At 45.4% G+C, this 288,358-nt stretch overlaps 1 protein-coding gene and 1 long non-coding RNA gene across 2 annotated transcripts; one reads left to right on the forward strand and one right to left on the reverse strand.

Moving 5' to 3' along the window:
* Positions 1–94,107: 94,107 nt before the first annotated feature.
* Positions 94,108–213,929, reverse strand: PXDC1 (PX domain containing 1). The gene is made up of 5 exons (XM_063923070.1): positions 212,779–213,929; positions 168,862–168,953; positions 154,869–154,986; positions 116,442–116,553; positions 94,108–95,145 (listed from the first exon to the last, which is right to left on the reverse strand). Exons 1-5 carry the CDS (start codon positions 213,032–213,034, stop codon positions 95,028–95,030), a joined length of 696 nt encoding a protein of 231 aa, XP_063779140.1. The 5' UTR covers positions 213,035–213,929; the 3' UTR covers positions 94,108–95,027.
* Positions 213,930–226,844: 12,915 nt separating this feature from the next.
* On the forward strand, positions 226,845–231,881 carry LOC134929163 (uncharacterized). Its single transcript, XR_010178342.1, has 3 exons — positions 226,845–226,964; positions 230,618–230,749; positions 231,222–231,881. It is a non-coding gene; the product is annotated as an uncharacterized LOC134929163 (long non-coding RNA).
* Positions 231,882–288,358: the final 56,477 nt, after the last annotated feature.

A 288,358-nucleotide genomic window follows, 5' to 3' on the forward strand; every position in this document is an offset into this window, starting at 1 on the left:
GGTTACAGGCTAGTGCAGGATCTAAGGGGGATAAACAAGATAGTTGAGAGCCAATTCCCCGTAGTGCCCAATCCAGCTGTCATCCTCATGCAAATTCCCCCTACTGCAAAATTTTTCACTGTCATTGACCTCTGTTCTGCCTTCTTTTCTGTCCCTCTGCACCCTGACAGCCAATACCTCTTTGCATTTACATACAGGGGAGTACAGTACACCTGGACTCGTCTCCCCCAAGGTTTCATTGACAGCCCAAGTATTTTCTCCCAGGCTTTGCATGACTGTTTACAATACAACCTGAGAGTGGATCAGTGCTAATACACTATGTTGATGATTTATTGTTGTGTTCTGAGTCACTCGAATCATCCTTGAAAGACACGAAACAGCTTCTGTTTCATCTTTCTCATACAGGACACAAGGTTTCTAAGGATAAGTTGCAGTTGTGCCAGACCAGGGTAAAATATTTGGGACATTGCTTGACTCAAGGACTTAGACATCTCACCGCTGATAGAATACAGGCGATTCGCGACATGACTCTGCCACAAACCCAGCAACAGATCAGCACTTTCATTGGAATGTGTGGGTACTGCCGAAACTGGATCCCAGGGTTCTCCATGCTGGCTTTACCTTTGCAAGAAATGGTCTCTTCGAACAAACCAGATCGGATCTCGCACACAGATGAGTTCGAACTGTCATTTGAGAGACTCAAACAGTGCCTATCACAGGCACCTGCATTAGGTATGCCAGATTATGGGAAGCCCTTTGAATTATACGGTACAGAAAGTGCAGGGTGCGTGGCAGGTGTCTTAACCCAGAGACATGGTGATGCCAGCAGGCCGGTAGCTTACTACAGTGCACAGTTGGACACTGTAGCGCGGTCTCTCCCCACATGCTTGCGAAGTGTTGCAGCGATAGCTTTGCTAGTAAGTAAAAGTGAAGACGTAGTGTTAGGACACAACCTGACCATCCATACACCTCATGCAGTATCAGCCTTACTAAGCTCCGCCCAAACCAGACATGTCTCATCGGCACGGTTTACAAAATGGGAATTATCACTGATGGCCCCTGTAAACATCACCATTAAGAGATGCAGCGCACTAAATCCTGCAACTTACTTGCCAAGTGTGCCTGGACAGGCACAAAGGGTGGAGGATGAGAATGATGGTGAAGGAGGATTTAGTGCAGAGACTGATACGCATGATTGTATGGAATACCTGAATCAGACTTTCACTGCAAGACCTGACATCAGTGACAACCCACTGGAAGGCGTAGACTTTACCTTTTACACTGACGGTAGTTGCCACAGAGAGACAGAATCAGGAGACTTGTGTACTGGATACGCAGTTGTAGAAGACAGAAGTATCATAGAAGCTGAACCCCTGGGCCCACCGCACTCAGCACAAGTTGCTGAGCTGGTCGCCCTAACCAGAGCGTTTGAATTGGCCAAGGGTAAGTCAGCTAATATATACACAGATTCTAGGTATGCCTTTGGAGTGGTGCATGATTTTGGGGCCCTATGGCGCCTCAGAAATTTCATGACGGCAGCTGGCATACCTGTAGCACATGCGTCCCACATAAAAAGGCTTCTAACAGCTATACAAGAACAAGACAGAGTGGCTGTTATCAAGTGCAAAGCACACACTTACAACCAAGACCCAATTTCATTTGGTAACAGCTGGGTAGACGAAGCTGCTAAATCAGCAGCCAGCACCCCCATACAAACAAACATCACATCACTGATGACATTCAACACAATCAACACACAAAAATTAATTGAAACGCAAAATTTGTGTTCTTCACAGGAAAAGGCGGTCTGGAGGTCAAAGGGGTATGGCCAGGAGTCCTCAGGACTCTGGACAGGTGGACACGGTAAGCCAGTGGCCCCCAGAGCATATCTTCCAGGTCTAGCTGAGGCGGCACACGGTCTGACTCACCTAGGCAAAGAGGGTATGTGCAAGCTAGTGAGAGCCTACTGGTGTGCGCCAGGATTCTCTTCTCATGCAGGTAAGAGACCAATGACATGCCTTACTTGCTTGAGGAAGAATATTGGAAAGTCAATACCAACAGAGCCATCAAATATCCCTCCGACAGACGGACCTTTTCAGGTAATACATATTGATTTCATACAGTTACCACCCTGTAGGAATTTAAAATATGTGTTAGTCTGTATTGATGTATTTTCCAATTGGGTAGAAGCACTCCCCGCTGCCACAAATACTGCTACGCTCACTGCAAAGAAAATTGTGCAGGAATTTGTGTGTAGATATGGTATCCCTAGAATAATTGAAAGCGATAGGGGTACCCATTTTACAGGTGAAGTCTTTCAGGTTATGTGCAAACTAATGGGAATTAATAGCAAGCTGCATACTACGTACCGACCACAGGCGAGTGCGAAGGTGGAGAGAATGAACAGCACTATTAAGAACAAGCTGAGCAAAGTGATGGCTGAGACTGGATTGTTGTGGCCAGAAGCTTTGCCACTAGCATTGTACAGCATCAGAACCACTCCCAGGTCTCCCCTTAACCTATCACCCTTTGAGATTCTTTTTGGTCGACAACCTCATGTAATGATAGACCCCCAGGATGATTTGAAATGCAATAATGAAGTGACTGTGAAATATTTGGTTGGGATGAGCCAGCAGCTGAGAAATAAAAATAGAAATCTAAAGCTGGTGATTCCTGACCTACCGAACAGTAATTGTCATGACATTGAACCTGGGGATTATGTAATGATTCGAAATTTTCTACGCTCAGGTTGCCTCATTGACAGGTGGGAAGGACCGTACCAAGTCTTGCTAACCAGCACGACAGCATTAAAGGTTGCCAAAAGAGAGACTTCGGTCCACTCGTCCCACTGTAAGAAGGTCGCTGACCCGGAGAGAACCCGTGACAAAGAGCAGAGTGTAGAGAACATCGTATCACTGGAGTGTCTGTTCCGGGAAAGCTGAGAGGCAGGATTGTTGAGACGGCACCTGAGCGCGGAGAACAACAAGACCAGAGGCGGTTGTCGCACCAGTTTTTCTTTTTCCACCTCCCACTACCCTCCTTCTCTTCTTCTCTTCCCCCCCCCCCCTTCTTGTCTCCCTTCTCTTCCCTTAACAAGATGGATCTGCATTTCGGGTTTTCCTGTTAATCCTGTTGTTGACCAGAACAGTCTGTCTCGGTGAGGGTCCCAGAGAGGTCGAGCAAGGATCTGGAATGGGTTCTGATGGCGAGGATGGATTTGTAGAATCTCAGGAGCAACACATCACTCGAGCAAAGGCGGGTATCAGAAAGCGCTCTGGTAGTCAGGGAGCTCGGAGGCACTGTGAAGGGTTATTGTCTGAGGAAAATTGCATTTGTAGGAATTGTGAGAACATAGTCAAGGATGGGTGCATCCAGAGATGTCAGTCCAGCCTTAATATCGACATGGACCGTCATCCATTGAGTGATTACCACTCACTAGTGGGTAAGGTCTTAAACCAGACAGAATGCTGGGTGTGCTCACAAGTACCTCAAGGTCAGAGCAAGTCAGGATTAGTACCATACCCTTTAGCAATAGATGAGGTACTTGAATTACGGGGTGGGAGACCGGTGGACAAGAAATTCAATATTTCTAGGCCCCCTAGTTTGAAGCTCCACCAGTATCATGTAGATAGATCCTTATTATGTTTCAATATTTCCAATTACCAAAAACCGGGAAATTGGGAAGTGACGTGGAATAACCAGACAATGACCTTTTCACACAGAGCTGATAGGATACCCATAGACTCTGAACTTGTATGCCAAATAGCCAACAGTGGGAGGTATAGGTATACTCGTGGAAGCAAGACCATGTGGGTTGGAAAAATATCGCCAGGGTATTGTGCCCATATCATCCAGCCCGATACTTGTACTGAGCAGATGGGAGAACTAGGGATTGGTTTCTTCACTTGGAAAGTTTGTAATATGGTGATGTCATATTCTGTCCCCTATGTTCTCCCGGATGATGCCTATTTCATATGTGGGACGAAGGCGTACAAGTGGCTTGCCCCGAGCTCAGAGGGATTGTGTTATATTGGGAGAGTACTGCCAGAGGTCATGACCATAACCCATGATAAGATGAAAGATATTCACCGCAGTGCTCAGGCTCCTTATACTCATGCTCACTATGAACACATCGTCAAGAGACACCTCATAGATAGGACAGAGCACGCAGCCTCTGATTTGATCCACGAATCCACTGGGATTCAATTCCTTCTCGCATTAGACATCACCCGTACTGCCAGAGGAATTATAAATTATAGGTATATCCATGCGCTAGCGAACTTGATAGATAATATCACTGAGATGTATGACGACACCTTCAGGTATACGGGAAGGGAGTTACAAGCTTACAAGAAGGAATTGATCCAGCACAGGATGGTCCTTAATTATATCACAGCCGTGACGGGTGGGTACTGTGTCACTTTGGCAACTCAATATGGTGTGAAGTGCTGTACGTATATTACAAACAGCACTGATGACCCAAACCGAGATTATCGATCGAAAGATGGACGATATCTTGCAGTTGAAGTGGGAGTTCCGGAGGAGACACAACCTTACCCTGACTGCTGTGGGTAATGAACTGACCGGCTGGGTCTCATGGTTGAACCCACGAAATTGGTTCTCAGGATTTGGAGAGTGGGCTCAAAATGTTATTATGAGTGTAGGGAAGTTTCTCCTTTGTATGCTGGAAGTCGTCATAATTATTGGCTTGATATTTAGGTGTGTTCGAATTCTAACGCGGCGCAAGCACGGCACAAATTTGATGAGTTTAAGGAGCGAGGGCATTGTTACAGCAACAGATTTAATTTACAACCCATCCATAGAGACAGTGTTATGATAAGGATTGCAAATGAATTTCATGGCCTGTTTCTTTCACCCGTTTTTCTTTTGTCTCCCCCTCTGCCCAGATACACCCATCCGGAAAAGACATCAGCCCTACCCAAGAATGTTTATGTAAATGTTTATGTGAATGTATTTTAGATATGTGTCTTATCTTCATCTCTGCAACCTCCAGTTAATAGCACACATAGTCGACATGTGATATCTACATATACTAGCACTCACATATGTTCCCCCTCCATGTATCATCAACTAAATGTGCACCCCATTTGTTTTAACAAGAAGTCGAAAAAGAGCTCGGTAGTGTTTGTTGGCCCATTTACAGACCCTTGATATGGGATGAGAAGGATTTAATGTATACTTCGCAATACCTCGAAGCTTATTTAGAACATATACGGCACAATGATACATGCCCCTCAGACATGGAATCATACATACATGCTTTTTACTATCCCACTAGGTCATACATTTCCTACCTACCACTCTCCCCCGACCATCCAAAACTTCTGTAGATATTGTGTAGATATTTTTCTGTTTAGTGATTAGATAGTGGCAGAATTGGTGACTGCCAAAGGGTGGACTGTCAAAGTCGAAAAATATTGCAGTACACACATCACGTACGAACTACACACAGAGGGCCTCCTCGCGTGTACTTGTTCTGCTGTGCGTGCACATATTCGCAATTTGCGTATGGTCGCTCCCGCGGTCGTGCGCATCAGTGCGTGGTATGGGTATTTACGGTAGAGTTTGTGAACACATGGAAAGCTATCAAAACACATTACATATTTAATCCAAATAGTGCACAATGTACACATAGTCCCCCTGCACCACACCAGAAAATAACAACAGTTTAAATGGTTTCAGAACAAGGGGATTCACCTTTACAGAATAGGAGGGGACAGAACAAGGTCATAAGGTGGTGTTTGGTATCCAGCTGTAGGGTATTTTAAGGGTAACATTCCGGTGTTGGTTTGAGGAAGATCCCATGTTCCTGCGGATAGTTATGTGCAGAAGCAGAATATAGATATAAACTGTATTTACTGTACATTATGTATGCGGCGGGAATCCAGAGGAGACCACCCACAAGAGCAGTTAGAACAGACATCGCCCACCAATTCAAATCGACCTATGACCTCTCCTGTACTGTAAAAGTGCATTCCTGTGTCCAATGGACAAAGGGATTACAGTATCCATTGTATTGCTTTTGGAAGAATTGTATAAATAAAGCCTGCTGCAGCCTGGTCTGGCACAAGACTCACAACGTTATCTATTAGATTACGGAGGACCGGACCGGGAAGCGCACGCGAATATACTCACGTATGTACCATTGACTGTAGCCATTATTCTGTTATATTGTCTTATATTGTATTGTATATATTGTAACCCCCTTTCAGCAATATTACGCTGTGGTGTTGGAACCCAGAGATTTAACTACAAATCGGTGTTGTGTCTTCCTTTCCCCGCTATGGTTTAAAAGTGTATTAGTAGCGCATTGCATTGCTGTATAAGGTTTAAAGCGTATTCATTGGGTGTGTATGCGCTGCATGTGCATTGTACCGTCAGCACGGCGTTTGTACACAGAGTCCGTACATCGTACGGGACTCTGTACGCTAATAGCGTAAAAAGTACGTAGCGTGTGTACCAAGTATAGCGGCCGCAGCGGCTAAAGGTTTAAAGTGTGTTTAGAGTGTATAGAAGGTATAGCTTTTCATTCCTGTATATAAATCGACATTATCAACAGCTCTGACCTCAGCTACAGTTTTATGAAACATTTAGTTGAAGCACATGAGCTACGTAATCACATGAACAAAATAATGGAAGATTATTGGACTGGAGCAAGATGGCTGTTGCCAGCATCTGCCCATACAGTATGACTATGCTCACTTGTGTGTATGCTGCTGCTTTGGGAAAGACACACTTGTTCCTTGCCCCAGTTTTTCATAGGTAGGGCACTATTGTCACATATTGGAGCCCTCATTTCTTAATACGTTCTTGTTCTGCTGGGAAAAAAGTGTAAATCTACATTAACACTATACAAGGGTTATTAATATGATAGCCTGATTTACAGAGCCTGCCATTGAAACTTTGAGCGTAATACATGTAATTTGATTTAGGCTGTTCTAAAAGTCTCTGGAGATCCATATTGTTAAGTAATACTTAGAATTTAGACTGTAAAATTAACTTTGCTTAAAGCCTGATAGCTGGAATAGCAGCGAGGCAAATCCTTGGAGAGAAAAGCCACAGAAATATTTTATTTTCTAGCCAGTGAATAATTAAAAGCTAATAACAAAATGCTGGGAGAAATGCCATGTATTAACCATTATGGTAGAATCTCTATTAGTAAGTAGAGTGCATAGCTTGAGTGTACAGTAAATACTCTAGTATGTTGACGGTGTAGAAATTGCTACAGTATGCTGCGTGACATGTACAGCTTATAGAGTGAGAGCAAGCATTGTTCTAGGTTTGTTAGGCTCGTCTATTTATAATACCTAAAGGATTATGATATCACCAAGTAAGTGATTCACTGCTGAAGTGTCTATAGTGGGTAAATTATGCATTAACCTGCGGCAGAGAAACAGCTTTCTGGATTTGTGGCTTTGTATTCTATATTTTCTCTATAGATGAATATATTATGTCTGGAAACAGGATGATGCTAAGTGAAAGAAAGAGAAAAAGACAGCAGCCGCCTTACACAGCATATTGTGTACAGTACCTCCCGTGTGAGAGAGCAAGGGGACTCCTTCCTTAGGGAGTCCTGTCTAGGAATAAATGTCAACAATCCAGTGTTTTGGCTCCTTGCACAGCTAATAGCCTACTAAACCTGGCCCGGATTCTTCTAACAGTTATATCTGTAAGAAGCTGGTTGGTTTACTACCGGGATCCAGTCTCTAGGTCGACAGTAACTAGGTCGACATGTTCTAGGTCACATTTTTTTCTTTTTTTGAAATTTTTCATACTTTACGATCAACGTGGACTACGATTTGGAACGGTAACCTGTGCCGAGATCAGCTGTAGCGGAGCAAGTACCTTGCCCGAAGCGAGGGGACACGGTGCACTAATTGGGGTTCCCAGTCACTGTACGGAGAAAACGACACCAAATAAACATAAAAAACTCATGTCGACCTTTTGACCTGTCGACCGACACCATGTCGACCTAGAGACCTGTTGACCTAGTTACTGTCAACCAATAGTGGTCAACCTAGTTACTGTCGACCTAGTTACTGTCGACCTAGTTACTGTCGACCTTGCATACCACACCCATACTATCTTACATGACTCAACACTCTTTAGCTACTCTGTACATAGAGGAGTGGTTTCTTCCAGGCTGCATTTGGGTGGGGGGTAAGAAGTGGATATTAACCATCATCCAGGGTTCTTGGATGTACTTAGTGGGAAAAAAATATACTTATAATAGATTATTCCTCTTCTACATAAATTCCAGGTCTGCTAATTTCTTTATTTTATATGCAGGCATGGCTGGGGACGGTTGGGGATCAAGGATACGACACTTAGTCACCGGCAGGGACATGAGCCATCTTGTCCAAATAGGGCAGCGAGCTGTAGGTGGTGTGACAGGAGCCTCTCACAAACAGTGACTGTGCGGCGCGAGTGTGCGCCCATTCTTCCAGGTCCAGCTCTGTTGCAGGCAGTTACGGGACATGGCAGCAGGTCCCCTGGCCAGGATTCCTGTGCCCTGCGCCGGCCTATTCTGGTGGGGTGTGAGGGCTGCATGGTACCTGTGTGTTTGGGTTTGTCCTCTGGAGCTGCCACTCTGAACAACTGTATCATTTAATAGTTTGATTACAGAACAGGAGGAATACAATGGACAAATGCTCAGGTAGCCTGCTGCCCCCACCTAGGGTTACCACCTCATCCCTTTAATTCTGGACACATATTAATTACACAGGTTCTGTGGTTGGCTGACTTCGAGATTCCATTTCACCTGTTTTTTTTTTTTTATTAAGTATTTTGATTGTTTTGTAAGAGAAAAACAAGAAGGTTACAGCAAAAAAACACTAATAACAATAGCAAAATCAAATTTGTACTATACAAGTAGTTCCTCTACACATTAATTGCATTATGTGGATATAGGACACAGTCACATCCACTCCTCAAAACATATTAAAACAGATATAGAAGAATGAAAATAAGGATCAAGTATCGTGCTAGAATTCATAAGAAAAGAATAAAGGGAGGCGAGCCGGGCCGTACCCGAAGCAGTACACCGCTGCCACCGACACACATACTCATTATTTAAGGCTGGGGGTCAATAGAGTACGGAGAGTTCCTACAAAAAGCCCAATTCTTATCAAATTTTAATAGAGAATTACGTTTAGTGTACATAAATCGTTCATGGGAAAGGGTGGAGTTTACAAGGGCAACCCATTCAGCAGATGACGGGGGAGCACGAGCCATCCAGGTGCGAGCGATACACACCCGGGCCAATGCTAGAACAATATTCACATAAAGGAAGGAGTGAAGCGGGAGGCAGTCTCTCAAATCAAGACCAAATATACAAATACACGGAGTCAACAATGGGATCCGAATACCCGTACGGGCTACTAATATTATGACATCCTCCCAAAAGGCATACACCCGCGGGCATTGCCAGAGCAAGTGCCAGAACCCAGCAGCCGGAGCAGAGCATTTTGGGCAATTATCAGAGGTCGAGCCTCCAAATTTAAACAGACGAGAAGGAGTCCAATAGACCCTATGTAAAATATAAAGCTGTATTTGCTGGAATCTAGCACTCGCCGAGGCCGCACGCGGGGAGGCCAATATATGGTTCTAATCCTCCTCACCAATTTCCCCTAAATCATGCATCCATTTAGCCTTGAGGGTGGGCAGCCCATCCGATCCAGAGGAGGAGAGAAGTGAGGAGTACGAAGCAGAAACCCTTTCACGAGAAGGCAGAGTACGAATTAATTTATGAACAGGGGATTCAGAAAGCTGTGGAGCAGAGCCCCGTCACTGTGCCGCCAGAGCATGCCTGAGCTGTAGATAATGAAAAAAACACTGTCTAGGGATACTATATGTAGTGGACAGATACTCATAACTATGGAGTACCCCATCCTGATAAAGTTGCCCCACTGCAGTCACCTCATATAAAGTCCAAATCGAACCACCCTCCATTTTAAAGAGTTCGGAGAAATTTATATTATTCCAAAGTGGGGAGCAGGGGTCCACCGTGGGATCTCCCAGCAGCTTCTCAGCTGCCAACCATACCCTACGAGCCTGTTGCAACAATGGGTGGAGAGAGGTCAGCGGAGTATTAGCTAATAAAAAATGCAACAGAGAAAAGGAGTGGCCAGCCCTGTCTAAAAGAGCCACCGGAAGGCTCCCATAATCCCCAGGAGTAACCCATTCATAAAGTTGTACAAGTTGGGCAGCCAAATAATATAACCGTATATCCGGTAAGGCCAAACCACCCTCAGCTCTGGGTCTACTAAGTGTTTGCATGAAATACGTGCCCGTTTAGAACCCCAGATAAAGGAAGTAATATATTAGGAAATCAACGAAAATTGTGAGGCAGGGATATAAACCGGTGAATTCTGCAGTACATAAAGAAATTTGGGTTGAATAATCATTTTGATAATATTTACACGGTCTGTCACAGTTAAAGGGAGTTTCTGCCAGATAAATACCTTCATACATAGATTATCAATTTGAGGGCTCAAATTCAGGATAACAAAATCCTTAGGGCAGTGAGAGATTTGAATACCAAGGTATTTAAATTGAGTGCACCATTGGAGGGTAAGGTCATAAGAAGGTGGGGGTAAAGTAGAGGGACTTAACGGGAACACCACAGATCTGCTCCAGTTAATACAAATACCCGAGAAAAAAACTGTTATGAGCCACGGCTGTGGCTCATTCCTGTTTTGCATTTTTGGTTATGTATTTTATGTTATACTTCTGTTTCTGTTCCCCGTGGGTGTCATGGGGTGTTCGGAGCCCACCCTTAAAGAGAGGGTACTGTTATGAACCACAGGTAGTGGTTCATTCCTATTTTATGTTTATACGTAGTCTTGCAGGCCAGGATTTCCCATTGCTCTGGTTTAAGAAGATTCTTGTTTGCTGCCAGTGGTGAGTCTGTGTGATTGCAGCTTGTTCCCATGTGTTCAGCCTCACCTGTCTGTTGATTGCACCTCTCAGTTGTGCAGCAGGGCAGCTGCACGACATAATTAATTAAGACTCTCTGTTATATGCTGGCTCAGTGCAATTCACAGACGCTGGTGATATTTCCAGATTTCAAGGTTTCCTGGGTTCCAGAGTTCTTGAGTTCTGAGCTAGTCCCTGCCAGTTCCTGAGCTCCTGTCTAGCTGCTTTGAGTGTCGGTTCCTGTGTCGATTCCAGTGTCTGATCCTGTGTCCTGCCGTGAAGCGTTCCTGTCCAGGAGTCCTGTGGCTTTGTCTGTGCCTGGTCGAATATCTGGCTTCTTGGTGTCCACCGGTCTGTCGTTTGGGATTCTGCCTGTCCTCCAGTTCTGAGAGTCTGTGTCGGCTACTTTGGGGGTTCCTGTCCGTTTGCCCGTATTTGTACCGGTTCCGTGAGTAGCGGCTTTGCCGCGTCCGTCGGCTCAGGCCGCAGTATTCTTTGGTTATAATTTGTTTCTGGTGTTTTGCAGAGGGTTCTGCTTGTGCTGTCACCGCCGGTACACAACGGTATTGTGTCGGCGAGTGGACAGCATTTCCTTTGTTGTTCTTTTCCTTTGGTGGCGTGCCGCACATATATTTAGGTTTAGGGTTGTTAGTAGCCCCTAGCCTTCTGTTTGTTTTAGCTAGAGGTCCCCTTGTTATTATCCTGTCTCGGTTCACGCCTTGTCTCAATCTAAGACCTGGGGGCATCGGAGTTGGGCAGACCTAATCCGCCCTTCAAATGCGGCTGCCGTGGGCCTAAGAAACCATAGTCACTCAGGTGTGAACGGACCACACGGGTGAAACAACGGAGGTAGGGTGCTAGGGGCTATTTCCACACCACACCTCATTTCAGCGTCACGTTCTGGTGCTCTGGACTCACTACGCAACATCTCCCTTGTTCTGAGCACCAGGAACCTAACAAAAACAAATTCCCGTAGCAATTCCAAAAGGGCAGGCAATGAGGGGGATACATATTTTAAGAATAGGATCATGTCGTCTGCATACAACCCAATTTTTTCCTCCTGGCCCGCAACCCAGTGCCCCGCTATATCCGCTGCGGCTCTAACTGCGCAGGCCAAGGGTTCCACAGCAAGAGCAAAAAGCAGCGGGGACAGAGGACACCCCTGTCGAGTACCCCTCTGCAACAAAAAAGATTCAGTAGTAAAACCATTAACCACAACTCTCAAAGCTGGACAGGAATATAAAAGTTTAACCCAGGACAAAAAGGTCGGGCCTACCCCAAATCTGGCAAAGGACTCCCAGAGATAAACCCATTCTACGGAATCAAAAGCACGGGCAGCATCGAGAGAAACCACAATCGCACTGTCCAAATCATCCCAAGCCAACTGCATATACGTAAATAATCGTCTGAGATTGATGGTGGTAGATCTGCCCGGCATAAAGCCAGTTTGATCACAATGTACTAGCTCCAGGACCACAGTATTAAGTCGGAGCGCTAACAGTTTGGCAAGAATTTTTATGTCAGTTGACAATAGGGAAATAGGACGGCACGAGTCTAAAAGAAGGGGATCTTTACCCGGCTTCGGTATTAGTACCACCAGTGCCTCGGCCATAGATGGGGAAAGAATGTCCCCCCGTAACAACAACTCAAAAAATAACAGAAGTTTAGGGCCAGAAAAATCCAAATGGGTCTTATACAGTTTGATAGGGAGACCATCAACCCCTGGGGCCTTATTATTGGGAAAAGACATAATGGCGTTTTTAATCTCCTCTAACGTAAAGGGGGCATCCAAAAATTGTCGTGACTCAGGACTTAAAGAAGGAACCTCTATTTTATCAAAATAATTAGACAATGTTGAGTACGTATACTGCACCTTGGATCTATAAACATCTGAAAAGTGTGTGTAGAAACTAGAAGCTATAGAAGGGGTGTCAGTGCATACAACACCAGACACACTCCTAATGCTATGCACAGTGACGGGGGGCAACTCCTGCCTCGCCAGGTAGGCCAAAAACTTTCCCGAACGATCTCCCTGAATATAAAAATCATGAGCACGGAAAAGTAAACTCCTCTTGGATTTATCAAGGAGTAGGTCAGTCAACTGCTTATGGACAATCAGCCATTCCACCCGATCCGCGGCGAGGCCACTACGCAAATAGGACTGTTCAAGCTCCGCACTCCTCCTCTCCAGCTCCCCCTCAAGCCGTCTACTAGATATCTTCAGCTGGGCAACTCTGGATATCAATGAACCCCGAAGAAAAGCCTTATAAGCATCCCATATCAATAAAGCATTATCACAAATAGGATTAGTAGCGAAAAACTCCTACCAAAGCGCAATTAGTTCGGAGGCTGCACCCATCTGGGTCAGCCAGAAAGGATTAAACTTCCAGAATGATGCCCCCCTGGGTATATCAAAACCTATAGATAACAATATAGGGGAGTGATCAGAAATTCCACATGATAAGTATCTCACCGAGGAAACACAGGGGAGTAGGGAGCGTGTAAGCAGCGCCATATCAAGATGGGAAAATACCCCATACGAGCCTGAGAAACAGGAAAAACAACTGTCTGTGGGGTTACGCAAGCGCCAGACATCCACTAGGCCAAGTTCAGAAATCAGATGGGCAAAGGCAGTGGGTCTAGGAGCCACATGTTGGGTAACAGGCCTCCATCTATCAGCAGCCTCATCCAAAACAGCGTTAAAATCACCAATACATATAGCCGAGGCGGAGGGAAATTCCTGCATGAAGGCACAGGCCTTCACCAAAATGTCAGTTATAAGGAGGAGGATAATATATAGCTAGTAACACAAAAGCGGAGCCGTGTATAGTGCCAGCTAAAAAGACATAGCATCCCAGTGGATCAATTTGGACCTTAGTACAAACGAAATGCAAACTTTTATGGATTAACAGTGAAACACCCCTGGAATTAGAATGGAAAGTGGAGTGAAACGCCCACCCCACCCAAGGCTTTTTAAGTGAAAGAACTCGACTACCAATAAGATGTGTCTCCATAAAACAAACCAATCCAGGATTTTGAGACTTAATATACTTTAAAACTAGGGAACCTTTAACCCTACCATTAAGGCCTCTAACGTTCCATGAGAAAACGTTCACCATAGTAGCATATAGTATTCGTGTATGGCAACAGTAAGCCAACTGCACTCCAGCATGGTACCAGCCATCCCCCACACAAAAATAAAATAACCATAATCCAGCACTTTCAGAACAAAGTAGCACAAGAAAAACACATAGGAAAATACAAAAAACATGGATAAGGAAAATAACAAAACCCAACCGCCCCCTCCCCGCATACCAACCCAAACATAGGTACCCCTATTCCCAAACATTAGGTTGACTCTAGAAGAGAGTCAATAAACTCAAAATAAACTATCTGTGGGGCAACTAAACCCCATAACCTTGAGGACATGAAGTCCCCAGCCTATCATCAAAAGAAACTTGCCCATGCCAAGCATTCACCAGCCCTGGTATAGAAGACACTCAGGGTGGAGCAGCATGAGGATTAGGCTGCAAATCAATCCACGCAGAGGCTTCCCTCGGAGTATCGAAAAAATATGTGCGGTTGCCAGATACCACACGGAGTCTCGCTGGGTATAACATAGAATACTGCAGTTGTAAGTCCCGCAACCTCTGTTTAACCTGCGTAAATTGCAAACAGGACTTCTGGACCTCAGCCGAAAAGTCTTGAAAAATAGCCACCCTTTGCCCCCCCCATGCTCCAATGGGCCTTTAATCCTAGCAAGACGTAATATAGTGTCCCTGTCCTTATAGTGAAGGATCTTCGCGATGAAAGTCCTTGGCTGTGCACCAGGAGGGAGGGGGCGGGAGGGGACACGATGGGCCCTCTCAACAGCAAACTGCGGAGTGAACGATTCTTTACCGAATACGGATAATAACCAACATTCCAGAAATTGTTCCGGCTGAGAGCCCTCTGCCTTTTCAGGGAGGCCCACAAAACGAACATTATTCCGTCTGAGGCGTCCCTCGATATCCGTCAATTTAAGTTTGCACGCAGACATCTGAGATTCCAAGGAGGTAAGGTGGCCAGGAATAGGTGTACAGGAGTCCTCTAACGAGGAAATGCGATTCTCCGTCTACCCAACTCTATCTCGGAGTTTCTGCATATCCTGGCGTATAAACGAGATATCAACATGGACCTCCGCCACTTTATCCGCAAGATGCTTCTCAGAATCCGTAATGGCTTGTAGCAGTTGAGGCATGGTAACTTCAGCAATTTCAGGAACGTGCACCATAGTGGGAAAAGAGGGAGAGGAAGCAGCTAACGATGGAGATGAAGATGCAGAGGAAACAGGGGACCTTTCCACGTGAGCAAATTGCGCTAAGCGAGCCATAGCTGAATTGCGGCATCTCTGGACCATCAGGCCCACCCAACCAAAGACAGGGAGGCAAAGGTTATGTTATAAATCCTCCAGCAGATAATAAAAAACTGAGGGCGCAGGTCCAAAGATACTTCCTCAAAAACCCACACGGAGTGCACTTTTACCTCAGAGGTATATGTAGTGAGATGTTAGGGCTCAACAAAGGGGGGTATGCAGCACAGGGGCACAGCGGGGTACAGAGGAGAGAGGGGGTCCTCCCCACCCAGCACTCCACAATGTCCAGCAACAGAGGCAGGCAAGTTCCAGAATCCCTGCAGGAGGCAGGCTAGGGAAGTGCAGCAGGTCTCACAGCGCCAATGTGGGGAATCCCCACTCATACAGCGCAGTAGGCACCAGTCACGTTTCCCCGTGGCAGCAGCAGAAGCAGGGACCCCAGACAGAGTTCGGCAGCGCACGTGAGAAGAGAGGCGCAGACAGGAGCAGGTCCGTGCCGCTCACCTGATCAAAGATGGCGCCCGACGTTCACGCGCCACCAGCGCGTCAGTCCCGGCAGCTCCAGCCAAGAGGGGGAATCCGTGCAGCAGGCAGGGAAGGAGGTAAACCCCGCGGTCCGTCAGCCAGACATCCACCAGGGCCGGGAGACAGGGTGGTCAGCAGGATAGTTGGGAGACAGAGAGCGGGCTGCAGCGATCCCCAAGATGGCGCCGGTCACACTCAGGCTGCTCCCGGCCAGGGCAGCATGGCGCACTCAGGGGCAATATGCACAGCAGGGAGGCACAGGAATCCACTCAAAGGTATCTCCAAACGGGCAGCAGCACTTCGGACCGCTATATTGGGCGCTCTGGGCAACCATACAGGGCAGCAGGAGCAATATCAGGAGTATGAGGCTGGGGAGTTCAGGTGAGTCCATTTCACCTGGTTTTAATCAGCCACAGAACCTGTGTAATTAATAGAGATGAGTGGGTTCGGTTCCTCGGGATCCGAACCCCCCCGAACTTCACCTATTTTACACGGTTCCGAGGCAGCCTTGGATCTTCCCGCCTTGCTCGGTTAACCAGAACGCGCCCGAACCTCATCATCCTGCTGTCGGATTCTCGCGAGATTCGTATTCTATATAAGGAGCCGTGCGTCGTCGCCATTTTCCCTCGTGCTTTGGAGATTGAACGGAGAGGACGTGGCTGCGTTCTCTCCCTGAAAAACTCCGTAATCTGTGCTCAGTGTGCTGAAAATATCTGTGCTCAGTGTGCTGCAAATAATCTGTGCTCAGTGTGCTGAAAATATCTACGTTCTCTGCCTGAAAACGCTCCATATCTGTGCTCAGTGTGCTGCAAATATCTGATCAGTGTTCTGCACTGTGGGGACTGGGGACCAGCAGTATATAATATATACATTTCTATAGCTTCTATACTGCTTGTCAGGACACACATGGGTCACAGTTACACAGCTCTGTACTGATATATACAATAATATATATACTTTTCTATAGCTTCTATACTGCTTGTCAGGACACGTGTCACAGTTACACCGCTCTGTACTGATATACAGTAATATATATACTTTTCTATAGCTTCTATACTGCTTGTCAGGACACGTGTCACAGTTACTCCGCTCTGTACTGATATACAGTAATATTATATATACTTTTCTATAGCTTCTATACTGCTTGTCAGGACACATGGGTCACAGTTACACCGCTCTCTGTACTGATATATACAATAATATATATACTTTTCTTATTTTCTATAGCTTCTATACTGCTTGTCAGGACACATGTGTCACAGTTACACCGCTCTGTACTGATATATACAATAATATATATACTTTTCTATAGCTTCTATACTGCTTGTCAGGACACATGTGTCACAGTTACACCGCTCTGTACTGATATATACAATATTATATATACTTTTCTATAGCTTCTATACTGTTTGTCAGGACACATGGGTCACAGTTACACCGCTCTGTACTGATATATACAATAATATATATACTTTTCTTATTTTCTATAGCTTCTATACTGCTTGTCAGGACACATGTGTCACAGTTACACTGCTCTGTACTGATATATACAATAATATATATACTTTTCTATAGCTTCTATACTGTTTGTCAGGACACATGGGTCACAGTTACACCACTCTGTACTGATATATACAATAATATATATACTTTTCTATAGCTTCTATACTGCTTGTCAGGACACATGTGTCACAGTTACACCGCTCTGTACTGATATACAGTAATATTATATATACTTTTCTATAGCTTCTATACTGCTTGTCAGGACACATGTGTCACAGTTACACCGCTCTGTACTGATATACAGTAATATTATATATACTTTTCTATAGCTTCTGTACTGCTTGTCAGGACACATGGGTCACAGTTACACCGCTCTGTCTGTACTGATATATAAAGTAATATATATACTTCTTATTTTCTATAGCTTTGTGAATGCCAAATTGCTTTCTCACAAATATTTAAAATGCCCGCTCTAATATATACTGCAGACGCCAGGCACATCTTATTACCATATCCCATGAATGTGCGCTATATATCGCAAAACACTGCATCCCATAAGAGAAAACAATACACCCACACATTGGCCCTCATTCCGAGTTGATCGGTCGCAAGGCGAATTTAGCAGAGTTACACACGCTTAGTCTACGCCTACTGGGAGTGAATCTTAGCTTCTTAAAATTGCGACCGATGTATTCGCAATAATACGATTACTAACTACTTAGCAGTTTCAGAGTGGCTCCAGACTTACTCTGCCTGTGCGATCATTTCAGTGCTTGTCGTTCCTGGTTGACGTCACAAACACACCCAGCGTTCGCCCAGGCACTCCCACCGTTTCTCCGGCCACTCCTGCGTTTTTTCCGGAAACGGTAGCGTTTTCAGCCACACGCCCATAAAACGGCCTGTTTCCGCCCAGTAACACCCATTTCCTGTCAATCACATTACGATCGCCGGAGCGAAGAAAAAGCCGTGAGTAAAAATACTTTCTTCATAGTAAAGTTACTTGGCGCAGTCGCAGTGCGAACATTGCGCATGCGTACTAAGCGGATTTTCACTGCGATGCGATGAAAAATACCGAGCGAACAACTCGGAATGAGGGCCTTTATCTGAGTTCCAAAGCTGATTGATGTATATATTTGTTATTAAAAGGATATGGATTCAATATATATTACAATGTACAGTATACCTATAGTTGCATGGTTACACTCACACAGTAAGCAGTTAAAACATACAGTTACATACAGTTACATACAGATACAGTTACAGGCCAGCAATACAATACCATTCCCTCAATGCTTATGTCTCTCTCTCTGTAACATCATGCTGGGACTCCATCTTACGCTGAGACCAAAACAGGAACTGAGCTCCTGTGTGATCAGCAATGTGTTATCTAGTTGGGGGAGGGAACTTACTCATTCATGATGAGTCACTAGTCTCTTTGTATATGCTAAACAGGTTCAGCCTTGGGGACGTCCAAAGGGCTGGCCTGAGCTTCCTGTCCACTACCTGTTTGGAATATCTATTGTTCTAATAAAAGTGATTTTAGCTTACATACATTTAATCATAATTATTTATTGCAATGCCCTACAACTTAATAACAAGTATCAAATGAATCTACACATTAATCTGGTTGCTTTAATAGCAAATGTGACAGGTCTATCTTGCTTCGTTCAAATAATACACATACATGAAATTACTTCATTATATAATTTTAAATCATCATGATGTCTGGCGCTTGATATTATTAAAATTATGTACTGTATGAAATAAGTGTTGAATCCATCTCTGTGGCATGTCCGTGTAAATGCGTGTGTTACCATATATTGCTGAGCTCGCTGCGCGTATTTGCAAGTATAGCGGCTCATAATGTGTGTAGTTTGTATGTTCTTTTTATGTAATAATTTTGACTTCGTCAGTCCACCCTTTGGCAGTAAACAATAACTGCCATCAATTATTAACACAAGAAAAAATATTTCAGACAATAATCGGTGACCTAGACACAAGTATGTATTTATTTCGCAAATCAGACACTTGTCTATATTTGGGGAAGACAGGGAGGAGGACAAGACATCCTCTATATGCACTTGGCGGTCACGGGATCCAGAGCCGGCCCTAACCAATATGATGCCCTAGGCAAGATTTTGGCTGGTGCCCCCTAACACTACCGCTGGTTCCGCCTCTGACCTTGCACCTCTTTCCCAGCACCATCAGCACTCACCCATAGCAGTCCTTATTTTGGTGTTTGGACCCCCTATATTTTAAATAGGAACAGTTCGTACATTTGGTGCACAGCCCAAAAAAGGGTGTGTTTTTGCTGGCAAGGGGCATGGCCACATAATAGTAACCCCAATTCCAATTACGTCACACAGTACTGCAACTTTATTCACATTTGATCATGCGATAGTGTCCATAATTCACATTACATCTCACAGTAGTACCACTTTACCTTATAAACGTTACTCCTCGCAGTCTAGCCCCTTATTCACATTACATCACACTGAATTGCTCCTTATTCACATTACACCACACCCTATTGCTCTCTATTCACATTAGATGACACAGTAGTGCCCTTTCTATATGCAACGCCACATAGTAGAGCACCTTATACACATAATGCCACACATTAGTAATGCATTTATACACATAAGTCCACACAGTAATGCGCCTTACACATATGAGACACCTTATTAATGTCCTTATAAACATAATGCGCCTTACACATTATGACAACATTTATTAATGCCCTTTTACACATAATTTCCCTTACACATATGCCGCACATTATTAATGCCCTTATACACATAATGACACATAATGCCCCCTACACATTATTAGTGCCCCTATACACATAATGACACACATACAGTAGTACCCTGTTACACATATGCTGCACATTATTAATGCCCTTATACACATAATGACACACATAGTGCCCCTTACACATATGTTGCACATTATTAATGCATTTTTACATGACACACATAATGCTCCTTACACATATTCCGAACACTACTGCACAACCAAACCACTCACATGCACACAGCACTCACACTTCCACTAACACTGTGACCTCTGACTCTGCTTGGATACAGATGTGCCCTCATAAATCTTGCCTCAATGCTAATGTCGGGCACACCTTTTTTTTTAATGAAAATGCATCTTATTTGCATTGCTATGTGGCTAGAATGCACAAGCAGCTTCTGCTGATTAAAATGATATGCAGCATGCCTATATACTGTGTGAGACTGTGGCTGTATCTGCATATGACTTGCTACACACAGAATATAGGCATGCCGCATATCATTTTAATCAGCAGAAGCTGCTGATGCCCCTAGGCATATCAAATGCCCTAGGCAATTGCCTAGTTTGCCTATGCCGGCTCTGTCGGGACCACTGGTTGGGTGTGGGACAACATTCAACCTATAGAGTGTGCTGGGACAGTGCTTTGGCCTATAATGTCTGATTTGCGATGAACATTTCACACATACATGTACCTACGTCTTTGTACACTAATGTTTGGATTCGATTGAGGTTCTGCTGGGTATATGAAGAAGACACAAACAAATCGTGACAGTGACATATAAAATTCTCATGATCTACATATTCCTATCATTATCTGCAATGTATCACTGACCTGGCTTGAGAGGGTTGTGGACTCAGGGTTTCTTCCGGTGACCGGGAAGTGGAACCGCAACTGGACCGCAGCAGAGATGGCCGGATGTAAGTTTTCCTCATGCAGGATCAGGTCGGCGGACCGGAGGCACGTGTGGACGCTGAAGGTCTCCTGAAAGAGAGAACTTGAAAGGTGCTGGTGAATCACAGAAGAATACTGGGTGCTGGAGACACAACTGCACTAACGTGCACAGGACTTGGAGACACAGAAGTGTTTGTAGGCGCTGAAGCGCGTGGGGACACTGAGGTGCCTGGAGGCACGGAGGTGCTGAAGGCACGGAGGTGCTTGGAGGCATGGAGGTGCTGGAGGCACGGAGGTGCTTGGAGGCACTGAGGTGCTTGGAGGCATGGAGGTGCTGGAGGCACGGAGGTGCTGGAGGCACGGAGGTGCTTGGAGGCACGGAGGTGCTTGGAGGCACGGAGGTGCTGGAGGCACGGAGGTGCTTGGAGGCACGGAGGTGCTTGGAGGCACGGAGGTGCTTGGAGGCACGGAGGTGCAGGAGGCACGGAGGTGCTGGAGGCACGGAGCACTGGAGATCACAGGTACAGTAGCAACGATGATACTCAGGCGCCGGAGCACTGCCCAGCATCTGAATTTGAACTTCCCACCAGGACCTGATTGGAGGACGGGCCGATGACGTCACCCGCACCTCCCGAGGACGTCGGACGCACACGCCGGCTGGACGGAGCGCCGGACGCCGGGACCCGCCAGTGAGGATGGCCGCACGGAGACCCAGCGCGCCCGGAGAGGTAAGTATGGAGACCGCGGTGCCGTGACAGTACCCCCTCCTCTAGGAGTGGCCCCTGGACACTTTCCCGGCTTCGTAGGATGTCTAGCATGGAAAATCTGGACTAGTTGAGGAGCCGAGACCTCAGAAGCCTTTATCCAACTTCTCTCCTCAGGACCATATCCTTTCCATTCCACCAGATATTGCAGATTCTTGTGAAGATAACGAGAGTCTAGAATATTTTTGATCTCGAAGTCTGTCCCTGTTTCAGTCTCCACTGAGGTGGGGCTAGAGGTCTTTGAATGAAAACGATTAAGGACGAGAGGACGAAGAAGAGAAACATGGAAGGCATTGGGGATACGTAGGTGCGAAGGTAAACCCAGCTTGTAGACCACAGGATTCAGGACTTGTAGCACAGGGTAAGGACCAATGAATCTTGGAGCAAACTTCATGGTGGGCACCTTCAACCGGAGATTACGTGTGGACAGCCACACCCTGTCACCAACCTTGTATTGTGGAGCGGCTCGCCGTTTCTTATCTGCAAAGAACTTGTACCGGACTGAAACATTCTTAAGATTAGCATGAATCTTACTCCAAATTTGTCCGAAGTGTTGTAGAGTGGACGTTACAGCTGGAACCTCTTCTATCGGAAGGCTTGGTAATTCTGGAACACGTGGATGGAACCCATAGTTGATGAAAAATGGAGATTCACCAGTGGAAGAATGAAACGAATGATTATGGGCAAACTCCGCCCACGGTAACAGCTCCACCCAGTTGTTCTGTGAAGGGGAGAGATAAAGACGGAGGAAAGTCTCTAGATCTTGATTGACTCGTTCCGTTTGTCCATTCGTTTGAGGATGATAAGCGGATGAATACTTAAGTTTAATCTGCAGAGTCGAACAGAGGGCTTTCCAAAACCTTGCGGTGAACTTGCAGAGACTATTTCCTGTGGCAACCCATGCAACCGAAAATGTTCTTGGATAAACAGTAGAGCTAGTTTCGGAGCCGTCGGAAGACCAGTCAAAGGAACAAAGTGTGCCATCTTCGAAAAACGGTCGACGATTACCCAAACGGTGTTGCAACCCTTGGAACGGGGCAAGTCAGTGATGAAGTCCATGGAAATATGAGTCCAGGGTTTCATAGGAATGGACAGAGGACGAAGTAACCCAGCAGGAGGTAAACGGGGAGATTTATGCTGTGTACACTGGGGACAGGAATTAACGTAATCCTGTACATCCTTCCTCATGGAGTCCCACCAGTAAGATCTTTGCAGAAACTTGTACATCTTCTGGGCGCCGGGATGACCGGAGAATTTGGAGATATGGGCCCACTGTAGTATCCTTGACCGGAATTTAACTGGTACAGACATTCTTCCGGGAAGAGGACCTGGAGTAGTCGAGGCAGCAGAGACAGAAATTGGATTCAGAATTAAACTCCGTTCAAAGGAATCCTCATCATCTGTGGGAGTTTGTGAACGGGACAGTGCATCCGCTTTGGTATTGAAAGTCCCGGCTCGGTATTTGATAACAAAAGAAAATCGAGTGAAGAAGAGTGCCCATCTAGCTTGGCGAGGATTCAAGCACTGTGTGGTTTTGATATACAACAAATTTTTGTGATCAGTGTAAATGGTAGTCACATGTTTGGCCCCTTCTAAGAGATATCTCCACTCTTCCAAGGCAGATTTAATCGCCAAGAGTTCCTTCGTCTCCAATAGTGTAATTCCGTTCAGCCGGAGAGAATTTACGAGAGTGAAAGCCGCACGGATGTAATTTCTTATCTGAGGCGTACTGAGAGAGAACGGCCCCAACTCCGACCGAGGATGCGTCGACTTCTAGGAAGAAAGGTTCCTCGAAATTTGGTTGTTGGAGTACTGGGGCGGACATAAAAGCTGATTTCAAATGGGAAAAGGCCTCTATGGCTTCGGGAGGCCACAACCCCGGGTTGGAACCCTTTCTCGTTAGGGCGGTAATGGGTGCAACAATGGTGGAGAAACCTCTAATGAACTTTCTATAATAGTTCGCAAAACCCAGGAATCTTTGTACTGCTTTCAAGGAGAGTGGCTGTGCCCAGTCCCGAATGGCAGAGAGTTTCTCCGGATCCATGCGAAGCTCCATCCCCGAGATGATATAACCGAGGAACGGTATTGATGTTACTTCGAAGGTACACTTGGACATCTTGGCATAGAGGTGATTCTCACGTAGACGACGGAGTACCTCTTTGACTTGTATCCTGTGTTCAGCAAGGTCTTTTGAAAAATCAGGAAGTCATCCAAATACACCACGACACTTAGGTATAACATGTCTCGGAAGATTTCGTTGACGAATCCCTGGAAGACAGCAAGAGCATTGCTAAGACCGAACGGCATCACCAAATACTCATAATGCCCATCCCGGGTATTGAAGGCAGTCTTCCATTCATCTCCCTCTCTGATACGTATAAGGTTATAGGCCCCCCTCAAATCGAGCTTGGAAAAAACGTGGGCACCGCGAACTCTATCAAATAGCTCTGTGATTAGAGGCAAGGGGTATTTATTTTTGATGGTAATATCATTTAGGCCGCGGTAGTCGATACATGGTCTTAACCCTCCGTCCTTTTTTTTCACGAAGAAGAAGCCCGCTCCAGCCGGGGAGGTAGAGGGACGGATGAATCCCTTGTGAAGATTGGATTTGATATAGTCAGACATAGCTTGTGTCTCTGGAAGGGAGAGAGGATAAATGCGACCCCGAGGTGGCATTTTCCCAGGGATAAGGTCAATGGGGCAGTCCCAAGCCCTGTGGGGTGGTAACTGGTCAGCTGCTTGTTCCGAAAACACATCTCTAAATTCTTGGTACGCCTCTGGGATAGGTTCTTCCTCCGCCTTAGAAGAAACACGAAGCGGACAGACAGGGGTGAGACAGTTGGCGTGACAAAAAGAACCCCAAGACCGAATCTGTGCGGTCTTCCAATCGATATGGGGATTGTGACTTTTGAGCCAAGGCATTCCGAGAACCAGATCGTGATGCATTTCCGGGATCACCAGGAACTCCAAATATTCTTGATGTAGAGCCCCGACCTGTAGTTTAACTGGAACCGTGTGTTCTGTTATGATACCCTTGGGTATCCTAGTACCATTGATGGCTGTCAAGGAAATAGGCCGTTCGATGGACCGTACTTCCAAATTCAGGCTTTGGACACAGAAAGAAGAAACGAAATTCCCCGCAGCTCCGGAGTCCAACAGGGCTTCAAAAGACTTGGAAGTAGCCTTGGTGATTAACGTTACAGGAAGCAAACAGTCCGAAGTGGGAGAAGATTTGGTCGCAACCCCCAACTTGACTCCTCCGGAACAAGCTAGGCCTTCTCGTTTCCCGGACGGGATTTGCAGGACTTGATGAAGTGACCCGCAGCTCCGCAGTACAGGCAGAGCTTACTCTCATGACGACGCTGCCGCTCCTCCGGGGACAATCGGGATCGGTTAATCTGCATGGGTTCGTCCGGACTTGGGACCACCGCTTGCCTTGCAGGAGGAAGCCGGAACCTGGAACGATCCGATCGACTACGTTCACCTCCACGTTCCTGCATCCGGAGATCTACCTTGACACGGAGAGAGATCAATTCCTCTAAAGAATCCGGAAGCTCTCGAGTGACCAACTCATCCTTCAGGCGATCAGAAAGACCGTTCCAGAAAGCAGCTCTCAGAGCCTCATTATTCCAACGAAGTTCAGAGGCAATGGTTTGGAAATGAACCACATACTGACCCACGGATCGGGAGCCTTGACGGATGCGGAGTAAGTCAGAAGAGGCCGAGGTCATCCTGCCGGGCTCGTCAAAAATTCGTCGAAAAGACGTGATGAATTCGGAGTAATTGGAAACCAGTGAATCAGAACTAGAGCAAGATTGAGTCAAAGGCTTCCTTTGGCGCATAGGGGAAACTCAAAAAATGAGGAAGTAATGGTACTTTCCTCGAATGAATGGTACAGTGTTTTGTTCAGCATACCCCCACTCACGCTGATATGAGGTAAATTCAGCACATCAAGGTATCTTTTATACTCTTATATCAAGATAATCCTGGATATCGTACCCCAACTCACACGGAAATGGGAATCTGGACTCCTATCAAGGTTTCTTTCAAATATCCTCTCACGGTAATTCATAAGGGTGTATCCTCCATATGTAATGACCTCATTTGCATGTGAAAAAATGAGAAGAGAATATCCAATGTGTAGAAATTTCTTTACCATATATTACATATGAAATATGCAATTTTGGATCATTCCCATGCCTTAATTGCACCTTCAATCATTTCACCGTGTGTAATATTCTTAAGGTTTCGTATGTACCACCAATACGTGGACCCTTCACCAGATTGCTGATAAGGTGTGCGTACCCCTCACTCACACAGAAATTCAAAGTGTAACTCCTATAATGGTATCTTTGTATAGAAGGAAAATATATATCTCACGGGCGTACCCCAACTCACACATAAATATGCAGATTGAATCTCATCAAGGTATCTTTATCTGGTCCTTATGCCACAACTCATATCAAGCAGAGAAATATCCTCTGTAGCAATATTGGGAAATGCTTGGCTCCAAAATATAGGTCCCAAAATAAGAGATTCACAGAAGTTGGATCTTCATATAGCATGTGAGTCCCAGAGACATCGGTAAAAACAATATTCCAAGGAATTTATTGAAGAACATAAATAACTCTACACAAAAAATTCATCTAAAAAAATACATATGACCCATTCGATGTCAATTGTTCACATCAAAAAACAAACGTAGATACATAGGTTAAAAATCAAAAAATGTCCAATAAAAATGCAATGAAGAATTCAATAAAAAGATTTCAGTTGGAAAATGGCTACTCACACAGGGGTCTGTCGACGCGTTTCGGTCTCTTGGACCTTTTTCAAGACATGTCTTGAAAAAGGTCCAAGAGACCGAAACGCGTCGACAGACCCCTGTGTGAGTAGCCATTTTCCAACTGAAATCTTTTTATTGAATTCCTCATTGCATTTTTATTGGACATTTTTTGATTTTTAACCTATGTATCTACGTTTGTTTTTTGATGTGAACAATTGACATCGAATGGGTCATATGTATTTTTTTAGATTAATTTTTTGTGTAGAGTTATTTATGTTCTTCAATAAATTCCTTGGAACATTGTTTTTACCGATGTCTCTGGGACTCACATGCTATATGAAGATCCAACTTCTGTGAATCTCTTATTTTGGGACCTATGGCCCTCATTCCGAGTTGTTCGCTCGCAAGGCGATTTTAGCAGAGTTACACACGCTAAGCCGCCGCCTACTGGGAGTGAATCTTAGCTTCTTAAAATTGCGAACGATGTATTCGCAATATTGCGATTACAAACTACTTAGCAGTTTCAGAGTAGCTTCAGACTTACTCGGCATCTGCGATCAGTTCAGTGCTTGTCGTTCCTGGTTTGACGTCACAAACACACCCAGCGTTCGCCCAGACACTCCTCAGTTTCTCCAGCCACTCCCGCGTTTTTTCCGGAAACGGTAGCGTTTTTATCCACACGCCCATAAAAAGCCGTGTTTCCGCCCAGTAACACCCATTTACTGTCAATCACACTACGATCGCCGGAGCGAAGAAAAAGCCGTGAGTAAAAATACTATCTTCATAGCAAAATTAATTGGCGCAGTCGCAGTGCGAACATTGCGCATGCGTACTAAGCAGAAAAACGCTGCGATGCGAAGAAAATTACCGAGCGAACGACTCGGAATGAGGGCCTATATTTTGGAGCCAAGCATTTCCCAATATTGCTACAGAGGATATTTCTCTGCTTGATATGAGTTGTGGCATAAGGACCAGATAAAGATACCTTGATGGGATTCAATCTGCATATTTATGTGTGAGTTGGGGTACGCCCGTGAGATATATATTTTCCTTCTATACAAAGATACCATTATAGGAGTTACACTTTGAATTTCTGTGTGAGTGAGGGGTACGCACACCTTATCAGCAATCTGGTGAAGGGTCCACGTATTGGTGGTACATACGAAACCTTAAGAATATTACACACGGTGAAATGATTGAAGGTGCAATTAAGGCATGGGAATGATCCAAAATTGCATATTTCATATGTAATATATGGTAAAGAAATTTCTACACATTGGATATTCTCTTCTCATTTTTCACATGCAAATGAGGTCATTACATATGGAGGATACACCCTTATGAATTACCGTGAGAGGATATTTGAAAGAAACCTTGATAGGAGTCCAGATTCCCATTTCCGTGTGAGTTGGGGTACGATATCCAGGATTATCTTGATATAAGAGTATAAAAGATACCTTGATGTGCTGAATTTACCTCATATCAGCGTGAGTGGGGGTACGCTGAACAAAACACTGTACCAATCATTCGAGGAAAGTACCATTACTTCCTCATTTTTTGAGTTTCCCCTATGCGCCAAAGGAAGCCTTTGACTCAATCTTGCTCTAGATTCGTATACTTTTTTTGGATTAAGGGGTGACATCCAATCCTGAGTCAAAGGTTCCCATTAGGCAGCATTTCCCTTGCGCCGATCCGTGGAAATTACAGAAATCCCTTTTGTTACAGTGAATCAGAACGTTCCCATAAAGGAGACACCCAATCCAAGGCAGATCCTTCCAGCAGAGAAATAATATATGCTACCTTGGACCGGTCTGTAGGAAAGTTGTGTGCTAGTAGCTCGAAATGTACCTCGCATTGGTTTAAGAAACCACGACAATTTTTAGGATTCCCATTATAACGGGACGGCGTAGGCAACTGAAGGCTCGGAGTGGCACCGGCCGATGGTTGGACATTGCTGGAGGTGGCAACTGGTGCAGCTACTGGAACTGGTGCCGAAATTACTGAGGCTAGAGACGCCTGAATCTGATCCAGACGCCCGGACAACTCCTGGAGGTATTGCATCACCTGACCTTGTGCTGCTTCCTGACTTTGTACTCGGGAAGCCAGGTTCTGGATGGCACTTGAGTCCGTGTTCCGATTCCCCGGGTCCATGTGGCCTGAGTATACTATCACTGACCTGGCTTGAGAGGGTTGTGGACTCGGGGTTTCTTCCGGTGACCGGGAAGTGGAACCGCAACTGGACCGCAGCAGAGATGGCCGGATGTAAGTTTTCCTCATGCAGGATCAGGTCGGCGGACCGGAGGCACGTGTGGACGCTGAAGGTCTCCTGAAAGAGAGAACTTGAAAGGTGCTGGTGAATCACAGAAGAATACTGGGTGCTGGAGACACAACTGCACTAACGTTTGTAGGCGCTGAAGCGCGTGGGGACACTGAGGTGCTTGGAGGCACGGAGGTGCTGGAGGCACCGAGGTGCTTGGAGGCACGGAGGTGCTGGAGGCACGGAGGTGCTTGGAGGCACGGAGGTGCTGGATGCACGGAGGTGCTTGGAGGCACGGAGGTGCTTGGAGGCACGGAGGTGCTGGAGACACGGAGGTGCTTGGAGGCACGGAGGTGCTTGGAGGCACGGAGGTGCTGGAGGCACGGAGGTGCTTGGAGGCACGGAGGTGCTTGGAGGCACGGAGGTGCAGGAGGCACGGAGGTGCTGGAGGCACGGAGCACTGGAGATCACAGGTACAGTAGCAACGATGATACTCAGGCGCCGGAGCACTGCCCGGCGTCTGAATTTGAACTTCCCACCAGGACCTGATTGGAGGACGGGCCGATGACGTCACCCGCACCTCCCGAGGACGTCGGACGCACACGCCGGCTGGACGGAGCGCCGGACGCTGGGACCCGCCAGTGAGGACGGCCGCACAGAGACCCAGCGCGCCCGGAGAGGTAAGTATGGAGACCGCGGCGCCGTGACACAATGTGTGAATAGCCATTGTCTGATTGTTCCTGATTACCTCTGAACTCTATAACTACTAGACCTTTGATTTTTCTCTGATTTTAACAAACTGATCGGCTAATCCTGGGATCCTATAAGGAAATCACTCCTTTCTCCAGAACCAGTTCCAGTCCCACACTCGACTCCTCATAAAAAAACCTCGCAAAAATAGAATATCCTGAAAAAAAATGTTTGTCAGCGGGAAAGAGAGAAAAGAGAATTAGAACAAAACAACTCTTGTTCATAACAAATCAATTACAATGACTGGTCTTTCTGCAATCCTTTAGTACGCTCAGGTAGTGTTCAACAGTGCCGCCTCTCAGTCTTCACGGAACAGAGTCTCTGGTGATACTTTTGCGATCTCACTCCATTTACGAGTTCCTTCCGGACTACCGACTTTCCTGCAATGGGAATCGTGGACCCAAGTCTCTCTCTCGGCTACTTTCACTGGGATAGTGCTGTCAACAAAACTTGGTATGGTCCTTCCCACCTGTCTATTTGTCAACCTGAGTGTAAGAACAATCACACAGTCTCTTGGTTCACAATCAAGACAGTTAGTATTTGGCATACCAGCAATCTACAGTTTCAAGTTCTTTTGCCTAGTTCTCAAATGCTGGCTCATTTCAATAAGGTACTGTACTGTCACCTCATTGGTGTATTTCTGATCATTGTGCGGATCAATCATGACATGAGGTTGTCTTCCAAAAACAACCCAAAAAAACACAAATACCAAAACAAAAACAAATTTCGAAGAGGGTGATTCGTTGAGTGAAGATCTGGGAGTGGTTCCGATGATACATAATACTAGTGGCAGTATCTATGATCACAATAGTACAATTTCAAGCTTTGCTCCTACTTCTAGGGGTACCATTATCTACACACAAATTTCTGTGCAATTTTTCTTTGCGGTAAACACAGCAGCATCCGTAGCAGCAGGAAATGCCTCTACCCAGTTTGAGAAAACATCAGTGCACACCAATACATAACAATAATTCCTAAAGGGTGTTAACTGTACGAAGTCGATTTGTATTTCCTGAAAAGATCCATCTGCAGGAGGGATATGGGATGGCTCTGTTGGTATTGCTTTACCAATATTCTTCCTCAAGCAAGCAAGACAGGCCATTGCTCTCTTACCTGCATGAGAATAGAATCCTTGCGCACACCAGTAGGCTCTCATCAGCCTGCACATACCCTCTTTGCCTAGATAAGTCAGACCATGTGCCACCTCAGCTAGACTTGGAAGGTACGCTCTGGGGGATACTGGCTATCCGTGTCCACCTGTCCACAGTCCTGAGAACTCCTGGCCGTACCCCTTTGTCCTCCAGACTGCCTTTTCCTGTAGGGAACACAAATTTTTCATTTAAATTTACTATCGTGTGTTTGCAATGTAGAGTACCATGAGCATAACTCAAAAAAAAAAAAAAAGAAACATCTCTAGAGGAGAGAAGGAAGAAGAAAATGAAAAAGAAAATGTCAGGTTTGCCATTCACCAACAGGCATATCAGTGTCTATACAAAATTTCCCTTCACCAGTATTCCCATTCTCCACCCTTTGTGCATGACAAGGCACACTGCAGTAATACTGGTGTTATCGTGCTGTTGAGATATACTGGGTTTGGGCAGAACTCTGAAGGACCTAGGCATGTGGAGTTTGGACTGTACTTGGGTCCATGTATTGTACCACCCTGTGTGAACGCAAAAGATGAAGAGGAAACTGTAGAGAAACAGAATAGAGGTTGGTGACAGATGAGTTTGTAGAGGTGAAGATTTTATAAAAATTTGACAACTGGATTGGGCACTACGGGGAAGTGATTCTCTACTTGGTCTACTCCCCTTTAAAAAATTCTGTGTTCATCGTATCGCTATTGGGACTATCCCAGCCATCAATCCAGTGTCCTGTCCATCCTATGTTCATAGGGAACCCGGTATCTGTGAGATAATTTCCTCTACCTGTGATGGATATGCATCTAGAACAGTAGAATGCAACATTAGTCTTCGTGGGTGTCTAACATACTTTGTACTTCCTGAGCGGTAGCACAGTATATGTATATCATATCTAACAAAATTAAATTAATCAGAGGCCATTTCTGCTAGGAAAAAGAAGCAAAAGTTTAGAGGCCCCATCTTAACCCCAGCAAGTTTTGTCAAAGGGTAATGTTGCATTTATTTTGTTCTTCCCATTAGCCGAATCTGTGTTTTCTATATGGCTTATGATTCCTTACTATATGTCCCTTGGTCCCGTCTATGTGTTTAATAATGTGGCTTGTGTTTTCTGTCTAGGGGATCTATATTGACTATGTGTCCTACTACTCCTGCAATCTCTGGCAAAATGCCCTTCCTTCCTACAAGTGTAACATATTATTGACCATTTGGGATCTGGGGTTTGGACTGATGGGTCTTTCCTGTATGTGCCAGTATACTTACCGTCCTCAGCCTTTCCACCTGTTGTTCTCTGCGCCTAGCACTATTCTTGTGATGTTCAATAGCACACTATCTAAGATTAGCTACTGTGACCCCTTTCCAATTTTGCAAAGAAGTCTGCACCCTGACACTCAATGCCTTATTGAGCCCGTCCATTTGCACGGAGACAGCCACCTCCCATTTGCCGAATTAGTGTTTACCAGTGGTCTTATCCAGATGGAGAGTTTTCTACTACTGCAAGAGACAAAAAAAAAAAAAGTTTAACAAGCTTCTAGGTCATGCGAAGTATTCATTCAATCCTTCTCATCCCGCATTAAGGGTCTGTACATGGTCCAACAAACATTTCCGAGCTCATCTTTACTAGGGGCATTACTAGGAATGAATACTTCTTATATGGTAACTGAAAGAAATACCCTGGGGTTACCTTGTCTCTGTCCGCTTTCCTACTGGCAAATACTAATGTGCGGACAGGTTTTTCTCCATTTCTGACGTTACTTTCTTGATTTTTTTTTGTTTTTTTTTGTTTTACTATATATGTACACGAATGATACCATACTTACCTGTTCCACTGGTCTCAGCCACTTCCCCCACAGGCTACTGCTCTTCGTTTACCGGTTGGATACTCCTCTGGGTGCATGAGAAATGGCTGAAAACAATCAGGTCACCTTCTCCTCCTAAATAAAACTTCAACATTCATTAGTACATATATAGGTTACAGTCATATTTTTCATATTTTTATTATTTTCTATAGTTTGTATGCTGGCCGTAACTGCTTCCACATCTACATATGGCGGTGTACTTGCATTCTCTTTTTTTTCTCCCTACTTGTTTATTGTTGCTACAAGTTCAAACAGTTCTTATATTTCCATTCTTGTCTTATATGACTTTGGTTAGACATACCACCTGCAATACCTCAGGGTCAAACTCACCAACCCCTCTTGCTGTCACAGCTTTAAACAATTTGTATGTCTGACCCTTTGTTTTCGGGATTTTATCAGTCATATTCTTATCCTTAAGTTCTGCAATACCTCTGGTTCAAAGCTTCCCACCTTAGGGAATGGTACCCTATCTTTGTCAGTCATACATAACCATTCATTGCAAAAAAGCCTCCGTGTGTGAACCATACTTTTCACACATAATAAACCTTGCTGACCTTCTCGGTCGCAATTCTGACCTTCTCGGTCCCGAGTCTGACCTTCTCGGTCCCAACTCTTCTTCAGCCTGAACCCTAGCTACTAAACGCCCACTGCTTGTGCAATTGGATCCCATCGCGGATTTTTTGCCAATAAACGCAGATAGACGGTGAAAGACACCTAGCGCTTTCACTCGCTCCTTCTCCGCTGAGTACCACGACTCACTCCAATAGTGAACACCGCGTACCCAGTGAGGCCCTATCTAGTTTCTATTTACTGGAAGTGTTAGGAGTGACTTACCTTTTCCAGTAAATATCTGCCGCTGGAGATTTTCCTGAGAGAGACCAGCAAAAACTCCCTATACACTTTTTTATACACAAATCACGCTTGCGTATGCTCTATACAGCGCTAATGATACCGCGATTTTACGCAAAAGCTTGTAAAAAGGGTATCAAGTTGCGCTATCTATCGCACCCACAAACGCGCGGTCCAATCGCACAGCGTATAGGTACTTGTTACCTATCTGCCATACAACCACGGGTCAATGTACAAACTGTGACCCTCAGCTCGGAGCGTAACAAAAAACCTTTTTACTTCAATACTACACAATGCACAATTCCCTATTATGCTCCTCTGCAAATCTCCTCATGATTTGCGTATTAAACCTTATACTAACGTGAGTCAGCCGCCTCGCGCCACCAAGCCTCCACTTACTTGATGTACCACACTACGGGATCCCGAATTCCCTGGATTCAAATCCACTCACTCCTACATTCGCTCACTCAAATACACTTTGGTTTTTCTGTACAGAAAATTTCAATTCATTAATTCATTCAGATAGGCAGCTTTACCCCAGAGGCAATACAGTTTAAACAAAAGTTTTATACTAATCTGCTTTAGAAACCGAGTAGTTTTGTGCTATTGTATTAAATGTCTACTATCCCACCTTTTAACTAAACGACACTATTGTGTAATTTATACTTAGCGCCCGCATTCTTACGCACTTTGCATACACACACGACCGTGCGTGTCTCTTACGCTGCGTGCGCAGTCCTTTACTTTGTCCGGGACACGTGTACAAAACCCTGCGTATGCAATAAAACAAATCACACAGCTCTATAAATGTGAAAAATACTAATTACTATTGGCCACTAGACACAACTTGTTCTGTATAAACTTTTATGCAGACCTGCGTTTGTGTCTCTACGTTTACTTCCTTAAAATACTGTTATTTCAAATTTACCTATATAGCAACAAATGTATCCTATTTCACACAGATCTATAATGACTCTAGCAATAATCAATAATTTAAATGATATGATTCAGATTGGATAACTATCTTGCAGAACATACACTGATATAAATATACACATAATTATAATAATATTATATATATGTACCATTCACTGGTCTCCTATGAGACACCTTACCTCTTATTTGCATATCAAAGCTATTTGCTTTTCCCTGCTAAAAAAAAAAGCAGTTACACAGGTTAATTTGCATTTCAATGGCTATCCTATAGCAAGCAGATTCTACAAGTCTTGGAAGCAAAAAGAGAAAAGAAAAAAAAAACCCTTTTTTCCTTCCTTTTTCTATCTGTGTGCAATTTCTCCACTTGATGTAAAGTAATTACGCACAGGAAAAAAAAAACTTATCTCACCATTTACTCTCACTAGGCCCAACTGAAACTATTTGTAATTGACTATGGCATGGGTTAAATAAATGCATTGGTAACTCATAAATGGTGTTTGATGTGACCAAGGAAACTGATTATTCTGAGCAGACTGAAAATCAGCTATTTAGAAAATGACCTTCCTAAAATGGCCACTGCTCCTCCCCCTTCCACATCCATGAGGTTTACACAAAATGGTGGACAGGCCATGTGGTTAGTCCAAAATGGAGGACAGACCATGCGGCTTCCTTTGTCACAAAGAAATCACAAATTATACAAGCACCTGAAGATATTTTAGGCCTGAGTTAAAAAAAAAAACGTTATCAAGGCTATGCAGCAACTTTTAAATGTACTTTTACCTACTTAACAGATAAACAATCCAATCTGAATCAAACACAATATGACTTATTTGAACTTGGTTTTGCAACAATAAAAATACATTTTAGCATCTTAAATATTATGAGAAACGCATTGTCCCTTGAAATTTCATATCATTGGCTTACTGATATCACAACAATACACGTGGATGTTATTTTCATCAGCGTCGCGATGCGTCCATCGGAGCCGGTCAATTACAGCCGCGTTTGTAATGTACAGTGCATCATTAAGACCCTGATATCCCGGATGAGCCCCCATCTGTGAATGCCAAATTGCTTTCTCACAAATATTTAAAATGCCCGCTCTAATATATACTGCAGACGCCAGGCGCATCTTATTACCATATCCCATGAATGTGCGCTATATATCGCAAAACACTGCATCCCATAAGAGAAAACAATACACCCACACATTATCTGAGTTCCAAAGCTCATTGATGTATATATTTGTTATTAAAAGGATATGGATTCAATATATATTACAATGTACAGTATACCTATAGTTACATGGTTACACTCACACAGTAAGCAGTTAAAACATACAGTTACATACAGTTACAGTTACAGGCCAGCAATACAATACCATTCCCTCAATGCTTATGTCTCTCTCTCTCTCTGTAACATCATGCTGGGACTACATCTTACGCTGAGACCAAAACAGGAACTGAGCTCCTGTGTGATCAGCAATGTGTTATCTAGTTGGGGGAGGGAACTTACTCATTCATGATGAGTCACTAGTCTCTTTGTATGTGCTAAACAGGTTCAGCCTTGGGGACGTCCAAAGGGCTGGCCTGAGCTTCCTGTCCACTACCTGTTTGGAATATCTATTGTTCTAATAAAAGTGATTTTAGCTTTTATACATTTAATCATAATTATTTGTTGCAATGTCCTACAACTTAATAACAAGTATCAAATGAATCTACACATTAATCTGGTTGCTTTAATAGTAAATATGACAGGTCTATCTTGCTTCGTTCAAATAATACACATACATGACATTACTTCATTATATCATTTTAAATCATCATGATGTCTGGCGCTTGATATTATTATAATTATGCACTGTATGAAATAAGTGTTGAATCCATCTCTGTGGCATGTCCGTGTAAATGCGTGTGTTACCATATATTGCTGTGCTCACTGCGCGTATTTGCAAGTATGGCGGCTCATAATGTGTGTAGTTTGTATGTTCTTTTTATGTAATATTTTTTACTTCGACAGCTTCTATACTGCTTGTCAGGACACATGTGTCACAGTTACACCGCTCTGTACTGATATACAGTAATATTATAAATACTTTTCTATAGCTTCTATACTGCTTGTCAGGACACATGGGTCACAGTTACACCGCTCTGTACTGATATATACAATAATATATATACTTTTCTATAGCTTCTATACTGCTTTTCAGGACACATGTGTCACAGTTACACCGCTCTGTACTGATATATACAATAATATATATACTTTTCTATAGCTTCTAGTATTACAGTGCAGCATTTTGGTGACTAACAGTATATAGTTGTACAGTAGGCCATTGCTGTAGCTTGCAGCTCTGTGTCACTGCAAGTATCCATCCATTCCATTTTCTTCCAGTGATTTGGACCAATAATACTATGGATTAGAACAAATAATTCCAGTGATTTTGTCATTTTCTTCCAGTGATTTGGACCAATAATACCATTGATTAGAATTAATAATTCCAGTGATTTTGTAATTTTCTTCCAGTAATTTGGACCAATAATACCATCGATTAAAACAAATAATTCCAGTGATTTTGTCATTTTCTTCCAGTGATTTGGACCAATAATACCATTGATTAGAACGAATAATTCCAGTGATATTGAGGTGTTTGTGTCACTTAGCTCAGCCGTCCAGCGACACAGTGCACCTCTTTTTCTCTTTTCTTTGCATCATGTGCTGTTTGGGGCCAATTTTTTGAAGTGCCATCCTGTCTGCCACTGCAGTGCCACTACTAGATGAGCCAGGTGTTTGTGCCGCCCTCTTGGGTCGCTTTGCTTAGTCATCCAGCGACCTCGGTGCAAATTGTAGGACTAAAAATAGTATTGTGAGGTGTGAGGTGTTCAGAATAGACTGGAAATGAGTGGAAATTGTGGTTATTGAGGTTAATAATACTATAGGATCAAAATTACCCCCAAATTCTATGATTTAAGCTGTTTTTGAGGGGGTTTTGAAAAAAAATACCCAAATCCAAAACACACCCGAATCCGACAAAAAATTTTCAGGGAGGTTTTGCCAAAACGCGTCCGAATCCAAAACACGGCCGCGGAACCGAATCCAAAACCAAAACACAAAACCCGAAAAAAATTTCTGGTGCACATCTCTAGTAATTAATGTGTACAGAATTAAAGGGATGAGGTGGTAACCCCACTCCCACATGTCCTTGTGACAAAAGTAATTTATCTTTTTGTGTTTTTCCTATTAACTCCCATGTGACTGTAAGTGCAGGGCTTTAATACAGGTACTGTATATACTATAGCAGCTCTTTTTAGCAGCTTGATTTGGTACTGTTTTGGGCTTTGTGAACTCCAATGTAATCTGATGACTAGAAGGGCCGGGTTCAATTAGCTATCATAATTTACCGCACAGGGGAAAGGTTGGTAGCCTCAACAATTTACGCCCAAGGCTATTCAATTTCAGCTCCTTTTTCTTGCATGATAAATTTGCCGCTGATGCATGTTAACCTTTAGGTTCCATGAATAATCATCCGGAGTTATGGACTAACGAGTTGTGGCACCCGCAAAAATGTTTTGCCGGGTCAATGCGGGTCGTTGAGCGGTGTGAAAGGGTCAGTCCCGAATTCCCGAGTCGCCTGAAGGAAAAAAGGTTATTCCCGGGCTATTACCGGGTCAGGTGCAGTGTGAACGGGTTTCCCGTGTCGATGCGACCCGGTACTTGTCCACAGCATTCGGAGAGGCGGTGTTGAGATGATCTCATCTCTTAGCGCTGCCTCCGCCCCCGATGACACCATATGCCAAGTCGGAAAGCCCGTTCTCAGGGTCCAATACCTGGTTGCCCCCGGAAAGGACCCTATTGCAATTCCCGGGTGCGACCCGGCATTAGCGATCTGAAAGCGGTATTACTGTGGATCTCTGTTCGAGCCTCCTTCAGGCTTGAACAGAAATCTGCATTATAGGGGTAATTCAGATCTGATCGCAACAGCAAATTTGTTAGCTAATGGGCAAAACCATGTGCACTTCGGGGGGGGGGAGGAGAGAGTTAGATTTGGGTGGGTTATTTTGTTTCTGTGCAGGGTAAATACTGGCTGCTTTATTTTTACACTGCAATTTAGATTTCAGTTTGAACACACCCCACCCAAATCTGACTCTCTGCACATGTTGTATCTGTTCCACCTGCAGTGCACATAGGGGGTAATTCAGAGTTGATCGAAGATGTGCTAAATTTAGCACATCTATGATCACTGTCACAGACATGCGGGGGGGACGCCCAGCACAGGGCTAGTCTGCCCCGCATGTCTGTCTCTGCCCCGCCGCACAGGTACAAAAGCATCACACGGCGGCGATGCTTTTGTACCTGGCGAGTAGCTCCCTACCAGCGCAGCTCCTGCGCGCTGGCTGGGAGCTTCTCCCCGCATCCTGGGTCTCAGCGGCTGCGTGTGACGTCATGCAGCCATCGCGGCCTGCACCCCCAATGGTCCGGACATGCCTCTGTTGTCCTGATCGCGCCCCGCCAACGGCTTTATAGCGCCATTGGCACGCCCCCTCCCGCAACGCGACCGCCTCTGCCGTTCAATCAGGCAGAGGCGATCGCAGCCAACGATCGCAGCCCACGAACGGATTCAGACTGCGATCGCTGCCGCTGCAGCAATCCAGTCTTAATTACCCCCATGGTTCTGCCCATTAGCTAACAAATCTGCTGCTGCAATCAGATCTGAATTAAGACCTAAGTGCAGCCTGTTGGCTTATCATGGGCTGTAATTAAATGAAAAGAATGATTAGCCTGCAGTTAATTACCGTGGCTAATTGAATCCGGCCTTTAATAGTAATGTGGAAAAGTGCCATTTTTAAATTAACTGGTGCCAACTAGTGGACTATTTCAGAAATAGTAACAAATGTATAAAGCAGTGGTTCCCAAACTGTGTGCTGTGGCACCCTGGGGTGCCTCGGGACACTTGCAGGGGTGCCCTGGGTTGGTGGTCCAGGACCAATTCCAATTATTTATGGTCAATGTAATAGGTAAAACCAGTGCTGGTGGCTGCCAGTAATAATATATGTGGACAAACAGAATCAAATCTTGTCCCTCACCACTGACTGAATCTAAGGATGACACATACACAAAATTTACTTCATTTAATATTACTTTCTACATTTCTCAAAAAGAAACTTTTGGCCTAGGGGTGCCGTGAAAAATAAATCTAATACTCTAGGGTGCCGTGATTCAAAAAAGTTTGGGTACCACTGGTATAAAAGATGACTGCCAAAATAGTAGAAAATATTTTAACGATAACATTGGTTTGCGTGGACAACAATAATTTTTAACTCCATTCACTATTTCAGAATTAAGGCCCTCATTCCGAGTTGTTCGCTCTGTATTTTTCATCGCATCGCAGTGAAAATCCGCTTAGTACGCATGCGCAATGTTCGCACTGCGACTGCGCCAAGTAACTTTACTATGAAGAAAGTATTTTTACTCACGGCTTTTTCTTCGCTCCGGCGATCGTAATGTGATTGACAGGAAATGGGTGTTACTGGGCGGAAACACGGCGTTTCAGGGGCGTGTGGCTGAAAACGCTACAGTTTCCGGAAAAAACGCAGGAGTGGCCGGAGAAACGGTGGGAGTGCCTGGGCGAACGCTGGGTGTGTTTGTGACGTCAACCAGGAACGACAAGCACTGAACTGATCGCACAGGCAGAGTAAGTCTGGAGCTACTCTGAAACTGCTAAGTAGTTAGTAATCGCAATATTGCGAATACATCGGTCGCAATTTTAAGAAGCTAAGATTCACTCCCAGTAGGCGGCGGCTTAGCGTGTGTAACTCTGCTAAATTCGCCTTGCGACCGATCAACTCGGAATGAGGGCCTAAATGTGGTGCTGCAGTGACATTAAAAGCACTGGAAAGGAGACATTATACTACTATGTTACTGAGGAGCATATGGGGCCATATGTACCAACCAACCAGCTCCTGTCATTTTTCAAACCCAGCCTGTGACATTACAGTTAGGAGCTGATTGGCTGGTACTTTATCACAGTGAAATGTATCACTTTTCAAGGCTTAGTACATCTCCCACTTGGAGAGAGAGAAAGTGGACAGAGATAAAGTACCAGTCAACCAGCTCCTAACTGCCATGTTACCGGCTGTGTTTGAAAAATGGCAGTTAAGAGCTGATTGGCTGATACTTCACCTCTCTCCACTTTATCCTTCTCCAAGCCTTAGTACATATGCCCCAAGATGTAGAACAGTTTGAGTATACAGCTCATTATCAAACAGATGTGTTTATATTATAACTCTATGCTCTCCAAGCCTTAGTACATATGCCCCAAGATGTAGAACAGTTTGAATATACAGCTAATTATCAAACAGATGAGTTTATATTATAACTCGAGGGGTCAGGAGACCGCCGGTCACAATACTGACCCCTCGATCTCGCTATCACGAAATTCCGACAGTCGGCATGCCATCTAGCAGGGACTGTTCCCACTCGTGGGTGTCCACAACACCCATAGAGTGGGAATAGAACCTGTGGCAAGCGCATCTAGCCCGCAAGGGGCTTCTACTACTATTTCTACCTGGGAAATATTTTGGAGCTTACTGAGATGGGAGGGACTCCATATTGCTACATGTCCTCACCAAGGGGGGCCATTCCGAGTTGATCGCACGCTGCCGATTTTCGCTACGATCAGGTCTCTACTGCGCATGCGTATGCACCGCAATGGGCACGTGCGTCGTACGGGTACAATGCGGATCGTTGCTAAGCTATGGATTTAACGAAGAATCCATACGCACAGCCGATCGCAAGAAGATTGACAGAAAGAGGGCGTTTATGGGTGTCAACTGACCGTTTTCTGGGAGTGGTAGGGAAAACGCAGGCGTGTCCGGGCGTTTGGAAGGCGTGTGTGTGACATCAATTCCGGGACCAAAAAGACTGAAGTGATCGCAAGGGCTGAGTAAGTTCAGACCTACTCTGAAACTGCACAAAATGTTTTTGCAGAGCTCAGCTGCACAGGCGTTCGCACACTTGCAAAGCGAAAATACACTCCCCCGTGGGTGGCGACTATGGGTTTGTACAGCTGCTAAAAACAGCTAGCGAGTGATCAACTCGGAATGAGGGTCCAAGTGTGCAGTAACATTTAGTTTGCAAGTTCATGTGGTACTACAGTATAATCACCTTCTCTTACTACCCTTCTGTGAAGGCTGGCACTGTCCTACTCCGTTCCGGTCTCTAATTCTACCACGGGGGGAGGTGGGGCGGAGGCAGGGCTGTTTGTTTCCTCTTTGTTTATTCGGAACTCTCATGAGAGTTGATCTGACTAAAGGCAAGTGTAACCATAATACAATAGGCCCCAGGCTCCCAGGACCTTAGCACAGAACCAATGATGCATTATTAGCATTCTTTTCATGTGTATGACATGATTTTGAAAAGGCAATGGCATTTGTCATTAACATATCAATGTGAAGGAGAGAACTGAGCTTAGACCATGCTAATCTTTGCATAGGTACGTAATGTGAGCTTTTTTATTGTTGTAATGTTAAACTGAGCACTTTCTAATGCCAAGCACGATGTTCAGTAAGTAATGAATCACTTTCTTAAAGAGAAGGTCTCACATACCTATTTTTTCAGCTTTATATTTAAATTCCCTCAAATCAGCTAAAAACATAAGAGAGGATGATAAAAAGATGCCCGCCTCAGTTCTCCCTGACTCAGCAGATACAAAGTGTTCTACTCATTTCTATCATAACCTCATTTTCTACTGTCTACTCTGGGAGAGGCCCCAGATAGGATTTGCAGGTTCTCACTGTGATTGGTTGGGTCTGTCGCATCATTATATTTTACTTGAATTTTTTTATTTCCCTGGGGGGAAGGGGGGCCTATTTTGTCAGTCCCGGGCCCCACAATTTCTTATGGCAGCCCTGAGGGAGGGTACGGTTAGGGTTAGGCTGCCAAAGTGTCTGTTTGGGGTTAGACTTCGGGACGGTTAGGGCAACGTGACCATCGGAATACTGACTGTCGGGATCCTGACTGCCGGCATTTTGTACCCAACCTATTGCCCAGACCTCTTTGTTCCGCAAGCAACAGATAGATGCTCCTTCTTTGACTCCTTCTCTAGACTCTCTGGCACCTTGTCTTTAATTTCTCAGATTACGGGTTCATTTTTGAAAACACCTCATCCCTCTAATCTACTCGCCTGTATTCACATTACCCGTATCCTTTTCCCATACAGTATTGGAACCTTTTCAATCAAACTTTAATTCCCGTAGCTCCATAGAGACTGGCTAACATGGGGCGTCATTCCGAGTTGATCGCTAGCTGCTGTTGTTTGCAGCGAAACGATCGGGCTAAAAATCGGCATATCTGTGCATGCGTATGCACCGCAATGCGCAGGCGCATCGTACAGGTACAATGAGCATCGTGGGTTTGCACAGAGTCTAACAAACATTCCTGTCACACAGCCGAACGCAGGAAGATTGACATGAAGTGGGTGTTTCTGGGTGTCAACTGACCGTTTTCAGGGAGTGCTTAGAAAAACGCAGGCGTGGCTAAAAAAACGCAGGCGTGGCTGGGCGTTCGCTGGGCGGGTGTGTGACATCAAAAGCCGTCCCTCCGTCGTTAGACTCAACGCACACAAAGAATAACTACAGGGCTGGTCTTGTTTTGCACAAAAAGATTTTGCAGGCGCTCTACTGCACAAGCGTTCGCACTTCTGCAAAGCGAAAATACACTCCCCAGTGGGCGGCGACAATGCTTTTGCACGGCTGCTAAGAACTGCTAGCGAGCGATCAACCCGGAATGGTCATTGATTGAGTACTGCTAAAGATAAAGGACACTACTTGCTTCTAATTCTTCTTGGCCATCTGCAGCATTTGACATTGCCATCCACTTGCTTCTGTTTTATGCAACTGTTTTGATTAGTAAACACAAATTTGCATGAATAAGATATTCAACATATGCTTAGAAAAGAAAATAGTAATGAAAATATGCAAAATACTGTGGCCAATTTTAACATAGGGCCTGATTCAGCTATGGACGCAGTTAACACCACTGCCGCATCTTTATACACAGTAGCTGTGCTATAATATGCAGAAGCCGCAGGAGGAATCTTGAAACTCTCAGGTTTCTCAGGATGTCTGGTTAAACCCCGCAGCTGGGGGCAGTGACGCCACTGGCTTCAACATGCCCAGAAAATGGAGCCAACATGCGCTTGTTTTCTGGGATACTTCCTGCGTTGCCCCATCACCGCCCCCAAATGCTAGCAGCATGTCAATCATGCAGTGGCATTTGGGGCACTGCCAGAGACATCGCTGCCCCAGATCTGCACATGCGCAGTACAGCTCCTGCATGCGCAAATCTCAAAACATTGTGGAGATTGACATACATTTAAAATTTACTTAAAACACTGAGTTAGGCCCATAGGTATCTAAAATACTGATTCAATAAACCATGTGAACAATATAAATATGGTGGGGGGAGCTATAAGAATATACAGAAAAAGTAGGGTGTTGGGGGAGAAAAGAGGGATGAGGGTTGGAAATAAAAGTACAGGTGATATACACTAGGAGCAGTCTAATGCTGGGTACACTCTAAACTATGTGTATACCCAGCTAATGGCACGACTCCTATAACGATATATCGGTTGGCCGTACACATTGAATGATATATCATTCGCATCCGTATTTAGAATGCATCCCCTCATTGCCAGGATCGTCCCAACGAGTGTGCAGAATGCCCGATGGGATGACCTATCAAATGTCCCAATCGCGAGTACACAGTTGACGATATGGCTGATATTGATATTTCTGATCTGCTTTGTAACGATGTATTGGTCAATAAATCGGCTAATGTGTACCCAGCTTAAGGCTTATAAAGTGGCATTCATGTTTATATGCTTACTAGTTAAAAGACGGACACCAGGGCCGGATTATATTAGAAGGGCGGGCGCTACTCACACAAGAGCTGCTGGGTTTAAGGAAGTCCTGCTGCTGGGAGCCGGGGCTCTGTCACTCTGAGTGTATTTGATTTTGAGTGTATGTGTGAGTGTGTGTAGCATTAACCTTTTATAAATATAATGCTGTATATCTGTAATGGACAGGCTATAATGATGCTGCACTATATACACTAGTACTGGCACGTGTAAGCTCACCAGTTTCCGCACAGCTCCCAGCCAGACTGGGGGGTAAAGGACACCAGTAGCCACTAGCAGCTGGCCGGAGGGGTCTTGTCCATTGGCGTATCTATAAAGGGTGCAGTGTGTGCAGCGCACACTGGCCCCTGAGTCCAGGGGGGCCCCACATCACACACGCTGCACCCATTGTTTTGAATACTCACCCGTCCGGAGTCCCGCGCCGATGTCAGCTGTTAAATCACTGTGAAAATGGCACAGCGGTTATTTTCACGGCGTTATGCACAGTAAAGAAATCACTGGGAAAATGCCCGCCGCACCATTTTCCAGAGATCTGCACATGCGCAGTAAAGTTTGAGCACTCTAATGTTTAGACTCTCAGCACTGCCAGCAGAGTGGAGGTGGCCTGAATGGAGGAGGCTGCACAGCTTCCTCTTCTCTCAAAGCGCCCCTGGTCCCTGCCCCTCAATTGGTGCGCAGTATATATATACAAAGAGGAAGAACGTATGTTTTTGCATAATGCTAAGGCCAGTGACTATATATTCTGGTACACCAGATATATAGATGACATTTTTTTGCTTTGGACTGGAGGCAAGGACAGATTCGTGAACTTGATGGAGGAGGTCAATGCGTTGGACTCCCCCATTAAGTTCACTTACAAGTGTGATTCATTTGAAGCAGTATTCTTAGATGTTAATATCTCATTTTTGAATGTAGTATTTGAAACTACGGTCCATCATAAACCAACAGACAGAAATACCTTTCTCATGGCTTCTAGCCATCATCCTAAAGCTCTTAAGGAAGGTCTCCCGAGATCACAAATGATGCGGTATGCCCGCATCATGAGTGATCCAGTGGAACTATCGCCTCATTTAAATAGCCTCATTGAGAAGTTTGTAGTGAGAGGCTATGATCTGAACACCCTGAGGAAACAGAAGGAGGAGGTATTGAGTCTACCTAGACAAAGTCTCTTACAACCGTCTGTTAGAAGTAATGATAAGATTTTACCGTGGGCATCTGATTTTTCAACTGCTAGCCCTATTGTTAAAAGAGCCACTAGGGCTCTGTGGCCCATTGTGAAATCTGATCCGGAATTACGGTGCTTTAGTGATATAAAGCCAGTAACTGCTTTTCGGAGGGGGCGTAATTTACGTGACAGACTGGTTAGGACTGATATTACGGGCAGAAATATGCCCAAAATGAGTAATGTTTATGTTAAGGCACCTGGTTGTTATAAGTGCACTCAATGCACTACTTGCAGTCATATGATCCCTTGTAAATCTTTCCGACACCCCCATGTAGACAGAACATATGATATATGATTTGTATTATCGTGCAGCTCTTCGTTTGTGGTTTACGTAGTGGTCTGCCCTTGTGGATTATACTACGTAGGGCAGACCACTCGTAAATTCAGTGAAAGGATGGCAGCACACAGATCTGCCAACGATTTGACCCTTTCGGGTCGTGATATTAATCAACCTGTAGCAAAGCATTTTAAAAAATGTAATCACCCACTGTCCTCTCTCAAACACTTTATGATTGATCATGTCCCTCCCCCTGTGAGGGGTGGTGACAGAGCTAAAATGTTACTCATAAAAGAATCCAGATGGATTATGAGATTGGGAACAATCTTCCCAAATGGATTAAATGAGAAAATCAATTGGAATATGCTATAAATGAATATAGTCTTCCGGTATTTGAATATAATTTTTTATGATTGACTTAAGTTGTTTATTTTTTTGTTTTAGTGAAATCATCATTATGTATGTTTATATTTCATTGTGTGTGCCCGCTTTATCTGTTTGATGACTAGATCCTGAGTAATCAGCACATTTGTGGGGCTAGTTAACATGCAAGAGTTGGTTGCATGTATAGTTACCCTCAGGTGCTGTTTAAAAGGCTGTCTCAACGGGCTGAAGCGTGTGACATAATTTATGTCTATTTTTCTATGTTATTTTACATGTATTTGGTGCAGTGGATAATGTTCTCCCTGTATAGCTGACTCGGATGTCTCCCATGTCGCTGCGGCGAGCGCTGCCCCGGGTGGAACGCGGAAGCTAAGCCGGGTGGAACGCATTGCTGTTCCCATGGTGATTAGCTCCGTCCGCCGGAAGTAGCGCTGGGCGCCACTGCTCGAACAGGGAGTGCACTGGTCTCAGCTGATACAGGTGAGTATGATCCTCTGGGGGGTATTTAAGTGTGTTGCAAAGGTTATTGTGTATGTTGGTGTTGTCCTGGGGAAGGGGCTGTGACTCCGAAAACGTTTGACCATTGTCTACCAATACAAGCTGCTTTACCCATTTATGAAGTCTCTTGAGTGCCTTTTTATTTGGAGAAATATATATATATATATATATATATATATATAGCAGCTGAGCTAGTTATCTGCCTTCTCCTCACCGGCATCATCTGCAGCACCAGCACCAACCCCTACTCCTCTTGGTCACTGCACCGCTCACCCGACACAGAGTCTCACCTCTTGCTACCAGACTGATTCACTTTCTTCCCCCACCGGTATGTGGCCACACGTGTCCCAATGCCCCCGCTCTGAGCACTGCAGGACTGTCTGGTGGTTCCTGTATTCGTTTCCTGGTTACTGCTGTTACTTGTTGCTGAGTCCCGGGATGGCATGTATCCTGGGGTTGCCGCATAGTATATGGAGGAGGGGGTGCCATCTATATAGGGGCACTATATGGAGGGATATGGGGTGCAGTGTGTATATAGGGGCAGTATGTTGTGGGGGTGCAGAATATGGAATATATGGGGGTGCAGTATATATAGGGGCAATATATGGTGGGGGGGCAGTGTACATAGGGAGTGTGTGTGTGTGTGTCCGTGTCACACGGAGGTGACTATATTGTAAAGATCTGCATCTCTCCACTATCCCTATCTGCACTTACCACTCCACTCTCTCCCCAGTCCCTATCTAACCCAACTCCTTCCCCCTCTCTCTCCCTGAGTTCCACCACCTGTAATGGTAGGGGGAACTAGTTTCACCACCTCCACTGCCCCAGCACAATAATTCCAATAATTCCAACAAAAAAGCCCACCCCACCACCCACATCAATAGATGATGCAAGTGGCGCTGGTGTCACTGGCTAGCTGCAGTCACCTCCCCCTTCCTCAGGTCCTGGAGGCTCCAGAGTCCTCCACATGTGGCCCATCTGTAGCCTGCTCCTCCTGGTACACACACATGCTGTGTCTGTCGGATGGTGTTTATCCATCCTCAGGTCCCAGCAGCTTCTTTTTCAAGCATGGCTCATGTGAAGTCACTGCTGCTGAATTGAAGAAGACCCATGAAGAGGAGCAGGTTCTGTGCATGCTGAAGACAAAATGAGAGGGGACTGGAAGGACACAGAGAGGTGGGGAAGCTGCTGAAGGGACACAGGACATGAAGCTGCCAGAGGGACACAGGTGAGCTACTGGAGTGACAGAGGCAGAGATGTGTATTAGGGGCACTACTGTGGCCATTATATGTATAAGGGGCACTATTACTGTGAGCATTATGTGTGCAAGGGGTACTGCTGTGAGCATTACATGTATAAGCGCCACTTCTGTGGGCATTATGTGTATAAACAGCACTACTGTGGGCATTATATGGAAGAGGCACTACTGTTGTAGGCATTATGTGTAAGAGACACTACTACTGTGGGCATTATGTTTAAGGGGCACTACTACTTTGGGCATTATGTGTAAGGGGTACTACTACTGTGGGCATTTCTGTATAAGGGGCACTACTGTATATCATAATGTGTATAAGAGTTACCACTTGGTAGCGCAACGTGAACAAGGGACACTACTTAGTGATGTAATGTGAATAAGGGGCATTGTGGTGTAATATAAATTAGGGGCACTATGTGCAGTGTCATTGAATAAGACAGTGCTGCTATGTAGCATAATTTGTACTGAGAGTTCTATTGTGTGATCACGCCCCTTCCTTGTAAGACCCTCATCCCTTTATTAACTATGGGAGGTAGGGCACAAATTTATAGTTTGCAAGGGGGTGCAAAAACCCTAGCACTGGACCTGACTCCGCCTAATGGGGGGGGGGAGGGGGGCGAGAGATAGGTGGCATGGGATATGAGTTCCACCACCTCTCCAGGACCACTTTAAGCACTGGTCTTAGCAATGATATTTTGACATCTGGAGATATGCATATTCAAAAGGAGTCAATCTTCATTAGATAATATGGACCTAAAGTCCTAGGGGCATAGACTGATTATTATTATTATTATTATTATTATTTTTATTATTATTATTTTATTAATTTTGTCGTAGGGGTTGATTCAGTTAGCTAGTCCTCGCGTCACGAGTAAGTACGGTTGTACAAAATAGTGAGCCTGGGGCGAGATTGGGCCACAAGGGGCGAGATGAGATGCCATTGCCGGAATATCCACGCTGTTAAACAGTTAACTCGCCCTCTTCATGGCTAATTGAATTGACTCCTTCTAGTGAAAGTAACATGCATTTATCAAATGTTAATTTGTTCTCGAGTGTGAATACAATTTGGAGGACAGCAGCATATAATGATCTACTAATGAAACAGTTTTGTTTCACTTTCTCCAAAATACTCTAAAATGTTTTATCAGCGTTTCCTATATATTAGTAGTTACTGCCATTTAGATTTCTGGATTTTGTGTTTTTTTCAGGGATGTATACTAATAGTATGTACTATTATACTGTATAGCTATTTCTCCACAAATGCTAGCACTTCCAAATATACTGGATGTATTCCACAGTAAGCTGGATATTATTGTTATATACACAGGGGAAAAGAGGTATTCGTTATTGTGACATTCCAGGTCAAAGTCTAATCTACTACAGTATAACATGTATCTCCAGAGAGCGTGTAAAGGGGATTGTGTTATATACCTAAAGCATCTACAGTTAATATACAGCAAAACTGTTCGAGGGTGACTATATTTTCCATTTTTACTATAAAATATTGTCATGTCAGGGGCAAAAGCAGGATTTAGGGGGGTTTCCTCCGTGGTAGTAGGTGTCTGTATGTATGTATATATATATATATATATATATAGAAGTCCAAAAGACACAGCGGCACTCGAGGATTTTCGTGAAGTAAATGAGGTTATATTTCAAAGAAGTTACAGATAGCCAACGTTTCGGGGCTTACATGCCCCTTTGTCAAGGTGTATAACGTGAGTGTGTGCTAAAGCTTACCTTATATCCCCGTGGAGTTCATCGCGGTGCAGGTGTGTGAACGGAGCCGTCGGACTTCCGGTCGCGGCTCTGTGACGTCAAACGAGTAGTGCCGGTTGCTATGGTGACCGTGACGCTAATGGCTTCAATAGTGCCTATACGGCGTGTGCATGGAGGGCCGCGTTGCTATGACAACAAAGGCGCTTGTGGCTCGGTGCTTAGACCAGTGTCTCATGTGACCTCCGTGCTGTTGGAAAAAAGTGTGAAAGAATAAGTGCGCAGCGTGTGCTGTCTAGGTACCTGGGAACCACTACTCTGCCGTGGGGCTCGATGGGTGTCAGGTGCAGAGGGATAGATGGATATATCAGAACCTGGTGGACGCCAGAATACTCTAAATATGTCAAGACATGCAATTAGGGCTGATACAGAGTATAGAGAATGGCAATTAATGCCTACTATCTGGTAAAATGACCAGAAGTGCGAATCCCGGGAGGGATGTGGGTAAAAATCCCTTTAAATTGAAACATGCTTCCACCAGGTGCTGACAGCTACAGGAGTGTGGGTGAAATGACAATAAACTGGAGCTGCCACCTATCATCTATAATGTGGGGTGACTCTGGCTGACTGGGCAGGCCTGGGGCATAGATCTAAGTTATATGAAAATGTTCCATGAGAATTTTTCATTCAGCCCTCCTGGGCTGATGGTGCCCAGTTCGAAGATCCATTTGGATTCAATGTGCAGAAGTCTCCGATCTCTGTCTCCTCCTCTGATACTTCGGGGTACGTGATCGATGATCAGATGTCTCAAGTCATTCAGAGAGTGGCCCTTTAGGGCGAAGTGCCTTGCAACGGGTTGTTCAGATGGTTTACCTAATAGGGCCTGCTTAATCGCCGACCTATGGAGAGCCATCCTCTCTCTGAGCGTCCTGATGGATTTGCCCACATACATTAGGTGACACGGGCAAGTGAGTATATACACTATATGAGTAGTGGTGCATGTGACCACGTGCCTGATCTGATAGGACTTCTCTGTGTGCGGATGTTTAAAAGAAGACCCTGTGATCATATTGTTGCAAGTAGTGCATTTGGGGCACTTGTAACACCCTGGGGCCTTTGAGAATAATGTGGAAGGTCGTTGTAGTTCCCTTTGAAACCCCGTGATGTCTGAATGCACTATGATGTCTCTAATGCTTTTGCCTCTGGTGAAGCATAGCATCGGGCGTCTCTCCTTGAACGTGGGGAGTTTTGCGTCTGAGGCTACTATGGGCCACAGGGCTCTGGCCGCCCTCTGGATGACTGGGCTTGCTGTACTGAACTGATTCACGAACGGTATAACTGTCTGGTTCTTGCGTTCAGTAGGTTTTAATAATGTTTCCCTTGGTATCGCCATGATCTCAATCTTCTGTGCCTGGAGCTTTTGGTGGTTATAACCCCGTTGGATAAATTTGTCAATCAGGACATCTAGTTCTCGGTCCAAGGTAGAGCGGTCACTGATGATCCTGGAGGCCCTGATCATCTGAGACCTAGGTAGCCCCTCCTTCAGTGGTCTAGGATGGTGACTGTTGGCCCTTAATAGAACATTCTTGTCTGTGGGTTTTGTGAACAGGCTGGTGCTTAGAGTTCCTTCCTTAATTGTTATCCTAACGTCCAGATAGTTTACAGATTCACTACTTATGTTGTACGTATATTTGATGGTAGAGGGTCTCCTGTTGGTTTCCTCTATCAGTCGTTCGAATCGCGTTCTGTCACCAGTCCAGAGTAGGAACAGGTCGTCTATGTATCTGACGAATAACAAGATATTTTTCGCTACGTCCTGGTCCTCAAAAAATACATTCTGTTCTTCCTGGAACATGAAGACATTAGCAAATGATGGGGAGACATTGCTCCCCATCGCACAACCTGTTCGTTGTTGGAAAAAGGTGCCGTTAAACATAAAGTAGTTCCTCTTTAGGGTGAAGGTGAGGAGTTGCATGAAAAGCTCTATGTCAAGAGTGTCCATCTTTTCTTTGGTCAGAAAATTTTGCATAGCTACCAGGCCTTCCCGGTGGGGGATGCTTGTGTATAAGCTCTTTACGTCAATCACACACAACCATGTCCCTTGGGGGACCCGTCCTATATTGTTGATCCGCTCCAGAAAACTGGTGGTATCCTTGATATAGTTGTGGTGTTTGACGATCAAGGGCTGCAATATTCCATCCAAGAATGTTGAAATGGGTTGGAGGATGGACTCCCTAGCGGCTATGATGGGCCTGCCAGGCGGAGATTTTGCGTTCTTGTGGATTTTGGGTACCACAAAGAAGAGGGGAACACGTGGGTGATCCTGCTTGAGAGCTTCATACAATTTTCCTGTGAGTTGATTATTGGACTTCGCCCGGTCTAGCAGCTGTGTCAGTTCATGCTGGTATTCGGCCGTAGGGTCGTGGGGCAATGCCTCATAAGTCTCAGGATCGGCCAGTTGCCCCTCAATTTCCTTAATGTAGTCCGAGAGGTTGAGGATGACTAGACCCCCTCCCTTATCCGCTGGTCGGAAGACCACATCCCTATATGCCCCCAGTTGTTTAAGGGCTATTTGCTCTGCTTTAGACAGATTACGGTGCATAACGGGAGTCGCCGCGGTGTATTTGGTGACTGAATCGTCCAGAAGTCTGGTGAATGCTTGTATGGACGGATTGGATGAAGGTGGATCGAAGGTTGATTTGTGACGGGTCTGATAGAATCTATCACAGAAAGAGACACTTGATGAATCTTGTGGATTGGACTGTTGAAAGTATTCTTGCAATCTCAATTTTCTTGAGAAGCGGTGCAGATCAATTTGCCACTGAAGTTTGTTGAATGGGTTGGTGGGCACGAAGGAGAGACCCTTCTCCAGAACTCTCAGTTCTATATCCGAGAAGGATCTACTGGACAGGTTGAAGATTAGGGATTCTTTTTGGCTGCACGCACTTTTAATTCGCGCGCACTGCTTGCCCCTGCGGGTGGGCGTCCTCTTCTGCCTTGTTCTGCCGGGGTGACCGCTGGTGCCCCTAAAGGGACCGGTTGTACCCGGGAGGACCCTTCCGAATCAGGGAAGACGCTTTCGCTGTCACTGTTTGAAGTGCCGGCAGTGAATGATTTTTGTTCCCGCCGTCTTCTCCAACTCTGTCGCCCTCTGGCATTGTAGGTGGTGTTATGTCCTCCCTCGCCGCCCATCAGCCATCTGTATACTTTATTCAAGTCATAGTCTTCTCTGACTATTTGTTGTTTATTGCGCTTGAATTTGATTAAATCTCTCCTATAGTCCTCACATTGTTTTTGCAACTTAGACAGCCACTCTTGGTTGCTGTCAGCTTGCAATACAGGTTTGTGATCGGTCTCTATCTTGAGGATTTTTTCTCTGGTCAGTCTCAATTCTCGACCCGATTCCTCCACAACCAGCAAGATTAAGTCGAGGCTGCACTTATTGAGTATGCCTACCCACTTTTTGCAGAACTCTGGGTTGTACCGCCCGATGGTGGGGACGTTCCTTACCCTGAATCCTCGTGGGATCAGTTTCTCACGATGATACTCCGACAAAGAAATGCCGTGTAATAGATAATCGCATTCTCGGCGTTTTAGTTTGAGAAGTTGATGATAGACATCCTCAATGCCCCCTGTACGTTCGGATGCACCTAGTTGTTCTGTGAATCGGAGGCGCTCTGCGTCGTCGTCGGTGAAACTGAAGGATTCTCCCAGTACGGAAGGTATCCCTCTGCATCCCGGTATGTCCTCATCTTGCCTTAAGGTGAATGTGGGTTCCATAATGGGTGCGTGCAGATCTTTCAGATGAGTGCCTGGTGCTGAGGTGTCCCCCGCTGTGTAGGTGATAGTGGAACTCCACCCGGACAAAAGGGAGCGGTATATAAATCAAGTAGAAGTGAAGAAGCTTATTTAGGGGGGAGGTGCCTTGGCCCCGGCTGGTGGACAGTGCGACCTGTGCTCACCAAAATAGCATATAGATCCCAAATAGGTCTGGCACTCTCCCGGCTGGCTTGAAGATACCCCGGTGCCCTCAGTAAAAGTTATGCAGAAGTCCAAAAGACACAGCGGCACTCGAGGATTTTCGTGAAGTAAATGAGGTTATATTTCAAAGAAGTTACAGATAGCCAACGTTTCGGGGCTTACATGCCCCTTTGTCAAGGTGTATAACGTGAGTGTGTGCTAAAGCTTACCTTATATCCCCGTGGAGTTCATCGCGGTGCAGGTGTGTGAACGGAGCCGTCGGACTTCCGGTCGCGGCTCTGTGACGTCAAACGAGTAGTGCCGGTTGCTATGGTGACCGTGACGCTAATGGCTTCAATAGTGCCTATACGGCGTGTGCATGGAGGGCCGCGTTGCTATGACAACAAAGGCGCTTGTGGCTCGGTGCTTAGACCAGTGTCTCATGTGACCTCCGTGCTGTTGGAAAAAAGTGTGAAAGAATAAGTGCGCAGCGTGTGCTGTCTAGGTACCTGGGAACCACTACTCTGCCGTGGGGCTCGATGGGTGTCAGGTGCAGAGGGATAGATGGATATATCAGAACCTGGTGGACGCCAGAATACTCTAAATATGTCAAGACATGCAATTAGGGCTGATACAGAGTATAGAGAATGGCAATTAATGCCTACTATCTGGTAAAATGACCAGAAGTGCGAATCCCGGGAGGGATGTGGGTAAAAATCCCTTTAAATTGAAACATGCTTCCACCAGGTGCTGACAGCTACAGGAGTGTGGGTGAAATGACAGTAAACTGGAGCTGCCACCTATCATCTATAATGTGGGGTGACTCTGGCTGACTGGGCAGGCCTGGGGCATAGATCTAAGTTATATGAAAATGTTCCATGAGAATTTTTCATTCAGCCCTCCTGGGCTGATGGTGCCCAGTTCGAAGATCCATTTGGATTCAATGTGCAGAAGTCTCCGATCTCTGTCTCCTCCTCTGATACTTCGGGGTACGTGATCGATGATCAGATGTCTCAAGTCATTCAGAGAGTGGCCCTTTAGGGCGAAGTGCCTTGCAACGGGTTGTTCAGATGGTTTACCTAATAGGGCCTGCTTAATCGCCGACCTATGGAGAGCCATCCTCTCTCTGAGCGTCCTGATGGATTTGCCCACATACATTAGGTGACACGGGCAAGTGAGTATATACACTATATGAGTAGTGGTGCATGTGACCACGTGCCTGATCTGATAGGACTTCTCTGTGTGCGGATGTTTAAAAGAAGACCCTGTGATCATATTGTTGCAAGTAGTGCATTTGGGGCACTTGTAACACCCTGGGGCCTTTGAGAATAATGTGGAAGGTCGTTGTAGTTCCCTTTGAAACCCCGTGATGTCTGAATGCACTATGATGTCTCTAATGCTTTTGCCTCTGGTGAAGCATAGCATCGGGCGTCTCTCCTTGAACGTGGGGAGTTTTGCGTCTGAGGCTACTATGGGCCACAGGGCTCTGGCCGCCCTCTGGATGACTGGGCTTGCTGTACTGAACTGATTCACGAACGGTATAACTGTCTGGTTCTTGCGTTCAGTAGGTTTTAATAATGTTTCCCTTGGTATCGCCATGATCTCAATCTTCTGTGCCTGGAGCTTTTGGTGGTTATAACCCCGTTGGATAAATTTGTCAATCAGGACATCTAGTTCTCGGTCCAAGGTAGAGCGGTCACTGATGATCCTGGAGGCCCTGATCATCTGAGACCTAGGTAGCCCCTCCTTCAGTGGTCTAGGATGGTGACTGTTGGCCCTTAATAGAACATTCTTGTCTGTGGGTTTTGTGAACAGGCTGGTGCTTAGAGTTCCTTCCTTAATTGTTATCCTAACGTCCAGATAGTTTACAGATTCACTACTTATGTTGTACGTATATTTGATGGTAGAGGGTCTCCTGTTGGTTTCCTCTATCAGTCGTTCGAATCGCGTTCTGTCACCAGTCCAGAGTAGGAACAGGTCGTCTATGTATCTGACGAATAACAAGATATTTTTCGCTACGTCCTGGTCCTCAAAAAATACATTCTGTTCTTCCTGGAACATGAAGACATTAGCAAATGATGGGGAGACATTGCTCCCCATCGCACAACCTGTTCGTTGTTGGAAAAAGGTGCCGTTAAACATAAAGTAGTTCCTCTTTAGGGTGAAGGTGAGGAGTTGCATGAAAAGCTCTATGTCAAGAGTGTCCATCTTTTCTTTGGTCAGAAAATTTTGCATAGCTACCAGGCCTTCCCGGTGGGGGATGCTTGTGTATAAGCTCTTTACGTCAATCACACACAACCATGTCCCTTGGGGGACCCGTCCTATATTGTTGATCCGCTCCAGAAAACTGGTGGTATCCTTGATATAGTTGTGGTGTTTGACGATCAAGGGCTGCAATATTCCATCCAAGAATGTTGAAATGGGTTGGAGGATGGACTCCCTAGCGGCTATGATGGGCCTGCCAGGCGGAGATTTTGCGTTCTTGTGGATTTTGGGTACCACAAAGAAGAGGGGAACACGTGGGTGATCCTGCTTGAGAGCTTCATACAATTTTCCTGTGAGTTGATTATTGGACTTCGCCCGGTCTAGCAGCTGTGTCAGTTCATGCTGGTATTCGGCCGTAGGGTCGTGGGGCAATGCCTCATAAGTCTCAGGATCGGCCAGTTGCCCCTCAATTTCCTTAATGTAGTCCGAGAGGTTGAGGATGACTAGACCCCCTCCCTTATCCGCTGGTCGGAAGACCACATCCCTATATGCCCCCAGTTGTTTAAGGGCTATTTGCTCTGCTTTAGACAGATTACGGTGCATAACGGGAGTCGCCGCGGTGTATTTGGTGACTGAATCGTCCAGAAGTCTGGTGAATGCTTGTATGGACGGATTGGATGAAGGTGGATCGAAGGTTGATTTGTGACGGGTCTGATAGAATCTATCACAGAAAGAGACACTTGATGAATCTTGTGGATTGGACTGAAGGAGGGGCTACCTAGGTCTCAGATGATCAGGGCCTCCAGGATCATCAGTGACCGCTCTACCTTGGACCGAGAACTAGATGTCCTGATTGACAAATTTATCCAACGGGGTTATAACCACCAAAAGCTCCAGGCACAGAAGATTGAGATCATGGCGATACCAAGGGAAACATTATTAAAACCTACTGAACGCAAGAACCAGACAGTTATACCGTTCGTGAATCAGTTCAGTACAGCAAGCCCAGTCATCCAGAGGGCGGCCAGAGCCCTGTGGCCCATAGTAGCCTCAGACGCAAAACTCCCCACGTTCAAGGAGAGACGCCCGATGCTATGCTTCACCAGAGGCAAAAGCATTAGAGACATCATAGTGCATTCAGACATCACGGGGTTTCAAAGGGAACTACAACGACCTTCCACATTATTCTCAAAGGCCCCAGGGTGTTACAAGTGCCCCAAATGCACTACTTGCAACAATATGATCACAGGGTCTTCTTTTAAACATCCGCACACAGAGAAGTCCTATCAGATCAGGCACGTGGTCACATGCACCACTACTCATATAGTGTATATACTCACTTGCCCGTGTCACCTAATGTATGTGGGCAAATCCATCAGGACGCTCAGAGAGAGGATGGCTCTCCATAGGTCGGCGATTAAGCAGGCCCTATTAGGTAAACCATCTGAACAACCCGTTGCAAGGCACTTCGCCCTAAAGGGCCACTCTCTGAATGACTTGAGACATCTGATCATCGATCACGTACCCCGAAGTATCAGAGGAGGAGACAGAGATCGGAGACTTCTGCACATTGAATCCAAATGGATCTTCGAACTGGGCACCATCAGCCCAGGAGGGCTGAATGAAAAATTCTCATGGAACATTTTCATATAACTTAGATCTATGCCCCAGGCCTGCCCAGTCAGCCAGAGTCACCCCACATTATAGATGATAGGTGGCAGCTCCAGTTTATTGTCATTTCACCCACACTCCTGTAGCTGTCAGCACCTGGTGGAAGCATGTTTCAATTTAAAGGGATTTTTACCCACATCCCTCCCGGGATTCGCACTTCTGGTCATTTTACCAGATAGTAGGCATTAATTGCCATTCTCTATACTCTGTATCAGCCCTAATTGCATGTCTTGACATATTTAGAGTATTCTGGCGTCCACCAGGTTCTGATATATCCATCTATCCCTCTGCACCTGACACCCATCGAGCCCCACGGCAGAGTAGTGGTTCCCAGGTACCTAGACAGCACACGCTGCGCACTTATTCTTTCACACTTTTTTCCAACAGCACGGAGGTCACATGAGACACTGGTCTAAGCACCGAGCCACAAGCGCCTTTGTTGTCATAGCAACGCGGCCCTCCATGCACACGCCGTATAGGCACTATTGAAGCCATTAGCGTCACGGTCACCATAGCAACCGGCACTACTCGTTTGACGTCACAGAGCCGCGACCGGAAGTCCGACGGCTCCGTTCACACACCTGCACCGCGATGAACTCCACGGGGATATAAGGTAAGCTTTAGCACACACTCACGTTATACACCTTGACAAAGGGGCATGTAAGCCCCGAAACGTTGGCTATCTGTAACTTCTTTGAAATATAACCTCATTTACTTCACGAAAATCCTCGAGTGCCGCTGTGTCTTTTGGACTTCTGCATAACTTTTACTGAGGGCACCGGGGTATCTTCAAGCCAGCCGGGAGAGTGCCAGACCTATTTGGGATCTATATGCTATTTTGGTGAGCACAGGTCGCACTGTCCACCAGCCGGGGCCAAGGCACCTCCCCCCTAAATAAGCTTCTTCACTTCTACTTGATTTATATACCGCTCCCTTTTGTCCGGGTGGAGTTCCACTATCACCTACACAGCGGGGGACACCTCAGCACCAGGCACTCATCTGAAAGATCTGCACGCACCCATTATGGAACCCACATTCACCTTAAGGCAAGATGAGGACATACCGGGATGCAGAGGGATACCTTCCGTACTGGGAGAATCCTTCAGTTTCACCGACGACGACGCAGAGCGCCTCCGATTCACAGAACAACTAGGTGCATCCGAACGTACAGGGGGCATTGAGGATGTCTATCATCAACTTCTCAAACTAAAACGCAGAGAATGCGATTATCTATTACACGGCATTTCTTTGTCGGAGTATCATCGTGAGAAACTGATCCCACGAGGATTCAGGGTAAGGAACGTCCCCACCATCGGGCGGTACAACCCAGAGTTCTGCAAAAAGTGGGTAGGCATACTCAATAAGTGCAGCCTCGACTTAATCTTGCTGGTTGTGGAGGAATCGGGTCGAGAATTGAGACTGACCAGAGAAAAAATCCTCAAGATAGAGACCGATCACAAACCTGTATTGCAAGCTGACAGCAACCAAGAGTGGCTGTCTAAGTTGCAAAAACAATGTGAGGACTATAGGAGAGATTTAATCAAATTCAAGCGCAATAAACAACAAATAGTCAGAGAAGACTATGACTTGAATAAAGTATACAGATGGCTGATGGGCGGCGAGGGAGGACATAACACCACCTACAATGCCAGAGGGCGACAGAGTTGGAGAAGACGGCGGGAACAAAAATCATTCACTGCCGGCACTTCAAACAGTGACAGCGAAAGCGTCTTCCCTGATTCGGAAGGGTCCTCCCGGGTACAACCGGTCCCTTTAGGGGCACCAGCGGTCACCCCGGCAGAACAAGGCAGAAGAGGACGCCCACCCGCAGGGGCAAGCAGTGCGCGCGAATTAAAAGTGCGTGCAGCCAAAAAGAATCCCTAATCTTCAACCTGTCCAGTAGATCCTTCTCGGATATAGAACTGAGAGTTCTGGAGAAGGGTCTCTCCTTCGTGCCCACCAACCCATTCAACAAACTTCAGTGGCAAATTGATCTGCACCGCTTCTCAAGAAAATTGAGATTGCAAGAATACTTTCAACAGTCCAATCCACAAGATTCATCAAGTGTCTCTTTCTGTGATAGATTCTATCAGACCCGTCACAAATCAACCTTCGATCCACCTTCATCCAATCCGTCCATACAAGCCATCACCAGACTTCTGGACGATTCAGTCACCAAATACACCGCGGCGACTCCCGTTATGCACCGTAATCTGTCTAAAGCAGAGCAAATAGCCCTTAAACAACTGGGGGCATATAGGGATGTGGTCTTCCGACCAGCGGATAAGGGAGGGGGTCTAGTCATCCTCAACCTCTCGGACTACATTAAGGAAATTGAGGGGCAACTGGCCGATCCTGAGACTTATGAGGCATTGCCCCACGACCCTACGGCCGAATACCAGCATGAACTGACACAGCTGCTAGACCGGGCGAAGTCCAATAATCAACTCACAGGAAAATTGTATGAAGCTCTCAAGCAGGATCACCCACGTGTTCCCCTCTTCTTTGTGGTACCCAAAATCCACAAGAACGCAAAATCTCCGCCTGGCAGGCCCATCATAGCCGCTAGGGAGTCCATCCTCCAACCCATTTCAACATTCTTGGATGGAATATTGCAGCCCTTGATCGTCAAACACCACAACTATATCAAGGATACCACCAGTTTTCTGGAGCGGATCAACAATATAGGACGGGTCCCCCAAGGGACATGGTTGTGTGTGATTGACGTAAAGAGCTTATACACAAGCATCCCCCACCGGGAAGGCCTGGTAGCTATGCAAAATTTTCTGACCAAAGAAAAGATGGACACTCTTGACATAGAGCTTTTCATGCAACTCCTCACCTTCACCCTAAAGAGGAACTACTTTATGTTTAACGGCACCTTTTTCCAACAACGAACAGGTTGTGCGATGGGGAGCAATGTCTCCCCATCATTTGCTAATGTCTTCATGTTCCAGGAAGAACAGAATGTATTTTTTGAGGACCAGGACGTAGCGAAAAATATCTTGTTATTCGTCAGATACATAGACGACCTGTTCCTACTCTGGACTGGTGACAGAACGCGATTCGAACGACTGATAGAGGAAACCAACAGGAGACCCTCTACCATCAAATATACGTACAACATAAGTAGTGAATCTGTAAACTATCTGGACGTTAGGATAACAATTAAGGAAGGAACTCTAAGCACCAGCCTGTTCACAAAACCCACAGACAAGAATGTTCTATTAAGGGCCAACAGTCACCATCCTAGACCACTGAAGGAGGGGCTACCTAGGTCTCAGATGATCAGGGCCTCCAGGATCATCAGTGACCGCTCTACCTTGGACCGAGAACTAGATGTCCTGATTGACAAATTTATCCAACGGGGTTATAACCACCAAAAGCTCCAGGCACAGAAGATTGAGATCATGGCGATACCAAGGGAAACATTATTAAAACCTACTGAACGCAAGAACCAGACAGTTATACCGTTCGTGAATCAGTTCAGTACAGCAAGCCCAGTCATCCAGAGGGCGGCCAGAGCCCTGTGGCCCATAGTAGCCTCAGACGCAAAACTCCCCACGTTCAAGGAGAGACGCCCGATGCTATGCTTCACCAGAGGCAAAAGCATTAGAGACATCATAGTGCATTCAGACATCACGGGGTTTCAAAGGGAACTACAACGACCTTCCACATTATTCTCAAAGGCCCCAGGGTGTTACAAGTGCCCCAAATGCACTACTTGCAACAATATGATCACAGGGTCTTCTTTTAAACATCCGCACACAGAGAAGTCCTATCAGATCAGGCACGTGGTCACATGCACCACTACTCATATAGTGTATATACTCACTTGCCCGTGTCACCTAATGTATGTGGGCAAATCCATCAGGACGCTCAGAGAGAGGATGGCTCTCCATAGGTCGGCGATTAAGCAGGCCCTATTAGGTAAACCATCTGAACAACCCGTTGCAAGGCACTTCGCCCTAAAGGGCCACTCTCTGAATGACTTGAGACATCTGATCATCGATCACGTACCCCGAAGTATCAGAGGAGGAGACAGAGATCGGAGACTTCTGCACATTGAATCCAAATGGATCTTCGAACTGGGCACCATCAGCCCAGGAGGGCTGAATGAAAAATTCTCATGGAACATTTTCATATAACTTAGATCTATGCCCCAGGCCTGCCCAGTCAGCCAGAGTCACCCCACATTATAGATGATAGGTGGCAGCTCCAGTTTATTGTCATTTCACCCACACTCCTGTAGCTGTCAGCACCTGGTGGAAGCATGTTTCAATTTAAAGGGATTTTTACCCACATCCCTCCCGGGATTCGCACTTCTGGTCATTTTACCAGATAGTAGGCATTAATTGCCATTCTCTATACTCTGTATCAGCCCTAATTGCATGTCTTGACATATTTAGAGTATTCTGGCGTCCACCAGGTTCTGATATATCCATCTATCCCTCTGCACCTGACACCCATCGAGCCCCACGGCAGAGTAGTGGTTCCCAGGTACCTAGACAGCACACGCTGCGCACTTATTCTTTCACACTTTTTTCCAACAGCACGGAGGTCACATGAGACACTGGTCTAAGCACCGAGCCACAAGCGCCTTTGTTGTCATAGCAACGCGGCCCTCCATGCACACGCCGTATAGGCACTATTGAAGCCATTAGCGTCACGGTCACCATAGCAACCGGCACTACTCGTTTGACGTCACAGAGCCGCGACCGGAAGTCCGACGGCTCCGTTCACACACCTGCACCGCGATGAACTCCACGGGGATATAAGGTAAGCTTTAGCACACACTCACGTTATACACCTTGACAAAGGGGCATGTAAGCCCCGAAACGTTGGCTATCTGTAACTTCTTTGAAATATAACCTCATTTACTTCACGAAAATCCTCGAGTGCCGCTGTGTCTTTTGGACTTCTGCATAACTTTTACTGAGGGCACCGGGGTATCTTCAAGCCAGCCGGGAGAGTGCCAGACCTATTTGGGATCTATATATATATATATATATATACACAGATGTGTCCACATACATCTTTGCTATATCCCGCCATGTATGGCACAGTTTTGCATGCCATAGACTCAGAGATTTAGCCATGCCTTGTGATTTTTCTTAATTTGCTTCTTTAATATGTTACTTTATACATATTCTATTATGGCAAACAAAAATTTTTAAATTCATCCACTCACTACTCGTAAAAAACAGCTTAGCCATGTTGTGCCAAATTTGTAAAAAAGCAAAGATGTAAGTGGACACATCATTAACTTTTATTTAGAGCAGCATTTCAGTGCAAAGTAAAGCAGCAGTGACATTTCGGTCCTCACCAGGGCTTGACAAAGGTCCTGGTGAGGACCGAAACGTCGCTGCTGCTTTACTTTGCACTGAAATGCTGCTCTAAATAAAAGTGAATGAATCTGAAGACTGGTGAGTGCTCCTGACTTGTTTGGCTATAGTGGAAGTGATTTCAACGGTGAACTCACTTATTCCAGGATTGTCACCCCAGCGATTGCTCTTTTTAAGTGAGTGTGGATATATATGCAATGATCTGTATATATATATATATATATATATAACCATTCCAATCTCCCGGCAGTCCCGGGGGTTAATCGTCTTCCTTGCTGCGGTGCCCTCTTATGCTCATGACGAGCTAATATAGAAGAGTTGCATAAGCAGCACTCACCAGTCTTTGTTAGAAATGAGAAACGCTCTTTATTTAGAACCTACGTTTCGGGGTCGGACCCTGTTGTCAGGGACAGCATAATGGTATGGGTAAGGGTTATTTTAGATAAAATAAGGAATAAGTAAAAAGTTTAGGAAAGCTACATTTTTTTTTTTTTAATGCAGCTTTTGCTACAAACTGTTTTCTTTTTTCACATGTTTCATTCATACTTGCCTACTCTACCGGAATGGTCAGGAGGCCTGCAAAAACTGGGCCTTCCGGAAGAGTGGGCAAGTCTTCTGGTGCCTGCCCCCACTTGCCTCCAGCCGCTCACTTATATGGCAGGATGGAGAAAGCTTAAAAATACGGCCAAACCTCAGAAAATTGCATTTTTGGAGGTGTGGCCAGGTATCCCATATGTACCAAGCCACAGAATGCCATCTTTAGAAGCCTATGGGATTCTATTGCACTGCCTCTTCTGAGAGGTATCCACCCGAATCCCTCTCAGCACCCCCCGTGACACGTGAGCTTTGCTTTGTGATTTTCTTCATGCATATGGCGTTAATAAATGACAATATGCATGTGGTGAGTGGTGGGATGCTTGATGCATCCTGCCCACTGAGTGAAGCGAGAATCTCGTCATTATACCCACGCCTCCCACTGAACAATGCTGGTAATTTCAGTATTGTATTGCCTGGGGCATGGCCACAATGACGTGATCATCACACCGCCATACCCACACGCCATCTCCTATGCTGCACCACTCCCTTCACTGACCCTTTTTCCACACTACAACCCTGCCCCCCCCACCCCCCCACCCACGCTGTATCGACCTATCTTTTCTCTCCCAAAGGGGGCAGCCAGAAAGTCATCAACTGTGGTTTCAATGAACTCATACAAAATATTTTGTGTATGCTTAGTTATATTTCATTCCAACTTTGTTAACATACCACATTTAATCACCATTACTAAATTACATTTTTATGTTTTATTTTTTTGAGGACCCAGTATATACATGTCACGATATGAATATGGACAGTGTCAGAATTCTTTGACAAATGGTTATTTTCTCCTGAATAATAAAAAAAGAAGTATATTTCCAGGGTGACTTCTTAGCACAGTAAATGTGAAAATATTACAAATCTTAGATATAGTTTATTTGGTTGGTAAAATCATAATCATCATACATACATATGTTTTAGTTGAAATTATATATTTTTTTCCAGCATATATATTTAAATAGCTTTTTCAGTGAAATAAAAAAGTTATCTTTACTAAGTAGCTAAATGTCAATCAAAATACTTGATACGCTTAAATATACACATTCTTAAGCACACACATCTTTAAAATGTACCTTTAATCCATACTTGTACACTGCCTCACTCTTCAGTAAGGTCCGGGAGACCACCCTTCAGCAATGTGGGTGGCACAGGATAGAGATTTTTGCTCTGAATGATATCATCACAGCACTGCCCTCACGGCGTGAAAATGAGAATGGCTACGCCATGCCACCTGGGCCTTCTCAGATATCCTGGAGGTCATCTTTAAGTATGATTTCACTGCTTTCTTTAGGACTGATAATAATAATAATAATAATAATAATAATTATTATTATTATTATTATATTATTAATAATAATAATAATAATAATAATAATAATACCAGTATTTTATAATTATATTACCACTATTTGTTAATGTCATTTTCTAAAAATATACAAACAAGCAAAAATTGTGTTTTAATACATCTGAACTGTTTTTCTTTGCCAGAGTGTTGTTCTGACCCAATTCACAATGGGATAACTGCATACCATGTTGAAGAATAATTTTATCTGATCACCTCAGGCCTAAAGATGCACTTTGCCATTATGAACTCTGCATTGAAACAAGTCTGAAAATAAACATTATAGTCCGAGTGAGAAATGTGTAGGTGGCTATGCATAGTTACTGTATGCCCTTTATCCTGATCTATCCATAGGTGAGGAAAACAAGTTTAATTGGATGTAGGTTGCCAGCAGCCTTAAACTGTTAAAAGCTGTAATGAAATCGTCAGGGAATACACAAGAGTGTCAATCTGTGTGACAGTTTTCCTTCCACACATACTAAACCTTTTATATGTGTACTCGGTTTCCTCTCTCCCACATAATCTAATTTCCTTTGTCTCTCATACTTTTTACTTTCAAGCTGTGCTTTTGAAGTGTAAACGGAGAACATCTCCTGTGACATTGGTGTTCAGTGCTAACGCGGGAAAGACAAGGAAGCTATTTCATGAATACAGATGAATACAATGTCATGTACACTGGTTAAAGTGATATAAATAAATGTAATACAGGATCGCTGGAATTGATTTGGTGTTTTTCCCCGATTCAGTACTTTTATTTATTTTGGAAATGCTTGTCGGATGCAGTTGGCTTCAGTTTCAGTTTATTTTCACATTTTATGCTCGGTTAAATGTTAATTGTGTTTGAAATGTCACTGACAGATTTTGGTTCCCTAGTATTGTGTGTAGAGTCTGTAGTGCTGCTGTTACAAAAGGTCATCCTTTCTGTGATCCATCTTTTCCACACCTGTCTGTCCATCATGTACCAGCTGGTATCGGACGGTATATATCCACTTATAGTTAGTCTTCCGTTAAAGCAAACTTACTACCTCGTTACCATCCCTAGTTAAGGCATCAATTGTTTAGAAGTGCAAGGAACATGGCTGCAAGCAGAGACCTCAGCACTGTCTTCACTGCCAGATTCCACATTTCCTCATTTCAAACTGAAAATTCCTGGTTAAAAGCTGTATTCCTGCTAAAAAGAGGGGGTACATATATAAAATGACGGATTTAACATGAAAACTAACAAACCCAATTTCCCTGTTATTTTCTTGTTCTTTCTATCTGCAGTTTGTTTAGTAACTGGTGTGTGTCATATCAACTCTAATTTACAGTGGAGTTACCAGATACAATACTTGCATCATCACTACCTACCCTTTCACACAACACTTTAGCCATGTTTTAGCAGAATATATTCATACTTCTACCTTATGGTAATCCGTAATGAAATCTCCACACCTTGTTCCGTCCTGTTGGGGTCTATCACAGAAAAATGAAAATGTTGACTATACTTACCTATGGTTTAACTTACTGTGCCAATGCATGGTAGCAGACAGCGAAAACCTAATACTCCCTACCACATAATAGACAGACATTGATCCTAACTCAATAACAATTTCCCCCTCCCTTTCACCTCCTCAGATTGGTCCAAGCTGGACTGCAGGGAGAGAACTGTGTGTGATGCCATGCCACAGCACAAGAAAGGTAAATCTTTCACATGCTTGCGTTGCCGTAAGTCTCAGTAGCCAGACAGTATTTCATGACTTCCCGATATGAGGCAAATTCCCTGAAAGCCAGAAAAAAAATAGATAGTGGAACTGTCAAAAATGAAGAAAAGGTGCTCAGGTGGTAAGCTGTAACACTCACCAACTACCAGTGTCTGACATTCCTCTCGGGGTGGTGTCAGCAAGGCTAGTGAACAATGTACCTGGAAGGAACTAGAAAAGAGAGTTCTAGGTAAGGAGGGAACACCCATCAGGGGTGACAGTGATCTTTACCCTGTGGGTGAATGATCATCATCGTCCCTAAGCCTGTAGTTATCATGTTTCACCCTTTGTTCTTTCATACCATGGAGGTAGAATGTGTAATTGTGCACCAGACAATCCAAGTCTCAGCCAGTACTCTGGTTTATTGTCCAGCAGTCTAGCTGTACAGCTGTACTCACAGTTACATACACTCAGTTAATGGACGATGGAGCGGAGCTTGAGGGGCGCATAAAGATGACCAGTTGGTGCCACACATGTACAGAAGACACAACAGTGGCCAACTTGGTAAAGGACTTGATGCCACCCGCCGAAGGAGCATCATGGAGACTACGCAGTAGCACTCTTCACATCTCAACAGCCCCCTCTAGCTGCAAGCTTCTCCATGTTACACAAACATTTCTTAGTTTTAGTTTTCCTGAAGCAATCTGTAAAAATCTGAGGGTTAGACAAGCATGAACATATCAATATTTAAAGCAATTCTAGTCCACTTTTCTTGGTAAGGCAAGACTCCTCTTAAGGACTATTTGAACTATATCAACAGTGTCTTTCTTCATGAACTCACGGCTGTTGTCACTCTCAATGTTGACGGTGTATGAGACACAGCTCACACAAAATCTCTGCCTATTTTGTGTTTCCACTCACAACACTCACTTCCAAAGATAGCTTCTTATATATCTTGAGGCTCACTGAACACAATCTTTGCAAATTCCTCATAGCAATGCGGGACCCCCCATGACCTCAGGGCTTCCAAAGCTTTTAGTAACAGTCTTCTCCTGTTGGCGGCGCCCTGCGTGAGCTATTTTGCAGTGGCTGCCACTTCCCCAGGGCCTCCAGCATCTACTCTATCATCAGGCACCACTGCTGCTGCTTATTCTTTATCAAACCCACCCTCTTCTCTTTTCAGGACTCTGCTCCTGGTCTTCTTCACTGCCCTCTGCCGTCTGACTGCGACCCATCAATATAAACCAGCATGGGGGCAGGGTTATGATGCGGGGAGCCCTGACTGACTTTCCGTGAGAGCCTGTTAATGCACTCGCAGCAAGCCGTGATTGGTTTGCTCACAGCGTGGTTTTTAAAATCCCTAGTTATGATTGGCGAGGCTATAATCCATTCAGACTCAGGCCTACTGGATTCAGAACAGGACTCCACTACAGAGCCACTGGATCTCAATCACTTTGAATCATGGATATTAGGATTTGACTTTGAATTTGTTAACATATTAAAGATGAGGTGATTGCAGCACACATTAATCTGTGTATTGATGCAATGTGTACAGGGCTAATCACCTAAGTATTTCCTAGCCTAAAAGTCTTCTTATAGTTTCTAGAACCTTTTAAAATTACATTTTATTGTATTGAAATAATCCATTTCAATAAATATTAACTTGATTCACATGAGGGTGTGAACTCTTGTATAAACAAATGTGAAACATAAAATACATATGTGGTGTGAGTACTTGTATAAATAACTGAATTATTTATCTTTGGTGACATGATGCCTGAGTGACAATAACAATCATAATTTCTCAGCTGTTTACATGTTTCCTTCTTCATTCCGCAGCTTACGTACTGTACTGTAACCAGATATTACACCATTAAATATACACACAAGGGTGACCCTTACAATGGTAATCATTACCCGTGCACCAGGCCCTACCTCAGCCATATCCCTGTTTGCAAATGTTCTTAAACAGCCACAAATCTTTGAGACAGATGTCTTTTCTATATTTAATCTAGCATGTAGTAAAAATGGTTGCTCGTGCATTATTAGAAATATAGCATGTCCCTATTTTAAAACATATTCGAAGTCACTGCAGAGTTTCTCAGTGACTTCTTGTAACCTTATATTTTACAATCCAATTCAGTGGATCAATTTAATTCAATATGGAACACACAGGTTAAGAATAAGAACAAATATTAAGCATACAGCGTAAAATATGTTGGAATATGTGGGTACAAGTGGCGGTAGAGTGGTAGAGTGTAGGTAAACACGAGCGGTTGCCCTGTGTCAACAAACTGCCCAGTACGTAATTAGTGGGGTGGTTTATTGAGCAGTAATGTAAAGTGTGCAGTTGTAATCACAGTTATGTATACATAGGGAGTAATTCAGACCTGATAGCTCGCTAGAGTTTTTTTGCAGCGCTGCAAACAGATAGTCGCTGCCCATAGGGGAGTGTATTTTAGCTGTGCAAGTGTGCAAGGCATGTGTAGCAGAGATGTACAAACAAATCTTGTGCAGTCTCTGCACAGCCCAGGACTTACTCAGCAGCTGTGAACACTTCAGCCTGTCCGGGACTGGAATTTACATCAGGAATCCTCCTTGCAAACGCTTGGACACTCCTGCGTTTTTCCAACCACTCCCTGAAAACGGTCAGTTGACACCCACAAACGCCTTCTTCCTGTCAATCTCCTTGCGATCGCCCGTGCGAATGGATTCTTTGCACAAACCCATCGCTGAGCGGCAATCTACTTTGTACCTGTGCGATGCGCCTGCACATTGCGGTGCATACGCATGCGCAGTTCTGACCTGATTGCAGTGCTGCAAAAAACGCTAGTGAGCGATCAGGTCTGAATTACCCCCATGGGGTATATTCAATTGAAGTCGGATCCATTCCGACATGCATTTGTCGGAATGGATCCGACCAGGGCTATTCAAATGGCCATCTCTATTCGACTTTTAAAAAAGTCGAATTGAGATGAGGGAGCAGAGAGGAGGAGAGGATGGGGGGGGAGCCGCGGGGAGACGAGGGAGAGCAGCGGCTACAGCAGCGTTGTAGGAGGATGTGGCACCGCCGCCAGACCTCACGGCAGCGTCCACCTGGCTCCATTAAGCGAGACCTCACTTGCTGGAGCTGGGTGCATGCTGCCGTGAGCGGCGGCTGTGCCACATCCTCCTGCATACAGTATGCTGTAGCCGCTGCTCTCCCCCGTCTCTCCGCGGGTCTCCCCTGTCTCCTCCTCTCTGCTCCCTCAAGTCCCTCATCTCCATCCGACTTTTTTTAACGTTGGATTGAGATGGTTGGAAAGGGGGACAAAACCTGTCGGATTTGGCCCCGTTTCCGACAGAAGCACGCGGATCGGAGGCTATTCGAATTCCCCGACTTGTCGGATAATTTGGGGGTATATTGAATAGGTCAGAAGTTCGGAACCCCTTCCGACCTAAAAAAGTAGAAAACTGCAGTTTTTCCGACAGACGGAAGCTTTTCGACTTCAATTGAATATACCCCATAGTCTCTTTCCATGCAGCGGAGCTTGAGCGGATAATACAGGTCACCAGCCGGTACTGTAGGTAACATAGTAACATAGTTTCTGAGGTTGAAAAAAGACAATTTGTATATCGAGTTCAACCTGTTAGTGGTCTCCTACACTGAACTATTTTTAAGACTATTTTTAACTATGGTTAGTGTTTAGCCATAAACTAATATACTCCGTTTTTTTATTACTATAGTACATGATTTACCCACCATAACCCTGTATATCCTTGGCTTATCCATTAAGAATTTATCAAGCTCAGGCAGGAAATTCCATACAGTGCCTTGCTAAAGTATTTGCCCCACTTAGCTTTTTACCTATTTTGTTACATTACAACCTGTAATTTATTTATTTGTTTAATCTGAATTTTATGTGATGGATCTGCACAAAATAGCCTAAGTTGGTGAAGTGAAATGAGAAAAATTTATATAAAAAATATTTTTTTTCCAATAAAAATTGTAAAATTGGCATTTACAAATGTATTCACCCCCTTTGCTATGATGCCCCTCAAAAATTCTGGTGCAACCAATTACCTTCAGAAGTCACATAATTAGTGAAATGAAGTCCACCTGTGTGCAATCTAAAGGCCAGTACTCACCGGCAGATCAGGGGAGAGATGTGTGCTGAGCGTGCGGGGGGAGACAGGGGGTCGCTCATTTCACCCAGCAGGTGAAATGAGTGACCTGCTAGATTGAGCCTGCATGCAGGCCAATCTAGCTGCAGCGATAGCGCTGCGCGGGGCTGCACAGCGATAGCGATGCGCGGGGCTGCACATCGCTATCGCTGTGGGGGGTACACACGGAGTGATCGCTGCTTAAAATCTAAGCAATCTAGTCAGATTGCTTAGATTATCGCTCCGTGAGTAACCCCCTTAAGTGTCACATTATCTGTCACTATAAACACAGCTTTTCTCAAAGGTCCCAGAGGCTGCAACACCACTGAGCAAGAGGCATCACATCATGAAGACCAAGGAGCTCTCCAAACAAGTCAGGGACAAAGTTGTTGAGAAGTGTAAGTCAGGGTTGGGTTATAAAAAAATATCCAAATCTTTGATGATCCCAGGAGCACCATCAAATCCATCATCTTCATCTGGAAAGAACATGGTGTATCTGTGCATGTGACCACAATAAGTCGTACACTCCATAGAGCTGGGCTTTATGGAAGAGTGACCAGAAAAAAGCCATTACTTAGGGGTAATTCAGACCTGATCGCTGCTGTGCGTTTTTACACAGCGGACGATCAGGTCCAAACTGCGCATGCGTATGTACCACAATGCGCAGGCACGTCGCATGTGTACAAAGCGGAACGCCGTTCATCGATGGGTTTGTGCGACAGATCCGTTCGCACAGGCGATCGCAAGGAGATTGACAGGAAGAAGGCGTTTGTGGGTGTCAACTGACCGTTTTCAGTGAGTGTCTGCAAAATGGCAGTTTGCAGGGAGGGTTCCTGATGTCAATTCCGGTCCTGGACAGGCTGATGTGATCACAGCGGCTGAGTAAGTCCTGGGCTGCGCAGAGACTGCACAAGATTTGTTTGTACAGCTCTGCTACACATGTGTTCACACACTTACACAGCTAAAATACACTCCCCCTGTAGGCAGTGACTATCTGATCGCAGCAGTGCAAAAATCGCTTGCTAGCAATCAGGTCTGCATTAGGCCCTTAGTGTTAAAAATTAGACGGCACGTTTTGAGTTTGCCAAAAGGCATGTGGACGACTCCCCAAATGTATGGAGGAAGGTGCTCTGGTCAGATGAAACTAAAATTTAAGTTTATGGCCACCAAGGAAAGCGCTATGTCTGTCGCAAACTCAACACATCCCATGACCCCAAGAACACCATCCTCACAGTGAAACATGGTGGTGGCAGCATTATGCTGTGGGGATGTTTTTCAGCAGCAGGGACTGGGAAACTTTTCGAGTCGAGGGAAAGATGGATGGTGCTAAATACAGGGATATTCTTGAGCAAAACCTGTTTCAGTCTTTCTGTGATTTGAGACTGGGACGGAGGTTCGCCTTCCAGCAGGACAATGACCCGAGCATACTGCTAAAGCAACACTCAAGTGGTTTAAGGGGAAACATTTAAATGTTTTGGAATGGCCTAGTCAAAGCCCAGATCTAAATCCAAATGAGAATCTGTGGTCAGACTTGAAGATTGCTGTACACAAGCGGAAACCATCCAACATGAAGGAGCTGGAGCAGTTTTGCCTTGAGGAATGGGCAGAAATCTCAGTGGCAAGATGTGGCAGGGTCACAGAGACTTATCCAAAGCGACTTGCAGCTGTAATTGCCTCAAAAGTGGCTCTACAAAGTACTGACTTTAGGGGGGTGAATAGTTATGCACACTGAAGTTTTCTGTTATTCTGTCCTATTTGTTGTATGCATCGAAATAAAATAAAAAAATCTTTAAAGTTGTAGCCTTGTTCTATGAATAAAATGATACAAACCTTCAAACAGTACATTTTAATTCCAGGTTGTGAGGAAACAAAACATGAAAAATGCAAAGGGGTGTGAATACTTTAGCAAGCACTTGTATACGTATTGTCCTTACTGGGAAGAAACCTTTCCATCTCTTTGTGCGAAATCTCCTCTCCTCCAACCTAAGCGGGTGTCCACGTGTCCTTTTTGATGATCTTACCAAAAACAAATCCCACGCTAGCTCTGTGTATTGACCCCTTATATATTTATTTACAAATGTTAATCATGTCCCCTCTTAATCTCCTTTTTCCAATGTAAACATACCTAGCCTAGCAAGCCTTTCCTCGTATTCTAGAGTCTCCATCCCCTTTATCAATTTGGTCGCTCAGTACTCAGTACCACCAGCCTCAGTACCACCAACCCACCACTGGGGCATAATTTGTGGGTGGGACAAAAAATGGTGTCAGTGGCATAACTGTGAGTGGCATAATATGTAATAGGCATTACAGTGTGTGGCATAATGTGTAATGGGTGTTATGGTGTGTGGCATAACGTAATGGGCATTATGGTGTGTGGCATAATGTGTAATAAGTATTACGGTGTGTGGCATAATGTGTAATAAGTATTACGGTGTGTGGCATAATGTGTAATAAGCATTACGGTGTGTGGCATAATGTGTAATGGGCATTACAGTGTTTGGCATAATGTGTAATGGGTGTTATGGTATCTGGCATAACGTGTAATGGGCATTGTGGTGTGTGGCATAATGTGTAATAAGCATTATGGTGTGTGGCATAATGTGTAATAAGCATTACGGTGTGTGGCATAATGTGTAATGGGCATTATGGTGTTTGGCATAATGTGTAAGGGGCATTACGGTGTTTGGCACAATGTGTAATGGGTGTTATGGTATCTGGCATAATGTGTAATGGGCATTGTGGTGTGTGGCATAATGTGTAATAAGCATTATGGTGTGTGGCATAATGTGTAATAAGCATTACGGTGTGTGCCATAATGTGTCATGGGCATTACGGTGTTTGGCATAATGTGTAAGAGGCATTACAGTGTGTGGCATAATGTGGCCATGCCCCTATTGTCATGTAGCCACTGTCCTTGTTTTCGTGTGACCACGGCCCCTCATGACACATGACCACGCCCATTTTTACTATCAGTACCACTAAGAAAACATTTCAACTTGCACCACTGGTCAACATACTTACAGACAGGAAGTCTCATGGGATTCAGTATGATATCTCGGTTGACGGGATGCCGGTGGTCAGAATACAGACGCCGGCATCCCAATGGTATAAATCCAGACAGGGGGAAGATAAGACTGTTTCCCCCTCTTCCATACCCCTCCCTACCTGCAGCCTAACCCTAACCCCCACCCCCTTAGTGCGTGACCCTAACCTCCTCCTGGTGGTGCCTAAACCTAACCACCCCTTCCCTGCAATCTAAACCTTCCCCCATAGTGCCTAAACCTATCTCCTCCCCCTGGTGGTGCCAAACCCTAACCCCACCTCCCCACAGCCTAACCTCACCCTAACCCCCCCATGTGGTGCCTAAACCTACCCCCCTTCCCCCCTCTTTGGCCCTAACCCTATTCCCGCCCACTATAATTACAGTCGGGATGCCGACTGTCAAGATTTTGGTGTCTGTATTCTGATGGCTGTCAGGATTCCGTCACCGGCATTCCGACTGGTGGGATCCCTGCAGCCAGCATCTTGACCACATCCCGTCTCATGTACTTACTTTTCTGCTCATTTTACTTCACGTTTGAGAATAGTGTTAACAATAACTCCCAACTGTCCTGCATTTAGCAGGACTGTCAGTGTCCCGTGGGGGGAAAAGTAATGGGGGAGCACTGTTAGCGCAGCTCTGCATAGTGCATGGCATCTATACACAGTGCAGGGAGAGCCCTGGGGGCAGCCCAGCATTACTTAAGGTGCATACACACTAGGCGATTTTGAGCTCAAAGTAGCTCACTTTTGGCGTTTTGAGCTACTTTGAGCTCAAAATCGCCTAGTGTGTATGGCCTGGCGATGATCTGTGAGCGCTGATGCGTGCTCCCGCATCATTGCCGGTCGCCGCCGTCCATTGGCCTGTTTAACCGGCCGAGTGAACCACTTTCCACAGTTTCCTACTGTGGAAAGTGGTTCACCTCCATGAACATTGCTGGGCCGGGTGAAAATCGCTCAGTGTGTATGCACTGTGTGATTTTCCACCCAGCGATCACATCATTGCTCTGCATACACACTGGACAAAAATATCCAGTGTGTATGCACCTTTAAAGTGCATGGCATGCTCCCACACTGACATGAACGGGAGTGCCACGATGGTCAGCCCCGCTTTCCTTCTGAATCTAGAGCCACCACAGTTGGGAGGTATGGTGTTAACTATAATAGTATAAGATAAAAGAAGGTGCAATGTGAGAAGACAGCGTGCCTGCTCTAGTTCTGCCCCTGGGACATGCAATCTTTCCAGAACCCTGGATCTGCATCTCTTACATTGACAACCTTATCTGAAACATTTTATTAACTCCTTCAAGCTGTTACACCTACATTTTGAAAAATTAATAAATATGACTTTGAGGAAAAAAAACATCATTTATTTTGGCTTAAGGGTACTTAATTTAGCAACTGTGTTACGAAACTTTTAAATATGCGATCCCCAATGAAAGAACCAGAATTAGGAGTTGTAACCAGGAAACTAAAATAAACCAGTCCCATAACAGGGGCGAAGGTGCCAGCAATGGCGCTGCAGCCAAATAAGGAGGAGGGCTGGGTGGCCCACAGGCCAATGGCACAAACTCCCGGGGATGGGGGGGAGGTAGCAGGGCAGGTAGGGCACCCCCCCTTTTTAGCACCTAGCACCTTCCCCACACATGCAGGAAAGCACGCTGCCGGCTAGTTTTTTCCCCTCCAGTGGCACATCCAGGCTTTTGTGCCCAGCAGCCAGCCACACAATGCAGGCTGGTCACCACACAGCAGAGCGCCGGGAGAGGAGAAGGACGCTCCTATCACGTTACAGGGAATGGGAGGACAGCATTTCCCTGTAGCAAATACAAGAGGCAGCCGTCCGTACCAGCCAGCAGTAAACAGGTAAAAGGAGAGCTGCAAGCACGCCATCTGGTGGCCAGAAAGCATACAAGAAGAAGCAGTCTAGGCAGAAAAGGGTTGTTAGATGCAAAGCCCCTTCCAGATCCCACAGACAGCACCAATCAGCAGAGCCGGCCCTAACCAATATGATGCCCTAGGCAAGATTTTGGCTGGTGCCCCCTAGCACCACCGCTGGTTCCGCCTCTGACCTTGCACCTGTATCCCAGCACCATCACCCCTCATCCATAGCAGTCCTTATTTTGGGGTTTGTACCCCCTATATTTTAAATAATCACATTTGGCGCACAGCCCAAAAAGGGGTGTGTTTTTGCTGGCAAGGGGCATGGCCACACAATAGTAACCCCAATTCCAATTACGCCACACAGTACTACAACTTTATTCACATTTGATCATGTGATAGTGTCCATAATTTATATTACATCCCACAGTAGTATCACTTTACCTTATAAACGTTACTCCTCACAGTAGAGCCCCTTATTCACATTACATCACACTGAATTGCTCCTTATTCACATTACACCACATCGTATTGCTCTTTATTCACATTAGACGACACAGTAGTACCCTTTCTATACGCAATGCCACATAGTAGAGCACCTTATACATATAATGCCACACAGTAATGCCCCTTACACATATGAGACACATTATTAATGTCCTTATAAACATAATGCGCCATACACATTATGACAACCTTTATTAATGCCCTTTTACACATAATGTCTCTTACACATATGCTGCACATTATTAATGCCCTTATACACATAATGACACACATAGTGCCCCCTACACATTTGTTGCACATTATTAGTGCCCCTATACACATAATGACACACATACAGTAGTACCCTGTTACACATATGCCGCACATTATTAATGCCCTTATACACATAATGACACACATAGTGTCCCTTACACATATGTTGCACATTATTAATGCATTTTTACATGACACACATAATGCTCCTTACACATATTCCCGAACACTACTGCACTACCAACCCACTCACATGCACACAACACTCACACTGCCACTAACACTGTGACCTCTGCCTCTGCTTGAATACAGATATGTCCTCATAAATCTTGCCTCAATGCTAACGTTGGGCACATTTCTTTTTTAATGAAAATGCATCTTATTTGCATTGCTGATTAAAATGAAATGCAGCATGCCTATATACTGCGTGAGACTGTGGCTGTATCTTCATATGAAATGCTACACACAGAACATAGGCATGCTGCATATCATTTTAATCAGCAGAAGCTGCTGATGCCCCTAGGCATATCAAATGCCCTAGGCAATTTCCTAGTTTGCCTATGCCTAGCTCTGCCAATCAGCGTTCATTGATATCCAATTGCAAGGGGGTGTGGGGGGTGTAGGGTACCAGTACAGGCATGGGGATACAATAGCAGAGCGGAATGAATTGGAGGGTCCAGAGCCGGGGGATGGGGGGTGCAGAGCTGCTACATTCCACAGCAGGCTAATAGATCTCCTCCCCTGACAGCAGCACAGCAGGCAGATTCGGAGCATCATACCAGAATGGGGGTGGCAGAAATGCCAATGCGATGGATATAGGGAGCAGGCCGGGATCCCCTGAGCTGCAAGGAAGATGGGTATTTCTTGTGGAAACACAGTAGTATAATAGCCTTGCTCAGTAACCCGAAGTCCGGGTACCGGGGGCAGGCAGGCAGAGGCCACACAGGACACGGACTTCATAAGGGGGTTGCAAAACTAGCTTGTTTGCTTCCCTTTGTATGCCTCCCTGCCCAGAAGAGTCTACCAGCAGCCATTAACTCTGACCACGGGTTGCTTGCAGCAAGCAGCCATGAGGGGTTAAGGACAGAATAAGAGACACCCAGGATCCTTCAACGCAAGGCACCAAACCTGAAGATTTCCCATCACAAGTACAACGGAGAAACCGGGACAATTGCAGCAGTTCCAGACACAGTACGGTCCTCGCCATGCTCAGCAGCTCGTCAGCGCAGCCTTGCGCCATGGCAAGCGCAGCAGAGTAGGCTACAGCGCCGCGGCCAGCTTGCCAAAAAAAGGCACCTCCACATCATCACTCAGAAATGGTGAGATGAATCATGTTATTAATGTGCAAAATGCTGATGTTATGTCATTTAGTAATAACAATGCTCAAAGGGGAAATGTTGTGTTAGGTAACATGAGTGACAGTAATAATGGCATTGCCAGTAATGGGCAGAGGCACGGGGGCCACCTAGATAATGTTAGCAGTATAAACGGCGGGGTTATCCAGTTAAGCGAGGTTGCTAACGTGCAGAGTGAGGGTAGCAGTGGCACAGACATGCAGGTTAGCAAGCGGGGCTATAGCAGCACTTCTGACTCACAAGACGATGCGTCTTGCAATGCGTTAAAAGAGCAGCAGAGGTTGGCAAGGGCTACTTGTAAGAAAAAAAGGTTGGCAGTCACAGGGACAGACGCAGCATTGAGAATGCTGGGCCAGTCGAGAGCAACTAAGCCTTTTTTCTTGCAACAGGGAGGATCAGTGGATCATTAGCTGGGTGCACTGGCAGCGCATTTGCCGAAGGAACTTAAGAAGGAAATTGTGAGGGGAGATTTCATTGATATGTATGCTCCCTTATGTAAGAAGGTTTCAGAAACAAGGAAAGGTGCAGCGAAAAAGGGGTAGGGCATGGAGAAGCCTACAAGACAATTGATCGTTGGGTGATCGGGATGTTCGCATACTCAGGTTGCTATGTAAAGGGTTATCCAAACATGGCCATGAACATGATGAAATACATCAATCTAGTTTACTCTGTGTACAAGGATTATGGGGGAACTGCTTGGTGCAGATATGACATGGCTTTTAAGTTAAGAGCCCAAGGTCAGCAACGCATCAAGTTAGGCACAAAGGATATGGAATTGTGGCTTAAGGCGCAGGCTAAGGGTGCTAGCAATAAAGAGGGTACAACGCAAAAGGCGGGGTCAGGGACGCCTGGCACGCACAGACAAGATATGCTTAAGTGCCTCGCCTTCAACAATGCTCATTGTACACTGGCTTTCTGCAAATATAAAAACGCAATGCACGCACTGCAACGGGAGTCATCCTGAAAAGGACTCTTTTAGAAAGAAGGGGCGACAGGGAGAGAAGGTGGAGAAGATATCCGGAGAGCTTGTGCCTGTCAAAGGCAAATAGCCCAGTGAGACTAGCGGGGATCCGGGAGTGGCTATCCAGGTACCCCAAGCATTTAGAAGCATTGTTGCTGCAGGAGGGATTTAGGGTAGGTTTCAGGATCCCAATAAAATAAGACGTCCTCCCTGGCAGCTGCAGCAGAAACCTTTGTTTCATCAGTGAGCAACCGCAAGTGGCATGTGAAAAAATTGTAAAGGAATTAGGCTTGGGTAGGATAGTGGGGCCATTTGTGCCCCCCCCCCCCCCCCCCCCACAATAGCAAATTTGGTAGTGTCAGCACTGGGTTTAGTTCCCAAAAAAGCACCAAGAAAGTTCAGGCTTGTTCAGCACCTATCCTTCCTGGAGGGGGCATCGGTTAACGAGGAGCAGTGCTCAGTGCAATACCAATCATTCGACCAGGCGATCAAAATTATTAGGAGTCAGGGCAAAGGGGCCCTCTTGGTGAAGCTGGAAATTGAGTTAGCTTTTAGGCTGATCCCCCTGCACCCAGATAGTTTTGACCTTATGGGTTTTTGTTTTGATGGACAATTTTTCATAGACAAATGAAGATAGATTTGCTAGTGTTTGAAGGTTTCTTACAGCAATTTAATGGGGTATGCATCTGGCCTAGCGTGTGCTGCCAAACAGTGCATTGCAGCTGTTCATGGATGCGGCAGGGGGCCACAGGCTTCGGAGTATATTTGCAGGGTTAATGGTGCATACAAGAATGGCCCAACAGGTGGAAGGACAGAGGTTTGACTACGAACTTACAATTGTTCCCTATAGTGGTGGCATAGAAACATAGAAGTTGACGGCAGATAAGAACCACTTGGCCCATCTAGTCTGCCCCTTTTTAGCACTGGAGGTATGGGGTCACAGGCTGGAAAATAATTTCATACAGTTTTGGTGCGACAATATGGGAGTGGTACAGGCTATAAACCACCAATCAGCCTCGTCCGCACCAGTAATTAAGTTGCTGCTGTGTTTGGTGGTACTGTGGCACAATATCACATTCAGGGCAAAGCACGTGGCAGGGGAGCAAAATATTCTTGCGGATGCACTTTCACGCCAGAAGTGGGAGGTTTAACATGTCCTTCGCAGCTTTGGCAGAAAGTCAAGCCTGTTTGAGTGAGCTGGTGGAAAGATGCCTGGCACCAAAGATACGGAAGGCCTACATTTCAGCCTGGGAAAAATGGCAGCAGTTTCAGGGGAGGGGAATCACAAAGGGCCAGAAACCTCTGCAGAAATTGTTGACGTTCTTAGTGAGTATGAGGTAAGAGGCGGAATCAAGGGCCACAGCCAACACCAGGCTAGCAGGGATATAATTCTTTTCAAGGTTGCTAGGCAAAGCGGATGTCACTAAGGCATTTGTAGCGTATACAGTGATGAGAGGATGGGCTAGAGCGAAAATGTTCCTGTCCTTACCCTGCAATTGGTGTGTATTGGTATCAGGTGGAAATGTGGCAGGGCGCCGGCAAGTCGACCTCTTCATCCTTATGCTTTCAGACTACATTATGATCCTGTTCTATGTCTGAGCCGATTTCACTCTCATCCAGTGGACTGCAAATTTTTATTTTTATGCGCTAAAATGGTGGCTGTACAGCAGTTCGTTGATATTGAAGTTGAGATAAAAATATAAAACTTATTAAGGGCATGTAAAAAAATGCTGTAAGCAGGGAAAACTGAACTCTGCAATACCGTCTCAGTCCGTGCCTAAAAGAGAATTGTTGGTATTGTGCCTCTCTTCTTGAGCGGAGCACCTAACCTCTAAAGGGCATGTTTTGATGTTTTCCATTTCACGTACATCTAATCCAAACCCAGTGAGAGTAAACTGATTTTTATTTGCAGCTGAGAATATCCTGCCATGTTCCTCCTGTTGTCAAGGCTACGTGGTAGCAATGCAATTTTAAGAAACTAATAAATGTTTATGTACAGTTTTCTATTTTATGTGCTTTTTCACCAGGAAGCAACTAGTGACACAATTGTAGACTATGATTTAGAGATCCACACAAAACATAGGAATACCAATGATGCACTGCATAGGTGATACAAAAATGAATACTTGACAATAATTTAAAGGAACAGTAATGCCATTCTAGAATGAAAATGCAGGTAAGGAACTAAATTAACTGTGTTTGTCTGGGAATGGCTGTTGACGGGTTAACAAAATCATTTCAATATTGTTTTCACTTTTGTGTCTAGTATTAATATTCTACAAAGTAGTCAAACACAATGGGTCTGATTCAGAGATGGACGGTAAAAGCATAGCAGCTGTGCCTTTAGACGCAGCTGCTGTTCAAAAATATGCTAATGCCGCAGGAGTCTCTGAAGGCAAAAGACACCCACTGCCGCATTGTAGAGCTGAGTGCTGCATATGAAGAAACAGCATTGGATCTGAGCAGTGGTGCAAGAATGCGGGTATGCTTGGGTATGGCATACCCTTAAGAATTTGGCAGCGGGTACGCAGTAACACCCACCACACATTTTGCACCCATGACCGTCATTACCACAATTATAATGTGCCACCTAGCAACAAGACCATAGTGCTTCGCAGCATGATGGCGCTTCCCACTTTGTTAGGGTTACTGGGAGCACGACGGTGACGTCATGATGTCACTTCATGCTTCCTCCTCTGGCGGCCGTGGCTGGCATGAAGAGAGGCGCCTGGGTGCACTTTCCAGCGGCATTTGTTGCTGGGTGCAACATTGCAGCTGTTTCACTTCACTCAGCTTGTGTGACGCATCGGCACTGAGCGGCTTTTGTTCTTCACAGGCTGGGCTGCTGGGCATGTCTATTATTATGGGAGTATTACTATATATTCCTATTGTCATGTGGACACTACTATATATTTCTATTATACCAGGGGTACTACTACAGTATTTATTCCTGTTATAATGGAGACATTACTATATATTGTTATTGAATTGGGGGCATTACAATATATATTTCTATTATACTGGAGGCATTACTATATATTTCTATTATACTGGGCGTATAACTATATATTTCTATTATACTGGAGGCATTACTATATATTTCTATTATACTGGGCGTATAACTATATATTTCTATTATACTGGAGGCATTACTATATATTTCGAGCCTTGCCTCCAGAGTACAAAGAAAAGGGTCTGCGTTGTGTGGCCACGCCGCTAGTGTCATGTAGCCACTCCGCCTAGTGTTGTGTAGCCACGCCCTCTCACAACACATGACCACACACATTTATCGGCACTCAGTACCACTAAGAAAATATTTCTACTTGCACCATTGCATCTGAGTAACCTCATCTGCCGTCTTATCTCTGCTGCCGAGGCCAGTAAATCTGCATTGGAAGATGCATGCATAGGCACTCCTACAAAATGTGGACAACTCGCCTTTGTTTTCAGGTAGGTTCCTATCGCCACTCCCAAACAGCTGAAGCATGTCAGTCATACTGTGGCTTAGGGGGCACTGCAAGCGATCTCACAGAACAAGATCTGCACATGCATATGCACAGATTTAACAACCAAATAGACACCAGATGCATATCCTACTGTTGCTGACTGGCATGAACTTAAGATAGTGACCATTTTGCTTATGGTCACCATTGAGGCTTATATAGCACCTGCAATTTGCTGCGCAATTGTTGACAGCCCTGAATAAGGCCATACTTGTCAACTTTTGCACGCAGGACTCTGGGAGAGCTGTCCTTAGGAAGTTTCGGGTCAGAGGGGTGGTGGCATGACACTATGATTAGCGTATGGGCCTGTCTATGATTTGTGCATTATGGGTTGGGGCAGTTGTGTGATTGTGTGTGAAGCTTATTATTGTACATTGCTCAGAGGGCCTAATTCAGACCTGTTCGCTAGGGTGCATTTTTTGCATCCCTGCGATCAGGTAGTCGCCGCCTACAGAGGAAGGGGGTAGTCGCTGTGCAGGAGTGCGATCGCATGTGCAGAGAGCTGCACAAACAGAAGTTTGTGCAGTCTCTGCACAGCTCAGGACTTACTCTTTCAGTGTGACGATCCGGCCAGGAGCTGACGTCAGGAGCCCTCCCTTTCAACGGCTGGACACGCCTGCGTTTTTCCGGACACTCCCTGGAAATGGTCAAGTGACACCCACAAACGGCCTCTTCCTGTCAATCTTCTTGCGATTGCCGGTGTGATCGCTTTCTTCGCTCATCCCGTCGCTGTCCGGCGATCTCCGACGCCGGGGAGGGTGACGCGCCTGCGCATAGCGGAGCATATGCATGCGCAGTTCTGAACTTATCGCAGCGCTGCAAAAAAACGTAGTGTGCGATCAGGTCTGAATGACCTCCAGAGTGCACCTAGAATTAAATGTATAGGGTAAGACCTTAAGGGGACAATTCAGTTAAATGTGTTGGTGGCAACATCACACATTTTACCCCCTGACCTCATCCAGGAAGATTTGAAAACAGCACTGAGTGGAAGTACTGTAGGGTGCAGCAATGGTGAGCTACAGGGGCATTTGTATAATTACCAAGTACCAAACAAAAAAACCCTAAACTTTATTTAATAAGCTTAATCTTAGGTAAAAATACTCAACATTTTATATTATACAATATGTATATTTTAAATATTCTACCCATAAAACAGTATTTTGGACAAACAACATGCCATTATGAACAAGAATGACCCTTATGCTGACGAAGCCTAATAAAGAACCCAATTGATGTGTATAGGAGATCCAAGATTCATAGGACCGGTATGCCATCTTTTGGAAAAGATCATTTACTACAATTAGCTCATCTAACCATATTTGGCACTTCCTGTTGTTACCCATCAACCAATCAATGTTTCCCATGTTATCTATATTTACGCCTTATTAGTAAATCAGTTATGAATTATTGTATAATGATATAGTATATATATGTAAAGCTCAGTGCTCTAAATGTACGGGCTCATTGATGAATTCTGTATTGGTCCACGCTCCTCTGCGCAGAATAATGGGCGTAGTTCCCGATTTGGTAATAAATTCTATATGCTGAATATCATCACAACAGAGACCTTTCCAATTATTATTATAATTATAATTTACATTAACAAGGGGCAGAACACTACATTACACCCCTACCCTACTCCATATTTGTCCATAGGGCTCATCAACTTAGTGTTTTGTGCTAAAAATACCCTTTCACGTGCAGAATATTTAAAATTTAGATAATATATAAATAATTATACAAAATCATCCAAACATCGACCAGGTATTTAGAAAAAACAAAACAAAACAAAAAAAAAACTATCAACATTTTTAGTAGATTAGTGTGGCAGCTATTTCCACTACTGGGCATTTTTTATCATAAAATATAAAATATATTTATAACAAAACATAGGGGATTCTGAGTTGGGAGCAAAGCAAAAAGTAAAAAAATTACTTTGCACCTGGATAAACCATATTACACTGCAAGGGGTGCAAATATTATTATTTTTTTGTCATGTAGCCAATAGATACGGAACAGCATTATTTTAACACTGCAATTTAGATCTGAGAGTAAACACACCTCCCCCAAATCTAAATCTCTGCAAATTTTAAATCTGCCCCATCTGTAGTGCAACATGGTTTTGCCAAGGTGCACTTACCTACAGGTGAAACTCAGAAAATTAGAATATTGTGCAAAAGTTCATTTATTTCAGTAATTCAACTTAAAAGGTGAAACTAATATGTTATATAAACTCATTATATGCAAAGTGAGATATTTCAAGCCTTTATTTGTTATAATTTTGATGATTGTGGTTTACAGCTTAAGAAAATCCCAAATCCAAAATCTCTGAAAACTAGAATATTACATAAAATCAATAAAAAAAGGATTTTAAATACAGAAATGTCGGCCCTCTGAAATGTATAATCATGCATATGATTATACTTATACTTGGTTTGGGGCCCTTTTTCTCATGAATTACTGCCTCAATGCGGCGTGGCATGGATTCTATCAGCCTGTGGCACTGCTGATGTGTTATGGAAGACCAGGATGCTTAAACAGCGGCCTTCAGCTCCTCTGCATTGTTTTGCATCTCATTTGGAAACCAAGGTCCCAGTGACAGTCCTGGTGTTCCCCTGCTCTCAGGGCGGGATGTAGTTAAAATGCCGCCAGATGGGATCGCGGTGGCCAAAATACCGACGCTGGAATCCTGAACGGTGGCATAATGTCACCATCAAAATCCCAAAGGAGCTCGGGATCCCGACGTCAAAACACTGATGTCTGAAATCCTGAATGTACTTTTAGCAGAACCCAATCGCATCCTTAACATTAGGTTTAGGCATTAGAAGGTGGGTTAGGGTGCAGGGACAGGAAGGGGATGGTTAGTTACCAGGGAGGGGGGGTTAAGCACTTAGAAGTAGGGAGGCCAATCCCAGGCCGTTTTTTCAATCCCGGGATTCGGGATTGAAAAACGGTCAATCCTGGGATTGCAGTAGGGATTAGTGAAAGTTGTAGGGAGCAGCGCTGGAGGGAGGGTGTAGGTAGCGGTGCGGGAGGTAGGGAGTGTGTAGGTAGCGGTGCGGGAGGTAGGGAGGGTGTAGGTAGCGGTGTGGGAGGTAGGGACACAGTGTGTAGGTGGTGGTGCGGGAGGTAGGGAGGGTGTAGGTAGAGGTGCGGGAGGTAGGGAGGGTGTAGGTAGCGGCGCGGGAGGTAGGGAGGGTGTAGGTAGCGGTGCGGGAGGTAGGGAGGGTGTAGGTAGCGGTGCGGGAGGTAGGGAGGGTGTAGGTAGCGGTGCGGGAGGAAGGAAGAGCGTAGGTAGCGGTGCGGGAGGAAGGAGGGAGGGTGTAGGTCGCAGCAGGGAGGGTTGGTAGCGGTGCGGGAGGGAGGAAGGCTGTAGGGAGCACTACTGACTGCACGGAGGGAGAGAGGGTGGGTGTAAGTACTTACTATTAGGCGGGCGGCAACCATGAACACACTGAACGCGGTGGCATTTCAAATGAAGCGCCGGCCGCCAGCCAACCAGAGCTGGCGGACCGGCAGCCAATCAGGGAAGCGGCCACAGCAGTCGCTCCTGATTGGCTGCTGCTGCAGCTTCCCTGATTGGCTGCCAGTCCGCCAGCTCTGATTGGCTGGCGGCCGGCGCTACATTTGAAGTGGCGCCGCGTTCAACTTGTTCATGGCTGCCGCCCGCCTAATATTAGTAAGTAGTATTACTTACGCCCACCCTCCCGCGCATGCGCAGTATAATCCCGTGAATCCCGGGATTGGATGCATTCCATAAACTTCTATAGGAAACTGCATCCAATCCCCGAAATGTATTGCATTATGGAGTTTGGTGCATACGCGGTAAGTGCCCACATTGTTTAGCATTGGTGCATCCAGCCCCTGGTATCCCCTCACTCTCAGTGCACATGTAACACACACAGTCCTGGTGTACCCTCACTCTCAGTTTACATGTAACACACACAGTCCTGGTGTTCCCTCACTCTCAGTGCACATGTAACACACACAGTCCTGGTGTCCCCTCACTCTCAGTGCACATGTAACACACACAGTCCTGGTGTCCCCTCACTGTCAGTGCACATTTAACACACACACAGTCTTGGTGTCCCCTCACTCTCAGTGCACATGTACCACACACAGTCCTGGTGTCCCCTCACTCTCAGTGCACATTTAACACACACCGTCCTGGTGTCCCCTCACTCTCAGTGCACATGTAACACACGCAGTCCTGGTGTCCCCTCACTGTCAGTGCACATGTAACATGCACCGTCTTGGTGTCCCCTCACTCTCAGTGTACATGTAACACACACAGTCCTGGTGTCCCCTCACTCTCAGTGCACATGTAACACACACACTGTCCTGGTGTCCCCTCACTCTCAGTGCACATGTAACACACACAGTCCTGGTGTCCCCTCACTGTCAGTGCACATGTAACATGCACCGTCTTGGTGTCCCCTCACTCTCAGTGTACATGTAACACACACAGTCCTGGTGTCCCCTCACTCTCAGTGCACATGTAACACACACACTGTCCTGGTGTCCCCTCACTTTCAGGATACATGTTATACAGACAGTCTCAGTCTCCTTACTTTAGTACTTGTTTTTCTGGTTATGTGTCAGTGATGTAGTGCAAGGTATAAATGTGTCAGCATGGCAGTGTGGGGATGTAGTGCAGAGTATGGAGGATTCCGGGATTTAGTGCAATCTATAGAGAGGACAAAACAGGATTTTAATACCTACCGGTAAATCCTTTTCTCTTAGTCCGTAGAGGATGCTGGGGACTCCAAAAGTACCATGAGGGGTATAGACGGGATCCGCAGGAGACATGGGCACTTTAAGACTTTGAATGGGTGTGAACTAGCTCCTCCCTCTATGCCCCTCCTCCAGACTCCAGTTACAGAACAGTGCCCAGGGAGACGGACATTTCGAGGAAAGAATTTATTGTTTAAACACGGTGAGCGACATACCAGCTCACACCTCAAACATGTCGCAGAATGTGGCATTCAATAGAACACCAGCCGACGGCATGAAAAACAAACAGCAATATGCTGACCGAAAATGTAACACAACCTGTGTGTAAACACAACCAATAATAGCATACCGTCAGCCACAGACTGACTGAAAAGAAACACAACATGAGTGTAACCATAACCATTGACTGCAGATACAGTACGCACTGGGACGGGCGCCCAGCATCCTCTACGGACTAAGAGAAAAGGATTTACAGGTAGGTATTAAAATCCTATTTTCTCATACGTCCTAGAGGATGCTGGGGACTCCAAAAGAGCTCTAGAACGGTTGGGAGAGTGCGGATAACTCTGCAGCACAGATTGGTCAAACAAGAGGACCTTATCAGCCAGGTATCAAACTTGTAGAACAGTGATTTTCAACCTTTTTTTACTCGCGGCACACCAAACAATATTTTCAAAATGCCAAGGCACACCATCAGTTCACCCACAGAAAAAAACAAAACAAAACACACATTGGCCCTCACAGTAAAAAACAAATCCACACATACATTGGCCTACACAGAAAAAACAATCACATTGCTCCCCACATAAATCATGTTGCTCCCTACATAAATCCTATTACTTCCCACATGTATTATTCACATTGTTCCCCCCATAAATCCTATTGTTCCCCACAGGAGAATAACATAACAAATATTAGCCCATACTGGTCAGCTGTCCTCTCTGTCCCCCAGTGGCGGGGGTTGTTCATAGTTGAGTGCTGCGAATACTGAGCAGCGGGCGGTCGGGCAGATGTTGATGCAGGAGGGAACTGTAAGTTGTGTATGCAGGCAGGTGGGCTGGCTGAGTGGTGAGACGCAGCGGCCGTGACTTATGATATCACACCGCCGCGTCACCAAGGCATAGGTCATGGCCGGAGCATGACTGATTCTCTAAGAAGAGCCCGGGCCAACAGTTCACTCTGAAGGTGCTCTGGCTCCGTGGCACACCTTGCAACTGGTCGCGGCACACTAGTGTGCCACGGCACACTGGTTGAAAAAGCCTGTTGTAGAATATTGCAAAATTGTTTGAACCCGACTAAGCAGCTGCTCTGCAAGGCTATAAAACCGAGACCCCACGGCAGCTGCCCAGGGTGAGCCCACCTTCCTGGTAAAATGGGCCTTCACCGATTCCGGTAACGGCAATCCAACCGTAAAATGAGCAAGCTTAAACGTATTCCAGATCCAGCATGCAATAGTCTGCTTGGAAGCAGGAACCCCAATCTTGTTAGGAGCATATAGGATAAACAGAGCCTCCGTTTTCCCGATCTGAGCCAAACTGGCAACATGAAATTTCAAATTTCAAACCACATCGAGATACTTCGATGTCGCTCAGGCATCAGTAGCCACCGGCACCACAATAGGTTGTTCAAATGAAACCGATGAAACCACTTTTGGCAGAAAATGCTGCCGAGTTCTCAAAACCGCGCTAACTTCATGGAAGATTAAACAGGGCTCTTGGGAGACCAAGCCGCCAACACAGACACCCGCCTTGCGGATGCCAAGGTCAACCGCATGAACACTTTCCAAGTGAGGAATTTCAACTCAACCATACTGAAAAGTTCAACCAAAGAAATTGCAGGAACTGTAAACCCACGTACAGATCCCATGGTGCCACAGAGGCACAAAGGGAGGATGGATGTGTAAGACTCCTTTTACGAAAGCTTGAAACTCTGGAAAGGAGGCCAATTGTTTTTAGAAGAAAACTGGTAAGGCTGAAAACTGAGCCTTAATTGAGCCCAACCGAAGAAGGCATCCACACGATCTTGCAAGAAAAGAATGGAGAAAACGATCCAACTGGAATTCTTCCGTAGGAACCTTCTTGGATTCACCCGAAGATACAAAATTTTCTCCAAATATGGTGGTAATGTTTTGACGTTACTTCTTCCCTGACTGAAGAAGAATAGGGATGATGTCACTGGGAATACCCTTTCCGGCTGGGATCCGACGTTCAATCTCCAAGTCGTCAATGGGAAACGCGGTAAGTCTTGGAACCCACACGGCCCCTGGTATAACAGATCCTCTCGCAGTGGAAGAGGTCAGGGATCTCCTATGAGTGATTGCTGAAGATCCGGATACCAGCCCTCCTTGACCAGTTTGGAACAATGAGGGTCATCTGCACTTTTGTTCTTCTTATAATTTTTCACGTCTTTGGAAAGAGTGGAAGTGGAGGGAACACATAGACCGACCAAAACACCCACGGTGTCACTAGGGCATCCACCGCTATCGCTTGAGAGACCCTCCACCTGGGACAACATTTCTGAAGTTTCTTGTCGAGGCGAGACGCCATCTTGTCTATTTTCGGAATTCTCCAAAGACTTGTCACTTCTGTGAAAACCGCTTGCTGAAGACTCAACCCTCCTGAATGGAGGACGTGTCCACCAAGGAAGTCTACTTCCCAGTTGTCCACTCTTGGAACGGACATCGCTTATAGAGGGCGTAAATGTTTTTGTCGCCCAGCGGAAACGCTTTCTGGCTTCTGCCATTTCTTCTCCGGTTTTTGTCTGTAGAAAACCGTTATACACGGCCCTTAACTCTAGACCGTTAATGAGGCAACAAGTATCCTAACATGACACTTGTCCTTGGTGAGAACTGCGCCGCTACCACAGGAGCGAGATACAGGTAGGAACCGGACCACTTATCCAACAGGTCCCTCTAAACACTCAGACCTGTCACCTACCCACTAAATGGCCTCGTAGGCCGCAACCATCTTTTTCAGCAACTGAAAGTATTGACGGATTGACACAGTTGCAGGTCCGCCAGACTCTGAATTCTCAGAGCTTCCCTTTCTTTTTCTTTTTTCTTTTTAGAAGCAAATAAACACTCCTCAGTACTGCATCTAATAATATTGCCCAAGCTGATCACCGCATCGTTGGGACTAACAGGGATTCTGGCAATTCCTGTTTTTGAAGAACCGTCAAGAAGAAACAACGTTTTGCCCCATTTGGCTACTTGATCTCTCTGTAATTCGGAGAATGATCCAGTACAGAATAATTATGACTCCTTACTATCGAAGGAAACCCATCATACCGCCATCACCCTGGTGAAACGGTAACAACAATCCTGAATCGCAAACCTCAGGTAAGCCTAATGCGGAAGATACCGTACTTAGACCACCTTACTCCACTTTCAGAGTGGAGAACCTTTCCATGAGAGATTCCCTCATGGAGTGTAAGTAGGAATATTGGGATTTGTCTGACTGAGCCGTCTGGCCACGGGAGCACGAAAAAACTCGAATAACAGCTTCTTCTCTTTGTTTTTTTTTTGTTTGTTTTTTATGACCGAAACAGCAGGACAATGACCTGATGCTGACACAACGCTAGTATTGCGTCATATACTACCTCCCTGTCATGAGGAGGATCGGTAAGGTTGATTGAAAAACAAAATCGGTGAGGGGAACGTCTGGAACTCCCGTATGTCCCCCTAGAGACCCTATCCTTAACTCCCTGGTCCATGTCCTTTCCAGGACTGACTGAAGAGTTTTTTAGACGTGGACCCACCGGCAAGGTAGACCCAACGACCCGCGATGGACGTGGCAGAAAACAATGGATGATTTCTGCTCCTGTAAACCTGAAAAGGTAGCGACCTCTTACCTCTTTTACCTTCCTTTACCTGCAAAGAAAGGGGAATCCTTATCTATTCGGTCAAAATGACTGCATTCTTCAACAACGCGTCACCCACCATTGTGAGGGAACATAGGGCAGTAAAGATAGACTTACCCATGGCGCCTGCCAAGAGCATACTAACAAGGCCATCACCAAACCAGGCTTCCCCTTCATGGGAAAGAGACTCCACTCTTTTCGGAGTCAGCATTCGGATCCCTCTGGTGAATCCACAACGCCCTCCTAGCGAGACCGCCATGGAAGTGGCCCGCGCACCCAAGAGTTCCAACCCTTGTAGTCGCACTGCAGTATGTTGCAATGTTCTAGATATGACCCAACATAAGGAGTAACACATCTCTCCCCAGGGTAATTATATCGGATGACAAAGTAACTGACCATTACTGAATACAAGCACTCCCCCCTGTGCATGCAATGCAAGTATAATCAAAGCATACAATTAAAAAATCACTTAGCTTCCTGTAAACGATCCTTTGTGACAGGGCCCCGTGCAGAACAGGGGTCGACTCTCACTTTATTCTATCCACGGCGGGAAAAGAATAAACACTCGGACTCCTCGTGATGATTTGAAACCATCTTGTCACGGCTGACCTAAAGTTATTCAACAGAGCGACCAGCACATGAGAAGGAAAAGTTTACTTCAGCATTCACTATAAAAAATTTTGTACAAATATACACCTTTAAAACCACATATACACATATGTCTATATATACATATCTATATATATTTTTTTTTTTTTGTTTTGTTGTTGTTGTCAGGAACACCAGGGTCCCTAGGTACATTATACATTCTTAATGTGTATGAAGCATGTACTGAATGCCAATGTTGTGGGTCTAATCAGGAAACATTATGGTCGACATAAGACATAGTATTCGTGTCGACAACAGGGAGTAGTAACTGGGCAAAATAACATGTTTTGTGACCCCGAGGGGTCTGAGGGAAATATATCCATATTATTAATATTACGCCCCCACAATATTACAACGTTTGTGCTCGAGCCACAGATCAAAGCAACCGTACCATACATATACATACATATACAGGTATAGCTTTTTGAAATGCATCACATTTTCATGTTAATTTATACCCAGTCAGATTAGTTGGTGCCGACATGGTCACCCACACACGTCTGTGTCTTCCATATAGATTTTTCTTTTGGAAAAGCATACAACTACCGACATGCCGACACTCAATTTTATGAATCAAGCACCATTAGGAGTCGGCCGTGCTGACAGAGGGATTCCCACAGCTGTTTGTGGCAGTGCACCCCCACATGCCGACACAGGTGTACTAAATACAGACTATACGAGGTAGATCCCAGTATCTGACAGGGAAAACACAGAAACCGTTTACCATCTCATTTACCACACGCTCTTTATATATATATATATATATATATATATATATATATATATAGTGCTTTATGTACATAAATTGCACTAAACAACTGTGCCCCCCTCGTTTTACACTGTGGACTGTGCATCCGTGCTATGGTAGGGCCAGCGTCTCTGTGAGGAGAAAATGGCGCTGGATAGAGATGTGAGGGCTAAGCCACGCCTCCTTATCGGCACGCTTCAGTCCCGCTCCTTTTTTAAAATGTTTTTATACTGGCGGGGGTCTGTATACAGTGCCTATGCACTGTATACCTCTTTGCCAGGCTATAAAATATGAGGTATATTGCTGCCAAGGGCGCCCCCCCAGCGCCCTGCACCCGTGTAGTGCCGCTTGTGTGTGGATGCAATTGCGCGCAGCGCGACCGCTGTGCGGTTCCTCAGAGACACTGAAGTCTTCTGCCATCACTGAAGTCTTCTGTTCTTCTATTACTCACCCGGCTTCTTTCTTCTGGCTCTGTGAGGGGGGTGACGGCGCGGCTCCGGGAACGAGCAGCTAGGCGAACCAAGTGATCAGACCCTCTGGAGCTAATGGTGTCCAGTAGCCTAAGAAGCAGAGCCTTGAAACTCACAGAAGTAGGTCTGCTTCTCTCCCCTCAGTCCCACGATGCAGGGAGCCTGTTGCCAGCAGTGCTCCCTGAAAATAATAAAACTAACATAAAGTCTTTTCAGAGAAACTCAGTAGAGCTCCCCTGTTATGTGTCCAATCTCTCTGGGCACAGAATCTAACTGGAGTCTGGAGGAGGGGCATAGAGGGAGGAGCCAGTTCACACCCATTCAAAGTCTTAAAGTGCCTATGTCTCCTGCGGATCCCGTCTATACCCCCCATGGTCCTTTTGGAGTCCCCAGCATCCTCTAGGACGTATGAGAAAGATGTATTGCAGAATGTAGCTACAAGAATGTATTTGTTACTGTGGGGAGTGGTGCTCCAAAAAGGTGCCAGTAGCCCTAGGCAGGCCATGGTTCTTAATGACGCTCATTACTACACATAGGGCAGTGAAAGATGTGGGCACACAGACCGACGTGTTTACTACCCAGATAATGGCACAGTAAGGAACAGCCATGAATATATCTCCACCTGTCTGTTTCCTTTCAATAATCTTACTCTGGAAAATGACATTTATTTTATGAACTATACCATAAACATACCGTATATGTCACTGTTTCTACTCCACACTTTCCATGAAACTCCCTCACTCCACAAAATATCCCTCTAACCTGTGCACATTTCTGCTTCTCTTCTTAATGCCTTAATATAGTTTGATCTTTGTTAATGACTCCAGGCATTTTCTTACAGACAAATGTGATACTCTAATAGTAATAGATCAGGTTGGGTGTCGTGGACACCCAGGAGTGGGAATAGCTGTGGCGGCTCTGCCGGCATTCTGGCGGTTGGGATCCCAGCGACTGTATTTTGACCGCCGGCATCCTGAACACATCCCTATAGAGCTTGAAGATTATTTTCAGTATTTGTTGTAAATGTAGTCAGAATGAGGAATAACCGAATAAGCAATGTTTCTTTTATAACTGACATCTTCATTCTATCCTAGTAGAAATTCCCCACGAGCCATGTCTTTGACAAAATAATCATCCCCTTATCTCCTCTCTCAGGAGAAATGTTTTTCTTGAATATGAAATTGCAGGGTAAAAGTACTTTCTTACAGTCAGAAACACGTCTAACCATTATACATCTCCTCCTATTCTACCTAACATATTGAAGTCAGTATTTTTGTATAAACTACTAAAATACACAAATAAATGAAGTGCTTGTAGATTTATTGTAGACATGCAGAAGTCAAACTCACATAGTGCCAGGAGTCATCTGGGATTACAGCACTTAAGAAGGCAGTTCTGGGCCACACACTAGGCAACGATATCACTGGATATTACTTTTCTAAGCACGTAGTCGGATATGTTTCTACCCAATTTATTAAATCCATTGATTGGACAGGTTTATTTTTTTTTCGATCTTGTTACTTTAATCCATTTCTTATACATTAAAAAAAATACTGTTTAAAGAAAGTTTAAAACATCACACAAAGCAGATATTAAATATATTTATTGCGAGTAATATTTTTTGGATTTCAATAAAATAGATTTTAAAACGTACTGTATAAAAGATTTAGGATTTTCAATAATTTACTATTATTTACATTAGAATGTAGTTCCTATTAGTATGCAGATTGGGAAGATTTGTTGTGTGTGTTTTATTTATAACTTAGCAATTAAGTCTACACCCACCAAAGGAAACGCCATTCCAGCAGAAATCCCTATACAAAACAAAGAATCCAAAAGGTTAATATTGCACAGGAACCTACATTGTAACGTAGATGCTGCAAGTGTGCAACATAAGCAGTTACCCAGCAATGCTGGCTCTCATCTGACATACATTTGGCATACGTAGTCTTAAACATACTGATGTCCATTTGGAAACTGCAAACAAACTCTGGTCTTCTTTACAACTTCTCATTACAACGATATCATAGATTAAAAAAAAATCTAGCACAAGTTCAGCTTTTGAACATTTTTCACTTGTTGCTCTTAACACACTGTCATAATACTGAAACACTGCGCCACGGAATCCTTCATTTTCTCTAGTGGATGTGACATACGGTAAATAAGAGTATACTTATTGCTGCCGGTACCTAGATCCCCAATACTCTGGTAACACGTGTAGGAGCCGGTAGCCATGATCATGCACTATAGTCGCAAAGGCCTGGGTGCATGCGGTAACAGGCCAGGAAAGTATTGTGGTATGGATAATTACAGCAAACTTGCTTTAAGCTTTCCAAAGCGTTTCTTCTGCCTCTTATTGATATTAAGGCATGTTGTAAGTTCTGCTGTACTTCTACTTACTGTGATCTATGTGCTAGTTGCTATAGTTTATAGAAGGCCACAGGGATAGCAGCACTGATGAGTTTTTACCTTCACGGTAAAGAAATCCTGGCATGTTTGTGATAGCTTTAGTCTAAAATGTCTGTTTCAAATGGAACCAGATGGTAATAGGACAAATTAGTAACATAAGCTGTTGGGTCATCAGTGTCCTCGACCTCTGGAGAAAAATCAGTTCCATTTCCAAATCTATAAGAAAGGACAAATGTAAAATACATCAGACTGGAACAGCAGCACACAATGACAATAAAGCGTACACACACAGGCGATAAACATAGCGAAACTTCTAACTAGTATACACTTGGTAATGGATGGTCTTAATACTTTGCCTATTGCCACCAGTGGTGTCGAGAGAGGGGGGGAGAGGGTACAAATTACCCGGGCCCAGGTCTGACGCAAGGGCCCAGTGAGGGTCCTGTATGGGCCCAGGCCCCCTCCCCCTTACCTGGCAGCAGTAGCTGCAGCCCTTCTCCTCAGCCCAGCACACTCTGCTGTGTACTGGGCTGCAGTGTGGCCATGGAGGTGCTTAAAATACAATTTTTGTCAGTATTTTTACATTTTTGTCAGTATTTTGTAAAAGTACATGACCACACCCCCTGTGATTTGGCCACGCCCCTTGAAAAGTACCTGGGCCCAGCCCGGCTCTTGACTGCCCTGATTGCCACTAGGACTGTGACTGAAAGGTCCTGATCAAACAGATTGTCATCATTTGGTTTGTAATGACATTTAAAAGTGAGGGCCAATAAAAATTGTGGATAATAAAGAGCTGCGGAGTTATTCACCTGTGGCTGATAACTGTAGCTTCAAATGGATTAACACAACCAGCGGTAACACTGACTGTCATCAAAGCTTATGAATGCCAGTAATCCCGGTAACATGCTATACGGCCTGATGTGTGCTTGTTTTCTGGATGACAGTTCTATTTCTAGAAACTGCTGTCACTTCTTTCATTTTGTGTATGTCTGTGTGATCAGCAGCTGACACCGTGCGTTGGTCCTTCTAGTGCCATAATGGAGGCTCCAGGGTTACCTCCTTCCAAGTTACCCTGCTGTTTAAAATCACATGAATGGGGACTGTCATCTTCTAGACTTAGGACCACTCAGAGCAGCATCATGACATAACGAGTGCTTTATCAATTGCAAATGTGACTAATTAAGAATTCTGTATTTTATGTACAAATAAAATGCCAGCTTTAAAAAACATTTTTTATAGCAGTATGCTGTTTTTTTCTGTCAGTTATCTTTATTAGATAACCCCCCCCCCCTTCCCACACACACACACCTCGTCTCTAGCAATACATGCTGTGTATTGTTCTCACATTCTCCACATGTTTTCTGTTTAGCAAGACAGCCCTTACCAATACATATCAGAGCGAGTCGCTCCTGAACATTGGATGGCCACAGGCACTGGACAGCCACACTGCTACTGATTGCCAAAAAGGGGTTATTGTAACAATCTGCTATTTTTTACAAGCAATCTCACTATTATTTATTTGTGGCTATCAAAGAAATGTACCCTGATAAAACAGCCAGTAGAGAATCCCAGACATATAGACATTTTGCATGGAGTAATTGACTGCAATGTGACATCTAAACCTATCCATAGGGTCATAGGGGTTCAGTATGATTTACCGACGGTCAGAATGCCGGCTGTCAGAAACCGACAACAGCATCCCGGCTGTCAGTATGCCGTCAGCAGAGCAAGCTCAAAGAGTCCCCTTGCAGGCTCGATGCGCTGTGGGTTCTGTGGCATGCTGCCCTCACCACAGGTTCTATTCCCACTCTATGAGTGTCATGGACACCGACGAGTGGGAATAGCCCCTGTGAGCCAGGATTCCAGCTGTCGGTTTTGTCAGCAGTTGGGATTCCGGTGTCGGTATCCTGACCACTGGGATTTCGACTGCCGGCAAATTAACTGCATCCCTTTCATAGGAGCCCTGTTTTGTATTATAATGTGTCAAAAATCCTTCAGAATAGGATCCAGTACACAATTTGAATTCTGACTTCTCAAACAGCCGTATGCATTAAATATAAATTACACTAAAATGATTCCAGGCCATTGCCACTAATTTAATATGTAATTGAAGACTGAAAACCCAATTATCTATGTTTATCTCAAACAGGAAAGAATAAAGACTATGGCCCTCATTCCGAGTTGTTCGCTCGCAAGCTGCTTTTAGCAGCATTGCACACGCTAAGCCGCCGCCTACTGGGAGTGAATCTTAGCTTATCAAAATTGCGAACGAAAGATTCGCAATATTGCGAAAAGACTTCTCTGTGCAGTTTCTGAGTAGCTCCAGACTTACTCTTCCAGTGCGATCAGTTCAGTGCTTGTCGTTCCTGGTTTGACGTCACAAACACACCCAGCGTTCGCTAAGACACTCCTCCGTTTCTCCAGCCACTCCCGCGTTTTTCCCAGAAACGGTAGCGTTTTTTCACACACTCCTATAAAACGGCCAGTTTCCGCCCAGAAACACCCACTTCCTGTCAATCACATTACGATCACCAGAACGAAGAAAAAACCTTGTAATGCCGTGAGTAAAATACCTAACTGCATAGCAAAGTTACTTGGCGCAGTCGCAGTGTGAACATTGCGCATGCGCAGTTAGCGGAAAATCGCTGCGATGCGAAGAAAATTACAGAGCGAACAACTCGAAATGACCACCTATGTGCATGTAATTTAAGTTTATTCATATATTCTGTGTTAAAAATATCATATTTATATATTTGTCATCATTGGGGTTGTCATGAGAACAATCTGAGGATGAATCAGTATGACCTACTTTTAAGTCTCTAACTTGTTTTATTAGCTATCGGAATTTAATATATTAGCATTAATAGCATTTTTTTTTTTTAAATAATTCCTATTTTTATATTGGTTGGATTTCACTAATAAATAGTGATCTGCTACGAACATTTGGGGTTCCCTTTTAGGCCCGTAAATTTTTCAGCTCCAAAAAAATTGCTTTTTTTGCAAATTTAACCAGATGGTGAGTTTTGGGCTATCCAATTAAAGGCCTTTTTTTACACCCAAAACATGCAGGCGATAACACTGGGATCCAAGATAAGTTCCAGGACCCATGTGTTATTGCGGCTCTGAAGGGGTGCTTATCGGAGATAATGGTTTGGGTGGCTGAGGTCGCCATCAGGGGAGGAGCACACCAGCATCAGGGCTAATAGGATAGCCCCAGGGGAATCCATAAGCAGCAGTAAATTACCACTGCTAATAGGATATCCCACAGATGTCTATTTACTGAGCACAATGTTACTAATGTGAAAGTGTTCACATGATAGTGGGAAGGTTTATATTGAATTCCTACTTGTATTTACGAAGCAAACAAAAATAAACCCCTGTGCTTGTTTTTCCCAACTGAAAAAGTCAGAATTTATAGAAAATAAAGGTAATCATACAAATAGAAGTTGGGGGCTGTCTGGAAACATTTAGACATATGGAAAAGCGAAGTCTGAGTATTTGTAACTCCTAGCAATGCAGCCTTTGATTTAATTACTGTAACTTTCCCTGTTGTGAGGTAAGCAAACAGATGACAGGTCAGTGTAGATAGAGAAACATGCGGCTGCTTACTCACACTACTTCATTACAGCTTTCCGTATTGTTTGTACATCACCATGAACATTGGGAGTCATTCCGAGTTGTTCACTCGGTAAGTTTTATCGCATCGCAGCGATTTTCCGCTTAATGCGCATGCGCAATGTCCGCACTGCGACAAGTAAATTTGCTATGCTGTTAGGATTTTTACTCACGGCTTTTTCATCGTTCTGGCGATCGTAGTGTGATTGACAGGAAATGGGTGTTACTAGGCGGAAACAGGCCGTTTTATGGGCGTGTGGGAAGAAACGCTACCGTTTCCGGAAAAAACGCAGGAGTGGCCGGAGAAACGGGGGAGTGTCTGGGCGAACGCTGGGTGTGTTTGTGACGTCAAACCAGGAACGACAAGCACTGAACTGATCGCAGATGCCGAGTAAGGTTGAAGTTACTCAGAAACTGCTACGAGGTGTGTAATCGCAATATTGCGAATACATCGTTCGCAATTTTAAGATGCACTCCCAGTAGGCGTAGGCTTAGCGTGTGCAAAGCTGCTAAAAACGGCTTGCGAGCGAACAACTCGGAATGACCCCCATTATTAGGTGTGCAGCACAGACTGCAGCAGTATCAGGGAAATATTCATTGATTTCAATTGGTGAAGAGCTAAAATTAGTAGTTAGTAAATTGTAGTGAACAGATAGATATAAATCAGGGATTTTTTTATGCTACGAAGGGGTGTGGGGTGTACTATTATTAGTATTTAATACCACTGGGAGGCCTACTGCCTATGGGGGGTGGGAAGTTGTTATAATAGGGGCCTATGGACACCATGGGGAAGGGGGGGACGACACACCCTAGATATACGTATATATATATATATTTTTTTTTTATAAAATATTTTAATATTTTATTAAAAATACTTTTTAAACTTTATTAAGTAATAAAATAAAACAACAATTACTGAGAGCTTTTGTGGGGTAAAAAAAATCATCAGTTAAGTGGTTAAAGGAAGATGGAAATATGTGAACAGGACACACTCCAGATCAGAGTACGGTTTAGTGTTTCCTGACGGACTTGAATCCCAAAACGAGGCAAAATGTCATCATCCCTGTGTCGCAAGATTTTGGATTATATAAAGATCCCGGTGATTGGTGCCGTTTTTACTCTGGCTGTGAAGAGTGCACTGAATGGACGTGTCTTTATCAGTGTTGGGTTGTGGGGCATGAGGCAGATGGCTGCTGTGGGGGGATGGTGTATCAGTCCAGGGGTGCAATGTCTGTTGTATCTATCCACCTAGGGGTGATCTGTCCATACATCCAGGGGCTCTGCCCCAGTGTTAAGTAAAAATACAGTATACTGTGTGTACATCCAGGGGCTGGTGTGTCCTATCAGTATCAGTCCAGAGGTGCTCTGTCCATACATCCAGGTGCTCTGCCCTAGCGTTAATTAAAATAATAAAAACTAAAAAGTCTAAAATATAATTATGAAAAATATGGCCATATTTCTTATATGTAAAGGTGGGTACACACTAATAGATATATCTGCAGATATATCTATGGACGGATCGGGCAGTGTGCTGTGCATACACACTGCCCGATCCGTCAGGGACTGACGTCAGGAACTGGGCGGGCGTGTACACACACCCGCCCAGTTCAGCTGTCAATCACAGCCGGCCGCCGCAGCATGTGTACGTACACACACAGCGACGCGCCAATATATCGGTAGATATATTGGCCGTCGGCTGTGCTGCGCGGCCGACGCGATACATCTGTGAACAACGGAGTTCACAGACGTATTGGCCGTACACACTGGCCGACGGTCCCGCGATATATCGGCCGTTCAAGAGAACGGCCGATATATCGACCAGTGTGTACGGGCCTTAAAATTCATTGGTCTGTTTGTTTATTTGTCTGTCTGTCCGTTTATGCATTCGGACACCCCTGCCCCGATTGGGATGAAACCAATGCAAGGTGGTACGGTTGGATCCTGGAGAGGTTTTAGGGGGGTTAGAGTCCAGGTCAGACATTATGGCAGAAAGCGCTGGAAAGCACTGTGACTCAGGGAGCCTGATGGATTTGGAAGAAAACTTCAGAATGGTAACACTGGATCCCAGAAGACATACTAGGGCAGTGATGGGGAACCTTTGGCACTCCAGCTGTTGTTGAACTACACATCCCAGCATGCCCTGCTACAGTTTTGCTATTTGGCCATGCTAAAACTGTAGTAGGGCATGCTGGGATGTGTAGTTCAACAACAGATGGAGTGCCAAAGGTTCCCCATCACTGTACTACAGTATGTACTAGGGGGTTGGTGTCAGTCGGACCTCACGACGGAATGCGTCTGACAGAACTATGACCCAGGGAGCCTGATCTGGGCCTTTCCCTGGATGGATTTTTAAGAATCTTCACAGAGTGGTAACACTGGATCCCAGAAGACATACTAGGGAGTTGGAGTCCCAGTTGGACCTCCCGCTGGTGTACGCTGGTCAGAACTTTGACCCGGGGTGCCTGCTCCAGGCCCGACACAGGATGGAAAAAAACACATTTTGTCTTCCCCAGCACCCTGAATGATAGCAGTAACCAGATATAAATCCCATACAATATCTTAGAATTCAGAGATCTTGGTAACATATATCTATGCAAATATATGTGTAAGCCCCCAAGCCATGTCAAGGCCTCTCTGTATATATATTGGGGGTCCCTAGCACTATATCTAGGTGCAGGGTGAGGAACCCCCAAAAAATCAGCATAAACCAGACAGCCCAGGGCAGCATACCAGTGAAAAACTATAATATTAATAGATTAGTGTTTAAAAAGCCGAAGCTATAGAGAAAGTGAAACAAAAATCAGATGTAATTAAAATAAGAAATAGTGTTAAAGAAATTAGTATGTGGTAAGTGTTAATAATTTAAGGGTATGCCACACTAAAGCCATCCAGCTCCGCCAATTCAGGGGCACCACATCCCACACCTCCACAATCCCAATCTGGGTCTATGATTAACCAGCAAGGAGCCACATGATAATGGCTCCCTGCTACAATATATCTAAGCTAAGAGCTACCCCCCTTGGAGCAACCCCATAATGCTCCATCTGGCATGTCAGGACCTGCATCTCCTCCTAATGCAAGCTCCTCTCTGCATCTCACAACAAGCAAATATAGTGGTAGATGCTCAATTGTCTTAGTGATATCATTCAGGTGCTTGAAAGGGAGGGGTATTTCTAAGCAAGAAAAAAAACACATTTTGTTCCCCCCAGCACCCTGAATGATAGACACTGGATGGATTTGGAAGAAAACTTCAGAGTGGAAACATTGCATCTCAAAGGGATGTTGGGTTCCCAGTCGTACCTCCTGTTGGTGTACGCTGGCCAGAACTTTGACCCAGGTAGTCTGTTCTGGATGGATTTGGAAAAAACTTTACAGAGTGATAACACTGGATCCCAGAAGACATATTAGGGGGTCGGGACCTCCCGTTGGTGTACACTGGGCAGAACTTTGACACAGTATTCTGATCCTTCCACTGGTTGGATTTGGATGAAAACTTTAATGAACTGTAATAACTGAAAGAAATTACCATAATTCAATGACCTGAAATAACTTACTGACATACAGTAACCATAAATCAATGAACTAAAATAACTGACAGAAAATAGGATTTTGGTACTTACCAGGTAAATCCTTTTCTTTGAATCCATAGGGGGCACTGGAGTACTCTTGGGATATGGACGGCCTCCATAGGAACAGGGCACTGAATATTTAAATGTAGAACACTCCACCCCTCCATATCCCAGAGCTATAGAGAGGTTGACAATGGAGTATTACATATAACATAACGGACAACAATGAAGTTGACACATAACGTTACTGACAACTAAACAGTTGACACCATAACCAGCACTTGATAATTTGAACCAGTCGGTGAGAGTGTGTTACCATAAGATCCCCTGAACTTACCACAAACCAGGTAAAACTGCTCTGGGTGGGCGTCCAGTGCCCCCTATGGATTCAAAGAAAAGGATTTACCTGGTAAGTACCAAAATCCTATTTTCTTTTTCATCCCCTAGGGGTCACGGGAGTACTCTTGGGACGTACCAAAGCTTCCCCCGTGGGCGGGAGAGCTGTTTGGCACCTGTAACACTAGGCGGCCAAAGCTAGATGCTGATGCCGCAAACGTATCAAACTTGTAAAAGCGCACAAACGTGTGCACTGAAGACCATGTAGCCGCACGGAAAGCTGCGTCGTAGAAGCTCCACGACCAGCTGCCCATGAAGTTCCCACAGAACGTGTGGAATGAGCTGTTACTTATGTAGGCGGCTGTAACCTAGCATGAAGGTAAGCCTGACGTATGGTCAGTTTTATCCATCTGGATAAGATCTGCTTAGACGCTGGCCAACCCATCTTGGCAGCATCATAGAGAACAAACAACGTATCCGTCTTACGAACTGTAGACGTTCGGGATACAAACGCGTAAAGCGCGTACCACATCCAGAGTTCCAGAATGTGCTGTTAACACAGGAACTACTATTGGTTGATTGATGTGAAAAGATGACACTACCTTTGATAGGAAAGCGGGATTCGTCCGAAGTTCCGCTCTGTCATCATGAAACACCAAATACGGTGGCTTGCATGACAAGGCACCCAAATCTGAAACACGCCTTGCCGAAGCTAAGGCTAGAAGAAAAATTGTTTTCCAAGTGAGAAACTTTATATCCACTTGCTGTAAGTGTTTAAAATATGAAGACTGTAAGAAATCTAAAACCAGATTCAAGTCCCATGGCGCTGTAGGTGGAATGAATGGAGGCTGTACTCTGAGGACACCCTGCAGAAAAGTGTGTACCGACGGCAATAGAGCCAATCGACTTTGAAAATAAATTGACAACGCAGATACCTGCACCTTTAGTGTAGATAAACGCAGTCCTCCATCTACCCCCGTCTGTAGAAATAACAAAAGACGGGATAACTTGAAAGCTGATGTCGGAAACTTACGAGCTTCACACCAACCTATATAGGCACGCCAAATTCTGTAATAATGAACTGCCGTAACTGGCTTCCTAGCACGTAACATGGTTGGTATAACCGATTCCGGAATGCCCTCTCTTCTCAAGAGGGCGGTCTCAACAGCCACCCCGTCAAACGCAGCCGCGCTAAATCGGGATAAAGGAACGGACCCTGTTGTAACAAGTCCGGACGTACAGGGAGCGGCCAAGGATCGTCTGCGAGTAGTCCGTGGAGATCCGAGAACCAAGCTCTTCGAGGCCAATGAGGAGCCACTAGTATGACTGTGACAGATCCGTTTTAGCACCAGAGGGAGCAGCGGAAACGGTGGAAACAGATACACTAGGCTGTACGGCCACGCGATTGTGAGAGCATCCACCGCCACTGCCTTTGAATCTCTCGTTCTGGACACATACTGGAGCGTTTGGTGATTGTGGCGAGACGCCATCAGGTCCACCTGAGGGTAACCCCACCGCTGAACCAACATGTGAAACACCTCTGGATTTAATGCCCATTCTCCTGGATGAAAATCCAGACGGCTGAGATAATCCGCCTCCCAGTTGTCCACTCCCGGAATGAACACTGCCGACAATATCACCTGGTGGTATTCTGCCCAATTGAGGATTCGAGCTACTTCCCGCATTGCCATGCGGCTTCTCGTTCCTCCTTGTTTGTTGATGTATGCGACTGCCGTTGCGTTGTCTGACTGCACCTGGACAGTCTGAGAGCGAAGCATGTGTACTGCTTGACGTAGTGCATTGTAAATTGCACGGAGTTCCAGGACATTTATAGACAGCAATCTTTCGTGATCCGCCCAGAGACCCTGGAGTTGACAATTTTGAACTACAGCTCCCCAACCTCTGAGACTCGCGTCCGTCGTTAGAATTATCCAATTCCAGCCGCCGAACAGTTTCCCTGCGGTTAAATTGTGTTCCTTGAGCCACCAGAGTAGAGACACCCTTGCCCTTGGCGACAACCTCACCCTGTGGTGAATCTGCAGATGCGAGCCCGACCACTGTGCGAGCACATCCAGTTGAAATGGACGTGAGTGAAATCTTCCGAACTGAAGCGCTTCGAAAGCCGCCACCACTGTTCCTAAGAGGCGAATGCACAAATGTACCGAGACTGTGCGTGGCTTGAGCACTAATTGTACCAGATGGCGAATAATCTGTACTTTCTGTTGTGGTAGGTAAATTCTTTGATTGACCGTATCGAAAATCATACCTAGGAATTGAAGGCGTTGAGACGGAATTAGATGTGATTTCTTGAAGTTGACAATCCAACCGTGGTGAACCAGTACATTGTACGTTAGCAGCGCATGTTGGAGAAGCATCTGTTGAGACGGGGCTTTGATGAGCAGATCGTCTAAATACGGAACTATTGTCACTCCCAGGGATCTGAGATGAGCTATCATCACAGACATCACTTTGGTGAATACCCGAGGCGCTGACGAAAGGCCAAACGGTAGAGCCTGAAACTGGTAATGGTTCTGGCGTATTGCAAACCGCAAGAATCTCTGATGAGGCTGCAAAATCGGAATGTGTAAGTACGCATCCTTGAGATCTAGCGCAATCATGAATTCCTTTGGCTCTAAACCCGCAATCACTGAGCGCAGAGATTCCATCTTGAATCTGTAGTAAGTTACGTACCGATTGAGACCCTTTAAGTTCAATATTGGCCTGACTGAGCCATCCGGCTTCGGTACCACAAACATACTGGAATAATAACCCTGACCTGTTGGTGTACAGGGACCGGAATCAAAACTGCTGAATCCAGTAGGGACTGAATGGCAATTTGCAGAACCGCCCTCTTGTCGTCCGACAGAGGCAGTCCTGTCTTGAAAAACCGCAGTGGCGGAAGACAGTCGAACTCTATTTTGTAACCTCTCAACACTAAATTGCGGATCCACCCATCCGCGGATGTCTGGAACCACGCCAAATGGAACATCTGAAGGCGTGCTCCCACAATCGGAGAACCGAGATGGGCTGGTAGCCCGTCATGCCACTGGCATGTCGGTGACCTTAGCGTCCTGACGACTTGTGTTGGTTTGTTGGAAACCACGTCCACGACCCCGTCTACCAGGCGTGGCTGTTCCTCTGCCACGTCCGCGAAAGAACTGAAGAACTGAGGTGTAAAGGATTTGAACGCAGGTCCAGAGTACCTCCGTCTTGGTACCGGTGGAGGCAATGGTAAGAAAACCGACTTTCCTCCCGTGGCCTCTGAAATCCATGTGTCCAATTCAGGACTAAACAACTTCTTGCCACCGTAAGGTAACGCCTCTATACCTCTTTTGACCTCTGCCTCCGCTTGCCAAGAACGCAGCCAGAGTGCTCGTCGTGCCGTAACTAGCGACGATGAAAGGCGAGAAGTGATGCCCCTGGTCAAATGACCGTCACGGGAGAGGGTAATTATTTACTCCTTCCCTGTCCCCTACCCTAACCCGCCTGGGTTGGTGGCTAATGCTAAGACATCAGGAGTGGTGGCTAGGGCTAAGACTGGGTGGGGGTGGCAGCTGTGGCTAACCCCCCCCCCCTCCCCTTAATGCTTGTCCCCACACAGCGGGGCAGCAGCGTGAGCTGACCGCCCCGACCAACATACCTTGACTCCTGCTTCTGTGGTAAGGCTCCGACGGGGCTTCTCTGTGAGGGTGCTCATTTATTGAGGACCGACACGCCACAGTTGCTAGTAGCACCTTGCACTATCCCTGACCCTGCCTTTTGGAAGGGGGAAAGGGATGTGTATGAAAAAGAAAAAATATTAACTTAAAAAATCAAAAAATATTCAAAATAATTGTGGACTAAGCCACAGACCTTGTTGCTACTTGAGCACAGAAAAAACACTGAGGTACTCTGGGATATGGAGGGGTGGAGTGTTCTAAATTTAAATATTCAGTGCCCTGTTGCTATGGAGGCTGTCCATATCCCAAGAGTACTCCAGTGACCCCTAGTGGATGAAAAAGAAATGGAGGTGGGCAGACAAAAAATGTTGTGTAACTAAAAGCCTTGGAATATCAACATTGATTACAGAAGGAAAACTTTAAACCCATCTTGCAATGGAAGATAAACTGACAAGAAAGGAAAGCTGGGGATCAGGTATACTGGCAACACCCCATAAACAAAAATGACACTGGGCAGCCACCTCATGGGTGTGTTGGAAGAGCTACTAAGCTACTAATTATTTTTAATATGTTGACAGTTACATCCAACTCATTGATAACTGGAAAATGTAAACCCAGGCAATGCCGGTACTTCTGCTAGTTGAAAATAAGGCTTGGGTGTGCCAATTTTAATAAAAGTACTATATTCATTAATTGCAAATGCTACTTCAAAATTATAAAATAACACATCAGTGGTAATTTCGATATCACCTCACCAGAAAGGGGCATATGTATAGTTGGGCAAAGAAAAGTGCACAAAAATAGCATATTTTCACCCATATGCTGAGCCCTACACAGAAGTAGGATCCGCACCCCTCCCCAATATGAGGCAGTCGGTCTGGTTTATAACCTACAAGAGATAGGGGGAATCCAGTTACCCCCTAAAAGGAAATAGTAAACTAAATAAGATGATTGAGGAAACGGAATGCCATTTGTGAATCATTTGGCTTAATACACTTTTTATTGCCTAATATGTGGATTGAAATTCATTACCAAGACAGGCACTTGTAATTTCCGGTTTACCTGCGCCCAAGAGGGACATTTAGTCTGCAGCATGTATATCAGGCATCCGTCACATAGACCTATGTTTTTAAATATTTGTTTGTCTTGCAAATACATTTGCTCTGAGGCATCAATAAAAATAAAATCAAATACAGATGAAAACTGTCCATCTAAAATACCATGCACACAATGACATAATGGGTGTGATACATTATACCGGCGATCAGGATGCCCCTGGTCAAATGACCGTCACGGGAGAGGGTAATTATTTACTCCTTCCCTGTCCCCTACCCTAACCCGCCTGGGTTGGTGGCTAATGCTAAGACATCAGGAGTGGTGGCTAGGGCTAAGACTGGGTGGGGGTGGCAGCTGGGGCTAACCCCCCCCCCTCCCCTTAATGCTTGACCCTAACCCCGATACTTACCTTTGGGATGTCAGCGGCGGTAGGTGCTTTGGCACCAGGATCCCGAATGGTGCCGGAATTTCGGCGATAGTGAAAACGGCAACATAACATTTGACGAGCAACGCAAAAAGCACCTAGCAGGATCAGCAGTGTATTTGTAATGAGCCAATCATAAGCAGTTCATGTCACAGCTGTAGGTATTCGTGAACCCGGACTAGGACTGGACACTGGGTCTGGTCTTGAAAGCTGTGGATAGAACTGGGCAGGCTTTATGAATGATCTACTTATGCAGAAATGGCAGGTTTGGCTGAGAGGATTAGGGTTGAAGGTGACCAGCTATGGTGGTACTGGAACACTGGTAGAGTGATCCACCAGTGTAATAGATAGCTGGGTTGTCACCAATACAGAAAGTCTTTGTGAAGACTGAAATGTTCTGGTTATGAAAGTCAGAATGCTGGGTGGAGCCAGCAAGGCAGAAATGTAGAATGCTGGGCAGAACCAGCACAGCAGGTTTTCCGGACGCTGGACGTAACCAGAGGAGTAGACTTGCAGAAGGCTGGGCTGAACCAGCACAACAGGTTTATCAGATGCTGGACGGTACCAGTGGAGTGGACTTGCAGAAGGCTGGGCGGAACCAGCACAGCAGGTTTTCCAGATGCTGGATGGAACCAGCGGAGTAGATTTGCAGAAGGCTGGAAGGAACCAGCACAGCAGGTTTTCCAAATGCTGGACTGAACCAGCGAAGTGGACTTGCAGAAGGCTGGGCGGAACCAGCACAGCAGGTTTTCCAGATGCTGGATGGAACCAGCGGAGTAGATTTGCAGAAGGCTGGGGGGAACCAGCACAGCGCGTTTTCCAGATGCTGAACGGTGCTGTATCAGCGCAGCCAGTTTTCTGGATGCTAGGTGGAACCAGGAAAGTCACTAATGCTGCTAAAGGATGAGGGACAGTCCCTCTGGATCACCGGAATGGCATACCAGTGAATCTGGAGATGCTGCGATGTAATAGCAGTAGTGGCCCTTTAAATCATCCAGGGAGTCAGGAAGTGCTAGAGGTGACTATTGCACTATGGGGGTCATTCAGATCTGATCGCTGCTGTGCGTTTTTCGCACAGCACCAATCAGATCCGTACTGCGCATGCGCATGCACCACAATTCGCAGATGCGACAGATGGCTGCATTTGGGATTGCCGGTCAGCGACAGGATTGTGCGAATGATCCATTCGCAGGGGCATTCACAAGAAGATTGACAGGAAGAGGCCATTTGTGGGTGGCAACTGACCATTTTAAGGGAGTGCCCGGAAAAACGCAGGTGGGATCAAGCGTTTTTAGGGAGGGTGTCTGACGTCAAATCTGGTCCTGAACAGGCTGTTGTGATTGCAGCGGCTGAGTAAGTCCTGGGCTGCGCAGAGACTGCACAAAATCAGTTTGTGCAGCTCTGCTACAAATGCGATCACACACTTGCACAGCAAAAACACTCCCCCTATAGGCGGCGATTATCTGATGCAGGACAGCAAAAATCGCTGCCTAGCGATCAGATCTGAATGACTCCCTATGTCTTTACCAGCAGGAGATACTGGAGCTCACTCCAGACTGAGAGACAATAAAGCACTGACAGCTTGCCAGTGCTGGGACTTTGAATTTATACCCTGTGCTCGCTGCTGACTGGGTGAATGGCTCACATGACGAGGAAGTGGTTCCGGATTGGATCCAGGGAGATCAGCTGACCAGGAACTGTCATGGCGCTGTGCATGGAGCTAAACAGCAGGAACCTTGGCGTGTTGCGGCCGTGGAGATCAGCTATGACCGCCAGTCCCAGAGATGCTGATATGGAGACCCTAATGCAGCGGCTGGCTGCGCAGGACATCAGGAGGGCACACAGGTGACAGATCACTCCTGGGCTTGCGGCGGAGGTAAGACAGAGCGCGGCTGGGAAGCACTGATAACCTCCGTTTTGCAACAGTTCATCATCATCTTCCTCTTCAGTGAACTTGCTCCTGATCTCATACAGCTTTCACTATATGTGTCTGGTTGTCGCTCTGCATGTGTACATCCTTGCTGCACTTGGCCTAAGTGGTCTATTTACTAAGCCTTGGATGGAGATAAAGTACCAGCCAACCGGCTCCTAACTGTCATTTTTCAAACACAGTCTGTGACATGGTAGTTAGAAGCTGATTGGTTGGTACTTTATATCCATCCACTTCATCTCCATCCAAGGCTTAGTAAATAGACCCCTAAAACCATTGTGTCCTCTATCCACTCCCAAGCTCCATATTGAAGTCTGCATAGGTGCAAATGTTCTTTTATTTTTTATGAAATCGAATGGTGTTTGTGCATGGTAAAAGGGAAAACAGTTGCTTCCCTAATGTTTTAATGTAACCTTATAACAATATATATTTTCTAAAAAAAAAAAAAAACAACGCTCACATGGCATTGAAATTATAGTCCTTCCTAATCCACTATCCTACATAGTGCATTCTCTTTTCCCTAAATCTACACCTCCCTACCACTGTTGGCCAATACATGGGGTGCAAGTATCCACATTTCTGCAGCCTATTAAATAATGCTGTTAAACTGTCCAAATATACAACTATGGGGTCTAGGCTAAAGAGGGAGAGATGGTGGGGGGAGGGGAGAAATGGCAAGGGGAAAAAGAGAGAGGAGAAAATCTGTTCTCATTTCATCCATGAGCAGTAAGGTAATCAGTTCTCTGCAATGTGTATTTATCGGCACTTTGACATTTACTGCAGAAAATGGCTAAGACATTTCTATGCAGTCTGTACATGAAAAGCTTTGGATCAAAGTAAAATCTAAACAGAGCGAGGTTGTCTGGTGCAGATAAGATTAGTTTCATATAGTGGACCGTGTCAATTTGTAAAGACCCCTTTCTGGCACTTCAGGAAGCGCTGTTTTTTTTATCATACTGATTTTTCTTCCATTTTAATTTAAGAGGTATTTAAGCTTTATATTGTATATGTAAACTACAGTACCATACTTCTGGTTTGCACTGTCCTGGCAGACGCATAGATTGCACACTGATAATATGTAAATGAGCTTTACTACTATGGAAATGATAATTCAAATCATAAAATTTAATATATGTAATGTATATAAAATTAAATGTGAGATTTTTAAACTTTGGAGAGAGATAAAGTGGAGAGAGTTAAATCAGCTACTTACTGCCATGCAGTCAAAATATATTCCACCCCCCTCCCCCTCCCCTCTCAAATGCATACCTCCCAAAATTTATGAGATGAGGAGTGGGACTACATGCATCTTCAGCTTAAAAAGGACATGTGGCATCCTGATATTGGGCAGGGCAACTTGACATGGGCTGTGGGGAATGTTATTCCTTTATTTTAATCCCTCTCTGTAATGGTTAGATGGCACATCCATTCAATTGCTTCTGAGCTGGAAGTGTGAGGTAGACTTCCTAATCTCTCTCCCCTCTTCACTGGACAATGTGGTGGGACAGTGCCCAAAAAGTGGGATTCGGACATCTAGGTAAAGTCAGACAATGTGTATAAAGCAATTTATGTACAGTACCTAATAACATTTGGCATGAAGCATCCATCGGAATAGCAATGCATCTAAATCCAACTCAGACATTATTCGATTAGATATCAAGACAAGTTCTGGCTACCAGTTTCTTGTATAATTAGCCATTTAGGATTTGGTCACATATTTGCATTTCCCATCCCCTCCTGCATTCTTTCATTTTAGCTACACACTGAGATCCATTCCTACTGTGCTTTCACATGTATTGTAGATCTGGTATGTTTTACTGGCAGACGGGATGCCGGCTGTTAGTTTACCGACAGCGGCATTCTGTCTACCTGAATCCCGGCAGCGAGTCCCCCTGCTGTACTCGCAACGCTTCGGGACCAGTGGATCGCTGCACTCGCCACAGGTTATATTCCCACTCAGTTAGTGACATGGACCCACCAACCGAGTGGGAATAACCTGTGGAGTTTGGGACAGCGAGCGTCGGTATTTCACTGGCTGTCGGGATTCTGGCGTCAGTCTACTGAATGCCGGGATCCTGACAGCCGGTATTTTAACTGCACCCCGTATTTGTGACAGTGGCAGTTTGACAGCATTGACTCTACTGAACAGAGAAAAGTCAAAGCAGAAAAACACATCAACATATGAATTTATGAATAGATTTGTAGTTGTTTGTCCCGCTAATTAAACATTAATGCAGATTTTTTTATGTCATAGTTGTGCTAATACAATAACAGGACCAATTTAAAAAAAAAGAAAGATATATGGGAGGTTTTATGGGCCTTGTCAAATATTATACGAGTTCTTAAATAAAATATGTTGTAGAGCTGGAATAAAAAAAGAATTTCAATCATACACATGCAGGTGCCAAAATGTGTGTGGAGAAGTGTAGAGCAGTGTGATGCAGACATTGGGGGTCATTCCGAGTTGATCGTAGCTGTGCTAAATTTCAGGCACTCAGACATGCAGGGGGACGCCCAGTACAGGGCTAGTCAGTGCTGGCCGGGAGAACCTCTTCGCTGCCCGGGTTGCAGAGGCTGCGTGTGATGTCACGCAGCCGCCGCGGCCCGCCCCCCTCAACGGTCCGGCCACGCCTGCGTTGGCCAGACCGCACCGCCGTCCAGCCCCCTCCCGCCCAGTGACCGCCTCTGCCTGTCAATCAGGCATAGGCAATCACTACGGTACAGTGGCCTTCGGCCGTCCAGCATGCGCTGGCGCACTGCGGCGCTGGTGCATGTGCAGATTCGACCCGATCGCTGCGCTGCGATAAACTGCAGCGAGCGATCAGGTCGGAATGACCCCCATTGTCTGGCACTGAGACTACATGATCAAATTCCAAGTACACAAATTATACAAAGTTCCAGTCCCAATTCTCCCCTCAGAGCAACTCACCAAATTCAAACACAGTCAGGGACAAATGTTCCATAAGATGTGAAGGAATGAAAGAATGTCCTGTGTGAGCAACAGAGGTGACCAGCACTGCAGGATAATAACATACTTTAGAGTATCGCCACGTCTCTTGCTGTGAGAGGCAAATAACCCTGCTCTGTGGTCTGACTATCCAGAGCTGTGCTGACAGCAATTACACCAATCAATTGTAATCAGTCAGACAGCAGGTGTAAGGAATAATATGAAGCTAGTAATGTTACATTTCAGCTTCCAATAATGAGAGGTCTTATCAAGTGAGGTACCAGACACTAATCACTTATACATCATGTCTAGTATCTATGATAATATTTCAATTATCTACCACATAAAGTGTATAATTTGTTCTTTAGTTCCAAACCAGGATGACTTACACAGGAAGCTGGCACGGTTACGGTTAAATAGATCTACAGTAAGAAGGTCGACAATTGATAGGTCGACACCAAATGGTCGACAGTAAAAAGGTTGACATGGACAAAAGGATGACGTTGCCATTAGGTCGTCCCCTGATAGGTCGACATTGGAAAAGGAATCCTGGATCAAAAGGTCGACTCATGAAGAGGTTGACAAGAAAATTGTCGACATGAAATATGGTCGACACAGAAAAGGTCAACACCATTTTTTGTTTCCGTCACTTTTTTTCCCTTAACAGCACAGGGAACCCCAATTAATGTACTGCGTCCCCTCGCATGGCTCGCGCTTCAGGGTACTATTCCCAAGAGATAGAAAGAGGGTCGCACAGACACCCGTAATTTTTATATCAATAATTTCAATAAGTCACATAAAGTCCTTTCTCATTTATTTTCATCTTATTATTACATATATCAAGTTTATTATATGGGAGGTCCTCCTAGGAATAAATTGAAAGCATATAAAGACCAAGAGAAGGAAGTATTCCCTATAGGTGGGCACACTCGAACTCTGTGACAATATACTTAAAGTCAGATATCATTTATGATATATGACCATTAATGCTAAAATATAACTATTATTTTCATGTCATAAAACATCTGCGAAAATATTGTGCAAGTGAAAAAAGTGTAGACATAATAAACAAATGTGAAATAAAAGTTAAGCCACTGTAAAATTCAATTTATCACTATCTCTAATGTTCAGCATGTATCTATATTTGTTGTAATATGCTATTTCTCAGTATCCTCAACAGATACAGATGTGTCTGTTTAAAGTTCCACTGTGTGATGACTGACTTTTCTACAAAGAACTAGACTGTCTCTTAAGGCCCATACACACGGTGAGATTTGGGCTATGCCCGATTCTCACTATGCGATGGGCTAGGTCGGCATCGCAAGCACATAATGAGTGTGCTTGCGATACTGACTATGTGCGATTTTGGCTAAGTGTCATTTTTGACTATCGCTTCTATAGAGATAGTCAAAATTGTCTTGCCTGCACAGTCTATCTAGGCTTGCGATGCCGACTGTGCGGGACCGCGCATCAGCATCGAATCGGGATCGCAAGGTGACTTTCACCTTGCGATCTGCACTAACTTTTCTTACGATTTTGACTATATAGTATATAAGAAAATATCTCACTGTGTGTACACACCATTAAATTATCAATGTTTCTCTCAATATTGGCAGTGTGCACATCACTGTCTCCTCGAGTGTCTTCTGTTCACAATTAGACAGTGTCTAGTCTTAAATTTACACATTTAATATATTGTATAGTATAATGTTTTTTTCTTGACTAGTGAGTGTAAATATCTATCTCACTCTATTATACCCTTTGTCCTGTAGCCATCCAGCAAGAGAATTTTTATTCTATATACATCTGATGTAATATAATTTCATACACGTTCCCCTTTATTCTAATCACAGCCAACAAATGTGGCCATCCAGTCTGAAAAGATAAATCCTTTACATGGATGTAATATCATACTACACATCTGATTACATAAATAGTGTGTAGATCAATGTGGCATTACACGGTTAATTGAACTGGGATCCACATTGGATTTTATACATTTATATCCATATGGTTAACTCCATATATATATACTGTGTGTTGTTAAATTGCAGGTGTCTCTTATCACCTATTCCTGTGCTACCCCACCAATCATTCACATGTATCAGCGGTATGTTAAAGGGATACGTATATCTGATGTATATATATGGGTAAATGGTGGTATGATAACCCTTGTGCCCATTGGCGTTTCTATAATGGGTGCAAAGTGTGCGGTGCACACGGGCCCCTGGGTCCAGGGGGGGCCCACACAGCACACATTGCACCCATTTAAATACTTACCTTACCGGAGTCCAGCGGCGGGCGCATTGGTCTGGGAATCATGGCGGGCGCCATGTTTCCAGAGACCTGCGCATGCGCAGAAGACTCCGGCACAAAGCCGGAGTCTACAGCGCTGTTCAGAGGTGGGGGCCCACCCGGAGGTGCACACGGGCCCCCTCCTCAGTAGAAACGCCCCTGCTTGTGCCGCTCATCTCAGCGTGTACCTGCTGGTCCCGGCTCCCGTCCCCAAACCCGCACTCGTGACTGGCAATGTTTATGGCTTAAATGCTGTTTCTACAACAAATTGCGGGTAGCAAAGGTTCAGTACTCATCACAGAATATATATCACAAGTAATACCAATATTATGTAATCCTCACTAGTAGTATCTATATCCCTAAAGTCGCCCACGTGGCTAGCAGATACACGCTGAGACGCGTGGCATCAATATACATACACATACCCCGCTCACTGAGACCGGAGACGGTATCAATATAATAAGAGACTGTGAACACTAGTTGATCCTATATAAGTGTCACCATCAATTATAGCCACCTCTATACAACATCGGAGGAGCCATCTAAATAACAAACGCCATTAGCACGTGGGCGACTTTAGGGATATAGATACTACTGGTGAGGATTACACAATATTGGTATTACTTGTGACATATATTCTGTGACGAGTACTGAACCTTGGCTACCCGCAATTTGTAATAGAAACGGCATTTAAGCCATAAACACTGCCAGTCACAGGACACTGTCTAATTGTGAACAGAAGACACTCGAGGAGACAGTGGTGCGCACACTGCCAATATTGAGAGAAACATTGATAATTTAAGAGACAGTCTAGTCCTTTGTAGAAAAGTCAGTCATCACATAGTGAAACTTTAAACAGACACATTCCGACCCTGCCTCCGGGCTTGTGGATTTTTGCTTGCAGCCCCATAAATCCGGGTGAGATGAGAGGGGGGGGGGGGGGGGGGGGGCAGTTGCAGTGCTAATGGCAGCATTAATGCCCCTTTGCAATGGCAATTCACACCACTTGCGTCTAAATGAATTGATCAATTTACTGCAGGTCTGTAATTTACTTAAACACGTGGTTATTGAATATATATATATACAATGCACCTTTCAACAAGTCCCATGTGATACCAACAAATGATTATTAATGTGGAACATTTACTCCTCAGCAAAACCTCCTATTCCCATAATAATCTCCCCATCCTGACTAGGAAGTGTGCCTACTCACCAGAAAATCGGGAGCCTCCCGCAACTTCCGGGAGAGCAGGCAAGTATCCCTAAACATGAGCTGCTCATTGCAAGTATTCAGATGTTCGTCATTAGAAATATGGAGCCTGTGGTCAGTCAACTTAAGTCACTTTTAGGCTACAACTTTATGCCAAAGCTATGGATTTAACCAGCGTAAGAATGTGACTGTGCCCAGAGCCCCTCTCCTTTTAGTATGACAGATACCATTATGCTATAGGTAAAAAGAAGTTAACGGTGATACTTTTATTTGGCTATAATGAGTTGACATGAGGAGATGTTTTCTTTTAGCACAAGGCAATGAATAGCTGCTTTCCCTATGCTATGATTAATATGCATGACAAAGTATGGCTACTGCTGAGAGCTTGTACTTGTAGTCTAGTAATAAGCTACTCTGACAAGAACACAGAAATAGGACAAAGTTTTATTGCTGTACAGGTAATATACTCACAAATGATCCGTTGAATCTACATCCAAGTCAGGATCTTTAACATGTGGAAGGCTGTGGTCGATGACGATTGTTTCTGTGTTGGCTAAACAAAAGCCGTTGGATCGCATAATTTCTAAAACAAAAATAAAATCTGTTTACGAAAACTATATATAATTTCCATTAATAAATAGTATTTTCTCATTTAAATTTGCATCAAGAAATATACATTATCAATTTATAAAGTGATTGTAGAGCTGATCACTGTACAATTGGGAAGATCACATATACTGCAATCATACTAACATGTACGAACATGTACAAATTTAACACATGCAAACTAGCACAAATAAAGAAAGATCCTTTCTAATTAAACATTCAGTGCTAGGACTCTGAAACAGTAAGCAAACTGAGTGATGATAAGCCCTATCTTGCTTGTCACAGATACTGAATTGGTCTCCAGCATATCACCCGCATTAAAAAGATGTGCCAGGTAACTCTCACCTGATTGAATACCCCCTAAAATCTTCTTTTAAAAATCACCAAACTAATAATAAAGATATTTCAGTACTAACAAAGACAAACTATGGGCCGGATGTAATGAAGTCCGAGTTCGGAGGTGCGGGTTCCCGGCCGAACTCTGACGTTTTTTTAAAAGCGCCAATCATTTACAAGACATGGTTTTGCCTATGAAATAATTGCCGCTGTAATGAAGTCCGAGTTCGGCCAGGAACCCACACCCCTGGTCAACTCGGACTTCATTACATCCAGCCCTAAATTTGCATGTACATTTAAACATATTATAGCATGGGTAAAAGCATTTATTTGCATTCCATTATATTTATGCAATACTGCACGATGCTACATTATTGGTTTCTGGAATTGTTATACTGATTCATGTTGAGATCTTTTAGTGCTAGTGCCAGGATTACAAAGCGGGAGGCGATGTATCAAACCTTCTGAAGAGAAGAGGTTACCTATAGCAATCAATCAGCTTCTAGCTATCATTTATCTAATAAGTTCTATAAAACAATAATTAGAATCTGATTGGCTGCTATGGGCAATTTTATTTATCCTCTTCAGATGGTCTGCTAAATCTCCCACTTGGTCTTATGCTAGGTACACACCTGAAAGAGATATCTGCAGATGGTGGTTATTTGTACACTGTCATCACTGGTTGGGCCCCCCTCCATAGTCACAAATCCAGCTCGCAACCCACCCCCTTCCACAGGTCACAGCTCCGGCACCCATGTGCTGACCCCACAGGTCACAGCTCTGGCACCCACCCACCCCCTACCACAGGTCACAGCTCCAGAACCCGCCCACTTACCCCACAGGTCACAGCTCTGGCACCTGCCACCCCCTACCACGGGTCACAGCTCCAGAACCCGCCCACTTACCCCACAGGTCACAGCTCTGGAACCTGCCACCCCCTACCACAGGTCACAGTTCCAGAACCCGCCCACTTACCCCATAGGTCACAGCTCTGGCACCCACTCTTCCCCCTCCACAGGTCACAGCTCCAGCAACTGCCCGCCTAACCCACATGTCACAGATTTAAAAAATAGGGGCATATTTACTAACAAGCGATATTCTTGTTATACTAATCTTAAATGGCACATGAAAGTTAGGAGCTGATTGGTTGGAGATTTAAGATTAGTACCGAGTGATAAGAAGAAAATCCCTTTGTTCCTACACTGGACAGGTGGTGCTAAGCATGATCTCTGAGTTGATAGTTATGTTACTGCTTAATGGTATATGCGCTGTGTTAAAAGCAGCTCAAGTAAAATTATATAAACAGGTAAAATAATACAAGCACCACAGAGACTGGTAACACTGGCAAGGAAGGAAAACACTGCAAGCACAACTAATGAGGACAATCCCATATGATGACTTCCAGTGTCTCCCGGCTCTGTATATCAGAAAGCACAGAGAGCAGAGCAAGGGCGTATCAGAGAAGAGGGAGCCCGTGTGCGATCTTCCTCCTGGACCCCTCATATCTAGCCGACAGTGCAGTTAGCCTCTGAGCACTAGGAGCAACAGAGTCTACTGTGCATGCGTAAGTCATTTTCCCATCGATGCTCCAACTTTACATGCACAAAACACAGGAAAAATGGCAGCAGAACCATTTTCCCAGTGTATACAAATAGTAGGTAAGTATTATCAGTTGCGCAATCAACAGCAGCCGGTAAAGGAAGGGTCAGTTACTGTGTGGGTATATAACAAAAAGTAAGTGTGTATACCAGCGCTGGCTGTTTATAGAATATTAAAATATTATTCTATTTTTCTATAAACAGCCAGCGCTGGTATACACACTTTCCTATTTTCCCAGTGACTTGTACAGAGCTGCTGTAGTCGACTCCAGAGAGGTACGTATTAAAAAAATGGGTGAAGAGTGGGTGGTGTGGGCACCCTGGACCCAGGGGACCATGTGCACAAACTGCACCCATTATAGCTACACCACTTGAGCAGGGTTAGCAGCGTAAAGAGAACCACAGCAGCATTAAGAAAACAGGGAAACAATAGGACAAGGATGCATCCAGCCTATAGTATTTGTTACCAATCCTGCAGTTTCTTTTCTCGGTTCTCATATTACCGCTCAAACCCGCCATTCAGGGAGATTTTTCCGAAAAATACCGATGGCAGTGTCAATCCTAGACACATATAGTGAATGAAGGCCATGGATGGATTTTCCGTTATGCAACAAAGGCATTTGCTCTTAGGGGTGCCTCTTTGCTGCTACACTGGTGGGCAGTGGTGAAGAATAAATGTGCCTAAAATTCCAACAGGATATACCAATTGCCCCTAGTTACCAGTGGCTGGCCCCTCCCTCAGGACCCAGCCAACACAACATTACATGCCTGATCAAAGGTTTGTCCCCCTCCTACCTCCCCAGCTTCACACACAGAGCATGGACTAGTGAAGAGAATGGAGGCAACTGCCTCAGAGTGCCAGCCCTAGAACAGCATCTCCTACACTGTCCTAGCTTACTGCATATGCTCCCCACTCAGCGCCATAACAAGGACCCCAAAAGGGCACCACCATGGCCGCTCCTCAATAAGTCAATGTGTGTGTGTTTAACAAATATATTTATAGCCAGAAGGTTGAATTCAAGCCTGTCTCTTGCCAAGGGCCCCATGTGGTCTAAATCTAACTCTGATGGAAGAACATAACTTCAAATACAAGGGAGAGGAGATATTGACATGAATCTTTCAAAGTCAAATTGTCTAATGAACTGTTAACAAAACAATGCAATTGAGTAATGAGGATAAACATAACAGTCTGTAAAGCCTTCTGCAAACTAGGCACCACTATTGGTCCAAATGATATGAAAGTGAAAGAACAGTGGTCAACTTGACCGCTGTTTGAACAACCAGAATGTATGACAGAGATAATAATTTGATGTCCCTAGATCAGTGGTTTCCAAATTTTTTTGAATCACGGCGCCCTAGAATATCAGAATTTTTTCACGGCACCCCTAGGCCAAAAATGTCTTACTGTTGTGTGGTGAGGGACAAGATTTGCTTCTGTTTGGCCACATATTTTATGACTGGCAGCCACCAGCACTGGTTTTGCCTATTATATTGACCGTGAATAATTTGAATTGGTCCTGGACCACCAACCCAGGGCACCCCTGCAAGTGTCCCGAGGTACCCCAGGGAGCCACGGCACACAGTTTGGGAACCTCTGCCCTAGATGCTGATGCCTGTGACCCCCTGTGCTCCCTTGTTGTGACCAAGAATGAAGAATAAAGGTGTTAATTACATGAAACAACTCTGGACAGAGAAACCAACAGAGATAGCAAGTTCAGGGTGGGTGCAATTGCTAGGTGGAAATTCTATTACCTAGAACGCAGTTCATACATTCCTGCAAACTACAGTTTGTTTGTTTGTTTGTTGAAGACATGCTACCCAACATTAGCTAATGGCTAGACTATTACATACCTTGTGGTTGTTCAGAGAAACTCGATCATTTGCAGATTTGTTGGTCTCCAATAATGCATATACTCAGAGGGCCAACAAGTGGCGTGCATTATGGATTGGAGGGACATATCTTTTACTGCCACTCTAGTGGTGGCTGCATCCTCGAAGGACTGTCCCTTATATTATATGTTAATACTAGAGCTTTCCATAGAGAGAATCTTGCAGGCCAAAGAGTTTACGGCAAACAAATATTTGTGAAGCTTAGTGGAGCAGTATTAGGTACAAGGTAAGAAAAGTTACCATAGAAAGGCTAGGATTTGTTACAATTTCGATTATACCGAACTCCTCACTGCGGGGGCATTTGCAGTGCTCTGTGAGCTGGTGGGTATGCCCCCAGCCCCTCTCTCCATGGAATAGACTCTGTGCTCATGTGCACAGCATATATTCACCACTGCTCTGGTAAGTAGAGTGACGGGGGGCCTCTCATCTCAGCCCTCCACAGCACAATACAGTGGCTCGAGGGTGGAACAATGCCCGAAAAATGGGTCTGTCCCACTAAAATCGAGACTGTTGGGAGGTATGGCTAAACCATCAACGATTGTCTGCTGATGGTTTCAAACCATCAGTTGCCATCACTACTTACTTGTCTGTGCTGTATAAAAATCTGCTTAAGCGGTGGGTCCGAGCGCTAAAGTTTAGAGCTTTGTTGGTTTACCGTTAGGATCAGATAAAGAATGTGACTGTTAATTTGTTTTGACCTAGGGCTAATGTTATATCTTGTATTGTCAGTTGAGTCTCTAACAAACAAGCAATGATAGGCAATAATTTCCTGCTCATACGTTATTGGACATTAGTGTCAGAGACGTAAGCTCTCACATGGTCTCGATTTCCGAATACAAGATCTATAGTGATTTCAAGTCACGATGAGTAACATATAAAGAAATCTTTATATGTCACATAAGTAGCTAAAGAAAGACATTATGTATTGTGAATAATCCCCTTAGAGCACAGCAAAAATAGAAAAGTATACAATATGTTCTTTTTTTGTCTGATTCTTGTTTATAACAAACACATTATTCCTATTACACTGTTCCGCAAAATAGGAGTCATTTTAAAATACTCAGGGAGAAAACAATTTATACATAAGTATATCTGCAAGATTACTAGATTGTCAAAATGAATGAAAATACCTATGCTGAAACAGTGCAGGCTAGTTTATTATAAGATTGAAAAAAGTATGTATTTCAAATTCAGGTTAGGAAGCGTTCTGTTCTCCAGTAAAACCAAGACATCATAGATGACTTCATCCAGAGGGTAAATTTAAGAAACAGTGGCTCCCATTTATCAACGAGTTTCCTTGCTGGAAACTCGTTTTAGGTGGTAAATGGGACCAATTTCTATTAGCCTGCACTATTAGCCTTTAATTTTCCCTATACTGCTGCACGCTAAAGTGTATTTAACAACGAGCGCTATTTCTGAAATAGCGCTCGCTTACCTAAAATGGCTTCATCTGCTCCAGGCTGCAGCAGTGTCCGTCCTGCGCTCTGGCTCCCCCCTCCCGCAGCAATCCCGGCATGCATCACAGCAGCCGGGTTGCTATAGAGATAGGACCAAAATGGCCACCATGTCTAGAAAATCACTACTGAGCATGTGCCGGGAGTATGCATACAACAAGTAGTTAGGGACGCCGGAGAAAAAGCATTCGTCAGCGCTGTTTGGCCTTGGCAAACAGCGCTGACGGGTGTTTTTCCGTTACCGCTCGCCAGCGACAGCTTCAATGCTGAATACAAGTAAAAAAGCGCGGCGAGCGGTAACGTTAATTAGCATTAGAAAAACTTTTCATTGATAAATGGGGGCCAGTGTCTTAAGCAAAACAAACGTTTTTTTGGGTGGTATTCCCAGCACTTTTGAAAACCCCAGATTTACTAAATGAAAATCACTATAAATGAGCACCAATAAACACACCTTCTTATTAGACAGCCGTCACCAAAACCAATATTATTTTATAAATATAATAGCGTTTTGCCCGCGGCTTCGCCCGCATGGAAATTTTAACGTAATAAGACTATTTTCATTGTGCCCATCTTCAAGTTTAAGTTCACTACCTAACCCATAACAGAATTAGCATGAAGATACATAGCCTATATGTTAACGGACAGTCTAAGAAACATATCAATTTTAAAAATGCATTCAACAGTTCCTGAGTTTATCTCATACAAACAACCAACCAAACAAACGTTCCTTACCCAACATTGGGGGTAATTCCAAGTTGATCGCAGCAGGACATTTTTTAGCAGTTGGGCAAAACCATGTGCACTGCAAGGGAGGCAAATATAACCTGTGCAGAAAGAGATAGATTTGGGTGTGGTGTGTTCAATCTGCAATCGAAATTGCAGTGTAAAAATAAAGCAGCCAGTATTTACCCTGCACAGAAACAAAATAACTCACCCAAATCTAACTCTCTCTGCACATGTTATATTTGCCTCCCCTGCAGTACACATGGTTTTGCCCAACTGCTAAAAAATTTCCTGCTGCAATCAACTTGGAATTACCCTCATTGCCCGGGTATTTAGTTCTATTCGACTAAACTTGGGCTTACATGTCATCGAGACTGTCACCAATCAGCTTAGCGACCCGAAAACGATGGATTTGACACTAATGTTGGTCATGTTGGACATTTTATTTTTCACCCCTTCTCACCCCCCATGCTGATGGGGGCTGAATTTGGACTGAAACGGCATCGGGAGTGTCACTATTCATCTCAGCAACCCCGAAAACTATGGATTTTTACATGTCACCCCCTTCCCACCCTCACCCCTAGGGGTGTCTTACCCGACAGTATTTTTTCCTTTCCACTACGTTTCATGTAAAGTAATTTTTCATCAAGTTTCCTGTGAACCTAACTCCTTTCAGGTTTAGCATGTTTCCTCGTATTCTAATACTTCCGGTTCACTCTGGAGTCTCCTGCTTCCCCGACTCGATATAAAATCCACCAGATTCCCCACCACTAGTGAACTCAGCATCGATTCCCCTGCCTCAGTTGTAATTATGCATTACGTGTAAGAGCTACCTGCAGCAGCGTATACCGGGAACTGTGCTCCTCCTGCCAGAAGGGGGTGCTGTGTCTTTATAATGTTATACTGTCAGCATAGTTACCTGGGGACCCCGGACCTGGGTGTTATGGTCTGAGTCTGTACACACTAGGGATGGCCATCGGTGGGTTATCCATCAATGGTATCATTGGTGTATAACCTTGATGGTGGAAAACCATCTGTAAGGGAACCATCGATTGGTTCTGACCATTGATGGCAACTATTACTTTAGTATTGAGCTAGCCGCGGACCAATCAGGGCCCGAGGGCGTGACTCCATGGGTGTCAGGGGGCGGAGCTATGCTCCGTGTCCCTGACACCCTGGAGAAAAAAATAAAAGAATATTTGATAGATCTTTATCATCAATGGTGGGAAACCACCTGGTTCTCCTCCATCGATGGTAAAAGTAGTTACTATCGGTCATAGACCATTGATGATTTTGAATCATAGATGGTCGATGGCCATCCATAGTATACACTGGGTGACGGCACCCTGCATGCAGCTAGAACCGCAGTGAATGAGGAGCCAGCGGGGAGGGAACTAGGGCATTACTGGATCCTTTCCTCACTCTCCTCTGTATTATTGGTAACCCTAGTCTGCAGGAGTAAGGGCAGGATGCGGCGAAGAGGTGTGTCTCATGCTGCTGGCATGTTCCCAGGGGTGCGGGTACTAGGATGGAATAGCCGCAGTGTGTGAACACTATCTGCTACCCAGACAGTGCTCCAATGCTGCAACTCTCAGAGCTAGCCACTACCATAAGCAGTCACATTATTCATTTATCACCAAATAGAGGAAACAAAATAAGTGTCTGTTGTGTAAACGTTATACATTGTAGCTCAGTCTACATGCCAATCTCCTGATCTCCCGCTAATCACATGTTATGTTATGCCTGCTGCGGAGATTACGTGAAGTGGCACAACCAATAATGATGCTATTGCTAAGGTTGCCGACACTGTGTGTAATTTCTTATTGTGAGTGTACATAGCTGGTATATATTGTAATACAGACATACTAAGACCTTGGAAGATGGCAGACACAAATTAAAATAAAAATAAGAATTTACTTACCGATAATTCTATTTCTCGTAGTCCGTAGTGGATGCTGGGAACTCCGTAAGGACCATGGGGAATAGCGGCTCCGCAGGAGACAGGGCACATCTAAAGAAAGCTTTAGGATCACCTGGTGTGCACTGGCTCCTCCCCCTATGACCCTCCTCCAAGCCTCAGTTAGGATACTGTGCCCGGACGAGCGTACACAATAAGGAAGGATTTTGAATCCCGGGTAAGACTCATACCAGCCACACCAATCACACTGTACAACTTGTGATCTGAACCCAGTTAACAGCATGATAATAGAGAAGCCTCTATAAAAGATGGCTCACTACAACAATAACCCGAATTTTTTGGTAACAATAATTATGTACCAGTATTGCAGACAATCCGCACTTGGGATGGGCGCCCAGCATCCACTACGGACTACGAGAAATAGAATTATCGGTAAGTAAATTCTTATTTTCTCTAACGTCCTAGTGGATGCTGGGAACTCCGTAAGGACCATGGGGATTATACCAAAGCTCCCAAACGGGCGGGAGAGTGCGGATGACTCTGCAGCACCGAATGAGAGAACTCCAGGTCCTCCTCAGCCAGGGTATCAAATTTGTAGAATTTTACAAACGTATTTGCTCCTGACCAAGTAACTGCTCGGCAAAGTTGTAAAGCCGAGACCCCTCGGGCAGCTGCCCAAGATGAGCCCACCTTCCTTGTGGAGTGGGCATTTTAAGATTTTTGGCTGTGGCAGGCCTGCCACAGAATGTGCAAGCTGAATTGTACTACAAATCCAACGAGCAATCGTCTGCTTAGAAGCAGGAGCACCCAGTTTGTTGGGTGCATACAGGATAAACAGCGAGTCAGATTTTCTGACTCCAGCCGTCCTGGAAACATATATTTACAGGGCCCTGACCACGTCAAGCAACTTGGAATCCTCCAAGTCCTTAGTAGCCGCAGGTACCACAATAGGTTGCTTCATGTGAAATGCAGAAACCACCTTAGGTAGAAATTGAGGACAAGTCCTCAATTCTGCCCTGTCAGAATGAAATATTAAATAAGGGCTTTTATATGATAAAGCCGCCAATTCTGACACACGCCTGGCTGAAGCCAGGGCTAACAGCATCGTCACCTTCCATGTGAGATATTTTAAGTCCACAGTGGTGAGTGGTTCAAACCAATGTGACTTTAGGAAACTCAACACAACATTGAGATCCCAAGGTGCCACTGGAGGCACAAAAGGAGGCTGTATATGCAGTACCCCTTTTACAAATGTCTGAACTTCAGGCACTGAAGCCAGTTCCTTTTGGAAGAAAATCGACAGGGCCGAAAATTGAACCTTAATGGACCCTAATTTTAGGCCCATAGACAGTCCTGTTTGCAGGAAATGAAGGAAACGACCCAGTTGAAATTCCTCTGTAGGGGCCTTCTTGGCCTCCCACCACGCAACATATTTTCGCCAAATGCGGTGATAATGTTTTGCGGTTACGTCCTTCCTGGCCTTGACCAGGGTAGGGATGACTTCATCTGGAATGCCTTTTTCCTTCAGGATCCGGCGTTCAACCACCAAGCCGTCAAACGCAGCCGCGGTAAGTCTTGGAACAAACAAGGCCCCTGCTGGAGCAGGTCCTTTCTTAGAGGTAGAGGCCACGGTTCGTCCGTGAGCATCTCTTGAAGTTCCGGATACCAAGTTCTTCTTGGCCAATCCGGAGCCACGAGTATCGTTCTTACTCCCCTTTGCCGTATAATTCTCAGTACTTTTGGTATGAGAGGCAGAGGAGGGAACACATACACTGACTGGAACACCCACGGTGTTACCAGAGCGTCCACAGCTATTGCCTGAGGGTCTCTTGACCTGGCGCAATACCTGTCCAGTTTTTTGTTGAGGCGGGACGCCATCATATCCACCTTTGGTTTTTTCCAACGGTTCACAATCATGTGGAAGACTTCTGGATGAAGTCCCCACTCTCCCAGGTGTAGATCGTGTCTGCTGAGGAAGTCTGCTTCCCAGTTGTCCACTCCCGGAATGAACACTGCTGACAGTGCTATCACATGATCTTCCGCCCAGCGAAGAATCCTTGCAGCTTCTGCCATTGCCCCCCTGCTTCCCGTGCCGCCCTGTCTGTTTACGTGGGCGACTGACGTGATGTTGTCCGATTGGATCAATACCGCCTGACCCTGAAGCAGGGGTTTCGCTTGACTTAGGGCATTGTAAATGGCCCTTAGTTCCAGAATGTTTATATGAAGAGATGTCTCCAGGCTTGACCATAAGCCCTGGAAATTCCTTCCCTGTGTGACTGCTCCCCAGCCTCGCAGGCTGGCATCCGTGGCCACCAGGACCCAGTCCCGAATGCCGAATCTGCGGCCCTCTAGAAGATGAGCACTCTGCAACCACCACAGGAGGGATACCCTTGTCCCCGGTGACAGGGTTATCCGCTGAAGCATCTGAAGATGCGACCCGGACCATTTGTCCAGTAGGTTCCACTGGAAAGTCTTGCGTGGAATCTGCCGAATGGGATTGCTTCGTAGGAAGCCACCATTTTTACCCAGAACCCTTGTGCATTGATGCACTGAGACTTGGTTCGGTTTTAGGAGGTTCCTGACTAGCTCGGATAACTCCCTGGCTTTCTCCTCCGGGAGAAACACCTTCTTTCTGGACTGTGTCCAGGATCATCCCTAGGAACAGAAGACAAGTCGTCGGAACCAGCTGCGATTTTGGAATATTGAGAATCCAATCGTGCTGCCGCAACACTACCTGAGATAGTGCTACACCGACTTCCAAGTGTTCCCTGGATCTTACCCTTATCAGGGAATCGTCCAAGTAAGGGATAACTAAAATTTCCTTCCTTCGAAGGGATATCATTTCGGCCATTACCTTGGTAAAGACCCGGGGTGCCGTGGACCATCCCTACGGCAGCGTCCGAACTGATAGTGACAGTTCTGTACCATAACCTGAAATACCCTTGGTGAGAAGGGTAAATTTTGACATGAAGGTAAGCATCCTTGATGTCCCGAGACATCATGTAGTCCCCTTCTTCCAGGTTTGCAATCACTGCTCTGAGTGACTCAATTTTGAATTTGAACCTCTGTATGCAAGTGTTCAAAGATTTTAGATTTTAGATTTTAAAATCGGTCTCACCGAGCCGTCTGGCTTCGGTACCACAATAGTGTGGAATAATACCCCGTTCCCTGTTGCAGGAGGGGTATCTTGATTATCACCTGCTGGGAATACAGCTTGTGAATGGTTTCCAAAACTGCCTCCCTGTCAGCGGGAGACGTCGGTAAAACAGACCTTTGGAAACGGCGAGGGGGATACGTCTCGAATTCCAATTTGTACCCCTGAAATATTACCTGAAGGATCCAGGGGTCTACTTGCGAGTGAGCCCACTGCGCACTGAAATTCATTGAGAACGGGACCCCACCGTGCCTGAACTTGTAAAGCCCTAGCGTCATACTGAGGGCTTGGCAGAGGCGGAAAAGAGTTTCTGTTCCTTGGAACTGGCTGATCTCTGCAGCCATTTTCCTCTCCCTCTGTCACGAGCAGAAAAGAGGAACCCTTTTGTCCGCTTGCCAACCAGGACTGCGCCTGATAATACGGCGTCTTATTTTGAGAGGCGACCTGGGGTACATCCCCTTTTTTGTTAAGGCAATACTTCCAAATGCCGTTTGGAATCCGCATCACCTGACCACTTTACTGGTATAATTGGACAACGCACTTATACTTGATGCCAGTCGGCAAATATTCCGCTGTGCATCATGCATATATAGAAATGCATCTTTTAATTGCTCTATAGGCAATAATATACTGTCCTTATCTAGGATATCAAATTTCCAGTCAGGGAATCCGACCACGCCAACCCAGCACTGCACATCCAGGCTGAGGCGATTGCTGGTCGCAGTATAACACCAGTATGTGTGTAAATACATTTTAGGATACCCTCCTGCTTTCTATCAGCAGGATCCCTAAGGGCGGCCATCTCCAGAGAGGGTAGAGCCCTTGTTCTTACAAGCGTGTGAGCGCCTTATCCCCCCTAGGGGGTGTTTCCCAACGCACCCTAACCTCTGGCGGGAAAAGGTATACTGCCAATAACTTTTTAGAAATTATCAATTGTTATCGGGGGGAAACCCACGCATCATCACACACCTCATTTTATTTCTCAGATTCAGGAAAACTGCAGGAAGTTTTTCCTCACCAAACATAATACCCCTTTTTTTTTTTGGTGGTATTTATATTATCAGAAGAGTGTAAACTTTTTCCATTGCCTCAATCATGCAATGTGTGGCCCTATTGGAAATCACGGTTGTCTCTTCACCGTCGACACAGGAGTCAGTATCCGTGTCGGCGTCTGTATCTGAGGTAACGGGCGCTTTAGAGCCCCTGTATGAGACGTCTGGACATGCACAAGCTGAGTAGCCGGCTGTCTCATGTCAACCACTGTCTTTTATACAAAGCTGACACTGTCACGCAATTTCAACAGTACATCCACTCAGGTGTCGACCCCCCAGGGGGTGACAACACTATTACAGACACTCTACTCCGTCTCCTCATCATTTTTCTCCTCATACATGTCGACACAAACGTACCGACACACAGCACACACACAGGGAATGCTCTGATAGAGGACAGGACCCCACTAGCCCTTTGGGGAGACAGAGGGAGAGTTTGCCAGCACACACCAGAGCGCTATATATATACAGGGATAACCTTATATAAGTGTTTTTCCCTTTATAGCTGCTGTATTGTTTATACTGCGCCTAATTTGTGCCCCCCTCTCTTTTTTAACCCCTTTCTGTAGTGTAGTGACTGCAGGGGAGAGCCAGGGAGCTTCCCTCCAACTGAGCTGTGAGGGAAAATGGCGCCAGTGTGCTGAGGAGATAGGCTCCGCCCCTTTCTCGGCGTCCTTATCATCCGTTTTCTTGTATGTTTTGGCAGGGGTTAAATGCATCCATATAGCCCAGGAGTTATATGTGATGCATTTATTTTAGCCATAAAAGGTTTTCTATCGATTTATTGCGTCTCAGGGCGCTGCCCCCCCAGCGCCCTGCACCCTCAGTGACCGGAGTGTGAAGTGTGCTGAGAGCAATGGCGCACAGCTGCGGTGCTGTGCGCCTACCTTTATCTGAAGACAGGAGAGTCTTCTGCCGCCGATTTTTCCGGACCTCTTCGCTCTTCTGGCTCTGTAAGGGGGCCGGCGGCGCGGCTCCGGTGACCCATCCAGGCTGAACCTGTGATCGTCCCTCTGGAGCTAATGTCCAGTAGCCTAAGAAGCCCAATCCACTCTGCACGCAGGTGAGTTCGCTTCTTCTCCCCTTAGTCCCTCGATGCAGTGAGCCTGTTGCCAGCAGGTCTCACTGAAAATAATAAACCTAAACTAAAACTTTCACAAAGAGCTCAGGAGAGCCCCTAGTGTGCACCCTTCTCGTCGGGCACAGAAAATCTAACTGAGGCTTGGAGGAGGGTCATAGGGGGAGGAGCCAGTGCACACCAGGTGATCCTAAAGCTTTCTTTAGATGTGCCCTGTCTCCTGCGGAGCCGCTATTCCCCATGGTCCTTACGGAGTTCCCAGCATCCACTAGGACGTTAGAGAAACACAGTTTACAGTCACATATCAAGCATTATAATACACTGTAATAACAGGGTCATTATAATTATAAAGAATTTAGTGACTGGATACAAACTTTTGCAAGTAAAGTTTTGTGTCTGTGAGATATGTGAAGATTTGACACATAAGAGGTGCAGTAGGAATGATAACAGAGCGATTGGGGACAGAGCCCAGACGGCTGAGTTAAGCTGGCATTATACATGAACGTACTGAGCATGCCGCAGGCGGCTGTGCCAAGTATGATATGGGTTTGCACGCAAGTCAGCCACAAGGAACTAGGGGCCTCATTGTTTGTACACAATGCAAATGTTCACGCAATGGAATGATTATCGGCAGAATGCGCATGCACAGTGTTCACAGTGCGCACAAGCCAAGGTACCTCTGCGATGCCGCTTGCAGCGAGGATTTCATTGCAGAGTGATTGGCAGGAAGTGAACATTTCAAGGTGGAAACAGGGAATGGCAGCAAATATGAAGGCGTGTCATGGATGTTTTCAGGGTGTGTATATGCCGTCAGCTGTGTTCATGTACGTACAAAAACATGGCTTCTGCACCACTACTGCTGCGGCCAGTCTGCCGTGCTACCTAGCAATCGATGTTCCTTGTTATTGTATATAGGCAGCGTATGTGTACACAGTTGCAAATGCGTTTGCGATGGATCCGGTGGGCATCTGTCTTCTTTTCTGGGCAGCAGCTTCAATTGCAATGATAGCAATTCTGTAGCGTAAAAAAACATTTTCTTGTAGATATGCGACCACATCGCCCCTATACATTTGCTTGGTAAAGTAGCCATCTACATTATCAGAGCGCACTTCCATCAGGCTGCAAGAGATCCCTCTGCAGTCAGACAGAAGCACCATAGCCTGCAATCTGTCTGCATGCTCTCACTAAATTGACACGATGTGTGAACGACCTGTTGCAGGTGCAAATGTGACTGAGATGCATACAACTTGGAGTCTACCGTAGATGCTCTGGAGCACAAACAGTGCTGACAGATCCATCTGCAATTCTTCATCAGTCCCAACATGTTCTATAAACCAGTGATCTATATCATACTTACCAACTCTCCCTGAAATAGCAGCAATCTCCCTGACTCCCTGATGATGTAGCTGTTATGTATTTGTAGCTGTTACATCTTTGCCAAAACAGGCTCTGTGGCATGGTGTTGCCGCGATGCGTATGCACTGCGGGCACAGCATTCCTCCTCTATTTTGCTGCTGTTATTAGTGGGAACGTGCATAAAAAAACCACTCCTGCTAACAGGTAGCGGGAGCATAGCATCCCGCTACCCAAACTCCCTCTGGTGGCATGCTGCTCGTACTGCTATAGTATTCACGTGCCACTGTAGGACACATCTCTGAGTGGCAATAGATACGCCCATAGGTGGAGCTAGACACACCCTTTGGTGCAGCACCTTTTGCACAGTGCATTCAGCTACCAATTAGAACCTCCCTGAAACTAGTTTTCAAAAGTAGGCAAGTATGCTTTTAATTACCAGCGCAGTGCCACAAGTCCTTAAGTTTTGTCCTTCTAAGCACCAATTCCTGTTTTATAGGCTATATCGTTTAAGATTTATTGAGGATGTGCATCTAATGAACTAATATAAATTGTATTATCATCTTTTCCGTTTTTGTCTAAGAAAACTATCACTAAATACTATCTTGTGTTAGGATTATAATCATGGGCAGCACGGATGGTGAAATAGCTAGCTCAGCACTGAGATCGTGGGTTTGATTCCCACTACAGACCTAACTCTGTGGAATTTGTATATTCTCCCCTTGCTTGTGAGGGTTTCCTCCGGGTATTCCAGTTTCCTCCCACAATCCAAAAATATACTGGTGGGTTAATTGGCTCCCAACCATAGTGTGGGCGGGATGTACTAAAGCAAAAATGCGGTAAAACCCCCGAAAACGGGGGTTTTACCGCATTTTCATATTTACTAAGACCCTACCGCAGCGTTTTCGGCGTCCAGGGTTTCGCCATCTCTGGATGGCGAAACCCTATAGAAGCCTATGGGCTTCTTTTCGCCGACCGCCGCAACCCGCCGACACCGTCGACCCCCGCCGCAGACACCGACCCCCCTTCCCCCTGGCTTACCTTCCTCCAGGCTGCCCTGGACCCGGAAGGTAGTGTCCTCCTCCCCCTAGCAACGCAGCCGGACGTCCTTCCGGCTGCAGGGGGGAGGAGGAGGTGCCGGGGGCAGCCTGCTGCTGCTTCCCGGCATCTAGCCAGTGTGGGGACCCCGGGGAGGTGACGGAGACCCCCCGCAGACCACCTAACAGGTATCGCGGGGGGCCTCCGTCACCGCATCGCGATGTTGATCGCATATGTTAGTACATATGCGATCAACATCGCTGCGGTAACCGGCGAGGGGCGGCGATGTATGTTAATACATCCCGCCCACAGTGTGTGAATGTACGTGTAGCAGGGAACATAGGGCCTAACTGAGACTGGATTGCTGCAGCGTCAGTGATTGCAGTCTGAAGCCCTTTGCGGAGGCACGGGCGCACTGCACGTGCACACCCCGGGAGCCCAGTGAGATGCAAAATGCATCTAAGGGCTGCGATCGCCTCTGCCTGATTGACACCAGATCAGACTTAACCCCATAGCCTGTAAACTTTACTGGGACAGTGACTGATATGACTGGCCAAATATTAACCACTTGCCTGGCATGGTCGCATCAGATGCGACCACACCAGGCAGTGCTCTATCTGACCTGGTTGCACAGGATGCAACCAGTCAGATAAACAGTAATTGCAGCGTCAGGGAAGGGAAACCTCCCTCCGCTGCTGCTGTCAGAGGGACCGGAAGGCCCCTCTGCCTCCCTGCACTCTCCCCTACTGACTACCGTGCTGCCGATCACTGCTGAACGGTCAGCACATCAGGACCCCCCTCCAGCGGCTGCAGACAAAAGCAGCCGCTGGGGAAGTGTAACTTAACCCCCCCAAGCCCCCACTGTGTACCTGGAGACAGTCCCGGCTTTCATATTGAAAGCCGTGATGGTCACGACGTTTCCGATGGTCGCAATGTTCCGATCGTCACAACTGATGTTCCGATGTTTGAAAAAAATTATTTTCAAATATAAAAAAAAAAATACTATTATTTTTTTTCACTAAAATCATTTTAGATGATGTTTAATACACATTCTTCACCTACAGTAAGTGGCTAGTAAAAAAACAAAACAATTTTTGAGCGGTTTTCGTAAAAAAATTAGTCCGTTAAGTGGTTAATAATAAATTGTTCTTCTGTGCTTATGTTTAATCAAATCTCTACTGCCACCTAGTGGTAAAGCTACAACAGCATGTAATAAAGAATTTTGGGGCAGATGTATTAAGCCTGGAGAAGTGATAATGTGGAAGGTGATAATGCACCAGCCAATCAGCTCCTTAATGTCAAGCTACAGGCTGAGTTTGAAAAATGACAGTTAGGAGCTGATTGGCTGGTTCGTTATCACCTTCCACTTTATCACTTTTCCAGCCTTAATACATCTGCCCTTTTGTGTCTAATTCAGACCTGATCGCTAGGGTGCGTTTTTTGCATCCCTGCGATTAGGTAGTCGCCACCTACAGGGGGAGGGGGTAGTCGCTGTGCAGGGGTGTGATCAGGGCCGGTTCAAGGGCGCTCTGCGCCCCGGGCAGGAAATGGGGCGTGGCCTAATACAGGGGGCGTGGTCAATTACGCCCCCTGTACATTAAAAGCGCCGCTTGAATGCTGAGCGGTGCGCGATGACGTCATCGCGCACAGCAAAAGGTCCTCTCCACGAAGAGAAACTAGACGCTATGAGTCTAGTTCCCTTCGTAGAGAGGACCTTTGCTGTGCGGTGCGCGATGACGTCATCGCGCACCGCTCAGCAAAGTTACTCTCCAGGAAGGGAAACTAGACGCATAGCGTCTAGTTCCCTTCAGGAGGCGGACGGGGACGGGGACGGCAGCGGAGGCGGACAGGGACACAGCGGGCAGCAGTGGCGGATCTTGCCACGGTGCTGCGCCCTCCGGATGGCGCCAGCGCCCTCCGGAAGGCGGCGCCCCGGGCAAAAGTCCTGCTTGCCCGTGGCAAGATCCGCCACTGGGTGTGATCGCATGTGCAGAGAGCTGCACAAACAAAAGTTTGTGCAGTCTCTGCACAGCTCAGGACTTACTCTTCCAGTGTGATGATCCGGCCAGGAGCTGACGTCAGGAACCCTCCCTTCAAAAGGCTGGACATGCCTGCGTTTTTCTGGACACTCCCAGGAAACGGTCAGGTGACACCCACAAACGACCTCTTCCTGTCAATCTTCTTGTGATCGCCGGTGCGATCGCTTTCTTCGTTCTTCTCGTCGCTGTCCATCGATCCCCATCGCCGGGGGACGACGCACCTGCGCATTGCGGTGCATACACATGCGCAGTTCTGACCTGATCGCAGCACTGCAAAAAAAGCTAGTATGCGATCAGGTCTGAATGACCCCCTTTGTTCATTAGAATTGTATACAGAGAAAAGCAGCCAGTATTTACCCTGCACAGAAACAATATAAATCTATTTGCTTCCCTTGCATGGCAACATGGTTTGTTCCAGGCACAAAGTTACTTGTTTGTTTTGCTTTACTTACAAACATAAATCAGGCACTTTGTATAGATAGGACTGGTTTTGAGAGAAATGTGTGACTACCTTTATTGTTGCAATTAGTTCTGAGCGACTGTTTATTGGGTCTAAGCGTTCAAGAGTTGTCATATCAACAATTATAATGACAATAATGACAACCGGGATACTGTTACGGTGAACACTACATGCTGACATGCTAATAATGCGATGACAAGCATTTTAACAGTTTTAGCTTTAGGACAAAACAAATTAATTTAAACTCTCTGGAGAAGTCTGGGTAGTAGAAAATCGACAGTATAAAACTTACTGAGTCTGATGCTGAATTAAGAAAAAAAAATATGGAAAAATAGCATATTTATACTTATATGCTGGATGTTGGGCACCACAAGCTGCATCCAGCTTTGCATTTGTAAAATATGCACCAAGTGTACGTAAGCAAACATACACTCAGATACACTCAACTAGGCCAAAAGCATAATAAAAGGTTGTTTCAGAGTTTATTTTGATAAAGAAAACTCATTCACTATTAAATTCAAATAAAAAATAAAAAAATCACCTTTATTTAATACAGCAGCTTGGGGGAGGGGATGTACTAAGCCTTGGAGCATGATAAAGTCGGAGAGAGATAAAGTACCAGCCAATCAGCTCCTAACTGTCATGTTACAGGCTGTGTTGAAAAATGACAGGAGCTGGTTGGTTGGTTGGTTGGTTGGTTGGTTGGTTGGTTGGTTGGTTGGTTGGTTGGTTCTTTATCTCAAGGCTTAGTACATCTGCCCCTTGGAGAGAAATAAAGTGGAAAGAAATTATTTTGTGCTACTTTCTTACATATGTGAGAAGAAAGAAAGCAGGGTGATGTGTCAAACCTTAGAGAGAGATAAGGTGGGGAGAGATAAAGTACCAACCATTCAGCTCCTGTCATTTTTTTAACACAGCCTGTAAAACGTCAGTTAAGAGCTGATTGGTTGGTACTTTATCTCTCTCCACATGATCTCTCTCCAAGGATTGATACATCAGCCTAATCTTTCTTCTCACGTTTGAAAGTAGCACAAAATAATTTTTCAAATACATGCACAAAATCATATTACTTGTGCAAAATATATGTAGAAAGCACTATAAGCTTCACAGGTGGAATCTCAATCAGCCAATCAGAATCAGCTAGCTAAGCATTTTCATCTTTAGTATTTACTAGTTAATAAAGAGACATGGCACGCACCTGCCAGGTCACCACAGTCCCTCCGCTCCTCCCATTCCCGCCCCCTCCCTCAAAACGCAGAACGCCATGTTCAGCCGGAGAGACTACACCTACTGTATGGCTAGTGCAAGTTTCAATGTTGCGAACCGAGATGGAATTGCGCCTCTGCCAGTGGGCTCTCAGAATGAAGAACATAGGGTGTCGCATTAGCATAAAGATGCAGGCGTGGCTAAAGTGCATGGCACATGCAGTGAGAGCTGGGGCACATACCGTGCACCTTAGGCGCGACTTTGCACATGTCACAGCAACGATTAGATCAACATGCAAACTAGAGTGATGACTTAATTAATAAGAGGCTCGAATTTCATAATAACAGATTTGCCCCGTCCCATAGGCACCAGCAATTGATATGCCAGGCATACATGTGACTCTGGGAAGGCCTGCCTCTGTTGGAAGTTATGTGAATATGCCCTATATTAGACCGCACCTTCCATCCCCTACCCGCTTCTCACACTGCAAGGAAGCGCAAATGTGCGATCTGCATATATGGACATAGAAGAACGGCTTTTTTTCTCTGGAATCAACAGTACAAATGTGCGCAAAAGGGCATGTGCCCAACTCACCATTAGCACTGCTATTTTTAAGTTATTTAACAATGACAAAATATTGCAATAACATATATTACACTTATATCAATTTTCCTATGTCTTATTTTTTTTACATGTACACATAATTATGAGAGTATTTTTTCAGTACACACACATTTTACCTGTAGGTGGCAGTGTTATACAAGTGATGAACACTTCCTGCAGTAACTGAAACAAAAGTATGATTTATTTTAACTTTAACTTCTTATAACTGGAGATAGAGAACCACATTTCTATAGAACTGCTACAGGTATCTCTGCGAATGTGCATTTAGTATAATAAATTGGAGACAATGGGGGTCATTCCGAGATGATCGTAGCTGTGCTAAATTTAGTCCGCCCCGCATGTCAGTGCCGCCCCCTCCCCCCCCCGCACAAATACAAAAGCATCGCGCCATTGTATCTGTGGAGTAACTCCCGGCCAGCGCATCTCCTGCGGCTGGACGGGAGTTGTGTGTCGCTGCCGCTGGCCGCAGCGGCTGTGTGAGACGTCATGTTTCAGAGGCGATCGCCGGGCACCGGCGACTGCCATGCGCCAGTGCACTGCGGCGCCGGTGCATGCGCAGTTCCGACAGATCGCTGCACTGCCACAAACTGCAGCGAGCGATCGGGTCGGAATGACCCCCATTGGACCAAGCAGAATTTGCAATCCTTTTACTCGCATGCTGGCCATCACAGGCCCAGCATGCTATCAGCCACCCATCCACTGCGATCACGCTGAAATTGCGGCGCGATCGCAATTTCAGAGTGATGACAGAAATTATGGAAGCCTCCTGCCAGCGCAGCCTGGCTGCGTCAGTATGAGGCCAAGCGCCATTTTTAAGATCGGATCGGCTGCGTGTGACGATACACAGCCGCCCCGATAACGCCGCCGCCATGCTCTCATTTGCGATGCCACATTCTGTTTCCCTGCTGCTACCCCCGCAAGGCTCCATCTCCACCTGGGAAACGGAGAGTTGACGCCCCACAAATGCCTCTGCCTTCAATCAGGCAGAGGCGTTAGCAATTAGTGCGGGTCACCTGTAGTAAATGAAGGCACATGCGCAGGATGGTACCTGCGCATGCGCCCGTGGGGCGATCGCAAAAAATCTGGTTGGATTGCAATTTGCGATCGAACCTCAATTAGCCCCTGTTCCCTGTATAGTCCTGTTCCCTTAGCCTAGTAACAATTAGAAGCGAAGGACCTCATCCAGATGTGAACACAAGTTGCAGCTGTCTCTTTTTTAAATGCACATTCATGCCAATTCCAGATGCCCATATTTTGCTGACATGGCCAAAGTAATACATTAAGGGCATGTTGATGCAAAATGTGTCCCAAAATGCCCACTTAACAGGCACAAATGTCACTCTTTGGACTAGGGCAGGGGTGGGGAACCTCAGGCCCGCGGGCCGTATAAGGCCCGCAGAGCCACTTGATCCGGCCCGGCCAGGCTCACCTAACCGTGGAGATGCCGGGGGCCCAATGAGATTTTGTTACTAGCGCCTGGCTTCTTCCCCTCAGCAGCAGCCGGAGACAGCTCACTCCTGAGCTACGGTTTCCGGCTCTCGCAGTGTGCGTGTGCGGCTGTGCGGTGATGTCTCTCCCATAGTTCTGAGGAGCAGGCAACTGTCTGGAAGCAGGAGGGGCTGGTGAGTATTGTGTTTTTTTGTTTTCTTTTAATGTGTGTGTGTAAGCGGCACTACTAGAGGGCATATCTAATGGGGCACATTTAATGGGGCATAACAACTGACTGGGGGCATATCTAATAGGGCAAAACAAGTGACTGGGGGCATATGTACTGGGGCATAACAACTGACTGGGGGTATTTCTACTGGGGCATAACTACTGATTGGGGGCATAACTACTGACTTGGGGCATATCTACTGGGGCATAACTACTGGGGGCAGGCTAATTTTTCAGTTGATAATTTTTGTATGGCCCCCAAAGGATTTTATAAATATCCAAATGGCCCTTGGTCGAAAAAAGGTTCCCCACCCCTGGACTAGGGTGACTTTCGTGTACTCCACCCATGGTGCAAGTTGCAAGCTGCTGCGGCTGATGATCATAATAGCCGCTGTCTGCTATATATATTATACCCCAGTCTTGCAACCTGCACGCCCAGACGTTGGCCACCACAGGAAAAAAAATAATCCTGATTCATGCCCCTTACATTATTTGTCATTTTTACTCCTTATAGTAATGCCCAGTATACATTATGCCACATACTGCAATGGCCCTTAGACATTATGCCACACACAATAATGCCCATGACACAATATGCCACACACCATAATGCCCCCGAGACATTATGCCACACACCGTAATGCCTGTGACACATTATGACACGCATCGCAATGCCCGTTATATATTATGCTACACACTGCAATGCCCGAGACATTATAGCACGTACAATGCCTGTGACACATTATGACACACACTGCAATGTCCGTGATACATTATGCCACACACTGCAATGTCCGTGATACATTATGTCACACACTGCAATGACCCTGAGACATTATACCACATACCACAATGCCCGTGATATAGTATACCACACACCGTAATGCCTGTAACACATACCGCAATCCCTCAGTGCCAAATATGCCCCCCCAGTGCCAGGTACACATATACCCCCAGTGCCAAATATGCCCCCTCAGTGCCAGGTACACATATACTCCCAGTGCCAAATATGCCCCCCCAGTGCCAGGTACACATATACCCCCAGTGCCAGATATGCCCCCCCCCCCCCCCCCCACCCCAGTGCCAGGAACACACCCTCCCCGGGCTCCCCCGCTCCTGTGAGTTTTGGGAAGGAGCCGGAAGGCACAGTGCGCATCTCTCCTGTCTCCTGTGTCTCCAGCGGCGTGTCTGTCAAATGAAGTGCTGGTACGTGAGCCAATCAGAGCTCACAAACCGGCACTTCATTTAACAGACACACCGCTGCCGCCGGAGACCCAGGAGGGACACACAGGAGAGGTGCGCACTGTGCCCTACGGCTCCTTCCCAAAACAGCAGCAATCAGTGGCGGCGGCACCCCCGCAGCCCTGCGCCTCCAAGCCATCGCAGTGACTGCGGGGGCAGTAGTTACGCCACTCTATGCAAATACAGTATAACTGTGTGAGCTGCAATCTCATAGCAGGGCCACCTTAACAGCACTTTAGGATTCTGGGCAAAGAAATACACTGGGGCCCCTACCCATCCACCAGCGGTAGGGGTGGGGGATGCTATCAACGGCAGCTTTGATGCTCCATGGGCAGTAGGGGGTGCCCAGCATGCAGGCCCTTGAGCAGTCATTTCTGCTAATTACTCCTTTTCTGCATAGATGGTGGGAGATAGGGCAGCAGGGAGAACACTAAATTGTAGAACGGGGCATTGGGTTGAATGAAGGGGGCCCGGTACATGACTTCCAGGGTGTTAGGGGGTGTTTAATACGCAGGGGCGGGGTGGAGTGGGCTTAATATTCATAATTTTACGGTGGGAGGGCAGCTTGCTTGAATGCATATATCTCCAGTTCTTTGTACTAGATTTATTAGTTGAAAGGGATAAAAAACTAGAGAGTCCCACCTTTCAGGGGGTACTGGGGACCGGGGTACTGGGGACCAGAGTTCAGGAGCCAGAGCAATCCACCGACAAAAATATAAAACTGCATACCAGGCGTGTGGAGCTGGAGCAGGGACCAGTTGCTGGAAGGTTGAAATCTCTGGTTCTGAGCATAGTAGAGACAAGCTGTCAGTATCCACCGAAAGGGGAGAGTCCCAGCTTTTGGAACATAGCCTCAGAAAAAAACTCTAAGTCAGACAGAACCCGAGATACAGTGCCTTGCTACAGTATTCACCCCCCTTGGCATTTTACCTATTTTGTTACATTACAACCTGTAATTTATTTATTTATTTTATCTGAATTTTATGTGATGGATTTGCACAAAATAGTCTAAGTTGGTGAAATGAAATGAGAAAAATTTCTAGAAATAAAAATTTGAAACTGACCCCCCTTTGCTATGAAGCCCCTCAAAAGTTCTGGCGCAACCAATTACCTTCTGAAGTCACATAATCAGTGAAATGAAGTCCACCTGTGTGCAATCTAAGTGTCACATGATCTGTCAGTATAAACACACCTTTTCTGAAAGGCCCCAGAGGCTGCAACAGTATTAAGCAAAACGCATCACACCATGAAGACCAAGGAGCTGTCCAAACAAATCAGGGACAAAGTTGTTGAGAAGTACAAGTCAGGGTTGGGTTATAAAAAAATATCCAAATCTTTGATGATCCCCCTGAGCACCATCAAATCCATCATCTTCAAATGGAAAGAACATGGTACCACAACGAACCTGCCAAGAGAGGGCTGGCCACCAAAACTCACAGACCGGGCAAGGAAGGCATTAATCAGAGAGGCCGCACAGAGACCAAAGGTAACCCTGAAGGAGCTGCAGAGTTCCACAGCAAAGACTGGTGTATTTGTGCATGTGACCACAATAAGTGTTAAAAATAAGAAGGCACATTTTGAGTTTGTCAAAAGGCATGTGGACGACTCCCCAAATGTATGGATGATGGTGCTCTGGTCAGATGAGATTAAAATGTTACTTTTCAGCCACCAAGGAAAATGCTATGTCTGCACAAACCAAACACATCCCATCACCCAAAGAACACCATCCTCACAGTGAAACATGGTGGTGGCAGCATCATGCTGTGGGGATGTTTTTCAGTAGCAAGACTGGTAAACTGTTTCGAGTCGAGGGAAAGATGGATGGTGCTAAATACAGGGATATTCTTGAGCAAAACCTGTTTCAGTCTGCCTGTGATTTGGGACTGGGACGGAGGTTCACCTTCCAGCAGGACAATGACCCAAAGCGTACTGCTAAAGCAACACTTGAGTGGTTTAAGAGGAAATATTTAAATGTGTTGGACTGGCCTAGTCAAAGCCCAGATCTCAATCCAATTGAGAATCTGTGGCCAGACTTGAAGATTGCTGTTCACAAGCGGAAACCATCAAACATGAAGGAGTTGGAGCAGTTTTGCCTTGAGGAATGGGCAGAAATCCCAGTGGCAAGATGTGGCAAGCTCATAGAGACTTATCCAAAGCGACTTGCAGCTGTAATTGCCGCAAAAGGTGGCTCTACAAAGTACTGACTTTAGGGGGGTGAATAGTTATACACGCTGATGTTTTCTGCTATTTTGTCCTATTTGTTGTTTGCTTCACAATAATAATAATAATAAAATGAAAAAATCTTCAAAGTTGTAGGCATGTTCTGTGAATGAAATGAGGCAACAAAACATGAAAAATGCAAAGGAGGGTTAATACTTTAGAAAGGCACTGTATCTGGATCGGAAGAGCATTTAACAGGCTCGGATGGGGACCACTGCTTTGAAGTTGGATATCTCCGGTTCCCCAGGGACGATTTTCAAAAATCTGGTACCCCTGAAAAAGAGGACCCTCAACTATCAGCCTATGGCCCTTATACTCCTGTGGCCCTTTGGCAACTGTCTATTGAGCCCATATGAAAAGACAGCCCTGTCTAGTAGCAGGATTACAGTGTACTCAATACTCTTTTTTTTTTTAATAAAGCATGTTTCCTAATTAGTTTGGGAAGGGGAAGGTTTGCTAAATAAAAGTTTTAAAGGCATATTCATCATGAATTTTTAGTTTTCAATTCTCATTGTATTCTCTCACAATGTTTTCATGATTCATCATGCCCGCATCAGAAAATGATCACTTCCGAAAAAACTGGCCTTTTTGAGAAGACAGTTTTTCGGATAGTGATGATGCGCAGCACCCAAACAATGGAGTGGATATTTTATATATATATATATATATATATATACAAACAAAAATCCAGCACTCAGACTGTGTCCCACTGATTACTTGCCAGGTGCCCTCCGCACTTAGGCCGCATAGCTCACAGCCACATGTAGATGCAATAAACGGCGGCACTCTGGACTTCCAAGTGAAGGAAAGAATCACCAACACATCCTGGTTTGCATCAACGTTTCAGTTCCACCGCACTTTTATCAAGAATCAGTGAACAATACAATACACAGTAGTACACACTTACCATTTAAATACCCTCAGTGAACCAAACATGCCCTGCGTCACCTTCCCGCCACTCAATCAAACAGTGGAGCGCAGTTTAGTGATGTCACCACAACGTGACTTCAGTTGCATAGCAACAAAATAAACATATACACAGTAAAATACAAGCATTGTAATCACTTGCTAACTCGGCGGGGTATAATGGATCTATTAAGAAATCAGAGAAGCATATGCAAAATTTATAAACGAACAAAGGGATTAGACCAACCACTTAAAATAAGAATTTACTCACCGGTAATTCTATTTCTCGTAGTCCGTAGTGGATGCTGGGAACTCCGTAAGGACCATGGGGAATAGCGGGCTCCGAAGGAGGCTGGGCACTCTAGAAAGATCTTAGACTACCTGGTGTGCACTGGCTCCTCCCACTATGACCCTCCTCCAAGCCTCAGTTAGGACACCGTGCCCGGACGAGCGTACACAATAAGGAAGGATTTTGAATCCCGGGTAAGACTCATACCAGCCACACCAATCACACCGTATAACTCGTGATATGAAACCCAGTTAACAGTATGAAACAACCGAGCCTCTCAACAGATGGCTCAACAATAACCCGATTTAGTTAACAATAACTACGTACAAGTATTGCAGATACACCGCACTTGGGACGGGCGCCCAGCATCCACTACGGACTACGAGAAATAGAATGACCGGTGAGTAAATTCTTATTTTCTCTGACGTCCTAGTGGATGCTGGGAACTCCGTAAGGACCATGGGGATTATACCAAAGCTCCCAAACGGGCGGGAGAGTGCGGATGACTCTGCAACACCGAATGAGAGAACTCCAGGTCCTCCTCAGCCAGGGTATCAAATTTATAGAATTTCGCAAACGTGTTTGCCCCTGACCAAGTAGCAGCTCGGCAAAGCTGTAAAGCCGAGACCCCTCGGGCAGCCGCCCAAGATGAGCCCACCTTCCTCGTGGAATGGGCATTGACAGATTTTGGCTGTGGCAGGCCTGCCACAGAATGTGCAAGCTGAATTGTACTACAAATCCAACGAGCAATAGTCTGCTTAGAAGCAGGAGCACCCAGCTTGTTGGGTGCATATAGGATAAACAGCGAGTCAGATTTTCTGACTCCAGCCGTCCTGGAAACATATATTTTCAGGGCCCTGACCACGTCTAACAACTTGGAGTCCTCCAAGTCCCTAGTAGCCGCAGGCACCACAATAGGCTGGTTCAGGTGAAACGCTGACACCACCTTAGGGAGAAACTGGGGACGAGTCCTCAATTCTGCCCTATCCATATGGAAAATCAGATAAGGGCTTTTACAGGACAAAGCCGCCAATTTTGATACTCGCCTGGCCGAAGCCAAGGCCAATAACATGACCACCTTCCACGTGAGATATTTCAGATCCACGGTTTTTAGTGGTACAAACCAATGTGATTTTAAGAAACTCAACAACACGTTGAGATCCCAAGGTGCCACAGGGGGCACAAACGGGGGCTGAATATGCAGCACTCCCTTTACAAAAGTCTGAACTTCAGGTACTGAAGCTAGTTCTTTTTGAAAGAAAATCGACAGAGCCGAGATCTGTACCTTAATGGAGCCCAGTTTTAGGCCCATATTCACTCCTGCTTGCAGGAAATGCAGAAATCGACCTAGTTGAAATTCCTCTGTTGGGGCCTTTTCGGCCTCACACCATGCAACATACTTCCGCCATATGCGGTGATAATGATTTGCTGTAACCTCTTTCCTAGCTTTAATAAGCGTAGGAATGACTTCCTCCGGAATTCCCTTTTCCTTCAGGATCCGGCGTTCAACCGCCATGCCGTCAAACGCAGCCGCGGTAAGTTTTGGAACAGACAGGGCCCCTGCTGCCGCAGGTCCTGTCTGAGCGGCAGAGGCCATGGGTCCTCTGATATAATTTTTTGAAGTTCTGGGTACCAAGCTCTTCTTGGCCAATCCGGAACCACGAGTATCGTTCTTACTCCTCGCCTTCTTATTATTATTCTCAATACCTTTGGTATGAGGGGCAGAGGAGGGAACACATAAAACGACTGGTACACCCACGGTGTTACCAGAGCGTCCACAACTATCGCCTGAGGGTCCCTTAACCTGGCGCAATATCTTTTATAGCTTTTTGTTGAGGCGGGACGCCATCATGTCCACCTGTGGCCTTTCCCAAAGGTGTACAATCCTTTGGAAGACTTCTGGATAAAGTCCCCACTCTCCCGGGTGGAGGTCGTGTCTGCTGAGAAGATCAGCTTCCCAGTTGTCCACTCCGGGAATGAACACTGTTGACAGTGCTAACACATGATTTTCCGTCCATCGGAGAATCCTTGTGGCTTTTGCCATCGCCATCCTGCTTCTTGTGTCGCCCTGTCGGTTTACATGGGCGACCGCCGTGATGTTGTCTGATTGGATCAGTACCGGCTGGTTTTGAAGCAGAGGCCTTGCCTGTGTAGAGAAGTCACCTGACTTGACCAAAGTCCTTGGAATTTTCTACCCTGTGTGACTGCCCCCAGCCTCAAAGGCTGGCCTCCATGGTCACTAGGACCTAGTCCAGTATGTCGAACCTGCGGCCCTCCTTAAGATGGGCACTCTGCAGCCACCATTTTAGAGATACCCTGGTCCTTGGAGACAGGGTTATCAGCCGATGCATTTGAAGATGCGATCCGGACCACTTGTCCAACAGGTCCCACTGAAAAGTTCTTGCATGGAACCTGCCAAATGGGAGTGCTTCGTAGGAAGCTACCCTTTATCCCAGGATTCGCGTGCAATGATGCACCGATACCTGTTTTGGCTTCAGGAGGTCTCTGACTAGAGATGACAGCTCCTTGGCTTTCTCCTCCCGGAGAAACACTTATTTCTGGTCTGTGTCCAGAACCATCCCCAGGAACAGTAGACGTGTCATAGGAACCAGCTGTGACTTTGGACTGTTTAGAATCCAACTCTGCTGTTGTAGCACTTTCCAAAATAGTGCTACCCCGACTAGCAACTGCTCCTTGGACCTCGCCCTTATAAGGAGATTGTCCAAGTACGGGATAATTAAAAACTCCCTTTTTTCGAAGGAGTATCATCATTTCGGCCATTACCCCGGTAAACACCCTCGGTGCCTTGTACAGTCCTGTCTGGACTTGGTAATGGTAATCCTGTACCACAAATCTGAGGTACTTCTGGCGAGGATGGTAAATGGGGACATGCAGGTAAGCATCCTTGATGTCCTGGGATACCATGTAATCCCCCTCGTCCAGGCTTGCAATAACTGCCCCGAGCGATTCCATCTTGAACTTGAATTTTTATTTTTTATTTTTATGTATGTGTTCAAGGATTTTAATATAAATGGGTCACACCGAACCATGCGGTTTCGGTACCCCCACCCGTGTAGAATAGTAACCCCGTCCTTGTTGAAGTAGGGGCACTTGAGTATTACCTGTTGGGAATACTGCTTATTAATTGCCTTTAGTACAGCCTCCCTGCCTGAGGGAGTTGTCGGCAAGCCATAATCTAGGAAACGGCTGGGGGGAGATATCTCGAATTCCAGCTTGTATCCCTGACATACTTCTTGAAAGAAACAGGGATCCACCTGTGAGCGAGCCCACTTATCGCTGAAAATTTTTTTTTTTTTAGACGGCCCCCCATCGTACCTGGCTACACCTGTGGAGCCCCCGCGTCATGCTGTGGGCTCAGAGGAAGCGAGAGAAGAATTTTTAATCTGGGAGCAGGCTGACTGGTGCAGCTTTTTCCCTCTTCCCTTGTCTCTGTACAGAAGGGAAACACCTTTGACCCGCTTGCTTTTCTGAAGCCGAAAGGACTGTACCTGATACAGTGCTTTCTTAGTCTGTGAGGAAACCTGAGGTAAAAATATTTCTTCCCAGCTGTGGCTGTGGATACGAGGTCCCAGAGACCATCCCCAAATAATTCCTCACCCTTATAAGGCAGATTCTTTTTAAAGTCAGCATCACCTGTCCCGTGACAGGTCTCTAATACCCTCCTGACAGAATGGACATTACACTCATTTTGGAAGCCAGCCGGCAAAATATCCCTCTGTGCATCCCTCATATATAAGACGACGTCTTTAATATGTTCTCATGTTTGACAGGGTCACCGACAACGCTGCAGCAGCACGATCTGCAGGTCTCCGTCTAGTACCTGAGTGTGTAAATACAGACTTCAGGATATCCTCCTGTCTTTTATCAACAGGTACCTTCAAAGTGGCCGTTCCTAAAACGGCAGTGCCACCTTTTTTGACAACCGTGTGAGCGCCTTATCCACCCTAGGGTATATCTCCCAGCGTAACTTATCCTCCTGGCGGGAAAGGGTACGCCATCAGTAACTTTTTAGAAATTACCAGTTTCTAAACGGGGGAACCCACGCTTTTCACACACTTCATTTATTCATCTGATGGGGGAACAAAACACTGCCTGTTTTTTCTCCCCAAACCTAAAAACCCATTTTTAGAGGTGCTTGGGTTAATGTCAGAAATGTGTAACACATTTTTTATTGCCGGGATCAAGTCACGGATGTTCCTAGTGGATTGTGTATATGTCTCAACCTTGTCGACACTGGAGTCAGACTCCGTGTCGACATCTGTGTCTGCCATCTGAGAGAGCGGGCGTTTTTGAGCCCCTGATGGCCTTTGAGACGCCTGGGCAGGCGCGGGCTGAGAAGCCGGCTGTCCCACAGCTGTTACGTCATCCCCCCTTTTATGTAAGGAGTTGACACTGTCGGTTAATACCTTTCACCTATCCATCCACTCTGGTGTCGGCCCCACAGGGGGCTACATCACATATATCGGCCTCTGCTCCGTCACCATATAAGCCTCCTCATTCAACATGTCGACACAGCCGTACCGACACACCGCAGACACACAGGGAATGCTCTAAACGAGGACAGGACCCACAAAAGCCCTTTGGGGGGACAGAGTGAGAGTATGCCAGCACACACCAGAGCGCTATATAATGCAGGGACTAACTGAGTTATGTCCCCTATAGCTGCTTTTTTTATATATGTATACTGCGCCTAAATTAAATGCCCCCCCCCCCTCTCTTTTTTAACCCTTTTCTGTGTTGTAAACTGCAGGGGAAAGCTAGGGGGCTTCCCTCCATCGGAGCTGTGAGGGAAAATGGCGCCAGTGTGCTTGAGGGAGATAGCTCCGCCCTTTTTCCGCGGCCTATTCTCCCGCTTTTTTTATGGAATCTGGCAGGGGTATTTACCTCATATATAGCCCTTGGGGCTATATATTGAGGTATTTTTGCCAGCCAAGGTGTTTTTATTGCTGCCTCAGGGCGCCCCCCCCCCCCCCAGCGCCCTGCACCCTCAGTGACCGGAGTGTGAAGTGTGTGAGAGGAGCAATGGCGCACAGCTGCAGTGCTGTGCGCTACCTTGGTGAAGACTGAGTCTTCATGCCGCCGATTTTCCGGACCATCTTCTTGCTTCTGGCTCTGTAAGGGGGACGGCGGCGCGGCTCCGGGACCGAACACCAAGGACTGGGCCTGCGGTCGATCCCTCTGGAGCTAATGGTGTCCAGTAGCCTAAGAAGCCCAATCTGGCTGCAAGCAGGCGAGTTCGCTTCTTCTCCCCTTAGTCCCTCGCTGCAGTGAGCCTGTTGCCAGCAGGTCTCACTGAAAATAAAAAAACCCCAGTCTATTTCTTTCTAAGAGCTCAGGAGAGCCCCTAGTGTGCATCCAACCTCGGCCGGGCACGAAATCTAACTGAGGCTTGGAGGAGGGTCATAGTGGGAGGAGCCAGTGCACACCAGGTAGTCTAAGATCTTTCTAGAGTCCCCAGCCTCCTTCGGAGCCCGCTATTCCCCATGGTCCTTACGGAGTTCCCAGCATCCACTAGGACATCAGAGAAAAAATCATAACTGTCATGATCTCGCTGGCTCTATCCCCGTCACATCAGCGGGCACAGTCCAGCGATACCTGTCAGCCTCACCTACCATGGATACATAATCATATTGAGCGAGATAGACAAAATAAACAGAAGCAGAATTGTAACTGTAGCTAGAAATACATAGTAGCAGTCCCCACTTAATGCTTCTTTCCCTTATTACCAGGGAATGCCCGGCTACAGAGATCACACTGCAGCTGCGGCCCCCCTCAACCCCCCTTCTGCTGCACAAGCTGCCATGTAAATGGCAGCTTGTGAAGGGATTCCGAAAAAAAAGCTTTTTTGGAGTTTGATGAATGTCACAACTTGTACATCCCATAAGGAGTATAGAAATTATGACTTTCTAAGGATGATGAATATGCCCCTTATAGTTGCATCTTGTTTGATTTGGATTTAATGTGCTCCAGTGATTTGGGTACTGATTAGCTACACTTTCCAGCCACTTACTGTAATGTGTACAAATTGTGTACTGTGTTTTTGCACATCTACTGCTTTTTCTTGCATGGGGAGGGGCACATTTTCTACCTATTCAACTGTCAGTGAATTGAATCGACCCCTTAGAAGCAAATTGTGTCCAAGCCCTAAAAGTGACCAACCTACACAAATAAGAAATGCTACATAGTGATGATAGTGATCAAGCCATAACATTTGCACAAAGAATCTGGCAAACATGGAGAGCACCTTTGTATCATACAGTACAGTAAAAAGATCTGAAAAGTATAAGCAGTTGTCCTTATTTGGCATAGCCTAAGCACTCTGCCCAGGTCTGCCAACAGAAATTGTGGGGCCGGGACTACCAAAATAGGCAGCACTACCCCCCCCCCCCCCCCCCCGCCCTTGAAAAAAAAGTTAAATAAAAATAAATATTTAAATAAAATAAAACATTTCTATGCAGACACAGAGCAACACCATTTTATAGCCTTTGCGCCATATTAAGTCCCCACAGTAATGCCCACTGACACCATATTATGCCCCACACAGTAATTCCCCTGACACCATATTATGGCCACACAATAATTATGCAAGTACCTGTTAGTTATCAGGGAAGGGGTTCTGCTCATCGTCAGGGGATTCCATCCTTCTTTCCCCCGTTGCTGCAGCTGTCGGGAGGGCCCAGGATGCTCATGCCGCCATCTATCCGCCTCCATCCCCGCTGTTCTGCAGCTGTCTTCCATCCTCCTGCAGCTCTGTATTGAAAACGCCCCTCCCAAAATGGCCACCGCCTCAGAGGAGACAGTTATTCAAGATACTAGAGGGCTCCTCTAGTATCTTGAAAAACTGTCTCCTCTGTGGCGGTGGCCATTTTGGGAGGGATATCTTCAATACAGAGCTGCTGGAGGGTCAGAGGACAGTGGTAGAACAGCGGGGATGACAGCGGAAATGTGGCGGACGGACAGGCGGCTGCATGAGCATCCCGGGCCCTCCCCTCTCTGTCACAGAGAACGGGTCCAGGACAGCTGTACCTACAGCACCCCCCTGATGGCGGCCCTGACCCTGGCACAATGGCTGAGTATATTTTCCAACTGCAGAGTACGATGGAAAACCGGTAACTGCTTGTCATTAATAAGAGACCATAGAAGTATTTTTATTATATATGTAGATAAAGCTAATGGAAATAAACCTGTTAATTACACCAGGAAGGAAGAAGGTGAATGTGTATAATAAAATTAATTTTAACTGAATAATTAGGACACCCCTAGTGCACATCACATAACAGACTTTACTTTTTTCCTTCTTGGTGTAATTAATTGTCTATGCTTGAGGCCTATAAAGTAGTACACCCACAATATCACAACATTGGAACAAGGTATTATTGAGGGATTTGGAGACTAAACAATATAAAATTGAGTAGAAGTTGGTGCTGGGAAATCTCTGTTGGTGTTGGAGATACACCTGTCACCTATGTGTAGACACAGTACTGTATGTTTTAAAACAACATCTATAGTCACTTTCTTTGACTTACAAAACACATACAGGTAACTGAAATTGTCTTCATGAAATACACCTAAAAGTCACGTTGTTTTAAATGTAATAGTTACTATTAACAGTCTCAAATCTCCCATATACTAGGCCAGATCTGTGACTCTGTGCCTGTGTGTATAATGCTGGGCGTGGCTAGGAGCTCTCATTGGGTTAGCAGCAGGTCTATCAGACCCAGCCCACAGCTGATTGGGCGAGAAATGCCCTCCCACACAGGTTACATCCAATGGAAGGCTCTACCCTTTGGCTGCTGTGTGTTCCCAGGGCAGGATTAACAATGGGGCTGATGGAGCTGCAGCTCCAGGTCCACACCCCAAAATAACCCCACTGCATCTGCAGCAACATACCCTCCAACAATTTACACATCAAAATCGGTACAAATTCTAAAAGGGGGCGTGGTCACGGGTAAAGTGGCGTGGCCACGCCCCTTTTCCTATACTATCAATGGAAGTTTGGAGAGCCAAAAATCGGTACAGACCATAAAAAAGGTACTGTACCTGACAAAAAGGTACAGTTGGAGGGTATGCCACAGCATCTGCAACAAGTCTCTGCGCTATAGAGGAAAAGAAAAATCCTTTTACTGCAGCGTCCTATGTCCTACTGCCAGGCTGCCTGCCGCCTTCGGCATCAACAATCCCCGCTCCCTAGCCACGGCACAGGTAAAACAAAAGCTGCTGCGGCCACTGGCATAGATGTGTATGAATGCAGCGCAGCAGAAGGCTTTCATAGCCCTCCCTGCACCGCATACTCTCTGAGCCCCGGAGCCTCCTCTGCGTGTGATGTCACAGAAGTGCCTCCCCACCACGCCATGCCCAGATCCCCAGAGGCCCTGACTCCACAACACAGCACCTGGGCTGCCGGCCTGGAAGCCCCGAGATGGCTAATGTAACGAATAGAGTGGGTGATATCGCAGAGGGTAATGTCTGGACGCTGAATCAATGTAAAAGGTGACAGTGCTGTGCAGTGCAGTGGGTGTGCAGTGTCACTGACACAGCATAGCACTCTCACCTTTTACACTGATTCAGCGAGTCAGTCAGTTTTGCCAGCCAGTCACTATTGTTAGCGACAGTGTCCCAACGCACCGCATTACAGGGAAGTAGACGCACTCAATAAACTACAGCTCCCAGCAGCCCTTAGCGCCGCAGCATTCCAGTGCTAAGGGCTGCTTGGAGCTGTAGTTTATTGAGTGCATCTTGTTCCCTATAATGCGGCGCGTTTGGACACCGGCGCTAACAATAGTGATTGTCTGCTTGGCTGCTGTGCGAGTCTCTGGGAGAGCCACTGCCAAAGGGAGGACAGCAGCTTAGCTGCTTCCAGGAGGAGAAGCATTACCCGCCCCTCCCCCACTCACAGTACCTCCGGCCCCCATCTGCGGCACCCTCGACCACCCGCAGTGGCTCCGGACCCCCCCCCCTCCCCCACCCGTGGCACCACCACACCCGCCCCTCCCCCACCCGCGGCACCCCCACAACCGCTCCTCCCCCACCCACAGTGGCTCCGGACCCCCACCTGCGGCACACATGCACCCACTCGCCCCTCTCCCACCTGCGGCAACACCGCACCAGCCCCTCCCCCACCCACGGCACCACCGCACCAGCCCCTCCCCCACCCACGGCACCACCGCAACCGCCCCTCCCCCACCCGCGGTGCCCCTGGACCCTCTCCCCTATCTGCGTCTCCCCCCGCCCGCCACTCTCCCAACCACAGCACCTACTATGTGATTCATTAGGCCCTGCGTGCACTGTTCATGCCGTTGCAAGGGGCTACGACCCCTTAACCATCGCACACCCTTTGTCCGTGCAATATTTAACCACTCACACAATTATGATTGGAGGTAATACTCCATATAATACAAATATTGCACGCCACAAGAGAGTGCAAAGGTTAAGGGGGCGTAGCCCCTTACGACGGTATGAAGAGCACCCGTAGGGCGCGATGAATCACTTAGTAAAATCATACTTGCCTATTCTCCCAAAAACCTGTGCAAGCTGGTAAATTTCGGAATCCCAAGAGAGTAGCTCAGCGAAGTGAAGAGAAGTGGGCGATCTTGGGACTTGGGGGAAGATGTATTATAGTGGCACGGATCGTGCCACTATAGCTCTTCCTGCTTTGCCTCTTTACCAAGGAGAAGCAGGTAGCAGTACCGACAAAATGTATTAACATCTTGTCTGCTGGAGTGGAGGAAGGTAAACTCCCCTCTCCGACATTCCCTTCCAGACCCCACAGTGTATCAGCCTAGTGCTGATGCGCTTTATCATGCCTCTCAGCCAGCTCTCCCATGCACAGCACAGAGCCCAGCAGCTGCTGCAGCCAGGGACAATGCTGTATTTGGGCAACGACAGCTGCAGCTTGCGAAGATCGATAGATGTAGCTATCGGAATGGTCAGTGCCACTAACTGTTCATACATTGCCGGCACATGGGTACGCTATCTTGTAGACAGCTGCGCTGAGAATAATAATTTGTCACACACTGTGGTCATTACACATATAAGGAAGCAGTATGTATGACACATAACATGCGCAGATACCACTGAGGCATATAGCGCCTCTTCATACATTTCCTCCCCCATGACAAGGCTAGCTGTGAATTGCATCATCATTACCCCACTCCCTGCTGCGCATTACACCACCCACCTGAACCTCCCCTTCCTGCATCTCCCGGGTGCCTGGGTAAAAGGTTGGCAAGTATGAATAGAATAAAAGTTTTAGGCGGTTATAAAATAAAGGATTGTAAAGACGAATCTTTTCACTAGCCACACCAGACTACCTATTGTTAGGCCCATTACATGTATTCTAACCTAAACATTTCACCTTGGCTGCTCTCTCTCTCTCTCTCTCTCTTTTTAACATGTTTATGTATCCTGTCATAACAGACCCCTGATGCTAGATTATGTCCCCAAGCTATTTGATAGTGTAAGGATAATCACAGATGAATATTTTGTGGAATGATAAGTAGAGGAAAGTTTGCTGTAAGGCATGGTAATCACTCACAGCATAGTCAGTAATGTCTATAGACGCAGTGGAAAGCCCTGCAGCAGAAACATTTATATACATGCATCTCCCAATATTTCCATCAGTAAAACACAAACGACAATAAGGTTAATGTTCCTTTACTGCAAGAAGGATTTCAAAACAATATGACCACAAGGAGCCTTTCTGAGCCTGAAATTGCTGATAATCTAAGAAGAGCTGTTAGCATTCAGCTGTATAGAACATGGGCTGATTGTGTGTTGGATAAAGATGCGCTCGTTTCTGGTCTACGGGTGGCTGCGACTTTATGCAAAGGCCCCTCCCTGATGTACATCCGAGCTCCTGAATGTGCAAGGGGTGAGACGCCCACTGTCAACACCCATAGACATTGAAATACTAATTGGTGTGTCTTAATGGAAATTTGCACCGGCTCTATTTTAGGTGCAGTTTCTCCATCCGAGTATGGTCTCTTGTCTGAGCAGTGAGCATCTGTATACGCAGCAGCTTTCACTGACATGCTCACGGCACTCCCATAACACACACATTAGACTGGCCATCTCTGAGTGACCATCTCCGGAAGAGTAGGTAGCCTACCCCTCCTCTGGGTCCTCCTGTACTTTCTTCAGATGTCGTGACATTGCACACCAAAAGCTGGGCCGTGAAGATGCAAATTATGCAGCTGAAGTCCAAAGGCTGCAGGGGGAGGGTTAGAGTTAGGCTGTGGCGGAGGGGGATTAGGTTTAAGTTGCACGTAGGGAGAGTTAGGGTTGGGCACAACCGGCGAGGGTTAGGGTTAGGCTGCAGAGGGGGAGGGTTAGGGTTAGGCTGCAGAGGGGGAGGGTTAGGGTTAGGCTGCAGAGGGGGAGGGTTAGGGTTAGGCTGCAGGGGGCGAGGGTTAGGGTTAGGCTGCAGAGGGGGAGGGTTAGGGTTAGGCTGCAGAGGGGGAGGGTTAGGGTTAGGAAGGTTAGGGATCAGGGCTAGTAAATTTACCAAGCAGGTGTCGGGATCCTGAGCGGCAGGATGCCGCTGCCAGTATTCTGACTGCCAGCATCCCAAGTGCTGGGATCCTAATACCATCCCTGGGTAAGGGAGGGGTATCTGCTCTTATTATCGGTCACTGACCCCATCATTTCTCATGGTGCTCCCGGTTCTGCTTTATAACCTTTCATAGGCTTTAAGGACATAGTTTTCCTCTTACAGGATACTAGTTAGTCACAGTATTCTAATTCACTAAAAAGGTTGGGGTGAGTATACTAACTGGCCTTTAGTAGCAGCTCTACCATATGCTGAAGCAGATATGACAGTAATACAGTATATTGTAAAATGCCAATATTCTTAAAAGCAGTATCAATGAACAGACATATTGGCCCAGACATAAAAGACTAAGATTTGAAGGCGCCGGCATTAAACTTATTGCTACTTTAAATCTAGTGGCTAGTTGCTATCTTGCCCAAATTGTGTCTGTGCCCTCAGGCTATAATATTTGGGCCCTAGTATTATACGCGGCTGGATTATCCCTTACCAGATATCTTTATAGGGCTTTGAAAGCTTGGTTGAATCTTGTGAACATTATCATTTTTTAACACCTGGTCCAGTGGGGATCTCTCAAAGAATGTGAGGACAACTTCTGATCTTGAATACTGAAAAAGAATAAAAATAAAGAAATATAAGAACCCACAGTAGAAAACAGCATTCTAATTATGAGAAATATCAATTGTGCATGAAACCACTACAATTTACCACTGTTACGTGGCACATTACTGTACAACCATGTGCATGTTATTTATTAAATGATAGAATACGGAGACCAGTGATGTATGTTGTCAATGTTTACTATGGGGGTTATTCAGAGATGGACACAAATCGCAGCCAGATCTGCATCCCTCTCCTTACATTATGGGGGCCTCCCAGCACAGGGCAATGTAATTGCAGACACATCGAATTAAGGCTGACCCCTTGTCTGGCAGTCCCCCGCCATTATTTTACTCCGCCCGCAAAATGTCACGTTGCTGTCCCCTGAACGACCACTGCTGTCAATCATCTTGTGGCCTAAGGAGAAAGTCGTGCACATGCACTACGGGCAGTGCGCAGACACAGCTGCTGCGTACAGGTTGCATCCATTTCTGAATCAGCACTTATGTCAACAAGATATATAAGTCCTATACAAGGAACAAGTCCTACTGGAGTACAAATAAATGTGCTGTGGAATAGCTGTATAAGCTTTTTTATAAGTTCTAGAAAATATTATTAGTGTTTTGTGCTGTGAAGTTTTAATATTATCTGTGGTTACCCGGGATACAGGGTGAAATAGTCATTGAAGAATAATTGAAGATTATGGTTATCTACAGGTATAATAAATAAATAACGAAAAATTGAATAAAGAGGACCCATATATCCCTAATAACCAATAAAAAAATTTAAGAATTAAAAAGTAGAGATGTATAGTTCTCTGTGATAGGGACTAAGGGGGTCATTCCGAGTTGGTCGCTAGCTGCCGTTGTTCGCAGCGCAGTGATCAGGCTAAAAATCGGCATTCCTGCGCATGCGTATGCACCGCAATGCGCAGGCGCGTCGTACAGGTACAATGCGCATCGTGGGTTTGCACAGAGTCTAATGAACATTCCTGTCGCATGACTGAACGCAGGAAGACTGGCATGAAGTGGGCGTTTCATTTGGAAAAACGCAGGCATGGCAGAAAAAACGCAGGCGTGGCTGGGCGTTCGCTGGGCGGGTGTGTGACGTCAAAAGCCGTCCCTCCATCATTAGAATCAACACACACGAAGAGTAACTATAGGGCTGGTCTTGTTTTGCACAAAAAGATTTTGCAGGCGCTCTGCTGCACAAGCGTTCGCACTTCTGCAAAGCGAAAATACACTCCCCAGTGGGCGGCGACAATGCGTTTGCACGGCTGCTAAAAACTGCTAGCGAGCAATCAACTCGGAATGACCCCCTAAATGTGAGAGATATATTATTCTCTGAGACTATTTATCTTTGGATCTGTAGTTTTACATTTTATTGTTCATGTAATTGTATGTAAATTTGTGATTTCCTCAAATACCGGCCTTGTGTTTCGCTGTATGTATAAATAAATAAATATAAAAATGTTTCAATTATTCTCTTTTAAAACAGCAGTGCTTCATTTGTCTGTGTATGTTTTAATCTAAACATTGGACTTTCCAGTTATCTCCTTTTGAAGCTACAGCAGTCAGAGAGATAAGGATAAAAGAGATCATTTAAAGATAGTGCTCTGGGAACACCATCGGCGCCTATATATTTGTCTATTACTTTTAGCATTGGAACCATGTCAGGTTACACTGTGGGTTTTCAGTGCCTGTTTGAAGCTTTGCAAGGTCGGAGAGAGTCGGAGAGAGTCGAATAGAGCGAAAGAGCTCATTCCAATGAAGGGGGCAGCACGGGTAAAACCTTGGATTCGCGCATGGGATGCAGTGGCCAAGGTAGAGGAGAGGCGACGGTCATTAGCCGACCAGAGTGGGTGGGAGGTAGTATGTAGGGAGGTGAGGTTGGAGATGTAGGGAGCAGTGAAGTTAGAGAGGGCCTTGTACGTGAGGGTGAGGAGTTTGAAGAGGATTCCGTAGGGGAATGTGAGCTAGTGCAAGTTTTGTTGGAGGGGGAGTGGCAGATGTGGAGCGGCGGGTGAGGAAGATAAGTCGAGCTGTGGAGTTGAGAACAAATCAGATATGCTTACTACATCCCGGAGAATACAGGGGTGATGCTTTGGATAAATTATGGGTTAATGTGAGATCCATTCTAATGAACAAATGTATGGTATTATAACTTATACTGTAAATAATGTAAAAGGAACATAGTTTCCCTTGCTACATACAACTGGCTATGCTTGCTGTCAGGTGTCATCATTATAATAATATAGTGATTGTGTTTCCTATGCTAGTGAAAGCATTTTACATTATAATGTGCGTGCCAGTCACTAGCCTTGGTGAATTATCTGTTGTCAATACTTTGCCAAGATGTGAAGCTTTCAAAATGTTTTGCGCACAGAGGGCCTTACTGAGAGATGTGCGCGAATGTCACCGCAGCTGCAGATGTGTACACAGACACTGTGCAATAGTATGCAAATGTTGCAGCCACACAACCCGATGGTTTCTAGAAGTCCATATTGCACATCCACAGTAAGCAGCATCAGCACCAATGCGTTTCAGACAATAGGTAGGTCCTTTTTCCAGTTAACACCTGATTGTACCATTGTATGTTGTTTAATTTGATTATTCCGGATGATGCTAAAGATTATTATTGCTCCTACTGTGGTACTCCTGGTTAATTTGCACTATCCCTGTGATCTGGGGAACTTTTTGTTTAAAAGTATTCTATTCTTATTAAATATATTCTGTGACTTTGGACTTTTGTTGAGTTTCTGACACCCTATAAACCGTTTTATCTGCTTTCAAAAATCACTCTGGGATTTATTTCTTTGTGGTCACCATATAATTACTGGAACACCTTTTCCATGTGATTAAGAACTGCAGCTTTGTAGAATACTTGTCTTCTACATGCTGGACCAGTGGCAAAGGGTTCGGGCTCATGCATCGGTCCCTGCGGCCCTGGCATTAAATCACTAACTAGTCACCCCTGGCCGGGGTACCCTGGAGGAGTGGGGACCCCTTAAATCAAGGGGTCCCCCCCCTCCAGCCACCCAAGGGCCAGGGGTGAAGTCCGAGGCTGTCCCCCCCATCCAAGGGCTGCGGATGGGAGGCTGATAGCCATGTGACAAAAATAAAGAATATTGTTTTTTGTAGCAGAACTACAAGTCACAGCAAGCCTTCCCCGCAAGCTGGTACTTGGAGAACCACAAGTACCAGCATGCGGGGGGGAAACGGGCCCGCTGGTACCTGTAGTTCTACTGCAAAAAAAATACCCAAATAAAAACAGTACACGCACACCGTGAAAGTAAAACTTTATTACATACATGAACGCCGACACACACATACTTACCTATGTTCACACGCCGACTCGGCCCCCTTCTCCACGTAGAATCCATGGGGTACCTGAAAATAAAATTATACTCACCAAAATCCTGTGTAGATCTGTCGTCTTCTCCTTGTAATCCACGTACTTGGCGAAATAATAAAACGCAAAACCCAGACCACGCACTGAAAGGGGTCCCATGTGTAAACCCCTTTTTATTTTTTTTTCCATATTTAAGTGTCGGGAAAGCCCTTGCAAAAGATGGTTTGCACATGTGGCAATCAGCGTTGGTAATGTCAGCCCAACGCTGATCGGAGAAGCAGCCAGGGGGTGCAGGCAGAAGAGGGAGCTGGCAGGGAAGCAGGAGCTGCGAGGTAAGCAGCGGTGATGGAAGCAAACTGGGTAGCAGAGACAGAAGAAGGAGGACGCCTCTTCCCTCATTTTTTCCATTTCTATAGGTAATTAGACACTAATGCCATCCATCCATTATGTTTCTCAAAAATGATGAGAGAAACTTCACTCTCTTATGTACAGGTATTTAAATACCATTACTTCATAGTCCCCATTATATCCAAAGTGCTCTGCAGGAATGTGACATGAGAAATGAAAAGGCATGTTTCATATACTGTATCTAAATAGAGAGAAAACACAAGTACAGTTTTCTCCAGCTGAAATGCTGGAGAAATGCCATATTTTTGAAAATTAGATAGACCCCTTAGACTTTAATAGAAAACTGATGAGAGATGTCAAATGGATATAAAGATACAGATGTGAATTAAATGCAAGATTTACTTAACCACTTGTTTGGCATGTGACCACACCAGGCTGTGATTATCTGACCTGGTCGCAAACAATCTGACCAGTCAGAAACGCAGTCCCAGTCCCATAGTCCCAGTGTTACTGTGGTGTCGGTTGCGATGTTCCAATGATTGAAAAACGTTTTTTACAAATGTTAAAAAATATATACATCTCTCTCGCAGTTTCTCTATAGGCAACGCCTGAGCCACATCTAAGTTTTAAATTAAGGAACAGTATTGTCCCACATAAAGTCAAACATGTTCGGACTGTTTATGGGGTGGCTGCGTGACGTCACACGTAGAGATGAGCGGGTTCGGTTTCTTTGAATCCGAACCCGCACGAACTTCACTTTTTTTTTCACGGGTCCGAGCGACTCGGATCTTCCCGCCTTGCTCGGTTAACCCGAGCGCGCCCGAACGTCATCATGACGCTGTCGGATTCTCGCGAGACTCGGATTCTATATAAGGAGCCGCGCGTCGCCGCCATTTTCACACGTGCATTGAGATTGATAGGGAGAGGACGTGGCTGGCGTCCTCTCCATTAGAATAGATTAGAAGAGAGAGAGAGAGAGAGAGATTGTGCAGACAGAGTTTACCACAGTGACCAGTGCAGTTGTTGTTAAGTTAACTTTTATTTAATATATCCGTTCTCTGCTATATCCGTTCTCTGCCTGAAAAAAACGATACACAGCAGTCACACAGTGTGACTCAGTCTGTGTGCACTCAGCTCAGCCCAGTGTGCTGCACATCAATGTATAAAAGCTTATAATAATTGTGGGGGAGACTGGGGAGCACTGCAGGTTGTTATAGCAGGAGCCAGGAGTATATAATATTATATTAATTTAAAATTAAACAGTGCACACTTTTGCTGCAGGAGTGCCACTGCCAGTGTGACTAGTGGTGACCAGTGCCTGACCACCAGTATAGTAGTATATTGTTGTATACTATCTCTTTATCAACCAGTCTATATTAGCAGCAGACACAGTACAGTGCGGTAGTTCACGGCTGTGGCTACCTCTGTGTCGGCAGTCGGCACTCGGCAGGCAGTCCGTCCATCCATAATTGTATAATTATATACCACCTAACCGTGGTATTTTTTTTTCTTTCTTTATACCGTCGTCATAGTCATACTAGTTGTTACGAGTATACTACTATCTCTTTATCAACCAGTGTACAGTGCGGTAGTTCACGGCTGTGGCTACCTCTGTGTCGGCAGTCGGCAGGCAGTCCGTCCATCCATAATTGTATTATTATAATATATACCACCTAACCGTGGTTTTTTTTTCATTCTTTATACCGTCATAGTGTCATACTAGTTGTTACGAGTATACTACTATCTCTTTATCAACCAGTGTACAGTGCGGTAGTTCACGGCTGTGGCTACCTCTGTGTCGGCAGTCGGCAGGCAGTCCGTCCATCCATAATTGTATTATAATATATACCACCTAACCGTGGTTTTTTTTTCATTCTTTATACCGTCATAGTGTCATACTAGTTGTTACGAGTATACTACTATCTCTTTATCAACCAGTGTACAGTGCGGTAGTTCACGGCTGTGGCTACCTCTGTGTCGGCAGTCGGCAGGCAGTCCGTCCATCCATAATTGTATTATAATATATACCACCTAACCGTGGTTTTTTTTTCATTCTTTATACCGTCATAGTCAGTCATACTAGTTGTTACGAGTATACTACTATCTCTTTATCAACCAGTGTACAGTGCGGTAGTTCACGGCTGTGGCTACCTCTGTGTCGGCACTCGGCAGGCAGTCCGTCCATCCATAATTGTATTATAATATATACCACCTAACCGTGGTTTTTTTTTCATTCTTTATACCGTCATAGTGTCATACTAGTTGTTACGAGTATACTACTATCTCTTTATCAACCAGTGTACAGTGCGGTAGTTCACGGCTGTGGCTACCTCTGTGTCGGCAGTCGGCAGGCAGTCCGTCCATCCATAATTGTATTATAATATATACCACCTAACCGTGGTATTTTTTTTTCTTTCTTTATACCGTCGTCATAGTCATACTAGTTGTTACGAGTATACTACTATCTCTTTATCAACCAGTGTACAGTGCGGTAGTTCACGGCTGTGGCTACCTCTGTGTCGGCAGTCGGCAGGCAGTCCGTCCATCCATAATTGTATTATTATAATATATACCACCTAACCGTGGTTTTTTTTTCATTCTTTATACCGTCATAGTGTCATACTAGTTGTTACGAGTATACTACTATCTCTTTATCAACCAGTGTACAGTGCGGTAGTTCACGGCTGTGGCTACCTCTGTGTCGGCAGTCGGCAGGCAGTCCGTCCATCCATAATTGTATTATAATATATACCACCTAACCGTGGTTTTTTTTTCATTCTTTATACCGTCATAGTGTCATACTAGTTGTTACGAGTATACTACTATCTCTTTATCAACCAGTGTACAGTGCGGTAGTTCACGGCTGTGGCTACCTCTGTGTCGGCAGTCGGCAGGCAGTCCGTCCATCCATAATTGTATTATAATATATACCACCTAACCGTGGGTTTTTTTTCATTCTTTATACCGTCATAGTCAGTCATACTAGTTGTTACGAGTATACTACTATCTCTTTATCAACCAGTGTACAGTGCGGTAGTTCACGGCTGTGGCTACCTCTGTGTCGGCACTCGGCAGGCAGTCCGTCCATCCATAATTGTATTATAATATATACCACCTAACCGTGGTTTTTTTTTCATTCTTTATACCGTCATAGTGTCATACTAGTTGTTACGAGTATACTACTATCTCTTTATCAACCAGTGTACAGTGCGGTAGTTCACGGCTGTGGCTACCTCTGTGTCGGCAGTCGGCAGGCAGTCCGTCCATCCATAATTGTATTATAATATATACCACCTAACCGTGGTTTTTTTTTCATTCTTTATACCGTCATAGTGTCATACTAGTTGTTACGAGTATACTACTATCTCTTTATCAACCAGTGTACAGTGCGGTAGTTCACGGCTGTGGCTACCTCTGTGTCGGCAGTCGGCAGGCAGTCCGTCCATCCATAATTGTATTATAATATATACCACCTAACCGTGGTTTTTTTTTTCATTCTTTATACCGTCATAGTCAGTCATACTAGTTGTTACGAGTATACTACTATCTCTTTATCAACCAGTGTACAGTGCGGTAGTTCACGGCTGTGGCTACCTCTGTGTCGGAACTCGGCAGGCAGTCCGTCCATCCATAATTGCATTACAATATATACCACCTAACCGTGGTTTTTTTATACCACCTAACCGTGGCAGTCCGTCAATAATTGTATACTAGTATCCAATCCATCCATCTCCATTGTTTACCTGAGGTGCCTTTTAGTTCTGCCTATAAAATATGGAGAACAAAAAAGTTGAGGTTCCAAAATTAGGGAAAGATCAAGATCCACTTCCACCTCGTGCTGAAGCTGCTGCCACTAGTCATGGCCGAGACGATGAAATGCCAGCAACGTCGTCTGCCAAGGCCGATGCCCAATGTCATAGTACAGAGCATGTCAAATCCAAAACACCAAATATCAGAAAAAAAAGGACTCCAAAACCTAAAATAAAATTGTCGGAGGAGAAGCGTAAACTTGCCAATATGCCATTTACCACACGGAGTGGCAAGGAACGGCTGAGGCCCTGGCCTATGTTCATGGCTAGTGGTTCAGCTTCACATGAGGATGGAAGCACTCAGCCTCTCGCTAGAAAACTGAAAAGACTCAAGCTGGCAAAAGCACCGCAAAGAACTGTGCGTTCTTTGAAATCCCAAATCCACAAGGAGAGTCCAATTGTGTCGGTTGCGATGCCTGACCTTCCCAACACTGGACGTGAAGAGCATGCGCCTTCCACTATTTGCATGCCCCCTGCAAGTGCTGGAAGGAGCACCCGCAGTCCAGTTCCTGATAGTCAGATTGAAGATGTCAGTGTTGAAGTACACCAGGATGAGGAGGATATGGGTGTTGCTGGCGCTGGGGAGGAAATTGACCAGAAGGATTCTGATGGTGAGGTGGTTTGTTTAAGTCAGGCACCCGGGGAGACACCTGTTGTCCGTGGGAGGAATATGGCCGTTGACATGCCAGGTGAAAATACCAAAAAAATCAGCTCTTCGGTGTGGAGGTATTTCACCAGAAATGCGGACAACAGGTGTCAAGCCGTGTGTTCCCTTTGTCAAGCTGTAATAAGTAGGGGTAAGGACGTTAACCACCTCGGAACATCCTCCCTTATACGTCACCTGCAGCGCATTCATAATAAGTCAGTGACAAGTTCAAAAACTTTGGGTGACAGCGGAAGCAGTCCACTGACCAGTAAATCCCTTCCTCTTGTAACCAAGCTCACGCAAACCACCCCACCAACTCCCTCAGTGTCAATTTCCTCCTTCCCCAGGAATGCCAATAGTCCTGCAGGCCATGTCACTGGCAAGTCTGACGAGTCCTCTCCTGCCTGGGATTCCTCCGATGCATCCTTGCGTGTAACGCCTACTGCTGCTGGCGCTGCTGTTGTTGCCGCTGGGAGTCGATGGTCATCCCAGAGGGGAAGTCGTAAGCCCACTTGTACTACTTCCAGTAAGCAATTGACTGTTCAACAGTCCTTTGCGAGGAAGATGAAATATCACAGCAGTCATCCTACTGCAAAGCGGATAACTGAGTCCTTGACAACTATGTTGGTGTTAGACGTGCGTCCGGTATCCGCCGTTAGTTCACAGGGAACTAGACAATTTATTGAGGCAGTGTGCCCCCGTTACCAAATACCATCTAGGTTCCACTTCTCTAGGCAGGCGATACCGAGAATGTACACGGACGTCAGAAAAAGACTCACCAGTGTCCTAAAAAATGCAGTTGTACCCAATGTCCACTTAACCACGGACATGTGGACAAGTGGAGCAGGGCAGGGTCAGGACTATATGACTGTGACAGCCCACTGGGTAGATGTATGGACTCCCGCCGCAAGAACAGCAGCGGCGGCACCAGTAGCAGCATCTCGCAAACGCCAACTCTTTCCTAGGCAGGCTACGCTTTGTATCACCGCTTTCCAGAATACGCACACAGCTGAAAACCTCTTACGGCAACTGAGGAAGATCATCGGCTTACCCCAATTGGACTCTCCTGTGGATTTGTGGCATCGGACAACGCCAGCAATATTGTGTGTGCATTAAATATGGGCAAATTCCAGCACGTCCCATGTTTTGCACATACCTTGAATTTGGTGGTGCAGAATTTTTTAAAAAACGACAGGGGCGTGCAAGAGATGCTGTCGGTGGCCAGAAAAATTGCGGGACACTTTCGGCGTACAGGCACCACGTACAGAAGACTGGAGCACCACCAAAAACTACTGAACCTGCCCTGCCATCATCTGAAGCAAGAAGTGGTAACGAGGTGGAATTCAACCCTCTATATGCTTCAGAGGTTGGAGGAGCAGCAAAAGGCCATTCAAGCCTATACAATTGAGCACGATATAGGAGATGGAATGCACCTGTCTCAAGTGCAGTGGAGAATGATTTCAACGTTGTGCAAGGTTCTGATGCCCTTTGAACTTGCCACACGTGAAGTCAGTTCAGACACTGCCAGCCTGAGTCAGGTCATTCCCCTCATCAGGCTTTTGCAGAAGAAGCTGGAGGCATTGAAGAAGGAGCTAACACGGAGCGATTCCGCTAGGCATGTGGGACTTGTGGATGCAGCCCTTAATTCGCTTAACAAGGATTCACGGGTGGTCAATCTGTTGAAATCAGAGCACTACATTTTGGCCACCGTGCTCGATCCTAGATTTAAAGCCTACCTTGGATCTCTCTTTCCGGCAGACACAGGTCTGCTGGGGTTGAAAGACCTGCTGGTGACAAAATTGTCAAGTCAAGCGGAACGCGACCTGTCAACATCTCCTCCTTCACATTCTCCCGCAACTGGGGGTGCGAGGAAAAGGCTCAGAATTCCGAGCCCACCCGCTGGCGGTGATGCAGGGCAGTCTGGAGCGACTGCTGATGCTGACATCTGGTCCGGACTGAAGGACCTGCCAACGATTACGGACATGTCGTCTACTGTCACTGCATATGATTCTCTCAACATTGATAGAATGGTGGAGGATTATATGAGTGACCGCATCCAAGTAGGCACGTCACACAGTCCGTACTTATACTGGCAGGAAAAAGAGGCAATTTGGAGGCCCTTGCACAAACTGGCTTTATTCTACCTAAGTTGCCCTCCCACAAGTGTGTACTCCGAAAGAGTGTTTAGTGCCGCCGCTCACCTTGTCAGCAATCGGCGTACGAGGTTACATCCAGAAAATGTGGAGAAGATGATGTTCATTAAAATGAATTATAATCAATTCCTCCGCGGAGACATTGACCAGCAGCAATTGCCTCCACAAAGTACACAGGGAGCTGAGATGGTGGATTCCAGTGGGGACGAATTGATAATCTGTGAGGAGGGGGATGTACACGGTGATATATCGGAGGGTGAAGATGAGGTGGACATCTTGCCTCTGTAGAGCCAGTTTGTGCAAGGAGAGATTAATTGCTTCTTTTTTGGGGGGGGTCCAAACCAACCCGTCATATCAGTCACAGTCGTGTGGCAGACCCTGTCACTGAAATGATGGGTTGGTTAAAGTGTGCATGTCCTGTTTTGTTTATACAACATAAGGGTGGGTGGGAGGGCCCAAGGATAATTCCATCTTGCACCTCTTTTTTCTTTTCTTTTTCTTTGCATCATGTGCTGATTGGGGAGGGTTTTTTGGAAGGGACATCCTGCGTGACACTGCAGTGCCACTCCTAGATGGGCCCGGTGTTTGTGTCGGCCACTAGGGTCGCTAATCTTACTCACACAGCTACCTCATTGCGCCTCTTTTTTTCTTTGCGTCATGTGCTGTTTGGGGAGGGTTTTTTGGAAGGGACATCCTGCGTGACACTGCAGTGCCACTCCTAGATGGGCCCGGTGTTTGTGTCGGCCACTAGGGTCGCTAATCTTACTCACACAGTCAGCTACCTCATTGCGCCTCTTTTTTTCTTTGCGTCATGTGCTGTTTGGGGAGGGTTTTTTGGAAGGGCCATCCTGCGTGACACTGCAGTGCCACTCCTAGATGGGCCCGGTGTTTGTGTCGGCCACTAGGGTCGCTAATCTTACTCACACAGCTACCTCATTGCGCCTCTTTTTTTCTTTGCGTCATGTGCTGTTTGGGGAGGGTTTTTTGGAAGGGCCATCCTGCGTGACACTGCAGTGCCACTCCTAGATGGGCCCGGTGTTTGTGTCGGCCACTAGGGTCGCTAATCTTACTCACACAGCTACCTCATTGCGCCTCTTTTTTTCTTTGCGTCATGTGCTGTTTGGGGAGGGTTTTTTGGAAGGGACATCCTGCGTGACACTGCAGTGCCACTCCTAGATGGGCCCGGTGTTTGTGTCGGCCACTAGGGTCGCTTATCTTACTCACACAGCGACCTCGGTGCAAATTTTAGGACTAAAAATAATATTGTGAGGTGTGAGGTATTCAGAATAGACTGAAAATGAGTGTAAATTATGGTTTTTGAGGTTAATAATACTTTGGGATCAAAATGACCCCCAAATTCTATGATTTAAGCTGTTTTTTAGTGTTTTTGGAAAAAAACACCCGAATCCAAAACACACCCGAATCCGACAAAAATAATTCGGTGAGGTTTTGCCAAAACGCGTTCGAACCCAAAACACGGCCGCGGAACCGAACCCAAAACCAAAACACAAAACCCGAAAAATTTCAGGCGCTCATCTCTAGTCACACGTAGCCGTTTCAAAAAAAAGTCCAGCCAGCCACACAAAATGCGCTGGTGGTGGTGGTGGGGCGCAGTTGCAGAGTTCAGCCGTCCAGCCGCACACCATGCCGCAGGTGGGGGGTGTCGGGAGCCGCGGCTGCAGCCGGGCAGCCCAGGCCCTCACACACATGCCGCGGGAGGAGGAGAGATGGGGGGGCCGCAGCTGCCTAGTTTGTGTCAGCAGCTCGCAATGCGATGCCTCGGGAGTGGGGGGGGTGTTGCTGGGGTGCCACAGCGGCACACTTTACTTTGGCACCCCCGGCAGTATCATGCTGGGGAGGGCTGTGTTTAGGGTGCCGCGGCTGCAGCTGTGACTTTCAGCAGTCGGGCATCCTGACAATAAGATGCTGCCGAGGGACAAGGGTCTGGGGACAATTACCACTTTACGAAAAACTGCGGTACGTGGCCGGCGCACGGGATCCCGGCTGTCAGCATACCGACGCCAGGATCCCAAAGACTGACAATGCCACCAGCCACAATACTAGCTAACAGGGGCTATTCCCAGAACACCCATAGAGTGGGAATAGAACCTGTGGCAAGCTTTGCTGCACTCACCCCCCCCCCCCCCCACCTTCCGGCGTTCTGCTGCTGAGATCCCAGCATCGGTATGCTGATTGCCGGGATCCCGTGCGCCGGCCACGTAACCCGAACCCGTAGTGAAGTGTGTGTTTCCTTTAAAGAGAGTGGGCATTTTCAACTGTTTTTTAAGAGGATTATTCTTCACAATCTTGCACCACCCTAAAGGTGGGTACACACTTGGCAATAAAGAAAACGACGTCACTCATTTTGCCCTTCCTGAGCGACGTTGTTTGCTATATCGACTAATGTGTACGCTGCCCAACGAAGAGCGATGTGCGGCCCCGCTGGTCGTTAACGACCCTCGCTGTCGGCCATGCATGCAGCTCAATTTGGACTATCATCCAAAAACTGTATGCACGGGTCGGCCACGGTGTGACGTCACTGAGCGATATCGTTTGCATATCGCTCAGTGTTTACGCACAGGCGACGACCACCCCAGCAGGGAAGGGAACACACTAGGCGAAGTCGCTCATAGAGTACATCGCCTAGTGTGTACCCACCCTAAGATCAGAAGCCAGATCATGCTAGTCTACAAAGTCACAGAAATACTCTATTCAGATTGTGGATCTGTAAATTCTTACACACTGGTGCACTGTCATTAAACTCAACTAATGCATAACTGACATGAAATGCTTTGTCATTTTAACTGTTTTGTCCTAATACAGTACTACTAGAATAGGGGGTACATTTACTAAAGCTTCTAAAACATAGAATTGGTGATGTTACCCTTAGCAACCAATCAGATGCTGTCTATCTTTTCTCTATTGCCTTTTAGAAAATGATAGACAGCATCTGATTGGTTGCTATGGGCAACACCAGTAATTCTCTGTTTTAGAAGCTTTAGTAAATTCACCCCTAGATGTCTGATGGAAAACATAGCTAATTAAACTAATTTTTAAGAGAGCTGTAGTGGAAAGTCTGGGTAAGACTGAACAATGTATATATAACTTTTCTTTAAATAAAACAAATACAATTTTAGTGTTAATTACATTTTAGCAAATAAAAAGGATTGAAATATAATTATAATCACACATTAAAAAAATATTTATGTTATTGCTTATAGAGAGGCCCATTTATTATAATCGTATTTGCAATGCAAAATGGGCGCAATATTAGCACCCAGAATCATCCTGCAATATGCAATTATACCCTCTCCCAGCTAATAGGTTACATAGGGCTATCGCCATTCCAGAAGCTGGTAAATCATGCAGCATTGCGTCCCCCATAGAAACCTATGAGAGTTGTGGCTGCTGGTGGGAATGGACGGATCGCAGCAGATATCAGTGATATCTCCTGTTGGCCCTTAGTTATACATTAAGGTGATACTAAATATTTGCAGGGATTAAGTCGATAAATGAGCCCCTTAATATTTGTATGAATGGTTTGTATTGCATAGCTGCTATATTGGGCGTACATACTTTACAAGGCATGTTTATGACAGTCTTCAGGAGTTTTTCCACTTCATTAAGTCTTGCCTCTATTTCATGAGCTTCTTTGATTGTGATAAGTCCTAAAACAAAGAAATAATACAGTGATTAGAATATGGGTACTGTGAGCTGGTGTAGCATTTATCACATAACTTGTAGCTAAATTCATTGCAAAGCTATAATTGTATATATATATATATATATATATATATATATATAAATAAACAAAGGGTACCCTATTGCGCTGTGACAAAAGTAAGCTGAGCTGCAACTCAGAAAAACCTTCTGTTAGACAAGGTTTGAAAATAGAAATGTAGAAATAAAATCTGAGTGCGCTATGTATGGTGTACTGTTGAACACATCAAACCCAATTATTATAACCACAATTAAAAGACTCAATCTTTAGAGTTTATTACATAAAACATGCTTAACAGCGTATAAAAAAAAATCACAAATATTAGCTGGTAAAATTCACACTATGACATACATCTGAACTAAACTCAGTGATGATAGGTTCAGTGATGATCATTGGCTTTTGTTATGAACAAAAGCCAATAATCATCACTGAACCTATCATCACTGAGTTTTCTAATTGTGGTTATAATAATTGGGTTTGATGTGATCAACAGTACCACCATACATAGCGCACTCAGATTCTATTTCTACATATATATATAATATATATATATATATATATATATATATATATATATGAAAACCAGGAACACCCTTATCCTGCGCTGTAAAATTGCTGCCTTCTGAAACGGTCCTGCTGTTAGCCAGGACCCGACCAAACTACCTCCAAAACAATGTATCAGATGGCGCTAATAATCACTTCTTTGCTTAACCAGCCAAACAATTGACCACATCAATGAATAAATAATAACAATTTATTAAAAGCACATATTGCTAAAAGAGATGACCCTTTCACAAACACATAATATTGATGAGTGTCAGATGATAAAGTGAAGGGTATATATTCTCTCTTCCACCATGACGCGTTTCGTCCTTAACGGACTTCTTCAGAGGGGTGATCAATACAGTTATATACTCCAAAATGACAATCACATAAATCTTCAGGTCCTTAGACCATTTACCAGTACAGGTTTGTATGACAATTTTAAAAGTTTGAAAGACTTCTGTCTTAATTCGTGAGGGTCAATTTATTAAAATCTGAAAAATAGCCCCACTCAGGGAGAAGCTCAAAAAATGATTCGTATATATCCCCAAAAGGACCACAGATTCCAGTGTGCTCCTGTGTGCTCTCCCACAGTGCAAGTCACTTTGGGAGAGCACATTTTTAGACACATATATATGTATATAATATATATACAGCATATATGTATATATATATATATATATATAAAATGTATAATGAGTTGCCAAGTTAGCCATTTAAAATGTTACTCATGGAGAAAACAGGTGTGGTATAGAAGTTCTATAGAGGGTCTACAGTCATTAGGTCGACACCATAATGGTTGACAGACATGAGATCAACATGGACAAAAGGTTGACACTGGAAAAGATTGACAGGGTCAAAAAATCGACATGACAATGATCAACACAAAAATAGTCAACATTTTTTGGGTTAGTGAGGATAATTTGTTCATCTGGGACCACTATTTGTAGGAAAGCGTCCCATCATTTCAGGCACGGTGTTTCACTTTCCTCGCCACAAGGTTACTAAAGGTTATGATTTGTGACATGGATACTCAAGGAAGGAACACGTCCAAAAACATGCAAAAACCCACAAAACAGGTGTCGACCATATGTGTGTCGACCACTTTCATGTTGACCATATGAATTTGTTGACCTTTTGAACCTGTCAATCGTTTCCAGTGTTGACCTTCATATGTCAAGCCTTTGTCCACATAGACTTTTTGTCCATGCCTTTTTGGCAGGTACAGTACCTTGTTTTTATGGTCTGTACCTACCAAAAAGGGCCTTGTACCGATTTTTGACTCTACAAATTAACATTGAAAGTATAGGAAATGGGGCGTTGCCACACTCCTTTTACCCATGACCACGCCCCCTTTCTTAATTTGTACCGGTTTTCATGTGTAAAATGTTGGGAGGGTATGATTGCATTTCCCATAGAAACCTATGGGGATGCAGCTGTGGGCGGCAATGGAGGGATCACAGCAAGTATCGGAGATACTCGTTGCAATCCCTCCTTCATACATTCCAGGGATGCTTAATATTTGCAGCTAACCCCCCAAAACAGTGTTTTCGGGGCACATAGACACAAATATTGTTTGATAAACGGGCCGCAATACCCTGTGCAACTCACAGGGTATTGCCTTTACTCATGTGCCTTGCTAAATACAATAAGAATACTTCCCAACTGCTCCGAATTCCCCAGGACAGTCCCGATTTTAAGCTGTCCTGATGAAACACCACTATGACCTTATGAAAACACCACTGTCCTGATGAAACACCACTACATTGGTGATGTCATACACAACACTGTTCTGTGTATATAGGGGTCATTCCAAGATGATCGTAGCTGTGCTAAATTTAGCACAGCTACAATCATTCACACTGACATGCAGGGGGACGCCCAGCACAGGGCTATCCCGCCCCGCATGTCAGTGCCGCCCCCCTCCCCAAGAAGTGCAAAGGCATCGCACAGCCGCTGCTGCCCGCCCCCTGCTCGATCAGGCCCCACCAGTCAATCAGGCAGAGGCGATCGTAGCGGCCTGATGGCGCCGGTGCATGCGCAGTTCTGACCCTATCACTGCGATAAACTGCAGCGCGCGATTGGGTCAGAATGACCCCCTATAGTTCCACTCTTCATGAGCCCTGCAGCGTGAAAACTGGTATACCAGGGACAGTAAGTACAAAGTTCTCATTGCGTTGAACTATCCCTAAAAATGAGTACTGCCCAACAGAATGAGTACAGTTGTCAGACTGTCTCTATCCAGATTTCACCACCTGCTGCTGATATTATTATAAGGGCAGTTGCTACTTGTCTGGATCCTGGGATGTTAGAACCCTGCTTGTTATAGGTACTATTCACCTCCTGGACAGCTGGGCACCAAGTGAGGATGCAAAGCCTACCTCCATGCAACTAGCCCCAAGATTAATTACACACATTTAAAGAATAGTCCTCCGTCCACACAACACATGTATATAATGACCAAAGGAAAAAAGAAAAGGAATCAGTTTGGATAGGGGTGCACTCATTATCTTCCACAAAGTAACACTGCACTTTTCTTTATTTCAAATTTAATTTTATTTGTTCTAGATTAAAATGATTTAGAAGGTATCAATATCCATATGAAACATGCTTATTTTAATATCTATTCCACATGGTGTTTCATATATTACCCTATATTAGAGTTATACAAAGCGAAGTATAAGCAGGTTACAGAAATAGAATAACGTGATGAAAAGAAAAAAAAATATTTTAGTGTAAATAGAGAATATTTTAAAATCACAATGTTCTTATTCTGTTTGGTAATTAGTATAGTTTTTGGTATTGCAAGATATTCTATTTCTCAATATCCAGTCTTATGAGTATAATATCTTTTCTTACAGTATAATCACCTATAGGTTACAATATTGACAAGAAAGTGTTACAAATGTATATTCAGTTGGATCATGTGATTACAAATTATACACTAGTTTCTTCTCAAACTGACAGTGCAGTAGAACTATTATCAGAGACAGTGGTGTGGGTTTCCACTATAAGGCCTAATGCAGACCTGATCACAGCAGAAAAATTGTGCACTGCAGGTGGGGCAAAAATAACATGTGCAGAGAGAGTTAGATTTGGGTGGGGTGTGTTTAAACTGAAATCTAAATTGCAGTGTAAAAATAAAGCAGCCAGTATTTACCCTGCACAGACACAATATAACCAACACAAATCTAACTCTCTCTGCACATTTTATATATACCCCCCCCCCCCTCCCTCCCTTAGAGAACACATTTGCTGCTGCAATCAGGTCTGAATTAGGCTCATAGGGGCAGATGTATTAAGCTTAGAGAAGTGATAACGCAGTGATAAGTGGAAGGTGATAGCGCACCAGCCAATCATTACAGGTTTAAAAAATGACAGTTAGGAGCTGACGGGCTGGTGCACTTATCACTGCTTTATCACTTCTTCAGGCTTAATACATCTGCCCCATAGAGGTCTAATCATGTAGCAGTGAAAAGCCATGTTTTGCGTTAAACAGGGCTTTTCTCTGCCTACTGCAATTCACAGAGCGGGTTACCGTGGAGAAGTCTCGGTACCCCCGCTCTGTGCCTGAATCGCATCACCATATCTTTGTATGGTGAGTGCGATTCCGGAAAGCTCTGCTTTCCGCTTCTCCATGGAGTTCAGGTTCGCCATCTCCACTGAACCTGAACTGTGTAACCGCGTAACCTGAACTGTGGTGCGGAGACGGCAGGGAAGCTCAATGCTCAGCACCTGGCGCTGGCTCCGCCCCCGACCTCCCAGCAACCACTGCAGCCTGCCGGGAGGTCAACAGGATGCGCATGCGCAAAGGGACCCACCACTGGACTCTGCGCATCGCAGGGAGGGACCGCTGGAGATGACCTCACCGCAAGAGCCCAAGACACCGCAGCGTATCGTCAGAAGGGTGAGTATACATGAATTGCTACTTATTACAGCTATACATCGCATCGAAGAGATGCGATGTATAGTGATAAATAGCAATTCTGTTTTGGTTTTCTTTATTAATAGAGCCCATAGTCCCTAAGTTTGTGGTTGTGGTGAGCTGATTATTTCCCAGAAGAATCAATACAGTGCACCTGCTGCCCCGTTAGTTGTTCCGCCCTTAATTAGCAGTGGATGAGTTTGTATACTTCACTTTATTTTTCTCCAAGGCATATTGCATCTCCCCCTTAAGAGATGGATGCTATTAAGGGGGTGATTCAGACCTGATCGCTGTGCTGCTAATTTTGCTGTCCTGCGATCTGATAGTCGCCGCCCAAGGGGAGGGTAAATTCGCCCCGTGCAAGTGTGCGTTCGCATGTGTACGACGGATGAAAATGTCCCTCAGTCAGTGGACAGCCGCAAATCTGTTAGCAACTCATTCACCATCGAATGGTTTTTCCACTGTGTGAAGTCTGTTCGCAGCCCAGGACTTACTCCTACAGTGAGATGAGAACAGGCTGATCGGGGCCAGAGCTGACGTCACACACCCTCCCTGAAAACGCTTGGGAACGCCTGCGTTTCTCCCTGACACTCCAAGAAAATGTCCAGTTACCACCCACAAACGGCCTCTTCCTGTCAATCAGCTTGCAAATGGCTGTACGATCTAAGTTTTCGCACTAGCTTGTCGCTGTTTGGCGATGCCTGTTGTTGTTTGCAGATGCCGGTGCGCATTACGGTGCATACGTATACGCAGTCAATCGATAACTGCCCGCTGTGTGAAAACACACAGCAGCGATCAGGTCTGAATCGGGCCCTATGTTCAGAATGTACACAGGTAAAGTTACTTATAGGAAAATGGAATAATGAACACGTAACCATAAACAAAACTACAAGATACAAATTGCATTCATTTAAAAATAAGAATTTACTTACCGATAATTCTATTTCTCATAGTCCGTAGTGGATGCTGGGACTCCGTCAGGACCATGGGGAATAGCGGGCTCCGCAGGAGACAGGGCACATCTAAATAAAGCTTTTAGGATCACATGGTGCGTACTGGCTCCTCCCCCTATGACCCTCCTCCAAGCCTCAGTTAGGTACTGTGCCCGGACGAGCGTACACAATAAGGAAGGATCTTGAATCCCGGGTAAGACTCATACCAGCCACACCAATCACACCGTACAACTTGTGATCTGAACCCAGTTAACAGTATGATAACAAAAAACGAAGTAGCCTCTGAAAAGATGGCTCACAACAATAGTAATAACCCGATCTTTGTAACAATAACTATGTACAAGTATTGCAGACAATCCGCACTTGGGATGGGCGCCCAGCATCCACTACGGACTATGAGAAATAGAATTATCGGTAAGTAAATTCTTATTTTCTCTAACGTCCTAGTGGATGCTGGGACTCCGTCAGGACCATGGGGATTATACCAAAGCTCCCAAACGGGCGGGAGAGTGCGGATGACTCTGCAGCACCGAATGAGAGAACTCCAGGTCCTCCTTAGCCAGAGTATCAAATTTGTAAAATTTTACAAACGTGTTCTCCCCTGACCACGTAGCTGCTCGGCAAAGTTGTAATGCCGAGACCCCTCGGGCAGCCGCCCAAGATGAGCCCACTTTCCTTGTGGAGTGGGCCTTTACAGATTTAGGCTGTGGCAGGCCTGCCACAGAATGTGCAAGTTGGATTGTGCTACAGATCCAACGTGCAAACGTCTGTTTAGACGCAGGAGCACCCATCTTGTTGGGTGCATACAATATAAACAACGAGTCAGATTTTCTGACTCCAGCTGTCCTTGAAATATATATTTTTAATGCTCTGACAACGTCCAGTAACTTGGAGTCCTCCAAGTCGCTAGTAGCCGCAGGCACCACAATAGGCTGGTTCAAGTGAAAAGCCGAAACCACCTTAGGGAGAAAATGAGGACGTGTCCGCAGTTCTGCCCTGTCCGAATGGAAAATCAGATATGGGCTTTTGTATGATAAAGCCGCCAACTCTGAAACTCTCCTGGCTGAAGCCAGGGCCAATAGCATGGTTACCTTCCATGTAAGGTATTTTAAATCTACCGATTTTAGAGGCTCAAACCAATGAGATTTGAGAAAATTCAAAACTACGTTCAAATCCCACGGTGCCACTGGAGGCACTATTGGGGGTTGTATATGTAGTACACCTTTGACAAAAGTTTGTACTTCAGGCACTGATGCCAATTCCTTCTGGAAGAAGATTGATAAGGCCGAAATTTGAACTTTAATGGACCCCAATTTTAGGCCCATAGACAATCCTGCTTGCAGGAAATGTAAGAATCGACCCAATTGAAATTCTTCCGTTGGAGCCTTCTTGGCCTCACACCACGCAACATATTTCCGCCAAATGCGGTGATAATGTTGTACAGTCACTTCCTTTCTAGCCTTTATCAAGGTAGGAATAACTTCCTCTGGAATGCCCTTTTCTTTTAGAATCCGGCGTTCAACCGCCATGCCGTCAAACGCAGACGCGGTAAGTCTTGGAACATACAAGGTCCCTGCTGAAGCAGATCCCTTCTTAGAGGTAGAGGCCACGGATCCTCCGTGAGCATCTCTTGAAGTTCCGGATACCAAGTTCTTCTTGGCCAGTCCGGAGCCACCAGTATTGTTCTTACTCCTCTTTTCCGTATAATTCTCAGTACCTTTGGTATGAGAGGCAGAGGAGGGAACACATACACTGACTGGTACACCCACGGTGTTACCAGAGCGTCCACAGCTATTGCCTGAGGGTCTCTTGACCTGGCGCAATATCTGTCCAATTTTTTGTTGAGGCGAGACGCCATCATGTCCACCTTTGGTTTTTCCCAACGGTTCACAATCATGTGGAAGACTTCTGGATGAAGTTCCACTCTCCCGGGTGAAGGTCGTGTCTGCTGAGGAAGTCTGCTTCCCAGTTGTCCACTCCCGGGATGAACACTGCTGACAGTGCTATGACATGATACTCCGCCCAGCGCAGAATCCTTGCAGCTTCTGTCATTGCTCTTCTGCTTCTCGTGCCGCCTTGTCGGTTTACGTGGGCGACTGCCGTGATGTTGTCCGACTGGATCAACACCGGCTGACCCTGAAGCAGCGATTTTGCCAGGCTTAGAGCATTGTAGATCGCTCTTAGCTCCAGTATATTTATGTGAAGGGACGTCTCCAGGTTTGACCACACGCCCTGGAAGTTTCTTCCCTGTGTGACTGCTCCCCAGCCTCGTAGGCTGGCATCCGTAGTCACCAGGACCCAGTCCTGTATGCCGAATCTGCGGCCCTCTAACAGATGGGCACTCTGCAACCACCACAGGAGAGACAACCTTGTTCTTGGTGACAGTGTTATCCGCTGATGCATGTGCAGATGCGATCCGGACCATTTGTCCAGCAGATCCCACTGAAATGTCCGTGCATGGAATCTGCCGAATGGAATCGCTTCGTAAGAAGCCACCATCTTTCCCAGGACTCTTGTGCATTGATGTACTGACACAGTTCCTGGTTTTAGGAGGTTCCTGACAAGTTCGGATAACTCCCTTGCTTTCTCCTCCGGGAGAAACACCTTTTTCTGAACCGTGTCCAGAATCATTCCCAGGAACAGCAGACGAGTTGTCAGGGTCAATTGAGATTTTGGAAGATTCAGAATCCACCCGTGTTGCTGAAGCACTACCTGGGTTAGTGCTACACCGACTTCCAGCTGTTCTCTGGACTTTGCCCTTATCAGGAGATCGTCCAAGTAAGGGATAATTAATACGCCTTTTCTTCGTAGAAGAACCATCATTTCGGTCATTACCTTGGTAAAGACCCGAGGGGCCGTGGACAAACCAAACGGCAGCGTTTGAAACTGATAATGACAGTCTTGTATCATGAACCTGAGATACCCTTGGTGTGAGGGGTAAATTGGGACATGCAGATAAGCATCTTTTATGTCCAGGGACACCATGAAGTCCCCTTCTTCCAGATTCGCTATCACTGCTCTGAGTGACTCCATCTTGAACTTGAATTTCTGTATGTACAGGTTCAAGGATTTCAGGTTTAGAATAGGTCTTACCGAACCGTCCGGCTTCGGTACCACAAATAGTGTGGAATAATACCCCTTTCCCTGTTGTAGGAGGGGTACCTTGACTATCACCTGCTGAGAATACAGCTTGTGAATGGCTTCCAAAACCGACGTCCTTTCTGAGGGAGACGTTGGTAAAGCAGACTTTAGGAACCGGCGAGGGGGAGACCTTTCGAACTCCAACATGTAACCCTGAGATATTATCTGCAGGATCCACGGGTCCACTTGTGAGCGAGCCCACTGATTGCTGAAAATCTTGTGTCGACCCCCCACCGCTCCTGAGTCCGCTTGTAAAGCCCCAGCGTCATGCTGATGGCTTTGTAGAACCCGGGGCGGGCTTCTGGTCCTGGGCATGGGCTGCTTGCTGCCCTCTCTTACCTTTTCCTCTGCCTCGCGGCAGATAAGACTGTCCTTTTGGTCGCTTGTTTTTATAAGAGCGAAAGGACTGCGGCTGAAAAGACGGTGTCTTTTTCTGTTGGGAGGGGGTCTGAGGTAAAAAAGTGGATTTGCCGGCAGTTGCCGTGGCCACCAGGTCCGAAAGACCGACCCCAAATAATTCCTCTCCTTTATATGGCAATACTTCCATATGCCTTTTGGAATCCGCATCACCTGACCACTGTCGCGTCCATAAACTTCTTCTGGCAGATATGGACATCGCGCTTACTCTTGATGCTAGAGTACAAATATCCCTCTGAGCATCTCGCATATAAAGAAAAGCATCCTTTAATTGCTCTAGAGTCAATAAAATACTGTCCCTATCCAGGGTATCAATATTTTCAGTCAGAGAATCCAACCACACTACCCCAGCACTGCACATCCAGGCTGAGGCTATTGCCGGTCGCAGTATAACACCAGTATGTGTGTATATACTCTTCAGTGTAGTTTCCAGCCTCCTATCTGCTGGATCCTTGAGGGCGGCCGTATCAGGAGACGGCAACGCCACTTGCTTTGATAAACGTGTGAGCGCCTTATCCACCCTAGGGGGTGTTTCCCAGCGCGCCCTAACCTCTGGTGGGAAAGGGTATAATGCCAATAACTTCTTGGAAATTAGCAGTTTTCTATCTGGGTTAACCCACGCTTCGTCACACACGTCCTTCAATTCCTCTGATTCTGGAAAAGCTACAGGTAGTTTTTTCACCCCCCACATAATACCCCTTTTTGAGGTACCAGCAGTATCAGAGATCTGCAAAGCCTCCTTCATTGCCGTGATCATATAACGTGTGGCCCTATTGGAAAATACGTTTGTTTCTTCACCGTCGACACTAGATTCATCTGTGTCGGTACCCGTGTCGACTGACTGAGGTAAGGGACGTTTTACAGCCCCTGACGGTGTCTGAGACGCCTGAGCCGGTACTAACTGGTTTTCCGGCCGTCTCATTTCGTCAACTGACTTTTGTAATGTGCTAACATTATCACGTAATTCCATAACTAAAGCCATCCATTCCGGTGTCGACTCCCTAGGGGGTGACATCACCATTACCGGCAATTGCTCTGCCTCCACACCAACATCGTCCTCATACATGTCGACACACACGTACCGACACACAGCAGCCACACAGGGAATGCTCTAATCGAAGACAGGACCCTCTTAGCCCTTTGGGGAGACAGAGGGAGAGTTTGCCAGCACACACCAAAAACGCTATAAATGTATATAAACAACCCTAGAAGGTGTTGTTTTTGATATAAGCGCTTTTAATATATCAATATCGCCAAATTATGCCCCCCTTCTCTTTGTTACCCTGTTTCTGTAGTGCAGTGCAGGGGAGAGTCCTGGGAGCCTTCCTCACCAGCGGAGCTGAGCAGGAAAATGGCGCTGAGTGCTGAGGAGAATAAGCTCCGCCCCTTTTTCGGCGGGCTTTTCTCCCGGGTTTTAAGAAAACTGGCCTGGGTTAAATACATACATATAGCCTTAATGGCTATATGTGATGTATTTATTTTGCCACTAAAGGTATTTAATATTGCTGCCCAGGGCGCCCCCAGCAGCGCCCTGCACCCTCCGTGACTGAATCAGTGAGACGTGTAGCAACAATGGCGCACAGCTGCAGTGCTGTGCGCTACCTTCATGAAGACTGAGGAGTCTTCTGCCGCCTGCTTTCCGGACCTCCGTCTTCAGCGTCTGTAAGGGGGATCGGCGGCGCGGCTCCGGGACGAACCCCAGGAGGACCTGTGTTCCGACTCCCTCTGGAGCTAAGTGTCCAGTAGCCTAAGACTCCAATCCATCCTGCACGCAGGTGAGTTGGAAATCTCTCCCCTAAGTCCCTCGATGCAGTGATCCTGTTGCCAGCAGGATTCACTGAGATTTAAACCTAAAAAAACTTTTTCTAAGCAGCTCTTTAGGAGAGCCACCTAGATTGCACCCTTCTCGGACGGGCACAAAAACCTAACTGAGGCTTGGAGGAGGGTCATAGGGGGAGGAGCCAGTACGCACCATGTGATCCTAAAAGCTTTATTTAGATGTGCCCTGTCTCCTGCGGAGCCCGCTATTCCCCATGGTCCTGACGGAGTCCCAGCATCCACTAGGACGTTAGAGAAAACAACCATATATTGTTTCTCCTTTAAAACATATCTTTCATTTTACTATAATCCAACCATAGGTGTCGGAACAGGGGGCAAGCTGCAAACATTCGTGAGGCAAATCGACTGGTTCAGTGTCAGGACGTAGATAATCCGCTTTCTGGCTTCTCAACCTTCTCCCTCCCCATAACGCTCCTCCACCTGCCCACAGAGACATTCTTTACCCACCTCCAGAGCCCCCCACCCCCAGCTCCTGTCAGAATTGGATTACGGCTCCGGGGCGGCCCGAGGCACTAAAAAGCAGGGGCCCCCATGGACTAAAATAACGTATATATAGATATATAGCTTTTTCAACGTGCAAGTGTATTAAAGCATCATAGATACAGCTGACGTCCTTGAGTGCCACAGCCTATTTTCTACTTTGATAAGACAAATACAATTTGGTGATGTGAATTTAATTCACTTAGTGTTGTAGATCTTATGTATATTTGGACCACATACAAAAAGACACACACACACACACAGTGCACTGCACCACATGACAACAAAAGCACACACACCGACACACACACACCGACACACACACACACATACTTCCATTATCACTGTAGTTACCCCCTCTAATTCTGTACCAGCAGAATGCTAACAAATGACTGTGGGAACCAGACACTGAAGAGCAGATGGATTCTAGCAAAGTTGGGGGCATGTCCTAATCACGGAGGTGGGGCCACGCCCCCTTTAAAAAAAAAATCTAAAAACTCTATTATGCAGCAGACACCGTGCAAGCCAGCCCGGTAGAGGTAGGTGCATGGTCAGATAGTTCGAGACCACGGAAGATATGGTGGGAGGGCCCTTCATAAAGTGGCTAACTTCATTAAAAAAAGCATGCTTGCATGCAAACTGCCTGAAGTGGATAAGAGGAATGGGGCCCCCAAGACAGGGGGGGCCCAGAATAATGTACCCCTGGGCACCCCCCTTAATCCGGCTCTGGCTCCAGCCCTACAGTGCTTGGGTAGTTACAGTGGGAACATCCTCTTTCACACCTCTCATTTCATATGTTTCTCCCCTCTTACTCCTCAGCTCCACAGTCATCCTTTCCTGGCCCCCTTCCTCGCTGCAACCCCAAAATTGCAATAAATTCTTTAAGATTCAATAAAGAATAAATCGGCCTCTTATTGTGGCCTAATACACTATTATCTGTACTCCCCATACTGTCCTTTATGCTGTTTTTAACATAAATGTATACATATGTGGTATGTGGTTGGTTGGTTGGTTGGTTGGTTGGTTGGTTGGTTGGTTGGATAGAGAGAGAGAGAGAGAGATCATCATCAGGTTGATAGATGGTGTGGCGGGTAAGTCCAGCTGTCCCTGAGGAGGCAACATTCAACGACTTAGGGGCGCCAAAATGAAATTATACCTTAGCCCCACCCCCAACCTAAAAACATTGTGGCACCCCTGATCCAACTAGAAATGTCAGTTAAGTAATGCAAATGTGTACATGCATATAAGTCCATCTCTAGTTGTGCTGTACACAGCCGTCACACCTTGAGCTACACACCCTTCACTGCTCACCACTCCCCAGTCGAAAGGATACACAAAAATGGTGTGCATATGCATTTTTGGTGCGCATGTGCTGTATGAAGATGTATATCTTACATAAAAACTTACATCCAAGTAGATGAGCCTAACATTGGTTACACAAAAAAAAATCAGGGCAGAACCTGCGACAGATAACATCTTTCACAGCTCATAATATGGTCATAGGTATGGTATAGTATAATTCTATATCTGACCAAGTTTGCTTTTTCTTGTAATGTAACGGTAATTACATGCAGGGTATAAAAATTAGCATCTAGTCTATATTCATTAATGTTTGCAAATTTTTTTGCAAATAAGCGTCAATTTTAAACACCCCTTTAATAGCTTGCATGCACAATAGAAAAGTTCTTAAAAGTCACAGCAAAGGCTCAACCAATTCTGGTGTCCATATTGCAAGTGTAACTATAAAAACTGGAGTTAGTGATCTATAAGTGAGTTTCAGTTTGAGTCCGACATCTTCCACTTCAGTGTATGTGAATGTGTATTACTATGTTTGTTTGTGCAGGTTATGACACCTTTAAAGCATAGGTTGTAAAGAATCGGAATTCATTAATGGTCTTGTAGAATGAATAATTGCACCTTACTGACCTGATTTAAGTCTAATGCAGTTTAACCTAATTGAAACCATATGCCTTGGACAGGAGCCCATGCCAATCTCTCCACTAATTAAACTATAAACGACTTAAGCTTAAGAATTTACAAAACCTTAGCGTGTTAGTACAGAACATACTATCACACATGTATGATGATTACATGTTGCTATAGTTGCTAAACCAACACTTTAATATTAAAAGATCAATCTCCTCATTACTCCATTAGTAAAAACTTCTGTGACGCTTTTATTGTTTAGCTGTTTACAATTGTTTTTCTCTCTGGCCACTTTATGGGCTGTATTGGGACAAAAGGTACACAGCTAGCCCCAACTGCCAAGGCATCGGCCAATGTCAGCAGACCTCAACAGATTTCAATTGTGTCTGCTTGGAATTCTAGTTCATTGGCCCTCATTCCGAGTCGTTCGCTCGGTAATTTTAATCGCATCGCAGTGAAATTCCGCTTAGTACGCATGCGCAATATTCGCACTGCGACTGCGCCAAGTAATTTTACAATGAAGATAGTATTTTTACTCACGGCTTTTTCTTCGCTCCAGCGAACGTAGTGTGATTGACAGGAAATGGGTGTTACTGGGCGGAAACACGGCGTTTTAGGGGCGTGTGGATAAAAACGCTACCGTTTCCGGAAAAAACGCAGGAGTGGCCGGAGAAACGGGGGAGTGTCTGGGCGAACGCTGGGTGTGTTTATGACGTCAAACCAGGAACGACAAGCACTGAACTGATCGCAGATGCCGAGTAAGTCTGAAGCTACTCTGAAACTGCTAAGTAGTTTGTAATCGCAATATTGCGAATACATCGGTCGCAATTTTAAGAAGCTAAGATACACTCCCAGTAGGCGTAGGCTTAGCCTGAGCAACTCTGCTAAATTCGCCTTGCGAGCGATCAACTCGGAATGAGGGCCATTGTATATAACAGTTCCTTAGATGTTAAAAGCCTGTCCTGTGTGCTTCTAAATATCATATGCAGCTCCAAGCATCCTCACTGCGACTTAATTCAGGTTTCAACTCCCACAGTGGGAAACACTATTCCCTGAGGAATCAGAACTCCATAAAGTCAGTTGTGGACAAAGATCATGAAATACAGAGATAAACCTAAGCAGTCAGTTATACAGATTTATTTTGTGCTACAAGAATAGCTACAGTTTAACAAAAATCATTTATATTTATAAACATTAGACGTTCTTTTAAATTAGTAATAAATAACATCATGTATGTGGTTTTGTATTTGACTTTGTAAACTTTTATTCTAGTGCCTAAAAATTATAATTCTTTAGAAATATTACACTGCTTGCCTGCTCTATGGAACATATATGTGTCTTAGTTAATACACATATAGATGGAGCCACTCAAATCGTGGCTAAGTCTGTGCCGGGGCGCGCCCGCCTAGGCGCACCTATAGCAGCATCTGGGACACGTGTGCGTGTGAGATGCGCACATGCCCCATTCACTGCAATATATATATATATATATATATATATATATAACATAGTCCATGTCCACCTGAGCCATAGGAGGTACAGAAGTGAACGGGTAGCCAGCACACCAATTACTTTGCAATAAAAACATTTAATTTCATATGAAGTAGCAATGCTCTGACATATTATTCATAATGCCATAAAAATGCAGTCAATCACCCGGGTATATATATATTCACCTATTCCTTCAGAATAACATTTAGGGAAACATCAGTCAACGAAATTGTTTCGTTGGTATCAGCCTCCTTCCCCCAGGTCCTGGAGAAAGGTGGCTGATACCACCAAAACGATTTAATTGACTGATGTTTCCCTAAATATTATTCTGAAGGAATGGGTGAATATATATATACCCGGGTGATTGACTGCATTTTTATGACATTATGAATAATATGTAAGAGCATTGCTTCTTCATATGAAACAAAAAAAAATTATTGCAAAGTAATTGGTGTGCTGGCTACCCGTGCACTTCTGTACCTCCTACGGCTCAGGTGGACATGGACTATGTTATGTTAATTAGCCAAACTGTCACCTCCTATATTCATATCAAACGTATGTAGCTTACACAAGCTTTCTCTCTCTCTCTCTCTCTCTCTCTCTCTCTCTCTCTCTCTCTCTCTATATATATAGCGATTATGTCGGTGTGAGCTTCCAGACATGGAGGAGGCTGCAAATTCTGCTGCCGGTGATGATCGCGAGCTGAGCCTGGCAGTGTGGAGGGTGTGCCCAGTGGCGCTGCCAGTGCTGATAATGCAGTGGTGTAGTGTGCGCCGCTCCCGGCGGAGGTACCTGTCCCCGGCCGGGAAGCAGGACACAGATTTATTCTGGCAGCCCGCGTACTGCTCGGTCTGCGGATGTGTGCAGATGAGCCATGCTTGTGGGCGGCCAACAGGCGCTTCTCCTGCAAGGACGGGCTGGGACGCCATGATGGAGATGGAGCTGCCAGCCTGAGTCATAATCACTGGGTCCGGGGGTACATTTATGACTATGTTAGAGGGGGCGTTCGCCCCACTCGCCCTACCCCCTGAATCCGGCCCTGCTACGGCAGCTAGAAGCCTACTGCGCATGCGCAGGTTTTCCCGGGGACACCTACAGTGCCGCGGCGCCCATTTTCCAAGTGATTTGTGTCCGCACTGCAGAGCCGCTGCACACAGGAGGGGTAAGTATATTCTATGGGTGCAGTGTGTGTGGTGTGGGTCCCGGTGAACCTAGGGGCCCGTGTGCAGCGCACACACTGCAACCATTAAAGAAACGCCTATTCATTTGTTTGACTTATCCCCAGGCTCAATCACTTTGTTTTCTAAAATGATAGCTGAGGGTGGGCGCGCTGGCTTTATATACTGGAAGAAATGTATACAGCGTTGTGAAAGTATGTGTTTAAATGCAGTATACTATCCCATTATATTCAATATAATGTATTATATATCTGAATCACATATCGAATCTAAGAACACACAAACTGTGCGCTGCTGCTGAATTTCACCATCAGTATTGTGGCACAAAACTCTCAAAAACATCAGTATGAATAACTGGATGTAGATTAAAATTAGTGATAAATAAATAATAAAGAACAATTGTGTATACATATATGCAAATTTTTATGACTAGATTTTCTGTGAAAACTTCCAACTCATCTTCTGTTCAAAAGTAGATTAGCGCGCTTTAATTATTCATTAGCTTTGAAGCCAGACATAAAGGAGGTTCAATTATCATACATTTGGCAATAGCGGAAAAACTCCATCTCATTAAATCATGCATGGGCTTGCTGAAAGGAGTACAAAAGACAACTTCATTGATGCTAAGTATAGCATTTTTGCTATTCTGCTAATTCCCATTGACTGAAAGTGTAAGATGGGTAAACAAATTATTAATTACTTTGAGTGATTCTTATTAAGTTTTTATTGTAAAATTCCATTTTTTTTTCTCAAGCAGATTAAGACAGTTCTGTATTCTGTATTCAAAGTCAATAAACATTTTACAAGCAGATATGTAAGCATCCAGTATTGGAATGGAATTTGTAGTTTAAGGTAAGGTTCAAGAACTGGTAAAGAGAACTCACTGGGTCCTGACCTCAAACACTGGCCAATAGACCAGGCATGCAGCCTGGTATTAGGTTTCTTTTATACAAAGATGTCTTCGACACCACAATCCTTCAATAACAGTTTGACTGGTTAATCAATAATTAATATTTTTTTGTACTCTATATCAATTTCTCCATTATTAGTTTTATTTTTGCATGGAATTTGACATTTTATATATGACTTTAGAGTCACTCTAAGTATTATGTTTATATTTGAAATCTGTTTATATTTTTTGTGTATTTTAATATGAATATTAAAATCATTTATATTAACATTTATGTCTCACAGACACTGTTCTTTAGTTATTTTTATAAAATGTTATTACATTTTATTATTTTTATTGCAATTTTTTTATGCTCAGTTTACAGACAAGTTTATAGTCTCCACTAACATACAGAAAATACGGGTTCACTACGATATGCCGGCGGTCGGGCTCCCGGTGACCAGCATACCGGCGCCGGGAGCCCGACCGCCGGCTTACTGACAGTGTGGCGAGCTCAAATGAGCCCCTTGCGGGCTCGCTGCGCTCGCCACGCTACGGGCTCGGTGGCGCGCTACGCGCACCACGCTATTTTATTCTCCCTCCAGGGGGGTCGTGGACCCCCACGAGGGAGAATAAGTGTCGGTATGCCGGCTGTCGGAATCCCGGCGCCGGTATACTGTGCGCCGGGATCCCGTCAGTCGGCATACTGAAGACCACCCAGAAAATACTGTGTATATATTTGTGCAAAAATCTTTCTCAGAAGTATGCAGTATGGGGGTTATTCCGACCCGTTCGCACGCAGCGGTTTATCGCTGCAGTGTGAATGGGTCCGGAATGCGCATGCGCAGCGGCCACAATGCGCTTGCGCGACGTTGCGTCCTACGATGGAAGCGGTCGCAGAGCCGACCGCAAAGAAGATTGACAAGAAGAAGGCGTACCTGGGTGGATCCGGACCGTTGGAGACCGTTTTAGGGAGTGGTAAAGAAAACGCAGGCGTGTCCAGCAGAACGGAGGGTGGATTTCTGACGTCAAAGCCGGCTCCAGCATCGCAGAGATCGTCGCACAGGGTAAGTAGGTATAGGGCTGGTCTTCTGCCTGAATTTTTTTTAGCTTAGCAGGGCTGCACAAGCGATTGCCGCCCTGCTAAGCTAAAATACACTCCCCCATAGGCGTGGACTAGTTGATCGCAGCAGCAGCAAAAAGTTGCTGGCTGCGATCAACTCGGAATGACCACCTATGTCCAAATTCTATATAAACATTACCAATTGTAAAGCACAATGGAATTTGTTGCGCTATATTAGAAACTGTTAATAAATAAATATTGTATAAACTACATGCTTTACATTGAAGCATGCCACCATCACACTGGGGTTGTGTCTAGCACTCCCGTCAATGCAGGGCACATGGTCTCTCTTCATCCGCTGCTTTGCCATACCAAGGTATTCTATATAAAAAGAATGCTGAATTTGAAATTGTTTATAGATGGCACTGATGCCGCACTTTTTTTTCAGCAGAATGAGATGGTGAAACTGCGGCCCATGTTGCACTGCCGTCTCAACTCTAGATTGCCTAGCTCTTAATAGTTACTACAGTTTTAGGTTATATAATTTGTTGTTCAAAGCGTACCTACAGTACTACATACTTGTTTGAGATTTTGCTCGCAATGTGCACAAGTATAACATAAGTAACACGAGTCTGCATTTATTTTTGTACATAGATGAGGAGAAGAGAGATGTCTTCATCTAAAGAAATGAGTTTTGAAGAAATTAGCGGTGAAGGCGATGGACCTGGCAAGGGACGGATTGGCATGGGAAATTTATGGAAGCAGCCCTAATGGGAGTGCAGTCTAATGAGGGGGTGGGGTATGTTGAGGAAGGAGACCAGGGGCAGATTGGGAACTAAAAGTGTCCCTGTAAAATTTTGTAAGAGTGGCCCAGCATGGGCAGCACAAGAGGTATAACATACCGAGTAGCCATGGCAGCATCACTGGATGGCAGAGTTTATGTACTGCAGAGATGGAATAACAGAATGAATGGGGGCAATGCAGTGCACTGAGTGTGGTGGGCTGTCTGTCATGTGGTGGGACAACACACAAAACAGGCCCCACAGACACGTCGGCCAACCAGGAAACTACCTGGTGAGCCCTATGGCCATGTTTGGAAGTACTTTGTGAAAGAACAAAATTCAATAAGTGCTAAGTGGCAACTATGTATGAAGATTTTAAAATTCAGCCAACAATCGAGAAATGTTAGTCAACAACAACTGAAATCAATACTGAGGAAGAAAATATAATTGTCATAAAAGGGTTAAGGTGACTGACTATTTTTCAAATGAGAATTCAATGGAAGAGATGAATTCAGGAATTACAAGAGTCCACAAATTGCTTTTTCCTCCCAAACACAATAAGATCCATTGTCACTATGGGGGTCATTCCGACCCGTTCGCACGCAGCGGTTTTTCGCTGCGGTGCAAACGGGTGCGGAATGTGCATGCACGGCGGCCGCTGTGTGCGTGTCCGACGTTGCCCGGCGACAGAAGTTGCCGGGTTACGTCGCAGCTACCGACGAAAGCGGTCGCAGAGGCGACCGCTAAAAAGATTGACAGGAAGGAGGTGTGGCAGGGCGGATCCGGACCGTTGAAGACCGTTTTCGGGGAGTGGTGAGTAAAACGCAGGCGTGTCCAGGACAACGGAGGGCGGAGGTGTGACGTCAAAGCCGGGCCCATCATCGCTGGATCCATCGCACAGGGTAAGTATGTCCGGGGCTGGTCTACTTCTGCTTGAAATTTTTTAGCTTAGCAGGGCTGTACAAGCGATCGCAACCCTGCTAAGCTAAAATACACTCCCCCATAGGCGTGGACTATTGGTCGCAGCAGCAGCTAAAAGTTGCTGGCTGCGATCAACTCGGAATGACCACCTATATACATACAATTAAGGAAAAATAGTGACTTTAATATAAACACTTTAAGGGAGAAATAAAAAATTGTCCTTGGCATTCGACTTATGTACTTCTCGAAAAATGTGAAAGTAATTTAACATAAACTTACTCTTCGGTCAGATGCTCTTCTACTATCTAGGGGGGTAATTTGTTTGGCAAAGCATTGCATGGTCAGTGTTGAAAAACGTTGCTAGGAACTCAACCTCACCTTAAAAGATGATATTGTTGCTGTAGCCACAGATGTCTTATTGATGGTCAAAATGAGTAGACTTGTGCCCTGTTATCAGCAGCTTTGTTTTCCATTATTTAAAAGGATTCTGTTGAAATGGTGGAAGTGGTGGAAATGGAAGGAATCAAATTTGTTCAATCCGTTAACCCTTTATGACTCTTTGTCCATCTAAATTTTCATCATTTAAAAAAATGATTGCATACACTGTATTATGATGATGACGGTTGCCATTCAAATCTCAATGTGTCCATAAATACTGTGAAAAATTTCTGGCAGATGTTTGGTATACGATGCAATGGGTATAAAGGGTTAAAGAAAAATCTGATAATGAGGACTGAGAACAAGTAAAGTGGTATGATAATATCTTCTTCACCAGGTAGCATTATCCCAACTCTGAGTTACAATGATCTCATCACAAAAGTCTGAAAAGTTTTCTAAATGTTTAGAAAATAACCATCTAAGAATGATGTTTACCTACAGAAATACATTCACGAAGAGTATGGTAAACATCTTGAATTAATTTGGGATTGCAAAACTCGCTGGAATAACCTACTAAATAAGTTACTTTGGTTTCTAAGGTTAAAGTTATATATTTCAAAAGCCCTTTACTTGGGAGTCAGATATTCGATTCACTGACCAGCGATGGTTAGCAACTGTGACCTAGTAACCTCTCTATAACCTGTAAAATTAGACGTAAAGTACTGTGTAGGAGAGATGCAACTGTTATTGTTGAAGCAAAGGATTATACAACATCATAGGTACACTGATTTATCTTCAAAATCCCAAACAATTTGAACAGAACTGGAAAGAGCAACAAACAAATCCCACTTTTACTATGCCTAAAAAAGTTAATTACAAAGAAGGAAATTAAAAATCTATGGAAAGAGTTCTCAAAACTTCAAAAGGAGAAGAGAATCTGGGAAAACTTGACTCCCAAACAAATCAGATGAAATCATAGAAGAACAAGGCCCACCTACCACTTCCCAAACTTATCTCTGAAAGAGCAGTTGGAGCAAAAACTATACAATGAATATACTTCCATAGCTCCACCACCACTAATGGACATTTCAGGTCAAAACATGGACTTATCAAGAAATGGCAGCTTTCAAAGTGATGGTTAAATAGGAAAATCTCTTTGCTTTGCGTACGAATATCTGCTAACAATTCTGCCAACCAATGTGGAGTCATAGAGAGCATTTCAGATGCTGGCTATTTGTGCAACAAGTTAAGAACAAATATGGGAGTAATGTAAGTATATAGTCAGGGCCGTTTCTAGCCAATTTGGCTCCCAGTGCGAGATTTAAAAATGCGCCGCCCCCCCCCCCCCCCTTATTCCCATAAGAAAAAATGCCCCCCCCCCATAGCTATAAAGAGGAAAATCATGCGCGCGCTCCCGGCAAGGGGGCGCGGCCTTGTTAAAATGGGCATGGCTTTAAGATGGGCGTGGCCTCATCTGATCTCATCACCACGGCCACCACAGGATTAAAAAAAAAAAAAGGCCTCATTTTACACATTACAGCAGGCACGCGACCCCATTTTACACAGCACGGCAGGCAAGCGTCCCCATTTTACACATTGCGGCAGGAAAGTGTCCCCATTTTACACACTGCGGCAGGCAAGTGTCCCCATTTTACACATTGCGGCAGGCACGTGTCCCCATTTTACAAATTGCGGCAGGAAAGTGCCCCCATTTTACACATTGCAGCATGAAAGTGCCCCCATTTTACACAGTACGGCAGGAAAGTGTCCCCATTTTACACATTGCGGCAGGCACGTGCCCCCATTTTACACAGTACGGCAGGCAAGAGTCCCCAATTTACACATTGCGGCAGGCAAGTGTCCCCATTTTACACAGTACGGCAGGAAAGTGTCCCCATTTTACACATTGCGGCAGGCACGTTTCCCCATTTTACACATCACGGCAGACTGCGCCCCCATTTTACATATTACGGCAGGCAAGTGTCCCCATTTTACACATTCCGAAGACAGGTGTCCCCAATTTACACAGTACGGCAGGTGGGGGGGGGGAGGGAGAGAGAGAGGGAGAGGGGCTGACTTACATTTGAAGCGGTTCTTCCCGCTCTTCAGCCGCCTCTCCCTCGTCTGCGCGGCGCCGGCCGGCTTGGCTCCCCCTTTTCCCTCCTCCCGAGCGCCCAGCTCGGGGGGGGCGGGGTTTCGCGGAATGACGCAAACGCGTCATTCCGCGAAACCCCGCCCCCCGAGCTGGGCACTCGGGAGGAGAGGGGGGATTTAGTGCTGAAGAAGTGCCGCGGCGGGCGCCCCGTGCGGTTGCACGGCTCGCCCGCCGCAAGAAACGGCACTGTATATAGATCTCAATAACTAGTACAGACTAAAATATCAATTTGTGATTTTAACTGCACTTAATTTATAAAATAAATGTTTACTTAAATTAAAAGATCAAATTCTTTTAATTTAATTGTGTTCTTTTTTCTTTTTTTAAATTTCTGTAATTAATATATTTAAGAAAGTTTTCACTTTTGCTGTTTTTGGCTGATTTTTACCCTTGAAAAATGACGCAGGATCCATGCCATATCGGCCTGAGTCTCACACGAGTACAGCAGGATTGAAAAGTACTTGCAAACGCCTTATAGCAGTGTTTTTCAACCACTGTGCCGTGGCACACTAGTGTGCCCTGAGCAGTGTCCAGGTGTGCCGCCATAGAAGCAGAGCCAGGCCCGTCATTATTTTTCCGCAACTGAGGCCCTGGGACGATCAATACTGGTGGGTCTAGTGGTTGCAGAGCCAGTTCTAATTTTGGGCCCGGGCAGTGTTGGGCTCTTCTGGCTTTCTCAGACGTGGCTCAGGCGTTACCTATGGAGAAGCTGCAACATGACATCCTAGGACACGCAACTGCACCATGCATCACCATTATATGTGAGTGTGCCTTGGCAATATTTAAATCTTGTTCAGTGTGCCACGAGTTGTAAAAGGTTGAAAATCTCTGCCTTACAGGCAGGGAGGACCTCTGAAGATACAGGAAAGTTCATAACCCAATATGAGATGACCGCAGAATACATAGATAATTCTAATCCATTGCATCATAAATAGCCCATTCAAAACATCATTATACAACCTTCAAAATAAAAACAGATACATAGAATTGCATGCAGCATACTGAGCAACTAAAATGGTAGTTTGAAGTTGGTTAGAATGCAGATAAGTTATACTGTACATATGTCAAGGGACAAATCTTGTAAACCCATAAACACATGCATGTATGTCTGTTTCTGCAAAGTAGAGAAAAATGACAACTGTTTCTTGGACAGACTTGACTGCTCCCACTTTCCCCCGAAACCACTTATGTATTCACAAACAGATGGACCTAGACAGGTATACAAACAGGTTTCGCAAATCACTGGCAGATTTGCATCTATAAAGACCAGCATGCACATTGTGCTACGTTCTGGTATACTGCCCTTCCCCCCCTCCCCCCCCCCCCCCCACATCCCCACACACACACAAACAAACACACACACACACACACACACACACACTCCTGTCTTGCTGCACCATGCTCAGCTAAAGGAGTATGTATAAATGAATAAAATATATTAAGAGGGCACACTGTCTGCAACCTATTGGTAATATATTATCCAAAATGTATTTCTCATACAGGGGTTACACCCAATAAAAAACAGTGTTATTTGTGTTTATAAGGTACAGTATGTAAAGCTATAAGCCTGTTTTACACTTACATACCTTATAAACACAAATAATACAATTGAACAATGTATTAAAACATGTTAATTCACACAATACTAAAGCATAATAATACAATGCACAATTGTGAGGGTGTAGCATGTTTCCCCGGCACTTGTGAACCCAGCGCGCGGCATACCAGTGCCGGGATCCCGACCGCTGGAATGCCGGCAGCGGAGGCGAGCGCAAAAGAGCCCCATGCGGGCTCGCTCGTGATTCTGCAATTAAATAGGAGAATTGCAGATCGCTCACACCCATGAAAAACGGCAAACATGGTAAATTACCAAGATTTCGCAAGTAATTGAATTTGGCCCTATAACAGACATTCAGACTGTGCAGTGATATCATATTGTGTCCACTTCTGTGGTTTTCCCTCCCAGTAGACCAAAAAACCCTCAATCTTCTGGTTTCCACTGGCCTTTGGGGCAATGGAGGCGGTTGAAACTCTCAGTTTCCTAATTACCCAGTTGCAAATTTATGTTTTCCCTTCTTCATCTCTTTAAAAGATATCCTTTAGATTTGGCAAGAAAGTTTCTGTGAGATGCCAGCTGGTGACATAGACACTCCGCATCCTGCAGAGTGCCTGGGGATGCTCCCTACTCATAAATACAACTTTGGCCTTTAAGTTTCTTCAGTGCAGTCAGTTGATTCCACCCCACCCAAGCAGATGTTTTTGTGAGTAATATTTGTGGCTGAGTGGCTCAGTAATTTCAAAGAATTACTTCTGTCCAGTCTCATTGTCGTAACTCATCTGACGCACAGGCTGGGGCATTTTCTTCAGGAAGCAGTAATATGACAGTGGAAACTAGATGCATTTTATTCCATCTAAAAGTACAGCCTATTGTGAAAGTATAAAATATACTATTTTTTATTATTCTCATGTAAAACCTTTGTTATTTTATTACACATACAGCATACCTCCCAACATTCGAAGCCTGGAATGCGGGACCCCCTTTCGTTGCAAACCCCGCATGTGCCCAGAAAAGGGGCGTGGCCTGTGTGAAAGGGGGAGTGGCTATGCGGGGATGCCACGATGGTAAGCTGCGCCCCCCCATTGTAATCACTGAGTGGGCATGCCTCCTGTGAGCTGCTGGAATGCCTCAAGTCCCTCTGTCTCCCGTGAATAGACACTGCAGTGAGTGACAGTAGCCTCCCAACTGCGCCCACCGCAGGACACAGTTGCCTGCGAACCCACAAAAATAATAAATTATGCTGTATGCATAGGTATACTCTTACATCAGCTGTGATGCCAAAATCAGTTCCCCCCTTATAGACGTGGCCACATTAAGAAATACTGGTAATTGTTTTAAAAAGTTAAATCCATCTCAGCATATCCTTATATATTAGAGAACAGGAACAATAAAAAAAATACAGTGTTAAGAAGTCATAAATAAAAAAACATATGGTAAAGGAATGTAGCACAGCTTTGTCCAAATCATTTTTATATTCCATGAGGACTTCAACAGTTCCTATTACATTCTCATTATTACCATCACTGTAATAACACATATTTGTAGGGCCTCTGTTTAACAATTTGAACAGAACGTGTAGATACTGTATTTATATAACAAGTACAGTACAACACTACTGTACTACGAAAGCCAACTGCAAGCTCCACTCTGGCAATGACTGCTGGGAATGGTTACATATTCTCTGTATAGTGCTGCGTCATATGATTGGCACTATATAAATAAACAATAATAAGTAGAAGTGAAGGAGGGTACACATGCAGGCTCAATCTAGCACCGGCGATAGCGATGCGCGGCCCATCGCTGGGGGGCATACACACGGAGAGGTCCATGCTTAAAATCTAAGCAACCTGACTCGATTGATTAGAAGTTAAGCACATATCTCTCATGCGTATGCCCCCCAGCGATAGCGCTATCTCCAGTGCTAGATTGAGCCTGCATGCACGCTCAATCTAGAAGGTCGCTCATTTCAGCGCTGTGTAAGGTGAGCAGCCCCCCATTCCCCCCCCCCCCCCCCGCTCAGCACACAGAGATGTGTGCTGAGCAGTCACTGATAGATCGCTCTGCACACATCTCTTTAGTGTGTACCCCCCTTAAGATGTAGAATGCCCCTCACTGAGGCAGATCTTATAGCTCCTCCCTTTATGCTATATTTTGGCAGGATGGCGACTGCTGGGGCAGGCCATGTATTTATATATCTGTTTAAATAATTACAGATTGTTTCAGATTTTTTTCTAGTCCACTGCACAGGTGTGAGCATTTGCCAATGCTCTGAATTCTGTTGATGCATAGGAATCTGTTATGTAGATATTTATGTGTTGCAGTTTACTGTGTTGTATAGTGGCAGCTTCCATATTGGGCTGATTCATGATATTGAGCATCTGTGTAATGAACTCTAGAAAAGGCAAACAAGTCCTGACCTTCTGTATTATTCAAGAGTGCCGGGAACGGGAGTGGGTCATTGGGTCGACCCTGTCTAGGTCGATAGTCACTAGGTCGTCCACTTTTGGTCGACATTCACTAGGTCAACACTTGAAAAAGGCTGACATGGACAGAAGGTTCACCCAGAAAAAGGTTGACATGAGGTTTTTGTTAAATGTTGGTGTTGTTTACTCCGGAACATCAAGGGGAACCCCAATTAGTGCACCGCTTCACTCGCCATGCTTTAGGCAAGGTTACTATTCCAAATCGTAGTCCACGTGGATCATAAAGCATTAAAAAGTTCAGAAAATGGGAAAAGTGAAAAACTCATGTCGACATTTTCCTTTGTCATGTTGACCGTCTGTCAATGTCGACATTGTAAACATGATGATCTATTGAATGTTGACCAATAGTGGTCGACCTATTGACTGTCCACCTAAGTGTGGTCGACCTAACAACCGCATACCGTTGGGAACACTGGGGCAGATGTATTAAGCCCGGAGAAGGGAAAAAGAAGTGATAAAGCAGTGATAAGTGCCAGGTGATAATGCACCAGCCAGTCAGCTCCTGTCATTTTTCAAGTCCGTAATGATTGGCTGGTGTATTATCACCTTGCTCTTATCACTGCTTTATCACTTCTTTATGTCTTCTTTCCGGGTAAATATATCTGCCCCTGTGTATTTTATAAGCTGTTATAGTTATCAGCATTGTAATAGTAAGTTGCATAAGTGAAACACATATTTGGTCAGTTATCCTAAGAAAAATACATGGAAGAGATGCCAACACTTTTATTTATTCATTACAAATGATAGTAAAATGAATTACAAACATTATCCATTTAATACTGACTTATTTGAAAAGCAGCACTTAAGCTAGTCAGTGTCTCTACAGCAGTGGTCTCCAACCTTAATTGGGGTGTGAGCTACTTTCGGAAAGTAAAACCTCAGAAAGAGCTACCCCCAATGCGCGCGCGTCCTGTAAACGTGGGTGTGGCCTCACAAAGTGGGTGTGGCCTCACAACAATTATTGCCCCCCCCCTGGGTAGTGCCAGATACACAAATAATGCCCCCCAGCAGTGCCAGATGCCAGATACACCAATAATGCCCCCCAGCAGTGCCAGATACACCAATAATGCCCTTCAGCAGTGCCAGATACACAAAAAATGCCCCCCAGCAATGCCAGACACACAAATAATGCCCTTCAGCAGTGCCAGATACACAAATAATGCCCCTCAGCAGTGCCAGATACACAAATAATGCCCTCCAGCAGTGCCAGACACACAAATAATGCCCCTCAGCAGTGCCAGATACACAAATAATGCCCTTCAGCAGTACCAGATACACAAATAATGCCCCTACCAGTGCCAGATACACAAATAATGCCACCCAGCAGTGCCAGATACACAAATAATGCCCCAGCAGTGTCAAATACAATGCCCCCCACAGTGTCAGATACAATGCCCCCCACAGTGCCAGATACAATGCCCCCCCACAGTGCCCCCACAGTGCCAGATACAATGCCCCCACAGTGCCAGATACAGTGCCAGATAGTGCCCCCACAGTGCCAGATACAGTGCCCCCAGTGCCAGATACAGTGCCCCCACAGTGCCAGATAGTGCCCCCACAGTGCCAGATAGTGCCCCCAGTGACAGATACAGTGCCCCCACAGTGCCAGATACAGTGCCCCAGTGCCAGATACAATGCCCCCACAGTGCCAGTGCCCCCACAGTGCCAGATACAGTGCCCCCACAGTGCCAGATAGTGCCCCCACAGTGCCAGATAGTGCCCCCAGTGCCAGATACAGTGCCCCCACAGTGCCAGATACAGTGCCCCAGTGCCAGATACAATGCCCCCACAGTGCCAGATACAGTGCCCCCACAGTGCCAGATAGTGCCTTCACAGTGCCAGATACAGTGCCCCCACAGTGCCAGATACAGTGCCCCCACAGTGCCAGATACAGTGCCCCCACAGTGCCAGATACAATGGCCCCACAGTGACAGATACAGTGCCCCCACAGTGCCAGATACAGTGCCCCCACAGTGCCAGATAGTGCCCCACAGTGCCATGACAGTGCTCTGATTGGCTGACGGCGGTACCATAGTGAAAATGAGGGGAGGAGTGCCAGTGATTTGTCAAGCCCATCCGCTTGCGAGCTACTGAAAATACTTCGGCGAGCTACCGGAAGCTCGAGAGTGACGGGTTGGCGATCACTGCTCTACAGCATAAGTTTAATGTGAATATGGATGGTGTCTTTTAAAGTCCAGGCACATCAGCCTTATTTACAATACAGAAGAACGGCACTCGCTCACTACAGCAAGCAGAGGCATACCTTCCAATGGCAAATTGGTCCTCAGCAGCCTTTGAATCTGATTTGAACATCTCATCTTGTTATACAATATCTTGTTTTTGCATGTGGATGCTATTGCAAGCTCACAAGTTTCCTCTCTGAATGTTTAATAAGGAACTGATTCTCTTTTTAAAGTTTTGCATGTTCCATGGATTGCTGGCATTTGGGCGGGCTGATCTAGGCACTTCCTATAAAAATGGGTGAAACTGTACAAAAATAAGTGCAAATCCCCCCTTGCACAAATGACCTTATCAGAGCTGCGTGTGGTCATATACAGGGTTGTTTTACTTTGAATGTCAGAATAGCTCTGTCATAGACAGGAAATCATTCAGCGTTCACTAACTGCTTGCTGACATATTTCTGTGAAAGTATATCAATGACTAAACTGTTGAGTTAGCAGCACTATGTGATACAGCAGCAGCGGGGACAAGCACGGACAACAACTGTCTTTTTGTTTTGCATTCATACAACGTATTCATATTGCTATGCAGCTGGTGCCCCGTAGAGTGTAGGACTGGCCAAGCAATGACTTATTTGTTGTTTGCTATTCAAATACTGGCTGATGTTGTCTTATCTGCTGTCCATCCAGCCTATGGGCCTTTTTAAGACCTGATCACTGTTGTGAGAAATCGCACAGTGGGCGAATATCGAATGACTGCGCATTGCGTATGCACCGCAATGTGCACTCACGAGCCCAAACAGCGACAGAATGGTGTGAAAATTTCAATCACTAGGCGCACGCAAGGTGGTTGACAGGAAGCGGACGTTTGTGGGTGGTAACTGCCCGTTTTCTGGGAGTGCATTTTTGAGGGCGGGTCTGTGATGTCAGCTCCGGCCCTGATCAGCCTGTTTGTATCGCACTGTAGGAGTTAGTTCTGGGCTATGCACAGACTGCACAAAATAGAAAAATTATTCGATGGTGAGTGAGTTGCGAAACGGATTTGCAGATGTCCGCTGTCTGGCGAAGTTTTCGCATGGCATACGCATGCATTCGTACACTTGCACGAGGCAGGTTTTCATTGTCTATGGGCAGCGGCTATCTGATTGCAGATCTCAGAGATCAGTTCTGAATTAGACCCTATATAAGGACTTTTGGTTGTAGTTTACAAACCAGTGGGGTTGCCCATCGATGGTTAACCATTGATTGTTTAGGTCTGCGCATATGCAAACCAAAGGGGACACATACACAGCAATAAAAAAGTAATTGGACTTTCTATTGGACCTCCTCCATTGATAGGAAAACTATTTACCATCAGGATGAACCCATCGATGATTGACAACTATAGATAACTGATGGCATCCCTGTAATCCAGCCTTTGCTACATAAGAGAACACTTGATTGGGTTGAGTGCATTTGATTTTAATTGAATTTAATTGTTAATTGTAGGAATTGACAAATATTGAGGACCTGTTACCTGGAAATAGATATGAACTACATTTTGCTAGCTATATACAGATACTGCAGACTTTACGCCAATAATGTACCAGGTTTTAGCAATTTACACTTAATAGAAAAGCTCCAGCAGAGATTACAGTCTAATTCTCTTCCACACAAGCACATTTTAATACTAGCCTACCAGTATGTTTTGGTCTGTGGGAGGAAACTGGAGCGTCCAGAGGAAACCACACACTGTAGAACCCTTTTTATTATTATTAACAGCTATTTATATAGCTTCTACATATTACACAGCATTCTACAGAAGCTATATAACCCCTTGGGGTAGATTTATTACTCAAAGGGGTTATTGTCTGGCAATCACACTGATCACCAGAGAGGGTTCCTATCTTTCAAACGAGAGTACACCTCACTCTGTAGTTGCCAAGATGGATAGATATATTTATGGAATAATTAATTTATTGGGTTTACATTTAGAAGTAATGTGGCGTTATCTGGTTTGGGGGAGTTACTTCGCTAGTAAAGAACTGCCAATTAGGTTTGACACATAGTTCATGGTTTAGGTCAGAGGTTCCCAAACTGTGTGCCGTGGCTCCCTGGGGTTGGTGGTCCAGGACCAATTCAAATTATTCATGGTCAATATAATAGGCAAAACCAGTGCTGGTGGCTGCCAGTCATAAAATATGTGGCCAAACAGAAGCAAATCTTGTCCCTCACCACACAACTGACCCTAAGGATGACATATAAACGCAATCTACTTAATGTAATATTTATTTCTAAATTTCTCAATAAGACATTTTTGGCCTAGAGGTGCCGTGAAAAAAATTCTGATATTCTATGGCGCCGTTATTCAAAAAAGTTTGGAAACCACTGGTTTAGGTAAAGGGAATTGGAGTCTAGTGAGTTTAGGTGTGGGGAAATTGACGGAAATATTTTATAGAGAAATATTATGCTTCTGTTATAACAATGGAGTAAAGCCTTGGTATATCTGGACCAGTGTTATTTTGTTTCAATTAAAGTGAAGATGTCCGTACCTTATCTCTAGCAAACATATTTATTTTACGGATTGACATTGAAATACCAGTCTCTTGAAAGTGTATTCTGCTATACAACCCATTTTGTTTTTATTCCTTATTTTTTTATAAAATGCCAAACTCCCTTTTGGGTTATTCCATCTCTAATGTACCAGTGTATTGTTTACTGGGAAAGGGTATGGCCGCAGTACTTTACACATACAGCATGACCCCAGTGGTTTCCACCTGCCGGCCCATCTACTGTAGAGAAGACAAAGGTTTGGCTGGAGGCATCACCAAAACACAGAGGGGTATATTTACTAATTATATGGGCCTAAACCCCATAATTAAATATCGTTGTCTTGTATCATTGAACACAAGCAGGGATAGAAGCCTGTCCCTGCAAGATGCAAAAGCAAAGTTATAGCATTAACAATAACTTTCATTTGCCAGCAGCTGTTGCGCTACTCTGCATGTTCAGACTGCTGACAGCACATCGCACATGTGCTGTCAGCAGTCTGAACATGCAGAGTAGCGTGTGGTGAGTGCCGTGGTAGTGGTGAGTGCCGTGAGGAATCCGGAACGCAAAGATTCGGAATTCACCAAGAAGTCAGCCCCCATAAGTTTCTATGGTGGTTAATTTGGTAGGCGGAAAATTGGGTATTGCAGCAGGTACCTCCAATATCTACTGCAATCCCCTGTACTTACATTTGGGGGATACGTATTATTTGGGGTAGCCACCAAAAACAACCATAAATAATAATAAATAGTCCTCAGAATCTGTTACTAATGGTGCCCATACACTTGTGCGATGCCCCGAAATCGCACCTGAACTTCCGAAAAGATTACCATGCGATCATGCAATAGATCGCATGGTAATCACGTGATGGGCACGTCACCGCTGAGTGGGAGCGGTCTCTGGCCGCTCCCGGCGGGTGCCCATCGCACATCGCAATGCGATATATAGCATGTATTTCTAGAAACACATGCGATCGCACTGCGATTCGATAAATATTATGTGTAGCACATAATATCTTGAGACGCGGTATTCGACCGGCGTGCCCGCGCATCGTGTCGAAAGGTACTGAAATGTGCATACAATCCTTCGATTTCTCTCACAGATGTGGTCGAAATCGAAGGCTGGTACCAATAATCTCATAAGTGTATGGGCACCATTAGTGTGACCCTATCACCTATCAAGGAAGACAAATACAGCTGAGCAGGTGTTACATTACTTGTAGAATCCTGATTATTTTTTTTTACTGTTTTGGAAAGGCAAATTAATGCCCCAATAATAGCCATAAAGCATTTCTTGGTGTTCTTTTGGACTATTGCACTAATGATTGGCTGGTGCGTTTTCACCTTGCGCTTATCACTTCTTTATCCCTTCTCCAGGTTAATACATCTGCCCCATTGTGTGTAAATCTGGCACTTGTACTAGCCAGTGCCTCCTCAGTCATTTACCTCACTGCACGTCCCTGTTATTTTCCATTAGTTCACTGGCCTACAATTTTAACGAAAACAATTTGTTTGTGCAATTTGGGTAGATTTTCGGCTAGATGCATCATCGCTTGGAGAGTGATAAAATGGAGAGTGAAAAAGAGCCAGCCAATCAAGTGCTAACTACCATGTCACAGGCTGTGTTTGAAAAAATAAGAATTTACTTACCGATAATTCTATTTCTCATAGTCCGTAGTGGATGCTGGGACTTCCGTAAGGACCATGGGGAATAGCGGCTCCGCAGGAGACTGGGCACAAAAAAGTAAAAGCTTTAGACTAGCTGGTGTGCACTGGCTCCTCCCCCTATGACCCTCCTCCAAGCCTCAGTTAGGATACTGTGCCCGGACGAGCGTACATAATAAGGAAGGATTTTGAATCCCGGGTAAGACTCATACCAGCCACACCAATCACACTGTACAACCTGTGATCTGAACCCAGTTAACAGTATGATAAACGTAGGAGCCTCTGAAAAGATGGCTCACAACAATAAACAACCCGATTTTTTGTAACAATAACTATATACAAGTATTGCAGACAATCCCCACTTGGGATGGGCGCCCAGCATCCACTACGGACTATGAGAAATAGAATTATCGGTAAGTAAATTCTTATTTTCTCTGACGTCCTAGTGGATGCTGGGACTTCCGTAAGGACCATGGGGATTATACCAAAGCTCCCAAACGGGCGGGAGAGTGCGGATGACTCTGCAGCACCGAATGAGAGAACTCCAGGTCCTCCTCAGTCAGGGTATCGAATTTGTAAAATTTTGCAAACGTGTTTGCCCCTGACCAAGTAGCTGCTCGGCAAAGTTGTAAAGCCGAGACCCCTCGGGCAGCCGCCCAAGATGAGCCCACTTTTCTTGTGGAATGGGCTTTAACAGATTTTGGCTGTGGCAGTCCTGCCACAGAATGTGCAAGCTGAATTGTACTACAAATCCAACGAGCAATCGTCTGCTTAGAAGCAGGAGCACCCAGCTTGTTGGGTGCATACAGGATAAACAGCGAGTCAGATTTTCTGACTCCAGCCGTCCTGGAAACATATATTTTCAGGGCCCTGACTACGTCCAACAACTTGGAGTCCTCCAAGTCCCTAGTAGCCGCAGGCACCACAATAGGTTGGTTCATGTGAAACGCTGAAACCACCTTAGGGAGAAATTGAGGACGAGTCCTCAATTCTGCCCTGTCTGAATGAAAAATTAGGTAAGGGCTTTTATACGACAAAGCCGCCATTTCTGAGACACGCCTGGCTGACGCCAGAGCTAACAGCATGACCACCTTCCATGTGAGATATTTTAATTCCACAGTGGTGAGTGGTTCAAACCAATGTGATTTTAGGAACCCTAAAACTACATTGAGATCCCAAGGTGCCACTGGTGGCACAAAAGGAGGTTGTATATGCAGTACCCCCTTGACAAACGTCTGAACTTCAGGCAATGAAGCCAGTTCTTTCTGGAAGAAGATCGACAGGGCCGAAATTTGAACCTTAATGGATCCTAATTTTAGGCCCATAGACAGTCCTGCTTGCAGGAAATGCAGGAAACGACCCAGTTGAAATTCCTCTGTGGGGGCCTTCTTAGCCTCACACCAGGAAACATATTTTCGCCAAATGCGGTGATAATGTTTCGCAGTTACATCCTTCCTGGCTTTGATCAGGGTAGGGATGACTTCATCTGGAATGCCTTTTTCCATCAGGATCCGGCGTTCAACCGCCATGCCGTCAAACGCAGCCGCGGTAAGTCTTGGAACAGACAAGGTCCCTGCTGGAGCAGGTCCTTTCTTAGAGGTAGAGGCCACGGGTCCTCCGTGAGCATCTCTTGCAGTTCCGGGTACCAAGTTCTTCTTGGCCAATCCGAAGCCACGAGTATAGTCTTCACTCCTCTCCTTCTTATGATTCTCAGTACTTTTGGAATGAGAGGCAGAGGAGGGAACACATACACCGACTGGTACACCCACGGTGTTACCAGAGCGTCCACCGCTATTGCCTGAGGGTCCCTTGACCTGGCGCAATATCTGTCCAGTTTTTTGTTGAGACGGGACGCCATCATGTCCACCTTTGGTTTTTCCCAACGGTTTACAATCACTTGAAAGACTTCTGGGTGAAGTCCCCATTCCCCCGGGTGGAGGTCGTGTCTGCTGAGGAAGTCTGCTTCCCAGTTGTCCACTCCCGGAATGAACACTGCTGACAGTGCCACCACATGATTTTCCGCCCAGCGAAGAATCCTTGCAGCTTCTGCCATTGCCCTCCTGCTTCTTGTGCCGCCCTGTCTGTTGACGTGGGCGACTGCCGTGATGTTGTCCGATTGGATCAATACCGACTGACCCTGAAGCAGAGGCCTTGCTTGACTTAGGGCATTGTAAATGGCCCTTAGTTCCAGGATATTTATGTGAAGAGACGTTTCCATGCTTGACCACAAGCCCTGGAAATTTCTTCCCTGTGTGACTGCTCCCCAGCCTCTCAGGCTGGCATCGGTGGTCACCAGCATCCAATCCTGAATGCCGAATCTGCGGCCCTCTAGAAGATGAGCACTCTGTAACCACCACAGGAGAGACACCCTTGTCCTTGGAGATAGGGTTATCCGCTGATGCATCTGAAGATGCGATCCAGACCATTTGTCCAGCAGATCCCACTGAAAAGTTCTTGCATGGAATCTTCCGAATGGAATCGCTTCGTAAGAAGCCACCATTTTTCCCAGGACTCTCGTGCATTGATGCACTGACACTTGGCCTGGTTTTAGGAGTTTCCTGACTAGCTCGGATAACTCCCTGGCCTTCTCCTCCGGGAGAAACACCTTTTTCTGGACTGTGTCCAGAATCATCCCCAGGAACAGTAGACGTGTTGTTGGAATCAGCTGTGATTTTGGGATATTTAGGATCCACCCGTGCTGACGTAGCACTACCTGAGATAGTGCTACTCCGACCTCTAACTGTTCCCTGGACCTTGCCCTTATCAGGAGATCGTCCAAGTAAGGGATAATTAAGACGCCTTTTCTTCGAAGAAGAATCATCATTTCGGCCATTACCTTGGTAAAGACCCGTGGCGCCGTGGACAATCCAAACGGCAGCGTCTGAAACTGATAATGACAGTTTTGTACCACAAACCTGAGGTACCCTTGGTGAGAAGGGTAGATTGGGACATGGAGATAAGCATCTTTGATGTCCAGAGACACCATATAGTCCCCTTCTTCCAGGTTCGCTATCACTGCTCTGAGTGACTCCATCTTGAATTTGAACCTTTTTATGTAAGTGTTCAAGGATTTTAGATTTAAAATTGGTCTCACCGAGCCGTCCGGCTTCGGTACCACAAACAGCGTGGAATAATACCCCTTTCCCTGTTGTAGGAGGGGTACCTTGATTATCACCTGCTGGGAATACAGCTTGTGAATAGCTTCCACTACCGTCTCTATTTCGGAGGGAGACGTTGGTAGAGCAGACTTCAGGAACCGGCGAGGGGGAGACGTCTCGAATTCCAATTTGTACCCCTGTGATACTACCTGCAGGATCCAGGGGTCCACTTGCGAGTGAGCCCACTGCGCGCTGAAATTCTTGAGACGGCCCCCCACCGTGCCTGAGTCCGCTTGTAAGGCCCCAGCGTCATGCTGAAGACTTGGCAGAAGCGGGGGAGGGCTTCTGCTCCTGGGAAGAGGCTGCCTGGTGCAGTCTTTTTCCCCTTCCTCTGCCCCGGGGCAGAAATGAGTGGCCTTTTGCCCGCTTGCCCTTATGGGAACGAAAGGACTGAGTTTGAAAAGACGGTGTCTTTTTCTGCTGAGAGGTGACCTGGGGTAAAAAGGTGGATTTTCCAGCCGTTGCTGTGGCCACCAGGTCCGATAGACCGACCCCAAATAACTCCTCCCCTTTATACGGCAATACTTCCATATGTCGTTTGGAATCCGCATCACCTGACCACTGTCGCGTCCATAACGCTCTTCTGGCAGAAATGGACATCGCACTCACTCTAGATGCCAGGGTGCAAATATCCCTCTGTGCATCTCGCATATATAGTAATGCATCCTTTAAATGCTCTATAGTTAATAATATACTGTCCCTATCCAGGGTATCAATATTTTCAGTCAGGGAATCCGACCAAGCCACTCCAGCACTGCACATCCAGGCTGAGGCGATTGCTGGTCGCAGTATAACACCAGTATGTGTGTATATACCTTTTAGGATATTTTCCAGCCTTCTATCAGCTGGTTCCTTAAGGGCGGCCGTATCGGGAGACGGTAACGCCACTTGTTTTGATAAGCGTGTGAGCGCCTTATCTACCCTAGGGGGTGTTTCCCAACGCGCCCTAACCTCTGGCGGGAAAGGGTATAGTGCCAATAATTTATTAGAAATCAGCAGTTTTTTATCGGGGGAAAACCACGCTTTATCACACACCTCATTTAATTCATCTGATTCAGGTAAAACTACTGGTAGTTTTTTCACACCCCACATAATACCCTTTTTTGTGGTACTTGTAGTGTCAGAAATATTCAATGCCTCCTTCATTGCCGTGATCATGTAACGTGTGGCCCTACTGGACATTACGTTTGTCTCCTCACCGTCGACACTGGATTCAGTATCCGTGTCTGGGTCTGTGTCGACCATCTGAGGTAACGGGCGTTTTAGCGCCCCCGACGGTGTCTGAGACGCCTGAACAGGCACTAATTGATTTGCCGGCTGTCTCATGTCGTCAACAGTTTTTTGCAAAGTGCTGACACTGTCACGTAATTCTTTAAATACGACCATCCAGTCAGGTGTCGACTCCCTAGGGGGTGACATCACTAACACAGGCAATTGCTCTGCTTCCACATCATTTTCCTCCTCATACATGTCGACACAATCGTACCGACACCCAGCACACACACAGGGAATGCTCTGAAAGAGGACAGGACCCCACGAGCCCTTTGGGTAGACAGAGGGAGAGTTTGCCAGCACACACCAGAGCGCTATATATATACAGGGATAACCTTATGTAAGTGTTACTCCCTTTATAGCTGCTGTTTTATATTAGCTGCCAATAGTGCCCCCCCTCTCTTGTTTTACCCTGATTCTGTAGCAGGACTGCAGGGGAGAGTCTGGGAGCCTTCCTTCCAGCGGAACTGTGAGGGAAAATGGCGCTTGTGTGCTGAGGAGATAGGCTCCGCCCCCTTCACGGCGGCCTTTTCTCCCGCTTTTTTTTTAGGAAAACTGGCAGGGGTGAAATGCATCCATATAGCCCAGGAGCTATATGTGATGTATTTCTTTAGCCATATAAGGTTTAAACATGTTTTATTGCGTCTCAGGGCGCTCCCCCCCAGCGCCCTGCACCCTCAGTGACCGGAGTGTGAAGTGTGCTGAGAGCAATGGCGCACAGCTGCAGTGCTGTGCGCTACCTTATCTGAAGACAGGAACGTCTTCTGCCGCCGATTTCTCCGGACCTCTTCGCTCTTCTGGCTCTGTAAGGGGGGCCGGCGGCGCGGCTCCGGGACCCATCCAGGCTGAACCTGTGATCGTCCCTCTGGAGCTAATATCCAGTAGCCAAGAAGCCCAATCCACTCTGCACGCAGGTGAGTTCGCTTCTTCTCCCCTTAGTCCCACGATGCAGTGAGCCTGTTGCCAGCAGGACTCACTGAAAATAAAAAACCTATTTAAACTTTTACTTCTAAGCAGCTCAGGAGAGCCACCTAGCATGCACCCTTCTCGTTCGGGCACAAAAATCTAACTGAGGCTTGGAGGAGGGTCATAGGGGGAGGAGCCAGTGCACACCAGCTAGTCTAAAGCTTTTACTTTTTTGTGCCCAGTCTCCTGCGGAGCCGCTATTCCCCATGGTCCTTACGGAAGTCCCAGCATCCACTAGGACGTCAGAGAAATGGCAGTTACAAGCTGATTGGCTGGTACTTTTTCACTCACCATGTTATCACTTTCCAAGAGATGATGTATCTGGCCCCTTATTTGTTAATGGCATCTAACTACTGACATATACTGGTGATTTTACGCATGTATCAGGTACATCTAGCCTCTTTTTTATACATCCCAGGATTCTATTTAAATTTGCAGTTGCTTATAGTGTTCAATTTATATTTCCTTTTATTTTGTCCAAACTTGTGTGTACAGTATATATGGAATGTCTTCAGAAACATCAGTTCAAATTGTTGGGGACTATACAGTTTCTGCTGCTTAGAAAGCAGGAAGTGATACATTGTTAAAAAAAAAGTGTTATTTTCTTTAAATAGCAAAAGGGAAGAACACATATGTGACTACTGACTACAGCTGACAGCGACTCCAGTATGATGTATGATGTATACTGTATGGGCGTTTATAGGTTTATAGAACTATGAATTCCTTTTCCAAAGCAAGTTTCCTCCTACAATGCACATCATCTAATATATCATAATAACATAGCCATCAGGCAACATAAATGGTCCTTCAAAGCTAAAGCAAAACTCAGCCATTATACCATATGTGGCATTTTATTGTGAATTTCATTTAGTAAATGAACAAGTAGCCACTCAAGAAAAAGTTTGACAGCAAGAGCATAGATTACCACACTCGCTTTAAGAAGCCACAGCTAACAGAAATTGTGCCAATATGAAAGGCAGTGGCGCACCCAGGGGGGGTTTCCGAGCACCCAGAAACCCCCCTCCACCAAAAAATTTTTTTATTTTTTTTGCTGCATGAGTATTATTAATGGCTGTCTAGCGTCCTCTGCAGCCTGCTTTCTTCCTGGTGGCACTTGTAAGTGCTTAATAAAAGTTTACTTTATTTTAATTATAGTACATATATATCCATGTGCAATTTGTGCATACATATATAAATATGTATATACATACATACATATAAACACACACACATATATATATATATATATATATATATATACATGTGTATATATACGTGTACTGTATGTGTGTGTATATATATATATATATATATATATACATGTTTAATATGCCATATGCCATGTGTGTATATGTGTATATGTATATAAATATATACATAGGTGTATATACGGTATATATATGTGTAGATATGTAGATATATATATACACAGACACACTAGTTTTACGGACCCAGCATATACTGGGTTACCTCAGTCCACACCCTCGTGCTTGGTTCCACCCAGTTCTGGAAACCCCCCCCCATGCAAAGCCTGCGTTTGCCACTGAAAGGGTATCTGAAAACATTCTTAATTATATGTTAAATCCCGATGCCATGATGTTTTAGTTTTAATAAGTGTACATTTGTGATGAATACACTGGGCAGTATTCAAATGATATATCACACCCAATCTCCTTTCTAAAGTGATCCCCATTATTGCACCCATAGTAATCAAATTTATCTGCGTAAAGGGTTGGGTGCCCTGGCTACCCTGGGGGTAGCGAGCTGAAATTATTATACCACGCCCTTCAGCAGAAACAGAACGGGTGTTGAAGGGGGTGAAAAGAATTGAAACTGCCCATTATGTTAAATGTTTCTCAGAAACTCTATGGTGATGTATGGCTACTTGTTTATTAGGACATTGTTTATTAGCTAATCAAAGTTAATATAAAACATTCTGTGACCTTGCTTTGTGTAGATAAGTTTATTGTGTAAAGTTCAGAGGAGTTTCTTATGTAAAGGTCAGATAGCTGATTTTAAGTTGCCCACTATTTATGTGTCTGATGTGCTATTGTGTTTCACTCTCTGCAGTAAACAGTGTATATTCAATTCAGGTTAAATAATCAGATATCTATTTAGATTGTCTATTGTTCTATTATGCAACACATTTGTTGCTTAGTTTTAGTCTGTTTATTATTTAACCTGGTTGTATTTATGTGTGGTGTAATATTACATTATATTATATGACTGAAAGCACTAATAGACCGTAATAAGTTATTTGGTGTGTAGCCGAACTGTGATCTCTGTGCTCAGGTCCGACAGCAAAATCATTGTTTTTGCCAAATGATATAGACCTATCAGAAGTAGCAAGAAGCAGATACTGGACATAAGTCTATATTACTCTGAGACTGCTCTCTGGGGGTGGTCTTCAGTATGCCGACTGACGGGATCCCGGCGCACAGTATACCGGCGCCGGGATCCCGACAGCCGGCATACCGACACTTATTCTCCCTCGTGGGGGTCCACAACCCTCCTGGAGGGAGAATAAAACAGCATGGCGCGCGTGGCGCGCATAGCGCGCCACCGTGCCTGTAGCGTGGCGAGCGCAGCGAGCCCGCAAAGGGCTCATTTGCGCTCGCCACACTGTCGGTAAGCCGGCGGTCGGGCTCCCGGCGCCGGTATGCTGGTCGCCGGGAGCCCGACCGCCGGCATACCATAGTGAACCCCTCTCTGGTGTAGGTTGTACAAGTGACAATACTGGAAAAATGCTGAAAAATCTAATGATTATGAACAGATTCAAAACTCCAGGTACAAACCGGTAAATGTGATATCAGCATGTGTGCGACATGGCCGTAGTCATAGGCATGTGCAGGGTCTCGGTAAGACCCACATGACACAGGATGATCTCTACAAAACCTCCCCCCCGCCCCCAAACACAGAATGCCTGGATTGCTGCTCCGCCTGTTCCTCTCTTGTGTCAGTCTCAGCTCAGCTGCTGAGTTGCTCATCCTGGGAACCAGCTGATGACACTGCACAGCTGGATTGGAGAACCCACAACATCACTGCAAAGCCCAGGTACCATACAAGGATTGTGTATCCCAATCCTTGTATGCCTAAGGGATGTGTGGATGCATACTGTGCATATCCTATGCACACCTATTCTGTCAGTCATGCCAAAAGAGATTTGACTACTCATCCAGGGCCAACTTAACATATGGACAAACTGGGCATCTGCCAAGGGTCCACGATTCTAGGGGCCTTCAAGCAGGTGCTACCTGGGCTGGTGCCTCCGGGGCTTCTGGTGAGGCAAGTAGGGAATGCTGCCTGGCCACACTGATTTTGAATTACATACAGGCAGACCAGGCAGAATTCTCTACCTGCATCCCAGCCTGCATTCAGACGGTGAATGGCTGTTAGCATGCTGACTGGTGGAGAGTACTGATAGCCATTTCCTGTATGGAAGCAGGTGGGGAAATGGTGTGGGACTGCAGGAGGGGTTTGTTATTATTATTTTTTTATTCCCATGAATCGTGGGTAGGAGCCCCAGTGCACTGCTTTTCCCTGGGCCTACAACTTTATTAAGACAGCCCGGCGCTCATCTTAAAGCACTGACTGGCTGAGCATTGTCCAATTTGACGATTGCACATATGTGGCCAAACCGTATAGTTGTGGATCCAATGGCAGGGTATGTCCATGTGTGTCTAGCTTTACTTAGGGGCCTATTTATCAAATATTTGCAGGATATCTCCTGTAAACACCCTGAAACTAGTCCCCTGTAGCTCATGAGGGTTCCCCCGAAACCATCCATGGAGATGGCCGCTGTGCATGTTCGGTCAGCGAGACCGCACATGCGCAGCACCCCCGGCAGCTCACTGAACACATTGCAGGGATTGGCTCTGCAGATGCTTCTTAATACATCCCATCCAGAGCTGGATAAAGGGGCCCCCAAGGGGAACACTACCCTGGGCCACCCTCTCTCAGGGCCCCCCATTTCTGCTGTACATTACCGCCTATTTGCATGTATGTCTTGGTTGTTTTTTTTTAATAAAGTTTAGCTGCCAGAGGGATCTGCCCACGTATGTTCAGTGGTCTCCCACCATGCACCTAAGCAGAGTACCTGGCGCAGGCAGCATACATCAGCTTCGGGTGCCGATGGGCATCTGCTGTTGGAGGAGACCATCACACACAGAGAAGAAGCAGTCTCACAGAGCGCAGTTGTCCGGTAACAGGAGATTCCCTACAGCCCCTGCGGTTGCCACCCGCCTACATTGACAGAAGTCTACAAGCGCAGCTCTGTGCAGACTGTATAAAATGGCAGAGGGCTTCCAAGGTACAGTAGGCTTTATCAGGAAAAGAAAAACTGCAGTTCAGCTGCTTAAACATACCATGCTTATCAGCTGCTTCTAATTAGAGCAGCTAGTGTTTATAATGATGTATATAAATATATATATATATATATATATATATATATGTACACACACACTCACACATCTATACACTTTATTTTAGTCCATGTGGGTCCCCTCTCTTTAGTGCCCTGAGCCTCCTTAAATGTAATCCTGCTCTGATCCCATCTATATAATCGCATATTGCAATGCGGTGCTAATATCGCGCCAGATCTAATTGAATATACGATTAATGATAAATGGTCCCTTCAATTTGTACAAGCTGACATTCAAGCATGCTATACACAACTCACAGCCACAGCTTGTCTGCCACTGTTAGAGTATATGCCTTGTAGGGCAGCAGGTAGGAGTATTGGTTAGCAGTATTGCCTTGCAGCCCTGAGCACATGATCATGTTCCTCCCACACTCTAAAAACATTGGTAGGTTAATTGGATTCTGACAAAAAAAATTAACCCTATTGTGCATATGTATCCATGTAATATGAAATACAGATTGTAAACTCATAGGGACATGGGACTGATAAGAATGACTCTGGAAAGTGCAGTGGAATATGTGTATGCAGTACGTAGGTATGCGGTTAACATTCCGCCCATCAGGATAATGGCTGTCTCAATACCGATGCCGGGATCCCGACGGGGATACTATACCACCGCCGGAATGCCGGTGAGCAGTAGCGGATCTTGCCACGGGCAAGTAGGACTTTTGGCCGGGGCGCCGCCTTCCGGAGGGCGCCGGCGCCATCCGGAGGGCGCCGCACCACGGCAAGATCCGCTGCTGCTGTGCCCCCCACTGCCGCTGTCCCGCTGCCCGCTGTGAAGGGAAACTAGACGCTACGCGTCTAGTTTACCTTCGTGGAGAGGACCTTTTCTGTAATGATGTGCGGTGCGCGTTGACGTCATCGCGCACCGCACAGCAAAGGTCCTCTCCACGAAGGGAACTAGACGCGTAGCGCACCGCACATCATCTCAGCGGCGCTACTACTGTACAGGGGGCTAACTGACCACGCCCCCTGTATGAAGCCACGCCCCCTATGGCCACCCGAGGCGCAAAAAGACCCTGAGCCGGCCCTGCCGGTGAGGTAGGTGTTTCTCCCTCTATGGGTGTCCATGACGAGGTGAGTGCAGCGAGCCCGCAAGGGGCTTCCTTCCGCTCACCCCCCTGCCAGCATTCTAGTGCCCGGGATGCTGATGTCGGTATACTGACATTCGGCATCCCATGCAGTAGGATCACATACTGATCCCTTATCGATCCCTGTATGTATATGTATATATAGGGCCTTCCTACCTCTATGTTTATCTGTCATTACCTAGTTTTGTTCTAATACTGTTATTCCAATCCTAAAGCGCAACTGAATAGCTGCGCAAAGTTCAAATATTATTATTTTTTAAATCTATCTATCTATCTATCTATCTATCTATCTATCTATCTATCTATCTATCTATCTATCTATCACTCCTGTGCTTAAAGGCCTAACAGACTGATAGTGACCACGAACCTTCCAGGAGAGATGACTGTGACAGCTCCCCACGATCCTCCGGAAAGGTTTCCAGCAACTTCTTAAAAAGTCGCCCCAAGTCGGAGTAACTTCTGTGCAGATACAATATATTCCTGTCTGACCACTCAGTCCTGATCTCAAAGAACTCCTCCTCGTCCCCTCTCCGGTTTATGATGAGTCTTCTGATCCCGTTCACCCAGCAGTCCCTAACAAACATGTTCACCAGGGAGGTGCCCTCAAACACGGCCGATGCCATCCTCAGCCCGCTGCAGACCCTGGCACCCACATCCCAACAGGAGCCACAGCGTTCTCGGCTCTTTCCAAAACTGGGCCACGGTCTGATGGAGATTCCTTTACGGGTGTAACGCGATACCCCAGGGAGCTGCTGTGGGCAGATGTGACCGACTTCCCGGGCCGTCTCAGACGCCTGACACTGTGCCAGAACCTATCAAATGGTGCAGTAAGGCGATCCGGGCGCACATCTATGCCAGCGGCACGGGCAGCGCTGTTATCAGGGGGCTCTGGTTCCCCGCGCCCGGCTGCTACTGCCAAGTACTCTAAGAACTTCCATCTGCTGCTTCCTCCTCCCTGATCATCCCAGCAGCAGTGCGGCTGGAAGAGAGACCCCTGGGCTCTGTGCGCCGCTATCTCAGCCGTCCGGCGATATACTGTACACCTCACCTTAATAAATATAGCTGCACAATTACCTCCAGGAGTAGAGGAATGTCAGCGTCACCGATACCGGGATCCGCTGGAGGCTGCGCAGCGGCTAATTGCATCTAGAAAGTGTTTAAATCTGTCATCTGAGAGATCGGTGAGCAGCAAAGAGCACTGAGCTGGAGGCTTCGCACACAGGCGATCAGCGGGGAGGGATGCCCGGGGCCAGGCTGCTGCTGTCAGGGTCAGGGCGATGGCAGCAGGCTACGTGTCCGCTCCAACTTTTAGTTTCCCAGCCCTCGGCTGCTGCCTGTGGATGTCTTGTGTTACTGATGATGAGCAGTATCCTGAGGACCTCCCTCTCTCCCACACACACGCCGCAGCAGCAGCACAGCCCCGGCTGGGAGGAAGACGGAGGCTGGGGCTCTTCACTAACTTCGCAGTTATGTATCCGCTGTCAGAGAAATTGGGGCTGGCTCTATAGTGCCAGGAATGCTGAGTGATCACACTGAGGTCAGGCTCACTCTCCAGGCTGTCACATGCCAGGTTACAGGGAGGCAGAGGAGGATAGCCAGTATGGTACCGCCCTCAGCACCCTCCCGAAATACAGTATATGTGATCAGACACATATTGTTGGATTCGTTCTTCCTCAGCGTTCAACTCACGCAGATGGGACAGGATGGCTAAGAAAAAAAATAGTTCTAGATTAATTTCATTGCATTACTTGGGTCTGTAGTTGAAAGTATAGGCGGTAGGTACACCATACTTGCTTAATTTTGAAAAAGCATTTCAGGGAGATTGTGAAAGTAACACCTATCAGCGCCGACGTGTACTGCTACATCTGAGAGGCGTGTCATAAATATGACTTACATCCAAATGTAAATGAGCCCCAAAGTTAGTAAGATCTACTTGTTGAAGAAAAGACTCTTATATTTTGCAGGATTTGTTTGTGTAATGTATTTTACAAGAGGTTCTATATACTGTAAGTAGCCACAAGAAACCTTTAAAATGCATGTAGCCATATAGATCACTGTGTCTTATAACCAATATAGGGAAATGGCACTGATGATACCATTTAAATGTATGTATCTATGATTTTATTTTTTTCAGGGAGATTGAGGGACCATTCAGGGAGTGAGGGAGATTGCTACTATTTCAGGGAGTCTCCTGCAGAATGAGGGAGGGTAGGCAACTATGAGGTACACTGATCTGGAAATGCACAGATTACAAAATAAAGTATTGTGCTGCACAGTGGCATGTTCCCTGCCTGATACAGCTTGCAGCAAACAATTTACTTTTATTCTCCAGCAGCTTCTTCAGAAACATCTCTCATTATTTTACCTCTATTTTTCTAGCTGTCGCTGATGTTTAGCAAGACACACTGCAATTATCTGGCCATTTAGCCAATAATCGGGAAATTGATTTCTCTGAAGTGTGTAGGCATAATGGTTTTTGCCAATTCCCGATAAATTGGGCCAAAAATACACTTGGTTTCAATTATCCGATTGTTCAAACTTGACAAAAGATGTTGGCCAAGAGGTCTTGATATTGTGTAGCGTTTGTGTATTCATCATAATCAGGCCATATTTCTTATTATTTTTTATGTTTACCCCATCATTCTTGTGGGCAGACATATGCAAATTATCAGTGTATCTGCATGAAAATTGGCAAATATTTAATTTAAATTGTATAGCTAATACTGCAATACTGGGACCGTCCACTGGCATAAAAATCGTTGTAGTGTGTAGCTGGTTTCAGTCATTCCTCTTGTCAAAATCAAGTGCATGATCTTATTGGTATATAAGCACTGGCATTTGAATTAAGGGGCCCATTTATCATTGATCGCATTTACAATGAGATCGGGTTCCGAGGGTACCCTGCCGGAACTACTGTCTCATAGGCTTCAATGAACTACTGATATCTGAAGATGGAGGCAGCTGTGCGGTCCAGTATTAGGAATACACCACATTCCAGATATTGGTGAAAAAAGGCAGCATCGCATCCCCCATCTGAGATATCTGCTGCCGTGCCTCCTACATATACCCCTTTCACATCTCCAATGCCGGATCCCACCCGGGAATAGGAAACGGGTCCTTCCCGGGTGGGATACAGCATTGGAGACTCTCCTACCCCTTTTTGCTGGCTGCCCGACCCGGCAATATGCCGTTGGTTGCTATAGCGGCGGGAGCCGGCAACGGGGGCGGAGGCGGCACTGGGAGATGAGCTTATCTCCGCGCCGCCTCTCCCTATCTAGTAAACTGGTCTCGGGTCGCATCAGCCCGGGAATCTGTTTACACAGCCACTGACCCGGTATTCAACCCGGGAATAATACTGCTTATAACCCGGGTTGAATTACCGGGTCAGGCGACCCGCAAATTTGGACTTGGCGCTTTCACACCGCACACTCCTGGGACCCAGTACACTGATATGTCTGGGGTGCCCCTAAACCCAACCACCCTCGTCCCCCACCCACACATCCCTCCACTGCGTGTACCTATACATGAATCACCACATATGTAGGGCACGAGAAGGACCAATAACAGAAGTAAAGGTAGAGCATTCAGATTGCAGAATCATGAGCCATCACTTACACTCTGTGGAAGATTCGTATAGATGCAAGACTTACTGTGCAGCTGCAGCTCCTGGGTTTGATGGCCAGAGCTGTTCAATTACTTGGCAATTTCCAATTCTATAGCTCCGGGCCCGTTAAGTGCCTAGAGCTATAGAGTTACCCCAAGTGGTAAGCCCCAGAGGGTGACCTTAATGTAACTTTTTCCTCACAGCTCTGAAGGGGAATGAATAAATCAGTATTAAGTGCACCCACTGTAGTGGGATAGCGACAGTAATTGAATAGTTCCTCACTGAGTCAGATGGCTAATTTAATCTGCCACTCTGTTTAATGTATCCAATGTACTGTAATGCTGAATATTAGTCAGCAGATATTGGTGTAGATAGATAGAGACAGAGAGAGATAGACCTTTGTAGCGCTAGATAGATAGGTAGACAGATAGATACAGTGGTGGAACTAGCGAGCGGTGGTCCTAGGTGTGACAAATGCTTTGGGCCCACCCATGCCATCCAAGTCCACCCCCTCACCCCTAGAGAGGATCTGGTGAGGGGGACCTGCTCAGGGCCAGGGAAATGGATACCTAGCAACAGTGCCGTAACTAGACATTTTAGCACTGTGTGCAAGAAACGGCATCGGAGCCCACCCCTCTATGTAAAACAGGGGCAGTGCGCGCCGTATGTGCGAGCAAAAAATATAGGGGCATGGCTTCGTGGGGAAGGGGTGTGGCCACAAAATAATATCAATTCATATAACGGTGCACAGTAGTCTCCATTATACACCAGGTACAGCCCCTTTTACACATTACGGCAGACAGATTCCCCTTTTTTACACATTACGGCAGACAGCGTCCCCTTTTGTACACATTACAGCAGACAGTTCCCCTTTTTTTACACATTACAGCAGACAGTGCCCCCTTTTTACACATTACGGCAGACAAAGTCCACTTTTTACACATTACGGCAGACAGAGTCCCCTTTTTTACACATAACGGCAGACAGCATCCCCTTTTTTACACATTACGGCAGACGGGTGTAGTATGGCTGACCGGCGGTCTCCTGACCGCCGGTCAGCTTACCGACGCCGGGATCCCGGCAGCATACCGACGCTGGGATCCCGGCGGGGAGGGGCGAGTGCAGCTCGCCGCGCTGCGAGCTCGGTGGCGACCTGCGGTCGCCACGGGTTCTATTCCCACTCTATGGGTGTCGTGGACACTCACGAGTGGAAATAGTCCCTGTTGGTCGGCATGCCGACCATCGGGATACTGAGCCGGCGGGATGGTGGAGGAGGTCATGTGACTGTCGGTCAGCAGACCGGTGGTCACATGACTACCACTCCGGCAGACAGCTTCCCCTTTTTACACATTACGGCAGACAGCGTCCCCTTTTTTACACATTACGGCAGAGAGCGTCCCCTTTTTACCCACTACGGCAGACAGCATCCCCTTTTTTACACATTACGGCAGACAGCGTCCCCTTTTTTACACATAACGGCAGACAGCGTCCCCTTTTACACATTATGGCAGACAGCGTCCCCTTTTTACACATTAAGACAGACTATATAGATAGAAAGAAAGAATAGATTATACTTACTGTATCCGCTGGCAGTCAGGCTCCACGGTGCAGCTTGATGGCAGATGATGATCCCGGGCAGGGGAGAAGAAGGCGGAGGAGGGAGCCGCAGCAGCGGAGTGTAATTGGTGGAGGCGCTGCTGCTGCTGTCCCTCTCCTTCCACATAAGCTGCCCGCCGCCGCTGTGATGAGAGAAGCGCATCCCAGCATTCACAGCGGCGGAGGACAGCCTATGGAAATATGTTCCGTTCATGGGGGGTAATTCCAAGTTGATCGCAGCAGAATTTTTGATAGCAATTGGGCAAAACCATGTGCACTGCAGGGGAGGCAGATATAACATTTGCAGAGAGAGTTAGATTTGGGTGGGTTATTTTATTTCTGTGCAGGGTAAGTACTGGCTGCTTTATTTTTACACTGCAAATTAGATTGCAGATTGAACACACCACACCCAAATCTAACTCTCTCTGCACATGTTATATCTGCTTCCCCTGCAGTGCACATGGTTTTGCCCAATTGCTAACAGAATTCCTGCTGCGATCAACTTGGAATTATCCCCATTGTACAGTGTGAGGGAACAGGCAGAAATAATTTGAAAATTACATATTTGTTTTAGAGGCCATCTCTCAATGTATTCAGTTTTAGTTGTTATAAGCTACATAAGATGTGGATCATACTACGCTGCAATTGCCTTACCTGTCTGGAACTGTTTTACTACTTACACCTTATAGTCTCTGCTCAGGCACATCTGTTTCTTCTTTTTAAACTTTTTCAGGTGGTCAGGAGGAACCGTGTACAATGACAGTGCTTTTTTGAGGCACTTCCAAATTGTATATCTAAATACTGCACTACCTCGTTCTATAACATCTTTAAAGTGAGAGTGAGTAAAGATTAGCGGTTGGCAAACTTTTAATTTCATGCTTACAGTATGTAGCTAATCTGCAGCATCCAAACAAATGTGCGTGGCACAACTTTTGGATACTAAAGATTGAACTCATAGTAAGGCTGAGTTGAAAGTAATATGATAAGATGACGGGTCATAGAATAGAATGATTTCAGGGGATGCGGTCAAGATGCCACCGGCTTGAATCCCCGCGGTCGAAATACCGACGCCGGAATCCCGACCGCCACAATCCCGACATATTCTCCCTCCATGGGTGAATCGGACTATTCTAATATTTCCTGATTTGCTAAGAATACAGTAACAACTTTGAATGTCAGCACTTTTGCTAATCTGTAATATTTCCCACTAGCTACTGTGAAATAGTATCTGTGTATTTAAGACAAAATATAACTGGGATTGGGTCTCCCATATCCAGAGGCCCAAAAACCAAAAAATTTCAGAAAACCGTAATATTCTGCCCCTGTAGTGATGTCATGATGTGACCAAACGTCATGATGTCACTTGTGTCAGGGACCAATGACAGTCAAAGTGGGAGTGGCTTTGCAGCTATTCTCTCACCACTAACCCTTCTTGAACCAACCTCACCAGCTGACCACCAGACCAGCCTCTGACACACCGAACTTTCTGCCGCCCCCCTCCAGCACGCCGCTGACCACCCTCAGTACACGCCGGACCCACCGACAACCCCACTAGACCCTCCACCGGTATGCCGGACCCACCGCCGACCCTCCTCCGGCACTCTGCAGACAGGTATTCATCCGGAAAAATCGCGTATCTAGAATGCTCCTGGTCCCAAGCATTGTGGATATGGGAGACTCAACCTGTATTCATTTGTAGTTTATTGACACATACAGAATGATTGACAGGTCATATTTCAAAAAGAAGTACTTAAATCATAAGTCACTTTGATTTAGGGCCTTGATTCATGTGTGTAAGTACAGAAAAAATAGCAAGTAACTATGTGTCTGGGGCAAACCCTGTTGCCATGCAAGGGGAGCAAATACATTTATATGTTTTCTGTTCAGGGTAAATACTGTCTGCTTTTGCATGAAGCCCAGAAATGTTAGCCAGCTTAATTTTTACACTGCAATTTAGATTTCAGTTACACTCCACCCAAATCTAAATCTCTCTGCACATGTTACATACGCCCCACATGCAGTGATTTTGCCCAGTTGCTTGCTTTTTTGCTTTACTTACAATCAGGAATCAGGCCCTTAGATCACAATCATGTATCTCTTAAGGATTTATATATGAATACTATTATTTCAGGAAATGATCATTATTTTAATCAGAAGCGTGTTATTAATAGGTCTATTTTTTTATTTCTGAATCAATCAGGCAATGATCAACTTCAGAATAATATGTTACCTTCACATGTGTTGGGCCTCACTTAGTTTACAGTACTTACTGTTTGCTTTGCATAGTACATTGAACTCTTTGCAATGTTCTGAATGTTTATTCAGTGACGGCAAAGTTTCCTTTTTTTCTTTTTTATTCTATTGCAGATGCAGCTACAGTTTATGCTACCTGGGCAGCAGGACTCAGAATGGGTGTAGCATGGTATGGTAGCAGCCAGGCTCCCGGCGGCCAGCACACCGGCGCTGGGATCCTGACCGCCGGCATACCGACCGCCGGCATACCGACCGCCGGCATACCGACAGCTGGGCGAGAGCAAATGAGCCCCTTGCAGGCTCGCTACGCTCACCACGCTGCGGGCACGCTATTTATTCTCCCTCCAGGGGGGTCGTGGAACCCCTAGAGGTAGAAAAGGTATGTCGGGATTTCGGCACCGGTATACTGTGCGCCGGGATCCCAACAGCCGGCAAGCTGAATACCACCCCTCAGAATAATGTAAATATGGCAAGACAACAGCATACAGCTTATAGTCAAGTACAATTAACCTGCCCCACAAATAAACATTTCTTCTGGATGTTCAAAGTGTGATCTTTAGTATAACACAGGCCTGAAGACAAATCTGAAAAGGAAAACCTGAGAAAGCTCATCTTAATGGACTGTATTACAGTTCTGCAGGATTAGTAAATCCATTAAGGGCCTGAAGACGATACATTATTAGAGGATAATGAGCTGTCATCTCTTGGTTTAGCTTTGATTCTTGTAGCAATATACTACTTGTATGAAAAGATAAGCTTCATTTCATATTTTGTGTAGCTCATCAAGAGGTCTATTTATGAAGGTGTGAAAAGATCTTACTCTGGCATTTACATCTGGGAAAGGGCTTTTTTTAATTTAGGAAAAAGCACCTTACCTATATAGCGCCACTTACCTCCACCCCTATAGTCCTTTTGGGGAATGGTGGCTTAATTCTGGTTAAGAAAAGTTTTGTCCTTTACTGGGTAACAAAATCCTGAGATGGTGTTATCCTGGTATATGTGAAGGCTTTACTTGATTCCTGGCATGTTGTGCATGTGATCTTTCGCCATCAGTGCTCACTTTGATCACTTTTGTGGCTTTTACTACTAGTGTACTGATTCATCTGTTTGCTGCTGTGAATTGTCAAAGTTTTGAGGTTGACAGGGCATGCTGATCTACTTTGTACTTATATCTTAATAAAACAATACCATTCATTTCAATTTCCCATTAAAATGAATGGAGCTCCACTTGGGATTTACAGTACAGTGAGATATTAGGTCATCGTAGGAAAACACTTTTCCATTGGGATTTCACTGTTCATATTCCATACCGAGCATAAACAGGAGAGGCCCCTAAGGGCCTTGGAAGTTCATCCTGGGACTGGCAGATCTCATTCACCGCCATATCAAGGTAAATTTACTTAGGTACTAATTTGTTCATTTTTAGATTTAATTTGTGGGCTTGTAAATACTGTATATTTCTTATGATGTTACTAAGGGGTCTATTTATCAAGCCCTACTTTCAAATCACGTGTAAATGGCTTTTTTCATATGATTTAGGTGTCAGGATATTTAATAAGCCCCTCCAGCAGATGTCTGCTGAATTAGGCTTTAAGTAATGGTGCAGACTGCATGTTCCATTATTTTAATGGGAACTACAATGTGCCCCTTATGGGCCCTACACACTGCACAATCCACGGCCGATGGGCGACCCGGCTGCGGGGTTGCAGTGACGGGGGGAGTGAAGTTTCTTCACTCCCCCCATCACCCGGCTCCATAGAAGTGCAGGCAAATATGGACGAGATCGTCCATATTGGCCTGCATGCACAGGCGACGGGGGACCAGCGATGAATGAATTGAGGTTCATAGCATAATTTTTGGCCAAAAATTCTGCAAAATATTATGCTAAAAACCTCAATTTTACTCCATGTAAAATTGCAGAGTTTATTATAATAGTTCTGAATGCCAATGTTCTTATTGTTTGGAGTGTGCAGCTGCATTTTCTCTTTTTTTCCGTGTGGCACCTCAAGTCTCAGCATGGTAGCACCTCTTATTATGTAGGGTGTGCAGTTTAGATCCTCCCCCCCTTCCCCAATATTTGACCCCTACTACCAAGCTTCCTCTGAGCTAGCTAATACGATCTGCAGGGGGTATTCTCACCAGAGATCCCTCCTGGCAGCCTCAATTCTTCTTTCAATTAGTGTCTGGAGAATGATTCTGCGGGTGTCACAATATGTCATGTGCAGTGCCAGAAAAAGCTATGAAGCGATAGTGATAGTCGCTTTTCGGTGATGCTGTCCCTGCGAGAGCTCTTTCATAAATTGTTATAAAAGATCATTGCTTGTTGGGCTCTATGCTATAATTATCAGGCCCCTATAGGGTATATTCATGTAGCAGTGAAAAGCCCTTTATTAGTCATAACAGAGCTTTTCACTGCTTCCTCCTATTCATAGAAGGTGTTACCATGGAGAAATCTCAGATCTCCCCAGCGGTGCCCTTGATTAGGGTGAATATTGCTTGCCCACACAGTAGCATGGGGAGAGCTATTCATGGAAGCACAGAAAGCTCAGCTTTCCATTTCACTCCTTAAAAAAAGTTTGCCATTGCAGTATGCTGCAAGGAGGCTTACGTTTTCAGGGGGGGGGGGGGTGTTTGTCAGACATCTTTTTTTTAATCAGGCAGATTTATGAATCTTCCATTACTCTGTGATATGACACAACTGTGCTGTGCTCTTTGCCAGTGTCAGACTGGGGTACGAAGGGCTCACTGGGGGAATGCAGTGGTAGGGACCCATGCTTTAGGGGTGTGGCCATAGACTGACCATTCAATAAAGTAACAATGTATAATATGAGTACAGTCTGAAACCTGACATTACAGGAAGAGCTGGGGCCCTCAAATGGGGCCTGCAGGGGCATTGGATATGGTTGACTGGTTGTATCCAGACAACAACTTTGGCTCATATGCAAGAAAAATAAACTGTGCTCCATGCTATACAGAAATAATTGAAACTGCAAAGAAAACACAATGGATTTAGTAAAAGTTTCATTGCAATCCAATAATGTAAAATTACCTGTAAGGAGAAAATCTCTTTATGTATCAGTTTTATATAACCTAATATTATGACATTTTAAAATAATCTTGTGAAATAAAAAATGATACGCATTACAAATATGTGCATGTAACTTCAGGCCAGCATAAATAAGTTACACAACAAGGTACATTTTCCTGTTTAACATGTTGTCATCAGAAACTAAAACCCATTCTCAATGAGCATGTCATGATTATCTCTAGGTAATTGTCACAGGTCAGGAAGAGAGCATTGGTAATGAATAGATCACAGTCACGCACATTCATTAGCTCCGGCCTGAACATCACAACACATTGCCAGCAACTCAAGAATGTTTTTGAAGTTGTGGTCAAATCAATACATGCATCAGGATGTCATGGAGTCTGAGATTGCGGAGGTGCGAGATGCCGGATGAACTCGGATGTTTTTTTTAAAGGGATAATCACTTACAAGTCATGGTTTTTGCCTTGCAAGTGTTTGCAAAATGTGCAAATGCAAGTGTTTAAAAAATGTCCAAGATCAGCCGCCATCCTACACCTCTGCAATCTCGGACTCCATTACATCCTGCCGATGGGGTCTGTTCATTAAAGAGACTGTGTGCCTAATTCAGACCTGATCGCAGCAGCAAAATTGATTTCTAATGGGTAAAACCATGTGCAGTACAGGTGGGGCAAATATGACATGTGCAGAGAGAGTTGGATTTGGGCGGGGTGTGTTTAAACTAAAATTTAAATTGCAGTGTAAAAATAAAGCAGCCAGTATTTACCCTGCACAGAAACAAAGTAACCCACCCAAATCTAAATTTCTCTGCACAAAATATATATGCCTGGGGGGCCCTCCTCCTCTAGGGATCAGGTTCTAGACCAGGCTTTTTCAACCAGTGTGCCGTGGCACACTAGTGTGCCGTGGCACACTAGTGTTCCGCGACCAGTTGCAAGGTTTGCCGCGGAGCCAGAGCAGCTTTCTGCACCTTCAGAGTGAACTGTTGGCCCGGGCTCTTCTTAGAGGATCAGTCGGGCTCTGGCCATGACCTATGCCTTGAAAACGATGTGATATCATAGGTCACGGCCGCCGCTTCTCACCACCCAGCCAGCCCACCCGCCTGCATACACATCTTCCAGTTCCCGCCTGCATACACAGCTTTCCTTGCCCGCCCACATCCACACCTGCCTGACCGCCTGCTGCTCAGTATTCGCAGAACTCCACGATGAAGAACCCCCACCACTGAGGGACATCTGATAATATTTGTCATTTTATTTCTCCTGTGGGGAACAATAGGATTTCAATAGAATTTATGTGGGGAGAATAAGGATTTATGGGGGGAACAATGTGAATAATTCATGTGGGGAGCAATAGGATTTATGTGGGGAGAAATGTGATTTGATTTATGTGTGGAGCAATAGGATTTATGTAGGGCAACATGATTTATGTGGGGAGCAATGTGATAGTTTTTTCTGTGTAGGCCAATGTATGTGTGGATTTTTTTTTTACTGTGAGGGCTAATGTGTGTGTTTTGTTTTTTTCTGTGGGGAACTGATGGTGTGCCTTGGCAATTTTAAAATATTGTTTGGTGTGCCGCGAGTAAAAAAAGGTTGAAAATCACTGTTCTAGACTGTGCACTTGAATTATATATTATACATATGTTACCTTATACTGCACAGGATTATGAAGTATTCTCTACAGTACATTGCTGTCATTCATCTGGCACATTATCATGCATGCACTAGCATTAATTACTATATAAATTATCAAGGAGTCCAGACCAGGTACTCTATAATGGTTAGCCAAACCTCTGTGGTGGCTGGCCACATCCCCTTTGGAGGCTGGCCACGCCTCTAATCATGGTCCCCTACCACTGCATACTCCCAGTGGGCCCTTCATGCTCCAGTCTGACACGGCGCACACATACAGTATATACACACAGCATATTTACAAACACACACATAGCATACATATTACATACACATAGTATACATACACACAGCATACACACACATAGCTTACATACACACAGCATACATATACACACACATAGTATACATACACACACACACACAGCATACATACATACGTACATACAGAAGACACACACAAACAGTAGCATACATACACAGACACAGGATAATGATATACACACACGTCAGGGGCAAATGCAGGACTTTCATGAGGGGGAGGTTCCGTACACACAGATATATGAATATGTGTGTGTTTGTGTGTGTATATATATTCAGCAAAAACAGTGGTTGGCACTTCTAGGAGCTTTTAAAAATGAAACCACATTATAGCATGTCGCCTAGTTGCTATAGATACATATGTGTGTGCATCCATATGTCTATACATACACAGACAAACATACACACACATGGCTGCTAAAAACTGCTAGCGAGCGATCAACTTGGAATGACCCCCCATAATACTAAGGATAAGGGGGGTCATTCCGAGTTGATCGATCGCTAGCTAGTTTTAGCAGGCACGCAAACGCTATGCTGCCACCCACTTGGGAGTGTATTTTAGCTTAGCAGAAGTGCGAACGCATGTGCAGCCAAGCTCTGCAAAAACAGTTTGTGCAGTTTCAGAGTAGCTCTGAACCTACTCAGCGCTTGCGATCACTTCAGCCTATTTGTGTCCGGATTTGACGTCATACACCCGCCCAGCCATGCCTGCGTTTTTTCAGACACGCATGCGTTTTTGCAAACACTCCCTGAAAACAGTCAGTTGACACCTAGAAACGCCCCCTTCCTGTCAATCTTCTTACGGCCGTCACTGCGACTGAAAACTTCGCTAGAACCTGTGCAAAACAACAACGGGCTTTGTATCCGTACGATGCGCGTACGCATTGCGGTGCATACGCATGCGCAGAAAAGCCGTTTTTTAGCCTGATCGCTGCGCTGCGAACAACGGCAGCTAGCAATCAACTCGGAATGACCCCCAAGATTCAATAAGCCACAGGTTTAGTTGCGCAGTATGTTCTCCCGATTAAAGAGCTATACAATTACACACCTGCAATTGACATTGTTCAGCCCCAATGCAGCAGTCAATGCTTATACCTGCTCACGCCTTCCATCAGGGCCTTGTGAGCTAACACATCATGGCTTAATCAGGCAATAATACTTTTGAGCAAAAAATGAGCAAGGTCTATCTCCCATAATTACTTGCAATGTACATGGCTGCACATGAGCACACATTGTGCAAGATTCCATAGCAATTATTTGAATCTCCCCCAATGTGTCATATTATTTACTACAGTAGCATTAAGGGCTTTATGATACTCTTGCTGCCATGGAACCACAAGACCCAGTAAAAGTTATTTTTATTTATTTTAGTGCAATAGTTTTTTATTTCATTTACAGCAGGCTAAACCCCTAATGTAGGCAAAGGCAAATGTCATAATATTCCTTAATAATACTAAAAATAATTAATACATTAATTGATAATGTAATGATTCTACTGTTGATGCAAATATAAAATGGCATCACGTTCTCTACAGAAAGTCATAGATATACACATATACATTTGTAAGACTATAATAAGGAGATGTGATAAGCTTCGGAGAGAGATAAAGTACCAGCCAATCAGCTCCTAACTCCCATGTTACAGGCTGTGTATGAAAAATGCCATTTAAGAGCTGATTGGTTGGTAGTTTATCACTCTACACTTTATCATTCTCCAAGGCTTAGTAAATAAATATCCCCCTTATTATTTGTCAAGCAAAAGGAAGGCAATGTATCAATTGTTGTGATGCTATAACACCAAATGAAGACCTCAAATCAGAGATCTCAAGATTTGGATATGTCTAATAGCAATAACAGAATTCTAGTATGTAAATAAAGTAATCATGTTAAAACACAGTATCAGTACAAAACAATGAAACAAGCATCTCTCTCTCTCTCTCTCTCTCTCTCTCTCTCTCTCTCGTGTAAAAAAAAGTAGATGCTCCCAAATGGTGAAAATGGTATTCCCACTGTATTTTACAAAAAAGAGCAGAAAAAGAAATAAACCACATGAGGTGTGAGAAATACATAGTACAATTCACTGAATGTCAGCAATATAAAAGGTAAAAATAGCAGTAGTAGTAATAGAACTGCTGTGTATATGTACTCTCTACCACTCTATCTAATTTAAATAGTCATGTCCCAAAAACAAAATATTGTTTCACATGCTCTTATAAAAGTGGGCAGAGATGGTTTAACCACTTACTTGGCATGGTCGCATCAGATGCGACCACATCAGCAAGTGCTTTATCTGACCTGGTCGCACAGGATGCGACCAGTCAGATAAACTGTGTTAGCAGCGGCAGGGAAGGGAAACTTCCCTCCGCTGCTGCTTTCACAGGGATCGGAAGGTTCCTCTGAGTTCCTGCACCCTCCCCCCAGTGTTTGCCATGCTGACAATCATTGCTGATCAGTCAACACGGTAGGACCTCCCACCTGGCAGCTTCAGACAATTGAAGCCGTTGGGGGAGTATAAATCAACCCCCCCACACCCCCAATCACCTTCTGTGTCCCTGGTGGCTGTTCCCGCTGTTAAAAGGAAAGTCCCAATGGTCGCTGTTCCGATGGTGTCGACAGATGTTTGTGGGGAAAAACTATTTCATTTTTATTTTTTTAACTAAAATCATTTTGGATAAGGTTCATGTTCTTCACCTAATTTACTCATAAAAAAACCCAACAATTTATGAGCGTTTTTTGGGGGGGAAAATGCCAGTTAAGTGATTAAGAGGGGACAAAGGGAGATTTTCATGCAAAGGAGACAGGCACACAAACAATTGCAGAGTCAGAGAGAAAATGAAAAAACAAACAGTGGAACACAGACAAATAGGTGCTGAAAGAAAGCATAAGATACACAAAAAGGCTATACAGACACACAATGGAGGGTGTAGCAGAGGTACACATAGAAAAGGTGGCAGAGACACATGACAAGGGGTTAGAGAGGTACACATAGAAAGGGGTCAGAGGTATAAATAAAGAGGGGTTAGAGGTAGACATAGGGGGTAATTCAGAGTTGATCGCAGCAGCATATTTGTTAGCAGTTGGGCAAAACCATGTGCATTGCAGGGGGGGCAGATATAACATGTGCAGAGAGAGTTAGATTTGGGTGAGTTATTTTGTTTCTGTGCAGGGTAAATACTGGCTGCCTTATTTTTACACTGCAATTTAGATTTCAGTTTGAACACACCACACCCAAATCTAACTCTCTCTGCACGTGTTATATCTGCCCCCCCTGCAGTGCACATGGTTTTGCCCAACTGCTAACAAATATGCTGCTGCGATCAACTCTGAATTAGGCCCATAGAGAGGGGTCAGAGGTGCACATAAAGAGGGAACAGAGGTACACACAGAGAGGGGTCAGATGTACACATCTAGAGGGGTCAGAGGTGCACATAAAGAGGGAACAGAGGTACACAGAGAGGGGTCAGAGGTACACATAAAGAGGGGTCAGAGGTGCACATAAAGAGGGGTCAGAGATACACAAGGTGAGGGGGGCAGTGGCATAAATGGTGAGTGGAGCAGAGACACACATGGTAATGGGACAAATGCACACATGGCGAGTGGGGCAGAGACACAATGCAAGAAGAGAGAGGTACACATACAAGTCTATATTTTCAGACAGACACATAGTGGGTACACAGAGCTGCAAACTGAAGTGGCAAGACTAACGTGGAGGGTTAAATTGAGTCGGATTTATGCAGGAAAATAAATAAGGGGTCAAGGCAGATAAATGAGCAAAGACCACTGCAATTCAGGATTCATATTGCCTCCTCCGGGGACAGCTTGGCGCAGTGTAAGCCATGGGAGGAAAGTAGGGAAGATGGGCCAAGGATACACATTGAGAGTGAATAGACAACCCACAGCTAGGGGGTCCACTGAGAGAATATAGAGCCTGATTTGAACAATAGTCAGACACAGATGTGGCCGCATTGCATGATTAGAAATAAATTTGGATCTTCAGCTGTTTTCAGATTTGGCTGCATACTGTTTATGTGGCCACACTGTCCCTATTAACTTTCTTCTGAAGGTAGCCATCACCACTATCAGCACGCATACTTATAGCCCTATACTTGGTGCAAAAGTGAAGTGCACACTGTACCTCTGAATAGCCAGCAATTCCGCCTACACACCCACAGCACACCCTCAGTTTAATACATAACTTCAATGTTTTTATTCCCAAACCCAATGTGCATGTTACTTATGAAAATGTTTCATCACTACCTTTACATGACTACCTTTTGAGAATTGCCCTCATTAATGCTAGTTTTGCTGGATTGCGGATACAGCTGGAAATGCACATTATGGAAAGGGAAAAACATGAACAAATACTACTTTGGGAATGGGAACATCCTCTGTTTTCATTAAGTTACTGTTTTGGGGTGTTCATCTAAAATACTGTTTACTTTTTATATTACGTTTCACATTACTGTGCTTTAATATTTTTTTGGGGTGTGGTATGGAAGGTAGATAGTGTCTAGGTCGACCACTATTGGTCGACAGTAACTAGGTCGACGGTCTCTAGGTCGACAGGGTCTTTAGGTCGACAGGGTCTAGGTCGACATGAGTTTTTTATGTTTTTTTGGTGTCGATTTCTTCTTAGTGTGACCGGGAACCCCAATTAGTGCACCGTGTCCCCTCGCATGGCGCTTCGGGCAGATTACCATTCCAATCGTAGTCCACGTGGATCGTTAAGTATGAAAAGGTTCAAAAAAAGAAAAAATCGTGAAAAACTCATGTCATCCTAGATACCCTGTCGACCTAGATACCCTGTCGACCTAGAAACACTGTCGACCTTGTTACTGTCGACCTAGAGACCAGATCCCATTTTTTTTACATGGGTATTTGATGCCTAGAATTGTTCCAGTCTGTATAAAATGCAGCTATATCATACAAAAACTGTTTTGGAAAATATAAGAAAATTGACAATAAGCGGAAGATTTCTCATTTTGCAGGGAGAAAGGGAGAATGCACTAAAGGGATATCCGGTCTCTAGGTCGACCACACTTAGGTCGTCAGGCATTCGGTCGACCACTATTGGTCGACATGCATTAGGTCGACATGGACTATTGGTCGACATGTACTAAGTCGATAATGGGAAAAGGTCGACATGAGTTTTTCACTTTTCCCCCCATTTTTTTAACTATTTCATACTTTACGATCCATATGGACTACGATTGGGAATAGTAACCTGTGCCGAGCGCAGCGGTAGCAGAGCAAGGCACCTTGCCCGAAGCATGGCGAGCGAAGCGAGGGGACATGGTGCACTAACTGGGGTTCACGGTAACTTTATGAAGAAAACTACACCAATTTTTTTTTTAAAACTCATGTTGACCTTTTTCCATGTCGACCTAATGATTGTGTCAACCTAGTCACTGTCGACCAATAGTAGTCAACCTAATGACTGTCGACCTAAATGTGGTTGACCCTATGATCCACACCCCACTAAAGTGATGCACTGTTGCATGTTCCTAAATCAGTGGTTTCCAAACTTTTTTGAATCACGTCACTCTAGCGTATCAGAATTTTTTGCACGGCACCCCTAAGCCAATAGTTTCTTATTGAAAAATGTAGAAAGAAATATTAAATTATGTAAATTGTCTTTATAGGTCATCTTTAGGGTAGCTTATGTGGTGAGGGACAAGATTTGCATCTGATTGTCAATATATTTTATGAATGGCAGCCATTAACACTGGTTTTGCTTTTTACATTGACCATGCAGAATTTGAATTGGTTCTGGAACACCAACCCGAGGCACCCCTGCAAGTGTCCCGCGGCACCCCAAGGAGCCACGACACACCGTTTGGGAACCACTGTCCTAAATGATCCTTTATACACCATTGTTACATCAGAGGTATGGTTTGTACAGATCTCTAAAACAGATCAGTCTGGTAAAGCAGATGTTTATATTGCCCCCACTGACCCCAGGGTTCATTGCAGTGTAATAAAGCAGGACTATTTCTCCACTGTTCAGGTGTCATTTTGTGAAACAGAGTAAAGTCCACATTACAATCAAGTAAACCACAATGGATTGTGACTGTTCAGTGGAAATGTACTTTATTTATTCATTGCAAGTCTATATCAATCTGCTGTAGCACGCTAATAGAATTGATGCTAGTAGGATTGTGGCACTGGACAGTCTGTTACAACAGCATACTGCATCAAATTGTAATCTTGTTAAGGTGTCTGTATACTGTATATGAATGAAGAAGGGATAATCCCTTTTTTTCCCCAAAGAAGGAGCTACTGTATCACTGTTTCCTTCTTTTTAGTAATAGGTCTTACTCAGATAAATCACAGATTTCTAGTTTTTTCTTTCATGGCAGTTTCCATATCCTGATGTGGAGAAGCAAGGTGGGTCAAATTCGGCTGCTAGATAACACTGGGCCCGAATACTGAGGGGGACGTGGCCAAATCCAAGAAGGCTCGGCCACAACTCTAAAAAACTGGCGATTGCACAAGGGGCATCAGCAGTTGCACGGGGTATATTTCTTCTTTCAACAACAACTGACTTGTGCCAGGCCCCCGCTGGGCCTCTCCAACAAGCTTGGGCCAGGATAATTAGTACCCCCCCCCCGCATCTTGGACCCACCAATGGGGGATCTGCTTTGCAAGAGCTCCCACAATGCTCATGGGTGACCGACGGCTGCGCATGCACATATTACTGGCAGCGTTAGGTTGTCAGTGAGGGAGAGGAAACCTCCGCAGCAGCAGGATTTTTGCCAGTCGCAGCCCAAGTCAATGAATTAAGACCTAAAATGTGTTCTATATTGCTGCAATATGGAACTAACTCATTGTCCTGCCAATGATACACATAACTGTACACGTTTTCTTTTCTCCCTTAATTGATCTGCACATAGGGCAATTTTAATTCATTAGTTATAGTGGCCCACACAATAAAATAGTGGTTTCCTGTATCTACAGCATATTATGAGCATGTGGTAAAAGTAGTAAAAAGGCTTAAAACATGTTGAATATATTTGAAGCGGTGAATTTCTCAGAGAGGTGAAAGGCTGTGAAAAAACTTTTGATTGTGTCCAGATGGATGACCCCACTATGGTATGTCAGTTCTATTCTGAATTCTAACATATTATAACAATTCTAAATTGTGATACTCAATACACAGAAAGTGCTCATCTTCAGTGTAATTAAGGGATACAAATCTCTCTTCCCATGTACAGTAGGACATCTATTCCCTAAAAGCACAGGAAGCTTTCCTTCCTGTACTAGAATTCCTCATTTTCCCTTTCTCAAGGAGCCATTGTATTGTAATTAGAGCCTGACGATTAGTAAAGCACACATATTCCCCTGTAGCAGGGAATGGTCTGCCTTTCCCAGGATTATAATAAAACAAGTGTGGTTTAGTTATTGTTGTGGTACTGGGATTTGTCTGGAATGTTACTCAGAAAACTGACTTCTTACACTTTAGACATGAGCAAATGGGTGTGTACTGCACAATGTTAATGTTAACACGGATTTCCAAGGAGACTGACTGCCATTCATTTATAAAGGGTGTTCTTTACCGAGAACAACAGGATATTACGTAGACATGCTTTCACAATGTGTGCAATTTTGTGATTATGTTTGATAGCCACAGTTTTACCACAATGCTGTCACTCTACATGTGATAGCAAGAAAAGTCGCAGAAAAATATTGGTTTCTAGAGGGGGTGGATTTTCATAATATGTACCAAAAAAAAAAAAAATTTTGTATTCTAAAAATAAGTTTTGTCGTCAATTATAAATGTCATTTTTCCATTTTCTATACGTTTTTACAGTATTTTACTAATCACTTGTGGATACACACAGACTACTGTAGGTTTTAAGTATATGTTTCAGCTTCAGATACTGTAGCTGTTTTTATCATCTTTGTTTTCATAGATCTCCCTGTCTGGAGACACATTCGGGTCAATTCCAAAGCTCATCATATTTACATTTTCACACTAAACCATACATTTGTCAAATCCTAAACTATTGCACATGGGGGGTCATTCCGACCCGTTCGCTCTGTGCGTTTTCACGCAGCAGAGCGAGCGGGTTCCTACTGCGCATGCGCCGGCACCTTTCGTGCGCCTGCACATGCGGCACGGCCGACGATCGTGGCAGGACAGCGATCGCCTCTGCCTGATTGACAGGCAGAGGCGATCGATGGGCGGGAGGGGGCGAAACGGCGTGGCCGGACCGAACGGGGGGCAGGCCGCAGCGGCTGTGTGACGTCATACGCAGCTGCTGCGGGCCAGGGAGCGAGGAGTAGCTCCCGGCCAGCTTGCTAAAGCTGCGCTGGCCGGGAGTTACTCCTGAAATGCAAAGGCATCGCCGCTGTGCGATGCCTTTGCACTTCTGCGAGGGGGGCCAGACTGACATGCGGGGCGGACTAGCCCTGTGCTGAGCGTCCCCCCGCATGTCAGGAAAGTTGATCGTAGCTGTGCTAAATTTTGCACAGCTACGATCAACTCGGAATGACCCCCAAGGGTCTTATGGCCAAGGGGGCTGACAGTTCTGGCAGACCCTGGTACAAGGAAGAGGCATGGCCAAATGGAGGGGGCGTGACTATACACCCTCCATGCAAAAAAAATAAAAATAAATGATGTATGTATACATGCTGGCCGGCTCCCCCCTGCAGTCTAATGTAATGCCCACATGAACCATCAGGTTCATAAATGGGTGTGTTAATCTGGCTCTGATACTCGGGGCTGGCTCCAGGGCTACTAGCCCCCTGAGCAAGATTTTTTTAAGCCCCCCCCCAATGCGCGTGCCTGAGAAAGTGGGTGTGGCCTCACAACTGTATATTATGTTATCAAATTATACATATATACACCGTATTGTCACCCCCAATCTACACACACAATTGGCAGCGTTACGCATAATGCCCACAGTAGTGCTCCCTACACGTAATGCCCCCAGTATAGTGCTAGTTACACTTAATGCCCCCTGTAATACCAGATACACGCAATGCCCAAAGTAGTGCCAGATACACATAATGCCCCCATTAGTGCCAGATAAACGTAATCCCTTCAGTAGTGCTATATACACCTAATACTCCCAAGAGTGCCAGATACACAAAATGTCCCCAGTAGTGCCAGATACACATAAGGGCCCTCATTCCGAGTTGTTCGCTCGCTAGCTGCTTTTAGCAGCATTGCACACGCTCAGCCGCCGCCCTCTGGGAGTATATCTTAGCATAGCAGAATTGCAAACGAAAGATTAGCAGATTTGCGAATGGAAAATTCTTAGCAGTTTCTGAGTAGCTCCAGACTTACTCAGCCATTGCGATCAGTTCAGTTAGTTTCGTTCCTGGTTTGACGTCACAAACACACCCAGCGTTCGCCCAGACACTCCCCCGTTTCTTCAGACACTCCCGCGTTTTTTCCAGAAACGCCAGCGTTTTTTTCGCAGACTCCCATAAAACGGCCAGTTTCCGCCCAGAAACACCCACTTCCTGTCAATCACAGTACGATCACCAGAACGATGAAAAATCCTCGTTATGCCGTGAGTAAAATACCTAACTTTTGAGTAAAATAACTAAGCGCATGCGCTCTGCGAACCTTGCGCATGCGCAGTAAGCGACTAATCGCAATATAGCGAAACTCGGCAACGAACGAACAACTCGGAATGAGGGCTAATATCCCCAGCAGTGCCAAATATATGTAATGCCCCCAGGTGTGCTCACCGCTGCTGGACTTTTGCAGACGCGGGCTGCTGGCCTGCCACTGTTGCTCGTTTGTGAGGAGAGGAAAGGAGAGTGCAATGTGTGCCTCTCCTGCCCCTCACAGATGTCCGGTATCCAGCAGACATTTAAAATATGGCACTGGTTCATGAGCCTATCAAAGCTTGTGGTCTGGCAGTCAATCAGGAGCCAACGCTGCTGGTCCACGAGCTCTGACTGGCTGACAGCCGCCACCACATTAGAAATGGGCGGACACCCTTAGTAGCCCGGTGCCCCGCGTGGCCGCTTCTAAGGAATGTGCCTACAACTGGCCCTGCTGATACTAGCCAGTGCCTCCCCAGCCATTGACCTCACCGCACGTCACTGGTATACTTATATTCCAAAGCCCAATACATTTGCAAGATCAGTGCAAACTCATATACATTGGTGCCTCCTGGAGCTGTTATCTACACCACTTTCTGCCGTGCATCTTGTTGAGCACATAGAAAAGGGTTGTATTGGAAAAACTTCCTGGACTGCAATTTAACAGTATATTTCCCTATTAAATGATGGATATGTTCAAATGCAAATATCAGAACTTGTTCTTTCATTTCTTGGGGGAAAGGCACTGAGCTTTGCAATAACCTCCCACTACCATCCAGGCATCAAGTAAAATAATAAACAACTGACCCTAGAAGGTATATTATTTTCTGAGTACAGCTAGCCTATTATTTCCATGGGAAAGGATTAAATAAGAATTTACTCACCGGTAATTCTATTTCTCGTAGTCCGTAGTGGATGCTGGGAACTCCGTAAGGACCATGGGGAATAGCGGGCTCCGAAGGAGGCTGGGCACTCTAGAAAGATTTAGGACTACCTGGTGTGCACTGGCTCCTCCCACCATGACCCTCCTCCAAGCCTCAGTTAGGACACCGTGCCCGGACGAGCAGACATAATAAGGAAGGATTTAGAATCCCGGGTAAGACTCTTACCAGCCACACCAATCACACCGTACAACTCGTGATACTATATCCAGTTTGACAGTATGAAAACAACTGAGCCTCTCAACAGATGGCTCAACAATAACCCTTTAGTTAACAATAACTATTTACAAGTATTGCAGACAATCCGCACTTGGGATGGGCGCCCAGCATCCACTACGGACTACGAGAAATAGAATTACCGGTGAGTAAATTCTTATTTTCTCTAACGTCCTAGTGGATGCTGGGAACTCCGTAAGGACCATGGGGATTATACCAAAGCTCCCAAACAGGCGGGAGAGTGCGGATGACTCTGTAGCACCGAATGAGAGAACTCCAGGTCCTCCTCAGCCAGGGTATCAAATTTGTAGAATTTTGCAAACGTGTTTGCCCCTGACCAAGAAGCTGCTCGGCAAAGTTGTAAAGCCGAGACCCCTCGGGCAGCCGCCCAAGATGAGCCCACCTTCCTTGTGGAATGGGCATTTACAGATTTTGGCTGTGGCATGCCTGCCACAGAATGTGCAAGCTGTATTGTACTACAAATCCAGCGAGCAATAGACTGCTTAGAAGCAGGAGCACCCAGCTTGTTGGGTGCATACAGGATAAACAGCGAGTCAGATTTTCTGACTCCAGCCGTCCTGGAAACATATATTTTCAGGGCCCTGACAACGTCTAGCAACTTGGAGTCCTCCAAGTCCTTAGTAGCCGCAGGCACCACAATAGGCTGGTTCAGGTGAAACGCTGACACCACCTTAGGGAGAAACTGGGGACGAGTCCTCAATTCTGCCCTATCCATATGGAAAATCAGATAAGGGCTTTTACATGATAAAGCCGCCAATTCTGACACTCGCCTGGCTGAAGCCAAGGCCAATAACATGACCACTTTCCACGTGAGATATTTCAGATCCACGGTTTTTAGTGGCTCAAACCAATGTGATTTTAAGAAACTCAACATCACGTTGAGATCCCAAGGTGCCACAGGAGGCACAAATGGGGGCTGAATATGCAGCACTCCTTTCACAAATGTCTGAACTTCAGGTACTGAAGCTAGTTCTTTTTGAAAGAAAATCGACAGAGCCGAGATCTGTACTTTAATGGAGCCTAGTTTTAGGCCCATATTCACTCCTGCTTGCAGGAAATGCAGAAATCGACCTAGTTGAAATTCCTCTGTTGGGGCCTTTTTGGCCTCGCACCATGCAACATATTTCCGCCATATGCGGTGATAATGCTTTGCCGTAACATCTTTCCTGGCCTTAATAAGCGTAGGAATGACTTCTTCCGGAATACCCTTTTCCTTTAGGATCCGGTGTTCAACCGCCATGCCGTCAAACGCAGCCGCGGTAAGTCTTGGAACAGACAGGGCCCCTGTTGTAGCAGGTCCTGTCTGAGCGGTAGAGGCCACGGGTCCTCTGAGAGCATCTCTTGAAGTTCCGGGTACCACGCCCGTCTTGGCCAATCCGGAACCACGAGAATGGTGTTTACTCCTCACTTTCTTATAATTCTCAATACCTTTGGTATGAGAGGCAGAGGAGGGAACACATAAACCGACTGGTACACCCACGGTGTCACTAGAGCGTCCACAGCTATCGCCTGAGGGTCCCTTGACCTGGCGCAATATCTTTTTAACTTTTTGTTGAGGCGGGACACCATCATGTCCACCTGTGGTTTTTCCCAACGGTTTACCAGCATCTGGAAGACTTCTGGATGAAGTCCCCACTCTCCCGGGTGTAGGTCGTGTCTGCTGAGGAAGTCTGCTTCCCAGTTGTCCACTCCCGGAATGAACACTGCTGACAGTGCTAGTACATGATTCTCCGCCCATCGGAGAATTCTTGTGGCTTCCGCCATCGCCATCCTGCTTCTTGTGCCGCCCTGTCGATTTACATGGGCGACTGCCGTGATGTTGTCTGACTGGATCAGCACCGGCTGGTGTAGGAGCAGGGATTTTGCTTGACTTAGGGCATTGTAGATGGCCCTTAATTCCAGAATATTTATGTGAAGGGAAGTCTCCTGACTCGACCATAGTCCTTGGAAGTTTCTTCCCTGTGTGACTGCCCCCCAGCCTCGAAGGCTGGCATCCGTGGTCACCAGGACCCAGTCCTGTATGCCGAACCTGCGGCCCTCTAGAAGATGGGCACTCTGCAGCCACCACAGTAGCGACACCCTGGTTCTTGGAGACAGGGTTATCAAGCGATGCATCTGAAGATGCGATCCGGACCACTGGTCCAACAGGTCCCACTGAAAGATTCTGGCATGGAACCTGCCGAAGGGAATTGCTTCGTAAGAAGCCACCATCTTTCCCAGGACCCGCGTGCAGTGATGCACTGATACCTGTTTTGGTTTCAGGAGGTCTCTGACTAGAGATGACAACTCCCTGGCTTTCTCCTCCGGGAGAAACACCTTTTTCTGGACTGTATCCAGAATCATACCCAGGAACAGTAGCCGTGTCGTCGGAACCAGCTGTGACTTTGGGATATTCAGAATCCAGCCGTGCTGGTGCAGCACCTCCTGAGATAGTGCTACTCCCGCCAACAACTGTTCCTTGGACCTCGCTTTTATTAGGAGATCGTCCAAGTACGGGATAATTAAAACTCCCTTTCTTCGAAGGAGTATCATCATTTCCGCCATAACCTTGGTAAATACCCTCGGTGCCGTGGACAGTCCAAACGGCAGCGTCTGGAATTGGTAATGGCAATCCTGTACCACAAATCTGAGGTACTCCTGGTGAGGATGGTAAATGGGGACATGCAAGTAAGCATCCTTGATGTCCAGGGATACCATGTAATCCCCCTCGTCCAGGCTTGCAATAACCGCCCTGAGCGATTCCATCTTGAACTTGAATTTCTTTATGTATGTGTTCAAGGATTTCAAATTTAGAATGGGTCTCACCGAACCGTCCGGTTTCGGTACCACAAATAGTGTGGAATAATAACCCCGGCCTTGTTGAAGTAGGGGTACCTTGATTATCACCTGCTGAGAATACAGCTTGTGAATTGCCGTTAGCACCGCCTCCCTGTCTGAGGGAGCAATTGGCAAGGCAGATTTTAGGAACCGGTGGGGTGGGGACGCCTCGAATTCCAGCTTGTACCCCTGAGATACTATTTGCAGGATCCAGGGATCCACCTGTGAGCGAACCCACTGATCGCTGAAATTTTTGAGGCGACCCCCCACCGTACCTGGCTCAGCCTGTGGAGCCCCACCGTCATGCGGCGGACTTGGAAGAAGAAGCAGGGGAGGACTTTTGCTCCTGGGAACCTGCTGTTTGTTGCAGCCTTTTTCCCCTACCTCTGCCTCTAGACAGAAAAGACCCGCCTTTTCCACGCCTGTTTTTCTGGGTCCGAAAGGACTGAACCTGATAAAACGGCGCCTTCTTAGGCTGTGAGTGGACATGGGGTAAAAATGCTGACTTCCCAGACGTTGCTGTGGAAACTAGGTCCGAGAGACCATCCCCAAATAATTCCTCACCCTTATAAGGCAACACTTCCATGTGCTTTTTAGAATCTGCATCTCCTGTCCACTGGCGAGTCCATAAGCCTCTCCTAGCAGAAATGGACAATGCACTTACTTTAGATGCCAGCCGGCAGATTTCCCTCTGTGCATCTCTCATATATAAGACTGAATCTTTTATATGGTCTATGGTTAACAGGATCGTGTCTCTGTCTAATGTGTCAATATTTTCTGACAGTTTATCTGACCAAGCAGCGGCAGCACTGCACATCCAAGCTGACGCAATAGCTGGCCTAAGTATAATGCCTGTGTGTGTATATACAGACTTCAGTATCGCCTCCTGCTTTCTTTTTTTTTTTTTTTTTTTTTCAAATAATGTTTATTAAGTTTTCATAATTGAGGTAACAAACATTTACAGTAGACATAATATGGACCAACATGGTCAATCATAAGTAGAAATATTCGGGTCAAATAATGTGTTATAATTGGAGCTTGTAGCTATCTTATGGAGGACCCATGTATCATTGTGTATGATGTAAGTCTACATAGTCTTAAAGCCGGCTCTAATTTTAACATAACAGCGTAAAAGATAGAGTAAGAGAAGAGAAGAGGAGGGTGGAAGGAGAGGGGGGAAGTGGGGTAGGAGTGGTCAACGCCTGACTATGCAATCACTGAGTGCTTACATTCTAGTATAATTGATATCAGAATTCGTGATAAACAGTCTAATGGAAGAGGGGTATAGCGATACAAGTCGATATCTGGGTATATAAGATTGGCAATTTTCTTAGTGATACAAACCAACAGAGGGACACAGTATGATACAATATTTCAACTTTATAATCTAGCAGCCTAGTGCTCAACAAGGTGTCAGTTGTCCTTTCCGATGTAGGGACCAATCTGTGGAATCAAATCTGGAGAAGATCTGTTCCTGCGCTGCGTGTGAGAGGGTGTTAATATAAGGGCTCCAACGTTTGTAAAAAATTTTCACACCCCTTTCTGAGTCTGCTATAGTAGAGAAACGTTCTATATACAAAACTTTAAGAAGAATAGTGTGTACTGCTGATAGAGTTGGGGTATGTTTAGATATCCACTTCTGAAGAATAACCTTTTTTGCAATGGTAACTAGCATAGTTAGGAATGGGTAAAGGTGTGTTTGGGATATGTCTAAGTCCCAAACCGAGAAGTTCGTCAGTAGTAATGCCAGTGGGTGTAGTGTAGCCTTTACTCCAAGACTATTATTAATATACTGAACTATTTTATTCCAGAACTTTTTAATGGTACCACATTCCCAGAAGTTGTGGAAAAAGGTTGCCGAGGAGTGAAAGCATTTCAGGCAGCATCCAGTCTCTTCAGTTACGAAGTGACGCCTCTGTGCCTGGGAGATATATGCCCTGTACATAGTTTTAACATGTATCTCTTGAAGGCAGGATGTCTTCAGTATCTGTAATGTTTTATTATAATGTTGGAATATGTGGTCTGATTTTGTGATATTTGGAATAAATCTACACCAAGAAGTTGTAACTTTGTTTTGTAATTTATCGCATGTGGTATTGAGCAATTCTTTGTATAAGTATCTGGTTTTGTACGGGCGAGAGTATGATATGTTCAGCAGTGGGAATAGAGGATCAGACAAAGTGGAGTCATTCATCGCTGGGGGCAGCGAGTTAATGTAGTGTCGCATTTGGAGGTAAGCATAGAGGTTTGAGGTTTGTATACCAAATTTCTCTTGTAAAGAGAGAAAGGGTAATATGGACCCACCTGGGTCAAATACGTCTGCAATTTTCTTTATGCCTTTTAATTGTAGGCGGTGGAAGACTGCATCCTCCATGCCTGGTGTGAAGAGTTGGTTACCCCATAAAGGTAGAAAATGCGAATACATTGGGTTTCTAGATAATTTTCTGTTAATTGCCCCCCAAGACAGAAAGATATCTCTGAATAGCATGTGTGAGCGTATTTTGTCTGGGATCATGGAGCTAGGTGAATGTAGCAGGGCGCAAGGAGAGAACGGGGCAAACAGAGCACAATCCAATTCGAACCAGGTGAACTTACTACGTTCATAGAACCAGTCTAGTACATATCTAAAGTGAACTGCTTGAGAAAAGAGTGATATGTCTGGAAGACCGACACCCCCACTTTCACGTGGTAGCTGCAGGTGTCTACCTGCGATTCTTGGTTTGCCTCCTTTCCAAAGAAATTTACTGAACAAGGATTCCACCAATTTTATATCTGATTTTGACATGCGTAGGGGAAGCATTTGTATTAGATATGACAATTGGGGAAAGATTACCGACTTGATCAGGGCATTTCTACCCAATACTGAGAGTGGCAGAGATGTCCAGTTATCCAGTTTCTTGGAGATAGCCTTGATAACTGGCGTAAAATTCAGATTATACAGGTCTGGGGGATGTATGGGTATGTGCACCCCTAGATATTTTATAGCTTTAGTAGCTATTTTAATAGTGTGGTATGGGCCTTGTGTATTTAGATAAGTGGGTGGGCCGTTTAGTGGGAGTAATTCGGATTTATTTATATTTATGGAATAGCCAGAGAATGAACCAAAAGCGTTGATTAATTCAAAAACTGTTGGTAGTGTTAGGTCTGGGTAGGACATTAGTAACAGCATATCATCGGCAAATAATGAAAGACGGAGGTCAAGACTACCCACTTTAATACCATGGTATTGCGGAGATTGTCTGATTGCTATGGCTAGTGGTTCTAATGCCAATGCAAATAAGAGTGGCGAGAGTGGACAGCCCTGGCGGGTTCCCCGTTGAATAAGAAAAGGTTGTGACATAAAGCTATTGCAGAGGATTCTCGAGTCAGGGTTGTTGTATAAGATTCTTATGTAGTCTATAAAACGGGGGGGAAGTCCAAATCTAGACATTGTGTCAAATAAGTGATCCCAGTGTACCATATCAAAAGCTTTTTCCGCATCTAGAGATAGTATAGCTGCTGGAACAGTAGGTATGGCACACTGGGATGTAATAATCACCGATAAGACCTTTCTAATGTTCACTGTGGAGGTGCGGCCCATGATAAAACCAGTCTGGTCACCATGGATGATAGAAGGTAGTACTAGTTTGAGTCTTTCTGCAAGTATTTTTGTCAACATTTTGTAGTCAAGGTTAAGCAGGGAAATTGGGCGATAAGAGCCAGGGTCAGATAAGTCTCTGCCCGGCTTAGGTAGGATTGTGATTGTGGCAGAGTTAAAGTAGAGGGGTATTTGTCCTGTGGAGAGGATATTATTAAAAACCTTCGTTAGTAAAGGTGTCAGTTTGGGTGCTAACAGTTTGTAGAATTCAGAGGAAAGGCCATCCGGGCCCGGGGCCTTCCCAGCTTTTAGATGGGCTATGGTCTGGGAGACCTCCGTCTCAGTTATAGCCGCCGTTAGTGTGGCACCTATGGTGGGGTCAAGTTGTGGTATGGGTAAATCATTCCAAAAGTTTTGGGTCTGGGAAGAGGAAGGGGATGTGGTTGGTTTAGAGTATAAGGTGTTGTAATATTGGTGCATAATCTGGGCAATTTGGGCATTGGTGGATGTGAGTGACCCTCCAGGAGTCTTGAGGGGGTGTATCAATTTTGGTGATCGTTGGCCTTGTAGTAGATGTGAAAGTAATTTGCCGGATTTGTTCCCAAACCGGTGGAATCTAGCATCTTTTTTAAAGGAGTATCTAGATTCCATTTTAATAAGTAAGCTATCAAATTCTCGTTTGGCTGAGTGGTATAGCGTTCTGTTATTAGTGGTCGGGTCAGATTTATAGGATTGGAATGAGTCCGTCAAAGTAGACTGTGCCTGTAAGTAATCCTGGTTTAGGGATTTGTATGTTTGGGAAGTAAATGAGATAATCTCGCCTCTAAGGACTGACTTTGAAGCTTGCCAGAACATTTGGGGTGAATCTGTAAGGGTTTCGGCATTGGAGTTACAAAATGAGTCCCAGGTTGATTCAAGTTTATTCTTAAAGGTAAGGGAGTGAGCTAATGAGGATGGGAATCTCCAGGATCGAAAGGAACTTTTCTCAGTATGCAGGTGTAGTTCTATCCATACCACTGCATGGTCGGATAGTGCGATGGGTTCTATCATGACTTTGCTGATGCGGGGCAGTAGGTGATCAGAAATAAAAACATAGTCTATTCGGGATAGTGTTCCATGTGCTGCGGAGAGGCACGTATAGTCTTTTTCTATGGGGTTTAATGCTCTCCAGGTGTCTAAAAGGTGTAGGGATTGTATAAACCAAGAAATACCTTTTTTGGGTAAGAAGGCGCCCCTAGTTTCTGTCGCTTGTTTGTCTAGTTGGGGAGAGGTGATCATGTTGAAATCGCCACCCAAAATAAGTGGTGTGTCGTGTAGTGGTGTGAGAATATGTAGCATTTTACGTAAAAAAATAGGTATTTTGGTGTTGGGGGCATATACATTGCATAGTAGGTATGGGCGACGGTCCAATAACACATTACATATAATATATCTACCTTCAGGGTCTTCCTTTACTGATGTGAGTTCAATAGGGATTGTGTTCTTTACTAAAATCACTACTCCTCTGGCTTTAGAGGAAAATGGGGATGCAGCTAGTACTTTCCACTTCAAGGTATTCAGCTTCAATATTTCAGATGCCACTAAATGTGTTTCCTGCAGGTATACAATATCTAATTTCAATTTGTTCAGGTACAATAATATTTTCTTCCTTTTCTGCGGTGAGTTAATCCCGCCAATATTCCAGGATCCTACTTTAATTGTAGACATTATTCATATTATACGTGGTTAGAAGAAGATATACTCTAAATGCATAGTAAGACAACGGCAGTGCCCTGTGTGGGGAGGGGAAAACTGGGGAAGTGGGGGGAGGGTGGAAGAAGAGAAAAGAAAGGTGTGAGGATAGGAACAACATGGTACAGTTAGAATTATCTGTACCAAGAACATAGCTTTGTAAGTAAAAGGCAAGTAACCCCCTGAATGGCAAGGGGGTACTGACAAGGCATAACGCCAACATTCTTAAACATGAATATAAGAGCTTCATGACTTCTGTGGTATACTAGCATATATGTAGGGATCAGATCAAGGACAGAGCGTGCCCTCGCCGGTCCCGCCAGCCATACAATCGGGATAGTATTCCTGGAATCCTTCCGCGGCAGAGTTGTAATGTCATCTGGCTGTAGGCATAAGATAAGCCTGGGAGCGTATGAATAATTCTCATATTACAATGCAGAAGTCCCGTGGATGTGCAGGAGTGGATATCTGTAAGTAATGAGGTGTCCGGTGAGTGTAGTTAAGTGTAACATAGAGAAAGAAGACCCGTGTATTCCGGTCTAGGTTGGTATAATGTAATATAATTAAACAATGGTTTTAATGTCAATTCTCATCATTGTCATCAGGTGTGTCTGTGTAATCTTCTTCTTCTTTTAAGAAGGCTTCAGCGTCTGCTACAGAGAGAAAGTCAGCAAAGGACGTGCCTGAGTATATACGTAGTCGTGCAGGGTACAATAGGGAAAATTTTCTGTTATGCTGTATGAGATGAGAGCAAAGGGGGGAAAAAGCTTTTCGTGCTTTGGAAAGTTCTGCAGAGTAGTCTTGGAACAATAGAATCTTATAGGAATTCCATGTGATATTGCGTGTTTTACGGGATGCCCGCCAAATCACCTCTTTATGTAGGAAATTTAGGCATTTGAAAAGCACTACGCGTGGTCTGGCCCCTTCATGCGTTTTCTGGGCGCCAATTCTGTGTGCTCGCTCGATCACCATATCGTTGCAGGCAGCGGATATTCCGAGTAACTCTGGTAGAGTGATTCGCAGGAATGTGTATAGTTCGGTGCCCTTAAGTGTTTCGGGGAGACCTACTACACGGAGATTCGATCTGCGAGATCGATTTTCCAAATCATCTAGTTTATTCCAGATCTGGTGTTGTGATTTAGTGATATGCTGCATGTCCTGCTTAAGCACAGATACGTCTTGGAATAGCTCTCCAGCACGTTGTTCGGTTTGTAGCACTCTATGTGAGAGCTGTGCTATCTGTTTACTTATATCTGCCGTTTGAGCTTTTAGCAGGGGATCTATGGCTATGCGGATAGCCCCCACCATGTCATTATATGTGACCGGAGTTTCTGGAGTAAATAGGGTTTGGTCTCCAGGGGGTATATTCTTGGGATCACTGACCTGGGTGGGTGAAGAGTGTGAAACTTCAGGCAGGCTGGATGTAGGAGGAGAGGAGGGAGCGTGTAACGGAGCTCCGGCGTCCGGCGCCATTTTGGAATCTGCGCGGCGCTTCTCCTTTTCTTTCTCCTTCTTTCTGGTGGTCATGTTCGGCGTAAAGTACCGCTCCATACAGCGGTCCCGGCTTTTGGTTTCAGTGGGGAGGCTTTTGCGGCGGTTTCTGGAGGCTATCAGCCTAGTTAAAGGTGAGGAAGCTGGCGGGCGGCACGGAGCTCTCTCCTCACGCTGCCGATCACATAGCAGCCGGAACCGGAAGTCTCGCCTCCTGCTTTCTATCAGCAGGTTCCTTGAGGGCGGCCGTATCCTGAGACGGTAGTGCCACTTTTTTAGACAAACGTGTGAGCGCTTTATCCACTCTAGGGGGTGTTTCCCAACGTGACCTATCCTCTGGCGGGAAAGGGAACGCCATTAGTACCTTCTTAGGAATTACCAATTTTTTATCAGGGAAAGCCCACGCTTCTTCACCCACTTCATTTAATTCATCTGATGGGGGAAAAACTACGGGTAGTTTTTTCTCTCCAAACATAATACCCTTTTTAGTGGTACCAGTAGTTATATCAGAAATGTTTAACACCTCTTTCATTGCCTCAATCATACAGTGAATGGCCTTAGTGGGCATCAGGTTAGACTCATCGTCGTCGACACTGGCGTCAGTATCAGTGTCGACATCTGGGTCTGCTTGTGGTAGCGGGCGTTTTAAAGCCCCTGACGACCCATGCGACGCCTGGGCAGGCACGAGCTAAGAAGACGGCTGTCCCACATTTGGCATGTCGTCGATTTTCTTATATAGGGAGTCTATACGTGCACTCATTACTTTCCATAAGCTCATCCACTCAGGTGTCTGCCCCGCAGGGGGTGACATCCCTTCTAAAGGCATCTGCTCTGCCTCCACATCATTATCCTCATCAAACATGTCGACACAGCCGTACCGACACACCGCACACACACAAGGAATGCTCCGAATGAGGACAGGACCCACAAAAGCCCTTTGGGGGGACAGAGTGAGAGTATGCCAGCACACACCAGAGCGCTATATAATGCAGGGACTAACTGAGTTATGTCCCCTATAGCTGCTTTTTATATTATATATATGTAATGCGCCCAAATTTAGTGCCCCCCCTCTCTGTTTTTACCCTGTTCTGAAGTGTAGACTGCAGGGGAGAGCCAGGGAGCTTCCTTCCAGCGGATCTGTGAAGGAGAAATGGCGCCAGTGTGTCTGAGGGAGATAGCTCCGCCCCTTTTCCGCGGCCTATTCTCCCGCTTTTTTCTGGATTCTGGCAGGGGAATTTACCACATATATAGCCTCTAGGGCTATATATTGTGGTATTTTTGCCAGCCAAGGTGTTTTTATTGCAGCTCAGGGCGCCCCCCCCCCCAAGCGCCCTGCACCCTCAGTGACCGGAGTGTGAAGTGTGCATGAGGAGCAATGGCGCACAGCTGCAGTGCTGTGCGCTACCTTGGTGAAGACTGATGTCTTCTGCCGCCGTTTTTCCGGACCTCTTCTTGCTTCTGGCTCTGTAAGGGGGACGGTGGCGCGGCTCCGGGACCGAACACCAAGGACTGGGCCTGCGGTCAATCCCTCTGGAGCTAATGGTGTCCAGTAGCCTAAGAAGCCCAATCCGGCTGCAAGCAGGCGAGTTCGCTTCTTCTCCCCTTAGTCCCTCGCTGCAGTGAGCCTGTTGCCAGCAGGTCTCACTGAAAATAAAAAACCTAAAACTATACTTTCTTTCTAAGGGCTCAGGAGAGCCCCTAGTGTGCATCCAACCTCGGCCGGGCACGAAATCTAACTGAGGCTTGGAGGAGGGTCATGGTGGGAGGAGCCAGTGCACACCAGGTAGTCCTAAATCTTTCTAGAGTGCCCAGCCTCCTTCGGAGCCCGCTATTCCCCATGGTCCTTACGGAGTTCCCAGCATCCACTAGGACGTTAGAGAAATATAGGTTATAGCTGTTTTCAAGACATAGAGATCATTGGCTGTTGATTTATACTGCTGTTGCTGTTACAAGGCAGATACAAAAAGGCTAGCAGATTTTTAGTGTGTTCCGTGTGTACAGAAGAAAAATTACTTTGGCCAGTAGAAATGTAAAGGATCACTGCTATGAAATAAAAAGTTTTATTGTTGTACTGCATGTATTTAAGTAACGGAAGCTGCTGTTGAAACAATGTGGTAACAACAAATCAATGCAGTGTTAGGCAAGGCATTATTTAGAAAGTAGGATGTGGTTGATATTTGTGTACAGTCAGCAATTTCATTTTGTAGACATGCATTGTGGTATTAGCCTTATTTGTTTTCAAGAGCATCAGTCACAAATACACCACCTTCCTAAAGATAAATATAATTGCAAGATTACTGCAAAGACATAATTACTGGTAAATCTTGAATGTTTTATACTGTGCTTAATTATTGATGTGTCTTCTCATTCAGCACATTACTGTACTTTATCCATAGAAAACAATACATGCATTTCTCCAACTTCCAGCTCATGAAATCAGATGTTAGAAGTATAGGAGCCTGTATGTAATCATTGAGGTAAACTTACTAAGATGGGAGTTCTGTTTAAGATGGGATGTTGCCCATAGCAACCAATCAGCTTCTACTTCTCATTTATCTAGCACCTTCTAGAAGATAATACCAGGAATCTGATTGGTTGCTTTGGCAACATCCCATCTTAAATAGAACTCCCATCTTAGTAAATTTACCCCATTGTGTTGACATTTGGAATGTCGAGAGTACAGGTTTAGGGTTATGTGTAGGGTTAGTTGGGGGTAATTCAGACTGGATCGCTGCAGCAGCGCAACCCAGGAGACCAGTGAGATGTTAAAAGCATCTCAGGGGTGCGATCGCCTCTGCCTGATTGACATGCAGAGGTGGTCGTGGGGTGGGAGGGGGCGTGCCAATGGCATTAGAATGCCGTTGGCAGCACGCAGTCATGTCCGGACCATTGGGTCAGGAGCTGAGCAGGCAGGGAGCTACTCACTGTGTGCAAAATCATCGCCGGGCACGCACGCGGGGGTGGAGGGGGGGTGCAGAGCCAGACATGCAAGGCGGACTTGCCCTGTGCTGGGTGCCTCCCCACATGTCTGAGAAACTGATTGTGGATGTGCTAAATTTAGCACATCTACGATCAGATCTGAATTAGGCCTAGTGTTAGGTATAGGGTAGGTCAGTGAGGTGTGGTGAGGTCAATGGCTAGTGGGGCACTGGCTAGTATCAGAGCCAGATTTACACACACAGATATCATTTGATGGTTAAGTTTACGACCATATAACTGATCAGAACAACACAAAATATTAAGTATTACTCTAATTACCTTCATACTCAAATCGATGGAGTCTACTGGAGTATGACAACTAAGGCTCTGCCTCCCCTGACCGCACATCACTGGCATAGGATAGGCTGCGGTTAGGGTTTGGTATAGGGTTAGGCGGCGGTTAGTGTTAGGACTCTACCACTAGAAAAACATGATATCAACATGGGATGTTGTCAGAATCTCAACACCAGAATTCCAGCACTCACAATGCCAATGGATGCCCAAGGTGAGTATTAGGGTTAGGGTTAGACACAAGGGGGAGGGTTAGGCTGCAGGAGGGGATGGTTACGGTTAGGCTGAGGGAGGGGTGGGTTAGTTTTAGGGATAAGGTTAGGGTTAAAATACTTACCGGTAACAATCAGCATTCTGAGCATCGGGATGCAGCTGTCGGGATTTGACCACCGGGATCCTGACCGCCGGTATTTCGATACCAACCCATCATCAAGCAGACTGTCGATATGCACAATGTAAAAAGTAATACCATGTTGACATGTTGAAATTCTGAATGTCGACATTCTAACAGTGTTAAGATTCTGGTGTGGCTTTCTAAAACTCCAAATAACATACTACACGTCACGTGTCCGTATGTTATATTTCACTAATGTAATAATGGACATACTCGGATGCAGTAGCATTGAGTGACTTCCAATGAAAGCAGCACTGTTCTGCCAATGCACTTATGTCAGTGGGAAATGACTCAGTACATTGTGACTCAGTACATTGCTGAATGAGATGGGAATACTGTACAGTTGGAATTGTAGGATTTGATAACTGCTAAACTGGGATGACATGCCAATACATTCCACTGTGCTGACCTGCACACTGTTGAGAGCTATCCTTTCTTTATAAAGGTTTCCTCCCTGGAAATATCCCTATTTTTACAGACTGATAAACCGCACAGGACCAGCTCCTTAGTCCTGCATACCAGGTTAAGTACACAATATCTAATCTTACCATGTATGCTGCACACAGAATATTCCTAGTAAGGGAGTGGTTATAATAGATCATTGAAGTAATATGATAATAGTTAGCATGGAGATGGTCATGCCCAGCAGCAAAATACCAAGGAGGATTTGCATTTAAATCTTGGCAAACAGAAAACACAGAATTTGGCAACACTTATTTTTCATATATAGGTATTTTAGATCTAAGGAATCTATTTATGAGGTCATATAAAACCTCTCTAACATTTTCACTGATTTCCCTGTGTTACAGTATTTCTCTTTCTGACGCTTGCCATCCTATGGCCTGAGACAATTTAACATGCTCAGGGTGGCCTTAGCTATTACCGGCAATGGGGACCAGAGAACCCAGGAGGGTCCACTGGATGCACTGCAGTCCAGGTCATATCACTATATACAGACATTGGGCCTGATTCAGCATGGATCACAAAAGTAAAATCTTTCTCTAATGGACAAAACCAGGGTGGTCATTCCGAGTTGATCGCACGTAGCAACTTTTTGCTGCTCGTGCGATCAACTAGATGCCGCCTATGGTGGAGTGTATTTTAGCATAGCATAGCAGGGCTGCGATCGCTTGTGCAGCCCTGCTATGCTGAAAAAGTTTCCTGCAAAACAATAAAAAAAAGTTTCCTGCAAAACAATACCAGCGTCAGACTTACTTACCCTGTGCGACGGATCCAGTGGCGAAGGTCCCGGGATTGACGACAGACATCCGCCCTCCAAACGCCTGGACACGCCTGCGTTCGCCTCACCACGCCTGGAAAACGGGGAGTAGACGCCCCGACATGCCTCCCCGCCATCAATCTTCTAGTGATCGCCGCTGCGATCACTTTCAGCGCTGGCGGCGTCGAAGAACCGCTGCATGTGAACATGTCGGAATGACCCCCCATGTGCAGTGCAGGTGGGGCAGATATAACATGTGCAGAGAGAGTTAGATTTGGTGTGGTGATAAAAATCTAAATTGCAGTGTAAAAATTAAGCAGCCAGTATTTACCCAGCACAGAAACAAAATAACCCACCCAAATCTAACTCTCTCTGCACATGTTATATCTACCCCACCTGCAGTGCACAGGGGTTTGCCCATTAGAGAAAGACTTTGCTTTTGCGATCCATGCTGAATCAGGCCCATTATCCTCACATGCGCATATCACTGCCAGTAATCAGGAGAGCTTCGGCACTGCTCAGCTCCGACATGGTAAATTACATCTGTAGAATATTATGGTGGTCATTCCGAGTTGTTCGCTAGTTTTTTTCGGTCGCTGCGAAGCGATTAGGCAAAAAAGCGGCACTTCTGCGCATGCGGCGCAATGCGCACGCGCGATGAACTTTCACAACGGCCGATGCAGTTTCACACAAGGTCTAGTAATGCATTTCAGTCGCACTGGCTGCCGCAGAGTGATTGACATGAAGTGGGCGTTTCTGGGTGTAAACTGACCGTTTTCAGGGAGTGTGCTGAAAAACGCAGGCGTGTCAGATACAAACGCAGGCGTGCCTGGGAAAACACATGCGTAGCTGGCCGAACGCACAGCGTGTTCATGACGTCAAAACAGGAACTGAAAAGTCTGAAGTGATCGCAAGTGCTGAGTAGGTCTGGAGCTGCTCAGAAACTGCAGAATATTTTTTTGTAGCCGCTCTGCGATCCTTTCGTTCGCAATTCTGCTAAGCTAAAATACACTTCCAGAGGGCGGCGGCTTAGCGTTTGCACGACTGCTACAAACTGCTAGCGAGCGAACAACTCGGAATGAGGGCCCATATATCGCTGCGACCTGTAATGTTTGTTAAAGCAGTGTCTTGTTTGGTTGACCCCTAAGTCTTTACTATGCAAAGTAGCACCATGAGCATTTACTCAGCATTTTCATTTGAATGATTTTTCCTGAATAATATGTAGTTCTAGCTTGTGAGGAAATAAAAAGATAATTCTGTAATGTGGAAACACTGATCACCGTTTAAACAGGCTTCTAACTCAGATAACTAAGTTGTTCCATTTACAATAAGTGCCTGACAGTTGCTTCTGGCTAATGACAGAATAATCAATCTTACTGATTTGAGTAGGAATGCAGTCAGCTTACATGAAAACACATATGAATGATTGATGAATCTGCTATAGAAGAAAATACAGTAACAGCAAAGTACATTGAAAATGCCTTTTTAAGTAATTTAGGAAAATATAACATATAATGGACTATTGTTTGTGGATAATGAATTATTGGATATCATATGATCAAGGCCGGCACTTCCATTATACAGCTTCAGGCGGCTCTGTTCGACGCCAGGACCTGAATGAGTGCCCCACTGAGGATAACTGGGACAAAAATGAAGGATGTTTTTGACATCCTTATTATATTTTCTGCTGATGGTTGTGGATCTTATATAAGCCACTGCCGCCACTACCCCATGACTTCTTCATTTATGCTTGATCATCTTCCCATTACTGATATTCCCAGGGCAGCAGGCAGCAGCATAGACAATTGTCCCCTTCCTTCTCACCCTGTCACTCATGCAAATAACTTTGCCTCCCAGGCTATGCAAGAAGAACAAGCAGCTGAAAGGAGCTAGTGTCAGGATGGGTGTAGTATGAGTGGCCGGCGAGCGGGATCCCGGCGGCCAGCATACCGGCACTGGGATCCCGATCACCGGCATGCCGGCAGGGGGGTGAGTGCAAATGTGACCCCTGCGGGCTCTTTGCACTCGCCGCGCTGCGCGCATCATGCTGTTTATTCTCCCTCCAGGGGGGTTGTGGACCCCCAAGAGGGAGAATAGTTGTTGGTATGCCGGGTGTCGGGATTCCAACGCCAGTATACTGATCGCCGGATCCCAACAGGCGACATACTGAATGCCACCTGTCAGGACCACAAGTGAAGTTTGTAATTACTTCTTCATGGGGGTAATTGGGTTAATGGGTGCTGGCTGTAAGAGTTGAATTAATTAATGTGTTCTGGGTAGGTGAGGTTAATGGGTGCTGACATGGCTGAAAATGTGAAATGATCAATGGAATCTTGGAGAGGAATGGGTTAATAAGTGTTGGATAGGGGGAAGTTAATAGGTGCTGAGAGGGGATAATGTGTGCTGGGGGTGAATGGATCATGGTGCTAGGTGGGGAAGTGTTACTTAGTGATGACAGTGTGGATGAATGTGTTAATTGGTGCTGGGTGGGTGGATTTATTAATGGATTCTAGGGGGAATAAGTTAATGGGTGTTGGTTATTGATGAATGGATTATTGAGGGACATTGGTTAATAAGTGCTGGAGACAGAGTGAATTGATTAATATAATAGTTCCCAAACTGGGTGCTGCAGGGAACTTCCATGGGTGCAACATGTTGGTGGCCCAGGACCAACTCAAATTATTTATGGGTCATATGATGGGCAAAACCAGTGCTGGTGGCTGCCAATCTTATAATAATCGTATAATATGTGGACAAACAGAAGCGCAAACCTGTCCATCACCACATAACTGAACCTAAAGATGACAAGTTACAATCTTACTTCATTATTTTTTTTAAAAATATATTTATTTATTTTTTGATACATAAAGTCAAAGACATAAAATAAAGTGTAAATACATAGGCCATATCATCAGCAGGATGGTAAAGCCACAAAAATAGCTCCATGAAAATAAAAAAGAACAAACATGGTACAAAAATAAGCAGTAGTGGACATATTATAGTGAGGTAGACGAACGTTCTGTGAGTAGGAGCTGTGTCATATATGCAAATGTATTCATCCATAGGGCCTTATTCAGTAAGGACTATAAATTCTGGTAATTAGCAGTATTTGTAATCGTTTGGATCGCATGCTGGGGACCGCCCATTGCAGGGCAAGGCTGCCCCCCCCCCCCCACACATACAACTTCAACAAGCAGAAATTGTGAACGCATCAAAATTTCTGCTTGTTAACAGAAATTGAGGATGCCTCCTGCTGGTGCAGTTTAGCTGGGCCTGCAGGAGGCCCGCCGCCATGTTCTTGATCACGCAGCTGCCACGATCACACCCCCGACACGCCCCCGTTATGCAGATATACTTAATTTTTTCTTGATCAAGTTGTATTGATATTAAAGACAACAGAACAAGAAATTCATAACATCGATAACAAATGCATTGAGATACGGGAGGCGGTCGTTGGGTCGACAAGCATTAGGTCGACATACATTGGGTCAACCACTGAAGGTCGACATGCATTAGGTCGACATGGTTACTAGGTCGACGTGGTCATTAGGTCGACATGTACTAGGTCGACATGCAAAAAGGTCCACATGAGTTTTCCACAATTTTTTTCACCTTTTTCATACTTAACGATCCATGTGGACTACAGTTGGGAATTGTAACCTGCCCGAAGCATGGTGAGCTAAGCAAGCCATGCAAGGGGACGTGGTGCACTAATTGTCAGAAGAAAACGACACCAAAAACAGTAAAAAAAAACTCATGTCGACCTTTTTCCATGTCGACCTTGTACATGTCGACCTAATGACCATGTCTGAGATCAGGAATGAAGGTGCATGGAGGAGGGAAACCACACCAACACAACATTGGAATAGAGGGAGAAGGAATCAGACCCTCCCGGAGTCTGAGAATCGTTTTCACCATTTACAAAATGGGAGGGATTTTTTAGAGCTTGGGAGGAACAATTATTAGCGAATATAAAAGGCCATACACATAGAGGAAGGAGGGTTGGGAATAAAAAGAGAAAGGTGAGAAGGAAGAGAAAGCCCAAAAAAGTAAAAAGAACAACATTCTAGATATAGACGAATTAGGAGCTTCAGAAACAAGGGAAAAGGTTAAGATTTTTAACCTGAGCAAACATAATCTTAATGAGTCCGAAATTTCCTTATTGGAAAAAGGGCTTAAATTTGTTCCGACAGCAAGTTTAAACTAAGTTGTCCATTAAAAGGTTATTTGCGGCAAAACAACAAACAGAAAGCAACATTATAGAGAGTGAAATTCCTGTCAGACCCTTCAAACCAAAATCAATATTTTGTCCAGGTCATATGAAGGGAAATTTTGTGTATACCTTTGAAGCACTAGTCAGTAAAGATATAGATGAGCTGAAACTGATTAGGGGCGTTTTAATCTCACGAAAAAGGAGAATGAGGCTCTGGTAAATTTAATGTCCAATAAATAATTAGTTATCAAACCCACGGATAAAGGGGGTGGGGTTGTCCTTATGGACATTGAAAAATATGAGGCTGAGGTATTAAGACAGTTACATGATACTAACACATACAGGAAATTAAGAGGTGATCCCACTAAGAAGATATTGTTGAACTTGAAATTGTTAGTAGATACCTTTGTGCAGAAGGGCACGATCTTGGAGTCGGAAGGGAAATTTCTGATCCCTGATAATCCCAACATACCGGTCCTATACGTATTACCAAAGGTCCATAAGGATACCCAGAACCCCCCAGGGAGGCCTATAGTATCTGGGGTGAATTCCATTACTGCTAATTTGTCAGAATTTATCGACTTTGGTGGTGAAGAATAAGTCGCACCTCAAAGACACTAGAGATGTACTTAATATAATAAGGGATGTACAGTGAGGTAAAGATTACTTTATTGTGACAGCAGATGTAACTTCACTGTACACAATTATTAACCACCATATGGGAATAGAAGCAGTAATTAATTTTCTGGAGGATAGCAGTTATGATTCTGAACTATGTGATTTTCTGGTGAAGGGTATAGATTTTATTCTACAAAATAATTATTTTCATTTTAAGGATCAGTTTTATGTACAAAAAGTGGGTACGGCCATGGGTACCAGGTTCGCCCCGAGCTATGCCAATATGTTCACGGGGAAGTGGGAGACCCAGTACGTTTGGCAAAATGAAAGGTTCGGGGCGAACCTGGTATCCTGGTCAAGATACATTGATGATATTTTATTTATATGGAGAGGCACCAGGGATTCTTTGTCCGTATTCTGTGATTATCTGAATGATAATGATTACAACATCGTCCTAATGTTTGATATAAGTAGTTCTCAGGTACATTTTTTGGATCTCACCATATATGTGGAAGGTGGAGTTCTAAAAACTCACAATTATGTAAAACCCACAGACTCAGGGAGCTATATACATACTACGAGCTGTCATCATATGAATTGGCTTGAGTCCATTCCCAATAGCCAGCTGCAAAGATTAAGAAGAAACTGCACAGATGAAAAAGTTTATAAGGAGCTGGCAGATTTTATGATTAGGAAGTTCAAACAGAGTGGCTATAGGGACCAGAATATCAATAAAGCAAAATAAAGTTGTGGGAAGATTAATAGGGATGTTCTCCTTGTAGCAAAGGAATTAAGGAATGGGAATATGGAAGAGGACACTAATAAGAAAAAAAATTAATTGGCCTTTATATCAGGCTACAATATACAGCATAAACAAATAGAGGGTATTATTAGATCACATTGGTCCATATTAAAAGGCGACCCTCTATTAAAGGATATAATTCCCCCAAAACCACGATTTATATACCGGAAGGCAAGAAATATTAAAGATAATCTGGTTAGGAGTGCAATGTCCCCCCCCAAAAGCAAATGTACGCACCTTATCTAAGGGTTTTTATAAGTGCAGGTCTAGCAGCCTGTGAAAGATTGTTAAAGGGGAAAATAAATGTTCAGAAGTAATCATTAAAGGACAACCCCATAAAATAGGGGAATTCATAATTTGTTCCACCAGGAACGTAATTTATTTTATTGGCTGTAGTTGTGGTATGTTCTATATCGGGCGGACCTCCAGAAACCTAAAGATAAGGTTTGCAGAACATCTGCGGAACATTAGGAAGGGGTTGGAGATCCATGCACTATCCGCGCATTTCGACAGTGTCCATAATAGAAATTGTGGGGATATAACATCATTCGGGCCCTTAAACAAGTGAAGGGGAACTGGCGATGCAGTGATGTGGCAGATAGATTAGTCAGGACTGAAATGCAATTGATTTATTCATTAAAAACATTGAGACCTAGGGGTCTCAATAAGGATTTCGAAGTAAAATGGTTTTTAAATTAAATGCTGATAAAGTCTTGCATTGTAAGCATTACATATCATATTGTATGTTTAATCATATTTCTGTTTATGGGACATTATCGTTTTAGTGTTTCTATGAGAAGAATATCCGTTTCCCAATAATGGTCAAAAGACTACCAAGAACTGACACATGTATCTGGATTGGCCACTAAGGATCAGCCCCTTGATTTGGATATGGTTTCTTATATTATGTATCTTATTTTGCAAATACAATATATTATTATGTTGTTTGTCAGAAATGGATGTTTTTGTTTTTTTGTTTGTTTTAAAACAAATATGGGCAAAGAAGCGGAGAACCACAATAAAAATGGTGGTATTTGCATTTCCGATGCTGGGTCCCAATCACGTGCCCTACTGGTCACGTGATGTATTTTGTTGCTATGAGACTTATCCCCATTCGGTTTATAGTCTTCCAAATAGGTAATTTTATAAAGGAGTGAGGGACCACAATAAAAATGGTGGTAACAGCACTTCCGGTTTCCCGGTCCGATCACGTGACCCATCGAATACAGTAACAGCAAGGGAAAACGAAGCAGTGGGGAATGGGAACTGTTGTTCTTAAGTGGGGGGACCCTGGGGACTGTAATTTCTTAGGGAATAGAGAACTTTTTTTCCAAAATGTCCGATCATGTGACCGGGTCAGTCCCAGTGAGAATGGCCGTGGGAGGACTTCCGGGGGTCATAATTTTACTAGCAATAGGAGTAACATAGGGACGGAACCAATGTGAAAGTAATATCGGGGAAGGAGCTTTGAGGGTACCCTGCACATGGAATATACTTCCTGTCCCCAGATAATAGAAGTATGAATTAAATGAAGGATTTTGTGTTTTATGTTAAAATTAAACCTGGAGCATTATAAAAAATGAAATTAGATTTGAATTGTTATGGGATTTTTATGTTTTATACTGTTGTATTTTAATTTGTAAATGAGAGTGGCTCCTCCCAGTAATTAAGGGAGAATACCTGGGATAGGAGGCACTCATAATTATGCCTTGAAAAGATCAGAACCACTGATTGAAACGCGTTGGCTGATGAGAAGGACAGAACGGCGACCTGACCAGACGAGGAGAAGACGGGTGATCCATTCTTGGAGCTGAAATCTTCCCTGGGGATTTTTTGGAACATCTATTGGTTTCTTTTATGTGCACCTATATACTCCGTAAATCTGGTAGGAAGCCACCCTCATAAGTGTTTATGTGGATGTAACATCTATGGATCATTCATCATATCCTTGCATGGATATTTTATTATGAATTTTTTTAATATTAAAAATCTTTTTTTAAGAAGCATATGTCTATCTGTTATGAGTGAATCATAGGCTGATAAAGTTATATGATTGACATCTTTTGTGAATATGCTGCACTAGATTGTTTTTTTCTATTTTTACATATTTGTCTACCTGGATATCATATCTCTCATTAATTAAGAAGAAGATAGCAGACTGAGAGAGCTCCGCCCATTCATAAGTTAAGTAGAAACATATGGTATTAATTGACTTATTAGGAGGCGCAGAGAAGGGGTTACCCCATTCTTTCCATAATGACCATGTCGACCTAATGCATGTCGACCTTCAGTGTTCGACCTGTCAAAGTCAGAAAAATATCTCTATGCACACTACCATATTTGCACCTCACACAGGTCCGTGCTGCGCATGCGTACGCTCTCCCGTACGTGCGCATACTCACAGTCGCGGGCACCCGCAGGCGCACGGTATGCGTATTTACGGTAGAGTTTATGTGGTTGTAGCGTGCGACTCAATCGTAACATATTTTCAGTAATAATGTATTTTGTAGATCATGGTCCCTTTGATAGATTCTGAAAGTTTGGTTAATATAGAATGTTCATGAACAGAGAAATCCCTCTTTGTTTGATACGAAGGGTCAGACAGGAGTAATACAGTGGTGTTTAGTATCCATCGGAAGAACATTTAATTAGAAATATTCCGGTGTTGGTTTGAAGCAGATCAATCGCTCGTGCGAATAGTTATGGACATAAGAAGTTTATGAACATTTACTTTATTTGCACTTTATTACCCATGCGGCGGGAAACCCAGTTTCCCTCCCACCTGAGCTGTTGGAAATAGTCACAGCCCACCTGTATGAATCAACCTATGACCTTTTGTTATAATGCGAAGCCGAATTCCTGTGTCCAATGAACAATGAGATTGTAGGGACCATTGAATTGTATTGTGTGTGGGGCATAAATAGGCAAGCCGACCATATCCAACTTCACTCTCTTCAACGGTTCTCATTGCTGATAATCGGGAGCTGGATATCGAGGCGCATGCGATCGTTCCCCTTGTGCGTAAGTTTTCTCCGTAATCATATTGTCTTACTGTGAGCCATCTCTCTCTCTCCCTCCTCTATCTCTCTCTTATTTTCCCTTTGTTGTATTGTATTGTATTTCCTGTGTAGTTATCTGGTTAGTTGGTTTATGTTATATTGTAGTGTATCATTTGTACTGTGATTCCTTTTGCAAGTATAATAGTTATAATACATATAATAGGTTTTGGACCCTAAGCCCAGGTATCTGTGTATTCTTTATAGGGTTAAGTATTCTCTGAGCGTCGGTGACGCTCAAGCAGCTTTGTAGTTAATCAGGTTACACCAGGTTGCACTTACACTCTGTCTCTACACTAAGGTATACTGTGTATCTCATTGTTAAAGGTATAGAGATAAAGGTTTTAACATTGTAAGCGTCTGCACCGCTGGTGATCTCCTCGTGGTCCCGAGCGTACGCTACGCTATAGTGAATCATTACGTTAGTCGGCAGCCAATAGCGTGCCTGCCTGTGATCACTGGGCCGTAAGCGAACGTGACGCTTGAGTGTCTCGACTACGGTTGAGCGATCGCTACACAACTTGCGTACCCTTACGGTACTTCTTACGTAGATAGCGTACAGTGTTCTTAGACCTCTTAAAGTGTTTTATATACGATAAATATTTAGCTTTATCAATTGGCGGCTCGCCCGTCCTTCACATATCTGCACTAGGTAGATCAGCAGACATTATCCCTCAGCAAAGGGCGGGAGGTTGTATCCCTCGTAGTGCTGACAGGATAAGCGTCTGCTTCGCTTAGGTAAAGAGTGCTGAAGGAATCCGGGAACCGGAGGTAAGAACAAAACGCTAGTGTCTTTTAAAACTGTTTATTTTTCTGTCTTGCGTACACACGCACGCACACATATATATATCTGCATTTCTTTTTCTTTTTCATTTTCGTATATCACTCTCCTGTCTGCCAGTTTTATAGTTGATAGAAGTGCTAAAAGAGATTTGCCGTTATTTCATAGTTTAAGAGTAAAGGTAATATAGTTAAAAGATAGACAAACACACAGTTTTGCCTGGGAGATAAGGCGAAGTCAGTGTGTTGTGTGGTAGATGATCAAGGATCATCTACATTGATAAAAGTATAAATTGTGTTACGGTGGATCTTTGCTTTGCGTATACGTGTCTATAACAAAGACTTGCGTACGCAATCCAAAGGCCGACGCACGCAGCGTATATTACGCAACGGAGCGTCCGGTTACGCCCACGTAGCTCAAGTCACGATAAGTTGATAAATAACGCAAAGCGATAAATAACGCGAGGCGAGAAATAACGCAAGTCTATTTTTGGGTGTCCGAAATTTAATTAACAGATCCTGCTCCTAATTGGTAACACACCTGATCTAAAGAAAAATTTCTGCGCAGAAATAGAAATAGAAACAAAAGTGTACATGTGATGAGTGAGTGTTTTTACAATTTTTAAAGGTTGAACCACAAGAAAAGTCGAGTACTCGTGAGGTACATGCGTGTAAGTGACGTGCACGGTGGCTAGGGAGGCATCTCTGGTTAAATATACAATTTTGAGCATTAGAGTATAGCAGGCCAGGAGGTCATACTGTAACAAGACCAGGAGGTCATACTGTAACAAGACCAGGAGGTCATAACAGACCAGGAGGTCCAGGTACAGCCGACAAGGAAGTCCGCTATACAGTTCACAGGCACAACACCGAAAAGGGTTGGTGCAACACCCATATAGGCCATATAAGCTCTGGCTGAAGGAATTCGCAGTCGTAAGTTTCGATTCCATTGGTCTTTCCGTACATAAGCTTAGTTGTTTGTGTACTGAACGACTGGACCGCACGTAAGTGTGTGCAGTAGTTAGTAATCTGACCTAATACCATTAGAGTAAAGGGGTCACAAACGCTATTTGTACACTCTAACGTGATTTGTGTAATTTTTTTATTTTAAGGGTAGTTTGCTGCTCACTCAGGAACTATCCAGCAACCAATAGTTACTGGAAAGAGTAAGTGTTCTTCGGATAACCCTCGCAGGTTCCAGTAAATAGAGGTTCAGGTCGCAGGGGCCCTAGGTCGAGTACGCCAGCACCATATCGGTGTGATCAGGTCGTATTGGTCGGCGTGGGCGAGTGAGTGGGGTACTCGGTAAACCGCCACCGTCAGCCTATTGTGGACATTTGGTTTTGCGTAAGGGTTGGCTAAATAAAGCAACACTTTCGAACTATGGGGGCCACTTGTTCAGGTAGGGGGCGATCAACCTCGGTTCGGGTTGATTCAGTGGTCCGACCAATTGGGTCGGCCAGGTATATAATGTGTGAGAAATATGGAAGTCACACAGAAACTTTATGTGATGAATGGGAGAGAATGACTGTACATGACGGGGAGAAATTCCCAAGAGTAGGTAGCTTCAGCTCAGAAGTGTTACAAAATTTAAGGAGGAGGATATGTCTCATAAAATCAACAAAAAGACGAATCCAGCATTATGATTATTTACAGTTGTGGCAACAGGAAGGTGAGATACAGAGAGGTTTGGCTCAGGCGGCGGGATCTGGCTCTAACAGAAAACTGATTGCCACGGCCCCACCGCCACCATACATATCAGGAGAGAAGTTGATTGCGGAGAAAGACGCACTAAGGTGTAACACAAAATCACTTAGTAACTGTGTAAATGTTAATGATAATGTTAACCCATTAACCCATGCAAGTATTAACCCGTGCAAGTTGTACCCTGTTTTGAACTTTCCTCAGGAGTGTGATCAAGAGGACGAATCGGCAACGATTTCAGCGCTCTCTCTAGCAGCCACCATAGCAGAGACCACAGTAGGCACAGCTCCACCCACGAGATTAGTAAAGGCCCCTAGCGGAGGGATAGGTGAGGTCGTATCAACTGGTAAGTACGGCACCATGCATTATGCTGAGACTATTTCACCACAGCCTGTAGAATCTACACAGAATGAGGTTGTTAGAATTACACCTGTTAGAGTAATAGCAGTGCCAAATGGGAAAACAGACACATCAGGAGCCACTCCCATTAGGAACATTGCCATGTACACCCCATTTTCCCGAATGGAATTAAGGACCATAGTGTCTGAATTTCCTGACCCCAGAAAAGACTTAGTTGCCAGTCAAAAATACATCAGAGACTTAGGTAACACTGCAGAGCCCAACAATAAAGACTGGCAGATATTGCTGAGAGCATGTTTACCCTCAAATGTCGATGCAACTCAATTTTTAGCTGATTGCGGACTAGATCATGATGTACCTCTTACAGATGTGTACAACCAAGATAATGTGAAAAGAATAAACTTGCAGTTAAAAGAGTATTTCCCAGCAGTAGCTAAATGGAATAAGATATTCTCCATTAAACAGAAGGAGTCAGAGACAGCTGCAGAGTATTTTCACAGAGCATTATTAGAAATGGCAAAATACACAGGCATAGAGGACATTAAAACAGACACAAACCATCGGGAAGTAGCAGTATCGGTACTGATGGATGGTTTAAAAGAGTCATTGAAGACTAGGGTACAGACCACACAACCATGTTGGCGAGGTCTGTCTGTGGCTACTTTGAGAGAGGCTGCTATTGATCACGATAGAAACATCATCAGACACAGAGAACAACAAGGTGATAAATTAATGTCAGTAAGTATACAGGCTCTGACCACAAGGCAGCCTTTGTTTGTATCACCAAATCCTGTGGGTAAGTCAAGTATGGTTACCTGTTATTCTTGTCACAAACAGGGACACATGGCACGAGATTGTAGAGTAAAGAATCCACGAAACTCATACCAACCCCCTAGACAACGACACGACACACGACATTGGGATCGGGGTCCACAGAAACGGAGTTATGAGCCACATACAGGGGAAACAAAAAGATATCCCCCGAACAGAGACTGGCATGCCTCTGGTAGTTCCCAGCTAACTCCCTCACAAGTAGTTGCTGCCAGCGGGATTCAGGAAGGTCACCATACCCAATAGGGGTGTGGCCATACCTGTAATCTGCAGCCAGTAAAATTAATTGCCAACCTTGGAAGTGAACCCGAGATCGCAATTAATGTAGCTGGTAAAACTTTAAACTTTCTTGTAGACACAGGGGCGGCCAAGTCAGTGATAAATTCGACAGTGGGCATGAGAACCACTGGTAGGACAATTCCAGCCATGGGAGTAACAGGAGTAGTCCAGCACTACCCTGTTAGCAAACCAGCCGAGATTACAATAGGGCCTTTGCATACCAAGCATTCCTTTTTGCTGGCTGCATCGGCACCAACCAATCTCCTGGGAAGAGACTTACTGTGTAAAATGGGGTGCGTCATTTATTGTACTCCTGAAGGTGTATTCTTGGACATACCTGAGAAACACGCTCAGGAAGCGCGAGACATGTTAGACTCCCCATCAAAATTAATGTCACATACCATTATGACAAATAGGAATCCATCCCAAATAGAAGAGATGACATCTCAGATACCAGAGTCACTTTGGACAAAAGACGGACAAGACACTGGATTAATGGCAAACGTAGCTCCAGTAGTTGTACAAGTAAAAGATGGTAGGATAGCTCCAAAAATCCCACAGTACCCTCTGAAGCCAGAGGTGGAGTTAGGAGTTTACCCAGTAATAGAGCGCTTGCTACAACAGGGCATTCTGGTAAGAACGTCCAGCACTGCCAATAGTCCCATCTTCCCTGTTAAAAAGAGTGGGGGGAGGGGTTACAGACTAGTGCAGGATCTAAGGGGGATTAACAAAATAGTTGAGAGTCAGTTCCCCGTAGTGCCAAATCCAGCTGTCATCCTAATGCAAATCCCTCCCACTGCCAAATTTTTCACTGTTATTGACCTCTGCTCCGCTTTCTTTTCGGTACCTCTGAACCCTGACAGCCAATATTTGTTTGCATTTACATACAGAGGAGTCCAATACACGTGGACTCGATTACCCCAAGGTTTCATAGATAGTCCAAGTATATTTTCTCAGGCTTTGCATGATTGTTTACAGTCTTTCCAACCAGACAGTGGATCAGTATTGATACAGTATGTGGACGATTTACTACTGTGTTCAGATTCACTGGAAGCATCTCTGAAGGATACGAAACAGCTCCTGTTTCATCTTTCAGACACAGGACACAAAGTGTCCAAAGACAAGTTACAATTATGCCAAACTAAGGTAAAATATTTGGGACACTGTCTAACACAAGGACTGAGACACCTGACCGCTGATAGAATCCAAGCAATTAGAGACATGACTCTGCCACAAACCCAGCAACAGATCAGAACGTTTTTAGGAATGTGTGGGTATTGCCGTAATTGGATCCCAGGGTTTTCCATTTTGGCGTTACCTTTGCAGGAAATGGTCTCCTCAAACAAACCTGATAGGATTTCGCATACAGACGAGTCCGAAACAGCATTTGAGAGACTCAAACAGTGCCTAACGCAGGCACCAGCACTAGGTATGCCAGACTATGGGAAACCCTTTGAACTATACGGAACAGAAAGTGCTGGTTGCGCGGCAGGTGTACTAACCCAAAAACACGGTGATGCCAGCAGGCCAGTTGCATACTACAGCGCTCAACTAGACACGGTAGCGCGATCCCTCCCCACATGCTTGCGAAGCGTTGCTGCGATAGCATTGCTAGTGACAAAAAGCGAAGACGTCGTGCTAGGCCACAACCTCACAATCCATACGCCACATGCAGTATCAGCCTTATTGAATTCTGCCCAAACCAGACACGTCTCATCAGCGAGGTTTACAAGATGGGAATTGGCACTAATGGCCCCCGTAAACATCACCATAAGGAGATGCAGTGCATTAAATCCTGCAACGTATCTCCCAGGTGTGCCTGGTCAGGCACAAAGGGTGGAAGGTGAGAGTGATGGGGAAGGAGGATTTAATATAAAGGAAGATACACATGATTGTATGGAATATTTGACCCAAAATTTTACCGCAAGGCCTGACATCAGTGACAACCCACTGGAAGATGCAGAACTCACGTTCTACACGGACGGTAGTTGTCATAGACAGTCAGACTCGGGAGACTTGTGTACTGGATACGCAGTCGTAGATGACCAAGACACCATAGAAGCGGAACCGCTAGGCCCACCTCACTCAGCCCAGGTTGCTGAACTGGTCGCCCTAACCAGAGCATGTGAATTGGCTAAGGGCAAATCAGCCAATATCTACACCGATTCTAGATACGCATTCGGGGTAGTCCATGATTTCGGAGCCCTATGGCGCCTCCGAAATTTCATGACGGCAGCTGGTACACCGGTAGCGCATGCAACTCACATAAAAAGGCTTCTAACAGCGATACAGGAACCCGACAAAGTGGCTGTTATCAAATGTAAAGCACATACATATAGCCAAGACCCGGTATCACTTGGTAACAGCCGAGCAGACGAAGCTGCTAAGTTAGCAGCTGCTACCCCCATACAGATAGACACCACACAATTGATGGTATTTAATACCATCAACACACAGAAGTTGTGTGAAATGCAGAATTTGTGTTCCACACAGGAGAAGGCAGTCTGGAAGGCAAAGGGATATGGCCAGGAGTCCTCAGGACTCTGGACGGATGGACATGGTAAACCAGTGGCCCCCAGAGCATATCTTCCATGTCTGGCTGAAGCCGCTCACGGGCTGACTCATCTAGGCAAGGAAGGGATGTGCAAATTGGTGAGAGCATATTGGTGCGCCCCAGGATTCTCCTCTCATGCGAGTAAAAGAGCAATGTCATGCCTTACCTGTTTGAGAAAGAATATTGGAAAGGCAATACCTACAGAACCATCCCATATCCCACCTGCCGGCGGCCCTTTCCAGGTAATACAAATTGACTTTATACAATTACCCCCTTGTCGGAATTTGAAATATGTACTTGTTTGTATAGATGTTTTCTCAAATTGGGTCGAAGCATTTCCTGCGGCTACAAATACCGCTATGTTTACTGCTAAGAAAATTGTGCAGGAATTTGTATGTAGATATGGTATCCCTAGAATAATCGAAAGTGATAGGGGTACCCATTTTACAGGTGATGTCTTTCAAGGAATGTGTAAGTTGATGGGAATTGATAGCAAGCTGCACACTCCGTACCGTCCACAGGCGAGTGCGAAGGTCGAAAGAGTGAACAGCACTATTAAAAATAAATTGAGTAAAGTGATGGCAGAGACAGGATTGACATGGCCAGAAGCTTTACCCATTGTATTGTACAGTATCAGAACCACTCCCAGGTCCCCTCTTAATCTGTCTCCCTTTGAAATCTTGTTTGGTCGACAACCGCATGTCATGATTAACCCTCAGGATGATTTGAAATGTAACAATGAAGTAACTGTAAAGTACTTGATTAACATGAGTAAACAGTTAAGGAATCAAAATGATAATCTGAAGTTGGTGATTCCTGATCTACCTGATAGTAATTGTCATGACATTGAACCTGGGGATTATGTAATGATACGGAATTTTCTACGCTCAGGTTGCCTTATTGACAGATGGGAAGGACCATACCAGGTCTTATTGACTAGCACTACAGCATTAAAGGTTGCTGAGAGAGAGACTTGGGTCCATTCATCCCACTGCAAGAAGGTTGCTGATCCAGAGAAGTCCCGTGATAAGGAACAGACGGTAGAGGTTGTATCACTGGAGTGTCTGTTCCAGGAGGACTGAGGCGGCACCTGAGCCTTGAAGACCGAGAGCTGTTGTCGACTCCCCACTCCCTTTTATTGTTTTCCTCCACTTCCCATTACCTCTCCCTCAAATTTCTTTTTCCTCCTTCTCATTCTTCTCCGTTTCCTCCTATAAGATGGACTTGCCCCAAGAGACTGTGATCCGGATTTTCCTGTTGACCATGATGTTGACCAGAGCAGTCTGTTCCGGCGAGAGTACCATGGAGGTCGATAGAGGTTCTGGAATGGGTTCTGATGATAAAGATGGAGGCGTAGTTTTCCAAGATCAACCTAACCAACAAGCAAAGGCGAGTATCAGAAAACGATCCGATAGCATTGACCATAGAAGGAATTGTGACGGATTGTTAGCTGAGGAAAACTGTATCTGTAGGCTCTGTAACAATGTCATTGAAGATGGGTGCATTAAGAAATGCCAATCCAGTTTTAATATCCATATGGACCGGCATCCATTGAGTGACTATCACTCCTTAGTGGGTAATGTGTTAAACAAAACAGATTGTTGGGTATGCTCTCAAGTACCTCAAGGTCATAGCAAATCAGGGCTAGTACCATTTCCTTTAACGATAGGGGAGGTACTTGAGTTAAATGGTGGGAGACCGGTGGACAGGAGGTTTAATATCTCCAGCCCTCCTAGTTTGAAGCTCCACCAATACCATGTGGATAGGTCCCTATTATGTTTCAACATCTCCAATCCCAGAAAGCCGGGAAATTGGGAAGTGTCATGGAGTAACCACACCATGACCTTTTCGCATAGAGCAGATAGAATGCCTACAGATACAGAGCTTGTACGCCACATAGCTAGTAGAGGAAAATCTTTCCGGTATAGGTACACCTTAGGAAATAGGATTACGAGAGTTGGAGAAGTATCACCAGGATACTGTGCACATATCGTACAACCTGATACGTGTATTAAGCAGATGGAAGAATTAGGGTTAGGAGATTTCACCTGGAAGGTGTGTAATATGGTTATGTCCTTCTCCGTCCCATATGTTCTCCCCGATGATGCATATTTCATATTCGGGAGAAAGGCGTACAAGTGGCTTGCCCCAAACTCTGAAGGATTGTGTTATATTGGAAAAGTATTGCCTGAAGTAATGACTGTAACACATGATAAAATGAAAGACATACATCGTGGTGCCCAAGCTCCTTGTACTCACACCCATTACGAGCACGTTGTTAAAAGGCACCTGATAGAGAAGACAGAGCATCCGGCCTCTGATCTGATAAGTGAATCCACCGGGATTCAATTCTTAATCGCGTTAGATTTCACCCGCACCGCTAGAGGAGTGCTAAATTATAAATACATATCGGCGCTCGCAAATTTGTTAGATAATATCACTGAAATGTATGATGACACGTTTAGATATACTGGAAGGGAACTTCAAGCTTATAAAACAGAACTGGTGCAGCATAGAATGGTTCTTAATTACCTCACAGCAGTGACAGGCGGATATTGTGTTACATTAGCAACACAGTACGGCGTGAAGTGTTGCACGTATATCACGAATAGCACCGAGGATCCGGTCGAGGTCATAGACCAAAAGATGGACGATATTCTCCAATTGAAGTGGGAATTTCGCCGAAAACACAATCTCACTCTTGCTGCTGTAGGTAATGAGCTGACTGGTTGGGTGTCATGGTTGAACCCGCGAAATTGGTTCTCCGGTTTGGGAGACTGGGCTCAAGGAGTCATAATGGATGTTGGGAAGTTTCTCCTATGTATCTTAGGTGTTGTCATATCAATTGGCTTGATATTTAGATGCGGTCAGGCTTTAATGAAGTGCAAACATCGTACCAGGGTAATGAGTTTGAGGAGTGAAGAAACTGTAATTAACCTGGATTTGATTTATGACCCAATGATAGAAATAATGATGTAATGAAAATGCGATTATACGGTCCGTTTCTTTCACCTGTTTTTCTGCTTTTCTCCAAGATAAAAAGACCTCCTTGGACGAGGAAGTTGACGAGACGCTATACAGACAACGGATAGACCAAAGAAGAAGTTTTGACCACTTGAGATACGGACATTTGATGAACTTTGCCATGGATCCCCAGTTTCCCTAGAATTCTTAAACTTACGCTAGCCCAACATTTTTTGTAAATCTAATGGCATTGACAAAGCTTTTTGCTCACACCTAATGGGCAACACAGCGCAAAGAAGACGACTTTCAACTGATACCGAACAAAACTTCAACCGACAGATGTACATTAACCTGACATAGAATACCACCGCATTTACCGTAATTATGTCTTTTCTTCATTTCTACAACCCTCAGGTAATGACACACATAGTATAGGGAATACAGGCACAGATATCAGCAATCACATATTCCCCCATTCATGTATCATCAACTAAAATGTGCTCCCCATTTTGTTCAAAATCCGAAAAGAGCTCGGTAAAGTTTGACAGCCCATCCACAGACCCGTACCACGGGATAAGAAGGAATTCAAATGTATACTTCGCAATACCTCGAAGCTTAATTTACAACACGTACGGCACGATGATACATGACCCCCCAAACACGGATTCATACACACATGCTTCTGCTATCTCACTAGGTCATACCCTCTTCACACCTACTCCTCTCTCCTCCCTTACCCAACCATGGAAATGAATTAACCCCTAACATATATTTTTCTCCTTTTTAAATGTTTTCAGGAAGTGGCAGTTATTATTGACTGCCAAAGGGTGGACTGTCAAAGTCAGAAAAATATCTCTATGCACACTACCATATTTGCACCTCACACAGGTCCGTGCTGCGCATGCGTACGCTCTCCCGTACGTGCGCATACTCACAGTCGCGGGCACCCGCAGGCGCACGGTATGCGTATTTACGGTAGAGTTTATGTGGTTGTAGCGTGCGACTCAATCGTAACATATTTTCAGTAATAATGTATTTTGTAGATCATGGTCCCTTTGATAGATTCTGAAAGTTTGGTTAATATAGAATGTTCATGAACAGAGAAATCCCTCTTTGTTTGATACGAAGGGTCAGACAGGAGTAATACAGTGGTGTTTAGTATCCATCGGAAGAACATTTAATTAGAAATATTCCGGTGTTGGTTCGAAGCAGATCAATCGCTCGTGCGAATAGTTATGGACATAAGAAGTTTATGAACATTTACTTTATTTGCACTTTATTACCCATGCGGCGGGAAACCCAGTTTCCCTCCCACCTGAGCTGTTGGAAATAGTCACAGCCCACCTGTATGAATCAACCTATGACCTTTTGTTATAATGCGAAGCCGAATTCCTGTGTCCAATGAACAATGAGATTGTAGGGACCATTGAATTGTATTGTGTGTGGGGCATAAATAGGCAAGCCGACCATATCCAACTTCACTCTCTTCAACGGTTCTCATTGCTGATAATCGGGAGCTGGATATCGAGGCGCATGCGATCGTTCCCCTTGTGCGTAAGTTTTCTCCGTAATCATATTGTCTTACTGTGAGCCATCTCTCTCTCTCCCTCCTCTATCTCTCTCTTATTTTCCCTTTGTTGTATTGTATTGTATTTCCTGTGTAGTTATCCGGTTAGTTGGTTTATGTTATATTGTAGTGTATCATTTGTACTGTGATTCCTTTTGCAAGTATAATAGTTATAATACATATAATAGGTTTTGGACCCTAAGCCCAGGTATCTGTGTATTCTTTATAGGGTTAAGTATTCTCTGAGCGTCGGTGACGCTCAAGCAGCTTTGTAGTTAATCAGGTTACACCAGGTTGCACTTACACTCTGTCTCTACACTAAGGTATACTGTGTATCTCATTGTTAAAGGTATAGAGATAAAGGTTTTAACGTTGTAAGCGTCTGCACCGCTGGTGATCTCCTCGTGGTCCCGAGCGTACGCTACGCTATAGCGAATCATTACGTTAGTCGGCAGCCAATAGCGTGCCTGCCTGTGATCACTGGGCCGTAAGCGAACGTGACGCTTGAGCGTCTCGACTACGGTTGAGCGATCGCTACACAACTTGCGTACCCTTACGGTACTTCTTACGTAGATAGCGTACAGTGTTCTTAGACCTCTTAAAGTGTTTTATATACGATAAATATTTAGCTTTATCAGACCCAATGTATGTCGACCTAATGAACCACACCCTGAGATACATATACCAATAGATAACTGACTTCATTTCATATTTGCTGTCTGTATTTCTCAATAAGACACTTCTCGTTTAGGGGTGCCATGAAAAAATACTGATACTCTAGCTTGCTGTGATTTAAGAAAGTTTAAGAACCACTGAATGAATGAAGTAAGGGGTGCTGGATGGGAGGAAATGAATGGGTGATAAATGCGGGTGAATGGGTAAATTGGGTTGATTGGGTGGAGGTAAATGGGCATATTGAATGCTCCAGTCCTGCAACAATGTGTAATACATTTACAGAGAGGATGGGTGATATGTATGTGATACTTCCCCCATTGTCCTAGAATCTGGTAAACATGTACTGTAAGTGTTGTTGATATCCAGTCACATGGTCAACATGTTCTCAGAATGCCGATGGTTAGCTTTAGGCACAGCCAGGATGGTTAGGGTTAGGCAGTGGGGGAAGTTAGGGTGAGGCTGCAGTGGTTTGGTGTTAGTGTTAGGCATTAGGGGAAGATTAAAGGGTAGGAATTAGTGCTAGGGATAGGGAGAAAAAGCTCACTGGAGCAGCGCTCCATCAGATGTCTGTGCCAGACTGCTAGTTACATAAACACTGGGACCAGGATAACACCACTGGAGACGCCGCTGTTGCCAGGACCAGATAAGTCACCGCTGGGCCACCAGGGATGTTATGTTGATATTCTATCATGTCAACATTTCACCCGTGTAGGCATGAGGAATTTCGACATGGTCATTATTGACATGCTATACATATAGACATTTCAGGCAGTATTCAAATGATATATCATGCCCAATCTCCTTTCTAAAGTGATCTCCGTTATTGTGCATATCGCTCCCATAGTAATCAGATTTAGCTGTGTAAAGGGTTGGGTGCTGAAATGATGATACCATGTCCATCAGCAGAAACAGAGCGGGGGTGGATGGGGGCGGAAAAATTGAATACCGCCCTTAGACCATGTCAACCTAATGTATGGATGAAGTATAATGGGGAGTAAGGGTGGCAATATAAAGCTTTGCCTAAGGCACCTACAAAACCTCAAACCTGCCCTGTATATGATGTACTAGAACTCAATTGACACATAACAGCAGCGTTCCATCAGCATTAATTTATCTTCAACTGATATCGATTGTGAATTGACGTCTCTTCTCTTCTTGTCATCTACAGGTACCTACAACCACCAACATATTCTGCTGCATTATACTTCTATAGGTCAGGCTGAAATTGCTAGGTAACTACAACCACCAACATATTCTGCTGCATTATACTTTTATAGGTCAGGCTGAAATTGCTAGGTAACTACAACCACCAACATATTCTGCTGCATTATACTTTTATAGGTCAGGCTGAAATTGCTAGGTAACTACAACCACCAACATATTCTGCTGCATTATACTTCTATAGGTCAGGCTGAAATTGCTAGGTAACTACAACCACCAACATATTCTGCTGCATTATACTTCTATAGGTCAGGCTGAAATTGCTAGGTAACTACAACCATTAACATATTCTGCTGCATTATACTTCTATAGGTCAGGCTGAAATTGCTAGGTAACTACAACCACCAACATATTCTGCTGCATTATACTTCTATAGGTCAGGCTGAAATTGCTAGTATTTCTCTACTTAAGTTCTATCCTGTAGGCTGTGCAAAGCCGGTTGTCTGTGCATTTATTATCGAAGTTGGGCATAAGTGTGATAAAATTGACACATAACAGCAGCGTTCCATCAGCGTTCAATCGAAGTGAAAAAGAAGGAAAACACTGTCAGGTCCGGGTGTTTTTGTGAATCCGTTAACCCGGGACCAACCACAGGTGTAGGTGCTGGGGTATGAAGAAAGCAGGGAGGACGAAGAAAGTTCCGTTTCATATATTTATTAAAAAATAACAATTCAGTAAAGAATTAAATGACAAGTTGTTAATCATCATATTATACTGAAGTATTGCAGGAATGGCAGAAATAATATGCAGGATGAATCTCAAAGACAAATAAAAGAAATGTTCATGGAACTGTATATGAAACAAGCTGATGAATAAATGTTGAATTGTCCAAATATAAACAAGCTTTGATGCTGAACAGCAGAATGTGTTTAACTGGGTAATGCAGACATGAAGAAATAACTGTAAGGATTTGCAATGAAGTTTTGAGAGTTAACTGAGAGGCTGTGAAGAATTATCCTTGTTATGGTAACATAGAAAATAAAAGTACTTAATTGGGTTACTTGCGGGTTCCGGAGATCACTGTGAAAACTGTAGCAGATGACAAGGTGATGAACGGGTTAAATGCAGAGTAGAACAAACGAACAGCTGAGGGTAGTGGAATCCTCCAAACTTTGTATGGTTGAAGACAGGCAGACAAGGTAACCTCATGCAGGACTCTGGGAATCCAACTATTTCCAGTAGGTGTGCAATTAACTGACAGCACAGCGGAGAGCCGGTGGATCTTTAGCAGTGAAGGCTGCAGACGAACCTCTGGGAACGGAGGCGATATCTGGACCACGGTAATCACACAGGAATGCACGGAGAGAGCTCAGAGCTAGAGCACAGCGTTGATACAACAAAGCACTGGCCCAGAGTAATATAATCCCAGCCTACTTAACGGCAGCACAAGCACGGAATTGGCTTACACCTGCCCACAGGTGTTTTCACAAGTGCTCTGTATTACCTATTTGGTCTCCAACATGGCCACCTCCTATACAGCAGACACACCGCAGTGCCTTAGGCCATTTGGTCCCCGCACTCACAGTTCCCAGATTCTGCATTACCTGTGCCACTGATCACACCGCGTCCCCACACGGGCACACAGCACCGTGAGCAACCGCACTGGCAACGGATGAACCCCAGAACCCGCAAAGGTGAGAGACCGGTTCGTGACAGTACCCCCTCTTCTACGGGTGGTCTCCGAACACCTTTGAACCTTGTCAGGATTTTTGGAGAAGTATTTCTGTACCAGTCTTGGAGCATGAACATCTTCAGAGAAAACCCAGGATCTCTCCTCCGGACCGTAACCCTTCCAGTCGACCAAAAACTGTAAACGTCCATATCGGGAACGTGGGTCCACAATCTCTTTAACTTCAAATTCCTCATTCTGCAAAGAGTGAACTTTAGGAGATTTGGACTGGGTAGTACGGAACTTATTGAGAATCAAAGGCTTCAGTAAAGATGTATGAAAGGCGTTAGGAATTCTCAAAGACGGTGGCAACTTAACTTTGTATGACACAGGGTTGAGTACCTTTACAATGGGAAATGGACCAATAAACTTGGGAGCAAATTTCTTAGAAGGAACTTTGAACCTGAGATTGCGCGTAGAAATCCAAACTTGGTCTCCCACTTTGTAATTCGGTACAGCTTTACGGTTTCTATCTGCAAAAGATTTATAACGAGCGGAAGTTTTGACCAAGGACTTACGTACACAACTCCAGATTCTAGATAGACGTTGAAGCTCTTGATCTGCCGCTGGAACCTCTAGGGCTGGCAATGGATGGAACTCTGGCACACGAGGATGAAAGCCGAAGTTAATATAAAAGGGCGTAGATTCTGAAGATGAATGGAAGAGATCATTATGAGCAAATTCTGCCAATGGAAGGTAGTCAACCCAGTCATCCTGTGAGGACGATATATATAGCCGGAGAAATGTTTCAAGGTCTTGGTTGACTCTCTCAGTTTGTCCATCTGTCTGAGGATGATATGCAGAAGAAAAATTCAACTTGACATTTAAAGATGAACAAAGCGACCTCCAAAACTTGGCCACAAACTGTGTTCCCCAATCAGAGATAATCTCTCGAGGAAGGCCATGCAACTTAAAGATTTCAGAGATGAACAATCTGGCTAGTAAAGGGGCTGATGGTAACCCAGTTAATGGAATGAAATGTGCCATTTTCGAAAATCGATCCACTATCACCCAAATGATATTTCGCCCTTTTGATGGAGGTAGATCGGTCACGAAATCCATTGAGATATGAGTCCATGGTTGTTTGGGTATGGATAATGGATGTAATAAACCTGGTGGAGAACTTCTTGGACTCTTATGTTGGGCACATTTAGGACATGCTGCTATAAACTCTTGGACATCGGCTTTGAGACGTGGCCACCAACTAGACTGTTGAATAAATTTGAGAGTCTTTAGAACCCCAGGATGACCCATGAAGGAAGAGGAGTGAGCCCAGGTAAGCAGCCGTTTTCGAAGACTTGTGGCGACAAAGGTCTTGCCAGGCGGAGGAACTGGAGAGGTTCGAGTCATTAAAAAGGACGTAGGATTCACAATGGCTTGATTCGTGGTAGCATCATTTAATTCAGAAGAAGCAAAGGACCGGGAAAGGGCATCTGCCTTTTTGTTCTGAGACCCTGGACGATAGGTGAGCTTGAAATCAAATCGTGTGAAGAAAAGCGCCCATCGAGCTTGTCGTGGATTCAAACACTGAGCTGACTGCAGATACAGAAGATTCTAATGATCAGTATAAACTGTAATGCGATGTTGTGCTCCTTCTAGAAGGTATCTCCACTCCTCAAATGCCAACTTGATGGCAAGTAATTCTTGCTCACCGATTGCATAATTACGTTCTGCCGGGAGGAACTTACGGGAGAAATATCCGCAGGGATGGACCTTTTTATCTTCAAAGATTTGTGATAACACAGCTCCTACTGCTTCTGTAGATGCATCCACCTCTAGTAGAAAGGGACGATTCAAATCAGGCTGTCGAAGAATGGGGGCTGACCCAAAGACTTGCTTTAAATCAGAGAAGGCTTTGATTGCTTCAGAAGACCAGTTCGTAGGATTTGCTCCCTTGCGAGTTAGGGCTGTGATGGGAGCAGCTAACGAAGAATAATTCTTAATGAATCTCCTATAGAAATTAGCAAAGCCAAGAAATCGCTGAATCCCTTTGAGAGTTGTAGGAGTGGACCAATCTCGGATAGCTTGTACCTTACCGGGATCCATACATAGCTCTGATCCAGAAATGATGTAACCAAGGAACGGTATGGAAGATACTTCAAAAGTGCATTTCTCTAACTTACGATAAAGTTGATTTTTCCTCAGACGTGTCAGTACCTCTTTAACTTGGTGACGGTGAGACTTTAAATCCGCAGAGAATATTAGGATATCATCCAGGTACACTACTAGACACTTGTAGAGAAGATCACGAAAAAGTTCATTCACATAGCTTTGAAAAACTGCAGGTGCATTACAAAGACCAAAAGGCATTACAAGGTATTCGTAATGCCCATCCCGGGTATTAAAAGCAGTCTTCCACTCGTCCCCTGCCCGGATGCGGATTAAATTGTAGGCCCCTCGGAGATCCAATTTTGTAAACACAGTAGCTCCCTTTACCCGGTCAAATAATTCTGGAATTAAGGGTAATGGGTACTTGTTTTTCACAGTGATCTCATTGAGTCCACGGTAATCTATGCATGGTCGTAACCCACCGTCCTTCTTCTTAACGAAGAAAAATCCGGCTCCTGCAGGTGAAGAAGATGGTCTGATAAATCCTTTGGTTAGATTTTCCTGTATATAATCAGACATAGCTTGCGTCTCTGGGATGGATAGCGGATAAATTCGTCCCCTAGGAGGTGTTTTACCCGGAACCAGGACGATTGGGCAGTCCCATTCGCGATGAGGAGGTAGAGAGTCTGCTGCTTGTTTACTGAAAACATCCGCAAAGGATTGATACACCGGAGGTAGGTCGGGAAGGCTAATTGACCGGAGAGGTACAATTGAGGCTAAACAGTCCTTGGTACAAGATTTACCCCACGAAAGGACTTCCATGGTTTGCCAATTAAGTTGAGGATTATGCTTCTGCAGCCAAGGTAAACCAAGTATCACATCTTGAGAGGCTTTGGGAATCACATAGAAGGAGACGTATTCGGAATGGAGCACACCAACTTTCATCTTGAGACATACGGTTCGATGAGTAATTATACCATCTGGAATTCGACTTCCATCCACTGCTGTAACAGCAACTGCTGCTTCCAGAGGCATGGTTTGAACTTTAAACCGTAAGACAAAGGCTGAGGAGATGAAGTTCTCGGCTGCCCCAGAATCTAGGAGAGCTGAAACTTTCACTGTAGAACTTGGAACTTCTAATTGAATAGACAAGGTCGGCTCTTTCCCAGAACGTGATTCTAAAGTAACTCCTAGCTTAACCTCTCTTGAATAAGCTAGGAGCGAGAGTTTCCCGGTCGGAGTTTGCAAAATTTAACTAAGTGTTCGGAGGACCCACAGTACATGCAGAGGTTACCCTGTCGACGACGAAGTCGTTCCTCCTCTGTGAGGCGAGAGCGCCCAATCTGCATAGGTTCTTCTGTCGTTACCAGAGACTGTGATGAAGAATCTTGTCGAGGCCTAGGATGATAACGTGGACTGGATCGCTCTCCCCTGGATTTCTCTAAACATCGCTCCCTGTAGCGTAGGACAAGTTTGTTACAAAGAGAAATCAATTCATCCAGTTTAGTTGGCACATCCCGGATAGTTAAATCATCCTTGATTTTCTCTGAAAGTCCATTCCAAAACGCGGCGATCAGGGCCTCCTCATTTTAGTTTAACTCTGAAGACAACGTGCGAAACTGAATAATATATTGACTGACAGGACGTAAACCTTGACGTAGACGGAGAATCTCCAAAGATGCTGAGGTGGTCCTGCCTGGTTCGTCAAAGATTCTCCGGAAGGATGATACGAACTCCTTGTAATTAGAGAGGATAGAATCACCTCTTTCCCATAATGGTGATGCCCACTCCAGAGCCTGACCGGAAAGGAGGGCAATAATATATGCAACCTTAGAACGAGCTGATGGGAAACTGGCGGACAACAGTTCGAACTGGATCTCGCATTGATTCAGGAATCCTCTGCAAAGTTTTGGAGTTCCGTCAAACTTACTCGGAGAGGGTAACTGCAAACGGGACGTAGGCAGCGTCACAGGAGAAGCTGTAGTGGTAACTGGAACAACCGGAGTTGGAATCAGGACTTGAGACGTTTTAATAGCCGTATGAAGAGTCTCCAAACGGTCTGCCATAGTTTGCATAAACTGTACTATTTGTGTCTGTATAGACTCCTGGTTTTCCAGACGGGAAAGGATATCTGACGTAGCACCGCCTCCTGCGAATTGGTCACTTGACGGATCCATGTGGCCAGTGCTTACTGTCAGGTCCGGGTGTTTTTGTGAATCCGTTAACCCGGGACCAACCACAGGTGTAGGTGCTGGGGTATGAAGAAAGCAGGGAGGACGAAGAAAGTTCCGTTTCATATATTTATTAAAAAATAACAATTCAGTAAAGAATTAAATGACAAGTTGTTAATCATCATATTATACTGAAGTATTGCAGGATAAATAAAAGAAATGTTCATGGAACTGTATATGAAACAAGCTGATGAATAAATGTTGAATTGTCCAAATATAAACAAGCTTTGATGCTGAACAGCAGAATGTGTTTAACTGGGTAATGCAGACATGAAGAAATAACTGTAAGGATTTGCAATGAAGTTTTGAGAGTTAACTGAGAGGCTGTGAAGAATTATCCTTGTTATGGTAACATAGAAAATAAAAGTACTTAATTGGGTTACTTGCGGGTTCCGGAGATCACTGTGAAAACTGTAGCAGATGACAAGGTGATGAACGGGTTAAATGCAGAGTAGAACAAACGAACAGCTGAGGGTAGTGGAATCCTCCAAACTTTGTATGGTTGAAGACAGGCAGACAAGGTAACCTCATGCAGGACTCTGGGAATCCAACTATTTCCAGTAGGTGTGCAATTAACTGACAGCACAGCGGAGAGCCGGTGGATCTTTAGCAGTGAAGGCTGCAGACGAACCTCTGGGAACGGAGGCGATATCTGGACCACGGGAATCACACAGGAATGCACGGAGAGAGCTCAGAGCTAGAGCACAGCGTTGATACAACAAAGCACTGGCCCAGAGTAACATAATCCCAGCCTACTTAAAGGCAGCACAAGCACGGGATTGGCTTACACCTGCCCACAGGTGTTTTCACAAGTGCTCTGTATTACCTATTTGGTCTCCAACATGGCCACCTCCTATACAGCAGACACACCGCAGTGCCTTAGGCCATTTGGTCCCCGCACTCACAGTTCCCAGATTCTGCATTACCTGTGCCACTGATCACGCCGCGTCCCCACACGGGCACACAGCACCGCGAGCAACCGCACTGGCAACGGATGAACCCCAGAACCCACAAAGGTGAGAGACCGGTTCGTGACAAACAGAAGGACATCATTCTAACAAAACACAGAAAACTGAAGAAGTAATAACAAATGTGAGTCACTTACTCTTCATATCACTCACCTCCTGATTGTTGCATCTGATTAAATAGCACGGAACTACCTTACTTGGACATTTCAAGAACCATCCATTTTACCAACAAATGCTTGTATCTGTATTTTTGTAATTTGTTTTCTTTATGCGCAGCTGCACCAATGCATTTTTACCTACAAACACTTATAAATCCATTTAGAATTACCATTGCTTTTTAACCCTCTCACAAACCTCTAATTTCTTACAGTCCAAATACATTTCTGCACCCTCCTTATCTACGCTTTTGATTCACTTCATGCTAAATCTACACCCATTGAGCTTACACTGCTCTTCTCACCTACATTCCTGCAATTCTTCTGCTCTGATTCCCTTACAGCCTTCACTCCTACTTCCAGTTTCCCTCAACCTATTTACCTACTTAACACTATGTCAAGGTTTTCTTATACTCCCCACATCACTCAGTGTCTACCTAATCATGTATCTTCTCCCTCTTCACACCTTTATCCCCCCCCCCGTCTCCTACACCTCCTTCTCTCTCCCCTCCTCTGTCTGCCCTCCATCCCTCTGTTTCCTTTCCCCTCCTTTCCTGTTACCCCACTTTCATTCACCTCTGCCCCATGGTCTTGCTACCCCACAACTCAGCCCTTCTTCCTCCCTCCCTTCCCTGTCACCTCCCCACACCCCCATCCACATCACACTAAACTCCCTCCCTGCCCACCTCCTGCAGTTCCCCTCCTAGCTCAGGCACCTGCACCATTACTACTCTCTCATCATCCCTGCCCTCAAAATTAATCTCACCTCATCGCCACAGCAACCCTGATAATCTCATTCACATCTCTCCCACAAACCCATATCCTGTGCCCTCTGGAATGCCAGATCTGTTTGTAACAAACTGGTCCCCACTCATGACCTTTTAATTTCCAACTCCTTGCACCTACTAGCCATTACTGAAACTTGGGTTACGCCCTCTGACACTACTTCTCCTGCTGCTCTCTCTGCTGGGGGCCTCACATTCACACACACACCCCGACCTGGGGGTCGCCATGGGGGTGGTGTTGGGGTCCTTTTACCTTCTAGTTACTCCTACCAACTCATACCACCAGAACCATCCCTTACATTCTCTGCATTTGAGGTCCATGCTATACGCCCGCTGTCATTTACTGCTCCCCTGGCATTGCATCCAAATTGACAACTTTGCTTCCTCACTTCCTCTCTTCTGACATTTCCTCCATTATCCTAGGCAATTTCAACATCCCTATCGATATCCCCACACAATCCCCTGCCTCTAAACTCCTTAACCTCACCTCTTCACTTGGTCTCTCCAAGTGGACCTCCTCACCATCCCATGTGAATGGGAGCTCACTGGATCTGGTCTTCACTCACCGTTGTGATATTTCTGATTTTTCCAAGTCCCCATTTCCCCTCTCTGACCACCACCTACTCTCCTTTAACTTATCTCTCTCTGCTTCCCCATCTCTACCTCCTAAGGCTACCATCACTAAGCGTAACATTGAGGCTATTGACACCACATTCCTTTCCTCCCTGTTTGACTCACTTCTCTCTCCTGTTCTCTCTCTCTCATACCCTGAACAAGCCACTTCCATATACAATGTATCCCTTACTTCTGCTCTTGACTCTGTTGCTCCACCAACCACTATTCATCCTTGCAAATTAACACCTCAACCCTGGCACACCAAATGCACCAGATATCTGCAAAAATGCTCATGTACTGCTGAGCGACACTGGAGGAAATCATGCTCTAAAGCAGACTTCCTCCATTTTAAACGTATGCTCTCGTCCTTCAGTGCTGCCCTTTCTCTTGCTAAACAGTCATACTTCAAGAACCTCATCTTCTCCAAGTCTTCCAACCCCCGGCGCCTCTTTGCCACTCTTAACTCACTCCTCTGCCCACCTCCACCTCATCCTCACTCTCTGCTCTTGACTTTGCCACTTACTTCACATCCAGAATTGACTCCATACATCAGGACATCACATCAAACCAGACCATCAGCAACCAGCCTCCTCCCATCCCTTACCACCCCTCCCCATACTTCTCACCAACTCTGACATTTTTCTCCCATGCATCTGCTGAGGAAGTCATGGCCCTCATTTGTTCCTGTCCCCTCACCACCTCCCCACTTGACCCTATCCCCTCCCACCTCCTCCGCTACCTCTCTCCTTTGGCCTGTTCCCATCTTTACCACCTTCTCAACCTCTCCCTCTCATCAGGCACTGTCCCCTCTGCCTTCAAGCATGCACTCATCTCTCCTATTCTTAATAAACCTACCCTTGATCCAAACACTCTGTCCAACTACCGACCCATCTCTCTTCTCCCTTTTGCCTCCAAACTCATTGAGCGTATTGTCTACAACCGCCTTACTTCCTTTCTTACCTTACACTCACTGCTTGACCCATTCAAGTCTGGCTTCCGTTTTCTCCACTCCACTGAAACTGCCCATACAAAAGTCTGCAATGACCTCAATGCTGCTAAATCTAAGGGCCACTACTCTTTATTTATTCTTCTTTATCACTCTGCTGCTTTGGACACTGTGGACCACCCTCTCCTACTGCAAATCCTTCACTCCATTGGTCCGCATGATACTGCCCTCTCTTGGCTGTCTTCCTACCTCTCTGACCGTTCATTCTCTGTCTCCTCTCATGACACCACCTCCCTCTCACTTCCACTAACGGTAGCTGTACCCCAAGGTTCTGTCCTTGGTCATCTTCTTTTCTCTCTCTATACATCTTCATTAGGTAAGCCAGTGACGTGCGGTGAGGTCAGTGGCTGGGGAGGCACTGGCCAGTGTGGGTGGGGCAATGATGCGATGAGCGAAGAAAGGGAGACAGAAAGAGAGGGTGCGGCTGGGGGATCGTGTTAGAGACAGAACAATGAGAGGGAGAGGAATAGGGGCAGAGAGAGGTGACTGGGGGTGATAATAGAGGGTGTCAAAAACAGTACAATGACAAAGCAGTCACAAATGGAGAGGGGCAGAGACAGGGGCAGGTGGAGAGACTGGCTGGGGCTGTGGGGTAATAGAGTCAGAGACAGGACAATAAGAGTGCAGTCACTCATCTAGAGGAACGGGCAGAGAGAGGATTGGAGGCAGGGCCAGCAACAGAAATCTTGGGGCCCAATACGTGGATATCTCTGGGCCCCCCCACCTCGGCCCCGCACACACACATCTACCACCCACTGCCGCTGTCACTTCCCCTTAGGAGAGAAGGAAGTGAGGGGAGAGAGAGAGACAAAGAGGGTGTCAGGGAGAGAGTGAGGGTATCAGGGATAAAGAGAGGAGCAAGAGTGAGAAAGGGTGCCAGTGTGGGAGAGAGAAGCAAGAAAGAAATGGAGAGACGGGTGGGTCAGGAATAGAACGAAAGAGAGAAAAGGTGTCAGAGAGAGAGAGAGGGGGAGGAGCGCGAGAGAGAAGCGAGTGGGAGTGAGAGAAAGTGTCCGGGAGGGAGAGAGAAAGAGAGTGAGAGAGTGTAAGGGAAAGAAAGAGGGAGAGAGACAGTATCAATGAGAGAGACAGTGTCAGGGAGAGAGTGTGGCAGGGAGAGAGAGGGGGGAGAGAGTGTCAGAGAGAGGGGAGAGAGACAGTGGCAGAGAGAGAGAGAGAGTGTCGGGAAAGAGATAGTATGCGAGAGGGAGAAACAGTGTCAGGGAGAGAGAGAAAAAGACAGTGTCAGAAAGAGAGACACAGTGTCAGGGAGAGAGAGGATGTGAGATATACAGTAGTGTCGGGGAAGAGAGAGGGAGAGACAGTCTCAGGCAGAGAGAGATAGTGTGCGAGAGGGAGAGACAGTGTCAGGGAGAGAGAGGAAGATAGTGTCAGAAAGAGAGAGACAGTGTTAGGGAGAGAGAGGGAGTGAGATATAGTGTCGGGGCAGTGGCGGAACAAGCAAGCGGTGGGCCCAGGTGCAACAAAATGCTTTGGGCCCCCCCCCCCCCATCCCATCCAAGTCCACCCCATGGGCAGTGCGCGCCGTAGGCGCGCGCAAAAATACATAGTGGCGTGGCTTCGTGGGGAAGGGGTGTGTCCACAAAATAATACCAATTCATAAAACGGTGCACAGTAGTCTCCATTCTTCAAATTATGCCGTACAGTAGCACCACTACACCAGGTAGAGACCCTTTTACTCCTTACAGCGAACAGATTCCCCTTTTTACACATAACGGCAGACAGCGTGCACTTTTTACACATAACGGCAGACAGCGTGCCCTCGTTACACATAGCGGCAGACAGCATACACTTTTTACACAATGGCAGACAGCGTGCCCTCGTTACACATAGCGGCAGACAGCGTGCCCTCGTTACACATAGCGGCAGACAGCGTGCACTTTTTACACATTACGGCAGACAGCGTCCCCATTTTACACATTACGGCAGACAGCGTCCCCATTTTACACATTACGGCAGACAGCGTCCCCATTTTACACATTACGGCAGATAGCGTGCCCTTTTTACACATTACGGCAGGCAGATTCTACCTTTTTACACATAGCGGCAGGCAGATTCCCCATTTTTATACATAGCGGCAGGCAGATTCCCCATTTTTATACATAGCGGCAGGCAGATTCCCCATTTTTACACATTGCGGCAGGCAGATTCCCCATTTTTACATTGCGGCAGGCAGATTCCCCCTTTTTACACATTGCGGCAGGCAGATTCCCCATTTTTACATTGCGGCAGGCAGATTCCCCATTTTTACATTGCGGCAGGCAGATTCCCCATTTTTACATTGCGGCAGGCAGATTCCCCATTTTTATACATAGCGGCAGGCAGTCCCCCCTTTTTACACATTGCGGCAGGCAGTCCCAACAAATAAAAAAAGAAAGAGACAGAAAGAAAGAAAGAAAGAAAGAAAGAAAGAAAGAAAGAAAGAAAGAAAGAAAGAAAGAAAGAAAGAAGAATTATACTTACCCTCTCTGTTGGCTCAGGCTCCTCGGTGCAGCTTCCCGGGCAGTAGAGAAGAAGGAGGAGGGAGGTGAAGGAGGGAGCCGCAGCAGCGCTTTGTTACTGGTGGAGGCGCTGCTGCTGCTGCTGCCCCTCTGCTTCCCTATAGGCTGTTCTCAGAGACAGCCTATAGTGAAGCAGAGGAGCAGCAGCAGCAGCAGCGCCTCCACCAGTAACAAAGCGCTGCTGTGGCTCTCTCCTTCACTGAGAGACTGTGACCTGTTTGTATATGAGGGAGGGAGGGACGGACCCTCCTCCCTCCTTCGTGTGCGGGTGGCCAGCCGCCAGAATCGTTCCTTATGACGGGCGGGTCACGGGAGCGCTGGTGTGCGGCTGCGGCATGACATACAATGAGTCATTGTGACTCATTCATGTAATGCCGGCCGGCGGCTGTGGGCCCTTGAGTGCGGCGGGGCCCAAGTGCAATGCACTGCCTGCCCCGCCAGTAGTTCCGCCCCTGTGTCGGGGAGAGAGTGTCAGGAAGAGAGAGAAAAAGTGTCAGAGAGAGTGTGAGAGACAGTGGGCCTTATTCAGAGATGGCCGCAGATCAATGCATACACAGTCAGATCTGTGTCCATCTCCGCACATGCTGAGGGCCACCCAGCATGTGTTAGGCTGCCTCCCGATGTGTCCGCAATAAGATTGCGGACGCATTGGAACTAAGGTTCACCCCTGGCTGCGCCATCAGGCAGTCTGCCACCATTTTTTTGTTTTTGGAGCGGCTGTGACGTCACACAGCCGCCCCAAAAACGTTCCGGCATGCCCCCCAAAGACGCAATGACAATGCCCGATAGCTGCCGATGTCAGTAACACTGCCGCCACATCCATCGGGGATGCGACCGCAATGTGTCTGCCCGTGCAGTGCAGTTTGCCTCCATCAGCAAACTGCGCTGCGGGCTGCATCAACAGCAAGGTCTGAACCAGTGTCTGGGGGAGAGAGAGAGTCACTGTGAGGAAGAGATAGTGAATGTCAGGGAGAGAGAGAGGGGAGCAAGAGGAGGGAGTGTTAGGGAGAGGGGGATTAGGGAGAGGGAGTGAGCAGGAAAGACAAAAACAATACCTGACTACACAGCACAGGTTTGTTCTGGGGGCGGGCACTTCTCAACATTAGGCCCCGCCCCTAAACACCCGCAAATCGCATCACTGCTTAGCTGCATGGAGCTGTCCCTAATAAGGGGGAGGGGGGCTGCAGCAGTCAGGTCCTGCCTGCTCACCTGTTCCATGAACCTGCAGCCAAGTGGGGGCCACCAGCAGCACTCCTGTCTACTCAAGGCAGCTGATCCCGGACAGAGCCCCGACGTATACTGCAGCAAAGGGCACCGCTGGACGGATGTAGTGTTACAGGCAGCGTAATGGTGTGTAAGGTGCTGCACCAGCGGGAGCCATCAGCCGAGTCCCAGTGTCCCACCGATGAAGTGATGTATGGGACGGATGCCCAGTGACTGGTCGGGGAGGAAGCCAATGAGTACTGAAAACCAGGCCTCCTTTTCAGGCATCCAATCAGGGAGGGTAAGAGAGCAGTGTGCCACGCCCCCTCTGGATCCGTCCCAGAAGCTGCTGCTATCACAGCCCTGCCCCTGTCACTGAGGCAGCGATAAAGGTGCCTCATCCCCTTGTTTTTTCAATGGGCTTTTCCTGACAGCGCCCGTGGTCCCGCCCCCTGCTTAAAACAGTTTGTAATTGTCAGTGGGAGGCAGCGCTCTCACTGCCTCATATCCAGTTATGGCTAGGATTTTTTACAGCAAAAATTATTACAATAATACAAAGAAGTTAGTTATAACACAGAATCTGTGTTATAAATATCTTCTTTGTATTATTGTAATCATCAGATTGGAATATGACAGGGGAGGCACTGCCTCCCCTGACTGCACGTCCCTGAGGTAAGCTCATTAGTTCTTTTGGTTTCCAATATCATCTCTATGCTGATGACACTCAAATCTATCTTTCCTCTCCAGACCTCTCCCCTGCTCTCCTCACTCGTATCTCCAACTGTCTCTCTGCTATCTCTGTTTGGATGTCCCAGCGCTTTCTTAATGTTAACATGTCTAAGACCGAGCTGATCATCTTCCCTCCCTCCCGCATAACCTCACCTCCCACAGTCTCATTATCTATTGATGGCACTACTATCTCCTCTAGCCCCTAAGTGCGCTGTCTTCGAGTAATCCTTGACTCCTCCCTCTCCTTCAAACCACACATTCAGCACCTTTCACAAACCTGCCGTTTTCATCTAAAAAATATTTTCAGGATCAGACCCTTTCTAATCCAGGATGCTACTAAGACCCTTATCCACTCAATGGTCATCTCCAGACTGGACTATTGTAGTCTCCTCCTGACTGGCATTCCTGACAAATACCTCTCTCCACTCCAATCTATCCTCAATGCTGCTGCCCGGCTCATTTTCCTCACCAAACGCACTACGTCCACCTCTCCTCTCTTACAAGACTTTCACTGGCTTCCCTTGCCTTTCAGAATCCATTTCAAGCTTCTCACACTCACTTACAAAGCCCTCACCCACTCCTCTCCCATCTACATCTCTGACCTTACCTCCCTTTACACTCCCACCCATCCTCTTCGCTTTGCTAATGCACGCCGACTCTCCTGCCTACTGATTACTTCCTCCCACTCCTACCTCCAAGATTTTTCACGTGCTGCTCCATTTCTCTGGAATTCCCTACCTCTCCCCCTCTACAAAACTTCAAACGGGCTCTCAAGACCCACTTCTTCACCAAACCGAGCCAAATCTCATCCTAACCCTCTGTTCCACGCTCTCTATGTACCCCGTCTGTGTCACCCCCGTCTGTCTACCCCTCCCCTTTAGAATGTAAGCTCTCACGAGCAGGGCCATCTTCCCTCATGTGCTTATCCTTTCTTACTTTAATAATCTTCAACTGCACCACATCCAGCAGTCTTCTGCCACCTGATACTTATTCCAGTGTCATCTGCTGATGTAACTATGTTTATTTATCCTGTACTTGTCCTATACTGTCATCAACTGTAAGTTGCTGTTTTCCTGTTTTTGATTATTCGTTTATGTACTCTGTAATTGGGTGCTGCGGAACCCTTGTGGCACCATATAAATAAAGGATAATAATAATAATAATAATAAGAAGAAGAATTATGAACAGAAGCTAATTGCCTTGAACAGCCTGGCTCAGTAAAATGCAAAACGCTACCAGCAAAGGTGGAGTAGAGGAAGTGAGTCAGTAGGGTTGGCTGTCTTGCAGAAATACATTCCCTACCATCTAGCTGATATAGGGGGTCATTCCGAGTTGATCGCTAGCTGCCGTTGTTCGCAGCGCAGCGATCAGGCTAAAAAGCAGCACTTCTGCGCATGCGTATGGGACGCAGTGCGCACGAGCGACGTACTTTCACAACAATGATGCAGTTTCACACAAGGTCTAGCAACGCTTTTCAGTCGCACTGCTGGCCGCTGAGTGATTGACAGGAAAGGGCGTTTCTGGGAGGTAACTGACCATTTTCAGGGAGTGTGCTGAAAAACGCAGGCATGTCAGATACAAACGCAGGCATGCCTGGGAAAACGCGGGTGTGGCTGGCCGAACGCAGGGCGATTTTGTGACGTCAAAACAGGAACTAAATAGTCTGAAGTGATCGCAAGCTATGAGCAGGTCTGGAGCTACTCAGAAGCTGCTCGAAAATATTTTGTTGTCGTTCTGCGATCCTTTCGTTCGCTCTTCTGCTAAGCTAAGATACACTCCCAGAGGGCAGCGGCTGCTAAAAGCAGCTAGCGAGTGAACAACTCGGAATGAGGGCCATAGATCTGGACATTCATTGCCATGATCACTTACTGGTTCCTGGCTCCCTGTGTAGCATCTACCAATGTGAGCACATTTGTAAGTAATTAATCAGACCTATGAACTTGTGTAAATCCAGGACATACACTATGTATTTCCCTGATAGGTATTTTTAGACTCCTAGTTATGCTCATTCTTTTAGTTACATTGCTAATTAATTTGCCCAACTTCTGGTCCTACCTGTTACCTTCTTGCCCAGACCTTTGGCCGGCTGTCATTGGCTTTGCCTTGACTCACCATTGGACTCTAGTTTTGGGGGGATCCCCCAGTCCTTTGTAAAATTCATTTAATCTTGCCCTGAATGTCTCTCAACTTTTTTAAGTGAAAGCAGTCTATCAGAAATTCCCAGTTCCATCGATTCCATGCATGTGCGGGGCTCATGCTTATTTTAGCAGATTGGGGGTTCCAGAGGAGTAAATCTTGAATATTACCGATCAGTTTCAAGGACAGTAACACAATGTTAAATCACACTGATAAGTAATATTTTTATTGCAGTGATAAATATTAATTCAATAAATAGCTTGACAGAGGATAATCCAGAGCATTAAAATCAGAAATTCAATATCCAATGTATTCCTTTCAGTATTTTCTTAGGAGCAATTAATGAGGTAGCTAGGACAAAAGTTAACTTTGCAAATATTGTCATTGGCTCAATGATTATGATTAATCCCTTCTGGCCCATGTGTCTCTTCCTTGTGTATGCTCTGGCCCCACTGCTTGCTCTAAACTGTAGAACGGAGCCCTGGCCCCTCAAAAGAAATCTGTCATTGCTGGGCCCGCCTCACATCCAGCTCTGTAACAAGAGCACAGTACCTAGTATATTTGCC

This window comes from Pseudophryne corroboree, chromosome 5 (assembly GCF_028390025.1).
Source record: "Pseudophryne corroboree isolate aPseCor3 chromosome 5, aPseCor3.hap2, whole genome shotgun sequence".
Lineage (NCBI taxonomy): Eukaryota > Metazoa > Chordata > Amphibia > Anura > Myobatrachidae > Pseudophryne > Pseudophryne corroboree.

Bases quoted from the DNA above. Each gene is read 5' to 3' on its own strand.
- PXDC1 (XM_063923070.1), bottom strand. From the start codon at position 213,034: ATGGCATCGGCCGTGTTTGAGGGCACCTCCCTGGTGAACATGTTTGTT. The intron at 154,987-168,861 runs GTATGTACGCCC...ATTCTTTTTCAG, and splicing joins TCATAAACATGCCTTGTAAA to TATTCAAGATCAGAAGTTGT. The intron at 95,146-116,441 runs GTGAGTATATTA...CCTTTCTTATAG, and splicing joins GTAGATTCAACGGATCATTT to ATTTGGAAATGGAACTGATT.